General features: G+C 43.6%; 1 protein-coding gene across 1 annotated transcript; it reads right to left on the reverse strand.

Moving 5' to 3' along the window:
* Positions 1-4,177: 4,177 nt before the first annotated feature.
* Positions 4,178-242,594, reverse strand: LOC126567842 (uncharacterized). The gene is made up of 8 exons (XM_050224156.1): positions 242,383-242,594; positions 25,721-25,891; positions 22,440-22,799; positions 19,658-19,843; positions 12,999-13,214; positions 9,627-9,821; positions 7,272-7,313; positions 4,178-5,846 (listed from the first exon to the last, which is right to left on the reverse strand). Exons 1-8 carry the CDS (start codon positions 242,569-242,571, stop codon positions 4,215-4,217), a joined length of 2,991 nt encoding a protein of 996 aa, XP_050080113.1. The 5' UTR covers positions 242,572-242,594; the 3' UTR covers positions 4,178-4,214.
* Positions 242,595-288,358: the final 45,764 nt, after the last annotated feature.

Genomic DNA, 288,358 nt, shown 5'->3' on the forward strand with positions numbered 1-288,358 from the left:
TAGCATTCGGAAAGGCCAAACTAAAGAACCGCACACCTCGTTTTGGGCTAAGGTTAAGGGTTAAGTGTCACGTGTATTTATAAGGTCCACGTTTGTGTGTGTGAGTGTGTATTTGTGTCTGAGTTGATAGTTATGGAACTGTTTTCTTTATGGATAACAAAACAATACAGGCACATTATGCTAGGCGTTTAAAAATTTTACAATTTGTTGTGTGTGTGTGTTTTTTTTTTTGCTTGATCAACATAATGATGGAAAACATTATTTGCTTGTAATGACACTGAGCGTCTATTAGGTTCGTCTATTTGTAAGTAGTTGTTCACGGCTGTATACTTGCTGGCTAAGAATACACAATAATCATGCAGTTAATGGGAGTATGCGTAAAATGGCTTAGATTGACAAGAAATACAATTAATTAGCTGGGGTTTGTGTGGTAGCTACGATATACTACCCAACAGTTAAATAAGTACACGGGAAGGGCAGGTTCGTGTTTGTGTAGTGCAGCGGTAGTACACAGTAGTAGGCAGTAGTTAGTGTGGCTGATGGTAAAAATAGCGGCATAGTAGAGATAAGTAAGGTAAGATATAGTAGTAGAAAGTTTACCATAAAACAAATTATAGCAAGGGTGTACGGTAAGTGTAGAATACTAACAAACCGAGTTATACCAACATGTGTTGTTTATGAATTAAAAAAAAGTACTAGAAACGGTAGAAAATTGCTATTTTAGGTAGTTGATATATCGACAAAATTTAAATGTTTACTTAAAATCAAATCGAAATCAATCACAACAGTTGTACATATTTTAATGAAATTTTTATAGCAAAGTTTATAGCAAGCTAAGAATCAATTCCACTGCGTGTGTGTGTAACAAAAGCCAAAAAAGCATGAACAATCCCTTTCATATTTTCCATGCTTTTTTTTCGGTTGCATGTGTTGTTGCCACTTTTACTTGGCTATTTTAGTTTTCTGTAGTTATGTGTCGGTTTTAGTCACACCCTACCAACTAGCAAGCAAGGTTTACAGGTTTTCCATTAACTAGCAAATAGTAGTATTTGCGGCCAGTGATACGATGCTTGTTCTAATTCTTCTGTGCGGGTGTATTTTTGTATGGGTTGTATGTGTTTGTGTGTGTGTTGTGAGTATAGGCCCACGAGTTTATACTAGTGCGCAGCAGGAAGGAGGTTCTTGTTTACTTTTCCTTTTCGTTTTATTTACTTCGGGAAAGGGGCTTCCTACATTATTACTCCACCAAGTGCAATAACGATAAAAACGCGTTGTTTTGCTGTGTTTTGTATTCGTTGGTTATGTTTTTTAAACATCAAACGAATTTAGCTTTTTTTGTTGTGTGGATGTGTATGTGTAAGTTTGTTTATGTGTGTTTGTGTGAGAGAGAGAGAGAGAGACAGTACGTACGCAGCAACCATTACAGATAAATTCACGCAATCGCAAATTCTTACGAATAATTTTTATGAAAAAGAAATAAACAAAAACAACACACTCGCTGTAGCTTTTTCCTCTTATTACGCTGGGTATTTTTTTTGTTTTGTTTTGTAAAGTACGAATCATACTCATATTACACAAACTTGTACTCTATAGCTAGCGGTAAAAGTAGTGGTAGTAGTAATAGTAGTAGTATCTGGTAAAAAGTTGACACAGCAGCTGCAGTAGTAGTGGTGATAGTAGTAGTAGCAGCAGCAGTGGTAATAGTAGTACGGGCCGATAATGATTGTAACGCTTTAAAGAGGCCGCAACATTTAGGCGGGTTTTCGATTGAATTTGCTGCTTCTTTAATTACCTGCAGCGCCCTCTACAGTAATGGTGATAGACACACTTATTGACACGCACACCGAGAGAGTGAGAGTGAGAGAGAGATAGTGAGTAGACATGTAAAGAGGGCTGTATGCAAAATGTTTTGGAACGATTATTTAATTTGTTTTCCGACGATGCTACGACGACCGACGATGCTACTCAAATGGTGACTTTTGGTGACGGGTGGTACTAGCCAAATGACACAGGTGCCGTGTATTGGTGTCGCCTTTCGTTCGCTTCTTCTAGCACAACCATTTTATAGTGGACAAACACACACACACACACACTCGTACTTCGGGAAGTCAATAATCCTTTCGAAGTGCTATCTTAAAATTGTTTTGTTTAATTTCTGCTCCTCCCAATTAGAAGTTGTCACTCGATAAGTGTATGGTTGATTTGTGTATTGAACAAATTTCTTTACGTTACGTTGTGAAAAGAGAAAACGTAAGAATTCACAAAAAAATCCCGAACACACTTACGTTCATGAAATGCAGTTTTAGCATAAAGATGTAACGCACAAAACAATCAACTAGTGCTCTTTTTTATAGCTCCTATTACAAATTAAACAAAACGAACAAACAAGTTTACTAACTAAACACTGTTGACGCTAAATAAACTAGAGATAAATTCATTTTACATTGCAAACGAAATCCTTTTTAAGTAGGATATTGAAAAAAACAACAAAACGATAAGGATTAGGTGCACAGAACAAACAATTAAGGTCTATTATTGACAAATTGTCTAATTTGTAAGTGAAAAATCATTATTTTTCACTACTATGAACATAGGATGCATTTTAAATATTGCCAGACCAAATACACAAATCCACACGTTCACAAAACAGAAAGGAACAGCATCGATTTACGTTTCTGAAACGCTATTCGATTGGTTTTCTTTTAATATTTTTGTTTCTAAGATTTCTTATACACTACGCTACTAAACTGGGTTAAAGGGGGATAAAATGTTTAATCAACACGTTTTAACAACACTTGTTCACACACTTGTTAGCACAAATAGTAAAGAGGAAGGAGCGAAAACGAAAAATCACTATCAAACAAACTCTAGTTTGATTATCATGTTTGCGATTATTTATTTAATATGCATTAAGGATGAATACGAGCAGAACTGAATAGAATAATCAAAATGAAATATGCAATAATTTGCTCTACTATTCATATGCATACACACTTGTTTGCTACTCGTCGCTTGTTTACTCGATTTTAATACGATTGTTAAGGATTGCTAATTCTCGAAGAAAACGGTACTACTACACGCATTATGGCATAATATTTTACTATAATTATAATTACTAAGAAACTCGTTGCGTACTATCGCGGGGTCGCATGAAGAAAGCGAATCCGGCTACGATTAAAATGGGACAAGGATCTGGATGCAGACGAAAAGCGAAGGAAAGCTTGTTTGCTTGGTTCATCTGCTCCTGCCCGAATGTTAGCCGTACATTTTTATAGCACTGTTTGAATGTTAAGTGCACAGCAAACAGTACGGCTTTTCTGATTTTATCGTCGTGCGCTTGCAGCAAATCAAGGTGGGGCAAGCTTTAGCTGTGGGTGTGTTGGGTCGGCAAGCAAAATCTAGTTGGACAAGCATGCGTTTTCGGTGCGTGTGTAGGGCACACGCACCGTATCAAATTTGCAGCAGCGTGGGGTTTTCTTTTATGTGAAGCTATCACAGTTGTTTCAATATGATCTTAGTATCTTCTTACAGATCACGACCCGACGATCGTCCATTTTTTGTTTTCGAGATCACCTTATCTTTACCCTTCACTATCAAGTTAAGTTTTCATTGGTGTGTTCTGTTTGCTTATGTGTGTGTGAGTTTGTATTTCATTCAAAGTAACCTCTCCCGTCTCGGGGGGATACCTTTTTTAATGATAGTGAAAAAGTAAGATGCGCTTCTCGCTCGCAGAGGCACTGATTCTTGTGTGTATGTGTGTAGTAAAACGTTTTTATATATATATGTTTTCTGTTTGTTTCTTCTTGTGTCAAAAACTATTGTTTTCCTTATCTTTTATACGAACCCCAATCCCACTCCCCGTATTTGTTTCTTCTTATTCTTTACCGCTCAAATATAGTTTTCACTCACACACACCTCACCACAACAGATCTGCCCTCTAAGAGGGAAGAATATTCTTTAAGATAATGTTGGTGTGGTTATCTGCGCGTGTGCTTGTGTTTTTGCGTGTATAAGAGTTTACTAATTTGATGGTACATTACGGTGCTACAAGCTAAAGTATGTTTCGATTTACCGTGTTATGGCAATATTGTATCTTTAACGAGCAAACCCAGGTTTACTCCTCGTGCCAGGGATTTACAAATCTTCCCTGTCACGCATAAACACACACACACATACATTCGTACACGGACTTTTCACGGGAATAAGCCACTAATTTAGGAGGTTTTCATTTTCTTGTACGGGTTCAGCACAACGGCACTGCCAGCCGCCGGTGCGCCGGACACTTGCGGCACGGGCGTCGGGATGGCGGTCAGGTTCGAGGGAATGCCTGCTGCCTGTGCCATCGGAAACTGGTAGCCGGCGGCGGCTGCTGCAGCAGCGGCCGAGAACGCAGCGCCCGGATACATGAAGCTCTGGTTCATGAGCTGCTGCTGCGCGACGGCAGCCGCCGCGTACGGATTCGACCCGAAGCCGGCCGGCATCTGTGGACGGAGGAACTGTGGGTAGGCGGCACCGGGCTGCGACATGATCGGTGGCGGTGGACGGTTCGTCAGTGAAGGGGCGAGCAGTGTTTGCTGTGGAGTGGCCGCCGCAACGGCTACCCCCGGTGTACTAAGCCGGGCGGCTGCCTGTGGATAAGCGGCTGTGGCTGCGTTCGTTGCCGAGGCGGCCGCAGCTGCTGCAGCCGCGGCCGCATACTGTTGACCCGGTTGTGGCAGCAAGCCACCTTTGTTCAGTGCAACGCCGGTATATCCGAGTGCTGTCAAGGGTTTGCCGGTGAGCGCATTAGAGCCGCCGTGAAGCTTAAGGGCGTAGTTCTTGTGCGCTACCTCCTTGGCCATGGAGGCCGCATCGGTGTAGTGAGCACCGGCGGCCGATGGGTATTGGGCAGCGGCAGCAGCCGCTGCCAGTACAGCATTTTGGTTGGCGGCTGCCTGTGCATGCACTGCATGGGCATGCTGGGCGGCTGCAACCTGAGCGGCTTGCAAGTGTGCCTGCATTGAGGCGGCCTGGTGGTTCGAGTTGGCCACCGCCGAGTATTGCATTAGCGGACTAGTTACCGGCACCGAAACGGCCTGTGAAGAGGAAGTGGCAAGCGTTTGGGCTAGTGAGGCACCACTACTACCGGCAGTCGTGGTTGTAGTGGAACTACTCGACAAGGCACCACTGCTCGGAGTGAGAAGATCACCACCGTGCGAGTCTTCCTTTTCAACGCCCGCCTCCTTCAGATCGGTCTCCGAATGAACCGCCTGTCCATTAGCCGCACCACCGGTCAAATGACTCATCGAGCCACTGAGCGAAGCCATCGACTGTAGTGACATCGATTTGGCGAGCGGTGCATTTTTGTTGCTCATCTTCGGACTGTTGTTGTTGAGCATGCTGGCAACGCTGGTACTACTACCAGCCCACCCACCCGCACCCGTACCACCAACCGAGGTGACGATGGCGTTCGTGCCACCGGCACCGCTCGTGGTGTAGTACAGTCCCCCGAGTAACATCGACGACGGGTTGTAACCGGCGCTGCTGGCGGCTATGGCAGCGGCAAGGGCGGCACTACCGGCACCGCCTCCACCACCGCCGCCGCCGCCACCAATACCACCACCACTACTACTGTTGCTGCTGCTGTTGTTGACCAGACTCGCGAGATTATTAGCGATTGGGGTTGCTGTGGAGGCTGGTGGAATATAGGTAGCGGCGCTAGAAGTGGTACTAGGGTACTCACATGACACTGGCACGAACGGCTGCTGTAGTTGCATCAGCTGCTGGTAGGTGGCGCCCGGCTGGTAAACGGGTATTCCGGACTTTTCGCCAGCCGATCGCTTGAACGGGACCATACCCGGGAACGCCTGTGTCCGGTGCGTGGACAGAGCGCATAAGGAAGAGAAAGAGAGAGAGAGAGAGAAAGAGAGAAGAAAAATCATGTTAGTGATACGCGTGGCATAAAGTGGACATCGGTTACTAATATAAACAGATAGCAACAACGTTCTACTTTGTACTAAATAACGAACATTAGCAGAGAAATAAAACTGGATCGGGCTTGGTTTTTATTTTTATTTGTACAGGGAGAGAGCTAGAAGATAAAGTAGACAAAATGGAAACAGAGACTGATAGATATGTAGAACAAGGAGATGATAGTAAAAGAAGAAAAGAGACAGATAGAGATAGAGAAAGATAACAAGAGAAAGGGATAGAGATAGAGATAGAGCGACAAGTGCAATCGTGTGAGTTTGGAAGCAAATTATGAGGTGAAGCATTACACAATGGAGCGTATGCTACATTTATTAGGAGGCCTTTTTGTTTGTTTTTGGCTGTTCGATAGACGTTACACTAATTTACACGCGAGAGGGCAGTACTAACGAATAGAGATAGAGGGCGAAAGAGGGCTTATGCTAAAGGTAGGTGTGGATTGGCTAGAGTACATTTAGAGGTGAGGTTAGATGTGCATAGGATCACAGTGGAGAGCTTTAATGACCAGATTGTATGAAGTGTAGCATCATAAGGTATTGTTTACTGTTGCTTTTAAGTGGGACCTCAACTAAAGTGTTCGTTTCCTTTGAGTAAGACTATAAAAACTCGAGAAGTTTGACTCTTTTACAATTAGAAACAGGGGGCTTCACAGTCGGATTTGGTAAGGACCAAATAAGTCCTTTCAATAAAGATTATAATTTATTTTTTATTTCAATAATGAACACTTTTATAAAAATAAAAACTGACAAGCAAATTGATGCCCAAAAAAATGTTGTACTTTACTTAATAATTGGAAGAAAAGCTAGATTTTTACTGATTTTTTATTCTTGCAACTTATTTTCTTTGTCTTAAGAGCCGTTTCAGATAAGCCTTTTTTGGTGAAAAATATTCAAAGAAGATAGAAAACCCATTTGCTATAATGCACCAAATCAATGTAGGTTTTCAAACAATTTTCTCTAAAAAAATGACTTTAACAGAAAAAAAAATATCTCGCTTCAGGGATCAGCCGGTGAAAAAGTAAGGTAATTCAAAAATCAAAATACACACATTAACCGATACAGTACCACAACCGAAAGCGAAAAAAAAAAAACTAGAGAGCTACGGCGCCCGAAATCATTCGATCTACGCCGAAAGATCGTCCCGAATTCGGCGCATTTATCAAATACAAAAATATGCAGAACCAAAGTAAACCCAAAAACTGAAAGAACATTACATATGCTGCTGCTGGACGGTAGTAATAAAGAGGGAGAAAATAAAAACCAAAAACAAAAATCAATATAAAAAATGGTGGCTCAATTACTTACAAAGTTTTCATAGTAAATAGATCCCATCGTTTTCATGTCCATCTGGAGGAGGTTTGTTGAAGGGGGTTGGTTGGTTGCATTTGTTTTGGTTTTTAGTTGATGTTGTTGTAGTAGTAGTAGTTGTTGTTGTTGTGTTGTAGTTTGTGAGTTGTGCAACAATGGTGGTGGTATTGGTGCAGGGGCAAGAAAGGGCGACCGTTTAAGTGAACAGAGGTGAAGGAGATGGAGTTTAAAATTTTTCGTTTTTTTTGTGTTTTGTGTGAATGTATGATTGTATGTGTAAGAAAATGGTGCGATATTATGAGAGTGGAAGTTTTTTTTTTAGGGGGAAAGGAAGAAAACATCATATACATTCATTCATTTCGCACGAAAAACATATATGTGACGATAGGAAGAGAAAAGAGAGAGAGAGAGAAAGAGAGAAAAAAAGCAAAGAGAAAAATGAAAACATTCATTAGTCCTGGTAAGGTAGGTAACACACATACACACAAGATGATTTGGAATAGGGGATCAAAATTTGTTTAAAAAAAATCTCCATAAATTAAAACTAACACTAAAAACTAAACTAAAACGGAAACATAATGTGTAACCGCTACAGAAACGAAGGGGGAAAAAACACATTACGTACGGTAACTTAACTCGAAGTAAAAGGGTGATATTAAGATGTGAAAACGCAACAATGGTAACGAGTGTTAGTAACGGTTTGGGGTGTGGGTTATATAGGGGGGGTATGGTTAGTTTTTTGCTTGGCGGCAATACAATTCTCGGTTGACGGTTACTCTACGCACAAAACAGGGACACTACAGAAGATGGGGCGGCTGCGGGGGGATGGAGTGAGGTTTTTCTTTTGGCGGGTGTGGGCTTCCCAAGATGAATGTTTGAGGGGAGTGAGATTAAGACGCTTTCCCCATCGTACGCTTCATTGTCGACTTTGGTTGGTTGGCATGGTAAGTTTGGTTAAAGCACCCTTGGGTACTAACATGGGGAGGCTGGTGGCGGTTTTTCACGCACTGTAGACTAAAACCTAAACCTTCAAAGCACGCGCCTTGAACACGGTCGATGTACGCGCACTTGGATTATTTAAAGGCATCAGGTGTTAGCAATAGACGGCAAAACGTAGCATTAGAATAAAAAATGGTTAATTGGTCATTGTTCGGTTGTGGCGACTAGTGTACTTCTTCATCATTCACTCAAAGGCCGTGTAGTTAACATCGTTCCCCAATCCGCTTCCTTGTAAGTTGCACAGAGCCTCTAGGGGGGAGCGCGGGATCATCCTATAGGGCGTTTAGTATTTTTAAATAGGGTAAAACATTTACGCATTTTGATTATTTTTTCAAGCAGTATTAAGCCAGTTTTTTTGTTGTTGTTTATGACAAGCATCAGTAGTTCTGAAAGGTTCTCTAGCATTTTCATAAGTTTTACCATTTTTAACCAAAAGTAATTTATTTGTAAATAATTTAATCTCTGATTTTGCGTTCTTCTTCGTTTCAAAATAATATTTACACACAAACACTACCATTAGCAGATGATCGCACGGAAACAAAAACTAAATGAAGAAGAAGAGTACACGAAACACAAACGAAAAGACGTTTTGGAATAAATGTGTTTCCACAACCGATAATATCGTGCAAGCGTAAGCAAGATAGAGCAGAAATAACGCAACAGAAACGATTGTGAATACTGGAGTGTACAGAATGGTTTAACGTCTTGTGGAAAAAAGTCATTTGTAAATAACATCTTTTTTTCTTTTCTATAAGAAATTTTTTTCTTCAATAATCAGATAAATGATGCTTGTTGTGAAAGGTCAGCAACAGAAGAAAAACATAGTTGGAGTATTAGTACACTGTCGGCAGCCCGCAAAGTACAGTTGGTTAAAATCGGTTGCATCGGGGTTTGTGGCGACGTGGTATGTAGTAGTTTGTTAGTGTCGAGATGGTAAAATGGGGAAAATAAATTGCCAAACGGAGTAGGATAAAGAAGAAGGGCCGGGAAGTTTAGTAAGACACGGTATCAATTGTAACTACCATTAACTTAACACGTTAACAAAATGGAAAAGAATGTTGTAAGTCGAATTAAGGAAAAAAAAACAACAACAAATAAATTTTAAAACACAGGAAAACTAATCAATTTTGTTATAATGTTACAATTACAAAATTTTAAAGATTAGAAAGGACACAAAATAGTAAAGTAATAGTGACTTAACAAATGGGAGAACAAAGGACTAAAAAATTAATTTGAACCAAAAAGGAAACAACAATTGTACTAAACACAAGAAAAAAACAGGAAAGAATTAAACCAAACAAAGAAGACTAAGGAGAGTAGGAGAGTGAGAAATAAAAATAAAGATGGCAATACCATTTGTATCATGTCATTTTCGGCTGCACGCTTTTTGCCAACCTCCAGGGGAGACTGGCCGCCAGAAATGGACAGCTGGCTCGTCGAAGTGACAGCAGCCCCGGGCGGTGGCGGTGGTGGTTGGAGGGGGCCCATGTTCGCAGCGGCAGCGGCGGCGGCAGCGGCTACAGCAGCCGCAGCAGATACGGGTGCAGTCTAATGATCGTTAGGTTAGAGAGAGAGAGAGAGAGAGAGAGGGGGGGGGGGGAGAGATAGGTGGACAGATGCGTTGGGTTGTGTTTCGTACGTAGAGTTGTGTTTGTGAGTCAGATGTGAGATGTGCGAGTCGTGGGTGCGAGCGAGCGTTCCGCATAATGCAACCGCGCAGTAGCGAATCAGATGCCAAGCGGGAGTAAATTGTCCATGTGTTGTGTGTTTTTGGGTTTGTATTTGTATATTGGGTAGTTATTCAAAGAAAAAAAAAGTCCGAGTCAGAGTGTGTTTGTGAACGGAAAGATTGTTTTGCAAAGTTTGTTTACAAAAACAGGTGAATTTTTATCGTTTTTTTCCATATTTATCCATGTCCGGGGTGTGGTGAAGGGGGATAGGTGGTTTTTGTTTTGAGATAAAGAATAAAAAAGAAGAAGAAGAAGCATAACAAGCCATGTTTTAATAAAATATGTTTCTATAATTTCGATCATAACTGCTTAATACAAATACAAAAAATAATACAAATAAATACAGGAAAACAAATTGTAAACAAAGTAAAAAACAAAGAATAAAAGGTAACATATAGTGCACAATATATACAAAAAAAAACGAAATATAAAATAGAAAGATGAAGTGAAAGAAAATGAGACAAATGAAACAAAACCAAACTCAAAACGTGTGACAAGACAAAATCAAATCGGTGAGATGAAAAAAAAAAACTACAGGAGAGTAAACAAAGCACACAATGAAACAAATAATAAAATGTATAAAATGTATGAACTGTAAATAAAATACGCTAAAATAAAGAATATGCTTAGCATAAAAGTTATTTTGAAGAAAATTAGATTTCCGTTTTGTTGAAGAAGAAAGCAATTTCACTAAAATTTCCGTTTAATTTCCGAAACCCACAGATGCTGTCTTGCGTCAAAAGCGGTCCTACTTAACTGGTTTCGTGTTACGCTAGCCTTGGGGGGCTTTTTTTTTCGTTTCATCTAGCGTAAGATTTTTCGCTGATTATAAACACCCACTTTGCCTGGTTTGTTCTTATCAATTAGCACTTAAACTATTTCTTTTATTTTGTGTGTTTTTATGTACTCTTTTCACCGCACTATTTTCATTTATTTAGTATAAATTTATCGTTGTGAATAAGTTTTCAGTTTTGTAAAAATTCATTGCGTATGCAATGAGCACATTTGGAGGTTTTTATATCGGGATCACCTCTAGAAGAACTGTTTGATTTCGGACACTCAAAGGTATCACGTTGTAAGAGAACATTACAATGAGAAAATGATCGAAAAAAAACGGAAGATAGCATGCAAAACTAACTCATTTGATCGTGTAAATGTAGAAGGAAACAATTTAAAAAACCGAAAACTAATAAAGAGCGAGAAAGAGAGCAGACGCAGCACGGTTAAAGGGACATAATAATGTCCCTTTGCACTTTGAACAGAGTTTAGCAGCCGAAAACGAACCAGCAAGGAAATGAAATAAAATGTTGTAGATGAAAAAAGTGTATGTACTTTGAATATTTACAATATTTTTTGTTTTGCTTCTCTGGAAGTAAATGCTGCCCACAACAAACATTCCGAGCGTTTGCCATTTTTTAAAAGAAAAATCCAAGTCAGCCATTGCAAATAGCTTTCGCGTCAATATGGTTTGCGTACTTAGGAAAATAGAAAAATCGCGCATGTTTGTATGCTACTGCTTGCTTTTAAGCGCTAAACATAACCGATAGCTAGAACAGAAAGCGATTGTTCGCCCTTGCCCGCATTGGACAATAAACTTATAAGTGGTCAATAATATACGTTTCTGTCGCACTTTTGGGAGGGATTTTCGTGTTGCGAATTGTTGGTACACCTCTGCTTTCTTTCTCTTTTCGGTAACATCTCTACTCTAGTGTAGACAACCAACTACGGGGAAAACGAGAGGGATTTCTATTCTACTGTTAATAATTAAGAAAGATTGAAACTTTAAAACATTGTGTCACCGACTACTGACACGGTACGGGGCTGTATTGGAGTCTCATGTCGGAGGACGCGTATTGTATTGTTTTGGAATTCCTGAACGCCATTTTGTTCTGGCTGCTTCTCCAAGGACTTCTTCTCCAAGGCCCCTAGAGGTGACGTAAATGAGTGTTCGTGTGTTGCAGGGGGGTTTTGTTGCTGTGAGTTGTGAGCTCGGGTAGGGGGCTGACCTGACGTGTACTAGAAACAATAATGCTACTCTATATTTACCACCACTGGTGCGCGCGCGAAACTTTTTCGAGGGGAAAACCAAAACAAAACTGTGGTGATGTTTTCTTAATTGTTTTCTAGAATGGTGTTGATAGTGTTGGATTTGTGAGATTTTGTTTTCTTTTTCGTTTGTTTTTATCTATTGTTTTTTTTTAGTAGTGATAGTAGTTGCAGTTGGTGTCACTCTGGAAAAACGGGGAACGGGGGTTGTTGTTGTTGTGAGAGGAGAAAGAGCAGAAAAAAGAAACACACAAACAATGTAGAGAGATAGATAGAAAGGATTACATCTTTACAGAGAGAAAAGAGATAGAGAAAGAGATAGAGAGACAGACAGAAAGAGAGATAGAGTGGACAGAAAGATGGATATTGAGATAGAAATGAAAAACAAAACGGAATAGACAAGGCGACATGAAGAAAAAAAATAAATAAAAGATTCAAGGAGATGTTTTTATTGAAAAACTAAATGAAAATGGTAGTAAAATAACAAACAAAACAAATAAACATTTTTTTAGATCACAGGAAAGGAAAACAAAATTTGTTAATGAGAAGACAAGCTATAATTTCAAACGTTTTATTCGAAAATAATGTAATAATAATTATACAAAAGAATAAAAGCTATAAATTGTTAATAAAAATAACAAAACTCGAATGCTGATCTGAAATTATAATTCAATCAAGAAAATTAAAAAAAAAACAATAATGATGACAACATAAAACATGATAAAAAGATGGAAGAAGAAGAAAATAAATGAAAAAAATTGAAAACAAAACATGAACACAAGTAACGGAGCCACAAACACACGAGATGAAAGAAACAACCGAAAACAAAAGGAAAACAAAAAAAAACGAAACGAACGAAAAAATAAAGGGAAACGAATGAAACAAATAGGTATAGAAGTATTTTCTTTTTTTGTTTTGTTTTGTTGTTTTTTGGATTAAATAGCCATACCGCGGTTGCGCGTGACTGCGCTGCTTTTATTTGAGCCTGCAGGTGCAAGGGAGGATGGAAGTAGCGACAAGGTTCACGAGCGCATCTACCCTTCACGGCATCCATGCACACCGTGACGGAACCGTCTTCGTGTGTTGTAACGCTCTCCAGCGGATGAGCAAAACGGCATTCGGACTCAGCTCGCTTGCAGGCACCGCGCATGAATTCGCGACATACCTAAAGACATTATCGGCTAATTGATGTTTGTCTTCACATTTTGGTTTTGAGTTGAGGGGAGGGAATGGGTGGAATTTTTTAAGGGTGGTTGGGGGTAAGGGGTGCGGGTATTTTTGCTTTGTTTCACAGTAATTTGGGGGAGGTTTGATTGTATGTTTTGTTGTTGGTTGGTTTTCTTTTTTAGTAATAATTATTGGAATAGATGGTAGGTGGTAGTAAGATGGGGCAGGGGGATATAGGGTTGAAATTGTAGTAGTTGGAGCAGTTTGCAGAATTTGCTGTTTAGTTTATGTTTTTTTTTTTTGTTGCAAAGGAAAATCTTAGGGAGTAAAACTTAGTTTAGCGTTATTTTGCTTACAGAACGGGCTGCTTTTTTTTAATTAAGATAAAAATTGTTGGCAATGCAAAACGGAACAACGCAAAAATAAAACGGAGAAACGAAAAACAAAACAACAGATCAAACCAGGTGTGTTGTAGTGGTAAGTTTGGTGGTAAGTAAGGTGACAGCGGTAAGGAAAAAACCAAAATTGCTTTGATGCTTGCTTGCTGTTCAGTTGAATTTGCCGTTAAAATGCAGTACAGCGAAAAACAAACAGAATTTCCAAAGAAACAAACAAAACTTAGCAGAAGGCGCAAACGCAAAACAGGGCGAGCAGGATAGCAGCAGTAGCGGCAATAGTAGCAAAAACAGTTGTAAAAGTAGTAGTAGTAGTAGTAGTAGTAGTAGTGGTAGCAAATGGTTAGCAAATAAAATATCAAAAATAGCTAAATCGATCAAAAATTTAACTCTTGACGCTGAGACATTTTTTCCACTTTATTCCCACATCCAACGCTTCGAAAAATGTGGGAAGAAGTCAGGAGTTTGTTTTAGGTTTATTTTTTAAATAAATCAAAAACATAAAAGTATCAAAAAAGCGAGCTGAGTTTGAAGAAAATATATATTTTAGTGAAACGGAAACAATAAATGCACATCGAGCACTGTTAAAATTCGAGCGGCAGTGGCGTAAACTTTCTGAATGGTGATTGGCTTCGAAGCGAATCATACGGTGGCATCGAGCAGTTTGAGGAAAAATGAAAGAAACAACTGAAACTCATACCGAAACATTGTTTTTGCAGGTAAATCATAACTGCGGAAGAACGAAAATATTTTATTTTCCGTGAAATTACAGCAAATAATATTTAGGATGGTACTGGGAAAGCACTGAAATTGGAAGCAATGTTTATTCCGATCAGCTTTTTGATATCGCAGTACTCAAACTGTTATTCTTTACTGTAAGAATAGTCACATTGGTTTAAATGTTAAATTGTTCAAGGTTTATTATTACCCTTTAAATCATTAATTTGATTATTAAAAATTTTTTAATATAGTTAAATTAAATAAAAACTTTATATCGGAATAAACACGCCCTTGGAGTTTAAAATGGCTTAAAAAATCTAATAAAACAAAAGCATCATTTTTTATATTTATGTAGGAGAAAATACCAGGATATCGTATATCTTGCAGGCTTATTTATACGAAATAAAACCCGCTGTCTTGCACGGCCCGAGTTGACCGCAAACAAGGACACTCCATAAGTAATTGTCTTCTCTTTCTAGAAGACAGTGTTCAAACAGCCGTGATCACACGACATCACTCGTAAGGAAAACTGTACTCTGGGTCGCTGACACAAGTGAGTAGGACGACGAAAGGGGTAGTACTGAAGTCGTGAACGTGCAGAGCATTTGTCTGTACCGGTTGCTTCTTCCACCGGTTCGCACCAGGCTCGTTAAGTGCGCACCGGCCAGTTGCGTTTGAAAGTGGTCGCAGAAATGTAAAAGGACATTAGACGGTAGGATTCTCTAGCATTTGGAGGCGTTCGTATTAGCGTGTGAATGTGTGTGGGTATCCAAGAAAAGCGTATGTGTTCACAAGAACGCAGGTTGTTCATACACACGAGCAGTAAACACTAATGCAAACGCATCCAAACAAATGTGGAAAAAATGTTGTACGAGCTATAAGGGAGCAAAAAGACTTTTCGTGACGCACGATGGAACGTGAAGGTGGATGTAATCGAAATATATCGAAAGTATGACAGAGAGAAAGAGAAAGAGAGACAGATAGAGAGAAGGAGTAAACTAAACAGAAAGGGTATAGAGATAGAAAGGGTATAGAAAGTGAGGAAAAGCTTATAGAAGAGTGACGAGGAAGTGAAATCGGTACGGTGTACGGGAAGAAGTTGTGTTGTGTTATGTGCCGAAAACGATGGCGGCCAAAAAAATGACACCTCAAATGACGCATGGTACGGTAGAAGTCATATATGTGGTATATTACGAAGATACGTACTTAACAAACATAGGGGAACTTGTTTCACTAAGGATTCTACATCCTTATTAACTGCCACTTTGGTGAGTCAACTAGTTGAAGAAGGTATTTTGTTGTATTTTGTTACAAAAAACCGAACAAACGAAGGAAGTAACTGAACTGTTTGTTAAACTAAAACAATCTATTCTAGTCATGAAATTAGATCAGACTGTGATGATGAACATACCGATTCGAGTAGAAACAACGGAAGGATGCATAGGAACAAGTGCCAAAACGTGATTCTAAAGCTAAAGAAAATGTCTATAAGTTGTCTAGTTCATACGCTAAAAGAAAACGTTTGTGCATACACTAGTAGTTAGAAAAGATTTAGAGAGTAGAGAAAATGGATGATCAAAATTTGGACGCCATTCAACAACGATTCCGACGTGATTTCTGCCTTGTTCTTTAATTTTTGCCGTGAGCTAGCTTTGCGTTATTATCATTATTGCCTTATGAAACTCTCTTACAAACTATTGTACAAACACTGAACACATTGGTAAAGGAAAACGTAAATCACTATTCTAGGTTCGCGCTAGTACTGGTGTGAGTATTCGGTATTATAAATACATTTACATACATAAGTTTATAGAAGGAAAACGAACAACAGCAACAGAAAAAAACGGATCATATCGCAAGCGAAACATGGCACCTGTTTTCGTTAATTCAACTAGAGAGTAAACTATGCGTTGGATGCTGGTTTGGATTTTGATTCGTGATTTTCAGGTACGTTGTCATATGTTTGCTTTCATGTGGTACGATCGAGCCGGTTACAAAAACAGATCGAGCGCTCGTTTCGTTTTAAAATTCTATTCTAGCTGGAAAGCATATTTTAACGCACCGAGTCAGTTTACACCGGTGAGCGGGCTGGGGCTTTCTAGATAATTATCACTATTTTCTATTTATTGTAAGCAAATATACGAACGAAAGCGTTTTCGGTGCTGGTTTTTGTATTGATTTTGCTTGAACTATTTTATACACTCAACCAGCAATCGATAAATAAAAGCTTCAAACGTGAGTTGATTTATTAGCGTTCAATCAGTGAATTGGTAAAGTTATTTATAATCCATCTAAATCGATTCGGAGAAGTGGCAATAGTTCGGACAGGTGGCGGTGGTTTTGCAGCAGACTCCTGCAAACCGCAAATGGGGTTTGCCGGAGGCTGGCAGGCTGGCTAGCCACATACTTGCAGGTAATTTTTTTTGCAGTGCATTATGCCTCCGGGGAGACATAGTGTAGCTTTATGGTTGGCTGTATGATGAACTTTGCTTAATGTTGATTTATCGATGCAGTACTTAATAATTAATTAACAGCACCAGGCATAAGTAGGTACCTCCCCTGGTGTCATGTTTGATTTGTTCTAAGGGCAATGCTTAGGAAGCAGGATTAACTCTTCCCGGTAAGATGGAATGAATACATGAAAAAATAAGCTTAATATGGATAAACTATCAATTAAGTTGAAACATTCATACAATGGAGACGCCTGGTAGGTTTCGAATTGTGTACCAAAGTTTCTGTTCATAATTTCGAATATTTTACATATTTGTTGGTTTTAAATTACCAAATACAATTTTAAATTTGCTATAAGCAGAAAAAAATAAACAAAATTAAACTATCACAAATTTGAAAATAAATATTAATTTTCTTAATGGAGACGCCTGGTACTTCATCACAAATAATCAAAACTATTTTGCCTACAATAAAGGGTACACAACTCTTAGCGTTCCATATCGCTTTCCTTAATTCAAACAGACCATTGCTACAATCCATAAACTGTCCCTTTTTGTTGCAGTGAACCCGCAATCACAACGGCCCGGGCGCAAACAGCACCCGGACGTCACGCCCGTATGCTGAGTTGGCATGTGCTGCTGCACACGGGACGATGCCCGCCAATCGATTGTAGGTCAGATCGGGCCGTCGCTGCACATTTCACGGTTGACCGGCCAAACAAATGTCCTTCGTTCGTTCCGGGCATCGCAGCGGCAATGAGCCGGGGTTTGCCGCCTGCATCCGACATGCAGTGGAGGCACATACACACATGCATTGAGCCTTTTTCACGCTTGCCGGCGTCGATTTGTCACACACGCGCTGGCACACATTTGTCACATGTTTATTTGTATGCGAAATGAAAATCAGATTATGTTTCGAACCGTACGTTCGGTCCATTTCACTAATGGGCGGTAAAGCGTCCAGTTCTTTTGTGCATGCGCCCACAGCTGTTGTGCTGTGCTGTGCTGTTTGCCACCTAGCTAGCCAGCCAGCCAGCCAGCACAAGCGCTGACTGTTCTTATTTTGTTTTATTGGTTGGGCTAAAGGTTTTCCCTATTTGGCAGGGTGTGACTTTTGGGGAAAATTTTGCAACTTCATCGAATCGAACACCGACATACACACTGTTTGAATGAAGTCATTTAAATCGGTTTGATCGGTTTGAAGTTTGACCATCGGGCAGGGGTGGATGCTTTTAGTTTTTACTGCCACGTCTGTTTTGGGATTTGTTTTAGAAGCTTAAAACGTTTGAAGTTTCATTCGTATTGCTGGTGTACACTTTCGTTCTAATATTGGGACGCGCGCGCGCTTATCAAATCATTTGTTTCCTTTTAACTTAGTTTCTTAATCATCTAATAATAATAATAATAATACTAATAAGGAATTCATCCTTCTTGTCACCCTTGTTTTTTTTACTTTTAGAGTTTTTGGAGTTTTATCGGTTACAAAGGCTTGTGATACTAAATATTATGTATCTTTATCAACTTAGTTTTGGTATTGAGAAGTAAAAAAAAACATTTACAACCGTGCGCGAGAAGCGTAGAGACGAAAGATGCAGCAAGACAAGACATTGAGTTGATTTTATAGAGTATGTAGATATTAAAAAAGAGGTTAATATTTATAAAGTGTGTATTGAATATCGTTTAAATGAACAAAATGAAACTGAAGAAATTGAATGAAATCAAACTAAAGTTTACAATTTTGTTCCAAAACAAACAAAAATCAAATCAATAAACATTTTACACATAAAACAGATGTTAAAAACATTATTTACAGTGGGCATTTTGAACCGATAGTTATCGCAATTCGAACGTCGATAGCTTGCTTCTAAAAATGTACAGAACTAATGAAGGCTTCATTTGTTATAAAAATCTATCAATAACCGTTTGCAAATGGTAAGTTTTATTTAAGATTGATTTCACAACAAAAAGCACGACAAAGAAACATAAGAATCAATGTACATACATGTGCAAATACAGGTTATTTCCGTAAATTAATTTTTTTAAAAATATTTTTTGTTTTTTTTTTATTCGTAAAGGACGGTCAGGCCGTATTGCTTAAAAATATTTTTTGTTCAATTTATCACAATTGGCAAGAAAGAAACTAGTATGTACACAGTTTATCGAAAAACGTTCATCTTTAACCTCGCATTCAAATATTGAGTATCAACTGTACAAAACTATCGACGGGCTAGACAATGTACACATCGACAGAACGAATGAACGAGTGAACAAATTAAACATATAAAAAAAACAGTTGTAACGCAATTTAGAGTTGAGTGCAGTAAGAGTAACGGTTACCAGTGGGTAGTAGTAGTAGTAGTAAATATATATATCAATCATCTATATACGACAAAAAACAAAACGTAGGTTTAACTCTTTTCGGGGAAATGGGGGATCATCTGGGGAAGATCGTGGGAAGGATGCACTAGATTTACACAGCTAAAGAGGCTCCCGGGCCGGCCGGGACGATGAGAACAGTTAGGCAAACTAACGGAGTAACGGGTGAAGGCGGTAAGTGGGGGTTTATGGTTTCACATTCAAAAAAACACACTATATCTATAGATAGAGGGGTGAGATATGGCCGGAAGCGAGGAGTAGGAATTACAGGACGGGGAAAGAATAAGGGGCACAGGAATGATGGGGGCTTAAATTTTGGTTTTTTGGTTTTCATCAAATTTCTAACACGGGACAGTTTGATAGTGATGGGATGACCTCTTAAGGAAGCCATCCCACCACCTTATTTGACATATCTAGAAGAACTGTGGGGAATACTGTTGAGGGGGAAGTTTGTTGGTTGAACAAGTGAGCTGGCCGGGTGGAAGACCGGGAACACTTACCTCGAGCCTGTCGGAGCGTGGAATTTTCTGTTGCGTCGAGACGACGGCCTGCTGCACTACCGGGCCCAGCTGGGACACGCTGGACGGGTCGGAGACGGGACCGAGCAGGGTCGGTACCAGGTGACCGGGTTGAAAGTATGGACTGTACGTGCTCGCTGGCATGCTAGCCAGGTAGGGATTGGTTGCCTGTGTCAGTTGGGGGGGTGAAGGTTGGGTTTGCATTTGTTTAGGTATCGGAAGAGCAGGGGAAGGGTGGGGGAGAGGAATTGTGGTAGAAAAATTATACCGAAGGTTGATGGGGGGGGGGGGGGGGGGGTGGGGGGTTTGAAGAGAGAAAGAGAGAAAGAAACGAAAACGAATTAAAGCGATTTTAGTTAGCCGACCCGACACCGCCCCCGCTGTTTGGTGGGGCTGGCTGGGTGTTTTTCAGGGTGTTTTTGTTGCGGTGGTGGGCAGGATAATGGGGTGGCGTATTAGCGATTTGCACCATTCTTTTATCGCTAGGGATACTGTTTCAGGAAACGGAGAGGAAGAACATCGAATGCGATCAGGTTATTTAAGCGCTTATTTATGCTTTTATGGCGGAAATTGTGGAATAATTGATGGAACGCATGGAAAGGAAGAGGACATAAAAGTGGCAACACGAGTGCATGTGGGTGTAAGAGCGCTCGTGTGTGTGTGTGTGTTTATTGCGATATTGAGAGAAATAGAAAGAGAGCACATAATTTCAATTCTATAACTGGGGTTTTATAGCAGAAGTTTCTGTTGTTTGTCGCCAGATCGCGCTGTGACAAAGATTTTCCTAAGTGGTTCTTAACAGTTTCTATCAAATAGAATGGCTTGAAACTAAATTAGTGAGTAAAATTCTATCGACAACTATACTATATTATAAACAATCTATTGTTCAACATCGCTACGCAAACAGCAAAATCTGCTATAAAACCCATATGAAACTGTAACACTTTCTCTAGAACACTAAAAACACCGTTATAGCAACTCAAGTAACTAGGCTCATGCACCTCATACAACACGCCAGAAGGGCTAAACCACAGCACACACTCACACACAAACACATACATCGAAGCCCCACACTATCGAGAAGCGATCCGCAATGTTGGATCCAGATCTGATCTAAAGTGATCTAAGAGAGATAATCTGCAACTGAAAAACAACTGCACCAGTCGGGTTAGGGGTGATGAAAAATGGCTTTCTAAAGATGGCGTGAAAGATGGCAACGAAATGATGGTGTTGGTGGTGTCGGTAGTAAAATGATGATTGGAATGTCGGAATTTGGCCGCCCGCCCGCTATGTACTTCCGACATTTCATCTGCTACAAAAAATACATGAATAGCGACAAAACACGCACAAACAAACACACGCACACACATAAAAATCACGGGGGCTCGACCCGTATACGTAGAGCAGCAGCAGCAGCGGTGGCAGTAGTAGAAGTAATAGTAGCAGCAGTATCACAAGCAGCACCCACAAGAAGCAGCAGTTGAAGAAGAAGCCTTGAGAGCATCGGCTAGTGGGTATATGGGGGGGAAATAACTGAGATGTATGCACGTGGGGCTGAACGAAACTAAGCACTAGGTTCATACAACGGATTGAACAGTCGGCAGTCGTGTTTTGCAGAAAGCGCGTTAAAAATGGACCGATGGGTTGGTGGAGAGGGAGAGAGAGAGAGAGAGAGAATGATGGAAGCAGACAGTTCCTCGGGAAGAAGGGCTTTTTCCCATCTGTTGAATCTAAGTTGGAAGCATGCAATGCGGCAGTTTCTTTGGGGTTTTTTTTCTGCAATCACTAAACAACGAAAGCACACAGGGAGACACGCTTAACCTAGTATAGTCACTCTCTAAGCACGCATACAGAGGTACAAGGAATACACACGCAGAAATTATGGCCACGCAAACACACACACCCACGGTGGACAGTGGCAAGCTAATCTAAACTCGGCAAACTTCACTGCTTCCTTGAGGTGTTTTGAAGCAGAATTTGGTTTGTTTTATTCATGCATCTTCATACACGGCAACATGATGAGCTTACCGTAACAGCTCGAACATAATTGAAGTTTTATTAAAAGAAAAATAAAAGAAAACATCTTTTCTTCGTTAGAAATGACTCGATAAGAAAGAGTTCATTTAGAAAACAATGAAAAAAAAAACTCAAAACATATAAAATGAGGTAAAAAACTTAAAACTCATATGAAAACATAGTCTCAACACTAGTTATGACATTCAAGAGAGTGAAAATAATAAAAAATAACAGTACAAATGTAAAACAATAGAAACAATTTCCGTAGAGAGGAAAATGTTGCTCTTGTATCAATTCAATAACTAGTAAAAAAGATGATAATAGTAACTGTAATTCAACTAATTCGTTTTAAACCAACCGGTCTACACACATCCAATACAGATAGCGATAAGAAGTAGTAATTTAGTAGGTAGTAGTAGTAGTTAGTAGATAAAAGTAGTATTAAATATGCAGCATAAAACGATGGCACAAAAGAAACACATTTCTAGAGATAATGGTGGGCAATCTCTGGCGGTGTTCAGCTATGTAGAGTGTTCTCTATCTTGCCAGAGATTAAGATACGCGAAAGAAAAAAAAAACAGATATAAAGAGAGCGAGAGATGTGGGTTCTTAGGCAGTGAGGCTGAGGGTTGAGAGAGAGAAAGATAGAGATAGAGAGCTAGAAAAGGGGTTCCAGGGTTGAATGGTGGTGGAGCAAAAACAGTATGGTGTTGGTAGTGTCACCGGCTGTTACGGTGTGAGTAATTACTTTGCAGGTGGTGGTAGTATTGTTGTTATTGTTGTTGCTGTTGCCGTTGCAGTGGTTACTGGTGTTATTGTTGACGCCGGGGGCACTGTGACTGTGACCGTTGACCGTGCTGGTACCGTTGCTGTTGGTGGTGGTGTTGGTGCTACCGATGCCGCTAGTGCCGTTACAGTGCGTCACCCCGTTCGTTGGTGGCGGTGCATTACCATTGTGATGGGTGACGACCGCACTGGGGCTGTGGCTGACGACGTACGTCGTGTACGGTGGTGGCGGTGCCGTGCCCCAGGCTAGCGTAAAGCCGAGGGCAGCGGCAGCCGCCGGTGGGACGGCCGTGGCTACCGTCGTCGCAACCGTTGCACCGTTCTGACGTATCGGACGTATCACGGAAGTTTAGTGCACACAAGTTAGGGCAAGTGGGCACGATTAACAGTATAGTTAGGAGAGATAGATTGAGAAAGAGAGAGAGAGAGAAAGAGAAGAGAGAGAGATAAAGGGAGAGATAGTAATATGAACGAAGAGAGACAGTGGTAACGATGATTTTCCGTCCGATGATGATATTGGGAAGATGTGTCCAATCGTGCTCCGAGGGGCTACATTAGTTTGGTTAATTTGTTTAGTTTTGTTATATAAGTGTCTCCGATGTTGAGCAGCTCCGATGGGCTATTTTTAGACTAGGTTGTAACAATGGGAGGCTTCCTTTGAAAGCAATTTGCACAGCCGTACGACGTTTTGTAATGCGATTTGCATACTTTACTCTTGTTCCATGCCTAAGCGTATGCAACCCGAACATCAAAAGTCGTAGAGTCATGCAATGATAGGCAACTTCACATATCTTTGATAAAGTCTTATAAAACACCACTTTTGCAAAAACAAAAAAGATAGGACCTGTGGGGGAAGATTTGCTGGAAGGCTATCTTGGATGGAATGATCTGGCTTTGCGGGACGATTCGATTGAAGTAACAGATACGTATACTAAGCTTAAAAGGCAAAGAAGAAACTGAGGCAAGCACTCCCAGCAGGCTGAACCGTGCAGAATAGCTGATGTTGTCAGGCAGGCCTTTTCTTTAGCAGCGTCCGCTTAATCTTACGCAGCCCTAAGACTTCTAACTATCCTCCATACCGCTAATCCAAAGGGAGATTGGAAACCTAGCCCGAAAAGCGAAAGCACTTCAGATCCTGCAGTTCCTGCACTAACGAAGCTCGCTGCCGGTTTGCGTGGTGTTCTAGAGGCTTCCTTACCCTCCCCTCCCACACAACAATCCACCAAGGTTCAACCCACTACAGGTACGGAGGCCATAACAAGCGATACTGTGCCATATCATCAGAGCCCGTACAAAGCGGCGAGTAGCGAGATTTGAGAAGAGAGCAACGCCACCGTTCCACACACCTGAGAGCTGTTGCGGAATCGGACGGCACACGCTTACCGAGTTTTACCGGGAACGATATCACGTTGACAGTTTCGGGGCAAAGGCGTTTCATCTGATCTGAACATCAGGCTGCACTTAAAACGCGTCCACGATTAGGTCTTCAAAATACCTTCAAAAAATTACAACAGAACAACAAGTTGAGTTAACGATGGGAAAGACACGCTTGTCAGCAGGAAGTGCATAGTGTGGCGGACGCAATGGAACAGTTTTCTAACAACACTTAGGAAGGGTTTCGTGCTTAATTTGTGTACCGTTCCACACTCAGCCTTCTGTCGCACTGTCAAGCAACAATAGGGCGACAATGTTGGTCGATGTTTTTTGTGGTAATGGTGTTGAAGTGTGGCTTTTTTATCTTCCTGTTCCTGATGACGAGACTTTCCGCGAGAGAGCGAGACAGCATTTGGCAGCACTTAATTTCCCTTAACGTGGTGAGGTAAAGGAGTCCGTGCCTAAAGGACACTCCGTAGGGTTTACACATGCTCGTTACTGTAAGTCACTAATTGCTGCTTGCCGAAGAGAGTTTGAGTTTGAGATGGAGCAAAATTTTCGAATTTCGATTAAACCAGCAGAAGAATGAGTTGACGGCAATTAAAAGTCTGAAGCTGTTCCCTCTGCACCACACGTCACCCAATACATACAGACACTTCCGGGGGTCAACTGGAGTGGTGAGTTTTGCCACGACGAATATAATGAGATTATAAAGCAGCGGAAGAAATCAGAAACGGAGGATTTTCAGCAATTTGCTAAGATGCTAAGAAAACATAACTTTGGAAAACAAAAAAACCAAAACGGAATGCAGCTTGTTTGGCGATTTTTCTTGTTTTGCTTTGATTTTTTGACTTCATTTGCATGACTTTGTGAAGTGTAGTGTGTTGTTTTGTCGAAGGTTAGAATTGTTTCAGGCAGTTGTGCAAACCATTAGTCTGTCACTCAACAACACGCAAACACTTGCTTTGTTTGTGGGTAAATCTTTTCGAGATGTTAGTTCAGTTGTTAGCAAATGCAGCACTCAAACAGTGTCCATTTTCTCCACCATACACACGCACACACACACACACACACACACACAGCTTTCACACAGAAACCTTTCACACCCATCTCACATGCAAGCCTTTCTTCTTGGCAGAGTAGCTTTACTCCTCGCTTCCGAGGGTCGCAAATTTTCCGCAGGACATTCTTCTTGACGAGGGTTTGACGATCTGCTTGGATCTGCTGCTTACTTGCTTGCTGCTGCAGCTCTTAGTAGTAGGTGTGGTTGTAGTGTTGATGCAACAACCCGCACGGGCGTGCACCTTCAAACGAAATCATAACGAGCGAGCGAGCACGAGAGAAAGATATAGTGGGTTGTGGAAGTGGCATGGTAAGCGCGCAACATAAAGTGTAATGAGAGCTTTTCCTGGGGTGAATTGATGACAGGGTGGTGATTGTGAAGTTGGTGAACTTTGCGGACAGGAGCGTCCTATCGCCAATGGATGAATTTGGAATAGGAATGAGCATTCCAATTGCACGAAGATGAATGAGTGTGATGTTTGGGAAATTAGATTGATTGGCAATGAACCATCGAGGGAACGAAATTAACACAAAAAATAACACAACAAATTAATGAACAGCTTGTCGTGGACTATGGGATACAGTGTTACTTCAGTTCAGGTAGCCGAGTGGACAACGACGTACGACTTAGCAAGAAAACGGTAACACCTTTCGCCTGCATAATAGCGACAAAGGTAACATAACGCGTCTAAAACAACAGAGTTTATGATTAAAATCGTTGCTCCAATCTAACCGTATGGGCGATCTTTACGAGCACCCCGAAGGGGGGCGTGGCGAAGGTGTATCAGGATCAGGCAGGCAACTTACCACTGCTGGCACTTGGCCGGGCAGAACCGGCTGGCCGGGTGAAATTCCCATCTGTTGCATCAGGGCGTTCTTCAAGGCGAGATGGTTTCTTCCGTTAATCAGCAGCTGGTCCTTCAGGTGCTGTGGAGGATGAAAGTATTTACACGGTGGTTTCTCACGATTGCAACGACCCTGCAAGTAGAAAAGAAAGGAGAAAGAAAGCGTTACCAAAAAAGACAGTAACAAGAAAACATTTGGTTTGACAAATTGCATATTTTCGGGCGTCTGTTACAGTTTACTTTATATTTAAGATGTTCAAAATTGAGGTAATTGTCAAGGAACTATCCTCTGCCACAGTACACTACGCACTGATGTCTCGACCGAGTGTTGTGACAATATTAATATTTGTTCGTGCTTGTACCGATACGTAAAAGCATGTTAAAAAGGTAGCTCTCGGCAGACAGGCAGAGCTCGACATGTCTCAGCACAATTCTCTAGACATCTCGAAAGGAAACCGATCGGAACCGTTTCTACACAACCGCATCACGTGTGTTGCTGTGCTGAAAGGACACAACGTCCCGTGGAGCCGTAACCTCTCGCCGGGTGAGTACCAAGTACATGCAATAGGTAGGCACGACCATGTTCTATCCATCCTGGCTCTGCTTTGGAGTGTTGTCAAAATAAATCCACCAAACCAGTGGGCGAAGACAGCACAGGAGGACCAGGAGAACATTGTTGTATCATCGGGAATTCATTTGCGGGCGAGTTCGGTCCGGGGAAACCCCCCGAGTGAGCGAGTGAAACGTTGACGGTGTACATGAGCTCAGACCCGTTTTGTGTGAAGTCAAACCTTCACTAACTTCAAAACCCGGGCAAAGCGCACAACAAGCCTGCCCGGAAGTCACATGCGAAAACCGCTGTGTGTGTGTGTGTGTGTGTGTCTGCTAGCTGCGTATGGCTGTTTCATTGGAGCTTGCTGCAGGCACGACGCACGTTACCCGACCGACAGCAAAACGTTCTGGGTGTGCATCTAATAAACGGTATTATATCGGTAGGCGATTTGTGCAATTAAATTTTCAACTTTAATTGAATGTAACGAAATTAATTGAAGCCTACAGGGGACTGGAGGAGCCGTAACCTTAGTCCGTGTGGGTGTTGTGCAGTTTGTGCCAGCATACAGCAGTGCGGATCTCCTCTTCGTATGTTGCTGAACATGTTTCGAGACAAAATTAAAATACCCCCGCAACACACTCCACTGTTGTGGGACAAAATACAACCGTCAGACATGAAGCGGTGTGCATTTAGAAATGGACGTGCATGCACAGGGTCATTTTATGGGCAAGCTGCAGAAACCAGAACACGGACAAACCCTCCGTAGCATATGTCTCGGGTCTTCGGCTTGTGCATGTGTGTGGCTTTCATTTGCGTAACGAGCCAGTGCCGTGCGCTAGCTCTCCATTTTGGACCACCATTTTGATGGAGTTGTTCCGAAAAATTATTTCACTGTTGGAGGAAGCTTTTTATAAGCCGATTTACCGAGTAGCTGCTAGTAGTAAAGCTGCTCCTTTCATTGCTGGCAGCGCACGTCTAATGGAGTCTCGTGGGTGCTCCGTATCAATTATGCTCGAATCGAGCCCCGAAAACCCACAAAGTGCGCCTGCATGTAGGCAATGCGTAATCAAAAAGCGCTTAGTAAAGCAGGGCTGGCTATGAAGAAACAAATAATACCCAAACAGTACAGACAGTACCGTCTCTCGTTCGCATTTAACTTTCGAAACATTAAACGTAAACAGGAGAGGTTGGTTTTAAATATAAAGGAGCATCCCCCCAAATGGTCCGAAAGAGGTTGGCCTTTAACGATGGGTGGTAAAAATTGCTGTCACCTTCCCCGATCGGCCAACCTGATGAAATGGTACTTCACGCCTCGGTTGAGTGATGGTTTTATGCGTTATGAGAACGCGGTATGACCCTCTTGTATTTTATTTCCGTTAATTTATTTATCACCCTGCCGAATGGGGCCCCAAAACTGAACCACAACGCCAACTGGCCATTTGAACTTTATCCACATGAAGGAAGGACACTCGGATGAGGTTTTTCGCTCGTGAAGTGTTTTCGGTGTATTTGTACGTGCTGCGGTTCGGTGGTTTTTGTCCCAAACTTTCGGCAAAATTGAGAAGTATTTTTATGGCGGACCTCCCACAATACTCACTCCTTCCGACCACAGTGAGAGAAAGAGGGCTGTGCTTGTAAAATATAAATAAAATGCAAAAATGACTCGCTAAGAGGTTATGCGTGTCGACCGCTGCCGAGAGCGAGAGTGTGTCAATGGCAATGACATGCAATGCCCGGCCAGGGGAGAGAGACAAAAAAAATTTAACAACACACAAATAAGCTTACTTTTATGATTATCCCTTTCTCATCTGCATGACCCGTTTCCCTTCTCACTTCACCTTAATTTCGGCTGTTTCAGGCATGCGGGGGATAAGGTTTTTTCGGCCCCCGCTTTTAACACCGTTCGGTTGGAAAATGATGTTTTAAATAATAAAATAAAAAGCGACGACAATTCGGCTGCAAGGCTGAAAATTGGCGGTTTTTTCACCAGCCTCCAAGCCCACCTTTGGAAGCTGGGCGCGATTGGTTGAGTCAAAGTGTCAACAAATGAAAAGCCCATCGTTGGAGATTTTTTTGTTTTTGGATGACAAAACGAGAAACGAATGGGTGGCGGCAATGTTTGCCTGAAGGTGGAATACGAGCGTGTGGAGCATAATCGTAAAAGAAAAGAACACAATTACTCATTTTAACACCGGTGAGGGTTTTCTGTTCTTTTTTTGTTTGTGGAAGAACTTTGCTTCATCCTCACAAGCTCTTAATTAAATTAAATTTACGATCTTTAGTGTTTGGCCGGTATGGGTAAACACATATACATACTTTGGTGCAACTGGCTAAAACACTTTCGCCGGCAGCAGACACGTTCGAGTGCCATCGAACCACTGTCGAATAAAGTTGGCGCAAGCCAGCCCAGGTGGAAGCCTCACACACAACGCTAAACACATCTTTCATCTCGCTTATTAAATGATTACTTTTCACCGGTGTGTTAGGTGGAGGTGTGGCCGGTTGCTTGAACAGCTTACCCACCCGCGAGCCGTGGAAATGAGGCAAAACAAACTACCATTCCGATGGTGGCGAAAAATTGCGCCTTTTCCAACGTTTTTTCGGCTATAACTTTTAGCTCGGGTGCGTTCTAAATCACTCTCGTCGCGTCATTTGATAGGGAGGGAAGTAAGCACGTCCGGGGCAGAAAGTGGCGTACACGGAGCTAATGGAAAAGTAGAATAAAGTGAAACATATCTCTGGCACCGGGTACCATCCCCACACTTCAACACAGCACACACATAAAGAGAGTTCTGCCGAGGCTCTCGGCAAAAGGTGACGATGATTTGCCTTCACGTGAGCATCGTAATGGTGATGGAAACTCCCGTAGTGCCGCATCCTGTGGCGTCCTATACGGGTAGTACGGTGAAGTGGAAAATGAAAACAATATTCATTATCATTATGATTACGATCAACATCAGTCTCTCGTTCATCATCGGCAATGGTTCAGCCGTGACCGACGGCTGAAGGGAAAATGTTGCGAAGAACGAGAGGCCAGGTTTTTTTTTTTGTTGGGCCCGTTGATGGATTGCGGTAAACGTAAACGGATGGTGGATGATTGGAAGCGTGACGGAGAGAGACTGCTGCACCATTATGGAAAGTGAAAGTGAAATTCTTAACAGTTTGCAGTAACGGGCGAGAAAAGCTAGCTAGTGAAGATGGAGAAAATTAAGTTGGCAAAAGTGAAACACCGTTCGCTTAACTAAATTTCTTTTTTTTTTTTGAGGGAACAAACAGGCCTTGTGTACTTCTAGACGAAAATGGTAATGGTGATGGTCCTGAAGGAACTGTTGTGTCATGGAGGATGATAAAATAGATATTCATTGCTTAAAGTGACAGTTTTAGAAGGGATGGTTTCATCAATAATGTTCTTCAAATTAAGAAATTTAATTTTTATAACACTTAATTTTGGAAAAAGTATCGAAACTGTCCTACTTAAAGATTATTTCATATATTAGACGCATTTTTTCTTTTATTTTCATCGTCTAGAGTTGAAAAAAGCTTGTAAACTCTTCTGTCAATTTTCATTGTTCATTAACTTAATGTTGGTTTGGGTAAACTAAGCTTGTCAACTTATCTATAATATTAGTTTAAATATTTTATACAAAATTTTCTCTGTACTTTTTTTTAAAAAATTTACATTCTTAATTTAGCTTGTATATTACGCGTTCTAAAAACGTCTGCACATGTCAAAGTGCTTGTAAAACTGTCTTCAAATATTGTCAAATATTTTTTCAACATACTATTGCGTTCCTCCGGGCGTTTTTATGTAGAGCTCAGCTCAAAATTTAGGCTTTTCTCTTGATAGTACAAAATTTAAACAATATCTTCAAATTCAACCGAAATTTTAAACATCAGATTTGTCCAAATAAAAGCGTGTAATGCTTGCCCAATCTCTTATATTTCAACAAATTCTATCTTTTCTACAAATGCTTTTATAGAATTTCTTCAACAAATATTCAAAACGATGCTAATAAAACTAGCCCATTTGCCGCTCGATCACATGTTAACCATTCCGAACATGGCCAACGCCTTGACAAAGAACTCTATCACATCGAACACCGAACTGGACGGATACGACGATCATTAAATTCTAATCGCTGCTTTGACGCGCCAGAACGAAATTACTCGCTCGCCGGTCGTCGAACGGGTGATGGTCCGAGAACTTTCGGACCGGAAGTACGGCAGTAACTGTAACTGGCATACCGTGAAGGAACAAAAAAAAAAAAAAAACTACCCCAACGCAGACGCGCAAGGGCAATAAAGCTGACTAGACACACTGCAAGGCGCCAGGGCGCCTGCAAACCGGAGGCAGTAAAAGTAAAAGCGGATGGCTTTCCTTCCGGTTCGGTTGAATCGGTCAGAGTTTTACTGTCTTTCGCGCAGAAAAGCTTGTTTTTTCTCTCTCGCTGTCTGTTACCCACCTCCCCCCTTCGTGGTTGTTCTAGCGCGAAATGTGTCGATGGGTGAAATTTATAACACGTATCCGTCGGTGTGCGCGTTGTGCAAAAACACCGAGTCCGAGGTCAGTGCGGGATGGTTTTCTGTTTTATTTCTACCGAATCCATTAACGATTAGCACGCGGGTCGTTTTGTTTTTGGAATGGAGCGGATGTGCAGGCGAAAGGATCAGGATAAGAAATATCTCTCTTGGGATATATAAATGAATCGGCTAACATGTCCGTTTCGGTGCCAGCGTAGCAGTGGGAAAGAAACTTGTTTATGGGTCTTCAAGGATGATATTGGATCGTTTGTTTAACATATTTTATTTGCTTAAGCAAGGAAAGGATGTCCAAGTACTGTAATGTATGTAGTAATTTCTTTAAACAATACTAAGAACGAGGAAAAATGTGTCAAAAATTAATAGCAAAAATGCATCACAACAAAATTGCATAAATTTAGCACAAAATGGCGAAAAAAAAATTAATACAAAAAGTTTGGCAAATTGCTCTATAACGATCCAACTGCGCTGTAGAGTTCACTTCATCGCGAAGTAAAAAAACAGGGGATCGTTACAGTAATTGCATAAATTAAGCAGTAAGCAATCTGTTGGTACAGTATTATGTCCCACTGCTTATTAGCGCCCATAATAAATTCCTGCTAACTGGCGCCCTATTACCACACCCTTACCCAAGTGCTCTTTGAAAGCACATTGAATAAAACATTTTGCAAAACGTTATTAAACAAATCACCCGCTGTGGCGGCCTTGAAAGGTACGAGAATGATTAGTTCCTTCTACTTTCCACCACAACAAAAACGGAAACGGTTGCATACGAGCAGGGCTTCCGGCAGCAGTAGCAGCTAACGCCTACCGTAAAGCAATGGCCAAGCGTTGGCCATTTGGTCACGAACAGTGCATACCATCACGGTACGACTAAAAACGAGCTCAAAACTCGCCCTAGCGCTTAGGACAAAAACACACAGTACACACGCGAACAAGGATTGTGTTGGCGACGGTGGTGCGCTTCCGGGCGACCCGGGTAGCATAAATGGCATCGTTGTACATCGTCTGCAGCTTCTCAACACTTTTGTCATCACACTAGCACTGTATGTGTGTGTGTGCCTTTGTTTGTTTCAATTGCTAATTCAACAAGTACTCAAGTCCGGTCAGTGGTTTCGGCAAGAAGCAAGGCATTTGAGCAAGGAAAAATAGGAAAACAAAACAAAAAACCCAGCCCCCCATGGAACCATTTTGTTTCCCAAGTGGTGCCATTGAACACAGAGCATAGAAAATGGCGTTTTTTTCTGGGAGTTGGTTTTCGGGGTAGTGTTGAAGCGGCATGACCTTTTCTTTCGTTGGTCTATTTCGGGAGAACCTCTCGGCGATCCGGGATTGTATTCACGCCTTTGCATTCATTGGCAATAAACATATGTTATTTGAGGAAAGGTTATGATGTTCGCAGTTGTCCTTGCGCCCTCTACCGCATACCCTTTCCAACGATTCTAGTTGTGAAGTCGTTTGTTCTCGTGTTGCTTTCAACTTCAGTCTGTAGAAAACAACGAACCATTCCTAAACGAACCTGCCAGAAGAAGACAAGCAACCTCCACCGAGCCATGTTCCAGGATGAGGTTTCCTTTCTGTTTTTCCTCCCCAAAAAAGTTCGTTCCTTCAAAAAGCAACAGTAGTCATTCTTTTAGTTTGGGGGTTTTGTGTCCCGCTCATGATATTGTTTGCACTTGAAGAATACTTCTGCTCCGGCGGGTGTTTTCTGGTGTGTCTCATTTGTAGAAAAAAAAAACCCACACCCCGTTTGTTCTTGACTCCGCACAACAGAACTGCCTCCGGCCTGCGACAGACGATGCAATGCCCGGTGGCAAAATTGCTCTCAGTCGTGTGTCGTTTAATGCTCGGTTTGCGGTGTTGTGTTCGTCTTAATGCGTTCGTTCCGAGCAGGACGTCCGGACGCCATCGTTCGCTCGGTGGTGCAGAGTGGTGGTGGATGCTTCAGGAGGAGGATGAGGAACAAAAACAAAAACCGGATCTCTGGTGTTTTTTTTTTTTTGTCTACTTTCTCCCCAGCTCAACTGCATACAGTGTGAGTGTGGGTGTGGTGCATTTACACCTTCGGTCTTCACTATGCGACACCCTGTGTACATGGAAGAATTGGCAGTTTTTTTTTTCTCTTGTCGGACCAAGCAGGGGTCATCATGACCAAACACGATCGTGGAGGACCGTAGAGAGGAAGATTTATGAGAACGGTGGTTAGTGTAGGCAATAGAGGATCCAAAATGAGGACACCGAACGACAAGCCAGCCTTGGCTGGCCGCGTATACTTGTGCGGAAAAGTGGAACATAGTGCCATCTGACGGTATGCATTAGAAGCGCCAAGTGTCAAATCGTCGTCGCCCTGTTGCGCGTGTTGAAAGCAGCGGAATGAGTAGAAGAGCGAGAAAAAACGAGCTCCCGAACCAGAAGGATCGGAAACCGAGAACAAAAGGGTGTTTTCATACGACAGAAATTAAGTGCCAGTCCTTTCAAGTGTCATTAATTCTGGGCCCTCTCGGTTTCTTTGCAGAGTGGTGGAGGTTGCTTCGTCTACTACTCTCACGGACCTATTGTTGAGGTTTTTTTTTTTTTGTTGTTATCCTGGATAGGAACCTTCTTGCCTGCTTCGTGGTACGATATAAGAATGAATTATTGTGATGCTTGCCTCTGTGCCGTGCCGTGGGTAAAGCGTCCTCCCGAGTGTGGACGTCTAAGAAGAGCTTAATTTTCTACTCATTTTATTCTACTGCTGCTGGTGCCCTCTACCGGAGGAGCACTCTCGTTTACTCAGATGCTTTCTGAGCAGATACGGTGCGAGGGAAAAGTATAAAACGCACGACAAAACACCTTCCCAGCATCGGTGTGAGAAACAACATCCGGTTCTGGTGTTTACGGGCACAAGAAAGAAGCAGAAAAAAGTCAACACAGGAAACTTGGTGCTACTGCTGCAGTGCCAGCACACAAAAAGCGGCAACCACCCGATGGAGGAGGTCGAGCAAGATCTGGGAAGATAATTTAATCAACGAGTTTGTTTTGCTACACGTCTGCTATTGAAGTTTATGATTCTTGTGGCCGTCGTCTAAGCACGCGGGAAAGGTTTTGCACATTTTTTGTGCTTGTGTTTTGGAGCGAGACGCTTGCCAGTGCGGAAGCGGAATCTGGTGTGGAGTTATTTGTTTGCGAGTTAGGAGAAACCACTAGCGAGCCTGATGGGTGGAATCTGGAGTGAAGGAATTGTTTTTAAATATTAAAACAGGAATCAAGCGATTTGTGCTTCCTGATGAGAAGAGTGGTACTAAAGATAGCCAATTAGCTGTGCTTGGGTTGAAGGATTATAGAATGAGGGGAGCTGTATTATAGCACTTTATTGCGGGTTTTGCAAGCATAAATGTAAAGGGTTTTCTCAGTGTAATCTGCTTAATATTAATCTCAAACAGTTGAATTATACATTGAATTGGTGACATCAAATTCGAGCTACCATCTCAAGAATCTTGGCATTAGACTTAAGACATTATAAACTGAAACATGTCGATTTCTTGAAGTTCAAGTTATTGTCGATATCGTTGCAAAAATAAACTCAGTTTTCTTTAAGCACCTTTCCACCTGCCTTCATCTCCCTCTCCCTCTCCAATATCCTTATCATGTCTTCAGCTTTATAAGCACTCACCTAAGTTAATTTGTTGCAATAGAAAACAACCCAACAAGCTAACTCCGCCAGCTATTGCTATTGAATCAAGCTGTGTACACACCGGCTCCATTACGCGGAGAGCAACAGGATCAGCAGATAGAAGAAAAGCAAAGCAAAAAACCCCAACGGAAACCCATCTCTTGCAACGCATCGGTCATGTAACCGGAGCTAGAGCACGATGATACTGACCGCATCATCCCCACACGGTTCACACAACCACGAGTCTACAAGGTTGGTAAATATTTTCACAAAACCGGACCCAACGCTAGTCAACCCCGGACCGAGGGTGACACCGTCTAACACACAGCCACACAAATAGAGCACCGTTGTGGTATTTTCACTGAAAAACACCTTCCCACAGTACCGGAAACGATCGTTTGGGTGAAGTGAAAAAGCGGATATAGGAAGGCGGTTTATTAAGGTTTATAAATATTTGTTTCAAGCCACCAACTCTGTAAGAGTGATCCGGTTTTGACGCTTTTGGTAAAGGCTGTTATGAACGGAGCAGGTTTTGCGGGAGATGCCACAGATTAAGAAAGGCGCGTCGGGTTTTGCTCTATTCAACCGAACCTCTATAGCAATCCTTGCGGGATACCGAGAAGAACGTGTCCGGGAGACTCTGTCTAAGGGCTCTTTAGCCAATATTTTTCCACTCTTCCATGCAGAGTTCCACTCATCATTGTTTGTTGGTTCGACCAAAAAAGACTACTTTCCTGCATCGCATCGTAGTTCACTTCATTCCCGTGGTAAAGAGTTGCTGCTAAAAAACCTGATGGAAATTCACGGTACTGTAGAGCCATTATGTTTAGCTTTATTAAAACCATCCTATCGGATTCACGTGAAAGGGCTCAACAGCAACAAAAACAAGGAACCAACGAGATTGCTGATTAATTCTGACAATTGCTCAGTCCTACTCTTGCGAGGCGTAACGCTTCGAATTGCAATTAACTGCGAGCGGTACACGGCAAACAAGCTCTTCAATTGCGCTTCAAAGCACGAAATAAATGCCATCGATTTCCCAAGCTATTCCCCAAAAACTGCCACATTCTACACCTGATGTTGCGGTGATGTTAAAACGATGTATAGATATGGCTTTCGCTTCCTCTGGGAGAAACTATTTCTCAAGTACCGCACTGCGAACAGTAATTTCCCGTAACGATACGCTACGATAGTTTGTCCTGGAATGGTGGAATGGCTAGTTATATGCAGTTAACACAGCACAACCATCAACGCTTCGATACACAGCGATGTGACACACACACACTCACGCGACGTTAATTGCCCGATGACGTAGTAACCAGCCGTAAGCCCGGGCAATATCCATTAAACTACAAACGCCTAGTCGTTTCAGACGTTCGCTCGTTTGCTTGGCACTTGAGAGGAATCCTCTTCCGGCCATCAGAAAGGGACCTTTCGTCGGCAGCTCGTCGTCGGTCGGGCTGTCTATCTGTGTCTACCGATATCTTCTACGACAGCGCCAGCGGCATCACATCACTGTCGAGCGACGGCTTCCCAGATGAAGCGAGGTGAAGCTACTGATAGAGACGACACACATAGAAAAGAATGTTCCAACCATCAATAGGACACTTGTCGCTCATAATCCGCCTCAAACTCCGGATCTGCAGAAGTTTACTTAAGCGTTCCAGTACGCTTACAATCCTATCGGAAAAAAAAGAAGGAAACCTACCGAGCGAACGAGAGAGCAAATTATCTTGCGGATGTATCTATCATGCCTCATGATGCCCGCTAGTACTGTTTCGGTTGGCGGGGGAGGCTGTGCTGGCTAATCGGTGTGTCAGGAGGAGCAATATCTTTCGCTCCCGGTAGGCTTAACCCGACAAAAGTCTCCTTATGGCGGTGCTTCAAGTGGACACATTTATCGTGGATTATAGCACGTAAGAAAACCCTACACACGGAAACTCGAAACAGTCCGAGATTTTATCGACCACTTCTTTGCAATATACAGCTGTTTGAGTTGTACCCTTGCGTACAGGGGGATGGAAGAACCAGAAGGAAAGGAAGCAACAAAAGCGATAAGCTGCTGCTGAAGGGCGGAAATTGGACACAATCGAGTGATAAGCATTTGGATGGACGAAGAAATTTAACCTCTCGCAGGACTTTGACAGCTCCCGATAGCGTATATCGTCCGGTCATTACGTGCAATGCAGTGTGGCATACTTTTAGACGCTTTCGTTACGTTTTCTGCTCCCCAAAAGCGTGACACTTCTCCGCAATGGTCGATCGTAAAGTTTACAAGCAGTGAACAAATTGAAAAGGAGTTTCCGTGTGTATGTGCGAGACGGAAAGTCAGCATTATACACAACCACCTCACTGTACTGTCCCCTGCAAGTTTTGCAGATAAAATCATGTATTAAGTTAAGTAAGATTATAAAGCGTATCCTAAAAACTCCCATTCGCCCATCCAAAACTGAACTGCGCGCGGGTGAATGGTTCCGGATCCGGAAAATTGCTGACTGAAACAGAACCGAGTACGGGCCGCATCACCATTTCCAACGAGTCCCCCGGGAGGCACCATAAAGATGTCGATGGCAATAGTCGAAGCAACGTCGGAGGGATACACATTTCACGTGCCCCCTAGAGGTAGGCAAGAGTTACTTTTAAGTGAAGCGAAAAGTTTTTCATCCCCCGCGCCTTGGCCGAGCGACAAAGAGAGAGGAGAGATAGAGAGAGAGAGAGAGAGAGAGAGAGAGAGAGAGAGAGAGAGAGAGAAATGGAGCGATTGATTTTTGGGGTGAGATTGGCACACGATTCGCCTTCCTTCGCTTCCGACCAGGCGTGAAATGTGTTCGATGTGTAACCGGCTCTATACACCATCGTTTTGCTTTGGATAATGGAAATGGAAAGGTAAAATGCAATGTTTCGAATGGTCTCTGGAGGGAGAAAAACTGGGAAACCGACAAAAATGGAATTTTATGCACTAAATTATGCATTTTCTTACAACGCCTTTTTTGCTCTGCCCAACCACACCACACACATCCACACATCCTGAAGGAAGAATCGCGGTGTTCAATTAGTCGTGGATTAAATAAAAACCAAGCTCCTGTCTGCATGAGCCTGTATGTGCCAAGGTTTTTATTAAACAGGGCGAGTTTTAATCCAAAGCGATCTACTTATTTAGCGATTTTTCATGCTAGAACGGATTCCCTTTTGCCAATTGTCACCAGCAACAAAATGGCTTCATTTAAATTAAATTCCCAAAATTCCTGCCGGTGTAAAAGCACCCGGTTAGAATTCGGCGTGTGAAGCTAAATAGGTTGAACCAGATAAATTCGACTACGTTATGTAAGCGAATCGGTTCGGAGCCTTCTTAAGGCGTAAAAAAGCCAAGAAGGCTAAAGATGGGTGCCACCGGGTACGGGAAGCCTATTACTCTTTAATCCGCTTCCACGACAAATGGAAGCGCTTGCCCCAAAAACTGCCTCCATCAGCAGGAAACAAACACAATTTAATAAGGGCAAATAAAGGGAAGGCAACATCCCAGTGGGGGGAAAACAATCCCCCGAAGAAAAAAAAACCCCTCGGTGCAACCTAATAACATAATCCGCACGCACTACAGTTGTCTATTTGGTTGATGGTGTCATCGTCCGACAAGAGAGAAAAAAAACGAAAAAATGGCGAAGCCTCCTCTTTTAGGCCTTCCCAAGCGCTTCACAGCCACAGATCGAACAGATAAAGCGTGACCGGTGGAGGAAGCGGTCGTCGTAAAAACGAACAGTTGAAGAAATAATCCTTAAACTTTACACCGGCAGAATACTAATTTCTTGCTTAACAGTTAACATTCGGGTGGGATAGCTTTTCCTCCCGGACGGCGCGCATTGGCTATAACAAAATCAAGCTGCAAATGATTTACTCGTGACGCAGAATGAACAAAACAGAAAGCATCATAATGTAACGGCATGGTAAAAAGCTGTCGTTAGATGTTATGGTGAGTACGTGAAAATGGCCACTCGCCGAAACACATACCCGGCGATGGATCGAAATGGAACCATTAAGCGATAGAGTGGGATGTTTTCCCTTTGAATTGGGTTCCAGTTTTGCGACAGGACACACATCATATTAACTGCCTCCCGGATGGGGCTGGACATAAGGACACAGCTCGGAGCTCTGAGCGACACATCTGTCGGCATATCATTCCGTAGCGAAAGTATTGTAGCAACAGAAACGATAATAAAAGAGCGAGATAACGACAGCTCTGCAGCAAGAAAAGCAGAAGGAAGATAAACTGAGGGTTTTTTTTTCGGGCCAGTATATGTATCGCAAATTAGCCATTTCGGTTTGATTTTTCAATCACTGGCCGGAAATTCGTTCGGCAGGAAATTTGCCCATCAGTATGACATAAATTGGGTTGGCTGAAGTCCTTCAAGCCGGTATGCTGTTGCCCATAGTTACGAAGTTTTTCGGCAGGATTCTGACGGCCCAGGCTGACAAATGATGGTCGTTTAGCCGGTGGCCACACGGTATGGTTGGGGAGGTTTCCTTGTAGCTTATGCTTCTCACCTGAAATTAGAATAAAATGGAGATAAAGAGAAACATGTTAGTATGGTAGATTAAGGATTGTTGAAGATTCCTTTGAAAGGAAGTAGATGTAACGTAAAGATTATTTGTAAAAAAAATCAAAATATATTTATAAAAAGAAAATAAATAAGATTTTGAAACGCCTTAAGTTATGCATTTGATATTTGCAAGCACACGTTTAATTTATCAATAAATTTACTGATGGTTAGGTGCCCACCTAGCTATTTAAATTTTTTTCATCCACAACAAATTCCCCCGAAAGGATAATATTCACCTGGCATTCGGTCAAGGAATGTCTGCTGCTTTGCTTTGTGGTTATAGCCAGCGGCCAAGAGAGTTGTTAAAACTATTTCGCCGTACACAATGTGTGTTTCGAGAGGATGGTTCCAAAATAAATGGTTGTCCCAAATGCAAAACCACCCCCAAAAAAACCCTAACCAACAACCGTAAATATCCGTCTACAAATGATCATCATTATCTGCAACTTTAAACAGTGCACAAAATACTTTTCCTCTTCCGGCTATGCGTCTCAATGTACGGAGGAAGCATCAAAGTGCAAAAGTTTCCTGTCCGGTTGGTCCATTTGCGGTTTCGGTTGCATGTGTGTGTGTGTGTGGGGTGGGGCGAGAAGATTTTCTTTCCCCCAAAACCCGATGCAACTCCTATTGCCAAGAAGCGTTTCGGTTGCACAAGGAAAATCCTATTCCAAACCGCAATCATATGATGCATCCGGAGAGCATGTGTGTTTGTGTTCCAAGGATTTTTGGGCTATCCAAACGATCTTAGGTGCCGATTCGCTTCGTTAAAAAGCATACCAATGTGAAAAGTTTCCCGATTGCAAAGAGGAACTATTTACCTTCTGAAACACACCCAAAGTTCAAACATGTTTGTGTGTTATCAAGTGATAGCCTTAACTTTGTTTTTTCCCTTATGTTAAGCATCATCATTATCTGCCACCAACTGGCATAACAAATATCTTCCATTCCCATATCCATCCTGCCAATTGAGCACGTCCTGCCAGCAACCGGGAAATGGCGCAATTTGCGAACGATTTATTGTGTGTGAAATATTTTACGAGAGCTGCATCTCATCATCATCATCATCATTGGCACCGTAGCTGAGTATCATCAATTTGTGGCTCCAATGGTTAAGAAGAGTGAAGTAGGAAAAAAAGTAAAATAAATCCTCGCTCCACACACACACACCCACACACTTGCAGCCGGAATCCGGAAGGCACAATCTGACCGCCAATGGTTACCCGATATTGAAGGATTACAACAAGCCCTCCCCCGATAAACGATCGATTGCATTACGGATGAAGTAAATCGAAATTTCCCATCTACATGCGTGGTACAGGGAAAGCCCTCGACAAGCAGCACAACCGTCCTCATCGAACCCTATCCAATTATTATCGGCCTTCCTTCACGTTGATGGTTCTCAATTAATATGGGCTTGCCGGTATTTTTCTCTCGGTCTCTACTGCCTGTTTTGGACAGGATCCGGATTCATGAAAGTGTGTATAGATTCAGGCGCCAAGCGAAGGCTTATTTTCCGCCCTGTTTTTTTTTCCTGCCCTTGCCGAATAATAGTGATTCCTAGAGCCCTTTTTCCTCGATCGGACCAAGAGAAGGTAACAAAAAGGAGCGATAAAAAAAGACGAACGTTTTCCACTAAATTTGTCTAATTGATGAAATTTTCCAAAGATATAAATCAAAATTTTCCAATTAAAATTTTCATTATGATTTATCGCTACGTTCCCGTTTTAGTAGGGGGTTTTTTTTTGCAGTGTGAAGCTCGTAATTGTGCAGCTCATGTGTGGCAATGAAGGTATGCACGGCTATCGACACGGTCCAACATGAACCCCTGGCTTTGGCCATCGATTAAGCGCGCACGTGAAAGAGTGAAGAAGTCCTTGTAGGTGCGCTTTCACTTGTTTTTTATTGCCGACCAGTAAACTAGTGTCCAACTTTTTGGCGATACAGTTGTGGCTCCTGTCGGGACATGCCAGATTGTTGAAGGGCTTAAACTGTTCGTAACTGGCTTTTGGTGATATTATGGAATTTTGGTAAGAGTGGAACTCCAGAATTAGGTAGTGTAACGGAGCGTAGATATTCATATTTTTCTTTTACAATTAAATTTACGCGATCGATACAGTGATTTACCAATTTAAAGCTGTTGAATAACTAAAAAATTGTCCAATTTTCTACGGTGAAACATTGCTGTTTTTGCAGCCAATCTTTACAACCGAAAACCAGTTGCAGACCAATTTATTGTTGCGAAAGCAACCCAACAGGCAACACATACAAACACAGACACTCAAGTTGGGTAATAAAATGACCATAATTTATGTTGCGTTTCACATGCAGTTTCGGTAACATGTGTTCGAGGTTTAGTTGGATACGGAGGGCCACCAGATTGAAGCTGCCAGAGAGCTAGACACACAGCCCTGAGGTTTAGAATTAATAGGATAAGTTCCATGCTTAAGCTTTGATTCTGTCCACTCGCATCTCGCACTTTTGCCAGCCGTCCTATCTTTGAAGCGTCGGGATGCTTCAAAAGAAGCTCTCCTCTCTCTCGTTCCTTCTTTCGTTTTGCCCACCACTAGTAATGTGCTGCTGACGGTACTGGATGGTACTGAAGCAGCTAAAAAACCCAGGATAAACCCGGTACAAGTTGAGACAACCCGAGAAATTATATTACGGATTGCAAGCTCACCAGTTTTGGAAGGTTTTAAGCGAAAGTTTGGTTGCTAGTGCACCTTTCCAACTTTACCCGTGCATGATGGCGGCTGCCAGCATAATTGCATAGTTTTAGAACAACCACAATTTTGGGGCCAAAAAAGGGGATTACAGATTGTAATCGGATCGGGGGGGGGGGGGGGGGGGGGGTGAAGGTGAGAGAAATTTAGTACCATTTACCACAGCATAAAGTTAAAGGCGAAGGGAGTGAAAGGATCGTGATGATTATGAATGTTTTATTGGAGAATTGTTTTTTGGTCGGCATAGCTTGAGTGAGTGACTTTTATTGCATAAATGCAGGATGTTACTAAAATATGCTGCCAACAAAAAAAAAAGGAAGCGGCAACGAGAAAGGCAGGCTGACGCATTCTTGTGCGGGAAAACATTATTCACCGCACCCGCTCAAAAGCGATCAAAACTGTTCGCCGAACCTCCCTAAGCGCATTATAACTTTGCCACACATGATCATAAATCTTTCCGGGATGGGGTTTGTTCGGGTTTGCATGCATAAAGCGAAATCATCCGCCACACAAAAACACTGATGCGGGCGCACCCCCTCCCTCAAAGAATCGATTGTAAGAAAAATGCATACCTTTAGGGGCGGTAAACAGGCGTGGAGAAAAACAAAAGTCTTTCGAACAAGTTGCACTGCAACCGATCTCTCTCTCTCTCTCTCTTTGGGAACTATTTTCCTTTTAAGCAAGTATTGTTTTCCCGAAAAGCGCATCATTCATTCTGGTCTTCTTTCTTAGTTTTCTTTTTAAACATTCCACCAAAACACACACACACACCTTCAGCGCTGCAGCGCATTGCTGCAGGGTTTGCATAGAAAATAAATTTAAAACTTTCCTTCACGCCTGTCGATTTTCTCCACACGCCTTGAAGCTGTTTTTTTGTCGTAGTACTTAGCAGGGGGGAGGGGGGGGGGGGAATACGGTAACCGTTTTCTGCTTTGCCCCCTGAATGTGAAGGCTTGAAGGATTTGAACCCTTTCAAGGAAGGTAGCAAGGGAAAGAAAAAACCAAAACTAGAAGTAAAACAAAATGGCGTGAAGAATGCTTTTGTCTGAGTGCCGATAGTTTGTGCGGAAGCAAAAGTTCAACCGGGTATACCGGTATACACACTATTTAACCCGTAAGCTTTCGCCAAACACCGCGTGTGGTAGGGAAAACCCATTCAGCACCAGAAACGAACTCTCCAAACACTCTTCAGGAAAGCGTCTGCCAGGAAGGCAGATGGAAAAAAAGGATGGGAATTCACATGAACTGCCACCATTCTTCTGGGCTTGGAAAAATGCGGGAAAACGAGAAGCAAGAAGAACAAGAAATCGATGCAGGAAAAATTGCAAACTTATGCTTATTTGCCTTATTTTTTCGGGTGCGAGTGTTGTTGCAGTTTTGGTGCAATCTTGCCTTTTTTTCTCAAACCCAACCTTTCTTTAAGACCTTATAGACGAAGTTCTTTCCCTCTAGTACTGAATACTCGGAAAAGAGCTGTCGAGAGGATGGAAAAGAAAATGCTCAACAAGCGAAAGAAAAACCGAGAACGATCATGCCCGGCCTTTTTTTTTCTTTAATTTTTTGGGCAAGATGGTTACGGGCGATCTTTAAGAACAGCAATCTAACACTTTTCATTCGTTTCTTCGCACGGCAAGGTTAGACCATTCCTACCAGCCCAACGGACGGTCCAACGAAGCACAGTAGTAGTGCCACACCACAAGCCTTTGGGGCAAGTTTTTAATCTAAAAACTGTTACGATTTCCAAATTCGAAAACTTCCCTATTTTCGGGCGCCCATGCTGGCCGATGATGGCTGCGCGGGACGAACTTTTGCACCGGTCTTCCACCCAGCCGATGGTGGTCGAAGCGGTGATGGAAGGTCTTTATTACACAGTCCGTGTGCCGGAGAGCAACAGAAGTTTGGCGAAAGAACAATTTATGGAAGTAATTGTAAAATTTATATCTCTCCTGTTACACTGGCGCAAGTTTTTCCTGTGGACAGGAGTTTTCGTCCTGCTGTTGGTTGTTTTTTTCTACTCGTTTTGAGTCATGTTTCACCTTATTGAAGACGGGTTTGCTTTGCGTTTGATATTAAATCAGCTGAAGAAATACATGCGATGCTAGGAAATGCGCCCGAAACGCATTACACGAATATTCAAGAGCTTATTTTTAAAAAAAAGTTCGTTGCGAACCTTTCCCTAATTAAAGAGAATATTTGTGCTGGGGGGAACATGAAAAAGCTTAAAATTATATCCTACTTGGGATGCGTTTTTTTTTTTGTTTTGCTTTCCCAAACACACACAGAAAGAGCCCGGAAAGAGTTAACATGCATTTTCATTTCCATTTCCTCTCACAGGGAACTCAGGAGGTCAGCAAAGGTCGTGTGCCCCAATCGTACCGGGCACTGCTTTGGAGGAAAACACACATGCACACATTAAAAGAAATTACTTCTAATTATACGTATCCCGATTTAATTTATGGGCACGAAACCCGGCTACAACCACCGGAAACTGGGATGAATCTTTCCCCTCTTGCCGTGACATGAAGTAATTTATAGCGAAATCCTTCTGTTGGTTTACACTCGAGCACTCTAAGTACATACACCCACACACACACCCACACACATGATTTGATTCCTTCTGCAGTTTGCAACCGTTACAAACAACGGCCAAGAACTAGCTGTTGAAAATGGTAGCGGGAAAAGACTAGAAAATTACTCCTCACTCCAGAGCTGACGCGCGCTGATGTTTGGTAGCTTCGGTACGCCCCGAACCCGGATTAATTGGAAAAGCAACACATAAATGGGAAGTTTTGTGAAGCATTCGAGAAGCGTGTGCATCGCTCAAGTGCAGTTCGCCAGTTTTCGGGCGTGAGATAAATGGAAGAACTTGCTATCTTTATGAACTGGTGCCACATCACGGCTGTTGTTCGTGTTTTGTTGCTTTCTAACTGCATTTAGGTTAGTTTTCTGCTAGAAAGCTTGCAGCATCGGGGCAACAGTTCACACAACAGCCATAAAATCAAGTGCAACTTTCAACACATTTCAACTTTCACATTGCTACGGCTAGTGGAGCCTTCGCCCGAGCTTCTTCCCATCTGGCAACCATCAAAAACCATGTTTTGCTAGCTCGTTAGCTCGTCGTGTTAGTGCACTAAATGTATGGCTCGTTTGCATCCACATCCTACCACTATGGATCAGGGCTTCAACACTGACATCGGGACGCTTTTTTTGGGCGAATAAGTGCCAACGCTAGCGTTAGACAGGTGGAGACACTTATTTTATGCCAAGCAAATAATGTACTCGCGCGATCGGATTCTTCGACACAAGAGCGCGCGTGCACTTCTGCATTCCATCGACAAAAGGCACACGTAAAGTGATTAATTGCTGATGTAGAGTGTTTAGATAAACTCATCACGTACCCATCCCGCTTCGCTTTCTAGTCGAGAATATCCTTTTTCAGGCATTTAAGCAGATCCTGCTGCCTGTCATCACATACACCAACAGGAAACCGTAAATTCTCCTTGGTTGGTGCCCAGGTGAAAGTGTTGAATGGAAAGTATTTTGATGGCTTTTAAATGACTTTACAGATAACCCATAAAATAATCTTCCCATCTGTGGTGCCATACAGACACCAGAGCAGCGTATGCTTCCGCCTGAAAGCGTATCTTATCGATAGTGTCCATCGTGTGTCTGACCAACCGTTCTCCCCTGTCCTCCGATCTAACCGGTCCAGTTCAACGTGATGCAGCCATTTCTATCGCCATTCGCTAGCAGGGAGAGAGATGAATGTTCACATATGGAGGCAAATTTTGAAAACATCCTCACGTACACCGCCGACGACTCTGGAAAGAAGGGAACTAAGCCTCTGCCCTCGGGGTTGGCGACTGGTCAGGGCATCTTTCGACCACTCTCTATTCCGGACGAGCGAGGAATGCTTCCCACCGGTCAAGTGACCAGCAAAATTGCCAACCCTCAACCCCTGGTACCAATGCACGACACCACCGGGCGAGAGCTACAATTTAATTATATATTCATGAATTTTATGCGACAATGAACTTAACGGAACTACGCCATAAGCCATGTAAGAATGGGGAGGGGAGGCGGAATAGTGCACACAGTGGCGTACGGTGGTGGTCGGCCCATCTCGAGAGGCTATTAGTGGAGGGTTTTGTGCACCGAAACCCACTCCAGAACGGAGGACGTACCGGACCATTGCCGCAATAGGGAACGCAGCTGTGCTGTTGTGAATCAAGGCGTCGATTTTCTCGACGTTCTGTGATGACTCAATCGGCACTGGACTGTGTGTGTGTGGGGGGTTAAGGGTGAGTGCGAGTGTGCGGAGAGTAGGCCATCGACGACAAAGATGGCCACTTCCGGATGGCCAGTTGTATTGGGTTGCATACATTAGAATAAATTTGGTTTCGTACGGAATACATTGGTTAGCTAGGAAGATGGCGTGCCAGAACACAGGTCTATATTGTGAAACGATTAAAAATAATTTCAGTTTGAAGTGTGTGCGCGCGACTATGTTGCAAGGAGTTTATTATTGATTTGTGCTTCAAGAACTCAAAAAAAAAAAATATTTAAAAGCTTGGTCTGTTTTTTTCTATTGGGAAGGTTTTCTTTATACCCCTTAATGTAGACTTTTCGTGAGACAGAAGCCTTTTTTGTTCAACCAATTATACCTGCATAAATAAAAAATGGTAACTGAGGAAAATATGTTAAATATCTTTAAGATATTTTTATTTGCCCCCAAAATCTGACAGTTTCAATACACAAGCACTTTTTAATTTGATGTTTTACGAGCTAAAATTGTATTATTTGTTTTCTATTGCAGTGCTACCGTATTGCCACTGCATTATATTTTTTTTTTATAAAATAATGATTGAAAAAAGAAAGTAATAAAAAATTGCGTTTTATCCTTAAGCCCCTAAATATAGGCTTTGCGCATGGAAAAAAATCTTTTGAATTTTGCTCCATGATTGCCAAAAACGAGTTAACAAATATTCTACTTTTTATGCTATTACCGTAACACGGTCATTAATTGATGGACGATACTGTCGTTCACGACACGCTTTGTGAGAAAAAATTGCCAAAATCCGTCATCATTTAGGTGTGACGACGGTAGGGATACCGATTTAAAGGCATGAAGTGTTTTTTTTTTCTTCCTCACAGTGCCAATAACCATAGGTTGGAATAAATTAGGCGAAGGAACCAAAAAGGATCAGTGCTTCGTCCCTACAGTTGAGAGGATCATACAATCACTTACCCAAAAACTCATCCATCCGTCCGTCAATCAACTCGTTTAAAAAAATATTTGCTATTGAAGCTTACCTGCAATCAAGAGAGAGAAAAGAAAGCATTATAAGTTTGGATTGATGAAAAACAACAGCGTTAAGAATAGAAAGTATTTTTTCCACACAAGGACACAACACCAATAAAAAAAAAACAATCCCCTAAGAAATGGGATAAATAACGCTACAGTACACAGACGATGATGCTTCTTCACTTTATCGTTACGCGGAAGGTGACGCCACCGAGTCAGAATAATTAAAAAAGGCACAACCTTCAAATATGACGTTACGCTTCCGAAAATAAAGCTACCACGTCAGGAAGATAAGTGTGACGGGACAGTGTTATTTAGGAAATAATAAAAATAAACGACCAATAAATTTGACTAATTAAATACACTGCCACCGGTGAGGGGTTTTGCGAGATAGACGACACAAGACCATCACTCTTTCATGGTTGTACATTTTCGCTCACAGATGTCACGCTACGCATCGGAGCGAAGCGCGAATAGACCACTCGGACCCGAGCATTGAGTGTTTGATAAGTCGTGTTTTATACGTCGTCCATTTTTATTGCCACGAAATGGACAGTTTGAGTCTGCCTAATTAAGCGAGTTTCGCTACCTGGTGGATGAGGATAATTAGCTTTCACGGTTTGACGCATCATCCACCGGAACGCAGGTGAGTTAAGGTGTAGTAGCTTAAAAATAAATATCAAAATGAAGAACTTAATTCGCCAATGCAAACAAAGACCGTACGTCCAATGAGCGTGAAATTAAAGGTTGTCTTCGTGGTTCTTTTTCGTTTAAGTTCGTTTCTTTTCTGGCTTTAATACATCGGTAAGAAAGTGAAGAAGAATTCAAACCATTCAGGATAACGTGCGGCGGTAATTGAGCCCAGAAAGCCTGGGTGGCAGTTTTGACCACTTAACCCCGAACCGCTAACCGAAATCTTGGGAAGAAAAGAAACAAAACCGAGGCTCCGGGTCGACTCTTATCGCCATCGCCGTTTGACATTTGTCTTTTCTCCAACAAAATCAACACTTCGTTCTTATCGGTACGCAAACGTCATCGTTGCCCAAACCCATCGGGCTCGCCTTTGTCTGCGCTTTATCCTTGGTGTGAAATTTATATTCACAACAATCGTACCACCACACCACCACCCTTGGCCAGACTATCGTGCTTCAGCACAAAAGGATACACTAATTTTGTGCTGTACCCATTTCTTTCGCACACTTTCTACGCCCGGTTCCCTTTTGGAGCGTCTTGAACTGCTTGGGTGGGGTAGTTTGTGTATCACCCTAGCCGCTGGTCGCATGTTGTATCATCGGTTCTTTATGGTTTTGTTCAAGCAAGCCGCAATTTGGACACAAATTGCTGACCTTTTTTTATATTTCTCATGTTCCCACCATGCGATCCAGCTGCCCCTGGAAAGCTATGCAATACCGCACAGCAACCTCCAGCTATCGGCCACTGAAACCCGCCGGACCGGCTTTTCCGTTTTGTTTTTATCTCTTCATTAAAATATTTTTCTCACAATCAACTCAAATCCGTCCGAATTTGTCGAGCCCGTCTGAAAAAAGGGATGGCTGATGTCTAAATAGGCAACCCCGAGCGATGACTCTCCAGACGAGCCGAGGAGCTTACTGTGGAAGGTTTTTTTTTTCTTTTTCGCTTTCTGCGGCACTGTGATGTGTTTGGTTGTTCTTTTGCTCTCAACCGAGACTAATTTTGATCCTGCCTCGCATCTCATCGCCAACTCGGCAAGACGCGACCAGAGAAAGTGTGCTTTGGGCGAGCTCGTCTCCTCAGAGTATACACATCCTGGACAGCTTCTTCTGTCACATTTTTCTATCCGCCCCAGAAGCTTTACCCATCAGTGGCCGAGGCGGGACAAAAACGCACATCACATTATGATAGAAAGAAAACAAAAATCCTGAACTAATAAAAACGAAAACGGAAGAAAATCCCTGGATTATGTTGTCGGAAGATGAGCACCTCACGCGTACGATGGCTGCGTGCTGGTGGTGGTGCTCTCCAATGTATTTTTACTTCTATCTATTGCTTTCTTGGGGCTCAAGATGAATCTGCAGCTTTTTCACCCTACTTCTGTTGTGACGGGGCGCTCCAGTCGCCAAAATAGGCTGGAACGGTTTTCTGAGCTGATAGGTCGGGACGCAAGACGCAGGATTACGGTAGTCCTTATGAGTGGCTTTCCCGCTTCACGTTGTCTTTTCGATCCACCTTTCGGCTAGAAGGTTAGGTAGGCTGCATTGACCGCTTTGCTCTTGTAGCGTACTCCAAATACTTGTCAAGGACTATCGGCCTTTCTAGTGGAACAGAAATTTTCCCAGTACTGTTTGCTGATGAATATAAATGAAGTATATAGCGGGACCCAGAAGAAGTACAAAACATGCCCGCAAATCCTACACTGTGTCACATGACAGTGATCAGTACGAAAATTGGAATCTTACAAAATGATGTGCCCCAATTTATGCAAACCGCATTACAACAGCCGATCGGTGTGTATCGGCTTTTATCGCATTAGCTAACGCAAACGAAAACACACATATCACCTGTGGTAGAAGTTCTAAACGCCAAAAAAAAAAAGAGGACAAAACTTGCGTAGTGCAAATTGCTTTTCCAATCAAAGGAGTTTTGGTGTAAAGATAAACATCCACCGGCGAAGTTGTGCTCCCCTACCAGTTTACTGTTGATGATCGCTTTTTGATGGTGATGAGCTAAATCCTTAAATCTTTCGATTTTCCTCCCAAGTGTTCCAGATGCGGAAATGAGCGTGGAATGAAAAGGGAACGGGTTGAATCGGTGGCAAAAAAAATTCAATCATCATCAGAAGTGTTTACGCGGTAATGACACTTGTGCAAGATTGAAGGGATTGTGGTTTTGCGAAGATTTTTATCGATGAGGATTGAAAGAAATTTGGCATTCTGATGTTGTTTTCTTACTTATGATATGAGAACAATATGTGCGATACATCTATTGTGAGAATGTTATCAAAAAAGGTTTCTCTCAATGCGCCTACAGTTATGCAACGGAAAGACAAATCTTTCTTTTCTGCTTGTTATTCAACGAAAGTTTGCAATTCCAACATCGACTCCTGCATATCTATTCTCTCATCCAATTACGTTTTCACGTATTTTACCGCCACTGAGTCAGCTTGTTTTGCTTCATCACAAATGCAATGGCCAGTCCAGCGGTAAACTACGAAAACCTTCATCGAAAACGAAAATCAAGGAAAAACAACAATTTCTTCCGTTCGTTCGGCCAATAGCACCAGGAAGAAGGTAAAGGGAGTGATTGAATTGCATCCAATTATGCGACGCCCATTATGTTGCAACCTCAGCGAATGGTTGTGTTGACCAACCGGACCGAGATACACACAGTGGCCCTGAAGGTCTTTGTTTCGCAACTCTCCATCCATCCCAAGGCACTCATCAAAGGGGGCGAAACTTGTGCCGGGAAGGGATAGAAAAAAGGGCCCCACATAAACATTGATTTAGTCTGCAGTTGGGTTTCCGTTTTCCGTTCGAAAGATGAATCAAACAGGGCAGCTGAACAGGGGGAGGACCAGCTCTGGCAAATGAAAATGATGATGAAAAAATGTGGCCATCGGGAATCGGGATGATGGAAATTTCACGCAATCCAATTCGTTCGTCGTTCGCCTTCAGCTCATCCCCGCGTGTGGCTAGGAGGGAACAGGCGGTTTTGTCTTCATTTATGAGCCTGAAGATGCTTCAGTGTCTTGTCGTGCCTACCGGAACAAGGGTAAGCTTCAGCTGGAATGGTGTCGATGCGTAATGGCTTCCCTCGTTCCTTGAAGTCATGAATCCGATCCCAAGTCATTGTCCGCTTTACTGCATTAGACGCTCAGTCTAATTTTCCACTACTAAGGCCTGGGGTGTTTGGGGTGTTGTGGTACGGTTTGCGAGGCCATTGTTACGTGTCTTGTTTCAGGGTCGTGTCAAATGGTATGTTTGTGCAACAATTAAGGGGGGTTTGTGCAAGAGCAGCGACTACACCGTACAGAAGGATCATCGTCATCACGGCAAAGCCATCCATTTGCCCCGGTAACGGTCATGTTATTGTTGGATCAACACCCAAGAGACCCGAACGGCCCGGACGTGGGATGTTGTGACACTCGAGACACCGAGAAAAAGGGCAACTCGACGGTTGCTTGTTCACCAAACACACACGCACACAGGAAGCAGCATTCTGCATTGGTTCCTGCCATCTAATAAGGATGTCTAAGATGTTGCAGTTCCTTTGCTTTCCCGCCCATCACACTCAGCCAATTGTTTTACCCTAACTAACAGGAGTTAGGGAAGAAAAGGGCAACAAATGATAACAACAACATTGAGCAGGCTGCATACTACAATATACCACGGGAGAAGCTATAAATGAGCCTGGTTGGCTCTTCCGTTCTGTGTTTTTGCTGCTGGAAAAATCATATTTGTCTTTATTATTTTCCCAGTTATCAAAGCACTGAGTTGTGCCCTGCATTCTTCTTTGTTCCCCAAGCCCAAAAACGCACTTCATTTGCAGCAGCAACCGGTGTAAGTATGTTCGTACGAGCGTTGCGTGACAACACACGGCTAAACTCGATCCCCGGTCCAGCAAAGACAAATAAGTGCAGTAGGTAGCAGCACTTGCATACATTTAGGCGCTATTCCAAGGCACAACGATCCGAGTTGATGACGGAACAGTGTTAGTGCAACAAAGATAATCGCTTCCCACCCCCACCGTACCACAGCATGGCCGTCAAATTGGTCGTGTTGAAGTGAACATTTCACCAGATTTAATATTCAGCTCTGGAATATAAACTTCACTCACGTTGCACAGTGGGTCAGTCACGTATGAATCTAGAGAAAAACTGCTCCCTTTTTTTCAAATTTATTTAACAAAAAAACTTGTGGCAAAATGTAATAAACATGTCAAAAGCTAATTAAGAATCAATTTTGCGGTAGCTCTATTTAAATGTTTTAAATTTCCATGCAACAAAATGCCCAGTGTGCGCCCTGGCTCGATCATTCGCATATGTATATGCAATCAAATTTTATGCTCGAGCTGGCAGTGTGTTTGTGCGGTTATTGTTGATGGGTTCCGTAGAAGAAGAAGCTACACAGACTAACTGAGTAAGCGTAAGGAGGACAGGGATAACAGGAGGAGTGATAAAACCACATCGCTTCCAATTGTCAGTTCGTCTTCGGTTCGGTTCGGTGTACAAGAGATCGCACAAACAAACACTCACTGCACGTAGGAAGGTAAGTGGCCGTAGCTAATGTCATGCGGGTAGTCTGCATTCGGGCGTTTCAGTTCAGAATCATAGTCACAGTCGTCGTCGTCAGTTGACACTTTCCACCCGTTGTCAAGACTGCACTGTGATTGGCAACAGAGTATAATCATTAAAGGATTAGATTATCATTTCGAAAACACATGGAGCGAATGTGGACAGGTCGGCGTCGGTCGGCACTGTGCAGTTGCAGATCGAGCGCTCGAGCTGTCTTCTGGACAGCATGGTTTTTAGGAGCAAAACTTCTCGACAGGTGCAAGTGGGATAGTTTTTAATCCAACCCGGTCGGTAAAGTTCATTGCTGGGAAGCGTACGTATGGCAAGATCCTGAACGAAAGACAAAGAGAGAGATTGAGAGAGAGAGAGGTCCTTTAGCAACGGCACAACCGAGGATGGCTCACCACGGAAGCCTTTCATGCCATATCCGATACGTCAAAGTTTCCCAGGCACAGCACATATCCACACACACACACATCGGTTGGGATCTCAATTTGTTCAGCTTTATTGAAAAGTAGGTTAATGGAATTAGTTACAGGTACAGGCTGCAGCATAATTGAGGGTACGTACCGTCACTAGCTTCTCCAGCTCGGGTTAGATGCGATGCGATGGGGGTATTGGGGAATGCGCCATAGATGTAATAAACGAACCGTAAAATGGTATCATCTGATTGACAAGTTATCGCTGCAGGTACTGTGCATACTGTCAATCGATTTGCCGAAGGGATTGACACACGCGCAGGGAACGAGTTAAGGCAATCAATTGAAAATTAGTTCGATCTGTTCGCTCGCTGCAGTGAGTGTCTCCTTGTTGAAGTACAGCTAAGGCATAATAAACATATTTGTTCTCCCAAAAAGAAAAGGAGTTTCAAGACATAACGATCTTAGCATATTAATCCTTGCAAGATGGCAATCCTCCTCCTTAGGGAGCAAACCTCTACATTAACATTCACCTATCAAGCGAGGAAGATGAGGTGTAATTAATTTCAACATTCACCTTCTGCTCCGAACTTGTGTTTTTTTTATGTTTTTATTTTTGCCCTGTGTCTGTGGATTAATTTGACCCCAAAAAGAGACCTGTTTAGAAAGTCGGCAAAACAGTCACAGTGGATCGCAATGGCTTGGTACGCTCTAATTAGGAAAATTAATCAATAAGAATGACAGGCGCTCTCCGCGGCCCCAAAACTCGGGCCCAACTATGCTATAACCCTCTGGCTCAGAACCGTCACTTGAGGCCTTGATGGGAAGCCAAACACATTCACCAGGGTGTGGGGGGGGGGGGGGGGGCATTTTATTTTGTTGCGGCACCGAAAAATTCCGGTCCCAAGAGGGCAAGCCAACCCCGGAGTGTCGGTGAAAGAATTACGAGTGATAAAATTTTAATTAAATTCCTCAAATTCACATCATCAACCGAGCGGGAGGTGAGGAGCTGCTGCTCGAGCTCAAACTCAGCTTAATGTGGCTCGCTTTTCCTCGAGTCCCGGTGGTGTGTACTTGATAAACTCTCCCGAGGCTTCACACTCATCATGTGGGAAAATGGAAGGAAGTTTGAGCGGTGCTGATGGTGGTGTTTGAGGTTAAGTTCTTCTGCTTTCCCATCGTACATTCGGCGTGTTGTTCGGGGTGCTTGTGTGTGCGGTTTTAACCCCGTTGTTTGCGTGTGGCAACGTGTCGCCCCGTGCAGGACACCGATGAAGAATGTCTCCTGACGATGGGAAAAACGCATTTTTCCTAACGCAAATATAGGTAGCCAAATAAATGTGTGTATGGGCGTGTACTTTCTTTTATTTATCTTTCGTTCTTTTTTCAACAGGATCTTTCTGCACCTGACATCATTTATCAGGTGCTAAAAATTCATTAACTCTCTCTCATTCACAACATCTCTACATACATGGGTTTCGTAATGTGTTTACTTCCCAAGAGAGGGCCCTGGTGCCGGCGAAACAACTTTATCAACAACGGCGCTGTAGCACCTTTAGATTAAGGTCTCTTTCAGGGATGCTTACACGCAGCACACAGACAGACATAAAAAAAGTGATGGTGCTCAGCTCGTACCGAGAGGAGATTGAAGCGATTTGGATTTGAGAAGGACGAAACTTTTTTTGTTGTATCACACCCCGCTACAAAACTCATCCTTCTAGCGTGGCAGCGAGTTCAGTACATTAATCCACAAAAACGAGCAAGAAAAATAAAGTAAAAACATGTGAATTTAATTCAGGCAGAATTTCTAGATCCTCGAGTTTTGGAGTGTGGAGATATTCTCGTGATGATCTTTTTACCAGGAAAAAAAAAAGGAATCGGTAGCATGTAATCTTTTTGTTTGACAAAAAAGACATGAGCGCAGGATAAAGTTCGGTAATCCATCGGTTGAGTGAAAAGTTTTTGCACATTTCGTGGTGATGAAGTTTTTTTTTTTCGTTGTTTCTTCAACTCTTTTACGACTGTCACAAGAATAATTTCGACGAAAAACGCTTCAAATAAATGTCTGATGAGAGCGTTGCATTCGAGAGAGTTTATATTTCTTAAATGCATCAAATAATTTACCGCTTATTCATTTAATCTAAACCGTTTAGCATCTTTTTTTTTCAAACGACGTTTATTCAGAAGTTCCTTAAACCCAACGCCTAAAGGTATGCAATTATCGGTTCTTTTTCAAGTATTTTTTTTTATAAATAAAGTAATTTAAATGTCCTTAAAAATAATCAAGCATGGCTTTATTAAGAACAAACCACACTAATGAACGGGCGTAGAGCAAAGCTTCGCATAATATTACGTGCATAAATCGTAACACGATGCGTAAAATTGGTCTCGTCCCGCACACCGATTCGGATTCGAGCCGAGGTTTTTCGCGTTTTGCATTTCAGGCCCGCGTTGCGGTGACACGTTTCACTAATGTCCATCATTCTGTGCCTCATTATACCGACCATAAAACGCACCGTTACCAACCGTGGCCACCAGACCCTGAACACTTCTCAGCCCGGGGCACGATCATGTGACATTTGATGGGACTGCGCTTAGTGCTTGGCGCACCGTTACTCGCTATGTATGCAGATGTAATTAGAAACTATAAACATTTAATTATGCCATTTCGATGGCATCGTTAGCCCCTCGAAGGGGGCGGGTAATGGTTAACCCAGCCCTTGTTTCGTGTAGCTTTTGCGCGCGAAATCCGATAAAGTTTTTATTTTGCGACTCGAGGACAATGTTTAGCATAAAGGACAATAGGTAAAACTAAAACCAAAAAGAGCAAGTTGATTGGCAACAATAGCAAAAATTACACCACGAAAGCACAACACATCGATGATGAAACGAAGTAGAAAACAAAAATAAACCTCATGGACTTAGTGGAAATAAATGTAAACGGCATGGAGATTGTTTCGCTGCTGTATGGGACTGGCATCGAGAAGAGGGAACGAAATCGTAAATTACTACACATGAAGCCAAAAAAAAATGAAACAAAACCGACTCTCTTTTTCACGTTTTACCTCCATAAAGCTTCTCTCCTCTGTCTGACTCATCCAACCATCACTCGGACCAAGGTGAAATGGAAAACGATACTTCACAAGCTCTAGGATTTCCCCGCACCGTGTGATTCTTCATGCGTGCTCAGGGTTAGAAATCGAACCCCGGATAGCAAGAAACAGTAGAAAAAACAATCCAAAACTCGAGACCGAAGCGCCTGAATTGCTGCAAACATAAATTTACTCGTAGCGGTTAAACAGAGGCAAAACAAAATAGCACGAGAAAAAAATGGCCTCGCGTTTGAAGCCCCTCGAGTGTAGGAATTCGTTCGGTGCCTTACACATCCTTGAGCAAAGACACTGCAAACGGATGAAAAGAAGCACGAACGATGCGGTATCAACGCACTTTAACACACTATTGCCATATGCGAAGCGGTACGTGCGTTTCACCGAAAAAGGTAGCAAAGCGTACGGTTTTCCGAAAATGAAAAGCGACCCACAACAGTAGGGAAAAACATATTAAATACAATTTATTGAATACCATGGATTTAGGTGGTGCGCTTCTTCGCTTTCCACGCTACGGAACAAAATAAACTGTACGAGCCAAAGCCGGAGAGCTCGTTAAGGCAGAGAGGGCGCCCTATATAGACATACCCGACGACGCAGCGTGACAACTTTCTTCCACATTGCCCACTCAGCCCAGAAAGCCCAGTCGGAAGAATAGCAACGCAACGATATGCTATCGCAACGGCAATAAGTAATAGGATTATGTTACACATTTTATCTTCTTGCGTGCGGAAAAAGGTGGAAAACCATCCTTCGCCCCTGCTTTTGTCCCACGCCTTCCCATGGGACCGAACCGAAGCACGGGAAAAAGGGAGATATCTGCGCAGGAGGCTCTATTTTAGTTTTTTCGCTATCGAAGAAAACGCGAACCCTCCTGTGGCTGTGTGGGGTGGAAATGTCTGGAGGAGGGGGCGGTTTCGGTTTCCGCTATAATCGTCGGAAAAACGGTTTTGGGAAACAACCTTCGTCAAAAGGCAACCAACTGATACCGCGAAGATGCCGGTGTCTTCCTCTTGTAGTCGCATTCCAGAATTGGAGCGGCACAGGAAGGACACATCCAAAGTGAATTATTGTTATCGTAGAAAGCGCGAAATCAAACCAAGCTATCAGGTTGTTGTGTGTGTGGGCTGGCTGGAAGATTTCACGAAACGCTAGGCGATACATGCCCGACCGAAGCGTTTGGAACGAAAACCGATCGCCACACGCGGGCGGCTCCTTAACGGTAACGATGTTACGATCCATTTTTCCATTTCCAGCCAGCGAGTGGGGCACAAAATGGGCCGCACCAGATTGGAGATCGATGCGACCGATGGGGGTACTTTGTCAGCAGTCAGCGACTGCATCATTTCGCTATCCGATAACGACTGCTGAGAGTGTCACTAACCGAGGAGCTGACGTGTCGTTAGAGTTTAAAGCGCATGCATATGGGGTGCAGGGTAAGCTGGTAGCCGTGACTCATTTGCGACGTGTTGAAGTTCGTTTTCACTAACAAAATGCTTGCTAGCTTTGAGTGGTTGTTCTTTGTTCTTGCTTTAGATGACTAAAGGACGACTTTCCAAATATGGGAAGCGGAAAAACACCAGCCCTTAAAAGCAACTTTGCTGTGGTGGTAACAGTTTGATAACAATTAATTTGCATAAGTAATGTAAATGTTCTACCTTACCATCCGACCAGAACCGTAGAGCCAATAGGCCCAAGTGGCCTGTACCGGTGGTGTACAGTACAGCCAAATCAACCTCGCATCGTTAATGCTTACGACAAGGAAGTAAGGCTGAAGTAATTAGATTCTTCTGTTTTTGTGCCATTTTTCTTCATTTGTTTCATCTGCACAGCCAGTCAGGAGGCATAAAATTAGGCAGCAAGGTGATGTCTTTCACGGCTGCAAAGGAAAATTACTTTGCATTTCTTTTTCCCCCTCCTTGTCTAGTTTTCTCCCACTTACCAAGCAAAAAAGACCTCACGAAAAGTACTTCGACGGAGTCAAATAATCATCAAATCATGTACCGACACAAGCTTAGATGGATTTCGGTTCGAGGAAAAAAAAAAAACTTCGCAAAATGGAAAATCGTTCCGGACAATTCATTAGCTCGTGTCGATGGCTAATCACTTTCGATTGTGTAATAGCAAAAATCCCTAGCATCGAGTCCTGCCCTCGCCAACGAGCATAGCTGTCAAATTCACAGCACGAAACAAATTATGTTGCTCGTTCGTTGTCGCAACGCAACTTCAGTACAGTAACGAAAAAAAAAACTTCAAACTCCGACCGGCTGGACAACATTTAACATTTTCGTACAAAAATCTTCATCCTAGGGTGAACTTTAACACGGTTTGGAAAGCTAATTTTGATTAATGATAGGTTTGGCCACTGGCAATGGAAAAAGTAATCGAAAATGCAAATCGATCCGGCGGATAAGTATGGATCGAACGAACGAAACACGGCTGGTGCACATATTGATAATTTGACAAACGACTTGTCGTGTGCTTTTGTCCTGCGACGATCTGTAATACTGCTTTGCTGGCAGGGAAGAAGCAAACCCAACGAACGCCAAAGGATGTAAGCGATTTTAATTTGTGTGTTGTTTCTATCAACAACGCCAGCCGATGGGAGGACACTCGTTTGTCACGTCAGATAGTTTCAGTTTCCAGCACTTTTTTTTAGGGTGAGATAGCTCGCTTCGTAGGGCACCTTTCGCTGAAGAAACTTCTCAATGCCTGTGTGAGTGGATGTGTTTTGCCATGAATTTAAATTAACTTCCCTATCGCAAAGACTCTGCATAGAACACTCGCCATAAGCTGGGCGTCTCTCTGCGGGGTTTTTGTGTGCCGATTTTCACCTGGACCATTCGGTCCGAAATGGTGGAAATGTGTCTTGTAAAGGCTTTCATGGTGTGATGGGGAATTTTCCCTGAATCACCGTTTCTACGTACAACCTCCGTTGGTGTATTCTGTCCTATTCCGTTGAGGTACATTGCAATGAATGGGGATTTTCATTTGTATTCAAACCCAATTCAAAGTTCGTTTTGTTTCTCGGCTTGGTTTTGTTCAATTCGTCCATTGAAGCGTACCAACGTAAAAAAAAACTGATGACCATTGTCACTAGCCTGACGGTGTTTGCTTTATTGGAACCGGTAAGATAAACCGGAAGCTAAATGGGGTTTTAATTTCGGTGCATTTTTCCTCGAAATTTTGACTGAAATGTAGGACAAAATATGAATTGTTATATGTAAGTGCACCACTCCGTGAAGTAAAAGCAGCATCACGTTGAAGCATTCGAATAGAAAAATAAAAGAAATTGATTCCAATTACTGTAAAAAAATTACAATCGTAAAATGAACTATCAAGAAAATTTTATGTTCGTATGTTAATAGTTCCAATTAGTACTGTGTAAAATCTCATCAAATCTTTGAACATTGTAAAGATAAATTAAGTTTCAAAAAACAGTTACTAAATGGTCATCTGTGCTGCTCTGAATTTTAAAATGCTGTTCGCCTGAATGTATGCAATTCGTAGAATTAATGAAGACGAAGAGTTTGTGGCTTTACAAATTTGTTGCCTACCTGACTAGACTGAGTACAAATATTTTGATAAAATTGGAAACGCAAAGCGAAATTTAGGTTGCCAAACGTTGACGACTAATAAAAATACACATTTATCCCGTATAATTGCCATATTGCCTACGTACATTCCTAGTTATTGAGCATAAACGTTGACAAGCGTCAATGTGGACGACGACGACAATATGAAAATTGATACAAATTTTGTCTGATACTCTACCATAGTTTTTCCCGCATAACTTAAACTACTCAAGCAAAAGCAAATGACAACGAACCGAACATTCTCCTTCCAGTAAAATCACTTGTTTCCATGGAAGCAAATAATTTCACGGTTATATAGCTAATAAAGTGTACCGCCAAGCTTTCGAGTGCATAAATTTTTCGAGCAGTTATACCATCTCGGATGCAGAGACCGGATGTTTGGTACTGTCATATTTCACGTACCGATACGCCATGTAAGGGTTGTGTAAAATGTGTAAAAAATCTCCCAGAACACACACACACTCGCGCTCGTTGTTTGAAGAGGTCGCCTTCGGGCCATGTAGAACAGAACGACATTTCACGTCTGACACATGGTTATTGCATCTCGCAAGAACACCATTTCATCGTGGGCGGGTTTTTTTTGGGATATGACACAACGACGAACAAGCAACAAATTACAGCAAAACGACACCTCGAAGAAAACGTTGCCGCTGCGGAAGTTCCCCAAATCGTGGTCACGTTGCGATAAAGCGAAATGTTAGCGTATGAATCGTCTTCGGTGGTGTCGTTCGAGGGCTTGCTTCCATTTTTCCTTCGCCCGGGTGTCGATCAGAAACGCTTTCACCCGAGGTGCAACTAGCGCAACCGTATGCAAAGATGTGAATGTGGTTTATGACAATAAAATTAAACTGCATTTTTGCGTGTGATATCTCACCCATTCAAGCAGCAGCACCGACAACCGGAAGGACACCCCCTCGAGGGCCAACTCCTGAACGCTCTCGCGCGCTCGTAATGTTGCATCCGACGACGGTTTCATGGCGTTGTGCAAAAAAAAAAAAAACTCATTGTACCGGCATAATGGCGCTTAAGAAGAAAGCCAACGGGTGTAGGTGAAGATGTAGTGCGGCCACGGCTGGTGCAATGTTTAGAGTAAAAGCTGACATAATGTTTTTCTTCCGGGAAAACTCCGCTGTACTGCTGTGTTCTTTCTTGCTGCAAGATCCGTAGGATGTGTGCCTCGCTTTTTTTTTCTACTGCTCTTGTTGCACTTCCAACCGTTTTTGTCACAAGCAAAGGACTGTGTAGATGAAGTAAAATCGATTTCCACTTCCCCCCGGTTTACTTTTTGTGCCTGCCGGTCTTGCTGCTTGATGCCGTCGCCGGACGAAACGATCTTTTGAAGTCAGCCAACATTTTCTCTAACAGTGCGACCACATTTTTCAGCATCGGAGGCAAAAAAAAGCTTCCTTTTCTTACTGTTCGTTAAGTTGAAATACACAAAAAAGAAACCTAAAAATGACGATGCAACCGACGACCATCTCGACGACCAGTTTTTCGAGCACAACACATTCTTGACGCTCTGTGTGTGTGTGTGTGTGTGTTGCCAAAGAACAGAGTCATCCAATCGGAACGATGCCAAAGAAGCCGGAAGTTTCGAGCAAAAACGGATAGCCCAAACTGGCTAACGGAGAACACCCGATGTTGGGAAAAAGTATCCGGAAGAAAGAAAGCAACAAAAAACCGAAATAGAATAACTCGATGCTCGTAAAAACCGGCGATCGGAATGAAAGAAAAACTACAAAAAAGTGCCCGCATATGAATAGATATTATTCAATATCGCTTTCTTGCCATTTTGGATGCCAAACTTCCTTGATGGGTTCGGTGGCTTTTGAGCCTTGCTCGTCGTCTTTTTTTTTTTGCTTAATTCAAGCACCAGGAGCGGTTTTATTGCATGAAGCATTCTGTTTTTTTGGGGGGGCAAGTCTGGCCAAGATGCGATATAGGAAAATTTTTAAATTTGTGTACACTACAAAAGAGCTGCAAAACTTGGCCGACTAAAGCAGCACTACTTTGCAGGTTGCAGCGAAAGTCGAACCAAAATCCCATCAAAATGATCGTTAAGTTGAACGTGAGCGCTGTTTGAGTGAAGGTGCATCTTGTACCAAGGTGCTTTTAGCGTGTTGCAGAGAAATTGGACGAATAAGTTTACATTTTTCGATTACGCGCCTCATGATCAAGTTCATTAGGAGCAAAAAAAATGGCGGAAAATATAAGTAGTGTTGAGGAAAAAAGTATGTACGATTATTTTCTCTTTGTTACGAAAAGATTGTAAAGTATGTTTGCCTACATTCAGGCGCCGATAACCATGCTTCATATGCTTACAAGAGCCAAGGAAAATACTAAGATTTAATTCGTCTAATGGGAAAGTCATATCCCATATCCACATATTTTTCATGTTGGACGAAGAAGCTCGAATTTCTTTTTATCAACCTAGTGTCAAGCTCAGTTCTTTGGGAAAAGGAAAATTGCGTTGAAAATTACTTATGGTGCTACGAAGTGCTTTTTCGAAACCTTTCCCAAACCTAAAGAAGGTTTTTTTAATTTAAAAATAAATAATGTTTTCACTTAAAAGCAGTTCAAAGTGCAATGTATTTAGAAATTAAGAAAGAAACTTAAAAGAAAATATATTTCTTACATTAAAGATACAAAAGACATTTTGCAAAATGAAACCATTTGTTTTAAAATGCGAAAAAAGAGCAAGTTGCCTACATTTAGGCGTCCAATATTGTGAATTTGATTCAAAGCAATAACTCAATCAATCCATAACTTCTATTTGATTTCTACAACTGCCTCACAAACACAGCCAGCTGGTTGATGGGGGAAGAGAAAATAAAAAGTAAAATAAACAAAAAAAGTCTTTCATTTCATCGCAGATCTATTTTCATCGCAACCACAACCTTCCATCGTCAGGATATTTATTATAGTTTTGTATGGCTGACGAAGAATGTCGTTGATTTATGTGAACGTTTCGTGCGAGCGTAATAAAAATATTGAGAGCTAGCGAACCCCTTATTCTAACCACTTGTCTCTATGCAAAAACCGTAACTGAGGTTATGTTCGTCGCAGTTTGCTTCAAAGTACTACAATGCTTGGGGCGGACCCAAGAGCAGTAAAGTATACCACTATTAAGTACCCTGCCTAATGTTGGTATATATAAAGAAAGAAAGCAAAAAAAACCTCCTTCACTAACGTACAGTAAACTAACCTGCCCTTGAAGCAATAGACAACCGATAGACAGTGTGCGTTCGATGCGCTAGGCTACACACATTAAGGAAAGAAGTTTATGTAGCGAACTAAACAGTGTATGGTTTATCTCTCTAGACGCTCGTGCGTGTCGTGGAAACTTTCCCCTCCACCCTTGTTCACCCATCTTGACCAAGGTTTTGTGTCATAAAGCCGCACACTAAAAGGGAGCAGGACTGATGCGTCGCGCAAAGGACACAGTAATAAATAAGTAAATTTTATGAGTTATATAGTCCGGGCAAGCGTGTCCGCGATGGGTTTTGGAGTGCGAGCCATTCTGATCCAGGACAGATCAACCGAAAACCACTAAAAGCGGGAAGAAAAAAACGCGACAGAAATCCCTTAACAAACCATATCGCGCCGAGCTCTTTCCCTTTCCTATCGGACAAGAAGAAAGTGTTTTTCGTTTTCTTTTTTCCCGAGGAAAAGGAAAATATATATTTATTGATTGTTAATAGACGGGGCTATAAGTCCTCGGTACGGCCAACCAAAGTCGGTTTGGTGGTCATAAAATACTGCCACCACTTCGGCCCTTCATTTCCCCTTCCAGGATCGATCGTGTCTGGTGTCCCGTGTGACATTTTTTTACCCAGTTTTATTGAGGCAAATATGTCATAAAAAAAAGGAAATTTCTTCCCCATCGCTGGAGGTTGTGTTTGTACACATATACATTTTTTAAAGCGTAAAGCAAGATTGTTTGCTTTAAGGGAGGGCTGTCCCGAACGGGAAGGGCAGGAATTGATTCGATAGGTTGGTGGGTTTACGGATTTATGGAGTTAAATTATCCAGAAGTTATGGGAAGTTGGCTGCAGCGAAATGGAGTTCATGTGAGAATTCCTAGGCGCTCTTTAACGTGCCGGGGACATTGCCGGAGACCATTTAAAGGTTTGTTTGTCCTTCGAAGCAAATCGATAGGAAATGTATTTTGTTTATTATTTGTCGTTGCTTATGGTTTTTTAAGCCACATTTTGAAGTTGTTTCCTAGTTATCGAAAATTGAAAGTGTCTTATCAGGTCTCTCGAACCACTTTGTATATCAAGAGGATAATTTTAGGATCTATTGATCAAAAGTATGCAATCTGCATTTGTTGCTGTTCGGGATCGGTCACAAGTGTTAATTAATATGAATCTAAAACTGAAAATTTGATTCTTAGAAAAATCCTTCAAACGATGTTATTACAAATCAATAACGATTTAGAAGGATAAAATTATAGCTTAAGCTATAATTTGCAAGCCTTACTCAAGGGGCAATTGAAAAAATAATTTTATTTGTAAAAGAAATTGCAAAATTCCAGTAAAGTATTTCCTTTCATGGGACTTCATAACACTTATTTTATTCTACTCACGACTTTCACTTGCTCTTTAGCACAAATGTGGATAACATTTTGGCAGCACAACGTAATAAACAAACTCTTGTATATTCAAATCATCTAGACGGTACAAACCTGTAACGAAATCAAGACAAAATGCAATTTAGTAAAATGCGTTCCACTAAAACGTTCTAGTAGATAGTAAAACAGCAGCAAATCAACTTCAACCACAAAGAGCAACCGAATCCCTTTTACAGATGAAATATCCCACAGTCAGCACGTTTCCGGTCGAAACACCTTCCAATTATAAGAAGCATACCTCGCAGCTTTGCTTGTGTGTGTTTTACCCCACTAGTTGTTGGTTTCCCTTGGTCAAGTATGGATAGTAGTAATTCAACAAGACGTTCCGTCAATGGTTAGCCCAAAATAGGTACGGGAAAGATACAACGAAACTATCACCCAGGGAGAAATTGTGCTAAAATCATGGCCTGACCAACCACCAACTGACAGGGGCATTGCGTTTTTGTTGTTCTTGTTTCAGCTCTAGAGAAAAAGCGTACGTAATATCGATTTCGTATCAAATATTCATCAAACTAAAGCGTACCACAACTGACCAGAAGCGAAGCAGAATCTCACCGACGGACTTCTCGACTTCGTCCACACGGTCAACTAAAATGGTAAGATCGAGGCCGGAAATAGCATCGAAACCATCCGCAATTCAACAACAAAACGTACTCTGCTCTCCGCGACACACACACACACACACACACACTGCTCGTCATCCTAGGCTCATTCGGGAAACATAAACTCGGTAAACAAATAAATAAGAAAGGAAGCATCCTAACACGATCCTACATCTCCCGCTACCGTTTTTCTGCGAAACAAGCCAGGTTTTTGGTTCGGTTTGGCCACGGGTGGGCGGTTACGTGGTAGCATTTTCCTTGCCTTCATCAAATATTGAAGCTACACACACACACACACACACACACCGGGTTCATCTTTTTCCTTTCACGGCTCACACAGAGGAATGGGGCCGGTTTCTTTGGATGGCCGGCTTTGGATTATCTTTGGAGGTCTGCCGAGATGCTGATTGTGACGCGTAGCGCAACGAACGCTACAGCGGAAAGGTGAACAGTGCACACCATAAAGTCCACACAAATTCGCAAACCATTTGGAAAAAGGAATTTTCTTCTGCTTCAGAGGAAGGCAGAGGTCCGGGTTTGGCGCAAACAGCAATCTACGGTGGTTCCGCCATTGGTTCCGTGCTTGTGCACGGTCGCTCGTTCAGCTCTCATCCGTAAATTGTTGATTAGAATACAAATGAAAGTGCTTCGTTTACCGGTCGAGCATCGAGATGCGATGGTGGACGCCAACTGTCGGTGTGGAGTTAAATTTCGCCTTCCTCCTGGAGAGGATCTTCAGAAAAACTTGGCGAAAGGCGAAAGGGTTTCGCAAGTCGTCTGGTTGAGGTTTCGGCAAGGGAAGGTACTACATACGTGATGCTGGCAATCGTTTTTATTTTTTGGGCTTGAATGAAAAATTTACATGACGCCCGGTCGGTCGTGGAACGCCGATGTAAGTTTTCCATACAGTGGAGTTAAAGACACAACTCTTGAGCACAAGGTACACGAACTCAGTAACATCCAAGAACGCTTATGTGCCCTCTTTAAGATGTTTGAAGCTGGAGAAGCTTAAAAAGAGTATCTTATTTGCCCTCAGTGCCTGAAGCCTTGACTGCCGGTTACCTTTAATAACTTATTCAAAGGTCTGTTTGTTTAAACATCTTCAAACGTTTGTGTTTCCGTGTTTCGCTCAAGCTGATCTGCAAATAAGTTTACTGATAAAATTATCCATCCACCGTCTACGCTCGGAAACCTCGTTCTTCTCGTTAGTATTGGCCCAGTAATTATAGCAACCAACTAGAAATGAAATTTATAGCCCACTCGTCCCTCAGAAGTTCCACTCCTCCGACGGTGAGGGATGAAGAAGATTGCAAAGTCTTTGTGATTTGTGATCAAAATATCAACCACAACCGTCGGTTGATTGGAGATCTTAGACCAACAAGCGCTCGGAAACAACCAAGACGCTTCCGCAAGGCTCTAATTACTCATCCGACCTGCCGCAGATGCACACTCCGGATGAAAGGTCTCGGTGAAAATAGGGACATTATTCGATTGCTCCCATCGGTGTGTGCCAAGAAACTTAATCAATTTTGTTATGCTAATTATACGTGGGAAACCTTGCGCTCGTTTTGGTCCTTTTGCGGCAAGCTTTCCTTGCAAGATATTCCAAAACGAATGAATGAAAGACTTCACACACAAAACGTGTGCCATAATCGGATCTTGAAGCCAGATCTTTTGAGCACCTTGGCTTTGGCAATATGGCCCCAGTCAGTCTCGTCCATACATTCGTTTTAAAGACCGAAAATCTGGTGATGTCAACACCAAGCCCCAAACCCTAAATGAGTGTCCGTGTATTGTACACAACCACTTCGACACCGTGTTTACCAAAGCAAATTGCATTGCAGAACGAACGCGACGCTAGAAAAGAAACATTAAAAGGCGTTTTCTTTTGTCATTGTCACCTCGGCAAACGTACAAACATCTATTCGACGAGAGGTTTTTTGCATGAGGACTTGCTCCAAAAAAAAAAAAAAAAAAGGAGGTTGTAGCGCTCAGCATGCAAAGGATGCTCTGCAGTGACACCGAATATCGCCGCATTGGCGGGGTTTTAGAGGGACGCGTTATTTATGTGTGCACCGGCATTCGTTTTGGGGCCGTTCCGAAACGGAGAAACAGTTTTGCTGGTCGTGTGGTGATGTGTCCCTGGAGACGGACAACCCAGGCCCAGTATTCGGTGCAGTAGTCGTTTATTATCACATCGTTTGTAATGAACGGGACACTGGCTACAGACACAAGCCGTTCGGGGTTTCGCAGTACCGAGAGTGACATGAAAGGTCCCAACCACACACATGCTGTTTCTTGTCGTCCTGCTTTTGGTGGCTGCTTTTTTTTGGTTGAGAGGAGCTCTGTTGGATCTATTCTGCTTCGTTTGGGAATGAAATGGACCGCGGCGGAAGTCATGTCGTGTGTCGTCCATTGGCAGGTCACTCACTCACTCGCTCTTTCTCCCGATCGCTCTAAAGCTCTGGACATCAGTGGTAAGGTGTCAAAGTGCTGGTATTGGAAGGAACCAGTTGCAGTGTAGAATTCATGACCAGAGAAAAAAGCACGATTCCGAACCACACGGGTTTAGATTTTCCTATTCAGGACAGGAAGAAAAACCGTGCAAATGAAAGTCGAGAGCATAATAATAATGGCTTGTCACTCGAGCTTAATGTGACAGGGAGAGCTCGGAATGGAACGCGCTGGCAGAACGTACTGGGACTGTCGCCTCGGATCGGCAACACATCCACTGTGAGTTAGTGCAAGGGCAGAAGAAGAATAAAAAAAAAAAGCTGCACTCTCTACAGCACACACACACACACAGCAGTGTCGTGTCGATGGAATTCTTAGCGCTAGAAGAAACCCCACAGTGCCGGCAGAATTTTCGCTTGCTCAACAAATTTCATTCCGGTGACGGAGTTTTTCGCGCCGCAAAACCCATCGGAAACTATGGCCGTGTCGTCCACCGGTAGGAAGATGTGCAAGCAGCAAAGAACCGACAAAAAACACACACACACACAAAATTAACTTTATACCCTTTCGGGCGCTGGTCGGGGTCGGAACTGCATTTTCCACTCAACTGAGCACTGCATTCGCTTTTTCGGAGCTATTTTCCGCCCATACGAGCAGTAATGGGGGAGAATCTTCGGAACCACCACTTTTGCACATTGCCAGCTTAATCTCCGAGTGTCCTCCGGGTGGTGGACTCACTTTGAGGCCATGAGTCGCGCATAAAAAGGCGTAACTGCATGAATAATCGGTGATGGATGACAACTTTCTTTCTAGCGGCGCTGGGCAACACCGTTGTGTAAACGGAACGGGTTAAAACGGGGTTCATTTCGTGGCGGGTTTTGCAGTCGGGTTGGAGTGAGTTTTAAGCTTGAATGGAGTGCGCGCTTAAAGCTTACGAGTGACACTTGGTGTAATTGATCATTATTGAGTACTTGAGTTGGTTAAGGCGACGGTATAATTTGCCAACTTTAGGGACTTTATTCAACCCAACAGTAATCACGTAATCTTTGCTCTCTTTTTTCTCTCAGGTAGTTTGAAGAACGGGATTGTTTTCGAGAATTCGGATTTAGAAGAATTTTGCCAGAAGAGCTGTCAATAACAAAGTCTATACAGGGTAAAGGGCGATACATCCAGCGTAAATTGGCAGATTCCGTGAAAACGTTTATGAATTTTTAGATAGGAAAATGTTTACTGTAGTTGGAGGAGATGCTACCGTTGTTACCGGATCTTGGAACAGCTAGCTGATTGTACATACAACACCAATTATCCTTGCAGTCGTTTACATACTTTAATATCGAATCAGATTTCTATGGTCCTGCTCCTTTTCCAACTTTTTCTGATGTTAACGCCCAAAATCGTGCTCAAAATGTCGGACATGAAATATCCTAAGCATCGAACTCTATATTACACAAACTTTGGTCAATTGCGTCAAGCCCCTGTGCATGGGAAAAGGACATTCAATGTGTTTATCAGCTAGGAACTCTTGGTCGGTCTTGGTTGGAGCTCTATCGTACAACTTCGGCCATAAAAGGCGGTTAGAGATAAAGTCTAAGACTAAAATTAGACGCAACATGTAACCCAGCAGCACTATACTTGTGGGTAATATGGGTTGGAATTAGATGCTGTACGCCATGATACCATCAATTTCAACCATTGCTTACCAATGTTTGAAGACTAGACAACAAACCAAACTTCAAACCGTGCTAACATTGGACAAATTCTTGGAATGCGTACTGTCACCAAGTTCACCGCCACCAAACCAAAGCCTCGTTAAGGTGCTGCAATAACCAAACATCAGCACACCCATTAACCCGGCTAGACTCGGCGTGACATTATCTATTTGTCTCTATCTTCTTCATTCCGCCCGAAAAAACCCTGCCACCTTGAGCATGTAGACAGACGTCGACTATGACAACGACTACAGACGTCCAATTTTTTTCACCTCTGTACTGCAGTATGTGTAACCCATCCCTTCCCCGCTCCCCGGCCAGCTGTGGCCAGGCAGATCCTTCCTTGAGGGTGTTATTTTCTTCCATTCCGTTTTGTGCTGCGACTGCAACGTAAAGTCCGCATACGAAAGGATGTGATATAATCAGTTTTCCCAACGTGAGTTACTCTTTTCCAGCTCTTGTTGAGGGGCTCTCTCGTTTGTGAAGGATTCAGAGGTTTTAGCGGTCATTTCATGATGCGACTTTTACGGTGTGTTTGTGCACGCGCGTATGCAAATAGGATTGCAAGCTCGGGTCTAGAAGTACTCAAACACACGGCCAGACGAATGGTTGGCAAGGCAAGTTGAAAACGACCTAAACGACAAGATAGACAAATGATGGTGCAAATGAAGTGTTTTGGGGGTTTGTTTTTTTTGTGTCACCGGTGAGAAGAATTTTAAATAACTCTCGTGAATAAATTGCTTCCGGTGGGAATTCCAATCTTCCTGGACGTGTGCGTTATTGAACAAGGTTTTTTGCATAGACACAAAAACTTGCAGACCAAGATATTACCGAAATATTGACATGTGCACACTTTGACGCTTTTTCAATCAACTTTGAAAGAATTGAAGCAGAACTGGAAAGGACCACAGCATCTATTTGCACATTTCGCCCATGAATATGGTAACGATCATTAACTCGAAACCAACAAAAAAAGATGGTTGGTGAGCACAAATTAAAGTGAGAACAATTTTCCATCTCACCTCAACATGGGAATGGCCTTTTCTCGTGCTTCAATAGTTCGCAGAAGGGTAACTTCAAACATCTTGGTACCGGTTTAATCTGCTAAAAGACCACCCCATTCCTTCAAAGCGCCGGAAGTTCTGAAGAATCTTTCTTATTCTGTTTTTCCTTTTTTTCTGCTCACTGCTTTTTAAGAGCTGCGCGGTCCAATATGGTGACGACGATATGGTCCGGCAATGAGAGCTCCACAGGCAGGAAAACCGTATTGAACCGGGCGTGGAAATGGCGTACAAAAACTTATCCTTTCCCAGGAACCAACAGTCGTTGGCGTCATCTTCACTGTTCTACGAAGCCCGCGTGCTCTTTGTACTGTCTGCGAGAAGGTGACTAAAAGTGACCAACCGGAAGTACCATCCGCCCTGCGCGAACACTTCCCCTACCTCCACGGTAGCGCAGCAAAAGTTTTCATTAAAAATACTTATTACCAGCGTGAGAAGCGCGCAGCATCGAAAGGATATTTGCGCTTCTTATCATTAAGACGCTCGCAGGGTAAGGTGGCGGTGGCACACTCTTGAAGCCTTGCGGCAGAGCTCTCGTTTCAACGTTCAATGAGCGCACGAGTCGTGGGATAAAACAAATGACAAACTTGCCCCGAGGGTTCATATTGAGGAGCGGCGAGCGTGAGCGAACCCTTCCGGAGGTCCAGCGCCCAACACGGTGCGCGGTGTGAGACCAAACGCTCAACCAAATAAAGACAATGGCTACGTTGCGGAGCAGTAATAAAACGTAATAAAGTAGGTGCTGAATTCAATATTTGTCCCTCAGAGCGATAAAAATGGAACTCTTGTCTTCACATTCACAGCTGAAATATAGCAGCGAAGCCAGGTCCGTTTGGAGAAACATGGCCCGCCGCACCATACCACAGCGTTTTCGATGCCGCTTTATCAAGGATATTTTATTGTTGTTTGATTATATCCTTTTTGGCTGCCATCATCTCACGCTCGTCCACTCGAGAGAAAGAAAATATGGGATGGAAAATAAAAACAATAAGGTTCCGACAATTTTGCTTCGAGAAGGAAGCAGCCCTTTTTCACCAACGGACCGCTCGGGTAGAGCGCAACGAATTGTAATGGTGCATTTCTTGGTTTTCGATTGGTTCAGAGGGCAACCAGGTCAGTGGTTGTTGTTTTATACACGAAGCTGCGCGCTAATTTCGAATGAAATGCTCGCTAGGAAGCTGATTTTTAATTAAAGCTCCACATTTTCGTTCATTTCCGACAGAAACGGGAGACATATTTTCATCGGAATGGTATGAAAATCCTTCTTAAAACACTTACGATTACAAAAGCCCTGCCGTGGAACAATAGGGCGCATGAAAAGATTCGCCTTTTTGCTCAAGAAAATTACCTGCAATGAGATGGGAAGGGGAAGGAAAGAATTTATTAGTTGAGGTTTGTACGAAATTACAAATAAATAAAATAAAGACGTTTTGGAGCGATCTGAAGTGCTTCAGGATTTTTGGTGTAATGGTTTAGGGTTTAACACAATTGTTTCGTGATTAATTCATAGTATTTGAGGATTGTTTTTCCTTCTAGGAAGGATGGTTCAGCTATTTTCATGACTGGTTAACGAATTTTTTGATTGAAAAGGAAAAATGCTTCGATACGCCTGAAACTATGCAATCTGCAGTGTCCTGTCAGGAAGCCAGCAAAATCATTGATATTTCATAATTTGAGACGTGAGCACACATTACCTGAGCCTTCAAAAAACATAATTGGATGCTGTTAGTAGCGTCAATTACTTTGCCAAAGGTAATAATTTAGAGTAAAAGTTTCCTTATTGAACTTCAAGAGGGTTAATTTTGGTGACAAGTTCCCAAACAGATTGTGCGCTAGAAGTTAAAGGCTCCCCCGAACTAGACTTTGAAAATCATTAATTTTCCATGCTTTTTCGTGGTTTTTTTTTGTGGTGGTTTCATATTGAAAAACTTTTCCCCCAACGATGCAAAAATGAAGGAAATCGAAAACAAAAAGGGCGGATAGGAATACATTTTTATCTTCCTTTGTGTGGAATCGCTATCGAGGATACCACACCACACGGGCACGTTTGACGCTCTCGAATAATGCAGGGCCTGGCCAACGATGGCACAAGCACAATATTCGTCAGTGCATGTGACATTGGTGGGTGGAACTTGGTTGAGTAGCTTGGCAAGTTTTTCTACCCTCCAAAAGTGAGTCGTCGGAAGGGATATTTGTTCTTCAAGACGCGTACCTCGAAATGCTTGATGATGATCAATAAACATCCGTGTCACGTAGTTTTTCTTGTTGAGCAGGACCGTAACTTCGGGGCTGTTACTACGGTACAATGGGTAAAAGTCTTTGCAGTGCTGTGGGCATAAGCAGTCTCGATTCGTACCAGCACGACCGCACAGTAAGATGGTAAGTGGACATTTTGTTTGGTAAGATGTGATGCTAATGAAAGAGAAGATTCTGGATTTGTTTCTATTGAATGTGTGATGAGCAATGTGATGATTGTAAAACATCAGTTGTTCTGTGGATTGCATGATTTTAGGCAAAATAACAGAAAGCGCCTAAATTTATACAATTCAAATGAGTTCATAGCCAAAAATGGTTTACAAATCCTATTTTTAACAGTATTTCATACACAACCAATCACTTGTCCTTCGTGGAACTATTTCCATGGACAAAACTAAAAAAAAAAAAACTCTAATTTGTCCAGAAAGGCACTGCTTTGACATCCCACTATGCGTAAAAGCGATCTAAATTGCGTTCTTTATTGTGCTTTGTGTCCCTTGAAGCTTTGTTTCTGCGTAGCAAAATGAAATCCCACACGCACGAACAAACCTTTCTTCAAAGTTCAGTTCAGTGGTGAAAACACTAAAACACACGCAGCATTCCTTCCCCAAAACTAAGGGACCGAATTTGATGAGGCCCTGGCTAGTATAAATTGCTTGTCGTTCTTCTGTGAACTAATAAAGTATAAATTCTTATACGTTTGTTTTCACTCTTGCTCTCTCGTTCTCTCTTATTGGGGACCACTTTTCAAGCCTTCGAAAGAAAAAAAAAATCTAATCAATACAAAAGAAATGGACGCTCCAACAGTTTGTTGAGAATTTAAGAAACTAAAATAGGTAGGGAAAAAACAAACATATACCAATAGATGGGACACGGCAACAACAACAACAACAACAAAAAAGCAGGCCTCATCACGGAATACGGAAAATTCTAACCTGTCTGTTTTGTGTGCGAGCGTGTGTGTGTGTGTGTGAAGCGCTCCATAAACGACGCGACATGACTGGAATGGAAAATTTTCACCATTTTGTGCTTCATTTTGGATTGCAAGGGGGGTTTTTTTTGTCCCCCTTTTTTGTCATCCTTTTGTCAAATGACCTCGTCATCGATTGCCTTCGTCATTATCGTCATCAGAACTAGCAATCATCATCATAGTCAACAACCATGTCCACTGTCAGGGGTTGTTCTTTGTGCGCGCAGTCCCATCTGTGCCCGTTCACCGGAGTAGTATTTGTGCCGCTCGTCATCATTATCGGTTGGAGATTCAATAAATGAAAGCCGATCACTCGACCCGTTATTGTTGCTGTTGTTGTTGTAGTCGTCGGACCTATTGTTTGGGCTTTGGGACGAGCCGATAATCGGTGATAGTCCTGGGACGAGGAAAACGCACCGAACGATTCAACAAAAGTGATATCAATGCAAAAGGGGACGGGTATGGCGATGTGTTGCTCTCCACCATAACCCGTGTGGGTGTGCATGTGTGTGTGTGTGTGTGTGTGTGTGTGTGTGTGTGTGTTTGTGGGGCAGGTTGTTTTTGCTCGTCGTTTTCTGTGTGCCCTTTTTTCCCTTGTATCGCTTATGTTTTCTCAACCGATCCCACACAATCGGTAAGTTTTAATAGATTTTCCAACTGATTGCGCCCGGGATTCGATTGCTCTTCCTGCTCACCGTGACACCGTGGTGATGTTTTTGTTCGGCTTTTGGTCAAATTTACCCTCGAGAACAATTTTTGGCCTGGCTGGCCGGGTTTATGGGTGGCCTCTGTGTGGGACGGCGATGTGGGGGGCTTGGTGAACCTTTTTCCAGCCTCATTCACATTCACGTCGGCGACACACACACACACACACACACACACACACACACACACACACACACACACACACACACACACACACACACACACACACACACACACACACACACACACACTGTCCTTAATCGGGTCGATCGCTCGTCGGAATGAACGGTCAACACAGGATTGGGACAGTGAAACAATGCCTCCATTTGATTATGTTGTGATACATAAGCAATGTGTAGGCCGTCAGTCGTTTGGAAGCTGTTTTTGTTTGTTTGCTTGTTTTTCGTTCTGAGTGACACCAGGAAGAGACAAAGTAATCTCTGATGATCAAGAGTTAGGATACGATATTAGGGCAAAAAAGGACACAGCAGGGATTTTTGCTTTAAAATAAGCACTGAAAAAAACGATTGGAAAGCGACCGAGAGCAAAAAAAGTACAGTGACAAAAGATAATAGAACAATTTGTTCAGAGTAACTAGAAGCCTCTTTTCAAAGCTAGCAAGTTATTTTTCAAAAGAAAAATAACTTGTGAAATATAGAAAAATAAGTGAATATCACTACATTTGTACCAGTGTTTTTCCAAGAAAGCTCACACCAAAAGGCCGATAAAGTCTTAAACAACTGCGTGCGAAGAAATTGGCTGTCCATTGAGTTAGCTTCATTTGTACTGATTGGGAAGCTTTCATCAGATCCTAGGAACAACCAATCAAGTAAAGATGAAAAGACTTGCCGAGCAAAAACACTGCGCGTTGAAGTAATTCGCTACACAGCTCAAACCGTTGATTGCAAATCAATGGATAAATGTTACAGGCCGATTGATTGAACAGAGAAAATACGAAAAATTGAGAAAAATAAAGAAATAATTGGAAACATTGAGCTTGTAGTAGAGAAATAATGTGTAAACTATTATTTGATGATTGTATTTTAAGTGAATAAATGTTTCATTTAATATTTGCCTCTAAATTGCATACATTCGGGCGCTCGTCTTGAGAAAAACATAACTTTAAATTATTTGTTAATAGCTTTCCGTACTCTAATTCGAATGAGTAAATCTGATTAGATTAGAGAAAGGACTGATAAAACTATCTTGACGACAAAAAATTAGCGTCCAGCACAAGGGAAAGAACTTTGCCAGACATCGCACAATCAGACGAGCATGCGAGTGTAATTGCAATTATTGGCCGTCAATGGCGATTGCTGCTTCAAGTTTTTGCAAAAGACTTTCCCGCTGAGCAAATTTCGAAATCAACAAGATAGTTATCATCGTTCTTGTCCGAACTTTTGCCGATGATAGAGTTAAAGACGTTCCGGAGAAAGTTTAAGCTGTGCCCGGCAATGAAATCGCTCAAAAGAACCCACAATTCAGGAGGCGGCAAAGGGAAAAAACTAACCAAATATCAACGACAGGAAAACATATAAAACATAATGGCGAGCAGGTGGAGGACACAGTGCGTGGAAAAACACCGGCTATAAAAGGACGTAACAAAAACAGAAAAGTAACAGATTTTGTCTGATTTTCGCTGCTTCCTTTTCTTGCCGAACGATAGTTCCTCGTTGGAAATGGAATGCTTCTTCCCCCATTACGCAAAGGTGTGGTCCTTAGGTTTTCTTGTCGCCGCCGAGTTTGGTAGATCCTTGACGCCAATCAAATACCCAGGCGCACACGATGCCAATCTTGTTGTTTATTTTATTAGTCTTTGTGTGTTCAGGCTGTTGATGCCCTTTTTGAACGACGGTCCACCGTCAACACCCAAGGTCAAGCACCGTAGACAGTGAACCGTACGACAAATTGTGTGCAAAGCAGACGGAGGAGGTAGATCTCGGGACAGAAAAATGGTCCCATGCCAGGTCAGACTAGTATGACGGCGGAAAGGTCACATTCTCTCTGGTGTACCGTAATCAGGAAAGAATCGTCCAACACTAAACTCATCAAAATGTGCAACAAACTAAAGAAGCACACACAGCCATTTGTCGACTGCCATTGCCCCCCCCCCCCCCCCCCCATTCCACAGAGCATCGAGGTATCAATGTGAGACCTTCCGGAACCGGAAATCAATTTATTATTTTATCTCCCTGTTCAGTTGGAAATAATGAGCATCAGCCTCCCCCGACGCTTTCGTTGCGTTGGGGTAGTGGCACCATCAATGGCTTGTTTGGCGGCCAATGTTGAGAAGGGCGCCTGAATGTAAACTACAGAAGCTCTGTGATGACGTGGAATTTCTCGTGGGACCTTCCCTTCGTGGGTTGGAGTAGACGATGGTGAATCGAATTTGCAGTTTTGATCATTACACCGTGGCGAATGTGTTGTACGCGTCCCAGCTTTTGCTGACGTTTGATGAGCAGGAATCTTGTCGGAAATTGAGAGAACTGATTGTGGTTCGGGTTGATTTCGGTGCGGAAAAATGGAAATCCGCACAAAACAAATGCGATATGCGGGCACTCCAGCATGCCAGTAAAAGTTGAGAAATTCCGTCAAGGGCAGCATAAATAGCTCCCTGACGAGCTTGGAGCGCGCTTCAAGAAGATTTTTTTTGTTCCACAGTAAGAATCGTATATGCGCGAGCAGCAAGTCGAGCATCTCCATCTTGGCGGCGGACTCTAATCGTGTGGAGTGCACAATAATTTCACTACAAAATATGGCAGAATTCGCAGACCTTACTTCGAGTGCTTAGAATTCCAATCGAGCAACCAAACCAGGGAAATGAGGTATTGCTAGGTTTCACAGTAAATTATGCTTCGTCCCAACGAGCCAACCATACCACACCATGGTTCCTTCAACATTCTCGCGCACTTCGGCGAGCTAAGTCCCGAAAAAGAAAGAGCCCGTAAAATGATGTGGACTATTGGGTGAGGGCAATTTGTAATACATACAGCAAAACGGGTTCACCGTGCAGTTTTGGTGCACCTTCGGTTAAAAGGCGGCGAGAGCTCCCGGTGCCTCTCATACCCCAAAATCCTATGCATAATAATGATATGATGCTGCGAAATTAGATGCCCGTGTCCGAGGTGGGCGGTGTTCGCGAGCGCATATGGAATTCTATTTTCCAAATGCTCTCAAACGAGTTTTGGACGGGTGGAGAAGAGTAATGTACGTATGCGGTGGTTATTTATGATTATGATGATATTCAGCTCGGTCTGAAGCGAGGGAATCGTACACCGATAGAATTGAAGCTCCATATATGTGTGTGTACCGCTCAAGCCTGGGCAAAGGATTCACTATCTTTTTGGTAGATTGGGTTGGTATGGAAAATGGATGCCTAAGTCGAGAAATGCTCGCAAAAATTCACCAATAAAGGTGTGGGATGGTCATTCAAATGAGGAAAAAAGTAGACAAAAACAGCTGGAAGGTCTGCAGTACATTTGGAGTACGTGGATGAGGCGATGGAAAAGTTCGCGTTCATCTGGTTTGCATTATGGAATGTGTTAGTGTTAGACAAAAGTTACAGGTACAATTTGCAACAATCTAACACCGACCTAACCTAATGGGTGGCGCATTAGTTTAAGAGAGAAGTTTGTAGACGCAATGACTAGGAAGGAACTTTTTATAGAAGATAATTGTTTAGTTAAGTTAATTTTTTATTCAAAATTAATGCTTTAAGGGAGACGAAAGCAAATTAGATAACTTATTTATAATTATAACCAATGTAAAATAATTACAAATCAATTAAAATATTAACAAAAAACGCCTAGAGGTATGCACAAGTAGTAACTGTTTGAGAGCTTTTTTCAATTATACTAAGCAAAATCGAATAAATGCATCCAATTGCATACTTTCAGGGGGTTAGTTTCACGTTGCAAAAATCATCAATTTTTTAATTTTATTCTTAAATATTGCTATCTTTTAATCAATACGCGCTAATGAAATTCATTGCATTAATTCAACACTACCCAACAACCCGCTTCTTAACGATCGATTGCTTCACAAATCGATGCGGTTTAACTTCGAGCGCACACAAACCGTACTCAATACATCAAGAATGATTAACGCAATGCTGAACAAATCGAGTGCATGTGCAAGTGAAGAAGCCAATCGTCACCTCTTCTACCCACACAAACTATACGCTCGACTGCTGCCCGGTCATTCAGCAGCGATTTTATTTTCCGCACGCCATTTTCTCGGGCTCGATTTTACTGGCGCTGCTATTGATAGATGTTTGCTTTTATCGGTCAGTCATCGAACATAATTACTCTAGAAGTGGGTTGCACTTGAAGCATCGTAGTACCGAGTACCGAGGGAGAGCAGCAGCAGCCGTCACCACTTGCGCCTTGGGGGACCGGTTTTGTCGACGTCCAGAGTTCGATTGACCACTCAATTCGCCATTCATTCAAGGGGACAAAATGGCGTACCGTAACGACTTTCCTTGAAAGCAACGGTACACGGTTTGTCACCTTTCATTGGGTAGACATGAAAGAACCAATTCATTCGCTTTCGCACACAATCGTGCACACAAAAAAAGGAGTTAAAGTGTCATTTGTGGGACCATTGAAAAGATTTGTTTAAGTTGGATTTTTCTGTATTTTCTACAAAATTGAAAATACTCTAATAAGTTAAGCTGTGACAAACGATAGGGGGACCAATATACTTATAACAATTTATCGCCTAGATGCATGCAATTTCACTCCAAATTTTTTAAACTAAAAACTGGTGATGCTGGGCGCTGTAGATTCGTTTCGTTACAAATCCATAGGTAAGCTAAACTAATCTACTTATGCATCAAAACATGACCACAATTAAATTTTCCGAAAAAAAACAACTTCAGCACCTTGGCGTATTTACGAAGCGCTACTTTATCAGTTCGAGGGCGTTAATAACATCTTTTGCAAAGATGAAAATACACACACACACACCGTTTCACACTTACAGCACTCCTCCCGCTTGGCACGAAGATACAGGGGCAAGAGGCGTTATGTTCTTACATTTTCCTCACCCAAGATTGAATGAATGTTTAAAAAGATGAATTTAATAATTCACCACGATTCGCGCTGCCAGCGAGCCATCATCGGTTGCTCACGGCAAGCCGAAACGATTTGAGCATTTTCCTGGAATCATTTACTGGGTCGCACCAGCCACCCGCCACCAGGACTGGCCCCCTTTTTACAGCAGCCCCGAGGGAACTAAATACACACACACAAAAAGTGATCGTCTGCATCGTATTTTTGGTGTTGGTCGCGGGCCCCGCACTTGACGCGTTTTGTTGTGCTTCTTTTTTTATATTTTATTCCGCCAAAAACCTCATCAAATAGCCTACAGCTCGTGGATGGGAAGCCTGACTGAGTGGTAGAAAATCAGTGATGCTCAGAAGCGAAGAAATGAGCGTGCGAAAGGAACAAAAACAACCACCGGCAAATCGGAGTTTTCTCTTGTGCGTTGCGTTGGATGGGCCGCTTTGTGGCGCTTTTATTTGCTCGCCGGTCCAAACTCAGCTTTGTGGGCAATGAATTATTAATCGAATGACATTTCGAAGGTGCAAAGTGGAAGGAAAAACAATGCCGATGAGATTAGGGCAAGATGGCCCGAGGACTGCGAACGAAGCGTCTGATTTTCTCCGGTGCGAGATGCTTCCTTCCCGTGTGCCGCAACTCGATATAAGAAGTTGGGAGTGAGTAAGGTTTTTTTTTCTCGATGTCAATTTAACTTGTAATGAGCTTTGTTCGAAACTTTTTATTGTCACACAGCACACACACACACACACCGTGAGACACAGGACGCATCAGTGAGATTCGGGGTCATTTTCCCGAACGTCCCGATGCTTGGGGGACAGAGGCTTTGGGATTAAATTTGGTTGAAAATTACGACTTGTTTTAGGGCGATAAATAGGAAGCGTAAACGATTTGATAGGATTAATTATGGCTGGACAAGGTTGGCTGGAAGTGGACACTTTCGCACCCTGGCACGTACGGCCAAATGGATTGTCAAATGGAGCGAATAAGTTGATGTTTATTTTCATGTCCGCGAAATTAAAGCCGTCAATGTCGAAAGGGACATGAGATAGCTAGATTTATGGTTTAGATCGGAAGAAGTACTTTAAAAATAAAAATACGCAATTTAATTTCGTTTCAATAATGCCAAACATATTTCGCATTTTGATAGTGAAAGTTCTCATTAACTGCATTTTGTTTAATTCATTGCATACTGTTAGGCGCATACATTAAATTTCCAACACAAATGCCATTTTTAAAGCCGCTGCTACCAAGAATGACTAAGAATCAATTATTATTTCTTGCATACTTATGACACATGACGACAGTCTCAAGCATCACCCCTAAATCCGCCATCCTTCGCATCGTTCCTTGTCTAAAAATGGTAAACGTGTATTACGCTACATGCATTATGCATGACAAGCATTCCTGCATATACTCCTACTAAATGTGACTCTCGTTCACCTTCTGAAGGTGGTAAGAAAGCCTCGTCCTACATGAAAATGACCTACTCCATTAGTCGACCGTGCAAAGGAACGAAAAAGCCGACCATTTTCGTTCCGTCAGTGGTTTAGTATTAGTGGGAGCAAAATACTATACACAACCGCCAGATAACCGTAGTTATATTCACATAGGCCATGGACTTGTTTTTTTTTTTTTGCTCCACGATTGTATTCATTACCACAAAACACACTTATCCTCGTACGTCCTCCGTTGAGAGTCCAGAAATCCGAGTATGTTAGCTGCCTCGTTTGCACTCCCAATACCGCAATACGTTAAGGACAAGCAAGCCGACAAATGGGTGTTTATTTTCCTTGCTCACCGCACGCTGCATCACTTAACAAAAGAGCCAAGCCTGTCACACAAGCCTCTTTGCTTAATTGTGGTTTAGGACCTTTTTTTCCCAACACACACACTTACATCCACGCACCCAGTGTCTTTCTGGAGTTCGGTAGTTCCGACATGTTTGCTTAAGGAACACATTAGGGCTGAGCTTGAAGTTGAAATGAAAAACACAACTTAACGCAAATAATGTTTAAACGGCTAAACAAACATGACAGCTAAGGGCGAATGGCACCGCACCTGACACGCCACTTGGAGCAGAGTGCCGTCCTATTCATTTAAAATCCTTCAGCCAAACGATTACCTGCAGCGGTGGAAGATTTGCCATCACTTAAAGACTCAGATTTGATTGAGTGCCGAAGCATGCCGGCACAGCAGACGGGGCGACGGGGATGTTGCCATTAAGATTTGTCGGAAACCATTGTTCGTCGCCATCCGATGTCCGGAGGATCCACAACACGATCGTTTAAAATGCAACTCACTTCCCCAACCATGCTGCTCTGCTGCTCCAAATTGCGCCCGAAGACTTGCGCTGATGAGAAGTGTTTTACAACAAAACCATCGCAAACCAAAACCATTACCGGGGAAAAACTTATGGCTCTAGGAATTATTCCCACCCCCCTCCCGGATGAAGGATGTGTCTAGCTGCAGCCACAAGATCCTTGCCACACCACCTTCCTGGTAGACGACAAAAGCGGCTTCCAGCGGTGGTCTAGGGAGAAAATGACAACGAAAAACATCGCTTCAAACAGGCAAACTTTGATGAAAACTCTTGCTCATTTTTGCTCAGGAGAATTCAGTGCCTTAATAGTCCTGCTCCCTGGCAGATTCCCTTCCCCGTTCCTCCCTCACGCAGCGCGTCTTTACGGAAATGTCCAGTGCCCAAACAAGCTGTGAGCTGCCCCGGCGTGGGATGAATTTATAACCGACTTCAGAAGTCATAATTATCCCGGGATGCTATAAATTCTGTCCGTAATTATTTCGTGCCCGTGTGCGCGCGGCTGAGAAGATATTTTTGCGCATTAGGCGAAAGCGCTACACTGGGTGAAGCACACCCAGGAAGAACACTTTGGCAACGTTTGGCGGTTTGAAGTTGGGCTTGGGGGTTGTTGCTGGGTAAGGAAAATTAACGAAAGATTAGTGTAACTTCTCTCCTCTCGGTGGAGTTGGGAATCTTTTTTATCGCACGGCTACCACGTCTTGCGGATTGTTTCGGGCATGCAAAAACGCACACATCTTGGCTGATGAGATGACGTGTATCTGGTGGTGTTTGGGAGAACTTGGACTAGGATGAGTTGTGTGTCATTTTTCTTCCTGCCCAAAAAGGAAGTTTGCAGTTTGGAGAACAAACAAACATTGGCTCAGAGTTTTGGGTTTTCCCTCGTTGGCCGGAACTGGTTGGCGTCTAGATCTTGCCAGAGTTCCAAACGAGTTAAGTCATTTGCTTTATTACCAACGATATAATTGTGAGCGTCTGGGTGTTGAAGTTGGCAAGATATTCCGCAACTTCCACCGTATTAAGCATCAATTGGGATGGGCTTAATCGGAGTTGGAAATTGTGATAAAGCTCTCTTTCGAGGGCTAAAATTAATTTTTCTGGTTGTTGATTAACTAGCAGTGTAGTTTTTGTTTTCCTTTCTATTTTTTGATGGACAACTAATGCCAGTTCTGAACCGAATTCCTGCGAGATATTCATACAAAAAAATCTACTTGCTGAAAGCCATATCATAACACTCGTCGGATTTATTGATGTATCGCATTGTTGACGTGCAACTGCTTCGGAGCAATCACAACCCACTTCTGCCAATCAGTATCGACCTTCCTGTTCAATCAAATAGCATCAAACAAATCACAATCTGCCTCTGGGATAAATATTTACCACCCTCGCATAAATTCTCGAGCCGTTTTTATTAAAGAAAAAAAACATCAGCAACAAAATGGATATCTCGATATTATTGCTAAGGGTACTCTCCAAGCTGAAAAGAACGTTTCCAACAGTGGAAAACAAACTGCAGGGAAAAAAAACTTCAACAAACAAATGTAGCAACAAAAGCCTATGGTGTCATGGTGGTTTGTTTTCAGTAAGCGTGTGTGTGTGTGTTCATGTGCAGATCCACTTTCATATCGTCACATTTCACACAAAGAAACGGTTAAGAGCAAGCCAAAGAATCAAAACCCGTCCGAGGGACCCGAAAGCAAATGTCAGCCATACTCGGTGCCATCCTTCAAATGGCTGAAAGATCCTACCAATCGATGACAACAAACCGTCCTACGATTGGTAACGGATAACAAAAGGGGCGGCGAAGTATAATAAAGTGAGACAGAGAGTGGGTTGGTAGGAAAAACCCCCCGTCAAGGATGCTACGCGGCTTCTTGCTCGGGCTCGACTTGACGAGCCGCTTGATAAACGAACCAAATCAACATCACGTCGTAGTGTTCGCTCCCTTTTGCCTCATTCTGCACTACACAGCACAGCAACTTTTCCTGAAGGAAAGGTCGAAGGTTTTAGGTGAGTTTTGTGTATCCGCTCAGTGGGCAAAGCAAAAGTTTCTCTTCGTAAGAAAAGAACAAACATGCCTGCTTGCTGGCGGTGATGGAGCATCGGCCTAAGTCGTCTGGGGAATCGAAACATTTTTGGTAAAAAACATTCTTTCCGTCTGTGGCGAGACACATACGTTTCCCGTTCTTTTTCACCCTGAAAAGCTACCCTGCTCCCCGCCGACTAGTACACCGACCGGCCCTCCTCCGATGGGGACATTTTTCCCGGAAGAAATAAACGGATTGAAAATGAAAGCGACACTCGCCTGAATTTTTCCCCCCTTCTGTAGCGAAGCACACATCGGGAATCCTTTACGCCGATTGTCGAAAGCCGAAAATTGTGCATGGAAAGATTTTTTCCCTCCACGTTTTGGTTTTTCCTTTTCTTGCGAAACTAAATGTACAAGAAGAATCGGTGGATTTTGTTTACCACCGGGGACTAAAGTATCGTTTACCGGCGCGAGTCAATATGATTTCTCCAAGGACAGTGACGGAAGACCGATTCCGAAGAACCCGGCGGTCCATCACAATTGGAACGGTTGCGGACGACAAATTTCTGTTGCTTTGGATTGATTCCTAGAGGATGCCCTCCACCGAGTAACTGAAGCAAACATATTAGACAAATAAAAAAAGTTACTCTAACCAAACTGTGTTAGCTATAGTTTTGTACTTGTGGTCAGAACAAGGCGATACGCACAGGCACACGCATAACGCAAGCGATGCAAAACAACAAGTCTATACTGTACTGTGAAACTCGATGATATGCGGAATCTCAATCAAATCCAACTCCGAATTGAATTAGGACAAGTCCGTGTGTGTGGGATTGGGCCTAACGCAATCGACGACCGTTCAACAGAAATTGAACAATCGATGTAATGTGATGAGTGAATGAAATTTGTCTCGGAAAAGAGATCTAGATTAGGGTGTGCAAAATTAAGAATAATCTATTCTCAGTATCAAAATGTTTCTTCAAAGGTTATTTGGTTGAGTGCAAAGAAAATATTTTAAAAACGCCTGAATGTATGCAACTATTTGCTTTATGAGTTTTATTTTTGCGCTGCGCACTATGCAAAAGCAATCAAATTTGTTTTTAAATCGATCATAAATGTTTGTCCAAAACTAACTTACGAAAGCATGTATTGCGTACCTTCAGGAGTGTACACCCAGGGAGACAATTTTCCTTTTTTTTCTATAAATATTTCCTAACTTTAGCTAATCCCCTTCTTTGCCATCCTCGGCACCGATTCCCACAACCGTTGAATGCATCAAAATAGTTGGGGGAACTTTCGTACACGTGCTGTCACGTGTACAATGAATGAGTTTCCTACCCCACCGTTTTTTTTTACCCCAAATATTTTACAATTCATTCCCCGACCATCACGAACAGTGCCGAGTCAGACTTGGTCGGCAGGGGTAATCGAAAGTCAAAGCAATGCTCACCTACAAGTCACCGTTTTCCTTTCAGCCAACCGGTTCATTGGAAGAATTTTTCATTTATTTCTAACCTCTCCCGGGAAGGTCCCACAGCGCACCACCAACCTGCCCGGAACTTCAAATTGCATGTGAGAATTAGGTGTGTAATGGCATGTGTAGCATCGAGAGCATGTAAAAGTGTGAAATATTTGGTTTGTTCCTCTAAGAACGTGCCAGGGTAGACGTTTCCCCCTTTATGCAGCCTTTACGAACAGAAAAAAAGTGGCCCAAGAACTCATTCCTTCTAGTATAGAGAATGTTTAAAGAAGACCGAGAGCAAAACTCCAATTTTCACAGTCAATTACCAGGATTGAACACAATTTTGTGCCCCCGCTTTGGGTTTCTTTTCGGGTAACTTCTCAACTTCGATTGAAGAAATTTCGTTCAACAAAAGAAATGTGTACCGTGTGCACGTGTGTGTTCACACCATCATTTTCTAACACAGACACACACTCGAGAATTTCCGTTTTTCACAGGGCGAATAAAACGAAAATTTCGCCAACTTATTTCAATCTCGCACGCTTTTTCTGTAACCACACCACTCTTCGGACGTGGACTCAAGAGGGCATGGTTAAGAAAAAGGGAGGTTGTATTGCCCCCTGTGCAGTGCAAACCACCCAGTTCGTGTTGCTGTGGAGCGTTTGTGGCGCTTTTGTTGGCCAAGTGCAACCACACGCGGACTGGTGTTGAGGTGTGTCCAATATAAACCAGGAACGTGCCAAACTAAGCGGTCAAGAGTGGACCAATAGTTGGGAGAATCTTTTCCCACAGCTTGTTGCACTGCACCGCCAGATAATCGATGAGCAACAACCATGTACGGCGCCACAGCCAATAAATTCATGTTTTGGTTTGCTTTTTGGAATGTAGTTTGGCACGCAGCATTGCAATGCAGCAATTTAAAGCCATTGTTTGGATGATGGAGTGTTCTAAGACAGAACTCATAGGTTATATGATTTTTGCAGCTTTGAAACTTACACTTACAGTACAACGTGGAGCTAGTAATCCAAGTCTGACATTTGAGGTACAGTTATTTAGATGATTAAAGTTGTATATTTCTTACCTAAAAATATAGAGAAAAAAAGTGGGTTAGTTATCAAGTCTAAAAATTATGATTATAGGATTGTGTATTGGATACAAACGCCTAAAGGTATGCAATATATTATAAAAATTACATTATACTTAAGAATAGCTTGTAAGGGTGGCCTAGTGGAAGAAACGCTGGCCATCACAAGTCAGAATCGGTATTCTAATCCCACCCTGACCCAGGACCGGTAACACCAAGCATAGTAATCCATTCCAGGCCGAGATAAGATAAGATAAGGAGAAGAAAAAGGAGGAGGTGGAGTGGAGAAAGAAGAGGAAGAAAATATTAAAGTCTCCCGAGTGTATCATCAGGGCTTAGTTGAAGCAAACTAAATACCAAATCGTTGAACATTACAATGATTGAAAACCCTAAAAGTATGCAATGCAATAATGTATCTTAAAAGATTTTATACAATAAGTTTTTTAGGTATTTTTCCAAAGAATACCTAAGACAAAATCACTCACAGATCTTAACCCGCCTCGACTTTTGAAGTAATCATAGTGATAGTTATAATTAATTAAAAAAATGACGTAATTTTCAACCGGATTCGAATAAAAAAGAAAGGAAAAAGCTTTCTTACGCCACATCTCGCACAAAACTATCGGCCAGTCCTGGCCGGCTACCATTGAACCATTTGTACATAAACGACAAAAAACCGGTCTTGCGGTTCACAGCGGTGGCACTCTAACCAGCGAAACGCGAAACCACGGGCGCTAATCATACTCTTCATTAACTTCATTCAAGCTTCAATGGTAAACGGCTAATTAAATGCACCACTAGCTTAAGTGCACGGATTTAAAACGCATTCATAACGCTCGTCCAAAGTCTCACACGGCTCAGGAAACCGTCACCGAGAGCCGGGACGCCGTTTGCCGTGACTTCGCCATCATTGATCATTTATGAACAAAGCGAATGAATCCGTTCGGTTTGTACGACGGTCTTTTTTTTCCCCCCGCTCCCCGATTGTCCCGTTTGTGTGTGCATGTGAGCTGGAATTAATAATTTTTCTCGATGCGGGTACAAAAGGAACGGCAGAAGAACGAAAAAAAAAGAGCTGGAGAACTGTAGTTGCTAGGAAAAAAAGAAGCTTTCTTCCGACAGTTTTAAATCGTTTGTGATGCAACGATGGAGTGAAGATTTGCACTAGCACAGTTGGGTAGTGTGTCGCAGTAGCAGGAGGTTGTAATTAAGCTGATCGGTATCAGTATCAGGGAAAAAAGAAAGAGAGAGAGAGAGAGAGAGAGAGAGAGAGAGAGAAAGCGAGCAAAAAAAAGGAAGCTGTAGTCCTTTCAACAGAATGATAAAGCGTTGCAAAGATCGCACGTTCGCTTTTTTTATTTTTTTTGCCCAACCAGACCACTATAATCATTGCTCGGAGCAGTAGTAGCAGTAGTAGTCATCCGTCGAAAAGCATTACAACAGGGAAAAAAATACAATTAATTATTTCATAATAATGTTGATCCTGCTGATGGTTGGCCGCCAACCATGCTCGCAGAGGGATGGATTTCCTGTTTGCCATCCAAGATGGATGAGAAACAAACAGCGCCCGAGACATCAAAAGGATGAGCTTAGAGTGAGCTGCAACAATGGTGGTTTATTTTACTCACTACCGACACACACACACACACAAACGCATGCACAACTCCGGGTGGTAAGTCATTTATCTTTGAAAAATTTTATTAAATTTTCATCCCACTAGCAGTCGGTTGCATTTGCAGTTGATAAGACCAGAGAGACAGACATTGTCATGGGAGCAAAACATACGCAAAAAAGGTGGAATTTAGTTGCTCGAATTCTTGGCTCTGGTGCGCAGTAATTAAACAAACAAAAAAACTGAGAAAACATGGCACTATTTCCGTTCATTAACTGATTCGCACGGAAGCTTTTCCGCCAGCTGGAGGAATGTGTCTGACGAACGCACCTCCCGTTCGTTCGAAAAGAGAGAGAGAGAGAAAGAAAGACACTCATCCTAACCTCAAAACGGTGCTTCCACACCGATCCTGACGACGGTCACGTACGGTCGTCCCCTGCCTACGACAAAGACACCAAAGCGAACGATAGTTGCCGTTGGATTTCGGGGCCGAACGAGGTGAAATAAATTCATTTACTTTATTAAATTACAAATGAATTTCAATGTAATATATTATTTGCGCGCTTTTCGCCCGCAACCGTTTGGTGGGTGGACGACCGCGGTGGTCTCAGGACGGAACGGAAGTGTGCAAATGCAATTAGACCGATTTCGCTGGTCCCCGGGTTTGGTACGCTTTGTGTGTGTGTGTCCTGGTTGGCTAACGGGCGATGGAGGTTAATGGAGATGAAGGAATCTTGTGACTTCCTCGGTTTGTTTTATTGGACGTTGGACGATGGTTTATCGGGTACGGCAGGCAACAATAGATAAATAGATTAGCCCGGTTGGCGAGTGACCGGCACCGGCAAGGACAGACAACAACAACGAGATATGTGTTGGTAATAGTTTCAGTATTTCACAATTAAGCATCAATAGCGAATGGGAGGGCATCCGGTATCGGGAATGGAGGAATTTAATAGAAGTGATTTTACTGCTCGCACGGGCTAATGTTAAGAGGGATTTGCTTTGGTGTGGCTAAAGAGGGTTAAGTACAAGGTCGACAATGACGATTGGGTTAGTGGTAGGAACTATATTAAAGCATGGGAAAAGTAACTCAAAAAGTATCTCTAAATCAGTGTTACACAAGCAAATCTTCTATCGACCCCTAGATGTATACTATTTGAAGGGAAAATATTAAAATGCAGAATATATGCAGAAACTCCAAATGAATTAGGATAAATTTACAAAGATTCATGTGGATTAAAGAACAGAAGTAATATTATTTCTCTTGAAAGTTCCACAATATTTGTTTTGTGAATAAGATTATTATATTCAAATTAATCTCATATTTAGGGCTAAAAACAAAATTTCTTATTCTGAAGTTTTTGATAAACAAACCTTAAGCCATACGGCCAGGCTGTTCATCACGCAAAACAAACCTAAAAAAGCCACAAAAAACGTTCTTCCACCCAATATCCTGCATGTCACCGAAACAAGCCAAATGCTAATTATCGGCCGATTACCGTCGTGTCGTGTTTTTGGGAGGCTCGTGAGCAAAATAAGTAAAAACACTTCGATTTTCCCGGAAGTGCCCAATTTTCCCAACCGTCCATCCCATCGTAAGCGCTTGTCGTAACGACTAATGGAAAAAAAGCGTAACATAAAACATTAAGTAAGGCCTCCACCGTTTTTCTTTTTAGCTTCGCACTATAGAGGAAACAAACAAAAAAGGAATAACCAAACGACGAAAACTTTCCGAAGAGCTGCTAACGCGGCCTAGGCCACGCGTTGCGGTGACTCGTACCGGAAGGTCATTTATCATCGTCACCCAAAAGCAGGAGAAACAAAAAGCCCCCCTCGAAAAAAAAAACATACTTTGCAATAATGGTTGCGACCACGGCGAAGCGGCCACACGGTCATTTGCGGCCAAAAAAAATAAGGAAAAAAACTTATCGCAAAGCGATTTTTGTGGCCAATATGAAGGAAGAGAGGGGGAGGAAAAACGAGCCAGGAAAGGATATTTTGCAGGCCTGCTTTTGCATTAACCATCCCCATCGCGCGCGCCAGTTGTCCCCATTTTTCATGCTCTCGTGATGTTGAGTGGAATAAAATTGTCCCTCTTTGGCTGATATTCTTCTGGTACGCTTTCTGGAGCAAAGTTTTACCAAACCGCCGTGTCACAGGGAAGAAAGCCATGCCAAACAAACTAAACGGTGTGACGCATAAACCCCGGAAACCGGTAGTTTTCCCTGCCCTTTTGGGGTTTTCGAAAGAGCTGGGGGCTGGAGCTGCGGAATACCAAAAAAAACCTCATCCAAAATGCAGACCAGCAGGTTCGGTGACTTGATGACGAGCAACGGGAATGGCTAAACGAATTTAAAATGAGCCTCTAACACACACACACAATCTTTCCACAACCAAACCGGTCTGACAAGATGCCGCCCGCGATATGAAGGAATCGTCGTTGGCGACTTTCCCCCGTTTGGTCTGGGGCGACTTTCCCCTCGGGAACAGAAATTGCATCGATTTTTTAGCTTCCTCATCATCGCAGGTTTCGTAGTCGACCATCATCATCATCATCATCATCATCATAAAAAAACTTGCAAACGTTGCAGAACAGGCCACGAAAAAACTGCACGGTAGCCTACATTTAGGCGCTACTCACGAAATCCCGGATACGGGCGCGGTACGCCCCAAAATTGGAAAATATATTTATTTCCTTCAATCGCTACCCGTGTGCCCACGTTCCATACAGCGAACGGAACGATTCCAATATTCTTCCTGGGCGCTGTGGTTTGGTGGTGTCTTTTGTGCAACCGTGTGCAGGGATTGTGCAGCGCAGCTGGCGAAGTAAAGAAGGTAGATGATGACGATGGTTCTGGGCCAGCTCCTCCATTGAGTGTGCACGCGAAAGAGACCATCGCATCTCGTACGGTGAGAGATGCATAAAGTGCTTTATTAGTATTCAAAAGGTATTTTCGGTAGTATCTGCCTTTGGGGTTTGCCTTTGCTAACGCTGCTAGTGTTTTCGCAGAACGGTCTTTTTATTTGTGTAAGAGGATATAAAATTCTCCAATAATATACAAAAAGAAAAGCGAAAGAAGGGACAGAAGAAAAAAAAAATTGAACACAAAGACGGACGAACCGTCCAATCGGACGTTTTTGCATGCGAATGGACACTGTGCAGAATATTGGATGCAACATTCCTAACCAGGTTTTCCAAACCCATCGGAGACTTCTAGCTCGAACTTCGAACAATTGGCTACCGGGAAAGAATGCTTTTGTGGATGGTGTCTCGCATTCAAAACTCCAACCCATTCAGTGTCATTGTTGGAGGGATGCGTTTGATCCAGTTTGTGGACGGGTTGCATAGCGAATTTGATGATTTTGTAGTATTTTTATCATCCTTCTTCTTGAAGACACACTGTTGAAGGCTATCCTGACATCTCGAGAAGCTCATTACAAATGCAGTTTTGTGGAGTAAGCTGTCCGTGTGAGTGTGTGTGTGTGTGTGTGCCTGAGTCTGAAGCCATTGCAATAAGCAAAACGTACACGTCTAGCGCCGGACTGGGCGCTATGAAAACCCGATGAAACGGTACGTGACTGGATGATTAATGAAGCAAAACGATAGGTTCTTTATTTCATTCTGTGTTGAAATAGCTAATCCATGAGTCAAGGGGAAGTTTTTGAGGCAATTTGAATAAACTTTTCTGAAGGAATTGTTTGATAAAAGAATTCCAAAAAATATTGGACTTAAAAAGTTAAAAAGTGATTCATATTGCATACTTTAAGGCTCTAATGTTCTAAATCGTGAATGTATGCGTAAAAGGTTTGTGTCATACTCATTGAACTGAATCCTTATTTTGAAATAAAAAGTTAAGATAATTAGTACAAGGTTAAGCAACCAGATAGCGCCTAAATCTAGGCAATATTAGAGCCAAACATTGCACTACTATTGATCTTAGCGACTTTCATGAAGAAAACTATTAAATAAATACTTCTTCACTAACTTTTCCACCGTATAATCCTAACCAATCGGATGTTTATGACCTTGTTGACGCAAAATGAGGTGTTTGTGTGCATTCGTTTCGATTAATTTGTCGCCTCGAACGCCTTTTTTCGTGGCTCAAAACAAGTGAACCAACATAACCTTGGCGGAGCATTCTGCCAATGTTGCTAGGAAGCTGCCGAACAACAACAATACCTTTCATCCAGCCATGCTGGCAGTTTTTTCCCCCTCTTTCACTTTTTCCTTTATTTTCAAGCATCCAGTCGCCAGTTATTAAACTTTCGTCGTCAAATAAACCAACGTCACATTTGGTGATAATGTTTTCCCGCTCGCTTGCGGGATAAACATGGCCACGGCGAGGAGTTTGGGGAGGTGTTTTGTTTGTCTGTTCGATTTGTACCCACGCTGGTGTAACCTTCTTACGGCCTCGCGTCACAGGGAAAATGGCTGGTTTTAATAATTAGAAAAGTTTTTTACCAATCTCGTCGTCGTACGTCGAGCTAGGCAGTGCAGCACACGGCCAACTAGCGCCACGCTTGTGGTGTCATCGTTTTGACGATGGTTTTCGGCGCTTGTGTGCTGTTGTGCGACTAGCCGTGTTTCGATTGCCCTTGGATGGTGATTATGATGCTACCACACACCACACTTTGTGATGCTATTTGGATAAGAAAAAAGCGAGATTTTCTTTGTGTTGTTTTGGTCTCGCTGCCCATTATACGGCGAACGGGAGGAGGCCTGCTTTAGGTTGGATTCGGTTAATTCAATTTTCCCCATTGCCCACTCAACCGGCGTTTGAGACACACGACACGATACGGCGACGTCTAAGGAGTGTCACAGAAGAAGGAAACAAAAAAACACTCAGCACGGAATGTGCTCATCTCGCAGCAAGCATCCGAACGAGTTGATTACGAAAATGTCGTCCAGCAGCAACAACGACGGAACACAGCGGACAGCAGAGGGGAAAGAAAGTTAGTTCTGCCAGCGTGTGAGCGATTGAGAGCTGTATTCGCTTCTTAGAAGGCAACCCCGGCTAGTCGAAAAACTTTTTCCAACGCAAGCCAAGCACTATACGTTGCGAGCGGGTGTAGCAAGATGAAAAAAAAAGACCTGAACTTCTCCGGCTCACACTCCCTCGATAAGCAGATGCCTCCCGCCGTTCAACGGCTACGACCTGGCGGGGTAGATCGGTTTGTGCCCCGTAAGAGCTTTTGTAGCGCGCCCTGTACACGTTTCCCTTCTTCTTAAGCAACCGTAAAGCCACGTGAGAATTGTGCACGCCAGGGACAAATTCAGAGAGTGTCGTTGTAACTTTGCGACGTTAAAGGTTTTATTTTTTCTTATTCGCTTCGCTTAACGCTCACTCACACATACGCGCACACTTGCGAAGGAATCGTTGTTGCCTTTCGCATACATGTGCACGTGTGTATGAATTATTGAATTAGTTGTAATGGTCTAACGAACCATATTAGTATCCTTCCTTTCGGGTTATGGTTCCGTCCTGTCTGTTGTGCAAGGTTTTGCTGAACGGTTGGCTGCAAAACGCGCAAATGAAAAGGTTTCACCAGACGCTAGTTTTAAAGATGTGTCGTTTTTAAAGGTTAAAGGCAAAGGTTAAGGCATAGTACTACAAATAAAGAGCAATTTGAGATCAGGGTAATTCGGTTGATCTAATAAAAGGAAGCCTGACTTTAGGCTCCCTCCCTAACTTTTCAAAATTCTTAAGTGTATTGATTCGGTTTATTTTTAACTTATACATTACATTCATTCAAGAAATAATCGTAGTCGATGATTCAAACCATGAAAGTAGGAAATTTTTCAATTTCCAATCCCCAAAATGCACCAAAGATCAACAGAACTTATTTTGCATATATTTAGGCGCAGTAAAGTATTCATGAAGTGGCCAAAATATTCAACTTCCACTTCATTTTTGCTAACAAATATACGTCAGAAAAATGAAAAGGCATCTTCTGCTTCTTGGCTTAACGACCTCTTCCTCCAGCCATCTATTATAATTGCTGATATGGCTTAGTTGGATAGTCAGTCCTCTCTACGATGCAACGACCCAGTTGAGGATTGAAAGGTGTGCAATAATTAAAATAAATCAGTTTCAACGAACCTGAAGATATAAGTATTTATAACACAATATTTGCATACATCTAGGCGATTCAAGATTCCAAATTTACGAGCAAATTATCCTTTCATTGAAAACTGACAGAATAATATATTCATGTCAATGCAATTGCAAATACATATCTCTATAGCTTTCTTGACATTTAATTTAAGTGTAATATGTTGATTAAAGAGCAGCCAAGAGGCTAAAAAAAGCACCAAAAACGAACTTTTTTCCGTGAATTAAAAAAAAGTGGCTTCCTAGCTAAGGAACAGCACGTTCCGCCGGTTCGACTGCAATTATTCTTCACCATCGTAATTTGCACGTAATTCGGCAGCTGCGAACGTGCCGTCAAAGCTTAATGAGACACGGGGCAGCACGGGTCCAGGCCAGCAGGAAAACAGTGTCCACAACCGATGTGAAATAAAAGGGAAAAAAACTACCACCAACCGAATGACTAATTTATGCCACAGCGCCAAGAGAAACGAAGTTGCCGGATTTCTCCTCTTCCATGGCGTATGTTTGGCCTGCTGTCATTGTCGTTTGGAGCTGGAAGGATTTTTTTTTTCTTCCTTCCGTGCACTCGATTCAAAGAAAATAATCATCATCGTGCACCGGTGCGGTACTGCTACCGGCTGGTCAGCCGCAGCATCATCGCCCATTTAACCGTCCGTGCCGTTTGTGGATGGTTCGTTCCGTTTCACGCGAAAATGATGAGGCGGAAATTGTTCGACCCAGTCCAACCCAACCACACCGGGAGGAGGAAAAAGAAAGACAAAATGGAACCCGCGTAGTTAATAAAAATTGGTCTCCTTGTTATCCTCGGCTGCGGCCATCGTTCTTTTTTGTTTTGTTTCTTTCTCCACAACCCGAGCTTACTTTTGTTTGTTTAATTCTGCAGTCGTTTGGATCGAAGCAAAGAAAAACCCGTAGCATTAGTCAAAGTCATAAAAACGGTTTGCATTTTTCTCCCGGGATGTGAGAGGCTTCACTCATCATAGGTTCATCGTTTCCTCGGCCACTTAGACAGAGCGAAATGGGGACCAGCAGACGGGGCCCATCGGTACTAAAAGTTGACAATTACGGTCGCACAAAAATGGACATTTTGTAGCCGGTCTTGCGAAGTTAGCAGCCCGCCAAAGACAAGGTCAACTTCGTCATGTACGGCCGTCTGTGCGTTTTTGCTGCCACAGTTCACCACTGATTGCGAGTGCTTTTACCGGTGTTGTACTAAGCCGCACACCAAACTAGCGCCATCTATATTCGCAGCACGATTTCGCTTAATGATAATGGAGTGTGGCCGGCTGCTGTCGAAGATATTTCGTTTCCAGTCGAGAGACATTTCGCTGGAACCGAGCCCGGGAGTGTTGAAACCGAACCCATCCCCCAATGGTGGTGTGCTGTGCGTGTGTGTCCGTGTGGATCATGATGATGATGATGCTGTTATATGCGTTTCCATTGGTGGACGTGAAAGAGAGCAACATTAGCGTTCTTAGTGGATCAAGTTTCTCGGATACTTTGCAATGGATGTGGTGGACAGAGGGCAAAGTTTTCCGTACGCATTTTTGTTGAACTGACTGTTCTCGCTGACAGAGATCATTTATGAGGTGTGCTTATACTGAAAAGAAGACAGTTGAAATGTGAGCTGGCACGGTCAGAGAAGGTATTGTATTTGATTGACGTATAAATATTGGAGTGATATAGAGGACAAGTGACGAAATAAGTGTCTCCTCCTATCAGAAGGAGTCTTGCTTGTACAATAATTTCAAAATTAAAATTTACTATGCAATCACGTCTATAGAATGTAAGTTTATTGGTAAAATAGTCACCATAAAACAAAAGGAGCCAACAATTTAATTCCTACAACTTCTTGGCAAGCTGCTTTCACTTCGTATACACGCACACCAATCAAATGCAAAAATATCCCATTTCGTCGCGGACGCGAGTCTAGTTTCAATCTTCCCGTCTTAATCCGCGTAGGCTTAACATACGCCACCAGTTGGTCGTCTAAGTTTTTAAGTCTCCAACTGGGTACAGAAGCCTTTTAAAAACACACGAACCCTCTCGCTTTCTTCGTTCAACCACCACTTACACACTGATTTGTCTTCTTTCTTACTAGAGCGCAGTACTCAATTTGTAGCCCTTTACGATGCACGAAAGTACGAAATAAAATAAAAAAAAGAAAAACCCCAAAGCCCGCTACCATCGAAGTGAAGGAGAGCAAGAATCGGTCCGCCTGTGCAAGTGCCAGCGGAACAAACACGAACACAAGGAGAGTATTAAGATTTAATTACATCATAAATAATGTTAATTGCATACTTAATGCTGCATTTTCAGCAAGATTTTTATAGCATCGGGTACGCGCGCGCATCCGAAGCCGTTACCGTCGGCCCGCGCGCACACAATCTTCAGGGCCCGCTTCTCTTGCCCTGCTGCGAAAGTTACGAGTGGGAAAAAATCGATTTTCAACATCCTGGCCACACACACACATTGGTGTTGGGGGTTTGCTCCAAGGCAGTGTAGAGCGCCGTGTACAAGAGGATCGTTTTATTTTAATTTTTCTTTTCTGCTTCCTCGTAGTGCCATCATCTTGAAGGACACGCGGGGAAACAAGCAGCAATGTGTTGGGTGAGGGACAGTAGGTATGGCCTAACGAGGCTTCTTTCCGGTAAATTGCAACTCGGAAGATGGTGGCGAAGTGGGTGATTTAAACGATTGTTATCTTGTCTAACCGTAGTGTGTGCTTAACTTATGCCGGAAGAGGTCAACGGGAAAGCCCTAGCGTGCGCGTAGGACCCACCGTTTCTTACTCGGTCCGGATTTGATTTTGCGTAGCCGGGAACCACGGAGTAAGGACCTTTACGACTTTTAGGGCGCTTCCCTTTTCCCGTATTCTTGCTAGTGTCTTCTTTTCGTTCCAGTAGTTCTCTACCGGTCTCCCGCCATTCTTTTTCCCAGAGCTGGATAAAAGTGGGTGGATAATCTTTTACAAGCACGGAATTTTAAGCTTCCAATTATAGCGCTCTTATGTGCTGCGCTTTGCTTCCACGCGGTGCACACCAAGGTCGAGAATGAATGTAAGTGTGTTTGCGTTGGATCAGTTTACGTGTTTTAGTCGAATTAGCACACGTTCGGGGTGGTTCGGTGATAGAGGCAGTAGTGGAATCGCTCTTCATATGGCAGAAGCGGGTATCGAGTCTCGTCTGGATCGCTTCCCTGTACGCAGGACACAGAACGATCCAATTACGAGTTAAACTTGGTCAAGCAAAGATAGGTTATAAAGCAATGAAGATGATTCGGGTGATACATGATGGAAAACATATAAAAATTTAAGTGGAAAAAAATCATTATAGCAATTGATTTCACTCTAATAACAACTGATTAATAATGTCTTTTTGTGGCTATAATTCTTGTTTTGCTAAGAAAAACAAATTTGAATAGCTACGCTCTTCCTTACGGCATAAACTACCTCTTGATACGCTAACCACTGTCTTGTGCAACGTGAAACGAATTTTCCTAGACAATCTCCCTCAACAAAACCCATCAACCTCACGGTCCACGGCCGCACATCATCAGCCTCCAAAGCTTAAGTTTATTTTCACCCGTTAGCGGATTTTTCCCGCTGCCCTGCAAGGCTGGCTGGTAGGGCAACCGACTGCTGCGGCTTATCAGCACCCGGTAATAAATTATTCAAGCTTAGCCGTAATGCATCGCCGTGTTGCTATATTTTTTTTCCTCTGCTCGCTATTTCTGCCCACTGCTTGCGATCCACACCGTTGGAACGCCAGTTGCTGCTTATTTGGTTATTTATCATTTTCCGCCCTTCTGGCCGTTGCCTTTTTTCTGGTTCGTCGGCTATATGTAGATGTTGGCAAGACGTGTGTCTGTGTGTACCATTGGTAGCGGAACAGCGGAGACCGGAACACCGGTAAAGGCTACATTGTCAACCCGTTTGGTGTGACAGCTTTTCCTCGACACAGCCCGGACAAAAAGGGGTTTTTTCCGGGTGAAGAAAAATCACTTTGAGAGAATTTTTCCATCCATCGGTTTGGCGACAGGTTGCAACGGGATGGTTGGCGCCATATTCCCATATTACGATGCAGCACCAAACGGAAGAAATGCAAATGCAGTAGACCTCGCCAGCCACCTACCCCCCCGTAACACCGTGGGATATAAGCGAATGCGACTGCGGGGAACACACATGACGGTAAAACGAAAAGTGTTTTCGTAAAGGTGCAAAGCGCCACAGAAAGTATTCAACCTTTCCCGACGCTTGGAAGGTCGTCGTTTGGGGGTTCACCTGTGATCGTAAGCACTGCTTGTGGAGTGTCTTAATAACGTGCTCAAAGTGTCTTGTGTTCGTGGTTAAGGATATCCTTGCGCTGTCTCGCTTGCTCACACGCCGGTGCCACGCGGTGACACTGTCGCAGCAAAAGAATTAATGGCCGGAAGGGCGCCCGGGAGTCACTCTGAAGTGTAAGATAAACGAGGTTGATGAATGACGAGATATTATAAAGGGCGCCAGGTAGGAAGGAGAACATGTTGTGTATATGTGTGAGTGTGATTTGTTGAGACTTTAAGACGTGCTTAGTAGGTTCATACAATGATACTAAATTTAATGGAAGATTCGCTCTTTTCGGTAGTTCTTTTTATAGAGTAAAAAGTGCAAAAATGTAAGCGCCTTAAGTGTATGCAATTACAAATGGTTTTCTGATCTTCTTTGGGTTTGTTTAATACTTGAGAAAAACTCGCTTTACTACTTATGTTATTAAAATTTAAAGCTCAAACTGGCTTCTTCAAGTTGTATAAAACATAATACAACTTATTTAAATTCAATGCTGATTTTAAAGCAGTACTTTCTCTCCTTGATGATTGAACAACTTTATAAAAATGAGCCATAAAAATAAGCAATTATAAAACGCTTTATTAAGAAACATTTTTAAAGCGTTTGAAGTGAGTAGCCAAATAAGCTCATTATTCAGACAAAAAAAAAACATTTTATAAGCTGCAAATGCAAATTCCACACCCAGCTTCAGCAAACAGCGAAAGTCTGGAGGATATTTAATTCGATACATCTTCCATTAGAGTCTGAAGTTTTACAAAAAACAACAACTATATTTAACATAATTGCATGCAACATTACGAGCTCGCACCAAAAGTAGTCAAAGTCCGAAACCTTCCCTCGAGCCATTTTTCCTAAAGCACAACACAGATTTGCAACTTAATAAAACATCCCACCCAACAGAACGCGCCACTTATCGCACCCCGGGGTAGCGGTGGTGATGAGATTTGCAGCTTTTCGGTTTGGTTCGCTTTTCCCGATTCTCATCTGCTCGGCTCCGCGAATGCTGATGTTGGTTTCCATATCTTGATAAGCGTCATTTCCTTCCCTTCCCACAGTGGAAACGCGTTAAGGTAAAAATGTTTTCCAAAGCAGCAAATTCGTTCCATCGCGTTTGCCTCGAAAACTACGGGCAAATGTCACCGGAATTTTAGTGCGCCGGGATGGGTGTAGTATTGGGAAAGCTGTAGCGTTGTACCGTCGCAAACACCGAAGCATAAATAAAGATTTTAATCTACCGATAAACGAGTGAAATAAAGCGGAACGACTTGGTGTGTGAGGGTAAGGATTTTTTTTCCTTCTTCTTTCAATTCCTTATTTAACCGCTAGTTAGAAACATTTAACCGTGTGTTGAGCGTACCGAAAATGGAACATTGGAGAATTTACCAACTCTGCTTCTAACCTTTTGCCACGAGATGCTCAGGCCCGAGATAGTTCCGATTCATCTCTACCTCGAAGGAAGGAAAAAGGGACAAGGAAAATTCGCGCCAAGATAATGTCACCTTAATACGCGCGAAAAGGTTTTCCCCGGCCGAGTAAAACGCGAATGTTTCGCTGGGAGGGAAAATACGTTTTTGTCTTACTTCTACCGCTAGAGAGTTTTGGGGGGAAGGGACGTGAATATCCCCGTCCCGAAAACCCAAAGCCCGACACGTACGATACTTCATTTATCCCATTTAATCTTACCTTACCACATCTCGCCACCCAGGTGGCAGAGCGGGGTTTTGGATGCGGATGGTTGGGAAATAGGTTAGCAGATACCGGGTCTACACTTGCGGGAACCTGCGTGCGAAGAAGTCGTCTTATCGAGCTTATCAGGACACTGATGGCGTGTGTAGCGCCGCACGGGAACACCTTCATCACTGACATTCAGGAAAACTGCTGCCACTCCGTGTGATTCTGTACTTCCATCCACGGTCCGTTATGGTGCCAATCATCCGATAGGGGTTTCGGTGTTCTTCCGTTGTCGAAACTACATCATCATCTGGGTCCTCACGGAGGGAAACCGCCAGCACCGAGCGGGAAAAGTGTGGAATCCTTTCGGATTCTGTTTGCTCCAACTGCACACTGTCAACGTGACGGTTTCCTCAACGGGTGCAAATGGGTTTCTACCTTTCTACGGGACAACAACCCACAATATATATATCCACACGGACACGGTCACATCCACCAAACAAATGGGTTGTAGTCGAGGCGGCAGAACGCTACACGATGAAATTATTTTTTTAAAAAAAAAGGGAAGCAAATTGGCACGCGCAGCTGAGAATATACCGAACCGTGGCCATAAAGGGATAATTTATTGAAGGACACAGGGCACACGGAAAAATGGGCGCCTTTTTATGGCAAAATAAACTATAAAGAGAACGTTGGGAAAGCGAAAACACAGCCAAACTTCTATTGCGCGGCGAGGCTCGCCCAATCATCGAACACGACGAACACAACACTCATTAACTGGATGGCGTGTGGTGTTTGGCAAAGTTCCACAAGGCTTGCTAGTAAGACAAGTTGTCTCGGACAAAGTATCTATCTGAATGCGAGCGCACGTGTGTGTGTGTGCCGTTTTATGACGGCAACCTTCCTTGGAAGAATACAATTTTGGCAACACAACTAACAGTTAAGGACGGACCCAATATGACACAGCTTACGGGAGAGCAATGCGTCAACCATGGGGCGGCTTGACACATATGTGTGCGTATGGTGCGCGGCTGAGTTTCACACTCCACGATGGCGGGAAAATTACGAGCAGCATCATAAATTTTCCCATGGGATTGTGTATCGGCGTGCGAAGAACTGGTGGAATTGTTTAGCATGAGCGCTAGGTGCACGGTTAGGCAAACACATCCTTCGTGTTTTGAAAGAATTTTTAGAATTTTTTTTTCGTTTTTGTTTAAGAAACACATTTTCACAATATTAAAAATTTGTGTAGAAAGTAATCAAGAAATAAAATTACGACAGAGAAGAACACTTTCACCAATTGATACGTAACTGAAAACTTAAATACCAAAATCAATATAAGACCAAGTGCTCACGCTATTCAAAGATATAAAAATCAAATAATTACAAATTCTCAACAAAAAGAACCTGCTTAACACTTAAACTAAATATTTCCAAGATAAAACAATTCATTAAACACACTTAACCAAACACTGAACATGGACAAAATGTTAAGAAAACACAAAACTTGACAAGTTTATGATGTTGATAAAAATGACTAAGTATTCATCTGAACACAAATCAAATTCAAGAAAATTTGGCACGGCGTTTAGACAAACAAAAAACGCTATAAAATGAACGAAAAATGAGAATACATTTAAAAAAAGACTTTACATGCTTTAAAATTGGGTGAATGACTATCAATTAAACATCAAAACAGCTAACAGCAAGACATCAAATTTAGGTTCCACCGATTGTTTATTCCTTGTGCTAGAATGTGTTTAATGGCAAATAATCAAACGGTTTCAAAACCATTTTAATGACAGAATTATATCCTGTTTGTTATCCTTTATTTGAAAAATTGATTTGTTATTATTTATCTCAAAGCAAAGCGAAGCGTGTATTGTCGAAATAGAAAAGCATTTTTCTCTCACACCTTTTAAGATGTGGAAGTAAAATAAAAACGTCTCGACATCAATTTTCCTCTAACAGGAAAATCAGCCATTTAATTTGATGCAAACTCCATTTCAAATATACTTCATCAAATCACCTAGGAATTTCATCAGTTTTTGACTTCCATGCTGCTGCCATTTGTTTCACAGCTCCCAGGTGGATTTGGCTACGCACCGAAAAACGCACCGTACCAGTGTGGAAATGGGAAGAACTAGGCCTCCCCCCTCAACAGCAAGAACATTCTCCCTAACCCTTGCTGCTTTTTCCGGTGTTGGAAATGGCTTGAAAAAATGATTATATCAATCAACCCTTTTCTGCACCTTTCACAGCATAAACACACACACACACACACACACACACACACACACACACACACACACACACACACGCGTGCAGGCACTTACACCTCAACCGAAACAAGGCCACTCATATCTTTTCACCGTATCCACACCAATTGGGGAGGTGGTAAGCTGTCAGCTTTTTTGAGTGTTTGCGTGCTGACGCCCGCTTTTTTCCAGCCCCTCCCCGGCTGCTGCCGTTGAGCAGGGTTGTGAGAGCAGGACGTAAATGTTTGATGATTTTTCAACGCAAACATTCCTCACCTTCTGACACGCACCACCCGTGCTTTTACAGAGCACGAGCAGGCTCGAGAGCAATCGTTTCCCTTTTACTGGAAAATTTGAATCTTTTGGGTTGGTTATTCCCGGCCTTCGTTTTTTTTTTCTGTTGGTTCAATGCAGGGTTTTTTTTTTTCTGGCCGCACCTTTAGGCAAAAGAACATTTCCTTTTCGACATATATTTTTGCTACGCTTATTGTTCGGTGGTGCTGTAGTGGATAAAAAAAGGGGTACGGCAGAGTGGGAGTCGAGAAGGAACCGTAATAGATGGTGGAATGTTGCTCAATAGCTGTCGGAAAGTTTTCGTTCACTTTCACTGACAACCTCCACCCTTCTTCACCGCAGCACTTATCATCTCCCTACCTTTTTGCTAAGTTGGGAAAAAAGGAACCCAAAAACAGGTACTTGGGGATAGAATGCGAGCAAGAGCGAGAGAGAAAGAGGTTGAGCGAGCGAACGGATATCCTACAATTGTGCCTGTAATCGAGCGCGGAATTTCAGCGGGGCCAATTTCATTTGTTATCCAACATCCACTGCAGCCATCCGCACTACCATTCTAACGAAGATTGCAAGCACTGGACGGGGGGTGGAAAAATATTCACCAAGAATCTGTGAAAAGTCAAAATTAATTTCATTTCTAATCGCACCCGGTGTAACGCGAGTGAGCCAGACACTGGCAGCACTAATAAAACCTGGGCAGGAAATTGGCCGGAAGAGCAAGCAAAGCCGCCAAAGTCCTTGGGCGTGAAAAGTCGTGGAGTTAGTGAAGAAGATCCGTGCTCAACAACAGGAATCGACGATTCGCAGTTGCGTTTGCTGTGTTTGTTTTGCTGCCGTTTGGACTGTTAATGGATTGTAATGTGGCTCCCACAATGGTGCTCTGTTACGGAATAAATTGTTTAATTAAAGACACTTTTGCGTCCGGTGGCTGTGAATGGTGGAGCAAAGTGATTGGCTAATGGAGGCGCCTGGTCTTTGAGCTTCCTTGGGGAGGAGAAGACTTAACATAAATGTTTGAAACATTGCTTTAACACAATAATATATCCAGACAGTACTTCTTTATTCTTTTATGTTGAAACAGTAAACAAAAAGAAATTTAGTAAAAAAAATACTATTTTTTCAATATACAAAATAAATCAAATAATTTTTAATAAATAGAACTGAACCGAACATCATAACAACTAAAACCAGTGAATTTACCCAAGAGAGAAGCATCAAAACATCTTAAAATGCTAACATAAAATACAACAAACCTTCTCAACATTCAACGCTCTTTCTTCACCGCAAAACATGAACCATGCAATAAATGATAAAAATTAGCTCCAATTGGCTACTTCTGTGGGATTAACACTCCTTTTCCCCTTGCAAGCCCAGCAAACAGCACCCAGGGTTCGGTGGTTTCTTCGGTTTCACTTTTAATAAGATACAAACTGTGAAATTATAATCCGCACCCGGTACGGACACCGAAAAAACCGGCAAACAACCGGAACCCCTTGGACCAACAGGAACACCGAGTCGAACCGGGTCTCCGCAGCCTCGGAAGAGGAAAGCAACATGATGGGCGATGTGCGATGAGCAGACTAATTAGCTTACTCAGCCAACCCTCATCCGGAGGTTGAGCTCAGTGTTTCGCCCAACCTTCGTTTTCGTGGAGCAAAGGAGATCGGTAAAGCCTTGGCTATAGGGTTGGAATTCCTACGCGAGTCCTGTTTGAAGTTGAAGACACCGTAAGGATGTTTATTTCACAGTTGGATTTTCTTTGGGAAAAACTATTGCCTCTTTGAGTGCTGAAAATCGTGGAAAGAGATCTACATCAGCGAAATTAGCACTAGCTTCTTCGTTTCGCTCAAGTCCTTCATTACTTCGATTGTATCTCGTGCTAGTATTTATCCTTCCTAGGTAGCTTGCTCATACTCTCATGCAAGCAAGTGATTGGAAAGACGCATGAGAGGAAGTAAAACCGATTTCAAAAGAAAAACATGGTCAATTCCTTAGACGTAATGTTTGCCAGTCTAACCATCCAATTAGATGATACGGGTGCACCCAAGACACTTCGTTTACTCGCTCTAACCTTCAACGTTTAAGCGGTAACGTATATAAAGCGTAAACAGTACCGACGTTTTCCAACACAGGGGCATCGGGATTGCATCGTACCCAGGCAAACGCAATCGACAGAATGCAGCTGGCCACTTGAATTTCCCAACCGTCCACTAGTAAGTAGTGTTCCGGTTTTACTTTCGTTTCACCACTTCAACTGGCCCGTTTGTTCGGGACGCTGCTCGTTGGAAAAACCCGGCGCGCAGAATGTCAATCCGTTTTTTTCTTAATTTTATTTCCATTTCTTCGACCACCCCCATTGGTTGGGCTGTCTCGTTTGTGTGTCCCTTTGCGCTTTCGCGGATCGTTTCAGTTAATTCAATTCGTTGTTTTAGTTTTTTGTTGTTGCTCAGTTCCGGTTTTTTTCTTTTTTCGGAAAATGCCTCCATTTTCTTATCGGGTTCGTTATTGGAAGAGGAATAAAAAAAGATTGCTTCGAAAAATAAAAGGAGTATACATACAGAATACCTTTGGAGCTTGTTTTCTTTGCTTTCTCGGTCGGTTTCACTGGTTGGGTGTCCATTTTCCAGGCAGTAAAAAAAGATGAAAAACACTAACCCATAGAAATGGATCCGTAGTACGATAGTAGGGAGCAAAGCAAGCAAAAAAAAAACCAACAACCCAGACCTGGACTCTCCTTCCGTGGGTGGGTTCGAGCAGAGCAAACATCGGAATCGTATCGTTGAAGCCTTCTTCCGGCAGAAGAATGTGATTGGAAATGTTTTTCCGCTTACCTGTGGAAGAGAAAATGGTGAAACAAAATGTTAGAGAGATATAATTGAATTTATTAAACATTTACGAAGAAAATAAAACCCTGGCAAAAGCTACTAGCATAACTGGCAAGAGGCAACACCCCCGTGGCTAAGAGTTCCTGGAAGGAGCGGGTTTTTTTTTGTGTTTTTGACCGTTTTTTTTTTCGAGTGAAGGTGTCTGGGAACCTGGGGCGGGTGTAACAGATTTTTTCTTCTTCCATGAAAACAAATAAAAGATGTAGCCCAACACGAATTAGCCGTACGGGGTGTGCGGTGTGCTGCTTTCTTCGCGATTACTTCTGTATATTGTGCCGTGTTGACCAGGATTCACCAAGATGGTAATGGAACGTAACAAAATTTGAGCACATAATTCGATGCTTTAGGTCGTCGTTACTGTTGGTTTGCCGCGTATCTTTTTTCGCCCCTTTTGTTAGAATTCGTTCGTTTAACACATTCCAATCCCAAACCAGCGTCCATGATTACATCAATTACCGAAATTACTTTTATCCCTGTGGGCGGGAGAGCGCGCGGACGGGTTGTGTGTTTACGATGGATTGGTTGGTGTAGCAAACCATTTTGCACCTACCACTGTGATTGCATTAAAGTTCGGAGAATATCAAGAAATGGATATGTTTATTTCCAAACCCCTCCAGTGAAAAAACAAAAAAAAAATCAAAGCCAGTTCGTCTGTTTGCCAGAAGCTACCGGCATCGAGACTCCATGTAAACACAAGTCACATTCGAGCACCTCCAAAACACACACGCTACAGGGTACCGAGAAGGTAATGGCGGGCTGGCAAAATGGTTCCGGTGGTTAGAAATGTTGCGTGGGAAATCTAAACAAACGCAACCGACTCACCCGAAACACGGGGGTTTTGGGTGCGTGTGTGTGTGTGTAAATAATATTTCGGGTGAGTGACATTGGCACGCAAACGGTTCAAAGGCACCGCACCACGGTACAGAAACCAGCACCAACAAAAAGGCCGCCACAATGAAGTCAATGAGAAATTGCCACACAATCGATCGGTTTTGAGTCGACCGATTAGTGGACTCTTTCGCAACCCAGAACAAAGCCATCGCGAGTTGGAGAGATGATTTTGTTGCAAAATATGCGGTAATAGGAGTGATGGTATTGGTGGTCAATTGGATTAAGTAATTAGCACCCGCGCGGGTGTGTTTGTTAACAACTGTAAAATCTCACTGGTGACAACACACTTACAGGCTTGGTTCTAGGAGGCTAAATATTTTTCTTCCCAAAATTGGATTACCTCATCAAACAACGGCAAACTGGACATAGTAGCGCTGTGTGAGATTTTTTGGAGCAAAAACATCCTAGAGGACATGAATATGCAGAACTTCTGGAGGTTTCCTAAAAACCAGTTTACTCTGCTCACCTTCTTGTTAAGACACGATCAATATCAGTACACTCCTGGAGCTTAGAGCCGACACACGCACGACAACTATCATGTTCTACAACCATCAGTCCACCTTCCTGGAGCCGAACCAGTCGACGTGCGTAAAACTTTGATCAGAAAACAAAAGAACAACCTCGACTGACGGAAAATAGACTCCCAAACATCGCAATCAATTGATTATGCAAACAGAACGCACAGGGGGAAACGAAGCAACGCCAAAAAAAAATGGTTTTTGGCATTCGCTCTACGCTTCAGAGTCCGATTCTTCGCCACCGATTCGCACAGCTATTCAAAAAAAAAAACCTCGTGACTCTATGTGGACTGCGCGCTTCGCTACGGCAAGCAGTTGGCGTGCCTTTCTGTGTTTGACAAACAATAGAAATTTCATAGATTTTGGACATGTGCAAACTTCATGTTCATCTCTTCGGAAAACATTTTTCCCACCAGAGCTACGATTTAGAGATGTGAAAGTGAAGTTATGCAAAAACACCTCAAGGGTGAAACAGAAACTGTCTCACAAAAAAAGCTAGACAGCCAGCCAGGATTAGAACTACTAATTGAGTGTCCAGTTTGATGCTGACGAAGAGCACAATGTTATCTCCTCCGGGGGAAACAATGATCAATTATGTTGTTCTACACATACACACACACACACGGCAAAGCAAAAACAAAAAATATAAAATAAAATTGACTTTTCTTTCGCTCCTCCCTAAGCTTCGATAAATTTACAACACTCTACCAATCCTGTCACCCGACCCGACCTGGCTCGTATCGTAGCCCACCCACTTTTGTACGACAAAATGGACCGTTTTGTAAACTCGGCACATGGAGCCACCGCAGCTTTCCTTTCCTTTTGTTGGAAGATTTATCCACAAAATTTCATCATTCTTGATTGAGCCACTTTCAACGATCAAGATGGTTTGAAACCGTCGCTCGTGTTTGCCACATAAGGCGACATGCAAATCTTTGCCATCACGCTAACGAACGTACGGCAAAAAAACGAGACGCAAGCGATGCTGGGATAAGCGACGGGAGTGTGTTCCTTCGACGACCGAACGTTCGTGCTAGAACCCACATGATACGGAAGGTGGTTTGAAATTTGACTTTTTTTTTCTTTGGGAGGGGAGATCCTTGCGGAAACGGCGAGCAGGTTCGGGTGTGTCTACGGTGTCCAATAATGAAGATGGAAAAATATTTGTTCTTCCTGCTTGCTGCTTCTGCTGCTATCATCTTCAAGATGGATAAGTTTTGACTTTGGGTAGAGAATTGCTCCTAGAAAGCGGTGCCTCTCATCTGCATCGTCATTTCGGTCTTCTGGGACGGGGGAAAGTGGTGTGTGTGTGTGTGTATATGAAGGTTCTTGTTCACATCTGCCGGTATCGTACACAAGACTACGGAGCTCATCACACAATAGCTTGCGTGAAAGGACACCGGGACGACAAAAATGTACCAACTGATGCATATCCAACGGTATTATATCATATATTTGGCTCTCTTTTTCTCTCTTTTCCTTGGGCTGGAAGCATTGCAAGGAAGCGGAACATATCGGCAGCAGATTATGGACGAGCGAGCATTCTTCGAACCGGCACCACAGCAGGAAGGAAAGTAAATTCATCACAAAGAAAACATTATGCAGTCTTTCGTCACACAGAAACACAAGGAAGGAGACACGTAGTAGCCGAATAGACTAAGTAGAAGTACTTCGGCTTCGGTAAGATGCGAAAAAGGTAGCCATTGATGCATATCTCATAAAAAAGTGTCCCCGTCCTAGGAGTTACCTCCTGTTCGTGATGAGGAACTATCGTCAAAATTATTGGGCCTTTTTGTTGGCCCAAGCTATTGGTATGGATGTGAGTAAGCGAGAAGTGAAAGGTAGTGAAGTAAGTCATAAAGTCTTTTGGAACTTTGGTTTGGTTGTTTCGTTTTGGGCAAGCTTTAATAGATTATAGGATGAAGAATGTTTCGAAGTAATCTTTCTGTTATATGACAGTATCAATAGCTTTAAGGCGGTAAAACTGCATCTTGACTCAGCCCTAGACACTAATTCGATCAGATGCTGTTCATTCTTGCTTTAACATCGACAAGGTGATGAAGGGAAGTGCACATTTTTGGTGGAAGTATTTAAATGGCTAGAAAATGTCGAAAAGAACACTTGAAATTGCATAACTCTAGGCGTTCCACATTTATAAAAAATCCTATCGCCTGAAAGTATGCAATATTTAAAGTAAAATCATACAAAACATTGTTTTCTATGATTTTCTTTTGCTTATAACTTTACACTTTTTAAAAATTCCTCTATATCCGTAATGTGCTCTGTTTGTGAGAGGTATAAACCTTTCACTAACAGAATAAGTGTTGATTTCTTGATCCCAATCTTAGCTTCTTCAAAGGTGTCTCAACCACCTCACCGCCACAACCGCCGGCACACAAATAAGCGGTTAGAGCCGCAACTAACAAACTTCCACTGATTATCTTGAGCCTCTCGCCCGATAAGCGCGCACACACACACACACAAGGTGGCTAACGTTTGCCAGCAAAAACCAATTTCAGCATAGTTCCACCACCGTCGTGCACGTCACCCAGAGCTTTGTGCCCAATACGAATCGATGAAGACACGCTCAAAGATAGAGCCGCGAAACGGGGACGATACGGGCGAACAATCCGCCATTTGCCGCATGCAGCTGGCACACGAAGGAATTTCATTAAACTTAACGTGCATCAGCTTGTTTCTGTGGTCGGAAATTTCCCTACATTATTCATGACACTGTTTTTCCATTCTTTCGCTAAAGAAAAACCACGGCCACCGCCGAGTGTCGTCGGCGGGGCTTAAGACGCACACTTTTTTCCCCCGCCGACAACACGTTTCGATTACAGCGGCGAACGTCGGGGAACGCGCGTTGGAAGGTGATTTTCTAGTTGTCACTTCGATGGAAAATCCTTCGCTTGATGCCGGTACCGTGGATAGATAGAGAGGCTGCTCTTTTCGTCGCTATTTGTGCGCCACGATTTTCCACGGTCGGTGGAAGTTGAACCGGTACAGAGGACTGCTGCTTCACCGAAGCGTGGAATATAAAACAGATCAACATCAGTCGATCTCATCATCAGTCCGAGAGCGAGAGAGAGGTGTGAAGGAAAAATGAAGCTACGCCAGCTTTCCAACGTTACTTTCCGCGCGACCGACTTGGGAGGGAGAAAATCAAAGTTTTGCACACCATCAGCATCGAGACGCTCTCACACGCACACATACCTTACTCCCCCTTAAATTGAAGACACAATCGAAACGGGGAAACTTCGATATAAAACGAACCACCAGAACCAGCTGGGGGGAGTGGTTGGAAAATCGAAATATTTTCCATAAAAACATATTGTGCACTTTGCCACCTTTCGGGAGTAATCGAATGGTTTCGAGAAGGATGCTAGCGGAGAAGGAGGTAACGATTATGATGATGATGACTCTCTCCTTTACTACTGCAGGCATAAAGTATCGATTCTAGGCAACGCAACGCGTCCAACGAGCCCTTGGCGGAAAGACTTGATGTTGACAATATTTTTCAACGATTCCTTTTTTTTTTTTCTTTCGCTTCCCCCAGTTTGCCACGAAAATGTCCTCAGCTCGTGTCCAAGGAGTCGTGGTATGACAAAATATACACCAAACCCCAGGCATGTGTGTGGTAGTGGTGGAAAATATAACGTTTGGTGGAAAATTGTCCTAAGTGAGTGTACACTTATGCAGCCAATCGACCGAAGGCAGCGCCCGTTTAAACGGCAAACATCGGAACGTTCCTACGTTCCATACATAACATTTTCTTCCATCAGAAAGGCCCACCAGTTCCGGAATCGTAATGTTGCCAAAAAATCCTTTTGCCCCGAAATGGGGGGAAAGCGATTCGTATGTCTCGCTTTCTGAGGGTTTTTTTTTTTGTCGTCCTGCAAAGGTGACAACCAAGCAAGCATAATGCGCACCAAATCGAACATATCTTCGTCTTCTCAGCAGTTTCGGTGCTGTTGTGCTGTACAGCAAGGAAAGCTTATACGCCCTGTTTGCCATCCGTAACCGAGCGTAAGGACATTAAAGAAAAGGACAAAAAGAAGGTGCTTCACGGGGGAAGAAAGAGTCCCGTGTTTTTTTTTTTATTGAGCAGCAGAGAAGTAATATTCGTTTTTATCGATACGGCGTATGGCGATATATGACTCTATATATGTGCGGGATGCTCATCATTTATGAACAAAGTGTGTTATTTTTTACGTTTTTTTTTGCTACTTTATCGAATTTGTTTCATAAAAATTAATGGATTGAAAAAGTGTGTGCTGCACTGTTATTGTCTAGTCGGAAAAGAACATTTCAGCACAGTATATTGAGGACAGGAGTGGCAAATGTGAGTCGAAAGATGCAATAACCATATTGAAGGTGAAGCACAAATACACAGGATAGAAAATAGGAAGGAGAATGGCTTTTGTAAATCAAAATTTGAAGTTGAAAGTCTTCGATTTGGTTGCGTAGAAGGTTGACTAGCCCAGAGATCGAACCTTCAAAAAGAAATTATCTTCTTGAAATAAAAACGCCTAAAGCTATGCAATTGTTAAACTTACATTCATTTTAAAACTGAATTTGGTGTTTTTTAAACCATTTCAGAGTGTTGTCTGCAAATTAATGACTAAGATCAGAGGTAGTATAATTCATTTCCGTATTGCAGTAATATCTATCAGAATTATTTTCCAAAATTGATCTTCAAAAATGAATCATATGTTCGCAAGCTTTTTATTGTGAAGTGCTCGAACTGTTGACAAAACTAGTAAAAACTTCCAGCATTCCTATATGCATTATTTGACCCACATTTATTACGGTGCCTTTCTACACCTATCAGTCACTGCCTGCCATACTCACTAAAGGACTGCATTTGGAGCTCCCTTTTGCGTGACTTTTTTGTATGCAAAACTAACGAGGTTGTTAGAAAAGCATCTTCACACTTGCACACATATCCTGCGAAAGGGGTTGCAACATTTTCGCACCAGCTATTTGCCCACAAACACAGACAAAAGACGTAGTTCGCTCTCGCTTTCTTCGTTTCTGCACATGTCCCGCGACGAGGATGCAAATGAATGCTAATTTAAAGTCCCCACGTTGAAGGAAACCGGTGACAAAAAGAAAGCAGGGCATTGGCAAGCACAAGAAAACATCCTTCGAGTGTTCCTTCCCGGCGTCCCACAGGGACGATGGTGCCACCGCACGTGGTGGGAGCGTTAAAATGAACAGCAAACAAACATGTCTCAAACAGGAGAACACACATTCACCACATGCGTTGGCAGCAGTGAAACCCCGGCAACAGCCGACTAACGACCTCGAGGCGACACACACACGACAGTGGCGCAATCGTGTCCTTCGTCGGTACGATTTAACGATCCCGAACGTGTGTACGGGACAAGGGAATGTTTATGGCATCGAGACATGCAGCGAACGCGAAGATTCGTGCGATGCGGTGAAAGTGGTACGTAACTGAAGAACAGAACAGAAAGGATAATGTGCACTAAATGTGTTCATAAATTTTATTTTGAAAAATATTATACACTTCTTTCGTTTCTCGTGTTGTTTAATTAGATCGGGAATCTGAGACGAAGCGTACGTCACTGGGAAGCTATCGCATCGCGAGTGCAAAGAATCCGGAAGGAAGCATCCATGCTTGACTGTTACGCTGGCAAAAACACGTTCGAGTGTTGCAATTTTCTCCCGGCTCTTTTTCCCCAATGATGAGACGGCAGCTAACGACTTTTCCTAGGCACACCTCGCCGAAAGCGCCGGCACCGATTTTCACCGCTAGCGAACGTTGTCGCGAACAGGGTGACATTTTGTACACCCACAAAAAAGGAGAAGAAAAAACAAACAGGAAACAGGTTTATCCGTTTTAAAACCGTGATAAAATCGACAATGTCGGGTTTCGTTCTTTTTATGGCTTCATCGTCGGGGCAAAAGACACGGCCGCGTAGAAAATCATAACCGATTTTTATTTGCGTGATAATCCGAAAATGGGCCACCAGAAAGACATTCCAGTCGATGGCGTGAAGGGGAGGAAAACGCTCGATTTTATGGCTTGATGGAAAACAAGCACGCAACGAAACGCGCTCACATGTCATGTGGTGGAAAATTTAAAAAAAAATGGAAAGAACATCCCATTAATGCTTGAACTTTAAAGTGAGGGCAATCGAGAGAAAGAGAGCGATGTCTTATCGTGCACGACACAGGGTGGTAGTGCGGAGAAGGGTTTGATGGAAATGTGAACCTGCTATTGGCTGCCAAATGGCATCCGAAAAAGAAAAAAACAAAGCCACTAGCATCCGAAAAGGGGATGTATTTTGCGTGAGAGTGTGAACTCATTAAAATATTGAAGATTAAATCACTTCATTACCGTCAGAAGGCTCACACACGAGCTCATATCGCGTCCTATTTCATGCAGATGATGATGATGATGAGTACACGATAAGCATACCGGCAAAGGATGAAAGGAGTGCGCCAGTACTCCCAGGAGGCTTTTATGCATTACCCTCGGACTGCAGGCTACAAGGGGAAGTGTGAAACGGCATTTTTAAACATCGCCGGCTTGCTTAGGTGGAAAATCGTTAAATGATAGCCTCAAATTTCGCTCTCCTCCCCCCTCGAGGTGGCAGAGAAAAGCCACACAAAAACCATAAGCGAAAGGGTGTATACGGTTGATAGGAAGCTCGCAGCTTAAATTAAGACTTTAATTGGGTTTTCGATGGGCAGCTACCGACAGCTACGGTGGCGCTTGGTTAGATTATTAACGAAAACGCATCCCAAATGAGGTCAGAAAATGAGGATTAAAAATGATTCTCCCCAAGATTCAGGGCATTAATTTTACGGAGTTTAATGATATATCGATTTTTGGTGTGAGTGGAACAATAGATGTGTGAAGAGGGGGTAATTTTCGCCCGCTTATAGCATTACATTCAATTACAGCACATTAAAATTGCTTATGCCAAACGAATATTTTAAGCTTAAGAACAGAACAAAATCGAGAACGAATTGAATGAAATGAACCACAAAATTAGTCTTAAAAAGACTGCCCTTTACCCATGATAAAATTTCTCCTCTTCGAAACGACAAAATAGCTGTTTAGAAAATTAAATACAAATGCGCCTAGAAGTATGCAAAGCTTCGTTAAAATCATGGAATCTTATTTCAAATTTAATACACAAAGTACACTACAACAAAAGCGACATGCTCATGTAGAAAAATTCATGCACTATCACAATCTACAATTATTTGAGCAGCCTTTAAACCAATTGATCCGGACAGTGGTTGTTTGGTCGCCATTTACACTCCACAACTCCACATTTTGAGTAATTACAGCTCTTCAAAACCGTTGATCCTTTCTATTTAACTTTTCACTCCCTTTTTTCGCTCCTCTTACACACAAGCACACTCACCCAAAGAGCAGTCGTGCTCCAGCTGTGACGAACATTTTTCCTCAACAGTGACAAGTTAAGCCACCGGAGAAATCCCACCCCGGAAGCGCCCGGTGTGGTACGCCACGCCGGAAAAGCGATCCTTTGAAATCACTTTGTCATTTTCACTATCTTTTGCGTCGAACGAAAACACCACCAGCGCGACATCGTCTAGCGCGTTGCAAGGAGGGTGTGCATTATCACATGCCTTCTCACAACACACATCCAGACGCTAAGAATTGAACGAAAACCTCTGCTCCACGAAGCGCATTCCCTTTAAAGCTTCTTTTTGAAACTCCAGCAGGGCGAGTTGGTTTCTTGTTGGGTTCCGGCTCGGCAGTGGATATCCTTTTTCCTGTGCCGTTACGTTTCGGTTCGCCTTTCAAAGCATCTCCGTAGCGCGCTGCCGGAAAATCTATCCAACCCTGCCATAATGGAAGCTAAACCCCAAGTCACACTATCGTGGTTGTAAAATTGGGTGAAAGCGTACCCGCCGACACGACACGGAATGACAAATAATTTGTAAATCGGTTGAAAAGTTGATTTTCGGCTTTCTCTTTTGTCGGGTTTTGAAGCTCGTGCAAAAGATTCACGCTGAGCGCACAAGAAACGACAGTTTAATGTCATCGTTTTCCATTTGCAAATCCCCATTTTCCTGCTTTCAGTTGGCGGTCTGTGATGCCCAGCAGTAAGCAGTCGCTTTTCGGCCTTTTCCCCGGGTTGAATTATGCAAAAATAATAGATATAAATTCATTTTTAATCAAAATACATTAATTTATTCACCCGAGGAAAACTGTCCTTCCGAGGCGTGGTGTGCGGATGAAGGCAAAACTCGTTCGTGCTCAGGTGAAAATACGGTGAAAAATGTTTATTTTCCTAGGGTGCCCCGTAATCGAGCCCTGGTGAAGGTGAAACATTGTCTAGTCAGGTCCTTAAAATGCGAAGGAATGGAAGTAGCGAAAGAGAAGAAGAAAAAAACTTTCCTTTCCAAACGCGATAAAAAAGCCAGGACATCTCTTCCTGACAGAGGTAGCGATTATGCCCGAGTGATTATGAGGACATTACGGGCAGACGGTTGGCATTGTACCAAGGGGTGAGGCTAAACCAAATTATGTACAGTCACGGGACCATCCGCTACTCGGTAAAATCGATCGGACTTAAGTGAAGAAAACGGTAGAGAAGACAAAAGAAAACTCCACGTAAGTTACGTTAGCAAGTGTGGTACACCGTTTACCATCAAGGCGCACCTACTTCCGTCTTAGTCTTCTCATTGAAATTCAACAGGACAAGTAACAACAGCAACAAAAAAATAAAAAAAAGGAAACTTAAGGACGTTTCTTAAGCTTCCGGAAAATTAAACAAACAACTCAACCCGGGTCAGAGACGGTCGAGTGTAATCAGTATGGCGGCGGTAAGCAGATGCAGGTGCGTGCGGGAAATGTATTAGCTTTCGATAATAAACAAGATTATCACATATTTATGATATTTGCATACTGCACGGTTGGTTTAATTAGAGAGAAGGATGAGGGCAAACGAACCGAGGGAGGAAAACAAAGTGTCCTTCTGATCATGGTGACGCAGTACTGGTTGGTGATGGAAATTAAGTGCTCTCATTGATACTGAGTTCATTATTTTTTTGTTATAATTATAAACACACAATGGTAGCTGCTGGTGGACAAACGGAAGGTTCAATTAAGCATGTTTATCTGCTTTATTGGATGATGTACGGCATGGTTGGTTTATCAGAATAGACAGTTAATTCCAATTAGCATGTTACAGTCGTAGCTTTTTTTGTGTTGCGTTTGGAATAGATAACTGGTTTTGCGGCGTCAGTTTATCAGGATTTAATTAAAAAAGAGCCTAAATATATGCAATCCACACAACAAAATAACTTTTAAAGAGAGTTTTGTGAATAAACTACCCGAGGTAGTTTATTTTTACTAGTTCTTCTGCATTTAGATTAGTTTTCAAATGAAATAACTTAAGAAATTTTATGCTTCAATAAACAAAGCTAAATTTCCCATTGTTTCTTAGCCTTTTCTTCGGTCTAATTCAAGCATGCTGCTCATTTAAAGATTTATTTCAACATCTTTTCTGCTGCTGCCAACCATAATGAAAAAAGACCTATATTCAGCTTCATTTAGATCACCGTTCGCCAAACCTCTTTCACCTTCATTAACCTTTTTCGACACAGAACACTCAACAGTAGTCACGAACGGCTTTTGCCATACCGCCGTGGCCGTGGTCATTCGGAAAGGAAACGGAAGAATTAAAACCAAATCCCAAACCACACGTACACACACACACAACCCCCGGAGGGTATCTGGTGAAGTACGCGCGGACCATTCGAAATGTCTCACCGCACTCAAACCTGCCGCAACGAAACGCAATGGTGGAAAATTAAATTATCCTACGAAAATGGATTCCGGCTAGCCTAGCAAAGGTACGAACGGACACACGCAAATGGACCGAACAGCGAGTGAGAGAAAGGGCCCAAAAAGCGCGAAGGCCAACCGGTGTACTCCAACGGCGCCAAAGCTAAACCGCAGCGGGTCGAGAGTATAGAGTGTAGTTTTCCTTGCTTCTATTTTTCGGGAGGAAGATAAAAATTTAATTACCTTCCGGATATCGCATTGCACGAGACCTTCCCAAAACCTGGTCCGGGTTGTTGGAAAGCAAACCAAAGCAGGGGAGCGAGAGAGAGAGAGGCATCCGAAACAGCACAAGCAACAGAAGGCTTTAATGTGTTTTTTTCCCTGCAAACTGCGCTACAAGCCTTGAGTTTCGCTTTCCGCCACCGAATTCCCTTAGGCATCACCACTCACCCACCCGGGGCGCAACGCGGAAAATGGACGTCGGTGTGTGCCTATTTCACTCCCCTTCCGACGAAGACGTCGCGTGCTGCCGACATTAAAGCCTACCCACCACTGCTTTGATGCGCGTCAGATGTCGCCCGCTAGAACGGTTATTATGGTTAGGACCGACCGGGCAAACACAGGGGTTTTGAAGACATTAGGAAGAGCGGTTAATGTGGGGCGGGCGAATGTCCTCAATGTTGCGGGTGCGCTCTACCGCAACACGGACTGACAAGTACCGTGGCTGAGGACGTTAGAAGCAAAAAGAAACAAAACAGGTCTGGCTGTACTGTCGCAATGAACCACGCCGTAAACCGATGAATGTCACACACAGCAGTGACACAGAAATGATTTTTGAAAATGAAGCATAAACGGCTAAATTGGTTATGTCGAATTTTTTTTATAGAACGTACCTTTTGCTTACTGTTAAAGTTGATTGTTTACAACAATTTTCGCTAGGATCTTTAAGTGTAAGTAATTGCTGGAGTTTCACTCTTTAAGATGATGATTGGTGAAAGACAGTGGCTCTTGTCTTCATACGGCTGGACCGGGCTTCAAACCTAATTCGAGCCGTTCCTCGAGCCGTGAGAACTGACAAGCCAACTACGTTATATCAATAACACTAGTAGGTGGCCTTCGCGAGCTAGTAGGTCTTGAAGCTGAGAAGTAGAATAACTTGAGTACTTAGTCCGCACTAGGATCTTTAGTTCAAGTAATTTCTGGAGGATCTTTTTCGGAATCATCACTCTCAAAAGTACTCAAAGCATTTCAAATAATCAAGGCTAAAATTTTTAAGCTCATAGTCTTCACCTGGATCATCAGCTCAAGTAATTGCTGGAGACTAAATTTGGCAATCATCGCTCTTTAAGGAATACGAAAACTTTAACTCGTACATGCATTTGCACTACGATCTTTAGTACTTAGCCCTCACAACGATCTTCAGTGTAAGTAATTCCTGGAGGGCCATTCTAGAAAGCATCACTCTTTAAGACCTGCAAAGAGCTCCGGCTGAGGTTAATTAAAGGGGCGAATATCTAATCCCAGTCTTGAACAACCACAATTTTAATGTGAAGCTAGGCCCGCTTTTTTGTTGTTGTTCTCGCCGACAACGGTCGTTTATCTATCTCGTGAGACATTGCACAACCGTGTAGGGGCACAACACGCAAAAGCCTCGATCCGATGAACTAACTTTGGAACCATAAAAACAAGGATGCTGATGTTTGGCAGGGATAATGTAGACAGCACACTGTGTGATGCTTTTCTTCCTTCTGCCCTTGTCTCTCTCTGTTTCTCCGCCAGCAAAGAGAAAGTGTGATGTTTTGATAAAATTAAAATTTCTCCCACTCCGCTCGAAAACCCCGCCAAAAGTTTAACCTTCGCGCGTGCTTTTCCGTGAACGATCTGAGCTAGTATGTGCTACAAGCGTGCACCGTCAGACGTGTTTTGGCGGGTGGCCGCTTTCGTGATGAGACTCTTGCCGATTGACTTTCCAGCACCGTGGAAGGTCGGATCGGGGTTAGTGAAAAGTTCGCCCCATTACCGGGGCGACACACACACACACCAACCCCTCGCTGGGGAACAGTTTTTCCTTCCCCGCTTCCATGCACACAACAATACACGCCGTGAAACAAGCAAAGCCGTGAAAAAGGGGTTTTTGTGTGCCAGCTGAAAACTTTTCCCATTTTTCCCCCATCCGCTTTTCCACAACGGGCGGCATATTCTTCCTTTCTCTTGGTGTGTATTTTTGGGGCATATTTCGTAACACCAGCGCCAGCTCTCATTTGATTATGTGATGGGAAATTAACGTCTTAATCGCTGTGGATGGTAATGTGTGCGTTTGTGTGTGTGCGGTTTTTGCACCGCAGGCGGGTTTATTTGGATGATCGGCCTCAGCTTTGTGGGCACAAATCGTTCCCGTGTGTGAAGCGCGTGAGCTGTTTACCTAAATGTACGTTTCACTAGACACGGCTCGCTGACATCCCTCCCCCGGAGGCTGAAAATCGACAGTGAAGCGACTAGCACAATACATTAACAGACAACGGGCGAACCCTTTTTCTACACATCGAAAATGCGTGCAGACTGTGCGGGTGAGGTGGATGGGGAGAAAAAGGGGAAACAATTTTCCCGCCAAACGGTTATTTCCACACGCGTTACTCCTTCGCTTTGCAGCGAAGCATAAATTCATCTTGAGCGCAACCGGGCGCCATCTAGTTGTCAACAGCCGAAGCAGTTGAGAGCAGCCGGAAGGTATACGCGTTTCCGTGCCCTTATCTATATTTCGGCATTTATTTTGATGTCTGTTATCAGACAACCGGGTCGCCTTCTTCGAGCATTTGGTTCGATCGGCACGAGCTGCAACATAAATTTTGGCACGCACCAAGAAAATGGAAGGGAAGCAATTGTTGTTTTAACCAAGGGACGTGCGAAAGGAACAAGACGAATGGATGATTAAAATTTTGAGGCTAGTATACACACACACACACACACACACACACACACACACACACACACACACAAACACACACACGCACGCACTCAATTTGTTACCGCAAACGCTTGCATGCTCATTTCAGCGCGGGATAATTGAAAGGATAACGTAACTATTTCATTTGCCACGCTTGATGAAATGTTTGCCTGTTGAAGCACCGTGCGCCACTGTGTGTGTGTGGTGCGTGTGTGTGTTTTGTACATTCGGTACAGTGCTCCGTAAATGTCTCTTTGTTCATCAGCAAAATCAAGCTGAAAGCCGAGTCTGAACGCGATGCAATCTACGAATTTAATTAGATATTCGTCACAGGAATTGAAATTTGCTTACAAAATTTCATTTGCATAACATGTTGATTAGTGGAAAAAGAGGCGGCACTACGTGTGGAAGGGCCTCTGATTACATCACCCGATCGGAATGATTATTGGGGCAGGAACTTAAGTTATGAATCGCTCTATTACTCAACAGGATTGCTTTTAAAAATATGTCTGTACTGTAAAGCATTTTATTTTTAAGTTACTTCTAATACTCAAAAGAGGATTTATGGAAATATTGTTTGAAATTGTATTCTTTAAATGCTAAATAAAAGCTGACTATTCTAAAGATGATTTGAGTTTATCATATTGGAAACCGTGTAAAAAAGTCTGGAAATAAAAGAGTAAACTTTATAAAAGCCTGCGATTGCATACATTTGGGCGTTTGGTTTCGTATTTCTTGTACAGTATGGCTTTGTATCTAGAAAATCTTTTTTACACAGCTTTGGGGTACGCCAACTATTCTCATACATCATTGATTAAATAAAAAATGTAAAAAAAAAAAACACTCAAGCAACGCTTCAACTTAGTCTAATCAATATTTGCGTCATAGCCTCCAACGCCTATAGATATGCAATCTGCTTTAATTATTTTGCTTCTCAAAATTTTAACGAGTTTTCTGTGACATCAATTACAGTATAACCTTAACGACCTTACGTTGTAATTGATGAAAAGGGCAGAAAACAAGAAACATATTCTCTCTAAAGAATTCACACTTCTTTGGAATCATTCGCAAACAAATAACCAATATTGTTCCTCGCTATTCCCGACACAAAACAAAGCACGCGTAAAAGTAAGGAAATGTATTGGAAAGATAAACAAACGAAATCGGCGAACGTTACGCATTTCTTATCTGTGCATTTGGTTCCAAGAAACAAAAAAAGCAACCACCAAATGTCGAATAAACGTCAACGGCGATGCGAACGCTTTCAATGTTGAGGGAACATTGAGGTAGGATACGCATCGATTCCTGTTCACCCAGTGAGTTCATGCTTTCCCCTCGCTAACAACGGAGCAGCTTCCCGAAGGAGTTCTTTGCACACGCAAGAGAGCGAAAAACAACGGAGCAAAGTCTCTTCAAGGACGACTAGGACACACAAAACTCTCCTTCGATTTTTTCCCTAAATTTATCTCACATCGTGCTCTAATCCTGTTTGGGTTCTTTTTTCTTTCCTCCCCGAAACAGCTACAGATGACCGTTTCCGTCTCAAATGAACCGGCCCATGTTCCGGGAGTGGTTTTGCGCTCATAGCGGGAAGAGATCAAACATCACTGGGGAGAGGGTTAGGCAAACAGGATCTTCCGCGTGGCACGGGTACGGCGAGCGGGCCGGTATGTTCTGACGCGGCTCACACAAATGCCGGGGGTTGATAAATAAAGCGAACGAAATAACAGCAAGAAAACAGCTTGATTCCTGCTTAGGATTTTTTTTTGCGTTGAAGGTTTTCCCGAGACTGACCAGCACGCTAAGGTAGAATCCTTCGTCAGGCAGAATCATCCCAAGGCTGGTGGTAAGGAAAAGAATCAGCCAGGCCAAAGGTCCTCTTTCATCCTGCATGTTCCCGCTCATTCACTCTCTCTATCGCACAAACACACAACAGTGAATGTTTGCATTGCAAGTTAATACGATTTTCGGACCCAATCTAATCCACCAAAGATCACGGCAATAGCCATGGGGGGGGGGGGGGGGGGGTGCAGAAGAACCCAAAGAGGTGGAGGAAAGCCTTCATGCTGAGGAAAAACTCGAAATCGAACGGTCAGCAGCATGCGAGAGACCACGTCCCATTCTTTTGCCAATGATTATGTCCAGCCGAGCGCAACGGACCGTTTCATATCAGAAATCGACGTGATCGGATTGTTGTCCATCCCGTCAATTTCCCCGGAGTGTTTTCTTCCTTCCCTTTGTATCCACAGGCGGACGAATAGTATTTTTTCTCTCTGCCTCACCCTTCTCTTCGTGCGTCCCTCCACAAACCACTCTTCTGCACATCACAAATCGATGGATTGAAGAAAACGAAGCAAAATTGTTACCCATTTTCTTCGATAAGCATCGGGAGGCGGTGGGCCTCCGAATTTCCCCGTAACGAATCCGCACTACAAAACGGTTCGGGGCTGATGATGGTCATGCTGAAACGCGATAAGACGGATGGGTTGATTATGGTGTCGAGCGTCTCGTTCTCGCTCACACAACGCTTGATGTCCTTTCATGGTCACCCAGTCACCCAGCGAGGGCCAAACAAAATGGGAAGCGAAGAAAAAAGGGTCAAAATATGTTTTTATTGTTATGGATTGGTCGTATTGCGAATCGGATGCTGTTATGCTGCACACACACACACTCGTGACCGTCTGTGTGTCGTCGCACCCTCGTACGCCACACATTGTGTGGCCTTATGTTACTCTGCCGTTGTTATTATTGCAAACTGCGGATCTATGTTTCGATTATATTTTACTGGTATTCGCTTTTGCTTCTTTGTTGAGGAGGTTTAAGCATTAGCCCGAAAAACGGAAACATGACACTTTGCTCGGCTACGTTCTCGGTTCACGTATCACAACTAAACGAGTTAAGGATATCGCCGGAATCGATTGTATTCAAACCGTCCGTCCCGTTGATAGTTGTCGGACTAGTGACAGTGAAATCGCCACGAAGCTGCTGCTCGTGTAGCATTCGCTTTGACGTATATTATTTAGGCATGCGGGCATACAAATAGGTTTAAGATAATCCGGCAAAGAAGCGGCAAGGCCAACGAAACATCGTCAAAAAGAGATCAGCACGGATAAATCCTACCTAAATAGCCGATTATCATAAACAGCACATGTTTGGTTGCGCTGCGCGCGAGGTGTTTTGCATTATTCCAATTTCAATTTTTATCCCAGCAAATTAGGACAATATACTTGACGGGATATGGAGAGCTACATACCAATAAAAAGTCCATCAATCGGATTGGTTTTTGATTGCCTTACCTGCAAGTGGAAGGGAGAGAAGAAAAACATTAGATACAAATTCGACCAACGCCTTTGTTGAGAAGCGATGTTTGGAAAAGGCTCACATGAGATGAATATTTTGTTTTCGACGAGTCTTTTTGGCAATACAGCAAATTTAATTGTATTAACATGTAATTTACACGCATCACAATCAGATGTTTCAATCAAAACATGAGTCCCGTGCTTGCGTCAATGGTAGCCTCTATTCAGATACTAAGTTACCCCTAAATGTAGGCTTCTAGCTTGGCATCCGTGTTAATTTTTCAATATGAGGAGTGTTTTTCCATTCATATTTGACAGTAAGTGCATAACTATGACACGAAGAATATAACAATCTTTATCATATTTTGATCATGACGTGTGTCTAAAATCATTCATCAAAGTGTTGTGGTTGGGAGCATTGTAGAAAAAAGATAAGACATTTGATAACCAGATGGGAAAAGATTACAGATTCGAGAGGTAATGGCTATAGAAAGAACGAAGTCACTTCTTGAGCAGGTATTTCGTGAGGCCATTTTATGCTTATCCGCTAAATGATCTTAATAGTGCCCTAAGCTTTAGATTACATTTGTTATTGAGCCTACATTTGGGCGCTCATGAGATATCGACAAAGGTAGTAAATAGCTATTTGTAAGCTAGAATTATTTACACAAAGTTCAATAAAAATAAATAAAATTAGGCGTTTGCCTGTCCTCATCGGTCAATGAGTGCGTAAATGAAACATTATATTGAAGTAATTTTGCCACAATAATTCAAAAATTACCTCAAAAATGGTCTTAAATTTTTCGCTTAAAGTGTATCTACGATTCTAAAACTACCTTTCAAGGACTCACCAGCCCCATCCACGTGGGCTCAGCTCAACCGAATAAATCCGTCGCCCTTTTTTTCCTCTCATTCCACACTCAAACACATCTCGCTCGTTAGGTTTTGTACCGATGGTGCATCTCACTGTTTGCACCTCTCCTACCCTCTAGCTCTCTTCCTTCCCCTCACAGCATCACCAGCGAACCCTTCTTTCACACATAAGTGAAAAGCATCTTTCGTTATTCTTGGCACAAGCAGCACAGCAATCACAGCAAACGACAACGGAACCGGTTCACCTGGCACCAGGACACACAGCACCGCATCGGGCAAACACATTCACCATATCTTGTTTTGATCCTTCGCCGGGGTGCATCCACACACCGGGAAAGTTCAATCCGCAGGTTTCGAGGAAAAGCGCTCTGCCGCCATACCTGCGGAGGGTTGGTTCGTTTGCACAAGATTTTCTGTACCCTTCTGCACCGTGCATGGTGGTGTTGAAGAAGCAGTTCAAAGTACCCGCGCGCTCACCGAGCCTTCAATACTGAAGCAATCACAAGAAAGAAAGAACGAAAAAAAAAAAAAACGGTGACGATGTGCGCCAACAGTTGCAGACTGCAGAGAGCAAGTAAACAAACACGGCCACCGTTTTGTAGCGTGGAGATGATGCTGGATTTTGGCACCACTCCGTCCGTTGTTGTTTTCGAGCACAAATTCAGCACGTTTCTTTAACCGGTAAGCAGTAGCAATCGCCTGTTGTTTTTTTTTTTTTCGTGGTTGATAGGCGATGTTCTTTGCTGATGATTTTTGCCTTTTTTGTGAGAGCTGCACAACGTCTTTTCGAATCGCAAAAGAATGAGCAAGGTTGGATATTAAAGTAGGAAAGGAAGGACTGATGGAAAGCACAATGATACGAATGGGTGATCGGTGAGGAAGCCCGTCTCCCGCATGCTGATTGTGCGCGTACAGTCAATCAGCGAATGTCAACACAGAAGCGTTAGGAAATTCATGTAAGAGATGTAGGGAAAATGGGAAAGCTCGGTGAAGAAGCTTAACAATCCATATAATTTATGCTGCTGTTTGCATTGAGCAGGTTATCTTGCTATATTAACTGAGTTCAAAAAAAATAATCTTAAATTTTTCTTTGAAGTTTTATATTAAACTACAACAACTTTCAAAAATCATTGTACGATTAATTTATGTTTTGGGAAAGAAAAAGACCCAAACAAATAAAATCAATAATAAAGAAATAATTAATTGTAAAGTAAAACAAGTTAAAGAACAAGTCCAATAAATGGGAATAATTCAACCAGAATATTAAAGAAAATCAAGTTATAAACGTAGTAAACGTGGTTAAAAGACTTTAAAAACAGATAAGAAAAAGTCACTCCACCGAAAAGCGTTACTATCATGGAAAAACAAATAATCCAAACATCTACCACACGACAGTAACACACGCAACGAATAACATATTTAAATGATAGGGTTAAACAATAGCGAAACAATGTGTGCGCGAACATGGCGAAAAATATTTCGAAACATTCCATTTTCGCTCTTAGTGGACACGCGCTTTCCCATTCGCAGTAAAAAGAATTTCTCCATCCTCTTACACACTTCTTTTGTTCGAATGAAAAGAAAGAAAACAGCATCGGAAAAATGCTTTCCCACTCTTGATAGCATTGTTTCGCACGTGGCTGACGTTTAATTCATTTTTCCTCTGATCGTAGCAGCGATGGTGGCGGTTTCGGGATGGCGCTTTACACACGATATTGGCTGGCTCCCGTTACTAATCCTTTACTGTACATAGTGGTATATGGCGTAGCGCACAATTGAAAGAGTTTGAAGAGAAATTTGTATCCACTGCGGTCGTCCGTCCCGGTTTTAGAGCAAAGAAAAACGGGTGAAAAACGACTAGAGTCGAAACTCAAACAATCCGAAAGACCTAAGAAAAAAGGCTTTGCGTGTAACGGAGCTGGGAGCGGGCTAATGGAGGACATAACAAAACCCCCAACGAAGAACTCATGAACAGAAGAGTGCACTTAAGTGTTGTCGAGAGGGATGTGCTTCGATGTCGGTTGGCAGTGCAGCATCAGTGCCTGTGCAAGAGCAAAAAAAGTCTCAACATCTCCCTCGGTTGGGAAAAGCGAGACAAAACGGAAAGGAAAATATGATGATATTTGATATTTGCCACAATCATTGCCAACGTGAAGTAGTGGTGTAGAGCGGCCGCGCTCCGAGCTCGATCCTTTTTGTTTTGTCAATATACCGCCTTGTACACACGCTGCGTCGTGTAACAATAACCTCATTTTGGAGTCCTTTTTCTGCTTGTACATACGTGTGTTTGTGACTGACTCCCCCTCCCACCCAAGTGCACAGAGGACAGAATGCATCCTCGTGAAGGGTACTCGTGTTCGTGCGGTAGGTACTAAGTAGGCTTTTAGTTGGTGATGCGATACAACACGCTAAGAGCCGTGCCGTTGTGTGGGGACATGTTAAATCATTTGCAGGATTGCAAGCACGCTTCCTGCATAGCTTAGCACTATTAGACACTGGGGGACAGAGGAAGAGAGCGCGAGATGAAACAACCTGTTGCCATCAAGCATTGTTAAGCAGTGGGATAGGATTGAAGCAGTGGTCTAACGATGATAAATATTCAAATGGGCCTAAAGTGGTGGTTAGGTTCTTATGGCGATACCGATTGTTAATTTACGGGTCAATGAAACCTATTTGTGAATTACAAGACACGAAGTTTGTAAATTTTGTTCAAATATGTCAATTGTTTGTTGTGAACATCACGTTGATTCAATCATGAGACAACGTCCCATACGGTGGAGTTTGGAGCCTAAAGTTATGCAATAAAAATATTTTATTTTGAGACGACTAAATGCTTGTAAGAATCACCGAGCTTATAAAAGGCGTGTTTACGATTACCAGAAATCAAATAGTGGCAAGATACAGCAATATAAAAAAAAAACAATTCACTTATCAAAACGTCCAAATTTTGCAGTGTCATTGCTCATAAAATAACCATTTATTGCAACAATAACGAACCGATATTCCATCGCCTCTCCGATATCCTCTATCCAATTATGCACTTTGTGTTTGCTGCGGCCATGCACGTGACTATAACCTTATCAACTCTTTCTACAACCATTTGTCATTCAACACCACTTCACGCTCATGCCATCGTGTGCAAGAACCTTAGTCTCTGAAGTGTCAGGACAAAATGATGCCGAACTTTTACTCCTTGCGTTAACTAACTACCAAGCACAGAATAGCGGCGAGCGGAGTGGTAAGTTTCACCCAACATGATATTCATTTTTTCACCCCTCCCCTCAACAGGAAACTTTCTGGACGATGATCGTATTGCTTCGGTTTCGCGCACCCCAAACCCATCCGAATGCAATGAAATTGAGCCGTAAATCATTTTCTACCCGAAACACGCCAGACAAAAACCCGCCGGTGTTTCCGCCGAATGCACAATTTACAAACATGTGCCCTGCCTGGTGTACTCGTCTTTCGATTATGAGACGGCGTGCATGAGCAGTAGACGCCGGATCCGGGTGGGGGCATTGCATCCCGAGGATGGTGTCCCTTCGGTGTGACAAATTGCACCGACCGGCCCGGTGACATTCATGAACCGCAACCACAGTAAACGGACCCGGGGACGTACGTACGTAGACTCTATCATACGGAGGACATTTTTGACAGTCCAATTCGTTCGATGTTACCCTACCCCTGCAGTGTGATGGGATGCAAGCAACCAAACGAAGGACCATCAATTGCGCGAACACGGTACACGTCTGTAAGAAACCAGAAGGGAGACAAATCACTGTTCCGTATCCGTGGGTAAGCGACGAACCTCCTGGTTCGGGATAGGAAACAGGTACCTTCAAGACATCCCGAGGGGTTGTGCTCCTGTCCCATTTTTAAGGAGGGGTCCCAAAATTGAATAGACACGTGCCATAGGCGCATACGTATCCTTGGGAGATTTCTTCAACAATTTTTTTTTTGTTTCTTTAAGGGTAACACCTCTCCTTTTACTGTCTGTTAATTTGTCCAATTGTATCTTCGAAAAGCCTGTTGCACTTACAATTACCGGTCGACTGTTTTCGGGAACAAAAATTGTTCAGCAAAGGGTCCCGAAACAAGATACCCCTTTTTTCGGAAGCAAAAACGTTAGGTCGTCAAAGGTTAAGGAATTCATGGCTTTCAACATCGATTATTCTTTTTCACCTTTCACCAGGCAAGGGAGCGCGAAAGAAGACACACAAAAACAAAATTGTGCTCATCTGTAAGATTGGGTTTTTGGGCACGATTATCGGCACGTGGATAACATCACCACACCCCGAAGGTGGATTGGATTTGATTGGATGAGCACGCTTGGGAACCCCTTTTTTTTGTTGGCTAGCCGAAGCGCTTGGGACAACGTTTGTCCAATGCGATTGTATTGGATTGCGCTTTACTGGAAGGAATGAACCCTTTCTTGTTCTTCACGCTCACAATACAGCTTGATGTAGTACAGTCGGGTTTTGTATCACATTAAGAGCTTACCGTGAAAGAGAAAGGGGAAAAGATAGTTATGATGTTGTTTCTAAACACAAGAAGCTTTGTGAGAAATGTTGCTGCCTTTTTACATAGGTGAAGTAATTTGATATAGAAAGTGGGATAGTCGGACATATACGGACGTGTTGTAACAAACATCTCCAAAAAACGCAACGCACCACCATCCATTTCACGTTGACCATCATCGCCCTCCTCGCCCTTGTGCGTAATTCTGCTAACTGGGCACTGCGAGGATACGATAATGATGATGAAAATTTCCGTATATTTGTCATCATCCTAATACAGGTTTCTCAGACCAAAAAACCACCCCGAAAGCCGATCCTTGCTGCAAACCCCGAAACAAACACACACACACACACACACTAGGGCTAAAAAGGTAAATTATGTAAAGCCACAAAACAATGTCAAATTGTGAACGACTCTCGTGGGGCTTTTGAACGACTGCGACAACCCATCGCCGTTGTGGCGTTGCGAATGAACGTTCCGAGCGAATGGTGGTAGTAAGCTAAGCCCTCTTGCTACTGTAACTTGTCGGATGATCATACTCCGGTGTGGTGTTGCATATCCCTGCAGAAGCATTTATTATTCAACCTAGAACTAGAGGTTGGAGAGGTTTTGGCTTGTCTGGTTTGAAGTCTGTTTGGGACGAGCCCCCTTCTAGCCTTCTAGAATGTTGGACGGATGGGTTCAGAAAGCATTACTGCGGATATTGTGTCCATCTGCCGGAGGTACGAACTATTCGGCACTATGGGGAGGCCTTACAACAACGCGTGGACAAAATGTGGACGAAAAATGGGAAAAATATGGCGAAAGAGTTCTTAACGGTCTTGGCCAGGTCTTGCTGATAATAAATGAATATCCAATGAGATAACTTTTTTACAGTTAAAGCTCTTAGTATCCTGGACAATTACTATAGTTTTGATCGCTCCTTGTCCGACAGTGTGCATCAGCAGACATAATAGTGATGTGCATGTGGCAGAAATTAATACTTTTCTATAGACTTCGCCTTCCCGCAACGATCTCCTTAAAGTTCGTTCCCTCATTCAAGTGCAAATACCCAGTTTTGCAACTGCACCAGTAACCAAATACTTTCTATCGATCCACACAAATCCAGTCCCCATGCTTTTCTTTAAACACAGGCAAAAGAGTTCAAGTTGCACTCGATGTAATTAAATAAAAACCTATACCCCGTATGTATGGGTGCGTTCGTGCATCAGCAGGTTTACAGAGTGAGTAGCATTCTAATTGAATTAGAAGCTTTAAAACCAACTTAAACATGCGTCACTTGTCGGCTAGAAAATCGGGCAACAAAAAACAAAAGCTTGATGAAAAGCGGAACCTCCACCAGAGAGACGGTAATGGCTTTAAAAATCAGTTCCAGGAATCTGTGTCCATCCGGTTGCGAAAAACGATCCTACACATGATGGCACTTTTCATTCCCGGGAGAAGGAATGAACTCGAACGAACCTGCGATGCCACTCTGGCTCTGTCACACCGGTCGGAAGCGAACGAGTGAGATTGATTGCGAGCTGGTCATCGGTTACATTACGACCCGGACCCGGGTCGCTACTCTTTCCGGATGCTAAATCTAACCGTTGTCGAGTTGGGCCCGGCTTTGCAGACAGGCAGACCCTGGACGGCTGTGGAACCGTACCCTGATGCTCGTGTGGTTCTTAATGATTATTCATCATTTATTTATAATTAGCACCGATTGAATTTAGTGACCGAACGGGGAGAGCTTTGATAAAATGGTCGAATGAGTGAATTTTGATTGAAATTTATGTGTCTGCTGGGAAGGATTGTGTGTGTGTGTGTTCTACGGTGTACGGTCAAGGCGAAAAACGGATCCCCCCTTTTTTACGTTCCATCTGGATAGGGAGATACAGTTGGAGAGGCCTGTTTGTGTGATCCATGTCCCGTTTTTATGCTACCACCGTGAAGATACGAGAGAACCCAATTCCTAATGATAATGAATGTCGACCCGGAAACCCAGGGAAGATGAATGGAAGCACATATACTGGGATCGGACCATGATGTCCTCAACCCATCAAGGTGGGTGTGTTTTTGACTGTTCCAAAAATCACAACGACAACGGATACAAAGTGGCGGTGGTGGTAGTGAGCCGTTGGCTTCAAGTCTCCGTGTGCTCCGAGAGATCACATAGTGAAAGCAACACTTTATTGATGACTTCTGGATTAAATCAGTGTTGGATGGGGCTAAACACTGAACACCGCAGCGATGGGGGTTTTACCGTGTATACGTCAATTAGTCTCGGTAATGAAATGTGTTTTCATTCGCGCTTTCGCTCGCAGTGAACGAGCGACAATAGACGGCAATGGAATGTCTGCCCATCGCGCTAAACTTGATAAATCGGTATCGATAGCACACAGGCACAGAGAAATACATTTAACGGATGATTTTCCAATGAGATATCATTAATTATGTACCTTCGAATACGCGTTGTTATCCAGCGTTGAGCAGGTTGGGAAGAAAATGCCAAACGACAGAAAAATCCTTCCTAGACTGTATGGAAGACACTGACACTGAATCGCGGTGATGCACACGGTTTTTTGGAAGATATTCGATCGCGCGATACAGTACACTTTCACCACGAGTTTGGTAACACACTAAACCAGCAGAACGTGTGGCAAGCTTCAAGCAAGAACGCAAAACGCACCGTGTATCGAGTGGAGAACCGTTCCGTGTCACAACAACATCAGTACTAGCGTTCGACAGCTGGCGAATGTACTTTGCAAGTGTGGAGTGTCTCCTAGCCTGGCGCCAACTTTACGGGCAAATGGAAGCCCGTTTCCCCACACGTACGTTCGTACGTGTGAGTGCAGCCTGTTCTCGCGTCATTTAGCGACACATATAAGGAGCGATAAGGATAGGGAAATACCTTGCGTAACCAACACACAAGAGAGCGAATGTAAAAGTTGCTACTGAAGCAAGCAGTTGTGGACAGAGGAAAAAAAAAAAAAACACCCGAAACTAGAACTACACCAGGAAGGAAACCAAAAAACCATAAAGAAAGTTCTCTCCGCTACCCGTATGACAGTTGTCAACGGATTTTTAAACATACACACACACACACAAAATGTAATAAAAGCAATGGAATGTGCAAAACAAGAGTAGCTAAGGGTGGCAGAGAGCCCGCACAGGAAGCACTAGAACTGTTATGTGATTATTGTGTGCCGGACTGAGCTTTGGTTCTATGGTTTGGATACCGGTAGACGTGCGCTGGAGGGATTAGACTTCCTGGTACGGCTCCTGGAGCCCTGGAACCACGGGATTCGGTCGTCGGAATCGACAATGTGTCACACTGTATGTTGCTATATTCCGATACTTTTTTTTGGATAGAATATGGCGTGCAGCAGTGGATATAGTGGATAGTGGTAGTGATAGTTTCCAGGAATCTGCCCACCAGATGATGCCTCCAAAAACCGGAGGGTTTAGCGTTTCTGAGCAGCTTACGCTCATTCAAAATGAAATCAAATCTTTCCGCCATTAGCGTTGATTAACTTTTTGTTTTTAAATTAGCCCCATAATGTCTAAGAACTTGCTATTGGTTTCTATTTCTAGATAACTAAATTCTGAGCCTTGCTCATCAAATTATTCTAAAAAGTTGCTAAGGCTGATGAGATTTTATTCCAACATGACAGCCATTTCTTTACCACACCCAGGTGGACATCTTTTTTTATCCGGTAACGAAAAACAGCAAACAACCAGTGCTCTCCAGTGCTTGCTTACAATATCCTCATCCTTTCACATCCATCCTTTCCTTTCAAGTTCCAGTACCTATCCAGCAGCGAGCACCTAAATCGGCTTATAAATCAGACCATAGTACACCGTCGTGCCGGGCACGGTGCTGTCATAAATTTGCTATTTTTCCCCCGCGTCTCAAGCACACAACAAGACGACACTATCGGGACACTGTCGCATGTACGCTCACACACACACACACCAGGGAAGAAAAATTGAAATATTAACTATTTTCTACAAGCTCCTGCCTGCGATTCGCGGCACAAGCTCAGGACACCTTCCGGTGGTCGCCGTTCGTTTCCCGGGTCCGATTTTTATCGAGTCACGATTTTAATAAGCAACTGCTTCCTGCTCTTGCCGCGAATGCCGTCTATCACGAGGCTGGATGTAGTTATCTACGCTGAGCACCTTCCCATGAAAGGTAATCTCTTATTTCACTAGCGTGCACGATTTGCGCCATTTTGCTTTCTTGCCATCGATAAGCAAAAGTGTCCTTCGCTCCACGGAAGAGGATGAGGACCGGTGTAGAAATAATCCAACACAGGAGGGATGGGTTTTTGGCTTTTGCAAGAGCATATCTTGAAGGAAATGGTCTTCCGCCGAGATACAATAATTTGTGGATGCCATTTAACACTCTGCGTAATTCAAATAGGGAACCATTTCGTTAGAAAATTGGATAAATCTCGATCGAAAAAAATGGTAAACCATTCCGGTATCACGAGCCCGACTTTTTTCCTACACCAGGAGGTCTGTTTGCATGGACTTTCCGCCAGAGTATGCTGATGCTCTATCACCAGGTTGTTTAATTAATTTTCGAATGCCCAAAACACTCGGGAAGAATTTTTTTTTGGCGCGCTTTCCAATTTGGACAGTGGCTTTAAATAGAGTTGAAGCAAAAAAGTAAAACCCAGGTGCAAAAATAATATCCAGGATTCATTTTCCGCCCGTGCCTGTTAGGTATTGTTTGCCCGTGGACGACGTTGTTTACCTCGCTCGCTCACTTTCTGTGTGTTCTGTGTGCCATTTTTATCGACATCGTTACTGGCCCCCGTTAATCTTAATTAAGAACTATGCGATGATCGTTAAAAAAGGTATTAAATTTGTGCAGGAAAAGAGTCTCTGGTGTGCTGGTCGTTGGAAACATACCTGTAATGAGTGAGAAAAATGGAGAGAAATGACACAAAATTAGTGACCTGTTATCCACGTGAATTGTTTATTTGGTAAAGGTTTTTAAGATTAATTGGATGGATTCGTTAACGTACGCTCTTGAAAGGCTCTTATGTTTTTTTTATGTGGCTTCAAGTATCACATTAAAAATACAACATGTAAAAAATATCAAGAAAAATCTTTATCTCACAGACATTTCCCTCCAAAGCATCCGGCTCAACACATCTCTGCTCATGCAAATTCAACCCACACACAAAATTCACACACACTCTTCGCACGCCGACCCGTCTCCTTAGACGGCTAATAGGCTTTGCGTGAATAATGTATTGTAAGTAGAGAGGCGAAAAGCTACTCCTTCACTCTTTTTCGGGGCGGGACATTTTTCCACCCTCCCCCGGAAAGACAGATTCTGTAACATTTCCGACCAGACGAAAAGCGGCCCAGTTACTTAAGTACTTTCACAAAAATCCGATAGACAACACCGGAACCGATTTGATACGGAGCATTTGCGTTGACTTTACTCCCGCAAAAGGCGTCGCCCGCGTGCGTGTGTGATAACACCACGCAAGTGGCAAGATTAAAGCAGAGAAGCTTAAGAGCTGAATGCGTATGCTTGGGGTGTTGATGATGGGTTGAAGAGATGTGGAGAGTCGTAGAAGTTCTAGAAATGTAATTAAAATACAAGACACCTGAATGAGAACGAGCCGGAAAAGGACGAGGAGCATTTTATCTGTCTTACTCGTCTTAACTTTCTGACTGCATAACGATGAACAGGAAGATCGGCTTGAGTTTTAGGGTTTTTGTGTTGGAAGACTCCCCCACAGGAGAAAGCTGGCCACCTCAAACGACACGTTTTTCGAATTGGTTTCGAAAGTTTGCACCCCAACCGACACTCTGACCACATAACCAGGAAGGATGGGGAGGTTTTTTTCGGAAACATTCATCCAACCGAGAGCGCACCTAGGGGTTAACCACATGGACAACTCAACAACTTCGAGGACACACCTTGACAGGTTCGCTGTTAGAGGAGGTTTTCGTGTTGCAATATTATTGAAGCAAATCTAGACAACTAACCAACCATTTTCCAATGACTAGAAATTAAACGTCGTTTCCATCAGCAAAAGGAACGTTAAACAGAGACCCCATAAACGCCCTCTATCCTCCCAAACGCAAAAAAAACCTCCCGTTTGGACAACAGGACAGTGGCGTGCAAATATGGAACTAACGTGTGTCTCTCGTTATTGATGATGTCGGTTGATGCTAAATGCATTCCGGGTTCACTATCCAAATGAAAGAAATTCAATGCTTCTACTGCTGCTGCTGCTGCTGCTGCTGCTCGGGATGTGTGTAATGAGAGCAGTAAATAAGGCAAGTTATTTTCGGCGTACGGTCTACACACATCTCGAAGCGAACCGTCTAAACTGTAAATTGTAATTAAATTTACTTTCCCATACAATCCATTCCCATCCTCTGCAGGGGCTGCAGGCAGGCCCCGTTCTGGGTGGTTTCAAGTGAAGAGAAAACTGCAAAGAGGCAGAAGGCAGCATGGTTGGAAGGTTTGCCTTGTAGCGAACGCCGAGCTTAGATTAATTTCTTCCCAACACGCTAACATGCTTTTGTATGGGGTTATCTGTTACTATTCGCTCACTCGTTTCGCTGGTAGTGCAGTGAAACACCATCACCTGCAACTGTAGAAATTCAGTTTGGTTTAGCTTACCAATTCAGGCGATAAGCGTGTAAGTTGGTTGGTTCTTACCCCACCGTCACGTCACTGCGGCAAAACATTCACTATCTGATGTCTGTTTCCGTGCCGCTCTTTAAAGGGAATGCTTTTAGTTGAATGCAAGTCAACGTACAGCCGCCATGATGGGGTGAACAATCCAAAGGCTAGCTTCGGGCCAACGGAAAAAAACCGACCGCTTCTCCTTTGTAAACGGTTTATCTGTTAATATAGAAAAAATCAGGACCCGGGAAAACAAAACTAACTACCCCCAAAACTGCCGGAAAAGCGTAATGGAAACTGCATACAATATTAATGACCAAGATAAGGCTGTGCGAATACAAAAAACAAAAAAAACAAAAAAACGCTACCAAAAATCAGTAAAGCAAAGCAAATATTCTCATGCTGAGTTCGTCTGCTTTCTTGACTTTCCTTTCTGCTTTGCTTTTCTGCATACTACGATATTTTAGTAACTTGCAGGATAGCAAGCTGCAGAGACGCGAACCGACGAAAATAGCTGAAGCGAAAATCCTTTCATCTTTATCATATTACGTGGTGAAAGTGGAAAACGTGGACGAGCAGGTCCAAAAGGTGGATACCGCACCGAGAAGCAAAACAAAATCAGATCCAAAAAAAATGCAGTACAGGGGATACTTTACGGGGTTGTGTTTTTCCTTATCAGGACAAGAAGCAAAAAGGACGCTAGCAAAACTCGCTAGACGCATTTTGCCAGTTTTGTTTGGGTGCAATCTTTAATAAAACTTCCAGCGTTTTTTCAAAGCTTCATTTTCGTTTACCGAAAAATCAAACCTGGTGTGAAAATGGAGGCTTTTTTTCCTTTTTTCTTCTATTCCCGCCTTGCCCAGTTTCGTCTCGCATTGGTGTCTTAAATGAAATTATTCTTCACCATGCACATTTTCCTCGCTGCTGTGTTTTTTCTTCTTTCTGTTGTTTTTGAACGAAAAAAGGCCTTGAAAATGTGCAACACAGTTTCCGGGATTTTCACTCGACGAAAGCGTTGAGGTGGAAAATTGGCCCTTTTCGCTGCTCCCTAGAAAAAAAGCCAACATGCAAAATTAAAGCTGTACACCGCAACGCTTTTCGGTCGGGGTTCGCTTTTGAGGTTTTTGTGTCTTAAAATTTTTTACACTTTTACTACAAGCTTGTTTAGTATTTGTGCTGAGCTGTGCCGCACACCCGTTTTTTTTTCTTTTTTTTTTTTGTGCAGCAACAACGACATCACACAGATGGGAGGAAAGGATAAATTGTGATATAGAAAGTGGTAAAGCATAAACTTTTCCTTACCAGGTTTTGGTCCAAAAGGCTCGGAAAGAAGGAAGTGCAGATGGGGGTAGGGTACGGGAAAAGCAAGAAGAAATATAACCGCCTTTTTTACTCCCGCCTCCCTAAAAACCGAAAGGGAAAAGCGTTCGTTCATTTCAATAAATTACTATTTATGAGCCCCGGTGAGGCGCGCGAGTGCGCCTGAATTGCTGCAAAGTTATGCTTTTTTTTTTTCTTCTATCGTACGTTCGTTTTCTCGCCCCCATTTTGGGTTCACTCACTGGGGGAAAATAAACTACCGGGGTTGTTTTTCCTTCTTGCGTAGAGAGAATAAAAACAAAAGGATGATACCCCAAAAATGTTGTGTGCGGGCGCATGTGTGTGTGTGTGCTACAACACCAAGGACAAGGACACTGTTTTTAGGGGCCAAAAGAAAGTTAGCTTTTTCGGGGGGAGAAATAGGCGGCACGAACCATTTATTTCAGTCGGGGATAGGTCAGTCTTCTACTGGCTGAGTCCCGGTCGTGTCCGATGATGTTTTTTCCATCCGGTCCAGTATACGGTTGGTCGGTTCATTAATAGAATCAAATATTTAAGAGCTATTTACTCCCCCAGGTGTTCTCGCAGCATGAATCTTGCAAAACAGCGGGAAAATGGCAGGAATGGCAAGTATTTCTGTGTGAGTGAATGGAAGGAAAACGGGCAAACGACGATGCACGATTGGGTCGTAAAAGGAATTTAACGATCGAGCACAGCGAAAACTCCCATCGTGTAATGTTGTCGAAGAAAATGGTTTTCGATGTGGGTTATTTTTAAATTGCATCAACCTTGTCTACACAAGCAGCTTCGCTTGCAGGTTAAAAATAAATTTCTTCCGCAAGCGTTCAGGACGGTTCGCTAGCTAAAGCAGATGGCAAACCCGTAAGACAAACAGTTGCTAATCGTGAGTAATCGTCTTGGCCACACGCACAAGTACACGGGTGTCAATTATTTGCATGTCACTAGCACCCACTGGCTGCCTGAAAGGCCACCCAACACACACGCGTATCGGGTGGAAATTGTTTAAATTAAAACATACTACACAGTTGCAGCACGGGTCGGGTCGATGAATGGTGCCGATGACCTTCCTGGCTTTCGATCGGCTCTCGTTAACCCGTTTTCACATTCCTTACACATTCCTTGCGTGCGTGAAGCAACCCAAACCGGGAACGCAGAGAGGTTTGAAAGTGAAAATGGCATAATTGGAATGAATTTTGCAGATAATGCCACTTTAAACGGTAACCCAATAGCGTTATACAAAAGGGTATAGTAAAAGAGAAAAGAGACGACTCGGCAAGAGTCTGGTAGTGCCCGTAACATGGTTCACAACTGTCAGGACAGGTAAAGCATTAATGCACCAACGAGTAGTTTTTATACTTTTTTATCATTTTCACCTGAATGGCCGCTCTCTTCTATTGGCACTGCTGAGATTCCGTGATTTTTTTTTTAAATCTACTACCGCCTTGCGTTGAAAATCATTGTGGATTGGTTTCCTTCTTGGCAGTAGAATTGACTTCAACAACAACAAAAAATGCATAATTTATTTCCTTTTTACCCAGTGCCATACTGTGCCGCTTCTTCCAAAGCAAAGAAAGAAGTGAGGTTATGACTTTATGAGTTTTTATTACAACTTTTAAATTGATACCCCATCGTCGTCGGCCACCCATCGGTGGCCACGAAAAAAAAAATGGAACGAAGAAGCCGGGAGAGATTTTATTGCACTTTATGTTCGTTCACTGGTGCCGTGTCCAGGATACTGTTTACGCCTCCCTTCCCGGTGTATTTGAAATCGATTACGAGGCGGCAGGTGAGCTCCGTAAAAAATCGTACTAAACATCCGCGCAATAAAAAGTGATCCATTTTTGGGTGTTGGAAACCGTCATTGAATTTTTAAAGAGCTCGTACACCCGGCACCATTACATTTATTATTGACACTAAGCATCTTTACATTAGTGTTTAACGATGATAAGAAAACGGAATCAAAAAAAAAAAACATTTGGATCCACGGCTGGAGGGTAAAAAACTAATGAGCATCGTACTTGATTGTGCCACTTCATTCGTTCCTGCAGCTCGACCGCGACCAAGCTAATCTCTCAAGATCGCCGCAGGAGGTCAGATTAGTGATTTGTTTTTCGCAAACCACAGCGCTGCTACTACAACAATCCATCCTATTTGCACCGAGTGTATGCGAACAAGAGACAAAACGCCCTAACCATTTAGTCGGCTGAATCCTGACGATGGCCACAACGACAGGTTAGCGAGACACCATCAGTTCGACAAATGAGGCAGGGTCGTCCTTAAGACGCGCGAAAAATATGCAAATCACCCTCGGCGCGAGATCTGTGAGATCAAACCCCGTTCGCTGCACAGAATCCGCTCATCGCCGGATGTAACGAAATGACGTTCGGGCACCCAACCCAAGCTAAGCCCTGAATAATGATGATAAATTTGCAACCATCACCGTCAACATCGTCTTGCCTGCTCTGCGCGTACCATCACGGTCACGGTTCTCGCGAGTCATCAGCTTTTCGCCACACCAATACTACCGGATCGACTTTCACAGGACGAGCCGACAAGGGCGGGCGAAGAATGCTTTGGTGACTTTTATCTCAGGTCCACGAAAAGCAGACTGGCTACCGCCAGCAGTGTTGGAAGAATTGGATGGACGCGTAGCTGGTTGTGGGTAAATATTTTGTCGCCCGGAACTCAACGACATTTCACCAAACAGGAGTTGAAGCAGGAAGCTATCAAGATCTCCAACCGAAAGACCGGAAGTACATTTGCCGAACTTTACGGGTGTGGTGGTACTTAAATTTCCATCAGCGCGAGATTAACTGTCGCGTAGAAAATGTTCCGATCGTTTGCGCTAACGTTTCGCCCCATGCGAGTTTTCTACCGCGAATGCATGTGTACGTCTGTCTCGACCGATTTGCTGACGGGGATGTCTTAAGGCTTCGGATGCATGGACCACCGCCACCCAGCGTCGAAATGGATAGTAGTAACAGCGTGAAAAACCATGAAATATGTAAGTGTTACCGAAAATTTATTTCCACCCAGGCACCGGACGTACCGGGGCAACATCTAGGGTGAGAAATGCTCTGGAATTTCACTTGCCACGCTGTCCATTTGGGTGGTGGGGAATTGGTATTACGCGAAACTGTCACCATCTTATGGGACTTTACTGGTGTGCACGAGACCGTACGGACCGTGGCACGACCTGTGTTGGTGCGGTAGCATTGCAATAGTTTGAGGTTATGTTGGAGGACATACAGCTCTCCGAAAGCGAATAGAACGCATTAGACGACCGTGGAACGTTAAGACACTTTAAAGGAGTTAGTATGAACATTGAATCACTTTCTAACGAGACATTGGAAGTCGGTGAGCGTACATCTTGTGCGAAAAGATTTTCAACATTTTCAAGGTGCTTCCAGTTAAAGTCCTCCAAAGAAATGTGGATCTATAGTCATCTATTTTCAAATGATTTAGATGATGCCTTTTTCTTGTGTGAAAACCCGGAAAGAAATCTTCCTGATCCGATAAACCTTAATCTTATTGGAACATTCCCTATTCTCTTATCTCGCGCTCAAGAAGAAAAGCACACAAAACTCCTTTTTCTGCTATAAGAACCTGCCGGGGACCTCAGGTAATGGAGTGTCTAATTTATTCTACGAGAATATTCGCTGTTCGTTCGTTGATCAAATCGAAACGTTGGCATTTCCTGCGCGGAGAAGAACTGCACTCCAAGACTATGTGCCTCCCTATCATGACCGCAAAACCGGGGAGACCCGAATAGCCCGAAAAGGCCAAAAGGATTCGATATAAATCAAACCGGAACAACGAACGGGAACCGAAGAACCGCATTAGAATATTAATCAGCCTCCGGTCAGCAGCCTGAGCCCCGGCGGGTCACAGATCTTGCTCGTGAACGGTTGGGATCGGGTCCACCTGAACACAGCGAGAAGCAGTCGTCTATTCAAAGACGCATTCCTACAGATCTGCTAAGGAATCTAGCAGGAAGAAAAAACTATCTCCTTGCAAGAGTGACATAATTCCTTCCGTTTTCCCGATTCTCGGCAGCTGGGAAGGTGTGAACGCCGAGGCCGTCGTCTTATGTGGACGCTCTATTATTTATGTCACCCGTTCGGCAAACGATATCTGCTCCAGGCGGCGAGGAGACTGAACCTCGAAAATCTCCGAAAAAGGAATGTGCATATCATCGCAAACATCTTTCGTTTGGGAAGCGTTTTTCGGCTCGGGAAGCATGGTTGATAGTGTACCCAAAAATACTCACATAAATTCGTCTTCGCAGTCGTGACAGTTGGGACACTCACTGTGTTCGGGGGATCGTTGTTTTCTTCCTTTGCCTTTCTATTTTTTTTTTTGCGATTGTTTGTGTACGTTTGTTTGTGGGGATGAAAATGGTCTCCTAACCATCGTAACATATGCGCGTAAGTAAACGGTCATCCTGTTTGCTATTTCTTCTTGGGCCTACGATATACTACAGAGCATCAGGTTGGTACCGGCACCAGGAAGGAAGTGATATCGTTCTCATATAAATCACCAACCCACCCCCAATCTGGTGGGACCATCCTAACCAACAGCGCTTAATATGCGTGAGGGTTATACAGGGTTACACAAACAGATAATGGTCGGTAGCAGTCGGTAGACGAAGTACCGGATCCATTGAACGGACCGTTGCATAGGTTTCTGGACGGCGAAACGTGTTGCCGAGTGTATTTGTTGCCCCGGACCCGTCTTTCCCGGCAAGCCTTTCGCTTTCACGCTTTGCGTACCATCGCGTTGCTCAAGGACCTTTTGCGCCCTGGAACAAACAATATGATCAATTTTCTCTCGTCCGGTTTCGCACAATAGTGCTTGGAAACTTGAAACCCTTGAGCGCCCGGCTTGAGGGCGAGAAAGATGGCGAGAGACGGCAAAAAGCAACATGTCAACTAGATTTATGAGTTCACGGTTGCAGCCTTAGCGCGCGGGAGCAGCCGGCAAGTGGAATATCAAGGTTGAGCCGCTTCGGGACACCATAATTCAAACCATCCACCCGAAAAGGATAACGATAGTCTCCTCCCGCCCATTTTTTTGTGTGTTTGTGTGTATAGAGTGAGATTCTCTCATCCAGGATCATCATTTTCTAATCGTCTTCTATTGGAAGGAACTACTACACTCGAAATGGATTATCATCGCATTTAATTTCCTGCAGCGATAGTTAACGAATCGTACAGCATTTCCCCAACTGCCGTGTACTGTTCACTCATCATTTCAGGAGAGAAAAAAAAACACCAAACCACCAGTTGATGAGTGAAGTACACCCATCGGGAGCAGCTTGCTAAAATGTCCTACTTATTGTGGCCCACGCACTAAACAGCATTCGAGTGGAAATGCCAACTCAGCAAATGGCAGCACACTTTTCTGTGCTTCATCACGGAGAGTTGTGCGTAGGTTTTTTCTTTTTCGTATGACATTTTCTATTTCGCGCGTTGGCTCTTTGGGGGGCTAATTTTAGCATTACTTCACAACGAAAGTTGGTGATTTCATTTAAAAATAATTAAACGCTAATATGTGGCGCGTTGGAGAAGCGATAATTGTTTGTTAAACGAATAAGATTTGAAGCAATTAGTGGTAGTTAAGCATTAAATAATGGACACAAGTTCTCGTGGATCTCAATGCGCTGATGCGGATGTCAGAGGATCTAAATACCCGAGTCAAGACTTTTTATTTATTAACACGACTGAGTGCATTATGAGTGTTCCTAGTCGATTGATAGAGGACCTTCTGTCATACTCTACATAGAGTCTCAGAACGTAAAATCTGTTGAGATCTTTCCAGATGACCAGAGGATACATCTTCTTCTTCTTGGCTTAACCATCTCTAAGGACATGCCGGGCATTGAATGACTTACCAAACTTGCCGTCACCACGTAGTTGGATAGTCAGTCCTCACTAAGAGGGGAAGGTCCGGATGGGATTTGAACCCCGGTCCTGTCGTTTAAAGCCCTACACCACCGGGTCACCCCTAGAGCATACATAGTATCCCCAAACTGAGAAGAAACGCAGGCGTTGGTGCGAGTTCCCCAGGAAATTTTATTCGAGGGACACAGAAGATCCCGACTGTGAAGCACCTGATAACTTCAATAACGTATAACAGAATCTTACAAACAAATTTTTTTTTAACCTTACTTACTGCTCGAAAAATTGTACTACCGGACGGGAGACGAAAGCTCTCATCCGAGGACTCGTTTAAATGCTTCTTGTATGACAATTCCCTCCTAGCAACCTCACAATTTAACAATCCCGTAAGCTAAATCTAATCCTTTCATTTATAACCGCGATGCTTAACCCCTCAATTAAACTGAGCAAACTATATGGAATCGGTTTTTGGTCCGCAACATACTCAGGTCCCACACAACAAAATGCATTCCGCTTAGCGGAATGGTTCAAGCATGCATGGTTCGTTGCTGTATCTGGTAAGGCTATTAAACATCGCACTAGAAACACACACATCTCTAACAATTCAACCTCAGTTGCATCTGCAGTCGGTTTTCTATCCACCGGATCGGGTGGTGGGATGGGGTGAGCGTGATGTTACCAAGTGACGTAAAAGTTAATCACAAATGCAACGGCTGTCGGGTGACCAAATGTCCTTCTCTTCGGCTCTTTTTGCCTTTGCTCTGGCACTGGGAACGAACAAAACTTTTACGACAGCATGGAGCACAGTGCACTACAAGCATATTACCGGCCTCACCACCTGCTCACATCGCTCCCTACCTATCCCCCCTCCCCTTATGGATTTTTTCTCCCTTGAGGAGGATTCATTTTAGGATCCAGAATACCGTTCTTGACGGTGTTGCGAAGAAGTCTTTGCCGGAGAGTACGAGGAGGAGTTGTAATGAAATTTGTCAACCGGACGTTCGAAGAGGGTGGTTCTTTTTTTTACCTTGCACTACTTATTCTTCTTCTTTTTGTCTTCCGCTTTACCAATAAGCAACCAAAACAAACCATGTAGTAGGAAATACAACTTTATGAAACAAGCCGGTCTCGCTCTTGTTAAGCTGTCAAACGAAAAAGTTGTCTCAGCATTGGCCAAGAGTCACCAACAACTGCTGACACACTCATGCATTCTAGCACGCACACACACATACCTTGGGGTTCGGGTGCAAAAGCTGGGCACACAATTTTACAATTTATGTTCACGCTTGCACCCCCGCCACGTTCTCACGTGTAAAAATGGAAGGTTTATGTGGTGCAGTGACACCAAAGTGAATTTGTTACAACAATTTGTCGTTCTGGGTACGAGTGTGTGTGTGTGTTTTTTGTTGTTGTTCCTGTGTTAACGGTGGCCAGCTTTTCATTAAAAAGGATTTTTCCTGCAGTTGCTACACTTTTTCCTCTGCGCTAGTGACGAGTGTCATCCGACAGTTTTGTAACATTCTGCTTTTACAACAAAAATAAAAGCAGGATTTATAAAAAAATAAGTTGATAAGTTGTGTTCTTCTCACTTGTTCTTTTGTTGAGCAATAAGTGAGCACAATCACCCAACTACACAGACACACAAACACACTTTTGTTTGAGTTTTGCTTTCATAATGCTGCGAAGGAAAGCAAAGAAGCATTCCTTTTTTGCGGATCGGATCGGATCGGTTTGCACACCGGTTGTCGTTTCCTCTTACTTTCTCTTGCTGCATTCACAGCACTCGAACACGTCCACACAACCCTCGAATGCACCCGACGGCGCAGTGGCAGTACCCGAAAAAAAAAAAACTCAAACAGCAAAACTTGGAGCAATTGCTCAAGATGGCGCGAGCCGGCGTTACTCAAGATTTGCGCTACAGACAAACAGGAAGTAAATCGGCATCGGTAAATACACTTGAGAAAATTACAAGCCATTCGAGTGCAGCCGGCATTGCGGCTTGGAATGTACACTACCGACCGGGATCTTCGGGTCCGGGATCTGCATTTGCACAGGTTCGATTCGGAAAACGGAACACGCTCGGTTGCACACACTCCGGCGAGCGTGCTTGCTGCGCCGGAGTTTGTTGAGTGTTTGTCTTTGCGAGTCCCGCAGGAGCCAAAACCCATGTTGCACAGCACGACGGGCACGGCACATCAAAGTCCGCACAGGTGAGGAGGATGAGTTTCTTGCTTTACTAAAGCAGCAAGGACAAATTTTCATGAGGGATAACGCTAGGGAGTGCTTGCCCAAAAAACAAAATAAAAAATACGGAAGATCATCCAACTGCAAACACTGTAAGAACAATCGAGAGTTTCAGCCATCAAACAAAAACAAAAAGAGATCGTCGTGGATGGTGGTGACCACCATCACTGGTGCAGAGAATGGAAAAGAGTTAAAAAATTGAAGCGAAATCGCTCAAGAAGTTTATTTGATCAGGGAAAGCTCTGTCCTCTGTTGCCGCCACGCTGCCAACCGTGATGGTTTTCTAAGATTGTTGTGCAGTTGTGTATTTGGAAATTTATTTACAAAACAACCGTATTTGCTCCGATTTTTGAGCGTAGAAAAGCAAAACCACATGCCAGAAGAATAGAAAAAAAAATGGATGCAATTGGTTAAGAATTGAAAGAAAATTTTGAAATCTACTGGGACGTTGTGGAAAACTCGTTACGTTCGTTACATTGCTTTGCCGGATTTGGTAGTAAAGGCTACATATGGGTGGAAGTATGTAAATAGGGGACAGAATTGTTTTTGGCTAGCAAATAGAAAAGCCAAATGACAGTGGAATTTGAATGATTTAACGTTAAGCAATTTTATATGCTTTGCATTGTTAATTTTGCAGCAAACACAATTTTTTAACAACTATGTTTTGTTTGTTTTTAATTCGTTTTTGGGTCAACTTTCCATATGTTCCTTATCGCTTTCAAAATTTGCATGTTGAAAATTAAAATCAAATAAAAGAATTTTCCACCAGCTTTATGTCACCTGACGCCATGACGACTGTAGGTTCCACGTTCCAGCTCGAACTTTTCATCAAGCTTCCCAAACTGAGTTGAATTTTTCATAAGCTATTTCGTCGCTTTACATTCCAGTTAGTGGAAGCTACACTGTCGAGTCCTCTGCGTGACAGATGGGCTTGATGTCATCGACCGTACGACCACTAGTGGCACGGTTAATGGACAATTATCAATGTAAAATTCCCAACGGTCCCATTTGCGTTGTGCACAAAGAAACTAACACACACACACACCTAACGGAGCAGCAGCAGCACGTGGCCATTTTCTTCCGTATCCTGCCGGAAGTAAGCTCCAACGCGCTCCTTTCTTCCTGACTGATCCATCCTAAACCGCGTGACACAGCGTGTTGCAGTGCAACGTTCGTCCAGCCGCAGGTGGGGCCAGGTGAAGAAATGCTTCGGGCAACATAATTTACGACACAGTCAATAAATTTCTATTTGACAAAACATGACAAATTTCCTCACGCCGAACGGTTATTAATGTCCTCTTTGGAGAACAGGCCTGGCCTTCAGGTGCTTTGTTGGAGGATTTTTGTTTTGTTTCGCCTTAAGCAGAAAAGCTTATGCTAATGTTGACACAAAGACCGTCAATAATGGAGTTGATGGTGGTTTTTGGGAAAGCAATTTGGGGGATCGAGCGGGAGGGAAGAATTGGAGAAGAAAAAACAAAGCAGCGTCAAAATTGTAATGGTTTTAATATAATGGAGGAGAGTTCCTTTGGTATTATGTTCGATTTTCAATCTTAAGAGAACAAGTGGGGGTTTTAGTTGATATTTTCCAACTATAAAATTGCCTTAAAAATGGTACATGAAAAGCAAAATACATGCCTTTCTTGCATGTATTATACGTTCTTTCAACGTTCGATCCACCTGATTTAAGGCGCCGGAAAGTATGCAATTTTGAAAGGAAAGCGCCTTTAGTAAAATATGACGTTCATTTATTTTCATATAATTTTAAATAAGAATAAAATTGTGCATAAAATAATTAAGATTAAGTTATAGTTATAAAAACAAAACAACCATATCTTACAATGTAAAAATTATTCCGTTTAAGGCAAGAGCAGAATGATGTAATAACATAACGCCTAAAGGTAGGCAACATTCGATAATGGTTATTTAATTTTTACAGAGTAAATCAGAAACGTAGATTTATCCGATCAATCGTGTATAAAGGGATCATTGCAAGCAAACAGCAGTTCCCAACGCACTTCCCACCCTAGGAAAACCCTATTCCAACCATATGCCAGCGATATGCACTGTAAAAGCCTTTCATTTCCGCATTTGTTTTTCCACAAAAGCGAAGATTTTCTGTTTAATGTTGATTGTTTTACTTTATTGTTGCACTCTGAGGGAAAATGCCAAAAGACCAGAAACGGAAACATACCGCCGCACAACTGCACACACAGAGTCTGGGATGCATAAAATGCAAATTCTCCATAATTACAAACAATATTTACTCAGCTTCTTCCATCTTCCGGTGGGTGGATGGAAGGTTGTGATGGTGAGATGAGTATCAACAATCGTCCTGAACTGTACACAGCAGTAGTTTGCACGCGGTGCCTGTCGTCGAGCAAGGATATAATTGCACGGGCTTCAGGAAGTGCCTGTGGTGAAACAAGATGCAGCACCATGCTATTGCAGCGCCACATGCTGGTGCAAATGTTTGCCGTGAGAAAATGCAATAAAATTACTAACTTCCTAAAATGGTGCCTGCCTGCTTTGGAGCTTATGGAAGAAATGTTTGGTTGAAGGCACATTTTACAATTACTCTCCCATTAATTCGAAGGATTTGAGAACACATGTGCGGATGGATGGATGACTGAGGCCATTGGCGTTAGGGCGAACGAATGAAACACCTCAAGGATGCGCTAGTCCATAATACCCTGGGACCAATATCTGCCATAACTGAGGCTCTCTGATTTTCGATAGCTTCCTAATGAAGTGACGCCTGCACGCGAAATACGCGCAGACGTGTGGCTGAAGTAGTACGGCTTATCGGCCCGGCTCTAGCAAGCCATAAATATATTGGACCGAGATGGAAAAAGCTGTTTTATATTGCGAGAAGCGAAACGCCGAGCGTGACGTGAATAACGTTATTTCTCTCACGTCCCAAAAGTGACGTACAACGGTGCCATATATCTGGGTTGCCGTTTCGCGGCATGTACGTTTCGCGACCACATCAACAAGGCGTCTTTTTCGGTGGTAGCTGGAACATGGATCACGTTTCAAAATTTCGTCAATAGTCCGTATCCTTGGGTTTGGATGATGCGGCGAACCGCTTTCCTTGCCGATCTTGCCCGCCGTGTAACTTCCGACCGACTAGGCGAACCAGATGTCTCCACCAGCGGGTTGGACGAGCTTCGAGGAAGCTACGGAGTGCGAAACATGCGAAGAAAAGTGAAAAACAACAAAAAAGATAGCTTTCGCAGACCAAAAAGGAACCCATAATGAAGCCAACCATCAATCGTGGTACTTCCTCAACCATGGGGAACCACCAGCGTGGCATACACTTTATCATTCGTCGTATTCTTGCCGTACGCACCAGCACCCGGGGTGCCCGACGCTCAGGCATCAGATGGATTGAATGTTCATTTTCAGGATAAAATTACACTTTCCAGCCGTTCATTATGGTGTGGTGTGGTTCGCTCGCAAAAGGACTCGCACGTTGCGCGCATCGTGTTTTTTCTTTTCTTTCACTTTTGGTTGAGCGAAACATGACGCCCGGATATTCGGGTGGCGCAATCATCTCCCGCACCATAATCGACATATTGCAAGGTATGCTCATTCAGCCTCAAATAGGTTAGGCTTTAGGCTCCATAAAACCAACCCTGTGTGTTTGGCTGAAGCGCGGGACGACGACGACTGGCAACACACACACATAATGAAGCTCTAAACTTGCGCTTTGCGTCGGTTCTGCCATCTCCTCCCCACAGGAATGTCCTAAACATTCCGTTTTCACGCACCGTGTTGTACAGGTAGGCATAACTTACGGGGCGCGTTCCCATACAAAAAACCACGACTACACACACATCGACGTGGATTAAATATTCAACGACGGTTTTTCCCCATTGCTTCGTGCTAGGTGAAGAAGAGCTCAAAGATATTTTGTCATGTTACTCCGCTCAGGGTTTGCTGTTTGGTTGGAATTTGAGTTGCCGTTTTTATGCGTTGCTCTGTTGCATGAAATGTGCTCCATCGTTGGGTTTATGTTAGATGAAAAAAAAAAAAAGGAACAGTCATCTCAGGTGAAACGAATCTCTGCTTTCGCCATCACCACAAACCCATGCGGCATGCGAGTATTGCGGCTGTGTTGGTAAATATGGTCGATTAGGATTTCATCCTTCTTGGTAGACAAGTTCGGGGAGGAATTTTTAAAATTCTTCGGTTTATCGAGGGATTGTTATTAGAGGTAGAAAAATATCCATTTTTATACTTTTATTAAAGTGTTTAAATCAATGTGTACAGCAGAGTTTTTTACAAGGATAAACTCTAAGGTGCTAAAAGATAGATTTACAATGATTTCAGTCCCTAATATTAGACCTTTCAATTGTCAACTAAATACATTGTGAAACAAAAAGCATACATTTAGGCGTAAATTTTCTTGATTAATAGAGCTCATTTTGGTTGTGACAAGGCAATGATGAGGAGTAGAATTTAAATTTTATTCGTCACGAGGATTCTAATAATGTAGCTAACTGTATTTGAAACAAACGCCTAAAAGTTTACAATATTTTAATGGCGATATGAGAATAAATCGATCAGTTCGTTACATGGAGCAATGAAGTGCAACGAACAAGCATAAAAAGGATTCTAAACTAAATTTCATTCGTTTCTTTTGTAATCTTAATGAATAAATGTGAATATCAAGCGTAAACAAATTAACCAGCCAGCATTAAAAGAATGTTACCCAAGCGTCACGCAACCCAATAAAAGCTCACGTTTAATTAAAAGAACATTCACCATTTGGCAACATTTTAACTCTTTCACCGTCACAGCAACACGCGCACCTTGGACTACAAGGGGCGGCTTGTTGTTTAATTTCATCTTCATCCCGTAAAACCGAAAAACCAACCCAAATTCGTTAGGCGGCGGCAGCGCGTTTATGGCGTGGTTGCAAAAATTTTAAAACCAATATTTTATTTACCTCACTCCACAAGCGCACCAATACGAAACATCCGGCCAGGGCCATAGGGCCATATATCAACATTGTAATCATAATTCGATACGGTCACTCCGACCACTCCCGGCTACCCGCCGCTCGTCCGCCACAATATATGATTGAATTTAAATTTAATTCCACCTTTCCGGGAGGAGAAATAAATCTCTTCCTGTAGTGCGGTTCGTGTCTTGTTTGTACAGGCGATGGGGAGGAGGAGAAGGGGGGGGGGGGCGGTCGCCACCGCTGCCACTACTCCGAAATTAAGTTTGCTCAGTGCGTCCGTACCGCGATTGTGCTGTTGTTATTATTCCCTTCCAATTTACTTGCGTTTTATTTGCTCAGCTTTTGCGCGTGTGTGTTTTTTATTATTGTTTTTTTTTGCCTGTAAATTCATTTCGAAAAGTGCAATTGAAAATTATTCCAAAAGTGTGTGTTGGTAGAACTTCCCAGCGGTACGTATGGGCGACGGGAGAGTTGAACTGTTTATAGTTTCATTAGCGACCACTTTAATTATGATGCCAACCGGGGGGAGGTTGTTGCGTTGTTCGCACTTCGTTTCGGCACCCATAAATCAACTTGATTTATGCTTAATCAAATGGTCACACACGCTCGCACGAAAAGACGCCCTTGGAGGGAAGGATTTTTGGGGATTTTTGTTCAAAACAGGCATGAAGTTCCTCACCTAAAGCAGGACAATCAACAGATGATTTGATAAGGTTGGTTTAAACGGAGGCTTATTGGACTGAAATCCTTGGCTGCTTGCCGAACCACCCATGATTAAGGTAATGCATTTTCAAATAATTGTCTTACCTCAACCGATCTACGGTAGTTCTCCTTTGTGGACAGGATAATCGTTCCCTGATCATACCGCGGCAGGCAACTAATGCCTTCCACATACATAACGTACGCACATCCCGAACCCGAACATAATGCACTTATGCTGCGCGCATAAGTATCACCCCACCACCACGACACACGGTCGTAAATCATTATTCGCGCGTACCTTACAATTAAAAGCGCCTTCCGTAACGCTCACGGCCGAACGACACAGTGGAGCGAGAGAGTTAATCATATTTGCATTTTACTGGATTACGTGCGCTCACAGAGAGCAGAGGATGGTGGTGTCCCTGTCGATGTGGACTCGAGAATCACGGCCATAAATTATTTCCCCACCAATTGTTATGCACACACACACGCGGAGACGGACAGATAGCCGCGTGAAAGATGAAAGATTTTCCATCGAAACGCGTGTCCAACGTCATGTATTGTGCCTCGTGACGCGCTTGCTAACCATCTTCATTGAAGCGGCGCACCCATGGGCGGAAAATTTATGCACGTATGCATGCATACCCCCCCCCCCCCCTCCCCACTACCAACAGTATCCCCCTCACCGTTGGTGAACAGAACGGGACAGCACAGTCATCTGGCATTCCCAACGGGACACCATTATTCCACCCCCAGCTTCACTTTCCCTCTCTCAGCAGGTTGAACGACAGGCAGGATGAGTTTTTAGTGAAACCGTTTAATTTACTCTTTCCTACCGTTCTTCCACCTCCTCCTGAGTTCCTCCTTCCCTTGTTGAATTCCATGGGGAATTTTCTTTGATTGGTTACCGATTCAAAAACCCTTTTCGCAAAACCAATCGAGAGCTACTTTGAGCCGAAGGGTTTGAGGTGGAAACACAGGGAGTGATGATGGGAGGGATGCGTCAGTGATTCCCTATTGTTTTTCAATCGCATCGCAACGGGTGGTGAGGTTTTCCATTTTCCTACTCCCCCCGGCGTGCGCGTTACTGCGGGAAAACACATGTGAACTACTTTTCATCTTTCCCTAACCACGCGCACACGGGAGGCCTGCTGAGCACATCCATGGTTGGTTTTAGATATTAATCATTTTGTGCATCAATCAGACAAACGTACGCGTAAGGTACGGTATGTTAGGTTTTCTTTGGGAGTAAAATTATGAAATTCGTCGAATAAATCAAACGATTCTACGGAAAGAAAATTGGGCCCAAGCTGAAGGTTTTAATTAATTTAATGGGAGACTTTTAAGTTTAATAATCAAACCGGTTGACAAAAAGAAACTGCGCATAAAACGAGCAACGTGTTCTTGTTGCGTCGTAGAGACGACTTAAGTTTTTACAATTTAAACATTTGTTTGATAATGTTTAGCATGCAACGCATCAAATGAAGTCTATTCGAGCAAGGAATTGTTCTCTCCTACGTTATAATATTTCAAACTCCAGTTTGAAATATCAAACCGAAAGAGGTTCATCGCAAACAAACACTACAGAAGCTACGTTTCCAAGCACTTGCTATCGATGTTCGTACAAGATTATTTTCTACAGGGAATTAAAAGTGTTGCGACAACAACACTAGAATACCCACAAGGAATTCTGGTTGTATATTCTACCCAAACGAAAACTTTAATCCCACAGACAAACGCGCTCATCGATTGACAACCAACGATGGAGGCAATTGAGGAGAAACACACTTGAGACATACTTTGGGCCACTTGTCTATTTTTTCATTTGCTCCCTTCGCTCAGAAAGAGCCTTTTTCCCTTAAAGATATTTCGTTCTGTTGGATGTATAACACTCAACTCCCCAAACGGTGTGTTTGTAGAGGGATCCTCGTTTTTGTAGCTAACTAGAGGTGGTCCCGGATTCGATATCGGCAAGGAAAGAAATCGATATCACTGGCAAGTAATCCCATTACGGATTCAGGCACACGGGTGTGAAATTCGTGTCTCTGTGTCTGTGTGTTTGGGTAAGCCAAAAGATGTAAGCCTTTGATTTGTGATGGAGCTGAGCCAATTTTTGCAGGCTGCAAGAATGTTCGACGGCTATTCGGAACGCTTACCGTTTGTCTTCGTATTAAGCGAGCACGAGTAATCCTATTCATCGATCCTCTACGCTCTGAACTGTGAACACACTTTTGAAAAAAATAAAAGATTCCAAGCGTGGCTTTAAAGTGAGAGAGTTTACATTTTCCCACAAAAATGTCATACATTCCCTTTCGTGCACTCTCCTACCGACCTTCCAAACTCAAACAATCTCAGGAATCATCACCTTTCAATCTAATGATTCCTCGCTTTTCGTTTCTCACACGTAAGTTAGTTCGTAGGCAGGAAATTCTTGAAACTCTCACTTCTTTGGGAAGCCGCAAACTTTAACCCTACGCACACGAACCTTCCAAAAGGGCTACCTTTCCTTTTTGCGGACCTTTTTGCGAAGCCATGACCGAGGTCACCGAGTCACCTCGTATATCGATTCCAATTTATCTCGCCCCCTTCCCATCCCATTCCGCAAGCGTGAAGCCATCTGGATCCATCGTACGGAAGGGTCCTTCTTCATAACAAAACCACAACACTTCTGGTGGTTTCTTTCATCGATTTAAAATGTTTCTCCTGCTTTTTGGGTTAAGGACTGCGGATCGCTGCTTTAAGATCGAAGAACGTACCGGAAGTTGCGCTTCGATGGAGGTAATTTAATTAGGAAAATTTCGTTATCGTTATCAAGGGGCTTGCCATGGACCGTAAATGGGACGTTGGGTTTGCCATATTCGCGTGGTCGAAAAGTTCGCGCGCGGCCAGCACCACACGTAAGCGCACCGTGGCTTCCCTGATGTACTCTCTACCTGAGCTCGCTGGCAAGAGTTCTCGGTTGGGTCCGGGGTTCGGGTGAAACTCATAAATGTGTAGAACGTGCGGTGAGATGAGCATTTAAATTCAATCTCAATAATTAATCACTTCTTCTCCGTGAGGTATAGGTGAGTCTTGGGGCCTTGGGGGGTTTTCGAAATTGCACTCCAAACGTCTCAAGGTAGTGGCCTTAGATGGATCGAAAACCACAGCCATAGGAAGAAGGACTGCTTTAACTGCTAGGAATCACACACTCACAGACATGATGACGACGATGATGATGATGGTAACGAGAAGCACGCGCTTACTCCTACAATAATCGTACGTGAAGGTCTGCTCCCAGCCTCTTGGTCGACACACGCCTTCACAAAACCTCCTTTGGTATGTTAATGTTTTGAGGTTTTTGTGGTTCCATCTTCCATCTCACGGTCGCAACAGGATCCGTTCAGAACTTTGGGCTCACATTGATGCGTGCGAACCATCATACCGATACAATTGCCATTCCGGGCGCGCACGACCCGCTGCTCTGTTCATTACCTTACCGCGTCGTGCGGAAAGCAAACCACCAGGTGGAGGTGGGGCAAAAACGGAAAATCCAACCACCCCCGCAAAACCTCCGCTTCGAAAACAGATTACTCAGCATCATCCACCACCGCAAAGGCGTTTTTGGTTGATGTGTGCGCGTGTAGGCTTTTCAAGGCAACACACAGCAACATACCGGCGATCCGAAAGCTGTCGACCGTTCGCTTGGAGCAATATTTGCTAAGAAAACATTAACACCGTTGCCGTGGTCGCTGGGTGCAATGTGGGGTGCCGGCTAAGATGGTGGCTTCCTTTGAAGGAAACGAGCCGAGGTTGGCTAAATTTTAGGGCCCGCTACGAATAGTAGTCGTTTCGATTACCTTGTGCCAAGTCGGTTCGAATGATGTTCGACACATCACAATTGCTGCCTGGTAAAACCCATTTCGAATTCAGAAAAAAAGCCTTTTACATTGAATCATGCTTCATGAACCTTTTATGGGTAATTGATGAAAGCAGCTGCTTACCTGTTGATCAGAAAAAAAGATAAAGAATACTTGTTAATCAAGAGTTCTGTGATTGATGTGAATTTTAAGTCGAGATATGGATTTTTATATATAAAAAATGTTACAATTTTCGATAGCTAACAATTTTCTATTCTAGCATATTGAGTTTGGCGATCGATTTTAATTAAAAATAAAAGGCTTTGATAAAACAAAGCTTCCATAAAATTGTTTGATAGCGATTCGTCATTTGATCACGTAAAATAACTCAATTAAATTGACTTTCCATGAGTATAAATACATTTTTAACCGAGCATGCTCGGGATGAGGCAAAATACAGGGAGGAAATGCCCTGGCAATCTAGTTTATAAAACCAGTCAATACATGCGTGTTGAACTTTAAATAAATAAAATAAAATAAATTAATTTTTTGTAGAATTTACATTTAATGATTTAAATGTAAATTCATTCAATTTCAATTCCAGTTTAACTTTTAATCAGTTACAAGGTGGAATTAATCAAACGACAAATTGTCAACAATTCATGGAGCGCCCGGTGATGTTAATTTGATTCAAGTTTTGGCCCCATTGAAACGAAACCCTGAGGTTAAAACTGGAGCTCGTAAGAGAGAAGGAAGGGGGTTTAATTCAAATGTTTGACCATATTTTCTTCTAATTTATCCTTTTTTTAAGCACGCTGAGAATCTAATGTGCATCCTTAGCGACATGTGCTGCGCTTTGCATACATTTAGTCGATTCTTCCCATAGTGACGAACCAATATCGTCCGATCTGGAGCATTCTGGACCCTTTTACCGTCTAAAGACACACAACATAAAGGATAAGTGCTTAATAACCGAATTTTCTGCATTAAAAGTAACATATTCAGCATTGCAGATTAAGATTTCCTTCGTGATTGTCTGCTGCTATTACTTCCAATTCCCGAATGTTTATCAACCATTCGCAGCAATCAGCAGCATCGTTAAGCCGCGCCGGTTTAGGGGGAAAAAAAACACACACACACACATACAATCCTTGTTGTTTATAAAGTAAGCAAATTATGGCAGCTTAGCCAACCAAAATAATACCAGTAAACTCTCCCTCTAAGGTAACAGCAGCAAACAGGGAAAAAAATGGAAAATTTCCATATGCGAACGGCTGGGCACGTTATCAAAATCGAATTTCATTTCACCGTTCAATGGTTTTCTGGCAACAGCAGCACGCGGTTTATTTTTTTCTCTCTTTCTTTCTCTCTCTCCACTAAAAGCCAACACATGTAGCGCCAAGGTTACGGGTGGAAGACGCCTGGAAGTGCTTTTGCAAGCTTATGCACTTTTCCCCGTGTGGACGGAACTCCATGGTGCGCACAATAAAAGCGATAAATTTTTCAATAAATTAATCATCATTGGATATTCATATTTGTAATAATAACAATTCGTTTCCATCCAGCCAAAAAGGGGAATAATGTTTTCTTGTCATTTTTTTTTCTTCAGCACGTGGTGAAGTTTTCTATGGAAAATGGGGGGAAAAAGGGGAATATATTTCAGGGGCTATTCTTCTTCGAAGTTTTCCCTCGTTTTGACACACGTTTGAGCAGAGGTAATATTTTGTAACGCTTTCAGTACTGTAAAAAATGTATCCTTCTTCAGTCAAATCAGCAGAGAATCGAGAGGGTGCTACGTAAGACGATGCTGCTGCATGCACCACACACGGCCACAAATCCATATATGAAGCCATAAAAATCATAAATTTATTCAATTTGTTTCGTACCACGATGTTTATGCGCTGGTACAAAGGAGCGTCTTGCAGAGGTAGCAGTCGAGGGGTGAGATTTCTCACTTCAACCCAAAAATACCTTAACATCCTCCAGCAATAAGACGCGTGGTGCAAAGAAATAAAACACATCCAGCAGTGTCACACACTGGACGTGGAGCTGCTGTCGCACTATGCTACCAATTGACGATGTTGCGACGACAACGTTTGCTGTTATATAGTAGCTGCCAAACATCCGCAATGAAAATTCAAGAAAATGCAGACGCTTTTCTTGCAATTGTTAAAGGTAGAAAATGCGAAATTTTCCACTCGCGCTAGTCTTATACAACATGTGTGTGTGTTTGAAAATTTTGTAACACAAAATGGTGAATGTTTTTCCTTTTTATTGTTGTTCACAAGCTAGAAAGAAAAAAACCTACATTTACATCCCTTGACACTTACCCATATTCTCACTTCCATCTCAACAGAAACAGCCGCAGTAGTAGGATGGAAAATCTGCTTTATAAGATGGAAAATTTTCACCTCCAAGCTCTCCAAGCGCTTCACGCTTGCGGCGAACATTGTGCCATGGAATTACTTCCAACCAGCGCTCCAGCAACAAATTGGTCGTCGACAGAGACGGACCGTATCAAATGGGAAGGAAAATCAACTGCCACACCTTCCGCTGCGAGTGTGTTTGCTTCATTTTTTTTTTGCTTGGTAAACCGGTGCCAACGTAAGACAATTCATTTTTACCGAGGATGTTACCCATTCGGGAGGTTGTCTTGATGAGGAGGGGGGAAAACAGTTTCGATCTGTAGCGTACATTTTTGTTTCCAACCGTGTACCAGCGCCATACAGAGGCGCACAACTACTGCGACACATGTTGCCGCCGTTTTTACGATCACAAACGGCACGGCGGCAAAACCTTTTCGGAATGGTTTAATTTACCAACCTGGTACAACCTGGCGAACATAAATCATAAAAGTAAACCGTTTCGTTTGCCTTTTTGCGCCACTGTGTGTATGGATTTCGCTGCCTTCGGGTTACCCCTGTGGTTATGCAATGTGTGGCAGGTCTCAGCTTAGAGGAAGAATTTTTCCTCTAGACAACCAGAAGGGAAGAAAAAAAATATCAAAAAATGCGTATGTTTTCCCGAAAAACGCATTAAGCAATAAAGAAAGAATTTCAATCAACTCATCACCTCCAACATTCCTTCGATTTTTTATTCATTTTTGGCACAACTCCATCCCCAATTTGTGAGCGGGTGTTAATTACGGATCGCACCTGTTGGGTTTCCTATTAATAGCTTGAAAAGGAATGGAAAATACACACACACACACACACACACACACACACACACACACACACCTTTTACCTTATGATAAACATTCATCGGACGGCACGCATTTATCGTTAAAATTTTCAACCCACTCACAACCGACCGGCCCAGGTCGGTTTAATCGCCATCGTTTCGTCGGTTGCAATAAATAAATTCCATCCATTTCAATGGGAACGCAGATTCTACTGTCACGCGTTATTGTGTGCTTTGTGTCAAACGGAAACGTTCAGCTAAAGTGGCGGGAAACATGTTTCGTGTTATTGTGGTGAACAAAAAGAAAATACACAATCGGAAAACGGGTTTTGGAAAATGTAAGCGGCAAAGGCTTGAACTTGAAGCGAATATCTATGCTCTGTTCTTAGCCAGCCCCACTCCAAAAACACTAGCAAAAGGAAGGGTTTGCAGTGTGTTTGCGTGTGTTGTGCGGGGCAAGGCAGTCGGTATGATCTCTGCTTTCATCCTCGCCACCATCATTATAAAGCCGTTCGCATTTCAGCTGCTAAGAGGGTATGATTTATGGTGAAGAAATTCCATTTTCGGTTGGTGTCTATTTTTAGCTGCTTTATGCTGTTGGGCGAACTTCCAGGTCGGTGTGTTTGCGCCACAGAGCACTTGATCGGTGAATTTGAAAAGGAAAACTCAAGCTGGAAAATTCATTTACACTCGTGTGTGAAATTGTGTAAAGAATTTCAAAACAAAGCGCCTAAATGTATACAATTTACTAAACAAAATGTTTTAAAGTAGTTAAATTGTAGTATTTTCTGTATTAAATATAACGACATCAAACGACATACAATTTGAGCTCTATTTTTTAGTAAATTAACATAAAGAAACACTAACTAGCATCTACTTCTTCCTAGCATAAAAAGTTTGCTGCGTTTAGCATGATACGAAGTTGCTCCTTACTATTTTTCACACCACTATCTTATCAGTTCCAGCATAATAGAAAACTCTTTAAGCAAAACTAGCTTCAACCACACTGGAAAAAAAACCGGGAAGTAAAGGTAACAAAAAAAAAACGAAGAAAAAACCCTCAATTCAGCGAAAAAAAACTTTCCACTCGGTAAAGGAATAAAATGTACAATCATCAGCAATAAATAATGCTCTGGAAAGCGGAAAATTTCCTTCTGATCCTTTTTTTCTTCTTCTTCATCCTTTTCCCCCAGCCCGCCCCACTGAAACGTGCCCCACAGAATGTCTTTCAGCTGGGGAAAAGTACGAGCAAGAGTCGAAAACATTTTGCCAGGAGAGAGAGACCCCGGGACGGGCGCGCGCAAATGGAAAACTGGCATTTTAATCCGATTATAATGACAGGAGTTCTTTCTTCTCGGCGGTCGGTTTGTCGGACCAGTACGCTTCGGTACGGTCCACTACCGTTGCTGGTCTCAGAAGTCAAACCGGTGTTTGGAGTTTGGGGAAAATAGAAATAGGGGGAAAAAAAAAAAGTTTCGGACCACCGTTTTTCCTCACAAACCCCGACAGATAAGGTTTCTGTGCACGCCATATGGAAGTTGGGAAGGGGGAAAAAAACCCTCAACTCCTTCGGTTCTCCTGTTACCTGTTTACCCGAAAAACTTAAGTCAAAGGCTCAAATTAAAAACGGATTGGAACGGTGAAAGTAGTTTCCCCGATCGAGATGGTGTTTTGTTGGGCTGAATTGGTAATTGTATGCTTCGCGTAAAACCATTAGAAAGGCCGAGCAAGGCGGCCAATTCTAAGGCGATCCTCAGCTCTGCTGGTGGCAAACCGTACGGTAATAAAAGTTAATCCGAAACGAAGTCAAAGATTACTATTTCGACCCCTCCAAAGGGCGACGGGAAGCGATTTTCCTTTGTTGCTTGCTGCCCAAGGAACATCCACCCGATACAGTAATTGGGCGAAGCAAGTGCGCTTTCTTCAAACTCTCGGTGGAGCAGTAATTCAAAGATCAAATTTAATATCCGCCACGAATCGTTCCCTTCTCTCTGTAGTGCGCGGAGAGCTCGAATCTTACGATTAATGTCGACGGAGATCTTGTAACCGGAAAGAGGAGATGAATATGTTTTGTAATGGACTTGCTGGTGGGTTTTTTTTCTCTCCTTTTGAGCTTTGGTAGATAAATCGGATCCGGCAGGCAATTTAAACGCGAAATCAACTAAACCAATTTAGGGATTTGCACTTCAAGAAGTACACACCGTGGACGATGCGAAATGGTTAACGAGAATCGGTATGGAAAATATGAAGAAACTAGCGAACAATCAAGCCGTGTCATTACCATTCAGCAAACGAATTATATATCAGAAAAGCAGATCAGAGTTTGTAGGGAGAATTGTTTATACAATGCTTTTATTTAACCGTTCCTAGAGAAACTCACTAATTTGATGTTAAAAGATTTCAAAATGGTGCAACAATTGCTAAATGCTAATAAAATTGCATGCTTTTAGGCTTAGCTTAGCTGAAGATAAGCAAATTAAATAGCAATAAGGTCATCAAAACGGCGTAAAAAGTATTAAATACTTTTGACACTGAATGCCTCATGAGTTTCTTAACTCCTAAATGTATGCAAAATGTAGAACACACTGAAATCAAGCAACAAAAATACTGCATTACAATAAATTTAAACATTGAACGTGCATTTCTATGCACTCACAGTTCTTCATCAAACATGTTCGCGCACTTTAACGCTCATAATCCTTTTCCTCATTTTCATCTACACCGCATTTTAATGAACTTTCGGAAATCGGTATCGATTTCGCTGATTCTAATTTCAATCGTTGCTCAATCCCTTCCTTCCCATCCGCACAAACTATTCCAACCATCATCAACCAACGTGTCGGTGCAAATCGAATGCATTTAGTGTAAATTAACCATCCGCATCCGGGGCGCAACACAACAGCATCCCCGCCATAACCCGTAAAACGAAACGATTTGCGCTCCAAAAATTTTCTTACCACCGCTACCTGTAATCGACGCATCGCTACTCCCGGTACCGAATCGAAAACGCATTTTCGGGCCACGTTTAGGTGTGGGGTTGCAAGCGCGGGCATGCAATTAAAATGTGCATACGCCGACCGAAAACAAGCGTATGTGCGTTGTCGTACGCTGTTACCGACAATTGATTCCGGCGGTGAGCGATGGTGGAGATGGTGAGGGAGGGGGAGGGGAAGCGAAATGGGAGTTAGGGTTTTCCAACCACTTCCACGTTCCACTAGCAGTAGGTGCAACATTTTCCCCTACCCACGTAAGCATGTCGAGCTTCCTTCGTCCTTGTTGGCGGATGCATAATGAGCGTATCGTTTGCGTGACCAACACTCACCGGTGAAGGACGAAGGGTGAACGACGAAGGGTGGTGGTGGCATCATTAATCATCGTCTCTCCTGTGGTCGTCCTGTGTGTGTGCAGATGCCGCTACAGCATCACAGACACACACACACACACTTACACAGAAGTCCGAACGCGTAGTGGTTTTTGATTTAGCTCATTATACTCCACATTGGCTTTCGGTGCATTTCGCCATTCTTTTGCGATAACGCAACGGGCACAGTGTGACGATGACCCTGGGACCGTTCGAGATCGTGCCTTTGGACGGGCTAGACCGATGATGATGATGATGATGATGACGATGGGCACCGATAATGGCAAAACGATGCGTCGTCGCATCCCTGTCCATTCTCAATCGCTGTGCATCGTTTGTCGATGTCCTAATACCACGTCCACAAAGAATGAAATGCTTATGGACACGTCCCAACGATGCCTTCGACACTTCTTCAACTTCTCCGTCTGTTATGTCTAATGGCCAAACACAATCAGCAACAAATGGAGAGGGAAAAACGCTTGCCGGACGCTGGAAGCTGTGAGGCACTATTGTAAAGCGCAGGTGCATGATCCACTGCCGTGTAACCACATCCGGGGGTGGAGTGGTCCACATACCTCGCGCCACAAAACCCCCGAGAGTTGTACGCGGCACGGGAAACGGTGACAATTAAATCGATTGAAAGTGCCGTCCGCCGTGTGGTCCCACGTTCACCCACATCACGGTAAGAGCAAGTTGGTTCATTGGTGTAATTTGTGCCCAATGCACATGCAGATCATTTGTCGTTCGTTACCGGGCACAAATGGACCCACTTTACAGCAGGCGAAATATTAAGCACCAAGCTTAAAATGTGCTTCAGCAAAGTTATGCTTTTTACTCCGCCGGTAATCCTCTTCTCACTTCCAATCGGTTGCGCCCGGGCAGTATGCAACGCTAACGATGAAATGACTCCTGAAAGACGTCGTTCACTTATCGTTTCCGGTTCTTCGCATCCGGATCAAACGGGAGGATTGATGAAAGGTGACTCCTTTCACGAATGAGCATCGCACCGGAAGCGGGATCACCAGCGAGATTTCGTACCCTACGGAGCAACTAAAACCAATCTCATTTCACTTTCGCCAGCGCTGGCAGCACACATCGAACGGAGGATGAACTGTATCATCCATCATTCTGTGTTGCTGTCGGTGTTGCTAGCCCAGGACAAGCCCGCTGTCCATTACGGGGCAACACGATGAGGCGCGTCTTGAAAAGCAACGCGTCACTTGGTTAGTGTCACCCGGTTTTGAGGGTCGTACGTCGAACGACGGCAGCTCTATCAAGCAGCTTCTCATTTAGCATCACAATCCCCACGTGGGACCGGGCAAGACCGGTAGGCGAGTGAACAGTGAAAACTAGCCTAACTTTAGGCGTTACCGGTGTCGGTGTTTTGCCTAAAAGGCTCGAGCTCCGGCAACACTTGGGCAGTTGCACATTTGCCGAGAAACGTTTAACTATCGGCGGTCAACCGCCAATCGTCTGATCGTCATTCGATGGGAGAAACCACCTCCACCCCCTATCCCGCCCTCCCTTCATGGCGTTCGAAACATTATGCCGGACGTCCGCAAATTCCGTTCTTCCAACCACACGAGATCAAGCGACGGTTAGCAAACGTTTCGTATGCTGTCGGATGTTGTTGTTGCTGCTGCCATTCTGCCAGCCCAGTGTATCGGAATTGATCGCCAAACTTATCGTGCTTGACGGTTTTTGTGCCTGCATCCATGCAAAACGCGCCTCCTTTAAAAGCGTTTCCATCAACCTACGGGCCCGACATCGGCTCGTCGAGTTGAATTAAACTAGAAAGTATCGGAAGAGGGGGCGAACAGGCACAAGGAGGGCTGGAAAAGAAAACGGGGGCAATTTTCTAAGGCAAAAGATGGCCCAAACCCGATGGCACAACACGCTGACTTGATTTATTGCTCTGTTGACAAATATGACGTAGACGCCTAAATGTAGGCAACCTACCGGAAATGGATGATGGTGCCTAGCCCGTGCTGTAAAATTGCTTCTTCGCTCGTGACGTTTATCGATAGGCACAGGCACAAAGATTGATGCATTACGGGGCGGGGGGAGTGCTACGTCAAAAACTTTCAATAAAATGTTTTTGTTGAAAAATACTTCACTTAACTACAGGGTGTAGAAAAACTGGGCAGTACCGATGGTAGGTTCCCGGTTAGTCTCCCTTTCTCGAAAGTGTGCTCCAAAAACTAATGTCAAACAGTACGCCATTAAATTTAATCCTCTTAGCAAATTTTATGCTGATGCAGAGTGAAAGACCGAGGATGAAGCAGCCAAAGAAAGTGCAGCTGAATAGATAAATAAATAAGGAAATAAATGTACACCCACGGGTTGCATACCTTTCATGGATGTAGGTGTGGCATTTAAATCATCTTATGCGGAGGGGGAAAAAAAACCAAACCCATTTCCATAATTCCATCCTACTACGGCGGGGCAAGTAGATGGTTGCTATTTTTCATACAAAAGTTTTAGCACCATTATGAAGCAAACGACACAAGGAGAAACAAATGTTTTGCTTCCACAGTTAAGCATGTAATTATGCGCAAATTATGCTTGTCGGTATGAGTGATACGGCCAGCTTGCAGTGTGTCTATCGATATGAAGAAACTGGAAAGAAAAATCGCCTTAAGAATTAACCATCGTTTAGAGGAATTTTTTGTTTGCTTGCGCAATGCTCTTTCGCATTTTTCCACCATCCCGTGTGGAAAAAAATGCAATGGAACGTGTCTCGGTGCGAGACAAAGCAACACTTCGCTATTAATAAAATGTCCTGCAAATGGCTGCAAGCCAGCATCTAACTTTCGCTCGTTAGATGATTCGTGGTGCCCTCGGTGCTTCGGAAACGCGGAGACTCACTCGGTGAAAATAAATGCGGTGAAAAACGGTGTTGCTGTGCCGATTCTCGCACGGACAGCAGCCGGCAAATGGTCACTATAAAACGGTGGGTGTGGAGGACGCGCTCGGATGGGGTGACAAATTTGGATGTGGCGAATGCAATTATAATTTGCATAAGCTTTTTATGGGTGTTTTATTGCTGCTACGATTCTACATCTGCCGGAAAAAAACAAGGGGCGCTCGAGTCCGTCTTCTCTCGTCGGGGTTTCGGGATTTTATATTTATTTCACACCCTCAGCACTGTGGAGACTGCAAGCAGCATGTGCAACAGTCTAGTGATGGCCGGTAAACCGGGAGCAATGGGACCTGGGGGCGCGCACGTTGTTTTTGTTTCTGTGGCAAAGTTTTTCGTGAAAATAACCAAAATCGCTTCGCTCTCACCAACAAGGCGTCTAGGTAGAAATGGTAAATTGCTGCCGGGCAAGCCGGAATAAATTAGTTTAGCCGGGGTTGAAAGCGCAATAGTCTTCGCGTGAAGAAACCCCAAAGAGGTGGAAGGGAAATGTGTAAGTTATCTTTCGTGTGGTTGTTAGCGAATTGTATGTGTGGGTTTTTTTGTGTGCTTTGACCAAAAACAGCATCACAGTTCTCCAGCATAAATTATGTCGAACATTGCACACGAGTTGCTACGGTTGTGTCGCAAAAATTAAGACACCTCAGCCAATTTAAACCCTTGTCTTGAAGAAGCAAGGCTGGGTACAGTGTTTCTCATTCGACACGGAATAGGAAACAATATCGTGCGCCGGTTGAGGCTGGATTTAAAGCAAGGTGTAAAGTTGTCAGCCACTAAGCCAGAATCAATTAGGGAGCATAAATATTCAAATCGTTTGCTGCTGTTGCTGCTTAGAACGCATTAGAACGCAACGCTACGCCCTTCCATTCTTAATCGACGTGGGGCGTATGTTTGTGGGCGCCAAGTAGAAGCTAAGATACTTCGACATATTTATGAGCGTTTGCTTAAATCATCCAAGCCTTTTCGAACGCCCTAGCCAGGGTGAAGTGAATGCTACAAGCAAGTCTCTCTGATGTTTTTGGAGGAAAATTCTACCCTTCATCTATTTGCCAATACCGGTGTACAGTCTAATTAAATAGCTTCCGGAAGGTGTGCTGCTGCTGCCCGTGTACGCACCTTTTGTCGGAGAAGATGATACTCAAACCAGCAAATATGATGCTCGTAAATTGGGACTAAATGGGATTATACAGAGTGTTTCAATGTGTTTTCGTACGTTGTGAAATAAGATAAGGATGGATATATTAACAGCAAAAGCAGGTGTATCTTTTGAACAAGCTCATTAAAGCATTGGGGAGTCGCTTGCTAGTTCGAGAAGCATTTTCTTCTTCCTTGACGACATTTCTGGCATCTATTGACTTAGTTTTTAGATGTAGCTGGACAGCCAAGTTCAATGTGAAAGCGGGCAGGTCCAGATGGGATCGGACGCGCTTTCCTGTTGTCTGAAGACCAACGGCACTAAAGTCATGAGTCGTAAGTCTGAGGAATGTCCCTACATCAAGAAACACCAAGGAGCAACTTAATTCTGAAAAAATACACTTCACACGGCTGGACCGAGGGATCAAATACCTTCAGGGTCGTTCTCCAATAGTGACTTTCCAACTACGTCATATTAAAAAGTATAGTAAGCCATTTGATGATCGACTGGACCTAGCAGTCTTGAACGAGAGCGTATGCTTCGTTTAATAGGGATCACCAAATGGTTGATTTCCTTCTTCTCATTTCCGACATCCGAAGTAATGGACCCTAATGAACTCCCCGAATGCCATGTAAGCAAATATCTTACATTCCTAACCCTTTTTTCCAAGCCCCAGTAGTTGAGTAATCTAAATTTTTAGGCCTAAGGAGCAGACAATTGCATTTATTGAATAAATAAATAAATTAAAGATAAAGTCTCGACAGTAAGGATGGATTGGCTTCGGTCTTTACACGGCAGGACATGAGATCAAATCTGGATCGTTCCCCCTAGTGAGGACTGACTGAACAACTACAGGGTTGCTATCAGCAAATGTAGAAAGCACTCACAATCAAAAACTGACTTAGCAGCTCATTAAGACAAAAAGAGGATCGAAATATGTGTAAATGATCCTAAAATAAGCCTCTTTTTAAGGACCGGAACGCAAAAATGTATTATTAAACAGAAAAAAATCCATATAAGCTAATTAAAGCACAACAGCAAGAACTTTGCTTTAATGATTAGATGCTCATTTTATCACCCCATAGTACAGACATGAAGAGGACTACCGGCATAACTACCCAACAGTATCATTTGTTCTTTTGTACACGATTACAAGCGCTTGGCTTGTTTCCAAACAAAGCTGACAGTTGCAATTGAATCGTGCGCTGCGAGAGCTTTGTGTTCAAAATATACTCCAAACATGCTTCAATCCGATCACTGCCAACGATTCCCCATTGCGGTCAATGTCACCCGGCGCGAAACGGGAGGGCAGTGACATGAAACCAACGATTAAAAAACCGATCAACAGAAATAAAATCCCCGTGTGTGTGTGTCAGTACTTGGCATCCACTACGCCCCGAACCACAAAAACAAAAAATCCACTTAACACTACAAATTCACCATGAAATTGCCTAATGAAAATGTTTCCGCGGCGTAGCTTTGATTTACCCTGCTCCGCGTACACGTGCACGAGCAAACTCGTTACAGGCTCATAAAATGTCAACATGCGCTTCCGGTTGTCCTGTGCGCTTCTCTTGCCATATGTCCACGCTGTACCCTCGTGTGGGTGTGTTGTCAGTGAATTTGAATTTACCGGGCCGGGAGTTTCTTTTTCTGTTTTCCCGCGGTATTTTTAGGGTTCCAGTTTTCCAGTTGATCGAACCATCACGAACGATCGTAGCAGCGCACGCAGATGGGCGCATTGAATTGGAATCGTAACCGCCACACACACACACCGAATGCCGATGCCAACTGGGGAACGGAAATCGACGGGTGTTGCATATTTAAAATCGTCCACTCCTGCACCTCAGCCAGCAGCACGCCCTTTGTTAAAAAAAACGGACAATGAGGCGGAGAAGATGGGCGTTTGGTGAGTGTAAATTTGTCCGGTTCATGATTTGATTTTCAAATGCCCTCGGATCCATGTTTTGTCCTTTTGGTCCTCTCCCCGGTTCGGTCTATGCGCGTACCGAAACAAAGCATTGTGTCAAGAAGGAATTCAAATTGACTGTTTCATTACATACGCGCGGACGTTGGATGAAAACGTTTACGGAATAATTTTGAATCCAGCTGGCGGATCGGCTAGTAAACTCTCAATAGAGCATTCTTTGTTTGTGCCCGATAGAGTGAGAGAGTTGGTACTAACCTGCAAAAATCAAAATAATCGAAATTCAGGGCAAATAGCGGCTTTAAATCGACACAAGCACGAGTGGCGCCTAAATGTAGGCAATTGGTTTTGAATTACTAGCAGATCGGTTCTGTAAGCTCATACGATGCACTTGTATGCTTGAAATACGTGCATATTCTTCACAATGATGTTCCAAAATGTGCTTCAACAAGTGCTAATTATAAATAATGTACAGATCCTTTAATTAGAACACCTGTTATATCACAAACCAACAGCCAGCAAGTGTACTCCTGTTGCCTCTTGCACGGATACAGCCCCAATTCATTGTAAGCTCCCGTTTTTGCCTCCCGACTTTGCACCGCCGGAAACAATAAAGCCCACTCAAAGTCTGAAGTTCGTTCATTTTGCGAGGCTTTCGAGCACAGTTTTGAAAATCGAGAAAGAACACCGAGCGGAAGAAAGGAAAAAAAAACCTTTCCCACCAACCAAACCTCTCACAACAACTTCCCATTTTTGCGCAAGAGTAACTTCATCGTCCCATCGAAAATCGTCCCTACAGGAACGAAATTGAAGCTGTGGCCCCACGGAATGCTCCCCAGAGCTTCCGTTTCTCGGTTTGCCAACGGCTCGCGATAGGGAAAATTTCGAACGAAAGGGTGCGACTTACGGGGGTTGGGGCGGACGCCGACGAGCGAGTTCGTGTTTTTTTGGGGAGGAAGGTGTTTGGAATTATTTATTGCACGAATTTATTTTATTTATGCGCTTTTATTCCAGCACATGTACCGATAAAGCGATTTGTTTTCCCCACTTTTATACGGGCCGAGTGGGTACAAATGAACAAAACTGTGTGTAATACAAAGCATCCCTCTCCCCACACTGGTTGGATGGGGGGCGGGGTGCCGTGTTTGGTGATGAAGTGTGTTGTGCAGACGGAAAATCCAGCACATACGAGGGGGAGAGTAGCAAGTGTGACGAAACTACCAGCTGCTATGCAACACCAAAAGCTGGTTACAGTAGCGAGAAGAATTTTGGAGTTCCACAGCTAGTAGCAAAAAAAAAAAAAGTCACAGAATGATGGACTGCAAAAATGCAATGAAATGTGAGAACAGTTCACAGGCATAGGCAGCAGCATAGAGAGAGTTGTGGGATTGATGGAATATCGTTTTTCTGGCTGTTGGGTGGTTTGTGTTCGCTTTGCATGTCCACTAATGTGCAAGCATTGATGCATTTCAGACGGGCCAGATGTGATTGAAGTTTGGCTACATTAGTGAAACAGCAGGACTCACATCACAGGACACTCTGGTAGGGGGGAAATGGACAGTACGGGACAATGGCTAATGGATGAAAAATGTTTAAGTATTAGCTTTTGATTTGTCCTCTGAGATCATTTTTCATAATCGGAACAAAAATTTAGTTTTATGTGAAAAAAGCCATTGAATTTGTAGTTGTACAGCTCTTTTGTTAGGCGATTATATGCGATAAGTTCTTCAGTTTTGTAGTTTTTGTTTTAATTATTTACACTCATCAATTATTTATTTACAATTGAATATGATGGTCAAGTGCCGTATTGCACACTCATCAATTAGTGGGTTTTAAAAACACATCAAAAGAAAACTCTTGACAAATTCAAGCCGCGCATGAAACCGAATTTATTTTTGCTTTTGTAAACATATTGCTTTTGTAAAACGTTGTTTTCAAGCATAAACTTATTTAAGGTAAATATTAAAACCCCAGCGCCAAAAATTATGCAATTTGCAAAACAAAAAATTCGTATTTCATTATTTCAGAGTTAAAATTTCAACTTTCAAATATTGTGAACCATAAAGCATTCAATTCCAAGGTAGAAAAAAACCATTTAATACAAACAACATTAAAAAGCATGTACATACATGTTTTCTCACACAAAAGTAAAGCAAAAAGGAAAACATAAATCACACTGCCCTATCAATCGTTCGGCGCCATTATCTCGCACTCCAAAATTCAACACAGTTGTATTGGCTCATCTAGGGCTTAGCGATTGGATAAAATGTTGGAAAAAAAAGGATATTATAAAATTATCCACCAACCAACCAATATTCATGCAAGCTAAGAAAAAAAAACAAAAAACGCAGACAGGAGACACCTGACAAATCGGTCTCGCCGAATTTGATTGACCAATTTTTCACGCGTTATCCGGCAACGGTCGGAGAGTGAGCTTAATGTGACAAACCCACACGCACACACGCACACAGACACAGTCACACAAACAAACAAAAAACACGTACAAACGATTTGTGTATGGCTATTCTCATCGCGAGTGTCGATTGCAAATCGTCAGCCGCCAGGCCCACCGATACCAGCCCCACTGCTTGGCCAGCAGTGGGGCTGGTGACCAGCAAAATGTGTCCTGTGTGTTCATCGGTTCGAAAAATGGCTCGCGGTAAACATTTCGATCATTCCGCCAGGCAATAACTCTGTTTTTGTCACTCCACTCCGCAGCTCTTCCACTCCTTTCCTTCCCGACGGTGCGTTTGTGTGTGACAATGAATCATCCAGGTGGATACAGTGAAAGCGGGTTGCAAAACAAAAAAAATAGAACTTCCCAAACCTCCTAAATTACGGTCAGCAATGGCCCGGTTCCGGTAGAATGGAGTTGGCGTTTTGGGAGGAGCGAAAAAGTACAAAACAAAAAACGCGAGTGGTGGAAAAACAACAAGCCTTCGAACAACCGACGGCCCGCCGGACGATCCAGACAGCTGGAAGTGATGAATGATTTCATATTAAATAATTTATTAAATACCATAAAGTCACAGCAGACGGAGCGAGTGTGTACTGGTGTGATGGTACACACTACGAGGTCTAAAAGGCACACACTAGAGCCCGCTTGAGCCCAGAGGAAATGAAGCGTTTCGATGAAGTGGTCGCATTTCCACACACACACACGCCGCCACTGCCAGGATTGAATGGGGGAAAAAAAGAAAACTTCCACATCCACTCTCCTACAAAACAAAGCAAAAAACACACAGTTGCAACAATAGCCAACATATTACAGTCGGCTTGACCAGCCACAGGGTTACCGCAGGCTCGCAACTAACCAGTTTTACCATCCTGCAATATACACTAACGCACTGCGTGTGCCATAAATTTATTCCGGCCCGGTTCATTTTCGACGCGCGACTCGACAATGACGAGCTGACGCGGTAACGGAGGCTAGTGAGCGGTGAGCGTTTTCTGCACGACCGAATTTTCACCACCAGCATCAACCATCATCACACACAGGTTCATGACACTATGGTTATTGCTTCCACCGGGAAAGGAAAGTGTTGCCAACCGAAAAAAAAGGCTTCTGGAAAACGGAGAAAAAAATCTACCCCGTGACACACACGCACACTAACGGTTTACTACACACTTTCTGTTCGCCCATTACAATTTGAGCGGACAAAAATACGAAAGTTCGCGGTGGAAAGAAAGAAAATTTGAAATGGAAATGCTGCTGCTGCAGCAGACGATTGGTGGCAACACTTTCAACTTAGCGCCGCCGCTGCCGGTCGGAATGGAGATAAATTCGGTGGAACCAACCAGCAGTAGGTAGTAAGGTTACCGTTTTTTTTTTTGTTTTGAGCTGCCCCTTTCGGTGTGGCCAAATGTCCCTACAGTATCCGGTGTTTTGGGGTGGTTCTTTGATCGCAATAAATGTTAGCGTTGCGACAAATGTGACGAAAAACGTACGAAGCGCGTTAACACGCACGCAATCGATGAGAGCGGCAATGAGCGTTCTTGTGTTGGAAGGTGGATGCAAAGGCGAGGTATTTGAAAAATTAACAATTAAATTGAATAAATAGACTTCTGTATCATGGCTTACGCTTGAATAAATGAATTCCTTTGATTGGCCGAGGACATTTTAATTAGATAAACGCGATTAGTGACAATAAATTAATTACTATTACACAAAGGATGATTAAAAACTGTAAATGGTTCCAAGCTATGGCCACTGCATTTTGTACAGTGATTTTTTTTTTTTTGCGATGACTGTGGCTGGATTGTAAGATTAAATTAACTAATCTTCAATACCGTTATTGTTGCACAACTTAAGATATGATTTGGGAAAACATATTTTGTTGCAAACACTGTGAGAAATGTTTCGAAAGACAAACGGGCCTTTTTCTGCAATAATTTTAAACAACTTAGGCATGAATGAAAAAAAAAAACAATTATTAAGGACCAATCTTTACCTTCGATGGATTGGATATATTTGAAGCAGTTTTGTTTATCAAATATATCCGATATAAGGATTGACATTTTTGCTCCTTTCTATTTGCACTGAATAATCAATATTTTAAGAACAATTGAAGACAATTAGTATAAAGTAAAGCGAAAAAAAAACCGATAAAATCATCCAAGAGACAAATTTGTGTCAAAAATATTACGAGAAACATTAAATGCTTTCCTTATTTGGTGATTCGATGGCCGTGATTTATCCATTTTGATTGACTCGCTGTCAGGACGAGCGGCTTCTCCCATATTTGCTTCCTCTATTCCGTCCGTCCAATCTTTCCCACCAGAATGCTATCGTTCGATCAAGCGTGGAAAATGAAAACCCCCAAGCTCGAGAGGAATGCGACCAAATAATAGTCCTATAAATTTGATTGTTATTCGAGGAAATAAACTTTTAATTTCGGTACCTTTTGCGTTCGAACGCGCGCCGCACAGTAAATGGAACAGCGCCAGCGCCAGGACGGTACAAGATGACGGGCGGGCCACAACATTTGTTGACAATGAATTTTCCGCTCGCGACAGTACGTGACAGAGGGAACCGGGAAGGGCGAAAGAAAAAGAAAAGCGGTGGTGGTATTAAATTCGTTCTACACCGTCCACGTTTTGGTGGTGGCCAGCACCGAATGGCGGGCACATAACTAGTCCATCGGTAATAAAACACGCACACACACAAGCACATGGGCAGCCGAAAAAAAAAAAGCACTGCATAATGGAGAGCAAAGAATCAGTGCTTTTGCGTGACTCTATTTGATCGATGGTTGGTTTGGAGGTCGTCGTGCATACCTTTACAAACCTCTGTGCGCCTTTCTCGACCTAGTTTCGCCGCATGAAGTAGTGTGTTGTGTGAGAATAAGCTTGAGCCACGTGAGTCAACAGAACTGGACGTGCCCGGGAGTAGAACATCGGCGGATCGATGGAGGGTAAAGTTTCATAATCAGCTAGCTAGCTACCACACAGCGTACACGAGTTGAGGGTTAATAATGCAGTGAGAGAGCACAGTGTTGGTTGAAGCAGTTGCATACAACATAAAACCGTAGAAAAAACTTTTAGATTCAAAATTGTTTTCTACGCCTAAATGTATGCAATAATCTGATGATTGTCATTTTACAAATTCTAATCCAGAAATTCTTTATGTATTTCAACACAACAAATTCAGCCAAAATGCTAGGAATATTGTGTATTTTCAAAGTATGAAACAAATCTAGAAAATGCGTGCGCACTAGTGTCTTTTTCGTGCATGTTATGGCATGCACACACTCACACAACAATGGCCACCATAGTTATGAGGTCGTGAAAAATGGAGATAAAAAAAGCCGGCGAAACCCACACGATATCAGCTCAATAAAATCCTTGCGGTGACGACCTGCATTGAACGGGGTCTATACACTACAGTGGAACCAACTTATCGACCAAACCGCTCCAAACTGTTCCCACCCATACTACGGGGCAGCTCGTAAAACCTTAGCTCGCAATCAACCGCCAGCATTGGCAGCAGGCGAAAGCTCATCTGCCTTCCGCCGGTAGGCTTTTCCTTCACGTGCCTTAGTTAATTTGCTATTTGAATAGCACAGGCGCGCGCGCGTTTGTATGTGGTTAAACCTATTGGAGCCCCTCTTTTTCTTCGGACCATCGACGAATAACGGGGGCGCAAGGTTCATTATTTATCCTTCCAGTACGTGGATTAGAAAGCAATGGTTTTCCGCATCGCGTAACAAGAAAAGCGATCTGTTGCTGTGGTTGTATCACATTTTTCCTCCCGTTCGCCGCCACACACACATACACTTGCCATCCTTTGGAGCAGAAGCTCGGCTTTTTTTGACCTCCCCCTTTTTTTAAAGAAATACTTCCCGGCATGCTTCAATGTTTTTGAACGAGTTGCATCTCTTGCTCGTGGCATGTCAAAAATGAAACCACAGAAGCCACAGAAACAGCGTGCTTGCAGCAACAAAAGGGGGCACAAAAAACGAGGAGGGGTTGAAGAAAAGACGAAAAGTACCACATCGCTCGTCCTTGGCAAAAAGATTTCTCTGCAAGTTTTCTGCAACATTTTCCACTCCGTCATGTAACGACGCAGGGCGCGTTCGTCACACTCTTGTGCTTTTTACAAAAAAAAAAAAAAACTGTGAAGCTGCTTTCTGGCTGCTTCGTTTTCTTCGCCAAAGCTGAAGTGCAATGACACTCGGACGGTGGGATGAAAAGGAGCGAAAAATGCATGGTAAAAGTGCTCTTGTGTTAACTTTTCTATTTTCTCTCTCTCTCATTCAGCTTCACATCTTGTACGTATTTTCTTGCACAGTTTGACACGAACGAACATGATGTTGTCGGTGGCAACAAGTGTATGGCGTCTGCCGCCTTTGCAAAACCGAACCGCTTCTAATTGGTGCAACGTGACAAAGATGTTGTGCACTGGTACATCTTTCGGGTTAACCCATTTTTTCCTCCAACGAGTTGTGTGTGCGTGTGAGAGAAGGAATGACAATTCAAAGTTTTGCCTGAAGCACTCACGAAAGCTGAGCTTTTGTAAATAATTTTTCAAGTAATCTTCATCTGGAGCAAGTTGTTGAGTGGGGAATTTTTTAAGTTAATTTTTGCTTTTCCCTACCGTAAGGTTTTTATCTCATTTTCGTGTTACTCGTTGATTTTTTGGAAACATACCTGCAACGAAATGGAAAAAAGGATAAAAGTGTTAGTTTTATGTTACATTTAAGACTCAGATTCAAGAATTTGTTATGCTCAATTATTCAAATAAAAAGTGCTGCAACATTTTTCAACAAATCTAATTCCTGGAAAAAAGCAATACGGCGCCGTACCATCGTACTTTATAAATAAAAAACATAATTCCTGGAAAATCTTACAAAACGGACTGTTTTATATTACAAATTGCATTAATCAAGGTGCTTTACTTTAGCTCGCTTTATAGTGTTTGTAATTTTTAATTACAAACACTTTTAATAATTGATTTTTATTGTGTTTTTAGCATAAAAAGAAGTTTTCATGAAACACATTTTATTAATCTGAAAATAGCAGGAATAGGAATAGGAAATCTAAATTGTCAACGCACCAACAGTACACATACTTATAACACGCACTGTAATATGATTTTAAAAAAAGAATGAAACCAATTGTATTGCAAGGTGGTTTAAATGTCCATTTAAGCATATCGAATGTTGTTGCTATCTGTCAAACGCTGCAATGTCCATCGCATAATGAAAGCGCATAAATCTCTTCAACCCTCTCGCTGCCATACCCGGCTCTCGCGAGCCACCCACTTCAAGCCTACATTTTATGCAAACGAAAACAGTCAAACCGGCAGTGCCCAACGAACCAACGAACAATTTTGTAATATCATTCTAAGCTACCCAATCGGCATGTGTGAAAGGGATCGGAAAGGGGTTGGTAAGCATCATCCCATACATCAGATACAGTTCATCAAATGCAACTCGTTTAACCAACTTCATATATTTGCAAAGAATGGACACACAGACACACTCCCAATGAACATAACAAAAAAAAAAAATATCCCTCAAACCACCATACATCAGCAACAGAGCATATGTCTTCATCCGCCAGTCACTGGACCTTCCATTGCGCGTCCCAAAACTCGCCCGATGCTGATTCGGGCGATAATTTTATCACATGCAGGCACACATACACACGAGCGTTCGCGATGCATTTCGTACAGGTGCCAATAAGCGTTTGGGTGAAAGTGAAGCCCACACGCCCCCCCACACACACACACACAGACACATACGCTTGGAAGCTCTCAAAAGCATCCCGAGAAGCGCTGATTCCACCGATACGCCCTGAAGTGGCCCGTCAGTGGCGATAATTTATTCATGATCGTAAAAATAATAAATTCATTAACATTAAATTATAATTATTACAATTATGCACTTTACCAGTGTGCAGGTGTGTGTGTACACGTGCAAAATGCGCTTGCACTTTTAAGCAAAAACAGAACACAGGACAGAGAGGCGGCACAGTGTTTCCTTTTCATCCTTTCACGTGCAACGGTTCGGTTCGAATTTGCACATCGTTCTCGGTTTTCCGTTTCGTTCCACGATATTGATGTCATTGCGTTTCCATCTATTTATTTTATGCAGGCTGGTGCAGGTGAGCCACAGCTGACCACGGTACGGGTCAGAATGGGACAAAGCATTTAATGAACATTCATTACGCGAGTCCCGCTCGCAAATGCTTCTTTTTGTCGGTAAAATCCCTGGGTAGTAGTAACCCGGGTCGAACGTGGTTTTTCTTTCTTTTCTCTGTTAGTCCATGCAGATGGGTGCAATATGCTTCCCAATAAGGGTTGAAGGGATACGGTTCGATGGCGATTAGATTCACTGTAAGCTCATCATTGAATTTGTTCGACATGCATGCGATGGAGGCGCCTGGTGGCCGACAAAAACTGCTGGCAGTATTGAGAGGAAAAACGATTGGAGACTATACGATAAAGTAAAATTTAACAGAAATTTTGAATTTCAATGCGTTTCGTGGTTTTCCGTTTTTGCGGGAAGGGTTTCTGTTTCTCGTGAAGGCCGATAGGCTGGCCGTATTTTTCTCATCGCATGCAGAAATTTTTTTTGTAGATTTGTTTTGTATGATTACCTACAAAATTAGCAAATTTTATTAATAAAAAAAGCAATGAAGAAGACGAACTGAGTTCAACAAGTATAACAAAAAGTGTTTTAAAAAATTATTCATGAATGTATTTTATGATATTTTTTAACAAAAACCAAATCATCGGAAACTAAACAAAAACTTCCCTTATCCCTTAAACCCTTGTCTTGCCATCAGAAGCGAATCTCTAACGACCTACCTAGTAAAGAAATTCACAGCCACCTCAAACAGGTGTGCTTTGTCCTGTAAATCACCGACGAGACAGGTTGAACCCGTCTTACCTAACTCGGAATTTTATCCAATATTCCTCAACCAACTCCTTAAATAGGGAAGCGTTTTACCTGAACTAAATAAAAACAACAACGAAAAAAAAGACTTAAATACAAAAAAATAAAGGTCTGCAAAGATCCCCTATCCCAACTGAAGAAACTACAACGAAATCTTCATTTGAAGTGACATGAGAAAAATACGAATCCGTTTCTATTTACTATCCCTAAGCGCCCTGTCCTTGAACCGATAGATAGGCGGCCAAGCGCCTCCTGTTTGAAATTGTGGTGTCTCGTCCCCATTTAGAGAAGGTTTGAGTTTGAAATTATTCATGGGAAAAATGTAAATATCCATACCCAAAAACTCGGTAGGCACGCCGCATTGAAATCTACCTGCTTACCGATGGCTAATGCTTCAACTGAGGCAGGTTGAATCATGAACCTGTCCCAGAAACAACAACCAAGGCTAAAGGGTTAAGATAGAAGAGAAGAAGTAAAAAAAAAAAAACACTTCTACAGCCACCGGTTGTGATCTTTTACTCGCCCTAATCTTTGTTATGCTTTATTCTCCAATCCTCGCGGCTCGACTTTCAACGATCAAAACTACCACTGGATGTCCCTTTTTTCAACAACATCTCAAGCTGTGTGTGTGCGTGGCTTTATCTCTCTCTCTCTCGCTCTTAAAAAAAACCTAAACAAACGCCCTCGAGTGGTGTCATCCTCTGTCGGTACACCGGCGATCAAGGAAGCACGCCTCGACGAAAAGCAAACCAAACCGAATGAGAGGATTTAATTTAACAAAATCTTATTTAAATATTATTCTACAACCGTGATACCTTGGCCTACAGAGCTTGGTTCCTGGTGAGGTTTTGCTCTGTAAAGGGCTAAATTATCTACAGAATTCAGAGAAAATACAGCTTTCACTGGAAGTTGACAGTAAAACTGTTTGGAAAATGCGTAATAGAAAGTAAAATAAATACCACTGCTGCGGTTGGGAAAGTTTTGCATGAAGAATTTCTATCTTGATGGGTCTTGATTGGTCGTTGGCATTTAGGCTTTGAGATTAGAGCAGAGAATATAGAAACTGATTAATAGAGAAAAAAATTGTGAACAGTTATAAAAAAAATCCGAAGTGGCTAACGAAAAACAATTAAAATGACTGATAATATAACTGGTTATGGTGTACAAAACCTACATAAACAAACTTGAAAAGTTCTTTTTGTTCACATAGACGGCCTGGTATTGCTAACCTTAAATTATATGAATTCAAAAAAAAATCTCATAACTAACACACGTTTGATCCGCATCGAAATGAACGGCAATGTTTTACAATAATAAGCTCACATTTTCAAAATAAAATCATTATTCAGGTGACAGGAGAACGGTCAGAACAGGCGTTAAGGTATATGGCCAAGACGATAGCGACGCTAATCTTCAAGAGAAGAAGAATAAATTTTGTTATTTCATTTAGTTTAAGTATTGCGGCTCAGCGTTATATTTTCCTGTTGCTTGTTGCTTATCATTTATTGCTTTCATAAATAGCCCTTTTCGTAAACAAATCTTGTTAACACCGACAGCGAATAAACTTTGTAAAGGGTTATTTTGGTAAACTCTTCAAACAATTCTTCCTTCTCGTTTGCTTTATTACACCAAACACGAACAAATCATCTACAGTACGCACTGTTTATCAATAATACAGAACCCAGTGATAGCGAGGAAGAAAAACCCCACAAACATCAGTCCAAGAAACACATACACATTTTATCGTTACGATAACTCACCATTACACCGTCACAGTCGACGGAATGGAAAGTACCCGAAAGTACAACTCATAAAAATGTCCGAAGTCGGACCACACGAATCCACCCCTAGAAAAAACGAGTGTCGTAAATTTTATTTCCCAAATGGTGGGCATAAATGGCAAACCGAGACCGAGGCGCGTGTGTGACTTCTTTTTCGGGACTGGGTTAAATTCTCGCTTACCAACGCAGTTAATGTGTGGCCATTCACGCTTTTCCCCGGAACCGCAAACACGTTTAATTATGCATCATTGCAATTATCTCTATTCGGACGTAAGTGGTGTGTACCGGCGAACAGCTTTTCCAATCGTTCGAATAAACATAAAACCCAAAATCGGATCGGTATCGCATGTGAGTGTGCGTTCGATGGATGATTCACATCCGAATGCACTATTAGCACACGGTTCGTGTCTCGGTGACCATAAAAAAGTATCTCTCAAAAGCCGTAAGAAAAATGCTGTTATCTAATTCGTTCCTTGCATTTGCTCTCCTTAACGGAGGATTTCTCAGCGGAATTGAATCTATATTTCACTTATTTTATTTACATCCTTATCTAATTCGCTGTAGCAAGTTTTTATTTCCTGTAAATTCCTTCTCCCAACAACCATCAAAAGGAGCCCGTTTTCTTTTTCGCTTTCAGATACGAATCATTTTGAATTGATCCGCTCGCTAAGCACAACCCTAACCAAGATTATATCGCGCAACCCGCGTTGTAAACACCACCGACAAACACAAACACACACCCAAAAAGGTTCCGACAGGGCGCGTTAAGAGTACCCTCGAGATAACACACATTTACGGCTTCATTCAATATGGATTGCGAGTGAATATTTTATTGATAACGAAAGAAAAAAAAAAGACACGGTGATCGTGGACGGAAGGCATTTCTTTTCGGTTGTTGCGTTTGGGCAGGGAATGAAATGAAAATTTGATCCCTTAACGCAACACCGACAGCCATCCCCTTTGGGCTGGAAGCGGGGCATTTGCACGTTAACAAGAACGGAAAGGGACAATCAGCATGGAAAAGGCGTTGAAGCCGGAAACGCACGGTTAAGCGTTGAGGTATAAAAATTGCATACACATCCTTTACTTTTCCATGCTGATCTCTTGCGAACCGAAAACAAAAAACTAATGAAGAATGGAGGTGTTTCACCAAAGTACGTTTACGAATCAAAAATTGACAAGATGACAGGCGAAGTTATCCCTTTCTTTGGGCCGGCTCGTCCTTATAAGACAAAAGTCTTCCGACGGAACCCAAACCCGTACCAAACCGATTCCATTTTTACGAGCTGGCTCGAGTCCTTTCGGGTTTCGGTTTCGGTGACAGGCAGAAATTCGCACCGCGGTAGCCTCTAAACCTCTAAACAAACGCGGCCAGGTTCATCATCAGCATGGGCAGGAAACATGGGAAAGAATGCCCCCTTTCGATCGTAAAAAAAAAAAACCTTCCGTGGCATCAACCGAACAGCGGGAAAAGAATTTACGACACACCTTGCAATACACGGCAATCTTATCCGTTTGCGAGTTGCCTCGTTTCGTTTCGCGGTTGCGTAAGTAATGTGTGTCCTTATTTGGAGGATTTTTTTGTTGTCTTTCCTTTTGCAGCTTGGAACACAAATAATTTAGCACAAACATTTTGTATTTATGACGTTACGTTACGAGCGTACCGTTGGCATGTAGAGCAGCGTGAGCTTCACCGTCCGGAATGAGAACCTGATCGGAGATCGTAAAAAAAAAGCTGTTACGACCCTCTATTTTCTACCACGAACCGAACGAAACCATTTGTTTAGAGCGCACGAACAAGTGTACATCCGCCGGCACAGAGGCTTGAGACATTATGGCTCTTATTGCTGGGGACGACACAAACACAAAACGTGGACAGCGCAGGAAGAGGACACAAAACTGAGCACAAAAAAAAAAAGGGGGCCAAGAATAAACAACATAAAGTTGGTGAGTATTTTCAGCATTTTTCGTTTACATTCTCGCCCATCCCTCAACTAAACAGGACTGTTTTGAGGGGTTTCGTTAGCTCGACCACCAAGCAAAATTACGATCGAACCGCTCGATCGAGTGTATTGAAGAAGAACTAATATTTATGATTACATTACCGCAATATAAACCACACCGACGAACAGCGAAAAAAGGGGTGGCAGGAGGATCAAATTATCATAACCGGCGCTGCTGCTTTGTGAAAGAGAAATTATACTCAGCCCTGTGCAGCGATGGGACTGCAAAAACTCAGCATGAACTAAGTATTGGCGAGAATTTTCCTTCCAAGCTTACACACACACACACACACACCCGCTTGTGTCACTCAGCGTTTACGTTACAAATTTTTTCTTTCCTTCCCAGAAACAAACTTTATCGTCAACACAGGACTACGCAGCGGTACAAGGGCACGGTTGATGGAATTTAAATAGTTTTCTTTCCTCTTTTTTCTGTTGCTTTTCCCTCCCGATGGGGGTCCCCCGGAGGAACTCTCTCTAGTGATACAGAGTAAATTTAAGTAAGTTAACCTCCGTGTTGTGGTTTCTTTACTAAAGTTTTGCTACTATACTATCGTGGAAGATTTTTCTAATTTTGCAATCAAAAGGGAGAAAAAGTCGAAACCAAGTTTCGCGTTTAACTTCTTTCCCATAAAGCGATGTTGAGAGATGTGGTTGTTCAATTTGAGTGGTTTTTCTTCAAAGAAATGCTTTAAGGAAGAATCTATGTGGAAGAGAGCATTAGATCCAAACGTTTGGAAGAGGTTTTTGAAATGTTAAGATGATTTTGTATTGCAAATTGCATACTTTTTGGCGAGTTTCACTACTCGTGATAGGTTACGATATATGTACTTCGAATGCGAATTTTGATTTTAATGGTGAAACGTAGTTGAATTTCCCAACTAGACAAAACATATCTGGATTTTTGTTTATGCAGGAAACTAATTCAGACAAAATTTCTTATTAACCCCTGAATGTATATAATTTTCATCAGAACATGATTATTTATCGCCCTTCCTGCAGCCTATCAGGCTATACTTATTTGAAGTTATCGATAGGAAATTTTCTTGCAATCTTAGATGAACTTCCATTTTAAAATACAGCATTATCAAGCATCATCATCGTCAAACTTTAATATTTTGATTTCCATTTCCCTCCCGTTTTCCATTGAAACATCGAAAACTATTTTCCCTTATCAGTAATCTATATTTTTTTGTTTGCGCGCCCACGAATCCCCAAAGCACAACCTCAAACTCTGCCCAAACAAAATCTTACAAAATTGGCAAAATGGCTCCAAACTTGTCGGTTTCCGTTGTTGGCTTCGGAACGAAAACTCTTGATTGGCCCTTTAATGGCATCGGAACAGTGTACAGAACACAACCACACTCACACACACACACACACACAACATACACAAGTTCTCTTGCTCTCCCTCTCTCCTTGACCGGACGACTCGAATAAAACGATTTAAAATGACTTTCCCCGCCTCGTACAACCCCCATGCCCCCGTGAACTTCCATCTTTCCACCAACGAAGCCCAGCAAAACGACTTCCGGTGTACCACGATTCCGATCCGATTGGCTTCTGGCGCCCTGCAGAGAGGAAACCTGCATTATACATTAAACTTTCATTCGCCCCCTACCCTCCCTGTCCCATTTCACCCACCACCATCATAGGGAGAGTTGGCGTTGAAATGTGGCAAAATCGTAACCTCGAAGAGTTGAGGCTTTCCGTAATGATTTCGTTCACCGCTCCAACCAGCGCGCGCCCGGCCCCAGGCCACCCATTTTATCGTGCGCTAATTTTCCTTCCACCCTGTGCTGCGCCGCCTGCATATGAATAATTGATGTCTGGAGGAAGAAGCCCGAACCGATCTCGATCCATCCCTCTCCACGTGGTCCGGGGGAGTGTTTGGCACGACGGCTTGTGACGATGGCAGCGGCCAGCCAGCCAGCCAGAGCGACTCCTCGTGAAGCGTGTGCGATGGTCATAAAACTGGCGACGTCATGTCTACGTTCGGGGGGGGCTATGGAAGGAATATATATGTGTGTGTGTGTTGCATGGTACGAGGTCCCACAATGCTCACACGTCACACTGCGGCAGTGTGGCGTGTTTGTGTTGTTTTTTTCCTGTGCCCTCCCATTCGCCGCTTTTTCGCAACTCTTTCCGTTCAGGGCCTTCTGAACCGCATTTCCCAAGTGGGACGCACACCGCAGGGGAGTACCGACAATGAGGAAGACACAGCTGGGAGAGGGGTAAAAAAGGATATCAACATTTCTTCTTTATGGATCTTTAATAGAGTCGGTAAAATGAGTCTACTTCCACCGCAGTTTGCTGGTTCGGATTTCGAAGAATTTTTGCCACAGACATCAGCGGACACACATCGCCGTTGTGCGGCGCCTGGGAAACATGTTTTTGGCTAGACGAAAATAATTACACACTTAATGCTATTTGCTAGGAAAGGTGATATTATTTACAATCATTCCAGCAATGTGTAAGGTAGAAGGAAAACTGAGCGCGGAAGAGCTGTCAATTATTTATAGACATTTTCCCGGAACAAGCCTCCGCACCGTGCACAATCGGCACCGAAATGTGTTCCATGAAAACGCACGGAGCTCTCGCTCTCTCCGAGGTGAATCGGTAACGAGTCCGTGGTTTCACATCCATCACGCTACTTGCTGCCGAAGGGGGGGAAAGTATATGAACCGCAAGCCGCAGTCGACGCCGTGGCGTCGAAGCGTTGCTAGCATCAAGGGAAATTACCTCCAGACACGCCAAACAGGCTAGAACGCGTACTGCAGCAAATCAGCTACTTACACGCTCATTGACGATGTGGTGAGACACGTTCACACTTACTGAGGCCATGGGTTGTTGTGCGGGATTTCCGATCAGTTTGAGACTTTTATTCCTAACATTCTGGTTGGCATAGTCTGGCAATAGGATGCCGGAACTTAAATTGTATTGGAAGTATAGTGTTACTGCGTTTCTGATAGATATGCCAAGCTTTTCAGGATTATCAAGATGAAAATGATCAACATAACTCTCCAGTCTTTTATTATTCTCTCCAAGGATGGATATCAGTTTGGCGAGAACTTCTTATAAATCAAGTGCGGGAGGGTGCCATCTGTGTCTCTAAAGCATATGTTAGCGTGAGTTATGGACATCACGAGAATAGCATCGGACGATCCATTCACGTGGGAGAAAATTGGTAGGATTTCTGTAGTATGCCAAAAGCACTAAGCCATTCTAGCCCCCAAAAAAAAGGGACATTTCAGGCATTTCTTTCTCTAAGATTGGCACCCTTAAAGCTTCAGGGCGTTTCATTCCACTTGAATGACACACAATTCTACCAAAAAAGTTACCTGACCTTCACTTTACTTCTTGCTCCAATTTTTAAACCAAGCTTGGGTCAAGCTCATTCCAATCAGATCCCACAAACCCTAATTCATACGTCCTCCTCAAGCCAGAAAATCGCTTATCATCATGGTTTTCTGCACCGATATATAACACCAGCAACAAAAAGGATTCAATCGATTCACCGATGTTGCTCAGCCAAAGCTTCTCTTTAGCTTTGGGAACGCGTACACCTTTTTCCATCGTCCCGAACTTTCCCCGTGCCCTCAGATGTTACCGACGCCGCTCTCACTTCACTTTCTCAACCATAAACTATCGCCTTCCTGTTGCCTTGTAAAGCTTTTATCGCCATCCCCAACGTTCGCCCATTTCCGCCTTTACAGCCGTAAAAACCGGGCACGGAAAATCCAAACAATAACCAGTTTGTACGCCAAAGCCCCGATAGGTTGGGACGCTATACAAAATGGGGTAAAAATGTGTCCTTGGGATTCGCGAGCGCGCGTGTAAAACCTACCCACCAACAACAAGGATCGTTTCATCCTCCTGGGTTACGATCGAGCAAGCGATAGCGATTCGTCTTTAATCCGGTGAATCTGAAATCTTACAAAGTCACCTTCTGCCACCGCCTTCCCTTTCTGTGAAACCCCATACGTCCTATCAAGCACAACGGAAGAAAGGAAAGCAAAACATCGGAAAGCCGTCTGTGTATCGATTGCTTCCTCTCACTCACTTTCCGATAATGGAATGTATTTTAGAATCATCGATTGTATCATTTATTTTGTTAAGTAAATCGATAAGAGCCTTTTTTTCCCCTTGTAGCATCCCCGGGGCAGCTGCTACACGCCAGCTTTTGGAGCGTTTTTCATTCCCATTCCGCTTTTTCCGAAGCCAAAACCAACACTGCGACCGGCTGCTTGTTGTTACATTCGCACCGGGAACACATTTCCCGGTGCGCCGGTGAGTGGCGGGAGACAATCCAGGAGGTTGTTGAATAATTTTCCGATCACATTTTCCCTCTTCCCCCGTACCCCGAAAAAACTCAGCTGCAGCTGCTGGCGTCCGAAGGAAGTTATCGGCTGCGATGACAACGCCTGCCTGTAACATGGCATTGTGACACCGAGGGAGAGGGTGTGTGTGTGTTTGAGGAGGTTTTAAGGCAAATCCCAGTTTTGCAGTGAAAAGAAATGTGTGCTTGAATTCGAAAATAGATGTAATCTGATCAGCATCTCAGCAAAAGGAAAATCTCTCCCGTTCTACCCACAAACCACCCATTGTAAAGTTGTTTCAATGAACTCTCTCTCTCTCTCTCTCTCTCTCTCTCTCTCTCTCTCTCTCTCTGCATTGCTTTTGCCGGGCAAAAGCAAATGTTTTACGCTCTGTGCACATCTCGACACACACATCTCGAGCATGTTTAAATGATGCACTCCAGCTTCCGGTAACGAGACAAGGGAGGGGGGGAGGGGGAAATTTGCATTGAAAAGGTTTCCTTTTCCACCATTAGACCCCAAGTCATCACCACCGGGAAGCGTGGGGTGCGAAGGAAGACTAGAAGAATTCGACCGGATTGTAAATCGACTCACTTCGATGTGGAGACTATTTATGCACAAATTATTCACTTCCCGGGCACCCGTTCCGGTGTGTTTCGGTGCAGTTGAGTTTGAAATTTAATTGACAGTAAATGACAGCTGGCAATTGTTATGCGTTTGTCCCACAAAATTCCTTTTGAGGCAAGCCATATCGCACCGATGTTACGGGCTGCCCGGGTACGGAAGTATGATGCTTCGGGTCGATTTATTTTATGGTCTATTTTCCACTCAAATACGTTTTAAAAGAGGAAGGAGATTGGTTTGAAACGCGGGAAGGTGATGCGAAATGTGCGAAAGGATAATTTATTGTCTCGCTAGGGATTGTTTGGGCAAAGCTTAAGGACACTAATTGGAACACTGACTTGTGAATCGAAAAGGGGTTTGCAATCCACTCCATTGAGCATTTGCACAATGATGCTCTTCTTTCTTTGAATTATGCGCAAAGTTATTGGAAAACTGTAAAATTGTATAGATTGTTTTTTGTTAACGCCTGAAATTATGCAATGTTTGCAACAAAATTATATAAAATTCTTAGTTTCATAACTTGCTGCACGTATTAAATTTTCTATTGAAATTTATTATAAACTACCTAAAAATAAAGGCTGCAGCCACGAGTTCAGCTCAATGAGCATTAAAATTCAAATCATCAAGACTTTCGTCAGGCTTCAGACGGATTATTCCAGCAATCCGGCAACATTGCTCCTAAATTCCAGAAACGATGTGAAACCTTTTTTGCGGAAATCAGGTTGCTATTTTCAACTGTTTCATGTTTTCCAACCCAAGCACACAACAAGAAGCAAACAAAACATCTCATCGATCATCAAAAAAGCGGATATTACCGTCCAGCCGTTCATCGGCCATCGTTTATATCAAACGAAGCGCGCAACTTTTGATGATGAGCTGATGTTTTTCAACCGCTGTTCCATTGCAACCGTTCCTTTCCCGTCGCTGTAAGTCTCCCCGGTCGCCCCCAGCCAGGGACAGATTTTTCATCATCCATCAACAACGTGTGAGGGCGGAGAGCAGGGTGAGTAAAAAAAAAAGAAAACGCCAGCAGCGAAAGCTCAAAGGAAAAGCTATTTCCGGTAACAACTACACAGCTTTTTTTTCGATCGCTTTTGAAAGGCTTTACTATCGATGGTGCATGTTGCATCCATTGCAATGGTATGGAAGTGCATACGAAAATGTTGCCATGCCGTGGCAGTGCTTGTGACGATGGTGTACGAAGGATAGTAGTACATTTCCAAGCTGTGCTGACGATTTCATCGATTGTTTTGGAACGTCGGATGCGCTTTGAGAAATGAAGGCGGATCAGGATTAATTAGAGAGGAAAAATATTTATAGACGAGCAATTTAAGGATCGATAGCTTACTTACATTCCGATACGCCGGATATGGTTGTATTTTCGGTAACAAACATAAATAAAATAGGATAATTTTGATTGTAATCCTTACCTGGAAGTAGAAAAATTAAGAATTAGTTAGATTAGAGCGATAAATACGAAAAACAGGCAAAAAGATAATAATTACAAATATGCACAATAGTAATTACAAACAGTAGTCAAAAACAAATTAATGAACTGAAGCCACACTGCCTCCTAAAGTTATGCAAAGCTGATGCCTTAATGGTCACATTGCTTGGGATAATTCATAAACTTTGTACTCGGTTATTTGTAAAATCAAATTCCTAATAAAATGTAGAAATACGTCAAAAAAATTCAACAAGTCTCAGTGAAAGTGAAAGCTAAAATAAAATTCACCTCGCATAAAACCCCTTAATTTATGCAACGGGCAATTCAAGTTTTTCATGGTTTAACTAAAATTTCTTTTCGCCCCTACATGTTCGTATTTCTCCATGATTTTGCTCACAGAACAAACAACTAAGCAATGTAAACCAGTTTGCTAGTATTTAAAAAATCAAAACCAATTACAAAAGTCAACTAAAACGAAGTCAAAAGCCTTGCATGTCACTTGCAAACACTCACACAAACAGCACCGGCGGTAAAAAGTAAGGACGCTGCTAATCGCGTGTGCACACAATGAACCACACCAGCAAAACGGAAGGATTTGCACCTCTGGGCTTCCTCCTCTTTACCACCCTTCTTTTAAATGCTTTCCTTGCTTCCAATCCCATTTCCTTTCCGGCGGGGGAATCGCAAATGAGAAACTCCATTAGCATTAGAGCGCATAGCCCCACCGACACGGTTTCGATCGACTGATCGGTTGGTGAATTTTCCACCAACTCACAAGTGGTTATGTGCGGGTGTGTTCGCGCCTTCCACAGTCAGGAAACGTTCCCCGATGTAATCGTTTCTTGCAGCTTTTTTTTTTCTCACTCCCCTTCCTTGCTGTTGCTACTGCTCGCTTCCGTGTAACAATTCAGCGCGATTTCTTCGCCCTTAGTCCTTAGAGTCCCTTGGATACCGGAAATAAACAACACACCCTGCCACAACATTCAACCGTCGGCCATATATATGCCCCATCGTCAAGTGGTGGCGTATGTGTGTGTGTGTGTGATTGGAAGAGTTGTACACGAGGAGCCTTTGTACAACACACCCGCAAACACGCGCGTGGAAAATGCCGGGCGCGTAATAATGGCGCACTAATCTCTTGTGGCAAAGAATCGATAATGTTTTGGCGTGGTCGGGTACGGTGGGGGTGTTGTGCGTACGAGGGAACAGTCAGCCAGCCAGCCAGCTCCTTATCTTAACGAACGTCACCACACTGCTTCCGGTTTTCGTCGTCGCCCTCTTGAAGCGTCTTTCCCGCACACAAGACACATCCATTACGCGCCCGGTCGCAGTTTCCATCAGCGAGAAAAGTGCCAACCTCCTAACCTCACAAAATGAAGGCCGGAAGGTAGAGGGCAAGACAGGAAAAGGTTTGTGAAATCGTCGTCATACCCGCTTATCACATCCTTACACACGCACGCCACATACGGTCCGTCCCCCCTACGAAAGTTCACCGTACTTTATCACTGTACGATTTAAATTTATATCCCACTTACAGCTTGGCATTTAATTACTTTCGACCGCAACGACCTGCCGTAACATTGCCACCGGGAGAACAGCGATCAAAACACAATGACGTGTGGCGGGCGAAGAGTGCGCAAGAGGGGGGGTTCGGTTGTTGCTTTTTTGTGTCAAATAAAGCTTGCCTTGATTAACGTGTCGGTGTACCGTACGCGATTTGGGCAAAGTTTATCGCTTTATTGGAGATTCAATTTGATGTTTGCAGAGCGGGGAATTTTTATCGTAGTTGGAAGACTTGGATTCTTGTTTTTTGTATGTTGTTGTGAAGTTACTCAGTATGTGGATGGGCGAAAATTTGATTTTTTATTTCCTATTTCCTACTGGAAAAATTGTAAATTATTTGTTTTGATTTAGCATCATTTTTGGCACGGGCAATGCTACATTTTCAAATAAAAAATGTTAAAAATAGAATTATAAAACGAAACGAAAGATTGCAAATTGCATACTTCTGGGCGCTTTATACTTCTGTAGCCCATCTTCAAGAAACTGCAAGAATGGCTGGTTATTTAATTTATATTTAATAAAAGTACTTCGAGCACGAGGATGCTCTCAAAATTTTATCAGTAATTTATACATTGCCTGCGTGCAATATATTCACAAGGGCATGCTTATAACTTTAAAAACACAAGCAGAAACGAATACTTAAAAGCGTATTGTTCAAGTCCTTCACCGTTTATCAGCAAACACACATTATAGGTACGCTGGTTTCCCTGTTATGATAGGCCATAAATTAAAAATACACAATCGAAACGCAACAAACGACACTCCCCTCCCCTCTCGGCTGCAGATTGTTGCAACATGGAAAACCTAAATAATTCAATTCACACGAAAGCAAACGACACGGGAACCGCGCGCGCCATTGAACCCAGAGTTCATTACAATCGCCACTGCTGGTATTTGCACGGAATCAACCCCGTTTCACCCGATCCGCTGTGTCGGATTTTCATCATATCAATCAACCGGCCCCGTCCGAACGGCCGACGGTGGCCTATGAATCGTGTCAAACAAATGAAAATTGTTGTGGTTTTTTTGCCATCCCACCATCAATTTAAAGGAGGGAAAAAAACTCGGAAGCAGAAGCCAGAGGATACGCGGGACACCAAACCAACCAAAGTCATGACTTTTCCGTCACCGCACGAACGCAAATGATGGGAATTATTGTGATTTTTCCCGATCATTGGGAAAGCCTTGTGAGGCTACTGTCGGGGAGGGGGTGAGAGCATTCCTGAATTGACCACATGGAAGTGATGTGCAAAAGCATGGGGGGCGGAAAAGAAGACTACAAAAAAAAGAAGAGAAACGGGAAGCATAATCGGACAGCTGCCTCGCCAAAATGGGTCGGTCAGTTCCCCGAAGGACATTCCGGTGTATTGAAAATTATTCAAAAACACTCACCGGAATGGTTGTGAGGAGGCGCTCAAGAGAGAGGGAGAGGTTGGGGAATAGCCGGAAGCGAGGATATAAAAATAAAATAAAATAAAACACACGCCAATAATACCCTTATTTGGGGAAGATTGGATGGGTGAGCGACGTTGGAAAAAGCAGCTGACCACAATACAAAACCATTCACCAAATGTCCATTTCAATGATTTCCCTCTTGAGTGAGTGAGTGACGCCAGAAAATGGAGGGGAAGGGGGGAGGGGGGGGGGTGGAAAAATGCATCCATTGCGCGGGATCAACACAATGGAGATTTCCCGCGGTGCACGGTAAACGCTGCAGGAAGCAGCGCAATTTCACAAATAGCAAAACCGGCATGCGTTCGACCACTCCATGGGTCGATGAGGGGAGAAAAGCTGACAGAGAAGCCAGCAGCATACATTCGGTTGGCAGAAATAAAAACTCATTAAACGTTCCCCAGGCGAAGCACGGTAATTGGATGTACTAAAAAGTGCGTAATGTGCGCCCAAAAACACCGACGCACGATAAGCAAAATCTTCGATTGATCGCGAGGTGGCGCGATGTGATCAAACCATGCGGGCAAAGGTGATAGAGAGTTCAGGGGCGAAAATTCGCTGCAAGGACGGGGAAGCTTTGCGTGTTTTTATTTTTGTGTTTGTTTGATGGTATTTCAATTAAAAATCCCTAAGGGAATGGAAAACGAGATCCTTTAATTGAATCCAAACCATTTGGGCTTCCCCCAAACGAGTGATTCCCGGCTGATCAGCGCCTGATAACGGGCGTCTCGGCAAGAAGTTTTGCCCGTGTATAAATGCAATTTTGTGGTCGTATTTAGGCAATTTGCTTTAATGTTGTGGAAAACTTTAAAATGCATTCTGTACATGCGATTTTTTTTAACTGTATTCGACGTGTGAATCCCTTTGATCATTTGGCTTGAATGATGGCTCATTTTTGTTGCACAATCTGTGGCGTTTTTACGTTAGTATGGACTCATCAATGTTGCAATTAACAATATCTTTTAAGGATGAATTTTGTTGTACATATCCATCCCATTACAGGATTAGGACGCAGCCTTTGATGTTCTCGCATGTTTTGGTTTGAAGCGCAAAAAATTACGCCACGCATAACACCATAATCCGAAAATTTTCCATTTTTTTTCCAACGATTTTGGGGGAATTTATACCACCGGACTTTGTAATTCTCGACGCCATTAGGGCGAAAAAATACACAAACTATAGTAAAACGGCAGGAACAAACCTTCAACTATACGCCCAATATTACATCTTCAACTATTCTATGGAACCAAACAGCCCTCCAAAGCAAAATATTGTGTAGGAGAGAGCAAAAGGGGGGCAAAAACGGGCTTAATTTAATTTTCCACGAAAACGAGCCCGTGTGTTTGTGCTTTCGGTTGGATTCCCTCCGAAGCTTCACAAACTGAATGGGATTTTCCAGACGAATGAATCCATATCCTAGTTTTTTTTTTTTTTGTTGTTTTCAACCATTTTTACATCAACAACAACCGGGAAAAAAGCATACTCATGTGTACACACACAGACTCTCATAATAATCACATAAAGCAAAATGAAATGAAAACAAAGAACATAGAAATGAATAGAGTAGCCATTTAGACCTTCAGGACATAAAACCGGATGGAAAGAAGCGTTTTTCTTTTTTAATTAAAAACTATTATTACATTATCCGCACGTTTAATTTCCTGCTGTTTTGTTTTTGGTACTCGGAATTGCTATTTTTGTACTTCCACTGAACGCCTAAGTGTCTAGAGAAAGAGCGAGGGCGACCATGAAGGTGGCACGCTAGTTACAATGCCATAATGCTCTGTAGACGGCATAAGTGAGACTAACTTCTAGGAATGACAGCACCATCCGGACATTACCCTTAGGATAGACTGCAGACAGCCTCCCACCTTTACAATACACGCCCGGTTATCGACATACTATTCCGGTGTAAACTTTTAAGGGCTAACGGCATCCTGCTTATCACTTTCCGCCTTTCCCTAATCTTAACGGCCTTCCGATGGCTTCGAAGGTGCATTTTAATGATGCTAGATTGCCCAGAACCTCTCACATACGAGCGCCCCTGCGACAGACGATGGCAGTGGAGAAAGGAGCGGGAGCTGACATAATGCTGAACCCCCTTCTGTCCAGGAAAAAATGACCATCCTTCTCATCTTTTATTGAGATCTTTTCTGAAGCTGTCGGCAGCAGAAGGCAGGAAAAATGGGGAAGAAAAACGACAAGACACGCCATCACCCTACAACAAGTTTTGCCCGAAGCCAACTTGTTGACTAGCGTGTGTTTGTATGGAGCAAATGGCGGTTCGTTTCGTTTCTCGTATGCGGTTACCACCACACCAGGGACAATGTCTTCCCATCGGCAAAGGATGCGGATATCAAGTGGCGATATTAATTTTATCTCACGTCCGAATGCTGGTTGAGTGTGGCTGAGGGCCGCCATTTTTTCTAGTACGTTGATTCTCGTTTGCCCAGCGGTGAACACTTCCGGTTTGCGTCTTTGAGAGCAAGCCCGTCTTTGAAGGACGCCGGATCGGGAAAATGGGGCTGCCCGAATGGAGAAAACGTTGGAGCAATACGGTGATGATAAAGTGCGTGCATTTGTCTTCGTACTTTAGCGCCATCTTAGCAGCTTGTCGGTAGGGCACTCCCGATATTCTTCTCTATCCTCCTATTGGCACGGCACGGAGGTCACGAGCAATTGTGATGATTGTGTGAATATTATCCCTGTGCCCTTTTAACTTGAGAGCACTTTCCTTGCTTCCACACACACACAAAAAACTGTTCCACACCGACCTGTTACTTGCAATCAGAAGGATCTCGGATCTACAGGACTAGGACGAATGACAGAAGCCCTGATGGTTGTATTAATAACGATCATAATTGGTGAACTCTGTTTTGCACTTTCTCGCCACCAAACGTGGCCCAACTCCGTGTAAACTCGCCTCTTTCCCACCTCTTCTATCCTTTCTAATTACTTATGAAGGATTCGATGGTGTGAAAGCCTCTTTTTCTCTGTTGTGTGTGTGTGTGTGTGTGGCGGAGAAATGATTACTTCCATATCTCACATGCACGTTAACTGTTGCCCCAAATTCAGCCGCACAAGTTCCTTTTAACATGCGCCTTCGGGGTACGTGTGCCGGGAGACAGAACAACAAAAAAAAACGACCGAACCACGGACATATTTATTGCCTATTCACCCGGTGTACGCACTGTGTGTGTGTGTGTGTGTGTGTGTCGCACGTGACGCGAATATGCTTTTCGGGTAAATATTTAATCATCAAATTTTGTTCCCAATGCTAACGCCTTCCTTCAGTGGTGGAAAAGATAGCAACGAGAGGAAAGGATACACATAAAGGGCGGAAGAAAAAAAAATTCCCCGATCCAAGCACACCCGCTAAAGTCAACCCAAGCGAAAGAGATCGAGTGGTGTAACGCCGTGATACATACCGTATTGTTGGCCCTCGGTTTGCTTGTCATGACTTTATTATTTCCTTGCAGTGGTCATAAATTGAGCACGACCAACGAGCAGGGGAAGATGAAGCAAGAAATTTATGAGCTACCGCTCCCGTGCGCCGCCCTTACACAGTTTGTGTGAGGTTCACACTCTGCATTGCTTGACTGCGGACGACTGGGACTATAGAATTCCCTCAACTGTGCCCACCATCTGAGGTACCAAGCAAGAGCTCCCCGCGCGCGCGCGTTTGATGGCAAGGTGTCTCTAGTCCCACGCCGCATTAATGCACGATTATACACCGGCAGGACATTCGAAGGTATGTGTGTGAGGAAGCACATTATGGAAGCATGCAAAGGCCCATAAACAAAGGATTCTTGTTGCAGGAAGGGAGGAGATCGACTGTATACATTGTGATAATAAATCTGAATGCAGGTAAATCATGCTATTTTTGTAATTTCCATACATAAAATGGCTGCAAAAATAGAAATGGATGAAATATTGTATTGCATAAAGTGAAAATTAAACTTTACGCCTAAATGCATGCAACCTTCACAGCAAATTCTCATCCAAAGGACTTATTAGGCAGTTTTTGCTTTTTTTAAGCGGCCTGAGAACCGAATGTAAATGGAATTAAAGAGCAAACAGGATCTCCAAATTGTTCTCATTTATATTTTAAATCACACACCGCTTCCTCCATTAAAGGGTTCTCCCTAAAATACAACAAACGCCACGTTGAAGGCAACTATTAAACTAATAATTGACTTTCGCCACCACCTCCACCTGTTTCGATGTGGTTTTCAACAGCACCATGCAGCACCTGTCCGCCACTAATCACAGTGAATCCTCTTTAATTATGTACCCCGATTACTGAGCACCGGGCGCGATAGCACACCACCACCACGGACGTCCGGTGAAAAGTGATCTCATTAGTTTTAGACATCGCACCTAGAGCCCCGCGTCACGAAAAACAGAAACCCCAACCGTGCCCGCGATAGTCAAGCGAGTAGCATCGATTTGTAATATGGATACCATCAACCCATTCGGTGGCACAATGGTGTCCACTGTGATGGTTGCGGTTTTGGGGTAGCTATTCGGAAAAGGACTCGTGAAACCGGTTGCCGATTTGATTGTATCGATCAGAGTCAGCATACCCCTTTGCTGGAGTGAGTCCTAGAGTTTGTTTTTTGTGGGATCCACACGGTGTGTAGCAGGAGAATAAGCTCGCACAAACAATAACAGTTTACCAGTATCATCATGCTGCACCGTAAGGGGTTTTCTCTCCCAATATGGCGGCTGACTACCGAGGTTCATAAGCGCAGCATGGATTTTCAATGGATGATTTCGATGAAAATCGCTAAACGAGTGCTGCGAAAATTCGATTATTCAACAACGCTGGCTGGCAAAGTGATCATCACCTAACCAGCGTACTGAAGCTGAGATAATAAGCAGCAGTAGAGAGTGGCGAACGATCCAGTCGAGTGTGCACCACTCATGAAATAGTGTGTTTCATTTTTCATACCCTTCGGGCACTCCCTCCATGGACTGTATTTTGGCGGGGCATTCTTTTTCCATTGCTTCACCACATTTTGCGAGGGCATTGTTTTGCTCGTTGAACGACAGTTTGCGCTTTTATCCATCGATACTATTTCCCTTAAAATACAGCCTCCCAGACACTCGGAACACGGGGTAGAACACTATTATCAGCAGTGGCATCCATATTGTCAGCGCGTCTATAGTTTGGCAGGGGCAAAAACACCACAGTACCCGACCCACAAAAACGCCCCGAAAAGCCTCGGACTGTACCGTGTCGACAGACGACAATCTAATTTTCGGTTGGCGAGCAGCACATAGCACGAAGCACACGAAGCAAACAAAAAAAAATCGACACTGGCTGAGTGCGAATTGTGAAAGTGCAGCTAGCTGAAAGGGCGACGACAACCGCACAGTCGCACTCGGCGAAGCTTGCGAACCTGGTTGGGTGCTGGAGGAGTTAATCTCGGGTAATAAAATTATCATCATCATAAACATCCAATACATATGATGTGATTATCCTGGTTATTTACTGCGTGCGTTACACCCGCAATCAAGTGCGATGGGATGAGAGGAGTAGTGCTCCAGCTGTCCTTGAATGTCCCATTCGGACGGTTTCGGATGGGAAGGTGGTGTGTTCTAATCGACACACGACGCTTGGTTTGGCTGCTTGTCCCACAACTCGTTTATTGATGATGGTTTTGCATGAAATGGGTCGTTCGGGGAAAGTATACCAAAAGCCTTTGTGAGATTCGGTTAAAACTTTATCCTTTTGAGTATGTGTGGCAATGCAAGGATCGGATCAACTGCTCCCTTAGTAGAGTAGACAGCTTACCGAGCAGGAACTGTATATGGATTATAGGAATTCAGTTCAGCAATAAATAGAATAATTGATTTTATCAACCATGACATCTACTATCGATTCATTTGATTTATCCCACAATAACAAGGTTTGCTTTGTGATAAAGAATTACCCTAAAACGTTGTAACCTTTTTCCTCAACCAAACAATTTCGCTCCTCAAAACAAAGAAAACAAAAAATAATTATATCATCCGTCTGTTGCCTTTCTTAAAAATTCGTATGAATATTTGTTTGTCACAATTAAAGGACATCCTGGAATATCCAAAAATAATTATTAACACCTTTACTGATAGACTGAAAACAAGAAATTGTAACACAAAAACGCCTAAATTTAGGCAAAGCGTAAAACAAAATACAATCACTGCACGTGTGCATTGCCTTTATCTGTTGCACACACAAATCGGATAAAAATCAAACTGAGATTAATGCATGCAAAGTACTCACATACACACAATACAAGCAGATTTTTATCCGTAACGGGACAGAATTGGAGTAAATTTTCGTTACCGCAAACCTTGCTACGTTACTGCTCAGGTTTCAGTATCAAATATGCTAATAAGTGCCACGGAATGTCAATAAAGGTTGATTATAAAACCGCTCTCGCAAATTACAGTTATCTTTGTGTGCATCCCGTCCCCTCTGTTTCCTCGAAAATGCCTCCCACACAGGACCGTTGCCCGTAGAGAAATAAATAGCAGCAGCCAGTAGTCAGCGACAGCACGCCGGCCGTATTGATTTACATCTCATTTCACGACAGAAACGACGCTCAAAGGACACACCGAAATGGTGTGTGTGTGTGTGTCCCGGCGGTATCTCCAAACCTTTTTATTTGCTTAATCAAATTGCTACCTTCCTGTACTACCACCGAACGCTGAAAGCAGCCGAGTAACTCATCAAAATCGAAGCGAAGAAGCAAAAAACCCGCAAAAAAAATATGGCTCGCGATGAAATAAAAATCCCAAATTTGCTTTGCTAACGGGGCGATAGAAGGAAAAAGGGATGAAAAATATTTTCTTCCAACAAAAACAAAAAAAACGAAAACTCAGAGAAAGAAAAACACAAGACCATACCCATCTTTGTTGCAGTAAAAGAGGATTACTTGGAGAGAGAGAAAAAGAGAGGAGAGCGAAAGAAAAAAACCGAAACACGGAGTAAATCAATTCATGATACTAATTTGTTTTTCCAGACGGTTCCGTTTTCCCGGACGAGGGATAATTTTTTTTTTTTTTTTTTTGGCAGCGGAGATGGGCGAAGCGAGAACATTCCGGTTCAACTGTTTCTTGTCCGTTTTCGTGCCTCCTTTTTATATGTATCATTTCAAGCACTTTTGTTTGTTTTTGACTTTGACTTTTTCACTCTTCTTTTGCAGTTTACTTTTATCCTGTTTGTTGTTCTTGTTTTTATTTATTTACTTTAACTAAATGGAAATTTTGTTCCATACTCTTTCCCATTAGGTGTGCTAAAATGTTAAAGTTCACTGAAGAAGCAAAAATAAAACACTTAAACAAATAGAGAATAGAAAAAAAGGATGCGTCACCTATCTCCTCACATGGGGAGCTTGAAAGACTTCCCAAATATACTCATACACCAGCAGGATGACTATACACTGTTTGGCGAAGTAAATAAATAAACTGGCTGACACAGAAATTCAATCAGCTCATTCAAAACCTCACTTCAAGAGCCACGCTCACTCACTGCTTTCGAATCTAAATAACAGCAATACTCCTACAGCTTCATCTTCCGTCTACCATCCACTGAAGAGATTCCTCCCCTCGCCAAAGAGATTCTCTTTAAATCTTGAAAATGAACCATTTCCGCTGATTTCCTTCGTTTAGACAGCCTGCGAGCGATTAATGCCCGCGCGCGTTTCCTTTTCCCCCCAAACCCGTATGCTTGTGTGGGTGTGTAAAACAACAACCTGGAGAGTGTACTACGGTGTCGTAATGGCATGTAGAACACGAACCTTTCCTTTCGGTTTTTTTTCCGGATACCCCGAACATGAAAGTGATGCTTGATTGTGGCTTCGGGCCATCCCGATCGGTTTTCGATGAGGTTTTACTCCCTGGGCCGCCCTGGAAAACAAACCCGTTTGTTCCAGCTGGCACTCCACACTGGGAGCTTTGCCCAAAACTCCCTCCCTCCTTTGCTCGTATGTTTGGATATGTTTTTCACGACGTGGATGAGATTTACTCCCGCTTTGTGTTCGCTGTTAACACGAAAGGATGGGCTTTGATTTGCCAACATGATATGCTTTTTGGTGAAGACATCCACCGGCTGCTGTCCGCCTTTTATTTTTCCCAGAGACACTGCTGTGTCCTTCGGAAAAAATAAAAACAATTCCTCTTTGACAAAGGTCTCAATATCTGTCACCCGAGAAAGGGACATTTATTTGTGTGCCTAAATGTGGTCTGGCTTCGCTTACCAACAAAAGGGCACTCTCGCACAAGACGCTTTGTACACGAGGACATTTCCGATTTGTTTATTTATGTAAACGGCTACAAGAATCAACATTCCCTTGCAAAGGCTCATTTCCTGACCTCCCTCCAAAGCACGGGCGACGGGATAGGATAAGGCGTAGCGCAGCTTAAAACGGTTCAACGATACGCCGATAGCGTTTGTGCGTTTTAAAACGCACACTCACATGCCTTGGAAAGCGTTTTACATGCAAATTTTGTCATTCATTTGCATGCATATAAGACACGGGCTGTCCCGAGCATCGTCAGCAGTCGGTGTTAATTCGGTGTCTTGATTTGGCCAAGAAGTTTGCAGTTTTGCTTTCCCAGAGGCCAGAAATTTGTCGCGGAAATGGTAAGCGGTGAGTTTAGCGGTTTTAGTGGTGTAGGACAGATGACAGAAGCCGACAGATGTCATGTGAAATGAGTCAAGGCATCGTAGGGATTGCTACGCTTCAGGCATTCGAGCTCTCGCAGACGTTCATTGGGGATTGATTCTTTGAAGAATTTGAAGGCTTTTTGAAGAAATGTGAAGCAAATGGTAAGACAAATTTGCCAAAGATGGTGATAAGAGATGATAAGCCTTTAAGGTGACGGATTTTAACGCTGATAGAAAACATCAGAAAGTAAATCTCCAAAACTTACACAATGAAATGTCTAAAAATAGCTGAGAATTAACTTTGTAGTACTATAAAAAATTATCCTTGGTCATTGATTGCTACATTCCATCGAACCCGAAAAGAAAATGACTCTCTCCGTCTTGCTCCTCCAAGATCATAAGCTTAACTGACCCAAGATTTATGATTTTCACTTCACTACAGCATGCAAAGAAGCGCACTTACTTCTTGTTTAAATCAAACCCTGTTTTTTGCCATTTTTCTCCCCAGCAAAACGCCAGAACGCTCTAGTAATGATCAAAACTTTCGCCGTGAAGTGTTTCGGTGAAGGTGAACAGAGAAAACTTCCAGCGGAAAAAACGGGTGAAATAAAACTAGAAGAAAAACTGGACATACTAAAAACACCGCCCCGGGTATACGGTTAGTTTATTAAACGTTCAAGCCACCACCAAACACGAGGAGTCGCTGGTGCTAGCGCATCCTGCTTCTTGTGAATCAGTTTCGCTCAGTGAAGGTTTCCGGTTGGCAGGAGGAAAAAAAGGAGTATCCAGCGAAGGACTCTGAAAGGGAAGAAAATCAGAATAAAACACCCACCCCCGGGTGTTTTTTGGCACCACTTTTTCTGCCTTTTCCCATCCATTTCCCCCAAAAACCTAGTCGCATTGTTTCACAGTCGCGAATGAAAACTTTCCCGTATAACAATCTCCACGCTGCTTGTCTCCAACCACCGTGGAGACCAGGCGAGACGAGTGAAGGATTGGAAAATGAGCACAAAAATGACACCAAAAAGGACAGTAAAGAACTTTTGCACCAACCCTTTCCACGATTCGGATTCTTCCCCGCACGGACGGGAACAGCGAGTGCCCAGCATGGTGGGAAAACTTTTCCTTCACCCACCGTAAAACAAAGTGCTTTCGAAGCGCCCGAACACACTTTGTTCCGTCGCACACGTTTCGCTGACGACCTCGGTGGTGACGACAAAGTGTTGATGAATCCTGGAGCCCGTGCCACCACTAGGCTTTGGGATGAGGAAAATTCTCCGCTCTGAGCGAGGAACTAACGCGCACCGAGAAAACTTTGCCCAATGTCACCATCATCAGCGGCCAACTCGGCCATAAGGCGCGAGTTTTCGCGTGCGAAAACTTCTTCCCATGCCCAACAAGAAGACCACACACACAGGCACAATTCTTCTCACCGAGACCTTTTTCTTTCGGTCGCAAGGAAACAAAGCAAACGGCAAAAAAATAAAACCAACTATTTTCCGCATCAAAACAACAGCTCGCTGCTGCTAGATGAAAGTGCGACAGATGGAGCAAAGCATAACGCACGTAAGTAAGGACGTGTAACAGATGCGCCTAAAGCATGCCGAACGTCCGTGCCCATGTGTATCGGCGTGTTGGTTTTTCACGTTTTCAGCAGGCACAAAAGAGGGAAGAAAAACTGCACTGCAACAACATTCCAAAAATTGCCACCTTCTCCGACAACGAGGTCACCGGGAAAATGGACCCAACCAGCGTAAGGATGTAATTAACGGTTGTCATACACCTCGTGCGATTGCTGGCGGAATGATTATTTGGTGACCGTTAGAAATTATTTTTCCCCCGAATGAACCCTTCGCACCAACGTATCATTAAGTGTGCTTCGCAGGAGGCACCCAGGGAGAATGGCCTGCGACAGCTGCCGCTGCCCGTGGTAAAGATTTGTTGGTCAAGGGGTTGTGCAGATTGGTATTTAGGTCAGTAACAGCGAGTCATACGTTCGGTGACTTTAAGTTAATTTAAGGTTTTCTTGTTCGGGCTGGATGGATTGGCTTCAGGAGACATATTTGATGGACATTTTTCCCCATATTCTACTCTATTTTACTGTGTAACTTAATACAACAAATTTTAAATGTAGTTAGACTCCTTTTCACATTTAAATCCGTTTGTTTCATGTCATTTAAAAGCTTTCTTCTGTTCATCTAATCATCAATCCAGTGTCTATAACTATTTTTGCCTTGAACAACTGTCGGTTAAAATATTGTTTAGTATTTGTATTTAATTAAAATACTCTAACTTTGATAAAACTTGGGCGATTTTTTTGTGAATTTTTTAAAAACGATTTAAATTTGTGTCTTCTACCGTTTAGGTTAAACATTATTAACAATTGATAAGTGGAAAAAAAGGTGTGAAAGTTTTATAATTCTTACCAGGAATCACATTTTCCATAAGCAAACTTACAATCAGAATTTTAAGAGCTCTAAATCCCCACAGCTCATATCACACTACGCCAAATGTTCAAACACACGCTTTTTGAGGGAAATTGATCTTCAAAAACTTCAGCAAAAAGGTACACCGGAGCACCAAAATCCTGTAACGTGCCAGCAGAACAACTCCTTCCCTGTCTTTTTTTTTTACACAAGCAAGCTTCTCATTTGCAACATCCATTTCCCAAAGAAACTGCATCAGGATCACCACCACCAGCAAGCAGTGCAGGAAGAGAGTATAAATGGGACTCTTCTTACCGAAACTACGCGTCGTACGGCTCGAAAAACGCTCACATCATAATGTGCAATGTTTATTTCTTTCCCCTTGCATATGCACATCTACCACACACACACAAACACTCCTTCTTGTGCAGACTCATAACCGTTTTGAAGGAAAATGGGAAAAGTTTTCGATTTTCGAAGGCACACTTCCACGCAACGATGCAGAAGAGGAGCTTTTTCATCCAAAACCCCCATCACGGGGGTGGTCACGGCGCATTTTCCCAACCTCGCTTTCCGAACCCGCTTTGCCTTCTTCTGTCTAGTATATGGCCGTAGTATGGCACACAGACAATGGTATTGGCTGCTGGCAAAAGAGCAAATTATACACAACGAGGAAAAAGGAGGTAAAATTCACTCCCACTTTATGGCGTCATGGAGAAGAAAAGTTACACATTGAAACACACACACACTCATTTCGATACGTTAAGTTTTAGCCGAGGGGGGGGGGAGGGAAGCTGGTCGGTTGGCTTTGGAGTGGATTAGAGTTTGCTGATGGTTGGTTGAGGTTTAAAATTAAATTACACCTTCATCGTCAGCAAATAATCGTGTCATCATGCCCGCCATCGTTTGCTCCACTGCCAGGGTTTTGCCGCTGTCTCTTCTCATCGTCATCATCAAATGGCAATTAAAATATTTTGCGGTTCTAGGCAATCTTCTCGATGGCTCGGGGGTGCGTAAATGGAAAGGTAAATCGTATGCTTGTGTGTGTGCGAGCAGGTAACCATCATAACCCGATCCCGATAGGAATATTTTGCCGACTCAAGGACGTATGGATAGATAACATAGGTTTTCTAGATGGCCCTTTGTAGATGTAATGACCGGAAAATTGGTCTAATCAAAACCTGTGGTTTTCCATGTGAGAAAGAGCGCTAATGCCTTGGCCCGATGCGAGACATCATTTATTTTAAATTCTTCCAATGCCACAAACATTTAGCTGCCGATACTCCTGATGCATGCATTAGAAAACCGTTTTCGCAATAATGCTACGAAACCGGGAGGTAATGGGTTGAATCCTAAAACCGCAACATTATCCGATTCGATTTAGATTCATGCCACTCTCCATCATGTCAAAGCAGCTTAGTAGCAGTTGGTTGGGTGTACCGGAGAAGCAACAACAACAAAAAAACACCTCTAAACCGCTGCTTAAAAGGATACCGCAGAAGCTTTCGCACCCCCGCTCCGGGCTGAAGCTGAGCCACGAAAATTGTCGTCCATTCCAGTGCAGGCAGAAGAGTTTGTACGATCATAAATATTATGATCCGATTGAAATGTGTTTCGTTCGATAGCGAGATAGCGAGTTCAAGACAGCAGGGAGGGGAAAAGGACGAAGGAGGGAAAAAGGAAGAAAAAGCTAAAAATGCTGCAGAGGGAAAAGTTTTTCTCGGCACACGGGAGAAGAAAAAAAAGCTTGCCTTGAGCCGCAATAAAATGCTCTGCGAAAACATCTGTATCGGATGCCATTCATACACTCTCCCAAGCGCCGTGTTTCGTACGAACTTTCGTGGAAACCCCTGGCTGTGTGCACAACACACCAAGGGCAAAAAAATCCTCCATCCAATATCGACATATTATGGTAATCGTCTGAGATATCCTTTCGGCTGCTTGCTCTCTTTCTCGTACAGCTTCTGCCCCAGCAAAATTCGTTCATAACACCCATCCACCGTTGATGCAGAAAACATTTTTCTTTCCCAGCCGTACGTGTGTGTGTGTGCCAGTGGTGTGGCCTGGTGTGCAATATATCAGCTTCACAAAGCACTTCACGTATATGTGTAGCCTGCAAACAACCGTCTTTTTTCCTTCCCCTCCCAATCCGTTGTTTTCCGGCAAGGCGAATTTAATATATTGAAGTGAGTGAAATAGGCAAAAATCCGCACATACTGCGCGAGTTCGCCCCGCCAAAGAGCTTCAAAACTGCATTGGCTAAAGTTGGAAAATATCAATTTTCTCGCTTCATTTTGGTGGAGCTTTTTTTTGTTGTGCAGTAAGAGTGCAACCGACTTTTTGTTTTTACGCGCTGGTCAAACAGCGACGCATCGGGCGATTGTTTGTTGCCTTGTGTGAAGGTTGTGTGGTTTTGGCGATCGACCGTGTGGAGGTTAAAGTTAAAAGGAGGAAAACAGTAAAACTTTTCTTATAATCCTTATCACGCTGTAATGAGCTTTTTTTTTGTGTGTCAGTATGCTCAGAGTGTGCATTCAATCGGTTTTGGTTGAGTGTTTGAGGTGGCAGCAGCGAAGCAGCTTATAATTATTTTTGGGAAAAAAAGGTCTTACGACACACACATTATAGTTTTATAAGTAGGTCAAAACGAATAAATTAATAAATACTGCTGAAGACATTTAAGGAAATGCAAGAAGTAAAGAAAAGGTTTGAAACGTTGCCTGCATTTAGGCGTTATTATTGCAATAAAATAAATCGGAGAAGCAGTTAACAAAGAGGTATTTCATTCATTTTTCATACTTTTATCTTTCATTTTTATCTAGCCTGCCGCCTCAGGATACACCAGGGATGAAAAATCAGAATATTTTATTAAATATTCATACAGGGGCATATGGTAACTTAAGCCTTAACAACTAAATGATTTTAGCCAGCTTCTATTCAACATGTGAGCAGTCATAAGCAGTTAAACCGAAATAGGTTGAACTTAGTTTGCCAAAGAAGCTGAAACATAATCAAAACAAACGATTTTCGGACATCTGTTCGAGTCTAATGTTTGGTGTTAAGCTCAACTGACATCCAAAGCATTTGACGCAGGGTAATTTTTACTGTCAGTTTGACAGATAGGACAGATAGGCCTCCCAGATAGGAGATCCTTACGCTCTACTTTACTAGACAAATAAAGCTCGAATGAGAAATCAAACACTTACTTTGTTTCATCAATTGCATACTTTTAGGCGTATTTGTCTTGCCTCATTTTTAACACAATAAATTCCCAAACAAAGAACACTTACTTTACTTGTTCTTCTAATTTCAACACACATCTGATTGCTTCGCTTTATCACACTCTTATCAACGTTGAACAAAATAATCGAGATAAAAATTGAAAGCTTTTCTCGCTCGTCGCAAAAATGCTTGCTTCATTCATTACGGGGAAAAAACGGTCCAAAAATTTCTGCCACCCAAATGCCTGCCAGCACCCGGCAGAACATTTAATATTACACTGACGCCACTTTAAAGGGAATCGATTCCCTGTTCCACAAAGACCGCACCGTGTGCTTTCTTTTCCTCTATTTTCCCGCCACCTTCTTTAGCCACCCCAAAAATTGCCTTTCTCCAAAATCATAATACGCACACGCTTTTGCTTTTCCGGTTTTCAAAGAAACGTTTTTTTTTTTTGTAAAATCATTTCTTTACCGACACGACGATCGTCATTTGCATAATGGCGACCATCTTAGTGTGAGTGTGTTGGCCCGCGAACGCAGCACCACACACCATTGTGCCTTTGAGTTGAATTTCTTCAATTTCAAAGCACCACAACGCGCGAAAAAAGAAAAACCGTTACCACACGGAAAACACGTCAACGCAGTAAGAGAAGGCGCAATTTTTGCCACGTCTTATTATTCGTCTTATTTCCACTTAGTGATAAACACCATTCGTGCGATGTTTATCAAACGCACGGTATGCACGTTGGCACTTGCGGAGGGGAGAAAAAAGGTAACGGAAAAAATGAAATAAAATTTTCTTTACAAAAATTTCACCACAAATCCCATCGGGGGTTCGCGGCAGTGACTGTATCGCAACCACTGACCATTACCATTTGCGACAAAAGTCAGTCGCCCTCAACGAAGCTTGAGCCGGGCCGGCCGGGCTAACAAAAATCAAGAACAATCTGTGTCTACCGGAGAAGGCCAATAAGGACCTCTCCGGAACGGGAATGGAAAAATGGTCGAAATTTTTTTCACTCATAATCGTAAACATTGAAACGCGCATTCAACCGTTAATGCTCGCCAATACTCCTGGGTAAGGTGAGGATAAATCGGCAAGCCCATTATTGGCCCGGGAGTTACGTGGAGAGCGAGGGTGGACCGTGCAAAGATGACCGAGGAAAATGGACGCTTTCTTCAGCTGGAAACCCGCTGGACGATTGATGGTAATGGTTACGTGGCAGGGACAAAAAATGGGTGTGGATATTCGCCAGCACGTTTGGGAGCGTTGAAAAGTGGGTGAGCATTTGTTTTAAACTGAAAAGTTTTTCATGCCCCATTCATCCCAAGCCTAGGATGGCAAAAGAGGATCGATTTCGTTCGCTATAAATAAAAAGCGATCCATCACACGCTGTGTGTGCGGCGGGGATAAACCACACCTGAACGGTGGCGCTGACAACGTTCATAACTTCATTACGCTCGATGTTTGTTTTCATAAGCGAAGTTGTTAGGGAGCTCGTTGAATGCGGCTCTCCCAGCCATATCATGACAGAAGAACAAAAGCCTACCGCGCTACACCGGTCGAATCGATACGACGACATTCAACAATTGGCAGTTTTTCCGATCGGCTAAGCGGAAAGTACGGTTGCACGGTGTTTGATGGTTTTAAAGCATTCTCGTGTGCATGTACAGGACACAAAAGAGGACGTGGAAAATTGTAGTCCTGCAGGATGATTGCGAGCTTGATGTCCGCCAGCATGTTTGAGCGCCACAAACAAACGAGCTTCGGTGCAGACTAAGGTAACGACCCAGTTGCAAAACATTTCTCGCCACATTCGTAACTGGCTGCCGGGAGAAGTTTTGAAAATAGATGGATTATATACCCAATATTATAGGCACAAAATAGGTGCCGTAGTATATAATAATAATAATAACGATTGTGTCTAGCGATTCCCCCGATGCCTTTCGGCGTAGGTGTAGAAGGACATATTTTTGCTGTTAGTGCGAGCGAGGAACGACGAGGAAATGACATGCTCGAGCATGCTGCTTCGTCAGTAGGATGATGGCCGTAGGAAGCGATGCCAAAACAGGAAGAGAGAAAATGAATATCAACTACCGAGTGTTAACGAACTCGAGTACGTTGACAGGAAAGCTGACAAGCTCTGTGCAGGTGGGGAAACTTTTTCCTCCGATCAGTGGATTCAGCTTTCCTGTACACACGTGGGAGACATTTTTAAATGGAGCATTGCAAGCATTAAAATCATAAATTCTATTTTGATCCTGATCACGGTACCAAAAGGAAAAATATATTTATAAAGTGTCCTATTATATTGAAAAGATTGAATAATAAAAACATTCTTGAGAGTTATTGAAGAACTATTATCGTATGAATATCCTTACATGAATTGGTATCCTGGTCACGGCACTGACAATATACGAAAACATTTTGGAATATTTTTATTACCGACTAAACGTGCAATAATCTGTGATTGTGAGACGCAAAAATGAATATGAAAAATTTGAATGCAATATTACTTTTTACTGGTAATTAAAATTACCATATTAATCCTGGTCAAGGCATCAAAATTACAAAAATACCTTTGTGGCCGTTTATTAGATTCTATCGGGAAAGGAAAATAGCTTATATTTTAGGGCTTAGATTGTATTTATACAACTTAAGAATAAAAGCAGTCTCAGGAGTTATTGAGGAACAAAACACTTATTGTTCCTTGTTATTTATCCTGGTCACGGCACTAACAATTTAAAAAAAATACTTCAACGATCATTTTCTGTCGCTGACCTGTAAAATATGAGAAGCTTAAATAATAATTTTTAAACTCATCCAACAAATAATGAAACATTCCACCATAAAACTGACGTCACAAAGCTGACAAACGCGACATGACTCTACCATTAAAGGTAAGTGTGCACTAAATAACACCCCAGTCCTCAGCGTCGTTTTCCCAAGAGCCACATACCCGCATGTTCATACCCAGATTCGCTTCCCTGCCATTCTGATTGACCTGGAATCTATCCATCAGATCTCTATCGCCAAAAAAAAAAAAAACGACAATCCTTTCGAGCCATACACACCACCCGAACGCCAAATAATCGAACCATTTCATGTGCATGTTTGTGCTGGCATGAGCTGGCAGGGCAGTTTCGATCTCAATTTCCATATTTTCCAACGATTCTTAGAGCCTCATAAGCGTCCTATCGAGTGGTTTTTTGCTCACAGCCAGTAGTTCTCGTCGTACACGATGATGGTGGAGCTTTGACCGAACGATCGTGATAAAAGTGGCATCAGTTTGCAAACCGAACCTGACCAGAAGATACACCTATATAGCCTCCAGGACCGGGCACACAAAAGAGGCGGGTAAAAAGCAAACGGAGAGAGAGCGCAAAAAAACCGCGCCGGACTACGAAAATTGGCCAAACCGGTACCACACTTCGCACGGGAGCGCGAGTCGCTTTATGCAAGGATTTCTGTGTGCGTTTTTTTTTTTTTGTTTTTCGTTGGCAAACTGTCGGCCAAACAACAAAAAAAAACCAACGAAACAATGCTAGTTGAAAGAGAAAGGCTCGGCAGAACTGCCCCATCTCCGTGCGTGTGTGTGTGTGTGTGTGTCAGGGCAACGGAAAACAACCATTTTCACTCGCCGACAACATGAGAAACGACGTACATACAGAGGATGCGAGAGAAATAGCTGGCGAGAATAATAGTTTGAAAATGGTAATGAATAATAACACTATCTGCATACGGTGAACGAGCCCCCTAGGATCATCCCTACGTGCGGTGGTACCAGGCTCACTACACAGGACAATGCCGGGTTTTGTGCGATGGTACAACAAAGAAGGACCATCATTCCCTTGGTTCGATTGCTGTGAGCTTCCGATGCCGTCCTACCAGACACAGCAGTAGTAACGGTGCAGTCGTGCTCCTGTACGGCTGCAGCTAAATCACGTATGCAACTTCAATATCGTACCCTCATATCGAACCATTTTCTTGCGAGGATGTTTCCAAGGCTAGCAAAAAAAATACCTTGGCAGGGAAAAGCTGCTTTTGTGGCCTTTTTTTGCGTAAATGAAAGCGGATTTCCAGGCACAAATCAATGGTTGGAAATGGGTTTTTCAACGAGAGGATGTTCCATCTTCTAGGAAAGGTGTGATTATTTCAGAGTGAATTGTTATGTTTGATGATGATGATGATGATGAGCGTGAAATTTTTAAACTGAATTTACTAGTAAAAAGTAATGAAGTTACAAAGAAATTGTCTAAATAGCTTTAAACACTAATCAATTTGTGATGTACAGATTGCATACCTCTAGGCAAATAAATGATAGGTATTTGTTAGGTTCAAGGTATTTGTAGAAGAGTCCTTCATAGCATGAGGACTTACTACTAGACTTTTAGATACCTCCTTGATGGCTAGTCAATCCACACTACAGAGACACGATCCTGACTAGATTTGAACCCCGGTTCTACCGTGTGAAGACCGTACCGGGTATAAGTTTACACCCAGAAGAAGTATTCCATTACGATATCCATCCACGCTCAATCCGCGCAACATTGTCCTTATCTTGTTTTTTACATCTAGACCCGAGCACCTTTTCACAACAAGGAAAATTCAAAAACATCAAATTACCCTCCAGCAAGGAAAAAAAACCCCTACCAACACGCCACCAATGACTCACCATACTGCCTATGAGGAGGTCAGTGAGCTGGAAACATGATATGCTAATGAAAAAACGGGGCAACATACACTCATGGTGAAGCCATGCCGATGACTTTCATTACTTTGGACCTCAACGGCGGTCGAGGGAATTCCGTGTAACGAAAGGCTTGCTATAATTACTTGTCACTTCACGTGTGCCTAGCATTTTTTCTTCCTTCTCCAATGTACGATCCTGCGGGATGCCATGCTAGCTTAACCAAACTGGACCAATGGGGCAGGCGTTACTTAATACCGTGTTTCCTGCTCACTGAGCACTATTCGGAATAGAAATAATTCAATCTTCATCAATGTCGATTAGCTGGGGGAGTGCGGAACAATCGGAAAAAAACTTCTTCGCACCATTTCTTGCCCCTCCCCCGGGTGCGGTAAAAAAATCCAAGCGTCCAGAAAACATCACCACTCCGAACAAAACCCAACCGAGACTTGTCAGTTTTTGATTGAACCCAGAGCAAGCCCAGCGTGTGCCTGGGTGGGTAAATTGCACAGCCAAACTTTGGCGCAAACTTCCCAATCGCCCAAACAGGAAGTTCAGCCTGTCGAACTCAGGGGTTTATTGTTTTTAGCTTGCTTTCCACTTAAACTTCGGCCGAAGCGAAACTTCTCTAGTGGTTTAGCACCTGCCCAGACACGGTGTTTGTGTGAATCAAGGCGAAGATGAACTCGTTCATGGAACATCGAATTCTCTGCTCGAGTCTCCGCCCGTGACTCGTTGCAGATGTGAACTGTGTTCTGTGCCGTCAGGCACACGCGAGACGTGCGCCAGTGTGGCCTTTTTTTTGCTGCACTTGCAGGGGCAAAAGTTTCAAAACTTCGCTACACAATAGACCTGAGCTGCTTTCGGACAAGTCTTCGGCTGGTCTAAAACTGCACTGCTTATCTCTCGGTACGTCTCCGGTGTGATTCGCTACAGCAAAAGCAAGTTACCGGACCAACAACTAACCACCGGACTTCTAATGTTCGCACCCGGTTTTACTGCACAAACCGCCGGTCAACGACCAACATAGGTCTCGGCAGACCTGACCCGTTGCGATGGCGAATGGATTTACGAGCCATTCCGGGTTTGCTTGAAGTTGGCTGCGGTCAGTTCGCTTCGAGAGGTGTCTTTATTTATGCTGCCAAACCGAACTATTGACGTATAAACAGATTTATGTAAAATTAGAAATAAATCTTGCCAGCAAACGCCCCGATGGAGTGCCATTCTGTGGGTACGGTACGTTGGTGTACGTACGGATCCGGTGGTAGAATCTTGTGTTTGGCAATTTATTTGCATACTCCTTAATGGAGGTGCATCACTTTAAGAGAGTTTCCAGTTTTTTGTCTCTGCATGTTGGGTAGGATGCACATTTCCAGAGTTGAGATAGAAATGGTTTGAATGTTGGGATGTTATTTAAGAAAATTTCATCTTTATCGATTTAAATTTTCATTTCATTTTTATCAAATAATGTAAACACGTTCAAATAAACAATCTGACTTTAAAATGTTCAGAATCATTAAATAATTGGTGCAACTCCTCTCTAACCGTATATTCGCCTAACAAATAAAAGCGGAACATTATTTTATGAACCTTTTCCCTCAAACCAGCTCATCTGCGCCAGCCTTTTTTGCTAGAAGTATAACGCACGGGGCGAAATTCCCGGTTCAGGTTACCCCACCGCACTGACCAAAGCACAATGATCGAGGCGACGGGCATTGTTGTATTCTTGAATATCTAATCTTTTGATTCATTTTCGGACATTTTCTCCAAAATCTTCGATTGATTCTTTCCAGACTTTAATTGAAACAGTGACAGTCTTGCTTCTCAATCAAACTTCAATTTTGCCCTACGATTCGTGCTGGACCACTGTGCAACGGAAGGTCTATGTAAACAGCCAGCCCTAATGCACCATGTGTGGTCCTACCCTCGTAAAGCGAGCAAGAGAGAGAGAGAGACAGCAAGAGCAAACTTCCTCGAATGAATTGTGTACTTCCGGGTTCAAAGCGGCAGACATCGATCCACCAACACCACCCGCCAGAGGTCACACACTGGGAAGTAACTCAGCGTCCGAGTTTATTGCTATATTTATTCACCCGAGGAACCGAGGAAGCCTCACGGTCACGCTTCCCAACAACGCACACACATACACAAACAAACCAACACCAGGAGTCCTCATAAAAGATGCATTACTCAAATATGGTTCTCCGATGGGTCGTTTGCAAGCACACCCAACACATTGCACACGTTTTCCGGTGTGCAGGATGCACCGGCCAACCAAGCGACCGGAAACCGGAAAAGATTCCCAGCGGCTAATTCAATAATTGCTTCAATTGTTACTGCTAAATCCGGCAGCAAACAGATTCGTCGCCCGTTGTAAATGAACCGGGTGTGGAAAATCGCACCCAAGCCTGGTATACATTTAGGCGCGAACGCGCGCGCGCGCTTGAGCTTACTTTGAGGGCTAACCTCGGATAAAGCGAAGGCAAACCAGAGACTGTGTCGCAGTTCAAGCATATATTCATGATGATCATAATTACACAATTTGTCATCATAATCACATGTCACCGAGTGGCGCGAAAAGGGAAAAAGCAGGGTGTGAACCGCTCCGCATTTAGACCATATATGTATCCCGAGACCAGAGGACAGTGTGACAGTATGTGTGTGTGTGCGTGCGTGTGTGTGCACCGCGCGTTGTAATCAGCGCCATTAATCTAGGCTAAAATATGACGCACTGGTGTGCGGTGCTGCAACGACTCTCACACACACAATGGACAAAGGATGTTTTTCTCGGGAGGGACACCCGTGTCCCGTAGACGCAAACCCCTGGGACGGCTTTTCCCGATCCCAATTTCTACGTTTGGGTGGGTTCGAGGGGTTTTGGGATTTGCATAAAACCTCTAACGAGTGTATGACCACCTAGACACACACTCAACACGTTGTGATAGGGAAGGGTCCTTCGCACTGCATCGACGACAACTCGGATAGTCCGAAATTTAAACAAAGATTCGTCAACGTGGTCACATTTCCGAGGTGCCACGTGCGTGAATGAGTGTTAGCCCCTTAATTTCTGTATTTGAAATTTCCTTCTCCGGGTGGACAGCTCTCTTACACGGAGGGTTGGTTGCCCATATCAAATAGCACAGTACCGGGTGCAATGAAATTAATTTCCACTTCTTAGTTCACTTTACACATCGTCGATAATTAGAAGATAGAGTTCTTTATTTACTATTTTATGGCTCTTTATTATAGCAAACGGTCAGGGATTCTTGCTGCACTTTGTATTGCCGATTTTGCCTTCCTACACAGGGCACCATGTGTGTGTGTATGTGGTTCGTTCGTAGTAAAAGCTTAATTGCTGAAAATTGCATCGATCGCACTACACGGAACAGATACACACCACCGGTCAGAGGTCACCGGAATACAGGCCAGAGCTTACCTTTTTCTCGCTCACCTGACTTGTGTGAGTGTGTGTCCTTGACCACCGCGCTCGGTGCGCCACCCCTCCTCGCTACAAATATACAACGATTGTAGAAGCATGGCAACATTTGTTCCCATAATCCACTTAAAAGCTTTCAACCATTTGTCGCTTACCGATTGCGATGCGGGCCCCATTCCCGCTTCCTCGCAGCGCATTTTTTTTTCCTTCTTCATCCTGGTCCGTTACCCATACATGCCAACAACATCATCCACCCGATACGAAAGCAAAGTTTATCTTCACCGCATCGGACACGGCTGGGGTGTACGAACGGAATGTTTATGGTGCCGGAAAAGCTGCTTTTCCCACGCCCAGCTCAGCAAAGCAACAAAAACGTTCCATCGAATATCATTTGTGGGCGGTTTTTTGTGTATGTGTGTGTGTGTGATGAAATCCATTTCAAACTTTAGCTACTGAGCAATAGTAAGTCGGTGGTACAAAAACTGACCGATAAACCGGGGACAAAAAAAAACTCCGAGCTCGGATTTAGTCCATAAAAAGCTTTTTTTTTTTTTGTGTGAGAAAATGTTTTGTTAAATGAAGTAGTAAGTTATATAAAGTTCCACCTAAAAAAAACCGGAATCGGAACTGGACGCTTATTTATAAAATAACCTTTAAATCATTTCTTTTCCTTAATCAGCCCAAATTCTGCCTTTATCCTAGAGCCCTCTTTCATTAAGCCAACTTTTTTGCCAATTTGCAAAAGCGTTACAAACTGCCAACAGATCGAATCGAGAGCTGATTAGTCCTGGCTGGATGATAAAGAGGCAAAGGAAAAGTTGAGCACCTTAAAGTGGTGAAAGGAAAGTTCATACTTTCAACCAACTTTTAATTGCATACTACCTGACCCGACCTGACTATTATTGTAGCAGAAATTAGCCTGCTTAAAAAGCACTTACACGCGAGAAGGTGCCCTCTGAGATATTGCGAATTTTGTTTTTCCTCCTAACCAAAACTAACGTACTTACACAGGGTTAACATTTTATTGGAGCTGCTTTTCGGGTGCTTACCTGTGAAAGAAAAATAAAATCTCTATTAATGAACGGTAATACAGGCGGCTAGAAGAACTAGCTAGATTGGCGTACTAATATCGTACGGGACTAACAGGACATAAAAATGTCCCAATAAACCATTTCTTTCGTTGCTACTAGCCATACATTTTAGCCACAAAATACCATGCGCCCGTGACCACAAAACATGGCTAAACGTGTGCAGCTCAATGGCTTACGATGTGACCTTTCTACGGTGCTGGGACATTATATTAGACGACCGTGCGCTTGCCCACCCCTGCACCAGCATGGGATTCCTCGTCGAGATTGGCGCCAACCGGGCGGCAGCCAACGTTTCTAACCACCAGCGGGCATCCGGGTATTATTGAGGTTAAATTTTTAATCACCCTCACATCCATGGGTCCATCCGCTCGTACCAGCGAGCGCGTCCACCACCTGGACAGGCAATCTGTTTTTAAACCGCATCGCAATTCGACCGGCAAAAGCGAGAGGAGAGAGAAGAGAAAAACCTTCGAACCCGGGTTCATGGGAGGGTTTGGTGGTGGGTTTTGGAGGCAAAAAAAATATAATCATGTAAAACATTTTTATCGATACCAGCAAACACGATCACACGTACATTCGCTTCAGGGTGTGTAGCTGCACGCAAAAATAACAGCAGAATGGCAAGGACAATGGAACCCGGGTGGATGGTAGTTGTGGTAGGAAAAAACACACCGACACCGGATACAGTATCCTCGGCACGGGAGTCCTGGCGTGTCGTGTTGTAGTTGTAGTTTAACCTTTCGCCTGAATATGTCCTACAGCGTGTGTCCCAGGTACACTAACCGAGGAAAATCTGGCCTTCCCGCCGGTCCACCCGAATGTCTTTTTGTCCTACCTTAATAACTGCTTTTTAAATACAGCCCAGAGAGTTGGTGGTTTTATTACTCGACTACCACATTTGTCCGGGACGTACGTGCCGCGTACTGGATTATATCACGTGCAAAGGACTCATTGGAGAGTACGTCGAAAATAGAGGAACGAAAATAGGCGCACGTACACAAGCAGGCAAGGGGAATGTGTTTCATACGCGGTGAAACCTCTGGCGTAATCTTTGCTCCCGGGGTGTGATCTGGACGACGTGATTTCTCACCGGATGACGACCGAGCAGCGTGTGTGTGTTTTTACGACTAAATTTCTATGATGCCGTCGTTTGCCTACTCTTCTCGCCTTGCGGTTTGGGGCCCAAATTTCCTCCGAATTTTCGTGAAAACCTGCCCGCCAGTTAATGAGTAGCAGCAATGAAGTGGTAAAGCGAGCGACCAAAACCGACCCCAAAAGCTAACTTTTTTTTTTGGGTCACGACTTGCCTTCCACATCAGACTTCCCTGTGTCACGGTGATTTATCTTACCGTGAGGGTTTCTGCTATCTCCGGCCAAAACGGGGGTTTTCTAAACTTCTGTCACCTTTTTCCTGTATGCGTTAATGGTTCGCAACCCCTTTTCGGTTGTGTGCGTATGTTGGATACTCCCAAAAACCTGATGACATCGTCTAAATGAGGTACCGCTTGCCCACAGCAATCCATCCACCAACCCCGGTGGCGTGGGTTCGATTGGAGAAGTTTAATTAACTGGATGCTAAATTGACACGGTGGTCCTTCCTCTCTTGCTATCTTGCTCGCTTTTCACTCTGGACGCCGTTGCGGATCGGTTTGGGTTTGGGTTTTTATTAGATTTCGCACAACACAACCCACGAAACAAGACGAGTTGTCTTGCAAACAGCTAAAAGACAACACAGCAACTACAAAAAAGGCTTGCACATCCTTTAACACATGCACACAAACACACGCATACGGCAGTAAAAGGCCCGTAAAGAAAATGGAAAAGCGGGTTAATTGATTAAATTCTTCTACCCTGCTGTCTGTCGTTTGACGCACACAACTGCGCATCTCCCAGCGCTGGTGATGACTGCTCCAAGATATCGCTTGGACACACAGTTGTCGATTTATCGGTGGACCAGGGGTTCAATGGTGCGACAGCAGGATTGGACGCTGATCGATTTACTAATCGTCACGGAAACACATTTTGGCACACCCAGCTATTTGGAGCTGGATCTAATCGATAAATGGGACATTGGGATCTTTACATCTTAGAGACGAAGTAGACGAATTCTAGGCGAGCTACAATATATGAAGTTAGCTCTGCCACAATGGATTATTTCTTGTCCAATAATCTTAATGATTGAAGCAAAGAATACCCATTTCAACGAACACACTACATCATCAAGCATTCAGTAGCAGCAGTAGCTTGCAGTATACTGATAATTCAATACGCCCAACAAAAAAACCGAATCCGAAAAAATATAAAACACCTTCTGTCACTCTAATCCCTCACCAAAGTCATCATTTTATCATCATGCAGTGTGTGTGTGTATTCGGGAACCACACTCCACACAGCTAGACGTGCCGTGTCGCGGTTTTGCATTGCTTGCAGGTTTTATCACATTCCGAGAGCGTCAGCAACACTCCCGGAATGCTCCCACCGAACAAGACATGTGTAGAGATATATCTCCCCCGTTTTGAAATTCAAACGCCACACTTGGCTGGATTACGCCGGAAAGACCTACGAGCGATGGACGACAATGCTGCATTCCAAAAATGAATGCTCGTCTCATCTCGTCCAGAAACGGTGCAAGCGGAGTTGGAGACAAAATCATAATTCCATCTGTCACGAAACACGCTGGCAAAACGACTTGGGGTACGACGGAAGGAAACGGGGGTGAAAAAAAATGCACAACACATTCTGCCATGTCTGCTATTCAAACTGTTTCCGATTTTTTTTTTGCTTTCTTTCTTTCTTGCCTCAGCAGTTCTCCAACCACACGTCAGCAGTCTTAAGAGCGACATATCCTAAGGACTTTTCTTTGCACTGCGCTAGATGATTCCGAATAGTCAGTTTTACGGTTTTATGAATAAACTTGGGATTTGGATTTTTTTTAAAGATATTCTTGTCACCTCTCCTCACAAGCTAACCTAGCTTGTGACAGGCAGGTGAGTTTCAGAGTAAGAACGTGGGCAAACAGTGCTCTACGGAGCAAGTACAACAGGAATCAACGGGTCCCTCATTTATCTTTACCGCAGTATGGCAAAATGTCTCAAAAAGAAGGCGATAAAGCAACAAAAAAAAAACAGGAACTCCCAACAATTCCTCAACGTAGGTAACTCGTGTCGCATACTTGCAGATGTGACCGAAAGTGTCAGGAAGTCACTTTCCCCGGGCAAAAAAAAAAGGATCGCTCTCTCGGACACGTCCCTTCCGAGCACTGGTTAAGAAATGGTGCAATATTGGTACTTTATTCGTGACAGTTTTCCTTTCGAAAATAACCTTAGCATATAGCCAACGGCGACGGTAACAATATGGCTACTGCCGTAACCTGGGCATATGCCGCAAGTACTTCCTGGGTGCCGTCAAGCACCGGTAAACACAGGCAGTAGCCAGAAACGGTGTGATGATTAATGGAAAACGCGACAAACACGTGCGCTGCTGTGAAATGTCAAAATGCTGCAGACGGACGAAGGTGGAAAACTTTTTTCTTGCCACGCAACTGTCCACACAAGCTGACGTACGTTTCGGAGAGGGCGACTGGAGAATTTCCCGACTGCCTGGTCTGGACGGTTGACAACTTTCGAACAAATTAAGCTCGAAACAGGTATATCTGTAAAGTTGGATTGATTCTTTTTTTGTGCTCTCCTAGGATTTAAAAGAACAAAATTCTTGCCCTGACAAATGATTACCAATAACTGCAGGATATGCTCGTTGTGTCCACGTTGTCTCCATCCGGAGCGAACTGTATTTATTTGAACTAATGAAATGAGCGGCTCATCTCTTCCGAAAAACCCGCCCGTTGGAATGTGGATGACGTTTAATTACTCACATTTAACGTACAATTATTCAAGTGTCAAAACACATCTCAGCCCTTCCGGAATTCCTGATTTTACCACAACCAAACGTAACGCTATCCCCTATTTCTTTCCATCGAGCTCAATATGTCAAACCGTCGGGTCGGGAGCACATTTTAATCGAAATCTAATCAACCGTTACATGCCACCACCATCGAAAATGGTCGTCCGCCAGTCGGGATGTACAAACATGCCACGGTAAAACGGCCGCCGTAGGCCGCTTCGATTTCGGTAGGTAATCGAGAAAATGGATGGTACCGACCGAACCGCAAGAAAATGTCGATCCCGAAACCACACACAGCCGGAATACGAATGCGTTCGTGTGTACGGTTCACCAACTATCGGGTACCATCTAGGGGCATCCTTAGCATGCAAAGGGTGATTTGCCAAAAGTACCTCAATGCGACACGTTGTGTCCATGCTTGACAGCACCATAGCGATATGGGCATGCCGAGCGAGTTTTCCTAGTCACTTTTCTGGAGAGGCCTCCAGCAATTCTAGGCCTACTGTGTGTGTGTGTGTAGGTTACATGCACAACATGGTTGCGTCGTTGCATCACGGTTGAAATGCGAATTATTAGGCAAAAGGTACGTATGACAATAACGTAAATCGTGTCCAATGACCGATTCCATCGACCGAGGGACACTGTTCTCGAAAAACCTCAGGCGAGAGGGATTGGAATTTCAGTGTGACTTCCGCCAACACGCGCTATCGTACCGGTCATCGGGTACGTGTGCCCATATGTGACTCGATTCTCGATCCCGGAGGAATCATGCACCGAAAATCAAGCGCAGTACGACGAGTACTGGACTTCCACAAAAGACAAGCGTACCACTCGAAGTCGGTCACACTGGATACTTTGTGTGTGTGTGTGTGCTTTTTATTTTTTTTTTTTGGAGACCTAGGTCCACCGGGCGACCAGAGACTGGGCGCACCTATCGATGTACAAATGATTTGACAGTTGGCGCAACTACGTACGTGCGTCCGTGGATACCGGTTCGCCTACTTCCGGATGGTGTTCGAGAATTGCATTCGATACACAGGTTGCCGTAGCCGAACTGGACGCTGTTCAACAATCGATCGATCGCTTCCTTCCTACACAAGTCCATCTAACCACGCACGAGCCCGGTAGGCTTCCCCGCAGTGCTTGATGATGCTGACGATGATGAGTCAGGTTAAATTTCTTCCTCTTTTACCATGGGACTGCCCGAAGAAGTTTTTCGGAAAGCTGAACGTTTATTGACCTTCCAGCTACGGTAGGCGAACGTTGCAAACTACCCCGAAAAAACCTGCCACGGTTGCAATGTCCTTATTCGTTCAAACGCGGGTACAATGACCGGCGAAAGCTTCATGATCGTGATGGTATGTGTGTTGTGGGTAGAAAACCTCACCGACTGCGACGACCACACAACAGCAGGGTGAAATGTGTCATCATGGACGATGTGGGGAGGGGCCTGTGTTCTAGGTAAACAATTTCCCTCCTCCTTCGGACACCTTCAAACAATCGAACGCTTTGACACCTCCGCAAATGTCCAAAAAGTTCGCTCGCAAACAGTGCCCCGCGTTGTTGTTTGCTTTGCGTGCCGAAAAATGCGAAAGAATTGATTATGGGCCTAGGAAAGGTGAATGCTAAAGTTCCGGCTAGATGGTTTTGGCGTGGTAATAAAATAGTTTTCACCGCTCGCTTATCGCGCTCAGAATATTTGGTTGTGCTAACAAACAGCACACATTGTACTAACGCTTGTCAACACTCACGGATCATGAGTGGTAAACCATTAGGCCAAAATGGTGCGATAAACACTGTAAACCGAGGACACTCTCGGCATTTGGTAATACATCAGCTTATTATCATTTTATTTGCAAGTTAAAATATTCTTTTATGGGATGCTGTTGTAGTTATTCTGCGTAGAAGATGTCTTGGATTGTCACTCTACTAATGGATGGAAGTTCTACTTCTTCTATTAGGCTTTTTCAACCTGCTAGGACGTAGCGGTCGTCTAATGGCTTGCTTTATGAGATACCACGTAATTGGATAGTCGGTCATCACTACGGGGGAACTGCTCGAAGTCTTTACTGCCTCTAAAACCGCAGCATATAAGAAGCTTTAGAGCCATTATTAATAGTTTTCTTCTAGAAATTTGTGTGATTTGGGGTGAAGTACTTAAAAACGAGCTTCTGCTCAATAGGACTTGCTCGTCAATCTTGAAAAAGAACATCTCTTCTAAGATAAAAAGCAAGTTTGCTACTGTGACTGTGACGACGATATAGAATTCCAGTGGGTGACGAAGAAAAATTGAAAGTATGCGGCTCAAGTCCCCCTTCCTGCATCAGTCAATCCACAATACAATAAACCAATACCGTCGTAAATCCCAATCGATATCAATTGAATTCCTTTAAATCCCACCCAGATATGAAACCTCAAATCGATGTACTTTCTAGCGAATGTTTGCAGCAAAGCGCACCGTCGTGTCGTTGCTTCTTTCGTCGCGGTTCACCAACTTCGCTACAAGGAACTTCGGAAACCACTAGCGCCTAAATCTGACAGCAGGAAGTGAACGAGCCCAACTTTCCCAACTCGACGCGAACCTCCACCCAAGGGAAATGGTGCAGGAAGCTCGATACGTGTAGGGAATCAGCGCGTACATGTGCAGCAAACCATCGTACAGCATCAATCTCGTCGGTATGTATCGTAATAAAATCTCATAAAATTTATCTTCAAATCCACCAACCATCCACCGTCTGTCGTGGCATCGTGGCTGCCTGTCTTGGAACACAACACGATCGGTATGAACCGTCGCGCCCTAAACGGCTGCAAAATCTTACACCAGAGACATACAATCAAACTCTCAATAGCGCGTGCTAGTCGCGATATAGAAACTCTGACAATTTTCCGAGCGCTCCAGCAATCGGAAATCGAGACAAACAACTTTTCCTTCGAGACAAAAACTTTATCACCTGTGAAAAGTTGACACAACATAGCATCCATCATGCTGCGGGTGGCAGTCGCACAATTATATCGCGTTACGTTTTGGGGAAATTGCTTACGAAATCTGATCTCACACGACCTGAGGATGGAGGAAGCGTGGTTCGCCAAAGTTTAATGATTCATGACTGTGTGTCTTTTGAATGTTTTGTGAAGAAAATGGAAGGAAAGGAAGGAGACCCCGTCGATCTTCTCCTTTTCCTCCTTCACTCGTCGGAACAGACAGTTCACCGTTGTAATTACTTTGGAAAATATTTGCGCCATCTTGGTGGTATTTCGATGAAGAATTCCATTGGCGCGTAAAGCTCGACGAGCAGTCGTCGACGAGCTCGACAGCAGCAGGTGGCAAATCGCTTTATTGAGTTAAGCGCCACAAAGGGGAAGATTGGGTTTATTGCCATTGTGCATCCGAGGAGTTGATGACATTGAAATCGAGCTCTGCCAACTCCCTGTTTCTCTGTGCTCGCGTTGCGCGGTATGAGTTTGGAAGTGAAAAGTCATCACTGCATCACTTCAAGTTGGGAAAAAGTTGGGATCTCAACAACCGACAAGTGGCATACTTGACATTCCATCGCCGATTGACGATGAATTAAAAGCGTAGCCCAGACTGGCTCTCATAATAGGGTCACAGAACTTCACGCAAAGGTGGAGGGTTGAATGGTTCGCGCGGGATAATGGTTGATTTATTGCCGAAGAGTCGAGGTCAAGACGAGCAGCGAAGAAGTGTCCGATCGTCTTCAAGGCCGAGATTAACAGTCAGTTATACAGAGCGATTGCCGTGTGACAGGATGGGGAGGCTCGCACAAAGGCCAACGAGCGAACAGTTGAGATAAAAAGTTTCTCATTCATTCAACTTTTCCCGCCATTTGCAAAAAGGAAACAAGTTGCAAAGCAGGAAAACTGAAGGGAGGAACAGACATGCGAATGTTTTCCGCCATCAACTAATAACGCACAGATAACGTGAGTCAAAGAATTCTTCGCGTTCTGCGTGTTCCTTACCACCGTAACTTCCTTGCTTAATTTTCCGGCACTTTTCCTTTTATTATATTTTTCCCTCATCCTAGGTCGGGTGAACCTGGCGGACATTTTTCGCTTTACGACGAACGAACAAAACGCACGCTCATCCTTACTTGATTGCTTCGAACAGACATTATACCCCCGGAGTTCGGGTTAAATTGTGTGAGATTTTTTTTTCACTCTCATCACTCCAAGGCGACCCATTATTTTCCACACTCTAGAGAGTAATCGCAAAAAAAAATGGAAATTAAAATATCCGCACGTTTCAATGCTTCGAACTCTGACTCCTCGCTGCATTGTCAACAAGCTCGGTGTGTGTCGTGAAACTTTGAATGTGATGCACCGAGGCGGAAAATCAAGTAATTACTCTTCGAAAATCCCGGATGCACACATTCCGTCATCGTCGCTGCCACAGAACCGGATATGGCCGGGTGTGAGAGGAGTTGTGTTAGCGATGCAGCATAAGTTGTTCTGCATCCGTTCCGGCATCCTCCAACAAACGAAAAGAACGCTAGAACACCTTCACTAGGCTGGTTCTGGTTCAAGAAATTCGAGGACCTGCCCTGTCCCAAAGGACACGTTAAAGCCATTACCATCTTCTCATTTTGAACAGTTTTCGAAAATGAGTCTCGTAGCTGCCACTTTAAACTCCAAACGACAACCGCTCCGCTCACTCGGGGAAATAAATAATCCTCCTTCGGGTTGATCATGATGTCCATGCAGCGTACTGCTTCAAGATAACTGTGGCAGCATGAAGTGCACCACATTACGCCTGTCATTCGAACCAGCTTGCAAACGTTTCCGCTTCCCAGTGTTCCGTTTACACAAAGTCTTATGATGAACTTCAACCCAATCCTAGCTTCGTTTGCAGAAGAAGTTCACCGACAGGAAAGACATCGAGACAGGATCCATGCTTACCGGACGCTCTTTGTGACAATTTAAATTGACCCAAACCATTCTTCCAACAAAAATTCTTCCTCGAATGTCTTCCGTCCTTCGTCAGGATCCTCGCCGTTGCTGTGGCATGGTTTTAAATGGTTTCCTTTAACGCTTACCGTACAGTGGGGAAGTGTCTTTTTGGTTGTTAATTTTCCGTTAAAGCCCATCTTTGTGCCTGACGCACACACGTCTCTACTTCTAAAGCAACACAGCAATAGAAGAGTTTTGCATTTTGAAGACAAATTTAAAGCGAAAACTATCCACAATCACTTGGAATATCTCTTCACGGGCATTCCGGGGCATGCGTCCCTTTTCCAGATAAGTAAAAAGTGAACTAGCGAACATTTTCACTGCAGCAAAATGAACCAAATAAACATGGAACCGAGGGACAACAAAAAAAAAAGTGCCGGAAACAAAAATTTGCCTTTTAACGAATGGAATTCTCGAGTTTTCACTGCGCGGAAAGTATCTCCCACGCTCGTTGGACGATTTTTGGACCCAAAAAGGAAAGAAAAACAGAGGAAAAAATCTTCTACCAAAGTCGATTGCATCCGATTTTTCCATTTCCAATCTATATTGAGCACGTCGGCAGCGGTCTTCCAATCAGGCCCGCCAACCAATCGGACTAAATGGTCGCATCACTCGAATGCGGACGTAGTGGATTGGAACGTCCGAAAAACGAACTTCTTGCAGGACACGTCCCAAGGCAGAGGACTTCAGCAAAACGAAACTTCCCTCCGAAAAAAAAAAGCTACACACACCACCCCCCCCCCCGGAACAAAATGAAACGAAAACTTTGCTTCAAAACTTAATTTGTCCACTGAGAGTGGAACCGGACCTGTCCTGACCACCCTTCTGATCCGCTACCACTTGTGTCCCAAACTCCTTGGGCGAGGTGAAAGACGATTCTAATCAATTGAAGTTGAAACTGGGGAGGCATTCGAATGACACAACCAGAATCAAGAACACGATTGGGTTCCAATTGAATAGGAAGTCTGCATTCTTCTTCGTTCGCCGTTCCAGTGCTCTTGGAGAAGATGAGCTTGGATCACTCCAGTAAGAACACAAAGGATTCTTTTCCCAAGTCGCGCTAGGGAAATGGACACGGTTTATATCGCATCCTCTTTCCTGAAATTCCGTTGACTTCGTTGACAAGAAGCACAGGTTGGTTGGAAACAATTGTGATGCTATTCACTCGGAAAGAAGCGGAAGGAAGCTGCCGGACGGCTCCTCGCTCCCTTCGTCCCAGGCACGACGAATAAACGTTTTGAATAACGATGAATAACGCGAGGTTTGAGGTTACAAAATGGGTGAATAAAGCCGACAGCCGCTCACATAACTGCTGCCCAATTGTATTACGATTGTGTCGTGGCATTCCATTCAAAGTGATTCTTACCGAAGCTACTGGCCTCTTGTGTCAACAAAATGGGGGGGGGGGGGGGGGGGGTGGAAAAGCAGTTGTGCATAATTAGTCACCCCTCGCCAAGGGTCCTGCCGCAACCAGCCAGGTGAGAATATTGTTCTTTTCTACCCAATGTTTCACTTTCGTTCACATCATTCCTCACACAGGAACACCACCAAAACATGCGAATGACATTTATAGGGCGCACCGCAGGAGTGCGCCACAAATGAAAACGGGCACAAGAAACGCACAATGTGACAACAGCCACACAACACAATGTCCGCTACACCAAATAGCCACCATTAAAACAAAAGATGCTATCGGACGACCCGAAAAGTAATGTAATTTTGTGTTCGTGTGCGAGTGTTGTGGGCGCCGTTTGCTACTTTAAATCAAATGCATAAAATGAAAGCTAATTTATGTGCTGTGGCTCGGCTTTGAACTGTGGCACGTCCTCCCTCACAGCGCAGACCACCGGATGCAGGCTTAGAACGCGCCCAGCCACAAAGCCCATGGTCAAATTGAATAAAAGAATCTACCTTTACACCTGGACGTATTGTGTTTTCGATTTTTCTACTCTATTCTTTTCGGTGGGCTGACATTGCCACAAGGAGACGAGATGCAAATGAGGGTATTTTTAGCATAATTAAAGCCATCTGATTTTTAACACTCAATGTGGTGAGGTTACGCAGGGCTTTTTAGAATTTTAAATTAAACAATTTCGCTTCTAGAGAAATTGCATGTCACCCTGTCAGGAAGGCGAAAGTAAAACAGTCTCACGTGGCTTACAGGGGAAAATGTTTGCAGATAACGGACCGGTTGTGAGAATTACCTGTAAAGAGATGAAAATGAAAGGAAGCTAATTAGTGATGAGTTTGAATGCGTTTCGTAATATATTATGTGTTTAAGCCCATGGAGGAAATGTTTTGTGAAATTCGTAATTAGCCAACACATGTTGCATTGACCATACGCCAAAGAGCTGTCGTCTTGGAATGAAATAAATGAAATGAAATATAAAATGTAGGAATAGAAAATACATCAAAATTGTATTTTTAAGAGTAAAAACACATTTGCGCCATAATTTATGCAAAATAAAGTACAAAGTAATCAAATTTCTGAATAATCTTTCATCTTTAATAATATTCAAATCTAAGAATATCTTTGAGGTTCATCCACTTTTGCTCTAAATTCTTGAGTATTGTGTTGTTCTAGTCAGAAATAGGTTGGTGTTTCCTAGATGATGTTAAAAGTTGTGTTTCATTCTTGAATTTTTAGCTTCTTCCAATTGTTTTTCGTGTAGTTTTCCACTTCCTTCTTCCCTTTTTTCAATACAGAGATATTTTTTCAGACCTTTGAAACATTTTTATGCGCAACAAAGAAGTAAGCAATATTGCTTTAGATCGCTAAGGTTATGACGAATTTAAATATACTTGCAAAAATGATGGATATCAAGTATTTTTCAATAGAAATTTTTATTGCAGCGTGAAATTATTTTGCACTGCTGATTGAGTTCTACGAGGCTTCGTGCTTTTAAGACTTTATTTGCCTCTCGACTAATTTCGTTTAACCAAAATTATGGGTGTGTGTCATACTTAATCCATACCTTTAGGCGAAAATGCAAGAAAAGTCAAAAAATTATACAAAAAGTTTTTAATAAAATATTTTCTGCTCTCAGCATGTACAAAGGAAAATAAACAATTCAATGGGTGGAAAGCCGTTTTGAATAAATATAGCATTTAGCACAGCAATTTTCCTTTCAACCACACATCATGATGCTCACAGGAAATAAAGACTGCATTCACCTTTTTTTTCTACAAAATTGCAATTAAATCATACTGTACCGAAAGGGAGGATTTGGAAAATTAATCCAATCCATCCAATCTACTTGACCGAGAAATGACTCGATTCGCGTAACCGGGTTCCCCCGGGGAGTGGGCTCCCTAGTACTACTATTAAGGTATTTAAGTGCTTGAACAGATGCGAAGCTTTATTCCCGCCTTTTCCTCGCTTTTTTATGTTTTTGGTTTTTTTGCTTTCAAGCCGCACATTTTCCCGGGTATCAAAACACACGCCAGCGAACCATTTTCATTCCCTTCGGTTAACTGCATTTTCCAGCAGCGAGTCCTCGAGGAGGCTAACAAAAAAATGATCAAAATCACAGGAAAGCATGCGAAACATTTTTATTTTCCCTGCTATCATCCCACTCCCCCGGTCTGTCTCTCTATCTCTCTAATCCCATTACACGTCATGCGAATCGGGTGTAGTGTAGAACATACACACACACACACGCTGTACAGCAAAATGAAATAAAAGAAACATCAACGATGGAACGTAACAGCAAAAAACATACACCATCCAACCAACCCATCGATGTTTTCTCATCACAAAGCCGCAACATAACATTCCAATGTACACAGGAAAATAAAAACAGACACAAATACATAAACCTTTTGTCAGGAAGACTGAAAACAAACGTTAAAAAACGATGTAAAAAAAAAGAACCACACACACACACACACACATCGCATTACCAAATCTCTTGCCACTTTTTTTTCCTGCGAGCGGTTTGCCCGGGCGGCAAAAACGGGCACACGTTCACCTTCCGGAAAATCCAATCCAATCCCGCCCCCTTGGCCAGGTCACATGGAAATTATTTGGGTTTCCCTTTTTTGACCGTTCCCATGAGTAGCTTTCGCATGCAAAAAAAAAAATCCTTACAGAAAACCGTACGCACTAGAGAGCACAGATACCAACATGCAAAGGATGGCCAGAAACGTACGAGGACTTTGAAAAGATCTCCCATTAATGTACCCAACGCATACAGCAAGGATCCGAAACCGGTGTACAGTGTACGGACGGAATTATTGCCATTGAACCGCAACAAATGAGATTATGTTCAATTTAATTTGTTGTTTTAAATTTGCTCTCCCATTTTGAGTTGGCCGAGGGGGAGTGTAAGAGCTGGGTAACAGAAGGATGATGATTACATTAGAATTCACCGCCAAGTTTCTACTACTCCCTGCACCCTCGTGTACATGCATTAGAGCAGTGTATCCTGGTCACGGCACCAAATAAATGCTGCGAAAACTCAACAATAAGCAGAGAACCAGAAATGTGTACACAATTTTTGTTGAAGTAGGATTAAATTGTAAACCTATTATTTGTTACAAAGGTAGATAACTTCACCGAGATACGAGGAAGAGAGGGAGAGATAGAGTGAGAGAGAGAGCGATAGAATATGTGTAATCGTTTCCCCCATTTTGGCTTATGAAGCTGCAAGTTTAAACATTTTCATACATGCTCAAGCTATGCAGAAATCGGTTTCAATTTTCAAACCCTTACAATCAATTTCAAATCGCACATATCCCACCCTAGCACCTCCTCGTTCCCGGGTGAGATTACACTCTGTCCTGTGTTCTGTTTCAAATTGGGATAACCTGATGCCTACATACAGGCGTTGCTACCGTATGGTGGGATTGATGCATTCACACAAAACTTCAGTTCAATCGGAATAAACGTAATCCCGGTCGCGTAATATGTCCATTCCCGGGGCCCCATTCTCTAACAGCCTAACAAACCAGTGTTTCAAACTCAATTTAACACCAAAAAACACATTCTGCCCAGGGATTTGGTCCTCTTTTGCCAAGCCCAAACGAGGGGAGTTTTGATTTCCATCCATCCGTTGAACCCATGCACAACCCAGTGCACAGCAGTTGGGAATAAATTCCTTTCGCATCGATGAAGCCAACCATTTTCCATCATCGCTTCCCTGCACTAAAACAGAGGAAGGGAGAGAGAGCACAGATGATGACTTTTTAACGTGTAGCGCAGGCACATCCTGGCACGCTTGTTACGACCCGGACAAAGTTGTAGCAAAACATTTGCCCGTGCACGTCGGTTTTTCTCCTGCCGGCAAAGCCCACTCGGTGTAATTCCTCGGATTTCATTAAAGGCTTTGCGTTGCAATATCCCGATTTGGTCCCCGAAATCCGGGGCAGCGTGTGTGACAGGTGAGCATTACGAATTCCTTCTGTCCCGGAAGTTGTGACCTGCGACATTCCACACCCGAGATGGGGAGTGGGAGAGAGAAAGAGAGGCAGTACAAAAAAAAATCTGGAACTCAGATAGGGTTTCGACGGTCGAAAGTCTGTGTGCTGTGGCCTTCCGAACACAATTTCCAAACCGAAGGGCAATGTCTGGTGTTGGTCAAGATAGTGGTTAGACAAGGGTGTGTATGTGTGTATGGTTGTATCTCGACATTTTGAGTTGAAACCACTCGAAAAGACAACATTTCCAACTGTTGGACTAGTTGGAGCGGAAACCCGTCACACCAACGCCTGGTACGCGTATCCTATACGTCGAGATGGAAAAAGGTTTTCTCTCCGTCTCTCTCTGGGCTTAAGTGTTCCCCTGTCACGTCCAGTGCCGTAGGGTGGGTGGAGCAGTATAGGCGCGTTTTGTACAAAACAGAGCACTTAATTAATTTGTCAGGGCTGATGGACGATGTGAAGGTGAAGATTGTTAAGGCTTAACGGATGCAATTGACAGACGAGGATGGTACAGGGGTTACAAAAATTCATATTCCACACATTCGAACGAGCCAGCGAGCTGGTAGTGTGTACTCCACTCTATTCTGCGCCACAAATTATGTCATACCATTCCATCAAGGCGCAGGAAAAACAAGAAATTATAAACTAAGTGCAATTTAAATGCAAAAGCACATAGCCTCAAGTGCACGCTTGTCCTTGGCGAAACGAAACCGGCATTGCGATGATGCTGAACAGCCTGCACTGCAACTCCAGGCTGCAGTAGTAGAAGGAAAAGCAAAATAAGAATTCAGAAACAGTCTGGGTTGCATCGCACAAGGAAACTATTTGATTAAAAATTATGCAAAACAGCACAGTGCCGGGCAAAAGGGGCTACAAACAGAAAGGCGCCAAGAAAATGGACCACCACAAGGAAATAGTTTGTACGGGAGGTACCCGTGAGATAGGAATAATTCACAAGACGAAACAATGACACCAATACTTTTGAAAGCATGGCAGTAGTAGCTTCATCACCATCATCATCATCGTGATCATCGTGATCATCATCCCGAAGACATCTTTTACCAACTACAACTCATCTTGCTGTGCAGGACGCACACTAAATGTTTACCAACGTCTCCTGGAGCACTCTTGAAGCGATATTCCATGTTACGTTCAACAAACACGCACACACACACACACACAAGTGCGCAAATAGCAAACACGTTAACCCACACACCGAGACAAACCTTTTCACTATTACATCCTGCCCATTCCCATGTGAACTAAAATGGCATGATGGGGCAAAGGAAATGGGATTGAAAAATGATGCACTACATAAAACAAGCCCAGGACCGGTATATGACAGTTTCGGAGGACACTATCCTAACGGGGGGAAGGTGTGCGGGTGGAAAGGAAGTTGGAAGAGGTAGAGGAGTCCATCGTCTACTTCTTATACAGCGACGTATGCGGTTTGCGTGTGATCCCTTCCACACACTAGCTCCGTATCCTGGTCACGGCACCAGCAAGTCAGAAGTGGATTACGAAACTGTGGCGATGGATGGATGAGATGTGATGGTCCGGTTTCTATCCTTCACGTCCGAGAGTCCAGGGGAGACTTGGCCCGTTCAAGTACATAGTTTTGCTCTTTACTCAATGATTGAATTGGTTCGGTTTGTCCGGCACTCGGATAAGAGTAAGGGTACACACACACACGCAAAAAAGGGCCCCCAGAAACCGAAACAACCCCTTTACCGTAACGAAAAGGGGATCCCGAGTCGATAAAACAAGAGTCCGTACGTACGTGATGGAATGAATTCCTAACCTTTCTGCTTCTACTGCCGTTCTGCTGCCGTGTTCTTACATAACCTCACGTTTTCCGTTCGGTGAAAAGTGCCAACATTTACCGGACCGACTTAATTCACCTCACAAAAAAGAGCGCTCAATCAGAGAGGATCAGTTCGACCGGATGTGGAAAACGGTTAGTGATGAAACTGTGTCTATTAGGGGATGCATGCCTAAGGCAATAATGAGGGGAATAAACAAGATTTTGCCAGAAATGCCCCAATGCACTTTGATAATGGGCACGAGCGGTGAAGGCAACTGTAAACTATTTACTTTGGAGTTTGTAACTGTTTAAGATGCATAGCACACGATAGCCTTTAATCGATCGGGAATGTTTATACAGCGATTACTAACCGATACGGAACTTCGAACGAGTTCCGAGTTTGCCGCTACCTCGTTTACGATGCATGCAAATATTAAACACCACAGAAACAGGGGCTGAACGGTTTGGAAAAAAAAGACTCCACCGTCAGGAACTCTAGCCACACACAAAACAAACTTCCTCTCGGCTAGCTCTAGCCACAAATTGGAAACAAACAATCAGCTAAACAATCGCTCAACTACAACTACTGATTATTAAGCATAATCGTAAGCTCATTTGCGAACCTCATGCAACTCATTGGGGGTGTGTGTGTGTGTGTGCACACGCTTTGTTTGCGTTGCTCCGTGGTACGCACCAGTGTCCTGAATGTCTCAAACGGGGCACCCGCATTGATACCTGCGAATCGTACACCTTGACGCACCTATACCGGGGGCGATAACGGTGCGAGCTTCATTACAATTTACACTGCGCGTCAAATACGCGATTCCTCGCCCTATTTATCACCTTTCAACCTTCACCTTCGGCTCTATCCTATATGCCCACGGGACCTAGAAATTGTGAGCACCCGCGGTTCTAACGATGTAAGCTCAACCACGTGTCGCAAGGATGCCGTACACGTCCGGAGCTCGAGCGCCGTGTCATCGTCACTGTTTGCTGAGTAAATTGTCCCTACCACCAGCTATGAACACACACCTCTTCCGGCACGGCCCTGAAGCAGGAACTTTCGGAAATTAACTCCCAAAAACCCATTCGACCCCGTCAGTTGTTTGCTTAATTAATTAAACCGAATCGAACCAGCCCGGGCGGCACACAGGTCGTCGGGTTTGCCCTATTTCCCGATCCTGCGCCCCAAAACCCCACTGCTAAGAAATGGAGGACACCAACCAAAAACAAAAAAAATCGAGCCGGGGGTGTATGATTTGCTTGCACGACCTAATTTCGACGCGTCAAACACTGCGACACTGGAATATTGACAGGAAATAAAAAAAAAAAGGAAGTCAGCGAAGTACAGACAGCCACCGAAAGCAGCGCTTAATCAGCGCTGATGACGGGCGACGTTAAACTTCCTACGTTGGGTAGGCCTTCCTCAAAAAAAAGGCCTGCCATAAGCCTGTCGGTGGAATCGAGAGTAGAATTCCAATGCACGTATAACGAACCGCCATTTCTTTCGACCGTCAAGCAGCTATAACAAGCATGAAGAAAGCGTATGTCGACATTTGGAGATGATAATGAAATTTGGAACACAACACAATCAGAGGATTCTGCAAAATTGCCAACGAATTTTGGGTGTTATGTGAGTGTGGGAGTTCCGGGATGTTCTTGCCAACTTGCACACCATGTTCCCGATCCAATCATTTACAATCAGAAGACAATTAGCGTGTGTTTATGTATGCCCTCTACCCTGTTTTTGGCTCGGCGTACGGCGCTCAACGCCGTTAACAAACTACAAAGATTATCGATTAAAATGTTGCGCCTTCAGTTAATTAGCGCCGGTAAGGGAGACATTAATTGCTCATCGTCTCATCAGTGCTAAAGAGATTAAGGTGTAACATGCTCGATTACTGGCTTCCCCAGTAAGACGTCACAAACTCACCAGCCAAATTGAAGAAGAGTTCCGTGATCTCCTGCGGTGGAGAAATTCCCTTCGATACAGAACCAATGTATTATGTGTACTTTAAAACGGAAGCTCTCCAAGGCTTTTCTTGTTTTTTTTTTAAGACTTCGTCTAAGCGTTTTATTCCTATTGGCAGCGGAGGGAAAGAGACTTCGAAAAGACCATTATCTAGAACTTTGTCGGAAAAGGTGTGACGAAACGGGGCAAACTTTTAATTAAAAACTCTCACCTCTAGGCCAGGTATAACACTTGCTGCAGCGCACCAAAATACGAGAAATGCTCTTCTTGGTCAAGGAGTTGCTTTCGTTTTCTACCTTCCTATTCTAGCGACTGCCGGTGGTCACCAGAACACTCACACACCAAACTATGGAAGACTTTTCCACTTTTCCACTTTCCCAATTGATTGTTCAATCGGGTCAATGGGAAACAATCCCGCAGGAGAACCGTTCCTCGAAATGCGAAACAATAAGAAATATTCTTTACCGCCATTTTCTGGTTTCGCTGTTTTTATTTCCCCTCTTTGTGCGCTAACCATTTTGTACGTCCACTTCAGCGTTGCAAAGTTCATCTTGACGTTTCGCTGTTAGATGAAAACTTTCTCGTCTACGGTATCCGAAACTAGTTCCGGGTGCTTTCTTTATGTTTGTTGCTGCAAAAGCTCATTTGTGGAGGAGTGTGGTTGACCGCACTACCGGGCAAAAATGGAGTGTCCAATTTTGCCTGCGTGGCACAATTCAATCTGAAATGTCCGTTGTTTTATTCCCACTCCGCTCATATCGAGGTAATGGTAGGTGATTGCTACTCTTGCCATTAGAAGAACAGGTAATTTTTATTAACCAGATTTAAGAAATTCACGAAGCATTCTCTTCGTCCATTTACGTCTAATTTATTCAATATACTAAGTTTAATAAGGAAATAAACGGCACTATCTAATATTCCTAGCAAAAAAGTGTCAAGTACAAAGAAGCTGGAACGCAACAATAGCACAATTTCCCAGAGCACACCACAAATGGCTCCCTCTATCGATGAAAAATGAGACTAAACGACGTGACGTATGTTTTTGATGTGACCCGATAGTGCTGACCCGATAGCTTTCTCGACGCATCACACGATGTCGTATGTTATCCCCGATGCAAGTCCGCTTATGCGAACATAAATTCAACCATAAAGGAATGCCCTACGGACAATGTCCAGAACGCTCTGTCCCGGCGCCACCCGTAACGCACGTCTTTGGACCCGCTGCTCCATGGATGTTGAAGGAGCGCGATCTTCAGTGTCTGATCCGATAACGATACCGACTAGCTGGCGGGAACTTCAACAGTATGTCGTTTGCTGCATTCTGATTATCGACCAAACGAAGATGTACGAGTTCCCACAGAAACTCACGGTACCGCCATCGCCAACACGGTGGGGCCGGTGGTACGGGCGGTCCAAAAACAAATGCGCAACTTGGCATGCCTTCTTCTCGGGGCATGTCGAAAGATGGATTACGGCTGTCGAGATCAGACATTTGCATTCCTTTCCCCTGCCTCCGGGACTTTTTTTGGCTCTTTCCTTCATGGCTGCTGTGTGTCCGGGCCAATCGTGAACCAAACCCGGAAGTGGAGTCGAATATGTGCACTGATTTAAAACCCCCGAAGAGCAAGAAATGTGGACCGTATGCAAAGCGTACGTTCGTCCTTAAACCAACACTAATCTATCCCTGGGAATGGGTAGCTATCGCCTGCCGAGCATCAACACCACTCTCCATGCACATCGGTCGAAGAACGCCAGTCCTGGTTGGCTGATGAAGTTTTGCCCTTGGTGAAGGAGGTGTGAGACCGTTAAAGGCATCCGATGCCCGGTATCGGACAGGTAACTGGACAGGGTTGGGGGAGAGGTGTTGGAACACATTTCACACCTTCGTCTTACCAAACCAGCCTGCTTGCTCCCACTGCTGCCATGGGTTTGTTATGGAAGTTATGGATTTGGCAATTGTGAAACATGGCTAATCTGTTCAATCTGTTTTCTGTTCGGAAATTTATAGATTCGAACAGAAGATTAATTGATGAGGTGCTGTGGGAAAACTCCACACGTTTTTAAACACGTTCCGAGTTCCGGGCTGCACTCCAACTCCGCTGCCGTTTTGCGGAGGGAGAAATAATGTGTTCCTAAACCCAACCGAAAGGTGAGCGTGTTTGGATAGTTGAAGCCTTCGAACGCTCCAGGAAAAACAGACACCTTGACCGAAACCGGGTGCCGGGAAATACTTCGGAGTGTGAAGCGGAATAGGCAGGAGGTACGGTTAGATAAATTTCCTAAGATACATCCGAGCCTTCCTGTATGCGGTGACCAACCGGAGCGTGAAAGCAAACCCCAAAAACAGAGCACACAGACACATCGATGTACGTTCTTTCTACACCATCGCTCGGCCAGAGAAAGACGTGAGCATAAAACGAATGGCCCATCGCAATGCGCCTGAATGTGAGTCCTCCGGGTCACATCCCATACTTATCACGGGTTCAATAGGGCGAGTGTTGATACTGGCCATCAGATAAAACGAAAGGGTCAACAACAATGAAAAAGAAGCATCATGCCGAAACGAAAGAAAGAACCTCCGGAAGTGCTGATGGCATTTTTTTTTTTATGTTGGAAGTGAAGAGATCTTCATTTCAAGCTCAATCTCGAAGAAACATTGTATGAGCAAGAACACGCAGCATTCTTGGAAACTCGGCATAAAATGGTGCTAAGACCGATTTCTAGTCTTCGAAACACAAGCTTCTACCTGTCTGCTCGAGCTCCGTTAAATGTTCAATGTCCAAAATTTACAACACAGTGTGTGGGTAGGCTCATAATTGCATAAAAAATACCCTTAATTCCTTTTAAAAAAAAACATTAAAGTACCAATTCTTCGCAGCGAGTCATCGTTGGGCATCTATGTAGCACCTCCTAGAATGCTCAAGCTTCCCACAGACGGGAAAAAACAACCAAATCCACTCCATCAAGCGGATTTGCGTCTCATCTATTAAACAATAGTTCATTCAGACGGACGACCACTATCGACACACCTACGCGCCGTCGCGTTTCGGTTAACGACTCTTCAAGATATTAATCCCCATGCTTGGTGGAGAAGGCAGCCTCCGTAGAGATCGTAGAGATCTGTCCGCTGTGTCACTACCCGTTAAAGTGTTTAATGGCGTCATTAAATGGACATCCTCGAAATCTGCCCCTCAGAAATTCACTAAGCAATCGGAATCATCCGTTTTTGTTGCTGCGGTAGAATCAAATTTATTCATCACGACCAAAGTCACCGGTGAGAGGCGTTGATGAGCCAAACCAAGAACACCCAGCCCAGACTTTGCTGTCATCGCGTGGCAGATCGAGACCCACATACGAGCTCCACACACACACACACAGCCCGGCATTGATCCAGATTCGGTCGAGCGATCACCGTTTCTTCCGGCGACGTTTAATGGCGCGCGTGCGTGGGTGACCGGTGTAGATGGTCCGCCAGTGACTAACCATCGGTCCAATAAATTAGCAGCTCACGGTCCAGGCCGCATAAAAAAAAAAACCGCAATAATTGTGTGTGTACGGGCGGGCTGTCGAGCGGAACCAACGGTTATGCAAACATGACGCAATGTATGGAGGAAGCCACAAGCGTCACGCTTGCGGTTGCGCCAGCAAAGATCGCCGTGGAACTGTCATCGGATTTTTTGCAAACCATGGAAGAAGAATTGTCGCGAAGACGCGTGGAAAGCGAACGAGAGGGTCCCTCCGCTAATCATTATGTTTGCAAACTCACGAGACTGTAATCAGATGCGTTCGTACCGCTTGGGTCTTTGGGGCTTAACATTCAATTCTAGACGCAGAGAAGTTCAAGTACACCACACAAAAAAAAAAAGTAATGGCTAAAACATGCTGACTACAGCAATTAAACTTCCAACTCCAGAGTTCTGAGTGATGGCAACTTCTTCGAACTTGCCAATGATCCCGATTAAGTCCCACACCGGTGATTAATGATGTTGTTATGTGTGATGTAATTATCAAACATAGTCCACACCCGGTACCCGGGTGGGCTCTGCCACAAACGCAGGTGGCTAATGAAGTTAGCACACACCGTTTAAAGGGACCGATTAAATAAAGATTTGATGGACTGGGCTGGTCGTCGTCGGTGGTGCGATGTTGTTGGTGATTATCATTCCATCTTCTGTGTGGTTTTACTAAGGTCAAACAATTAAAAAACTATCATAAGCATGATTGAACAGCTTAATTAATTTTAATGAGCTTATTGTATATTCGACGAGTGCAGCGTTCATAGGTGTTTACTGCTGATAATGTACCGCTTGAGGCATTGGAATTTACAAGCTTACACCCCACGAAAGACACAAAGACTACCGATTGATGTCTTCAATTTTTATACGCTCTCGGAAACGAATTTCTGGAACTATTCATCATTCATTTGACAAGCTGCATGGTACACTGTTTCCATCCATCCTCGAGGCAATAGTAGTCAGCCATTAATTCATAAAAAAAAACCCCGCCATCAACCACAAGCGTGGAAAAATCACTTGTAAACGGAAGAACAATAGCCCCTCGAGATGCTGCTGTCACATTTCATACCCTCATGTTCTCAGCTGTGATGGAAAATGAACGTCAAGAATCACGACGGACGATGATGGGACGTTGTCACACATACCCTGGTACCACAACCACTCTTCATCATCTCTCCCAAGCATTGATATAGTCAACGCTGAAGTCGCTTTTCGTCAAAAGCTCGGTAAGCTTATAATGAAATAGAGAACACGTTCATGCCATCCGGATCAACCGAAGGACCGCGCACCACACACGTAAAGGCGAACTTGCTTGGCCAACGATGGCTACACAAAATGAAACTAATCAATTGACCATAACGGAACGAAAAATGGAACGGAATTGAAAGCAGCAGCGGCAATTCACCAAAAAGAAAAGCGACGAAAACTCCTACATTTCATCTTGCTCGATGAAATTTGTTTCATTTTTTCCTCCACCATTTGCTGTGTTGATGCCGAAAACCCCCATATCGAAAAAATACACCCAAAAGACATGACGACAGTCCATACTCTCTGGGTGCATACCGAGACACAAGAATACGTAGAAAATAGAGCCACAACGACAAAAAACAACACCCCAGCGTCATACAGAAGGGAAGGATGCTTGTTGGCTGACAGCTGCCAGAAGCTGGTCCAGCTTTTGATGTGGTTGTGGCCCCGTTTTCCGAACCAACAACAATAGGAAGGACGTTTGGTGTCTGGTGGTCGCTCTCGTTGATTCGTTTGTGCTTTGTGTGTTGTGTGCTGCATCAAAACCCAAACACATACACATCACTGCACTTTCAATTGGTGAGGTTGAGTAGCAAAAAAAAAAAAAAGGACGTAGGGCAAGTCACTGCAGAAGATGCAGTGAGTTGTAACAAATGTACAAACACACGCACACATACATAGAGGCCTGTTTGATGTGACTCGGGTTCGAATGAAGGCAGAAGGAAGTGGATGTATTTTTGTTTATGTTGCTTTAAAGTGCTTCTAGAACGTTTGATCAGTGATTTATAAGAAAAACATCCTTTAAACAGGGTTGAGGCGTTACTTTTTCTTTCAGCCAAACGTAGCGCCTGAAAGCATGCAATGCTACATTTCAAAAGCAATTTTCGGAGCGATTGGAACTAAACGGCAGTGTTTTTTTTTGGTGCTATTGGTTTTCAAAATTTCTGCATTGCATTTTTTGGCACAATAGTTGAAGCAGGATTTGATAAAGCTGTTTGATATTTTAAATTATTGATTAAAATCCCTTTTTTTCACTATGAGCAGCTTAGCTGCTATTATTCTAAGCTTGACAATTGTTTGTCGTTAAAATGTTTTAAGACTTTATAAAATGATTGAAAAAGTAAGTTAAAATCGAGGCATTTAATTGTATTAACAAAAACCAGAACTTAAATAAACAAATTATTTCAAAATTTAAATGCATCATTCTCGAAGCATCAATCAAAACGTTCAACCACAAAAATGACAAAAAACGCTTCCAAAGAGCTAGCTTTGCAAAGGCATAAATTCGAGAAAAAAAAAATCTTCAATAAGCGCTTGGATGCATGTAATTCCCATTTTTGGAAGTAATTTGTCTGTGGTGTGTTTTTTTTTCTTCTATCGAATACATGGAACAATTTATGATCAAAAGAAAAGCTGGATATCATTAGAAACCTTCATGAAACAGTAACGAAATGAATTATTGTTTTTTATCCTTAAGCCTGAAAGTATGCCATTAAAAAAAAAAATATTTGTAATGAAAGTTTATGTATTTAAACGCACGAATAGCAAGCATTTTGGCTTGCTCTTTAGCGTTATGGCAAAGAAATAAACTACCACAAGACTCGACGCAAGACCTTAAAGTTCACGCAAACCATGCAACTGCTCACCACAAGACAGTCAAATGTCCTGAAGGCATCTGTCGCTTTAGTAACGTCCAAACGCACAATTTTGATGCACAAAACTTTCCCTTATCCACAGAGAGCGATCAAGGTTTTAGATTTCTTTTTTTCTCTTCGAGAGTTTTGTGTGCCTGCCCCAACAACCAAACAACAACAGCGATAAAACAACCCAAAACTCTGGGAAATCTTGGTGCCTGTCGCTAAAGTCGCTACAAATGTCATAATTCATAATGGCGCCAACTGTAAGCAGTACACGGTAATAGCGACACACACACACACCTTATTGCCTACCGGGAGAAAAATGTCGGAGTTGTTACACCTACACCTGTGGTAGGGATGGATTCGCGGAAGCCTCCGAAGCCAGATGGAGCCGCCTGGTGGTTTGATAAAACTCGTCACCAAAAAATGACCTTCCTCTGCTCTTTTCCAGCCATCGCTGTCTGGCGGTGGATGGAAGAAAGCGTACCATGACATCGTGTACCGGGCAAGTGTCAGCCGTACACGAAAACTCATCCCAACCATTGGGAAATGTTCTTAGAGAAGGGATGAACGGAAGCGGTAACAACAACAAAAAAAAAAACAGGCAACACAACAACATCAACCCCGCGGGCGGCATGTTGATGCTTTGTACTGCTATCCGCTATCTCAAAAGCCTCCTGTTTTCCCCGGAACCTACCTCCCCTCGTCCCCTTCCCCTCATCGGAATCGTGTGGTCGGTTTCTATCCACCCTCTCGCCCGGGGAAAACCGGAAGCGCATTCTGCTCTTGCCTGCCTTCTCAAAAGAATGTCCTTTTGCGCTATCAGTTCTCGGGGTTCTCGTGTTGTTTGGCTGAAGTGGAACCATTTCACTGTGCAGTCACACGTATACCGTGCGACATATCGTTGTTGAACCGCTGCCCTGTTTCCCCTTTCATCCATCCCTCGCCATCCGAAATCTACAATGAATAGAGGAGAATTTCCGGTTCCGGGACACACTAGCGAAAGAGAGATAAAGGTAATGCAACCCAGCGCAAGGCAAATCTTCGTCATGTGTGTGTGTGTGCGCGGGGGGTTGTTTCGCATTCCGAGCGACAGATAGAATCGTACACACAATCTCACCTCATCCTTTCCACGCCCGCTCCTACTGCTGGTACACGTACCGTGTGGAAGCATGAGTGACATTATCCCGAAGGCCTTCTCGTCACTGCCTGCCTACCGCTTCTGCCAGTGCTTTCCATAAAGAGCGGGACTCTTCGCACTCGTTTGTCGCGTCAAAAGGGCGGAAAAATGTGAAAAAGCGTCGGTGGTTTATGTTTTGATAGCATGAGCACCACCACCCAGCCACCAACCAAGTACCAACCACACACACACACACACACACACACACACACACACACACATTGTGCCGTGTCAAAATGGTATAAACGAAACGAAGTACCAGCCGGGAAAGTGCTTTCTGGGGCTGGACGGGCACAGGACTGGGAAGAAAAATGGTATTAAAACTCTTAACAGGTTTTTCCCGGTTTTTCTCTTCGATTTCTCTCTCTCTCTCTTTCTTACACACTCTCATACGCTTTTCTTTTTGCAATCTTTTCACTCACTGTGCGCACGAGACTATAGCATTGACCTAACCCGGGTGAGGTGAAGGAGTTCCCTTCACCGGGGTTTTTATTATCCGTGATTTTTATCTTTACCTTTTCCCTACCAGGATACCAAAACAGTCAACGATTGGAGCAGGACTACCACCACCACCACCCCCACCATCTCGGCTTGTTATTATTATTTATAACCTTAGGCCTTCTCCTAGCTGGTGGTAGTCACACAGCTCGAGGGGGATGGGCGAACCGAGACCATTACTGTTATGCTCACTCATTTATGTTTGGCTTGGTGCTGGAGTTTAAGGCGCCGCAGCACGAAACGGAAGGTAAATGCCCAAGAGGACGGGACGTTGCCCGGTAAACGAGAACAAGGAAAAGCGCTTTCACCTTTTTCCTTGTGCTTTTGTGTGCAGAAAATTCCCCTGGGAGAAAGGCGGTTGGAAAGCGAACCTCACCCACTTACGCTCTCCCCCTTCCTCGCGCACACCTCTTTTTTGGCCCCCAGGAAGCTGACAGGAAATTCTTGACGTTGTAATTGCGAAACAAAGCCTCGACAACGAATGCGAAACTACATTGTGCTCAGACGGGTAGATGTGTGTGTGTGTCTCGGTGTGTTTTTCACCGGATGGAGAGTGTTGGAAAATGGTTACTTTTCACACCCGGAAGTGACCGAGGTGCCACAGTTGAAATCGTTCGTTCGCCACCCGCGTGTTAACCGTGGCAAGGTTTCTTTTTAGCAATATCATCCCGGGCAATCGTCCGGTCCGGAGCGCGGAGAATAAGGCTGCTCGAAGGGCAAAGGGCTTGTTAGAAAAAGGCTGGCGCACATTAATACCGCTGTGGTTGTGGTGTATGATTTAATGATATTGCCCGTAAGGTAATGAGAAGTGTTTCTTCAAGTATGCTCTTCGATGAAGATGTTTAAATTGTGCAGAGAGAAGTGTAAAGTGCAATAGTGGTTAGGTTATGTACCGGATGAAGGAAGATCAGAGTATGAATCGATGCATGTTTTAAGTTGAAAAGAAAAGATAACAATTCTAATTAACCAAATCAATAAGCGTGACTAAACGGTTTGAAACAATTGAGAATAAAAATCCAAAAACAAAACAAAAAAAGGTAATAAATTTATAAAAAATTACACAAAATAGATTGAATATTTTTCTAGTATTTAAAAATAGCAAAAAACAAAGCAAATCAAACAAAATATAGGAAAAAAAATACCAATAAATAAAATGGATTACAAATTTCGAAATCAATTGATTATAAGTCATCATAACAAGAAGTACTTGAAATACTAATGAACAAACTACAATTTTGACATATCAGGACAACCGAACAATGATGCAAAATAACATCAAAGACTTATTTAACCAAATGCTTCACTAATTGTACTAATCCTCGTGTATTTCTGTCCCCTTCTTGAGCAATTCAAAACCTAAACCATTCTCCATACTAATTGCACACCAATCGAACTCAGAACGCTCCTCCTCATGCAACAACCCTTTACGAAACAAGCTGCTTCAGCAGCGACAAATCAACGAATATCACAAGCGCTCAAGAATCAGAAACCATCACAATGGATTACTTGGTATGGAAAATATTTCGCGTGGAATCGCAGCCGCCCAAAATCCGACCTCGGCAGCACTGCACAAATCACTTATCAATTATGCGACCCGGGACAGAGCCGAAGGGGGCAGACATCTGTGTGTGTGCTGGATTAACAAAATTTCGCACAACCACCAGAGCCGACATTTGTGTGGATGTAGTAAGTATGCGATTGCATTCAGCGTAACCGTAACCTCTCCTGCACTTGACTCGGTATGGTTTTCCTCGCTTTGTTTCACGCTCTTTGCTCGATTTCACTTGTTTTGCTCGATGCCGCACGGACGGAAGCGGACGCGTTTGATCCTTTAAAAAGTCCCCTTTCAACCTTCACGGAAGAAGGCGAAGAAAACAGTGTAGAGGATGAGGGATTTGCTGGAAATATCGACTCGAAACATAGCGTGTATCATGGCTCTGGTAGGCGAACATGTTGTTCCACACATCGAACGGTTTCGATACGAGAAAAAAAACCCCATCGAATCAAGCGTTTTACCATGCGTTCAAAGAGGACATACAATCCATGACATCCCCCCCCTCCCCCCACAACACACACACGCTCACTATGAACACTGAGTAACAGTGAGTGCAATCCTTTTTAATATACCGTACCAAGCAGGGAAGCATGGAGCATTCGGATATGGGATGAGGATTTTTCGGTTTTAATTCCACTCACAAACACACGCACCAACGTAGAATCGTGTCATGCTTTTCGTCGAGCGTATCGGTGTGGAAAACATTACCATCCATCAGATGCGTATATGTTGAAATATTCAACTTACACACACACACAAAAGTGCACACACCATCATTTCTAAGGTTTAGAATACCAATACCGCCGGAGAATGTGCGCGAATGTCCGGAAGTGGGACACCAACCGGAACCGGAGCGTCACAAACACCAGGCGTCTCCATCTCCTGTTCCCGGGGCCATTTTCCACCAAAAAAAAAAGCAGCCGCACAGCACGACAAGCATGCAAGTAAAATGGCTTCGTGAAGTGTCAGGAGGAGGTCATGACTGACAGGAGTTCTCGCCCATTCCTTTCCCGCCCATTCTGACTCGATTTCAAAATTCGTGCTCGTCAGAAAAACACACCCGGCTCTCCTAACATACGCCAAACGCAGCACACACATACACAGGCACGGCTCAAATTCAAATCGGAAGTCGTATCCATTTCCGAGCGTGTGTTCCCACCACGAATTTCCATCGAAGCAGAGGGGCTATTGATTTTTGGAACTCGAACTGTTTTAGAGCGCAAAGCGTTGGCGACGAATTTGGTGGAAGTAGAGGACAGGAACCGGGTGGGGGTATATATCGATTGACAGAAATGGGAAAGAAGAAGCATGATTAAATTTATCCCAAAAACGGTTATTGAATTGAAGCCAATGCTTCCGGTATTGAACACCGAAGGCTACTGTTGACCGATTGACTGCTACTCCCTACTCGAAAAACTGACCTGCGGTACCTGATGAACGGGGGATTCGAACGATGGAAAAATATACTACCGTTCGTGTTACACCGAAAATGAATGTGAGCGACCTCCAAACTCCAACACGGATGCGAACACTGGACCACTATTACTCTGACTTGATTAGCTGTACTAGGTGCTGTATCGCAGAGTTCCTTTCAAGTCTTCCGTTTCAGGTTCATTTTACAGCTCTAATTAACTCCAGCATCCACCATTCCGGGCGCTGAATGTGGATTTTCACTTCTACCGATACGCTTCCGGCAGAGTACAACTTCATTCACTACCCGAAAAAGACCGAATGGAAGAGTCAATTAGTGTACGGTTCTGTTCTGTTCAAGTAGTAATGGAACTCGACACACACGAAGATTATTCAACTCCGCAATGAGAGAGAGGGAAAGAGTGAGCCGAACGAAAAACATCACTAATTATTTAATCAATTCGAAAACATGTGCCGAAACTATGTTCAACATTCCGGTAAGCCTCAATGTCAACTTCGGAGGCTCCTTTCGAGAGAAGCACCAACAGTAACTTTTTTAACCCCTTTCACCTTTCACATAGCGTCGAAGCTAAGGACGCTTCGCTGCTCTCGCTTCCTAATTTTGGAATTATTATAATGCAAAAACTTTGCCCCCTTCGGTTTTACTCGGTCTACAGAATCCGGTGTTCGTGACGGTATAATCACCCCATTATCTCGACATGAGGTCTGGACATATTTTTTTTTGTGCCTCTTTCTGGTGGTATACATTCCAATGCACACGAGACCAAAAATGCCTGCATAGGGAGACAGCGTTTTGTATGGGGCAAGCTGTCGGATAGTTACTGTACTAGGTGTAGGACCTGCAGAGACATTGGGATATCATGAAGACTTCATTTTGGATACTGTCCAAAAATTGTTCAACTTTGAAGCTAGATATTGTGAAGGGATCTGGGAACGTAAAAGAACACATTTTGAATGTCATTGGTGTAAGATTGCTAGAATTCTGGAACGCATTTCATATAGACCACATCTTTTAAGTGTAGACTTGTAGTCGAACGTATAAAGCGATTGTAGGATTCTCTAATAAAACACATCATACCTAGTCTACAGGGTCATAGTATTGAACCTACCTTAATACTGTCGTAACACGCGGTCACGCGTCCGTTTTGTACTTCGACGTTTGCCGGCGGATGTGCGAACTTGCACTCGGTGTCCGGGCGGGAGCATTTGTTCCGCTGGTACTCCCGGCATACCTCCAGCTGCAGCCAGCGCGAATCTTTGCCGTTCAGTAGGTTGGTCATGTTTACCATAGCGGCCATAGCGTGTCGCTCAGGCAAATCGGAACACTTACACCACGGATCGCAACAAACAACCGACAACCCCGGAGGACGGTTTTGTCTACTAGCGGACCGGATGCTCGGTACCGGTGGCTGCTCAAGTGCGGTGGAACCGAACAGTGGACCACCTTAGAAACCTCCCGCTGCGGGGCAATATAATTTCTATAAATATCACAACGAAACTAACTCACACGCACCACAACATACGCGCGGCGTGTGATCGCTTCCTCCGACACTCGTCTACGATGGCTATTTGGTTGTGGTTGGTTAGAACAGGATGGCCCTGTTCTTAAGGACTTTTTCTTTTGCACAATAGACGCACTTTTTCGCACAAAACACTTGCTTCTGATACTTCCTTTTTTCTTCTTCTTCTTCCGGGACAAGGGCGTCACACACTTGGACTGGACTGTATTGTACCACACAAACGCTCACAAAATGCTGGATCTGCTGCTTTCTCAATCACAATTACACACACCCACAACAAAAAGGGCTAATCTTGCGCGTCGCAAAAAACACTAGACAACATCAAACACTGCCGCGATCTTCTATTCGGGAGAGGGGCTTATCACTCCAGCTCTCACGCACTCACGCACTTCGCACAGTGTGCTAATTGTTCCCAACCTTTTCTTCTTCCGATCGACCACACAGATGGGATGATGACTCTTGACACGCTTCACACTAACTTTCGCTTGTGGCAGCTGCTCTCTACTCGGAAGCTGACTAGCGGCTTTGGCGGCTTGGGCGCATATGGGAAGCGTTAAAGCAAGAGGCGCTCTGCTGTGGACTGTTTTGGGAGGTTTTCTTTTAACTGGGAGCTTTTCTTGGTGTCTGGCGGCTTGTAGAGCTTTACTAGGCAGGCTTTACGACGAGCGCACACTGGGAAAACATCTAGCAGGTGAACAACAGTGACAGTGCGTTTCTGTGTGTTTTTCTTAGTGTGTAGTGGGATGGGTTTGGATAAGAGAGACTAGAGTGTGTATATGTGTGTTTTGAAGGGATGTGTCTCTGAGTGTGTGTGTTTTTTTCTTCTATAATTGTTGAAGGTAACAGAAAAAATAGAGAAAGGACAATGAATGCGGAAAAAGCTGCGCAACCTTGGAATTTCTTGCAAGCAGTTCTGGGCGAAGGGATACGGGACGGCGATGCTCTTTCTCTAAATCGTGGAAACACACACACACACACGGGTAGGAGACAGACACACGGATTGATCGGTACTGTCTGAAAGGAGAAGAAGAGAAAGAAGTTTCATTAGTTGAAAGTATGTTAACGAAAATACATTTAAATATGAAAATCGAAGGATTTCTCTCTGATACGTCTCTACTCCGTTTCGAACATCAACTCCAAGGGGACAACAATTGTACAACTCGTAATTCCACCGAGGTGCAATAAAATTATTTTACCACACTGTTTAACGACACGCACGAGCCTAACAATAGCGATGGCCAATAAACGTATAAAAGTCTAAAAAATATTGAATGTTGGCAACCGAACGCAGGCAGGCTCCTAGAACCTGTATTATGCAAAAAAAATAATAATAATAAAGCGATTCAGGATCACTTTACCGACGTCACCACCGAACGCCGGAGAACAGGAGAAGCCATGTGACAAGCCAGCAATCGTCATAAATAATAAAAAGCGTCATTTAGCATGATCGTAAACTGCGTAACGCTTCCATCCGCAGAGCAGGGCATGAATATGAAATCATGTGTCGCTACAACATTACGCGCTCTGGGCGCCTGCATCAGAACCTAAGCTCCGATCGTTTAGGAATGCGTGCGGACGATTGTGATGGTGGTAGGGTTGATTTATATGTTTTTATTTGTCACCGTAATTTGTCTCAACCGCCTCCACCGGTGGTGCTCGCCATTTTTTTTTTGCCAGTGAGTGTGCGCGTCATGTGCGTAATGATTAGAATAATTTGAAGTATTTTTTACTCCCCGGACGAAGACTTAGAATTTTGAGATTGAAATTGCTCAAGACTTGTATCAAGCATAAATTTAAACGTCTCCAAGCTTTGCGAGTAGCCCAGTTTTCATTTACTATCACCTCTTCCAGAATCCAGACACCTCCAGAATCAGAGGAATCAGGATAGGTGCTAACTTTAAGCAAACTTCCAACCAACTGTATCATTTTTCTACTGTCACCAATAACATGTTTGTGTTGAATTGCATTGAAATGTACACCAGAGCTTCCCATTAGTTCCCATGTCCAGCACATGACACATCCGCCCGCTCCCATCCCAAAGTCTACCAGCCATCCTTGCCACACGTGTGACACCGTTCGGGACATTAAATCCAAACCAAACGCTAGCCAAACGAGCAGAAAACTGCTGATTTAGTTGCTGCCAACGTTTGTTTATTCCTCCCAACAGTTGACCTCGTGCTGTCGATCCTGATTTTTTTCCCTTCCTCCATCATGCTTTTGCATTTTTTATTCTACTTCTGTTTTCACACTTTCTCTACCAAACGGCTGCGTCCAGGCTCGGTGATGATGCAACGATGTTAAGCGAACGAAGCGAAAACACATGCTTGAGAGGATGTGTTGCTATCGCTGCACCGTCCTCATGTATGCACACAGATCAATGTTTGTTTGATCGACGTTGGATGATGTTGGGCAGTGTGCAGTCGACAATGAATAAACTAAAAAACCAACCCTCGCGTTCTCTTTCTCTGTCCGATCGGGCAGCCCGCACAACCTAACCACGGCCGTGTGTATGAGCGAAAGAGAGTTGTTTTTTTAATTAAGTTCAATTAAGAAAGTTCAACTTCAGATCTGCTTCTACACCGTGCAAGCCCCGTCGTATGTGCTCTGTTTCCGTTTGGAACGTTTTTCTGTTTCTTTTTTACGTGACTTCGTACAGAATGGCCACAAGTTTGATGGTTGCCGGTTGCAGCCGGGTGTTTAGATTGGAGATGATCTTTATTTCTTTATTGCCAACAGCACAGCCGAATGGTTGGGAGGGTTATCGTGATTTAATTGGTTTCCGCGCTGGCATCAAATAGTATTTCTATGGTTTTAGATTTTTTTTTTTGTCATTCAAATGCAGTTCAAAGAAGCATTATTTTTGTGGAATTTTAGAAAACACTTTAGTGGGTATATGATGTCATTCTATGATGTTTGAGCTATTGGATCACGAGCCCTTATTAACCTCAGCATGTAACTACATCAGCGTTCATCAATATAGGTCTTGAGACCCGTTGGTGACATGACTCCGATCGTATCTGGTTGACGGTTCTTTTGCAGTAAGGTTGGGCTCATTTTTTCTGGAGATCTCTCCGTGAATGCTTCGGTGTACTCCAGAGGGATCTCCCAGGATCCCAGGAATGTTTTCAACAGAATATCCTTCACAAGAACACAGTGATATTCTCAATTGGGCATTGAATTACCTCGGTAGAAACGATGTCTCAACTTAAAGCGCTAAAATCCAACAAATCAGTACCGCAACCGGATCTGACAAAACATCAAGAATAAACTATGATTAAGCTTGCTTAAAAATGACCTCACCGGTTGTCCCGAAATGGCAATATACGATTACCCGGTCTTCAACAATAATGACCGTTTCCACACAACCCACTGCTGGAATGAAGTGGAAGTGGAGCTGTATAATTTTGTGGCAGAAATAGGGTTGCATTCAATGTGGGACGCTAGAGGCAGCTAACAACTTGCCCCCCTCCCCAGGATCGATTAATAAGCTTTAAGGAGCGATCCGTGAATCCCTTTGTTTATTGTACGGATGGGAAATGCGCACACGGAAAAAAGACATACCGTTCGGAACTCGTGTAATATAAACGCTTCAAAATCGGTGCACACGCCACGGGGAAAAGGTAAACTGTTCCGCATATGTTTGTGTGTGTGTGTGTGTCTGTGGATTAGATCATGCAACGATCGTTGCCGTATTCGTGCGCTAGAACCAGTGTATGTGCTTAAGTCTCCAGCTCGGTTTTCAACCCGATTTGTGGGTGTAGTTGCCGAATGTAGGTTATGTTTATTTATTCGATACACGCAATATACCAGGAATCGGCCACATGGCTGGCCAATATAGGCTATTGCACGCAGTGCCATATTTTTTACTGATGCGTCTACTGCTTTCTCTCTCGTTCTATGGTTAATTTGAACACTGAAATCGCACGTTAAGTTAACTATATATGCCTCAGAATTTACTTCCATCATTTATTATCCCAATACGAGGAACTTCTGGACATCTTATTTAGCCCAAAGCGTTGGGAGTAGGATTTGGGACACCTTCTCGGTGACAAACTCTCACCGAAACTCTGCCATAATCCAATTAACAAACAAACCAACACGTCCTACAGTGACGCCTCCGATGCGAACGTCAAATATCCCAAGGTACTTATACGCTGCAACACTTGAACCGCCCACAATAAACTGGGCAAAGATTCGTCTGGCACACCGGCCGTATGCGTGGCGCACGTAAATATTGTGTTAATAATTTGTAATTGAGTGACCATGAACCGGGTCTGCCCCTTTCGTCCACAATCACCCATTCTCGCGGCCCGCTTCCATTGGAAAGCGTTCTGTGTGCGTTTGCTGTTTGCTTTACTACAGGCCTGTACATAACATACATCCCCCACCCCCACCCCCCCCTCCCCCAGCTTCACCGACCGATTGGGACTGTTAGCTGCTGATGATCGATCACCCACAGTACCCCTCAGGGGTAAAAGCGAATAAAATGCAAATATTTACTTCATTCATAAACATTACATACACGCTGCCCCCTGCGGTACAATGTTGCGCCAGCATTAGACCTGGAACTCGGCCGTTTCATAAAAACGTATGATTTAGTGGGGAAGGCTTTCGCTAATACTAACCCACTCCCCCGGTTCATTCTTCTTGCTTGATCTGTGCAGCTTCCATTTTTGTTGCGTTGAAGTGGCCACTGATTCATCTTCGTCATTTGAGATTCTTTCAAGACAGCAACAAAAAAAAAATTCCCCTCCGGAGGGTGGTTGCAAATAAAAACAGCAGCACCCGATTGGACACTTTGTACGCATGGTAGGCGCGCGCCCGCTGCTCCGGCCGTACCAAACGAACCGTGCCTAATGGATGCCACTTTTTTCGTACGGCGTTGCATTTACGGTGCACGCGCGCAGACAGGCATCGTCATTAAAAGATGCACTCATTTTGCACTTCATTAAAGATTTTCACCCCCCTTACCGCTTGGGGCATGGGAATTGCGTGTGGATTTGTGCGTTACGCCCAAGTGTGCCGTAATGCGCATACAAAGTGATTAGTATGTTAGCGTGCCATTGTTTATCTCGTGCGGTGCCCAAGCCCAGTGATGTTGGTTCAATTTATCACCGCGCGAAAAATAATATTTTTGAATGATAATTTTGATAGCCCAGCCCACACAGTGTAGTGGGTGAGCTGGCCGAGCTGATCGAACGATGGGTTGGGCGAGAATTGGTTTGTTGCGTTTAATAATAAACTAGTCACACAGTGAGCATATATTTAGCCAGCAGAAGTTTGGTTTACTTTCAAATGTTTAAATAAAACATGTTTCATGTAAATGTTTGTGAAAGCGTTACAGATAATTATCATTATTTTGTGTGCAATAGCTGCACAAAACACAAATGCAACGGACCGGTAGAAAAAACACATCATGCTTGCTTAAGCGCCTAAAATTATGCATGGCCATGCTTTAGACATAAAACACTAAGATTGCGATAATCGTTTTGCCTTCACCTATAATTTTTACACTTCTATAAATTTTCTCAGCCGTAGGCATCTTTCGAAAACATACTTCAAATATGTCCTAAACTTTACCGCCTAAAAGTAGGCAAATAATTAAACAAAGCGTATGTATTACGACTTGGTGATGACGACCATTATCTAATGGCTTATTGGACTAATTAGTACCATCTAGTGGGACAGTTGCGTCCTCACTACTACACTCATCCGTAGTAGATCTCCGGATGAGATTTAATACCCGTTCCTGACGCCCGCCTCGCATGGATTACGATATAAAGCAAGGGATCATTATATTTTATTTTTATAGTTTTAATAATATGCAAATAAATCGTCATTACACCCCAACAATGGAGCATTCGCTGCAAGCAGATGCGTCAGTACCTTACCTTACAAAAAAAGCAATAAATTCGTACAAAATCGTTTTACTCCGTTTTCAGCAATCACAAAACGCTCTCCATAAATTGCATGTACCAACCGCCAACAGTGACGCCTTCTGCCTTTCGTGCCAGCACCCTGCCTTTAGCACCACAAAAGGTCGTCAGTTCAAGGTTGTAGACCTCTTAAATGTATATGGCGTGGCACTCACTCATTCCAGTAGGTGGTGGGATTTTACTAAAAGTGCTTCAGATTCGAGACCCAAGCAAAGTGAACAACAGCAGCAAAAAAAAAGCCGATCCACCCACAACGCTAAACGCCCTGTGCCAACAATCGAACTACACACATGACCGAGACCTACCGACCGTTTCGTGGGACGCATGTGTTTTTTCAAAGCTCACGGGCGTGCTCTTACATGCAAATGTCGCTGCCGCATTCACGGTCATCGCACCAGAAATGGTAATTAATAGCAACGTAAACCACCGTGCACGAAAATGACGAACCGAGCGACCATCGTCGCACAAATCAAGATCGGATGAAGTTGACTCTTCCTTTTCGGTCCTTACACACCGGATACGCAGTACGGGGCATATTTTCCGGCAAATGGGGTTGTACTAATGAACTGGAAAACTTTCCAAAACTTCCTTCCCCTCCCAAAAAAAAAAACCCCAGGGACAGATAGGAGTGACACGCCAAAGAAGGCAGGGTGTGATATCTTTCTCTATAACGTAACATCTTCTGCTCAACCATAAATTGGGATCTATTCTTTTTGCCAACGCAATCTCCCAATGCTCTGCTTTTTGCTATGCTGAAATGGAAACTTTCTTAACTAGGAAAAAAAAGGCAACGGAAAAAGAAGCTAAATACACGTAAAGCTCTCTCTGGCGGAGCCTTTTTTCCCCAGACCTTTCTAATCTTTTATTTTCTCCTTACTAGCGAGGATATTTTAGAAGGCAAGAAAAACCAAATCAACCATCAGGCCATGGACACCCTTTTCCGGATGGGCAAAAGAACTACGGTACAACTTTTTTTTTGCTTTGCGATTGCGAATGAATTCATCGCCCTGGAAAGGAACAGCCCAGACGTGGAGGCCATCACTTCTTGTATCACCTCACGCTAGATGAGGCTTTATGTGGGCACTTCGCGTACTACACAGCTCCCCTTCTGGCTGCCACAGTGTGGCTTAATTCGAATACAAATCATTCACTTCCTTTGCTCGCGGCGCCCTCAAACCTCCTCCAGCGCCGGCGAGATTGCAACATTCCACACTCTCTCCACGTTTCCCAGCGAAGGTTCCTGGGTTGAAGAGAAAAAACTTTTTCCGTGGGCACATTTCCGCAATCCCGGCAGCTTGCGAAGAGTCCGAAATAAAAGACAATCCCCAAACCTCACAGTCCTTGGCCAGCAAGGACGCAAGGTGATGCGAAGCGGAAAAGCGAATTCCTTCCTTATCTGCCCACCTTCACTTTGCTGAACATTTCGCCTTGATTGCCACGTTTTGCCCCGAATTTGCTTGGATCTTTGGCATCCCAACGTCTGTTTAAAAAAAAGGGCTTCTCCGGGAACCACTGACAGCTAACGAAACAGCTTTAACGCTGACTGCGGAACTTTAACTTGGTGCTTCTTTGTTGCTATCTCTCTTTCAATGAGGTAAGTCTCCGAGCGGAAGAGGTAAGACGCAGCAAGGAGTCACAAGTCGAATCATTTCCCGTTGGCTACCGCCCAAAGAATGGACGAACTGACCAGGACGAACCCACCAAGCAAAAAGCAATCGGGAACCGAAGTAGCACAAAGCATGGCAACATGTTGTCGGGCGCGTGGCAAGCGAGCGTCTTGGAATCCTTTTTTGCTTTTGCCACAAGCATATCCTGCCGAGAAGTTTGTCCGTATGAGCAAAGGACCTAAAAGAACGGCGTAATCCAAAAAAAAAAAACACCCGAAACAGATAAAATTTTGGAGATTGTAGAATTTTTATCGACCGATCTTAACCGGCCGCACGTTGCACTCTTGCCGGAAGAAAAGCAGCAACAAGGAGAAGGGAAAATAATTCAACAAAGAAACGACCCAAGAAGATTGTCCCACACACACACTCTGACCTATCCCGTAACTTCCAGTTCGCCAACTTTGAACGTCTCCCATTTGGAAGACATTTATAGTGATTTCTTGCCGGATTTAGTTTGCGGCACTGGCCACGGAAGTCCTGCAGATGTTGTAAAATGCTCGAGAGGGGGAGAGCCTTCTCTGGCGAAAGCCTGGTCCGGGGAACTACAAGTATTGTCTGGCCATCGAGTGCAACCAAACTGCATACACACTTTAGAAGATATTTTTCACCTGACGCTCTACGCTATCCCTAATACATACTCGCGCACATGGAACAGAAAGCCAACAAAAGGTGCTCAGCAATCTCAGCAGTGTGTCCAAGGATTAAAGGTGCTGCAGGAACCACTTGAAATCCCATGTCCATGTCCAGGGTTCCGTGGTGTAATCGGTTTTATGTGGACTTTTCCTTGTTATTTTTTTCATTCTTCTAACCCAAGTTTGGGCGCCCTGGAGTTCATTCGGATGGAAACAATCGAATAGTTTTATTTGATCCTCCTTCGGACTTTCGCCAGCATTCCGGGCTTGCTTCTTGTGCGAGGCGAGCGCACCACATGAGAGCAGTCTGTTGCATGTCCTTGGAAGGGTGAGACGGGTGCTCTGGGCCATGCTATCCATGGCGAAGGTTTGCTTTCCACTCCATTTAGTTTTATGTCCCAATATCGAATTTGTCATAGGACCATTTAAAGTATCTTCCTATTTCTCGCTACCTCATGAAGAGCGATTCTCGTGAGATATTTTTCGTTTAAGAAGTTTGCCAGGCATTGTTTGGAGGGAGGTTTCATGTTCTTGATCTCAAGCAAGGTTGCAGGGAGATAGGAAGAGGATAGGTCAAGACGGTTCACAGAGATAAAAAACGTCCCAAACTTCTTGACCCTTTGGTACGCAACAGCAAGGGAATTATCCCCCACTGGGGAGCGACTTCTGAAGCCTCTGTGTCTTCCCATAAGTCGCCGATCCTTTGTTTGTCAATCCATTAGTATCCGAATGGTGATTAAGGGTGGTTTTCGAATTCAAATTAGACACAAACTCATTCCCTACATTTAAAGACACTTTTTTTCACCTACTGTTCGAAAGAACTCTCCGCTTTCGCTACTCAACAAAGAGAAGACCTGAGTGAGGGGACCACTTCATATCCACAATTACTTTGTTCCAAATTCCTTGGAAAACCTTCCAGGAAGTCCTCGTTTTTTGTGCGTATGTATGTGCAAGGCACATTGCAGTAAGGGTTTGTTTGTCTTGCGTATTGGCAATATCTGCCAGGCTCTCGTCTAATTCGGTGTCACCAGCACCGTTCTAACCTGCCCTCGCGCGCTTGTTGATTTTTCTCTCAATCGATTTTTCCTACTTTTCGGCCAGTTTTTTTGTTGATCTTGTTTGCTTCTTTTTATTTTAACTCCCCCAAACCAACACCAGCACCAAACTCGTCGCCATTGAGGCGCGTTAATTGGATTACTTGATTACACGCACTTTGCTGAACGCGTCTTTTGTTTGTGTACCGCGCGTTCGCCCTGACTGTCGGATCTGATTCCAACATTCGAGTGGATGGTTTTGTGTGCCTTTTTCTTGGAATGATTTTTCCACCGTTTCGAGAAAACAACAACAGCAAAGGCAAACCGTCAGACCACCCGTCAAGGCTCTCTGGATCGTAGTGGATGCAGAGCCTGCAGTGTTGGGGACGATTACACTAACACCAGTTTCCTGCTGCGTTGGATTATTCGTTGCGTTTTTTTTTTCTGCCCAACGGGAAGAAGCTTTCGCGACTAGCCCGCTGCTTCTGTGCTGTTGTAACATCTCAATGGGACGCTTTTGGTTTGCGATCGAGCCTCCGAATAGAAAATCGCCATAAATATCGTTAAGTCTGATGGCAAAAAAAACTCCCCGTTTGAAGAACAAGATAGAGCGTGGAGCGATATCGCCATTCTTGGTGAGCTACAACCAGCAAAAAGTGTAAACCACGCGGACAAGACTTTATCATCCGCATTGGGGGTGCGAGAAGCCAACCAAAAAAACAAAAAACAAACACAGCCGGCAAAGCTCACACGGTATGGGACGTTCTCTGTGCGATGATGATTGAATAATTCATTATTTTTTATGTGCAAACCTCATACCCACAAACACACGCACCCCAATCCGGAAAGTAGAGTCATTGCGCGTGGGCCTTGTTTTTCGGGGTCCCGCACGCTTCGGTGGCCAACCGCTGGAAGGATCGGAAGGAAGTCGCCCGAGTTCCAGACTCGGAAATTATTCCACTTTTCGCTTGAACGCGCTCCCTCTCTCTCTTTCGCTTCCCAAGAACAGAGCTAACAGCTCGATTTGCCGCCACGGATGAACTGACTGTCCGGATTGACTTGACTGGCTTTTTGACTCGGCTGGCTGGCTGGCTGACGAATGAACTGGCGCTAACAAGCAGCTACGTCTGGTGGCGAAAATCTTGTCCCATCCGAAACGAACTAAATATGAACAGCAAAGTCTCAACGCACACACACTAATTAAAACCGTACAAAGTTAATGAAGGGTGGAAAATCCGGTTCTCGCTTTTTATCGCTGAAACTTTCCAACAACTAGGCATCCCTCCGGTTTGAAATGAGTTCCAATTTTCCTCACGATTGATCACGTCCAATGGGGTATGGAGTTGCGTGTGTCAGTGTGCAGACCAACTCTACCAAGTGACGCAACATTTGACGCAAGACACCACACCAATCATTAGTCTCCAACTTCAAGATCCTCAGTGAGATACACTAAAGAGAGCAGTGGTTTCTCCCAAAGTGACGAGTGATTTCTACATTAATTTGCTCCATTATTATTCCTCGCTCGCAACAAAGAAAATCGACTACATTCGATAGCCGGGAAACTACATCGATCTTATTTTACAAACGGCCTCTGACAGGACTTTCTCGTTCCGAGCGGCATTATGGTATCACTCCGAGCTCGCCATGCTCATACGCTTTCCTCAAAGAGCAGTGAAAGCAATAACAAGCAACACAATGCATTATTTATTGACCTCAGCACGCGAACTAACCAATATCCAATTCCAGCTCGCCTACAATTGCCATTTCGCTGTTTTATCGCCACGCCACGCTGGCGAGATCTGTTTTCCGGGCAACGAATCCTAAACGTGTACCTTTCTTCTCGTCTAAACATTCGATCTCTGTTTTCTTTCGCTTCAGAAGATATAGGATTTGGGGGAGGGGGGGAGGTGTTGTTTGAATGCCTTTCCGTCATTCGAAATGACCCAATTCCAGTGTCCCTATCTCTAGACTACCCTAGGCACCCTATCACTCTTACTGTCCCCTGTACGAGCGGCCGGGGAAAAACTGTCAGACATTTTACAACACCCAAAAACCTCGATTCCTTTCGTGCGTCGTGCTGCCGTATATCGCGCAATGAAAATGTTTCTGTTTTCGCCATTAATTTCGTTATCTAGCTCCAAATATCGAAACGTGACTGCATAAATTACCGTCAACGTCTTCCACTTGCCGGCCGTTTCGGCTGTAGCCGGCCTGCGGTTTTCAACTCCCAAATGGGAGGGGAGTGTGTGTGTACAGCCGTTGTAACGGCGCAAAACCTTACCATTTCGACTACGCCGCTCTAAGTTCTGCTGTGCAATAATGTGCAATGTTGGGTGTGTGCGATTTCAAACCACCGAAAAGAGAGAAGAAGCAAACAGACCGCGTCAAGCATGAGCGAAGAAATACTGGCTTTCCTTTCTATAGTTTGCCTACCTCCCTTCTTGGTGCTTGGTGGCTTCGGCAAGCAAAAGCGAACACCCCAATGTCAACTTCCCTGTGGCTTTTTCGGATCGATAGCGTTGGCGCGCCGTAATGGCGACAGCTGACAGCATGAACACACACACACACACGTATACCACGTGCTGGGCACGACACGATACTCTACTGCGATGGCAATCTGCCATCGGATCTTTCGAATCTCCCCAATTTAGACGAAGCCTCACAGACGCAAAAACGACGCAGAGCAAGCACTGTTTGGTGTTCGGTGCTCCCTATAACGAAATCGAATTCGGATGGATGTAATTTCTTTCCCGCCGTCATCAGAAACCCGGAGCATCAATTGCTCGTTCGGCTACACAGCTGTGTAACAAGAGATCCCCATTACTGGGAATAGGAGGCGCCCTTTTACGTACGGTGCCGCCCGAATCTGGCTCGGGTGGCTTTCACTTTTACCGAGCAAATTGATACGCAGCCCAGCCTCTGCTTCTCATCGGCACGATCCACGTGTGTCCAATGTTTGATTACATGGCTTTGTTCTCGGCCAGCGAAAAGGTTACAATTGCTCATCATCGTCCATACGAGCGGTAATCGTACGGAGAAGTTGGATAACTCCCACCGGGTTGGGCGAATAGGAGCGTTCGTCCACGAGCATTGCTGAACAGCTGTTTTCATTACAAGTTTTTCAGGCAAAAGACCCGAGTACCTTATGGTTGCAGCGTGTGCGCTTAATATCGCATTTGATACAACTTCAATTTCTTGTAAGTCCTTGTGGTGTAGACTCAATTAAAATAATTAAATTTTTTTTTCTTGTTTCTTTCATTCTGTTCGTTTCTCCACATTTTCAATCAGAATTCCTAAGGACCAAAACATAGACTGTTTTCTGAGAACAAAACAGTGAAAGTGATCTCTTCTACCGGTTGGTGAGTAACTCCGCTACGTCTGAGGTACGCCACACGCCAGCAAAAATTATATGACGACAGGTGGCTGCTCCATTGAGGCGCTCCGTGTCATAACTCCGACACCCCTCCTTCCTAAAGTATAAGTGGGCGTAGATAATGACTATCCCTAGCGGCTTCCTGTGTGTCGACGTTCCAACGGCCATCGCCTAATGAACCGAGTAGATAAAAATACACCCAAAGTCACCGACCAACACATCCTATACACGGTTTTAATAATCTGTTGAGTACTGTTGAAAGATTACCGGCAGGTTCGGCGGAATCGTCATAACGCAGAGATGGCTCAGCAAGCGAGAGAAGGAATTAGTATTTTATTTATAGTAGGCACACACACACAACACCTTGGAAAAGAGCAAATATTACGCACGATCAAAATTATGAGTGTTGAGGGTCTCTGTTTCCCCCTAATTTTTTCCCATGCTCTCTCCTTCCGCATCCATCCGAAATGTCAACCCCCGAATGTCGCTAACCGTGTCGTCATTTGGCTATCGTCGAAGTGTGTGACATCTAGCGGACCGTAATACGGGTGTGGATACATTTTGTGCAAAATTCCCATGTTCCCCAGTGATGCGCTTTTTCTTTTCGTCATCCACAGTTTCCTCGGTAGATGCAAAATGGCTTATTAATGCTCGCAATGTTACCGACCGAAGGAAGTTTGATGTGGAGGAGGTGTCTCTTTAAAAAAAAACACCGAAATCACTGCACATCGCATTCGCATCAACTGCGATCTTTCAACGGCATTACTTTGAATCTTCGTCTCTAGACCGGACGACCGGGAGGGGTTCTGGCTCAAGATCTAGATGAATGAAATTAATTAATCAACCACGGCCCGGTGCAGATCTTCATCGGACATCAAGAAGAGCTCAAAAAAAAAAAAACCTCAACCGAGCACAGGAAAGTTTCAAGCTGACGTCAATTCTGGATCATCATCAAGTCAAGGTTTCTCAAAGTCCGCAGGAAAATTGGGGGAGGGCAAAAAAAACCTCGAAACACTCTCAGCATCAGCTATCGCTTATTAATGAGACATCCATGTACGACAGGTCACTTTCGTGTCCCGACGTCTAACAACTCTACCGCCCGTCTTCGCTAGAGGAGCATCCGTTCGCTTCGTACGGATTCGCAAACGCAGCCGACGACAGCTGGCACATTGATCATTATCATTTCAGCGAGCAGCTTGGACCCTTTTTCAGATATTTCCTCCTCCCGGTTTGGCGCTTCCATCTTGGCATCACTACTCCCTGCAACCGTGTGCCGCGAGAGAGTTGGCAAACGTAACGGAAATAATTTATTGCAAAGGCGTGTGAACTAGATTGCAATCGGACGCGAGCACGATAAATATAAACTGTGGTACACCAGCGCAACCATCGTCAGCTACCGGCGAGACTTTCGCATCTGCACCAAACAACATCCAAACTATCTCCCGGAGCTTCTGGTGTAATGGATGGATAAAATTGAAAACAGCACACAACAACAACAGCAACTTCCCAGTGTCCTCCAACACAACCGCACAAAAGTTGTGTCCATTTCTTCTCTATGTTGCTGCTTCCTTCTAAGCCAAGTCTCTAAAACGCTCAACCCTCTATGCTCCTAGCGTTCCGCAGTAACAGCGATACCCAAGGGGTGATCCCGGTGATCCGGATATAGAAAGGAAAGAATGTTTTTTTCCCCCGTTCAACCCCACACGCGCGTTCAAATGCGATCGATTCGCAGTTCATTTAATTTGAAATTACTTAATTCGACGATTTATGCGTTCTATCGCATGCCCGCCGGACTACCGAGGACCAGCGAGATCCGACGAGGACACACGGACCTCTTTTCGCTCGCTCTATTCCAAAGCACACTCCCACACACAACCGATCGATAGGGGAGTGGAATGGAAAAACATAAACCCACCCACCCAACCGGCATATCCGTGCTAGAAAAGAAGTTGTTGACGGTGTTGAAAGAAAGATGGAATTCAATTTTCCACCGTTTCGGTGTTTCTTTTTTCGAATTTTTGGCCTTTAACAAGAAAAACGACCACTTGCGAATAACGAAGAAATGTTGCTGTTAAGTTGGGGTTTCGACGTGTTTTTTTTTTTTTTCTTCTCTCCTCTTTACCGAGTTCTTTACACGTAGCATCCCAACTTTATTTTTATCACTTTTCAAGACGAATTTTGTTTTTCTTTAGTAGCAATTTAAGTTTTTTTTGGGTTTGAAAAATTACATTAAAATGTTTACTTTTTGAGCAGAAACTTATCTGAAGGTGTGAAAGGATATCAGCCGAATTTAAATACGTTTTAAAATAAAAATAGTTAAGCCATATTAAACTTCAAACAGATACTAATAATCACTAGAAGATTTTTTGGAACTTGGGGCAAAGACAAATTCACCTTAAAGTATGCAACTGATGAAACAAAAGCTAATGTTTAAAGAAATGTTAGATAGAAGCTGATCGCCCTGTGCTATAAGCGACAGTGACAGCAGTCCAAACCCATCCCATTTGAAGCCTTGAAGCCTTTTTTTTTTTTTTTTTTTTTTTATTCATAAGGGACGGCCAGGCCGTATTGCTTAGCCTTGAAGCCTTGAAGGCTTCAAATGTTCACTTAAGAGTACTTCAAGCAAGCTGCTCGTCAAGATGGCGTAAAAAATGGCGCACCAAGACAATCCGCAATAAAGTATAAATTAATTTGTTTTAACTGTTGTGCAATATTTACGTATTGAAAGTAAAATATTCTACTTCAAGTGCCTGATTGACAATTCTTTAAACCATCCGCTTACTGTCAATGTTGTGCCTTGTACTTGAACTAACAGTACGTCCCCACCATGCTTTCCACCTTTTTCCCTCGGTTTGTCTACAACATCAAACCTCATCTCCTTTACAATTTACTCAAAATGACTCTCGACTTCGAAGAAGCACACACCACACAAAAAACAAACCTCCTTCCCTTCGCACGCCATTACGAAGATGAAAATGTAACGCAACATAAATCATTCTTCTGCACCGAGAGAACAAGAAGAAAGAACTCAATAAAACACCAAATCACTGCCGCCTTTACACCAAACACCGGGCAGGCTCTTCATGCTTGGCGCTGCATCTTGTGCCGCATCTTGTGAAAGCCACGGCCACTATTACCCATCAATTATTCCATCTCATTGCGCGCACAAATAGGGATCATTAGGCGTGCTTCCACGGCATATTTAGCCGGCGCTGGCTGTCTGTTTGTAGGCGCGCAATGATAAATCTATCACCGGTGGTCCATAAAATTCCCATTGTCGATGGGGCTGCGAAACGGGTACCCCAGTTTTTGTGATTGCTTTCCCGTTTCATTTGAAATTGATTTTTTTTTTTTCGTTTTGAAATCCTCAACTTTCGATTAAAATTCCTTATCACTCACCAACAACTGCAAGGAAGCCACACTTTCAACACGCAGCCACTAGAAAACCGTTGCATGTGACCTTTGTTTTGACTAATGCACGCAACATGCAGACACACACACACAAACTGTTCTGTAGGGCTGTATATCCTCACCTGGAAATAGAGGAAAAATATAAACAAACACATTAACATACATGAAATTAATACTACATTCAGCAAAAAGGTAACGCGGGCGATAAAAAAATTCAGAACAACCGTTGCACTAGGCTTCACCTCACCACACCACAACGGGGACGACCAGAGGTGATTGGGTGAAGGTGAGGTGCATACAAGCGGAATGGCGTACTGGCGCAGTGCAACTCCTAGACAAATCCAACCGACCAATCTAGTTAAATCGAGCACGCGAAAGCTTCGCAACACGCTCGCCCGGATTTGGGTGTTTCGGTTTCTTCATCGGTTCACGATGCTCCAATTTTTGAATGTCGCCCTCCCTCCCCCTAGCGGACAACTCGGAAAAATCGTGTCAATAGTAATCGCATGCAAAAAGGTACACAGAGCCGCCTTTACAACCAACCCGAGTCGTGACGCTGATCTTTGAAAAGTGAAAGACTTTATAAATGGGCAGACAAGCGTGTGTGTGCGCACGGACCACTCCTTAGAAGGCAATTGGTCAAAGCCTGAAAGGGATCGTTAGATTGCTGAGCTGAACCGGTTTTCCCGGCACCACGACCACGGTTGGAGTAAAAGCCTCCCCCTCAATATCGGGCCCGGATCGGAGCAGTAAAAGGTCATACAATGAGGTGAAAGCTTCTCGGCCCGGTTACCTTGTGTAGTTGCAAGTGCTGCCAACCAACTACTACTACTGACTACAAAAATCCGATATCACATTACACAAAATCACTCGTCGACATTCTAAACTCAAATGAACCATTTAGCGAAAGAAGAAGGTCATGTTTACTCTAACCTTTTTACACGCTTGGCCGGAACGTCAGCTTAGTGTGGACAGGCTGGATGTGGCGAGGAAAAACGAAAACAAATCACTCAAGGTGTCCTTTTTTCGCTCTTCGTAGATATCCGTAGAAGAAAAGCTAGTTTGGAAAACAATTCAAAGAAAGGCAAGCTAACTTGGACGACAAGAATAAGCCCTCGCCGGTAACGAACGATCCTTATCAGCTTGCTAGCGAGTAGAAACGATAAAAAGAACTAAAGGAAAAAAGGGGGACAAAAAAACTATTACAACATATGGCGCCAAACACTGGACGGCCATTTTTCGGCTCGCTTGTTTGGTTGGAACTTCCTTTGAGAAATCGTTTTGCTGTTGGCAAAACTGTTCAAGGAAAATCCGCTAGACACTCTGATAAGCAGTTCGCAAGGGAAATCTTGCCGGGGAAAATGTGGTAAGAATGTGGGTCGGGGTACACAAACACACACGCACACCAACCAAAACAAAAACAGCAACGCAACACTCTGGCAAGATTTCGTATCCATTTGCAAGCTTAAATTGATTTATGCTGGGATTTACTTTCATCGAAACAAATTGATAGCGAAACGGCTGCTTCGTTTCCGATTCTTGCTTCACTTGGTCTGTTCCTTCTCCATTTGCTCTCAATTCCACGTGCAAAAAAACAACCCCCCCCCCCCTCCCAACTATCCCATCCTGGTCACGGAGCCATCGGGAGGTTGAAAAATGGGAGTACGAAACGGTGCGAAATACATCTCCATGAAGTCCCTCGTTGCCCGGTTGCGATATTGCCGAAGCCTCGGTAAGTCGAGCACAGCACGTGAAAGATAAGTTTTTGACCAGCTTCTGGCTCGTTGACATGAGCTGAGAGAGAGAGAGAGAGTGAGAGGTGAAGCCGAAAAGCGATTCCAAAGCGCTTCATTTGCATGTTATTACTATTACACGAGACGTCCCATCAGGAGAGTGTTGGCTCCTCTCCTGTGGAACGAAGGACGAGCGCGCGTCTACCCAACAACAACCCACCACGAGACGATGATGATGAGGTTGGTTTTTGTGATCACTTTCCATGCTTTGCAGACACACAAGCACACCGACTGCAACTGCACCGTGTTCGGTTGCCGCCGGAAGATGCAGAAAAATCTCAGCACTCCGGGTCTTGCCAGAGGAAACCATCACCAACACGATCGCTAGAGGCGGGCGAGCGGGCAGGCGGCGCAGTCGTTTGAAGGCGTGAAAATCGGTGCTGTAAAGCAAGACCAGCCTCAACGAGCGCAGTAAAGGCGGACTTTGACGATGCTTTAAAGAAAATTGCATCCTTTAAGAAGGCGTTTCCTTCCTGGTCGGGCGGATGCACTGCTGGAATAAATTAGCACACTGCACCTCGCTCACCTTTTTAAAGTGTGCGGTGGGCTATGGGTTCAGCAATTTAATTTAAAACTAGCTCTGCTGCTTCGTGGTGGAATTTAAGATTCTTTCTTCCTGGAGGTCGTCGAATGTCTAATGCATTTTTTTGCTGCTTTAAGAGGCACATCCGATTTCGGTAATGTTCCCACTGCTCACCAAAAATCTCACACTTCCTAAATCTATACATAACATCCTCTTGCTGTAATTAATCGACTTCCCAAACTGTGACATTAGGGTAGAGTACTTCGCCTCCGCTACCACCAATAGTCGAAGAACTTAAAAAAATCATTTCGTAATGTATGGTCCCAGTTGTCGAGAACGTTCGTACGGGTGTGGGCGTGCGATCGACTGATCGTATGTGTGTACGTGTCTCTAAATGTACATGTCCACGGTGCGTAAAACACGCGCCAAGAAACCCCTCAAACGATGATGGATATCAACCATCGTGCACGAGTGAAGTGTCTCCTTGGATGCCGCATGGTCCGATCGCCACATTTGCCCGCATTCAAGTGGCAGAATCGTATGCAGTAAACACCAAAGCCGGGTTTAAAATTAGACCCTCGCTTACTCATCGCGGTCTTGGATTTATGGATTGCACAATATCGTACTTCCCACACGGCAAAAGCACCCTGTGTTCTACAAGGAACATGGAAAAAGAAGATCCAAAATGAGATCACATCCTTTCGAAAACTCCCGAAAAGAAAACGACAGCAAATCGGTAACACTGAAATGGTTTCGGTACCTAAGCTGGACATCAAAGCCTTCTCTAGTGTTACCGGTTACGGGGGGGGGTGCCTCGTTCAACATAGTTCCCAGGAAGTTCATTGACACGAAACAAAAAGACAAACACAAACGATCATTAATTCCATACCCGGAGGATTCTACCCTTATCGGCCATCTTATTAACGCATACGCAAAGAAAGGTATGTCATGGTTTCGAGTCAAGTTACGAAATTTAACACCTCCTCCGCACAACTGTTCACTCAATCCGGTTGAAATCCCTCCCACACCGACCCAAGGAGGCGCAAGAGGTCTTTGACCAGAGAATATTACAGCCCAATGTACAAAACACAAATCGCTTCTCTTCGAATGAGTTCATTGGCCGGCACCGGGGGAGTTGCAAGAACTAGCGATGTGACCCAAACGACCACGGCTCACCAAGATCATCTCCAATTCGCCCCCCATGTACGTTATAGGACGTGTGCGCATCTTGCTTTATTATCCAAATTCGCGCATTCAATGTGTGCAAACACTTGCTGGGATCTTTATTTGCATCGCCCCATCCAGCAGACTCGACCCGCGAAAGGGGTCTCGTCTTTTTCGGCGAGCAAACAACAATACCGCCCAATTGACTCTGGCCAAACATCTCAGCAGTCTCTCGGCAACGAACGGGCGCGATCGAACGTCACACTAGAGAAGAACTTATGCCCTGCTGTTCGATTTGGAGCAATTCTAGACACTCCCCGTACGTGTGGTGCGGTTGGCAGTTGGATCCATTGGTCAATTACGCCTCAAATCGTCCCACGTGCCCACCGGAACGGGTGACAACCGAGCACTAGTTAATGTTTATGTTAATTTATCTGACCATCTGCGAGAATGGTGAAGTGATTGCCTACCGCCGCCACCGGAGTGCGAGAGAGATCAATGATCTGACACTATCCAACCCCGTAAGGGCAAGGTTTTAGGTGAGACGCTACGGTGGCAAACGTGTGCCTGAGGGCAAACTAATTTCGAAGGCAAAACGATTGCAGCTGAAACCCCCCCCCCTCCCCCCCCCCCCCCACACATTTGGGATCTCCCGCTGTCGCTCAACACCAGACACGCAACAACAGACGAAGCATGAGATTGACAGTTTTGGGAGGGTTTCTTCATGTAGTTCGGGTTAGCTAGGCGATCGTGTTTTCTCGCGGGTGGCGTTTCGACCTTTAACCAGAAACCCTGCAAGAGGAACACCGTTCATTCCCCACACATACACACACACACACACACTGCTAGAGAAAGTTACACCGCAAACCCTTTCTAACCGATTCTCAACCCCCCCCCCTCCCCCTCTTTCTCTATCGCTGAGCAACTCTAACTTCAACTTGCTCCAGTTAGCGCATGAACGCAAAAATAGCCCTCGACGCGCAGCACGCTTCGTTCGTTCCGTGGTACAACAGCTGCGATCATCATCATCGTCGTCTCAGGGCCCTCGTTGTTGCAGCATGCGCGTACGCGAACAGTAAACACAAGAGAACCCAACAGGGCGACAGTCCCCGAGGCATATGCGCAATCCAAACGATGACGCAATGCTCAGAAGCTCCTATACTCGCTTGCTTTATTTTTTTCCGTTTCAACGTACGAGCGTCATATTCGTAAAAGCCGTCTCGGAACCGGTGCACACTGGCACCTTATAAGACGAGACGAGCATAAACAACCGGGGGAAGGGATTAGACGACCACAAAGCGCCCCCCTTTCTCCGCTTAGGGCACATGGGCTATAGATTACTGGATTCAAAGCTGGCAACGCCGTGGAGTTGGAGACTTAAGTTGCACAACCCGTGGCCACAAAGATCGGTATGCAATTTTTATCCATAAAACTAAACTGGAGCTTAGTGTTGCTAACCAGACGTCAGTAGATAAACGAAATTGGAGGAGAGTTCCTTTTTTTTAGAGGGACGACAGTGTCGATAAGGTCCGATAATGGATCCAAACAAAGTATGATAAGATAAGATATCAAAGACGACTTTTTGCTTCAGAGTTTGTCCACGTTTCCCTGATTTGGTCTTCAGGCTAGTTCGTTCATTTATAGGCAGATCACATCTTTAATTGCACCAGTTAAATAAAATATACCTTTATCCAGCGTTAATCCCAACCTGCTGCAAGAAACTGCTCTACGGATTCTTGTCGATTCCCGCGGAAATAGCACGGAAACCATGTGACACACACACACACACGCAATAATGAGGGTGAGATCATATGCAAACCAAGTCACAATACCATGTAGGGCAACTAAGGGGAACCCGACCAGTAAGAATTGAACACAACAAAGAAGCGACAAATGGTTACTTCTCTTTAGCCCACACAAACCCGCGATCCGATGGGAGCACTTCCAAAATGTCATTTCACGTCTTGTCCAGATGATTCCTGTACCGCTGCTGCGTAATGCGTAGGCTGTACCCGAGACGAAGCATCGAAGACGTGTGCATTGAATTCAAATTTTTACTACTTTTTCCACGTTTCGTAATGCAGGAGACGGGGGGACTGGGAATGTGATCACGAACTGGTGGCGATCGGACGCCATTAGTGCTTGGCAAGTTATGCTCATAAATCTCGTGACACACGCTGACAGTGTGTTTGGATCTTTCGGGAGCGTTTTTTTCTTAGACTGCGTGCGTGAGTGACCTTTGAAAGATGTCCAGTGGTTGTTTCTTGACGAATAGAAGACCAAAAAAGGGCAATGGCGCTATTTAGAGTACGTGCCGAGCGGTAATTTTGAGACTGAATGAGCTCTTTATTATTTGGATTAAAGTATTGGAAAAGTGGAAGGACTAACTACGAACAAAATCGAAAGAATCTAGAGCCATTTTAGCGCCTTCTAACGGCATATGCTAATTAAGAAAAAGCTACATACAAAAATGAAATTAATATCTTTCGCTCCGCCTCAAGACACGTAGTTCTCAAAAAGAACAAGTACTTCTCTTTTAGTTTCACCACCCAAACCTCGGAAAAAACAAATAAAACGTCACCCCAAAAACACCATGCAAAGTGTGCGACCGTCATTAGCAAATACTTTCTCCCGTTACGTACGGAGTCTATGGGCGCAATTAAAAACGGCTGTTGGGCCTCGCAGCTTTCAGAACAAAATATAATGACAAAAACATGCACGCACGCGGTGGGAATGCATGTTGGCTGTGTGTCGGAGTATGTGTCTCCAACCCCAAGCGCGAATCCCACTTGTTCGACAGAGAAGCGCCGTTTGTGGCAGCAAAATCCCATCGGCAAACGGTTCAGCCAGCTGTATGGTAGTGGCACAATTTCCTTGAGGCGTTACCTTGCTCGAGCGGTCTGGATGCAGGCGAGCGACACGCCAGTAGTAGCGCACGGGAATCATTAAAGCGGCACCCTACCGAGGCGACAGCGTTGCGTATCTGATCCGGCACTCCGAACACAGGCAAGCCCGGAAGCGAATCCGGGTATCAGTGTCGTGATGCATTTGTCACCAACACAGAACGGGAAAGCGCACACCAAACAACACGATGATAAGGGGTTTGATATTGAAAAACGATTTTTAGTGCGGCAAATACCCAGCCCTATCCATGCCAGATCATCTCGGATGATGCCGGATTGCCGGGTTAGGGTTTGGAAGCAGGAAATCTTTTAAAGCGATACGGCCACAGTCAATTGAAAGTGCAATAACCAGTTTCTGCCGATATCAGATCCAATTTATATGAGCACCATGCTCACTCACATGCTTTTTGAATTCAGGCGGAAAGGAATCGATAAACGCTGTTGTCTCCTGTGTGGAGCAGAAACAAGAGAGTAACTTTTACTATTGCAGTTTTGTTTACCGATTTGCCCAACTCACATCCACATGGTACGATAACTTTCCCAGCAATGCGAGACTTTGCGAGAAGGGACCACACTTGAATCCTGTTGGTGGGCGTGTGAGAGTGTTGTGTGCCGCTAACTTGCTCGCACTAGAACTACAGCAGAGGGGAAGGCAAAATTCCAACCCGACACAAAGGCGCTGTCTAAACTAGTTTCGCAATCAATTAGGTCGACCATCAGGACCTGCACGCTGTAGTTTCACCCAAGCCGACATCGTTTGTCAGCATCGTTTTGCAGCACACCTTAACCACACCAGAAGGGCCATCGCTCCACTGGGGACCCATCCGATATCCGGAGGGGTGTACTGCGAAAATCTGAGACTCGGCAAACATTGGACCTTCCGGAGATCAGAATTCGGAGGTTTGGTGTGTATGGTGAGATATAGTGCTCAAAGGAATTCCTCTTACACGCTAGATTCTATCATTTTCTGTACGTTTGTGCGGTGGTTGATACAAGATAGCTGTATCTTCCAAATCCCGGACATTCTACCACCCTTGAGAACAACTGCAAACGTCCAGCAAAAGCGAAATTGATAATCCGACCACGTTGCGGAAGCGGACGGTCCTCCCAAAAGCGAACCAACTCACGTTCCTACAAAGTAACGCTGCAAGATTTCCTAAATGTCAACCGATACACATCCGTCGCAGACCTCTGTGTAGGCGCTCGGTATCGATTAAACGACACTACCCAACGAACCGCCGCTGCCCCGGGTGCCGTTTTGACTTAATGTCCACAGACACAAAACCCTCCGCTCTGGTCTAGTAAGAGAGAGGCGGGCATAACGTTCACAACCCATGCTTGGTGGTGAAATGAATGCAAGTTCTCAGTCGGGCAATCAGCAGCAACAACAACAAAAATCTCGAGCGATACTTTGAAGACAACTGGGCGCAATGATTTCCCCCGAGTTACAAGGAGAGAGGTGAATGCAGCAGGGGAGCGAAAGCGAACTTCATGTGGGCGTACGAACATTGGCGCTACGATATCCGATTGCTCACCGCACGACGGCGTAGACGACGTTGACGGTAACATACTCCCCTCTGTTGCGTCTTCTGCAGCTGACTGCAGTTCATTGCAGTTCACCTACATATTGCAACACAGCGAGGTGTACCGAGACGGGGCGAACTCGCGGAATGTGAAGGCACACACACACACTTGAAAACCGGCTCCAGTTCGGAAACGTGTTCTGATTCTTGAACATTCAGGGGTTCACCCACGTGGTGGGTTTTCTCACTGTGAACGACTTTTTTGTTTGTGCGAGAGTTCAACCCTGGATTTCTGATTCGTTTTTCTCCCGCTTCTGCTCATCTGGTGGAGCTACTTGGAGAGTGAAAAGCAGGATTTTTGTTTGCCCCGTATCGTATGATTCATTGAACACTTACTGCGGACACACGTTACCTCGTTCTTGGGGGGCGAATGTCCAAAACGTGCACGCATCCAGCCAGTATCGTAATTGGAAACAATAGGAGCAAAGTGCAATTGTGCGCCGACAGATTTTCATTTGCAAGAGAGCGCAAAAAAAAAAACTCCCAAACCCCAACTCCCTCGGTGCCAATCAAGCTATCTTTCAATCAAAAAGACCAATGTGAGTGCATCAACGAACGGTCGATTCGATCAACGGGATGGGTCAAAAGAACAGTGTGTCCCTGTCATCGGCAGAGCCGTCTGTGCACCGAGGCCTGTACACAGCGAAAGACCCGGCCGAAGATAATAAAACCGGGTAAGCCAACAACCCCACACATGCACCAACCAACAGTTCTTCTCCGTTTATATCCCTCGGAGTTGAGCGCTGCAGATGACTGGAATGGCTCTCAATATAAGTGCGAAAACAAAAGGCTGACTCGGTACGAATGGAAAGTATTCTTTCGCAAACGCAAGCTGGAGATGAGGTTTTAATGCAGCACACACACACACAAAAAGGGCAAAGGCCTGTCGTTACAGTGCTGTACGCACTGACACTGACTGTCTCCCGTAGATGATACATTTAACTAGTTCTTTTGTTCGGACCCACGAAAAGAAAAAAAGAACACATCCCATCTCAGTTTGCTCGAAACCTCCTCAGTGTAAGAATTACCTTCTCTGCCAATGTAAAGAATCGATCTTTACAATTCCTTTTTCCTGCACCTAAAATCTGTGGCAAATCCTGGAACCATGTGGAAGTCGTCCAACAATGGGGGTACGACTCCGGGTCCGCTCCCGATTAGCGTCGCACTCGCGGAAGGGCACACAGGACACAGGAGGGGTTTTTCTGTCAACAAAGGATGATGTCGACGATTTTTGAAACACCGTCAACGGTCTGCAAACGAGCAAACAGAACTGCGATCCCCGTTCCTACGTCGCGGAGATGGCGGGGAAACAGCCGCCACCCAGCAGAGAATCAGAAAGTCACGAAACGGTTGTGGCCGTGCGGTTGTGACGCACGCTGGCTCGAGACTGAACATGAAACAAGTAAGCTTACACAGGCGCGAACAATATGGAACAGAAATAATCACTACGGCAAACTCGGTGCTGGATACTACCACTGCAACATACTTCGCAGATGGAGTGTGCCCTCCAATGTCGATTGGAAAGGACGTATAATTGTTCTGACATTTCGCCCGAAGAACATTTCGTTCAGGTATCTCTCGGGACACAAAGCGTGAATTTGCAAAACTGGGTTAAAGCATACAAACCCATTGCCAGAGCCCAACTTCAAAACGTTCTGCTTGTAAAAAGCATGGTGACGTCGAGCAGTTCCCAGTTCGCAAATGGTTGCGCTCTCGGATGTCACCAGCCGCTATGCGGAAAGGGGGAGTACTACTACTGCTTGACTACCGGGGGGCTAGGTGCCCTTCGTAAAGAGAAAGTTTAACAAACGGACTAAGCGCCCACAGTAGGTGGGCGGCAGCCAGTCACTACCGTAGCTCGGGAGGCTCCGTATGGTTGGGAGTTATGATTCGTCATCCTACCCATGCCGGGGTGAGAGTAAATAGCTCGAGCAGCATTGTTAGCACCGAAGGCTCGCTGTTCGATGCATTGTGCCGTGTCATCTGTCGCAAGAAAACTGTGTCCCCACATTACAAGACGAATCCGTGATTCGTGAAAACGGCGCAAGAAGGTACACAATAGTGTAGAAGGCTTCCCCATTCCGGTCGGCTTTGTCGCATCATCATCGTCTAAGCTTGTTCCTTAAGATCTAGGTCAAAAAGTCCACAAAAGTAACGGACTGGCAATTGAGGGAGTCTAGGAAAAAATATATAAATTGGATTTCTTAACGTCAATTTTTATCCACCAAGACGTAACTGAGAGATAACTGTCAAAATCGATATAATTTATGAACAAGATTTTTGAACTTTAAAGGCAAAAGGCTGAACAATTCTTACACCCGGTGAACATTGAAATGAATTCTGACAGAATTCAACGAACCACCGAAAAATGTCTACCATTAATTGTGGAATCAGAAATTGGGCGCGAAAACCATTATAAGTTCTCGAAAGCGTTCCGTCGTGTCATAATTCTTTCCTTTCGAGTGTTCCCAAGTCCCATTACCACAGTTTAAAGAATGGTAAAATCAGACCTTCCCTCTGTCTCTCTCCCTCGATTCAGTTTAAACAACAAACGATTTGCATAGTATTCCATTAACCAGACGCTGTGCGCTAACTGTGAGTGTTTATTCAACTCTCCACCACCGACGTCCGGTGTGTCCAACCCAACTTATGCTAATGCTTCTTCGGCTTCGTTTCCGCAGTTTTTCATCAACCCGTGTTGTTAAAAAACCTCTCTCTATTTCGCTTTGCTCGTTAAGTATAAGCAAACCCCCCGTTCTAAACGTTCGCTACAGAATAGGTCCCACCGAATCGAATCGATCGCCGTTCTGCCGTTTTGCGAATTATTTGCCATACTAGAACGGTACGGTGTTAGTCAACAGCTCGTGAATCTAATAAACATGCGAAGTGAAACTCGTCCCTCCCAGATGGGAAAGACGTGCTTAAAACACGTCATTTGTTTGATTTTCTACCGATACGCAGAGCACAACAAGGGCACACCTCTCGCACCGCCATCGTTACCTTGGGATGTTTTTTGAGCCCATGGGATATTGGCAAATGAAATATCCACCGAGGCTCACATGAGTTCTGACCGAAACAGGGAACTGCCAAGAACTATAGAAGGGGAAAACTGCGAAAGTTTGTTGGCGTGTGTAGGTTCGTTTGAGGACTGGTCAGAGACCTGGGTGGCTAGCCCCGGTGTTGGGTTGGGTACCACCGTTTGACCCCTTCTCGTGTTATAGTTATCGGTTCAACAAAACTAGCGCCCAACAGCCGAAGGTCCCGGTTGCGTGCGATTTGCTACACCTCTAACAAAAAAGTCGTCGAGTTTTTCAAGGTTTTTCCCCACTTTAATTGCTTTCACTTCAGCAATGGCACGAGTGCACGTGCGTGCGAATGCGTGACACAAAATTGAAGTATAAATAAAGCCCCGTCGAGATATCCTGCTCCACCCTACCAGCGATGATCCAAATGATGCAACGGAGTGCTCCATAAAAAGAAGCACCATTCTTGCGCAACAACTCCATCGAAAAAAGGTAAACAAATCATTTCTTAATGCTAATCGCGGCAAGAAGGTGAAGATGATATTTACGTTAAGATCAAGAGATCCTTCACAGTTGGAGCGGTTCGTTAATCGTCGCCACAGCTCGCGATCGCCCATTAGGATCAACACTCCAACAAGCGAAACTTCCAAAACGCGCTAACGCGCAATCACTTTCGCCCACGAGCTAGTTTTTCCCCTTCCCGATGGCGTTTCCAACGCCATAATTGGAGTTGTGCTTCACTAGCTTTGGGCCCTCTGCCGCCACAAACCAACCACCAAAAATATTGAGACACGCAATGGAGCGAAGAAAATAGCTGCATCACGCTAGAAATCCCCTCTCCAATATCGATGAATGTCTGAAGAGTTTCGTCTTTTCCAAGCAGCAAAAAAACACACACACACAAAAACTATCTAAAACCAGCCGTGTAGGGGTGGCTTCACATCGGTTATTTATGCTGCTGACTTCTAGCATTAATCATGCCGAAAATTGAACGCCCAACAACCGACATGCGAAGGACGGAAGAAGTCCTGCCGCAGGCCAGAACAGGTGTGCGTGGGACGTGCAACCCGCTAATAGGCAGACCGGGCGATGATCAATGGATCGGTTTTTGAAGCGTACCAAACAGACAAGCGTTTTATGCGCGCGGTTATGTCTCTACGGCGCCCTACTTCCCTAAAGAGCTAAGAGGTTAGAGAGATCCCCTTCCCTGTTCCGGTAGGCGTTGGTAAGACTCCTACACATTTTCTAGATTGGAGCCAGGTAAACAAAAACAAAGATCACCTTCACCGAACGGTGGTAATTGATCCGAAGATCTTCCTGTATGTGCAGTGTAGTGCGCTTGCGAGACATGTGTGTCGTGTGTGATATATAGCACACCTCAAGGAAACGAGTAAGTCACACCCACCTTAACCCGTGCACACTACTATCAACCACCGCGTTTCGATTGTTACACTCGTTCAGACAATTATATACCGTCTTCTAATCAATCACCACGAAACAATGTGACGACGGTGTCCCTTTCTACTTCAGAACCTGCCAACTTCGTTGGCTTTCAAACACCTTCGCAAGGGTGTTGGAGCTACCTTCGTCAGAGTGGTAAGTGCAAACGCATTTAGCTGCGAGACATAAATTAAAGTTAGCCAACCGGAACCGGCACACAGGTTGCGGAAGGTTTACGCTTTTATCGCCCCTCTTGAACCCTGCGGTGTAAACTTGAGGAAATTGTCACTCTCCCCCAAGAAAAGGGCACCGACAGCAGCAGCACACTACTGGCAGAACTTTACACCGGTGAAGGTTATTCTGCTTACGATTGGATTCGCCCGACTGTCAATAATCTTCACGCGAGTGGTGTGCATATGCAGATGAGGGAAAAGATTTTCCACCAAGCAAAACGAACAGAGACTGCGATTAAACACTGCTCGGACTCAAACTCATCGACCAATCTTCGTACCGCTTGAAAATACACAAAACAGTGCGCACACGGCAGTTTGTGTTTGTGCAATAATAAGCATCGTAAATGAATGGTAATTAAATTTGCATGAAAACATATTGAAAATATATGTTAATGTGTTTTGACGCGCGTGCAAAGACCTTCACACAGAAACGGACAGCGTTTTTCCAAAGCAACCGGCGGGTAAAATCGTTTGTAAAACGACGCGTTGACAGACGAAAACAATGGATAAAAGCCTTCTGCAAACCTTTCCCAAACTTCGCTTGGAGCGTTTTTATCGAAGAGAATACGAAAAAAAACAGCCGCATTCGAGCATTCTGGTTGGGAAGTTCCGAGGGCCGCTGTGTCGTTGAAAGTTCGTTGACAGCAAGGGCAGGGGGGGGGGGGGGGGGAAGGGTGCAATCGATTTTCCATCCATTGATTTTTCCTTCTCTAGTGAAGTATGCTACCGAAACCGTGCATAGTTAAAAGTTTCACTATAATTGATTCTTGAAATGTGACTTTTGGAAAATGGGTTTAGTTGTTTCAAAAGAAATTGGTGGAGAGTCGTGTGGTCGTATATGCAGCAGCAGCGCTATTTTGGAGCTTTCCAAGCAACGCGCAAACGGATCACATGCCCAATTTGCCGCGGAATGAGTATTGGAGTTGTTTAATGAACACGAAAAAGGGGTTGGCAATAATTGGAGAAACTTCTCACTCAAGACCGACACGACCCTAAAAGAGTTGGAAAGTAATGCTTTGCGGATTATGGTAATATTTGGGTGCTGCAACGATAAAACACGCTTGAACTGGGAAAGAATAACGAGAGCGATACATATAATACAAAAACTCTCGATAGTATAGAATTGAACCCCATTCCTAAGGATCAGCAGCCGAACGCTCTGCCAATAACGCTATCCAGGCTCCTAGCTCTGAAACCCGTTGATAGTCGACCTGCTTCAACACTTCTCTCTCTTTCGCTGCTTCGAACGATCCCTTAAAGCCCCTCAAATACTTCTCTTTATCTGACGAATCGAATCAAACCATCGTCAGATTAAATTTTGCTAGTGGGAAAAACAAAACAAAAATTTTAAACCAAGGGACAATATACTATTACAAACACATATCGACGCTAGTACCCGGCTCTAGGAAGGAAGAATCTAATTGCTTGTTCGAATTGCACCATTGATGGTATACTTCCCTCGTGCAAAACAATCCCTGTTAGAAGTAGAAAGCCTTGTCCGTGAAACACCAACCAGAAAAATAATCAAACTAAAACTAAATCAAAACCACCGGCCACATGCATGAAACTCGATTCGTGCAATTTGCACGTATGTATGCGAGCCTCTATCAGTGTGTGCATAACGTTTTTGGATAGCTGAAAGTGTGGTGAGAAAATCACACACAAACCCACTGTCCACTGCTGGCCGTCTGGTTTGAAAAGCTTGGTGAAATGAAAACTGAACTCTGCTAAGTGGAAAGCAAATGGAGGAGAGGAACAGGAGAAAAATTTATATAAACCTACCCCAAAACAAATTCACTCTCGTTTCACACTCCCTTCAATATCCACACACACATTCCCCTGTGTTGTGACATTGTGGTCACAACTTTTTGCCATTCTAGCTACCCAGCACACGGGACACAGTCGACACCGGGTCAAACTTGCATCCATCAAACGGACTGCCGGTGGAAGCACGGAAGAGAGCAACCGAGGCAACCACCCTGCAAAGGGGGACGATTTTTCCGACACCGTTTTGACTTTCATTTTTCGACATCAGCAAACGACAAACAACAAACAAACTCCCCCGGCCGGCGGGTTGCATGGTTGGTGTCCAGTTTTTTTTTTTTTTGGGTTGACGTCTGATGATGTTGCTGATGATGATCGTAAACTGATTCTGCCCGAGAGACGACACTGCATGCACAGCAGAGAAGCAGTAGCCGAATCTGTAATTCAAATTAGACTCCATGCAAAAGCGAAACCGCTTGGAGTACAACACACTGCAACTACATATTTTAAAACCAACACAAATACGGCTCCGGACGTGCGGATTGAGAAGTAGGTGAGGTGGATGTTGGGATGGTGTTTGGAATGGAAATACAACAACAACAACAAGAAAAAAAACACAAATCTCAATACCAACCCATCCTTCTGTCGCAGTCCATCACAAAACGGGGCGATGGTGCAAAGATTACAATACGGTGCACTTATTTTGGGCCACCGTCCAACGCCGTTTGGGTCAGTTCCAATCGAGCGAACCTGGTAAAGGCGAAAAGTGCCAAAATTTAGCCAAAAACTTGGTCACCAAAACTTGCTACTGAATATGGAGCACTCCTTTCGGGAAACGATTCCACCCCTCTGGTGAAAAAGGAAAGAGACTCCTCGATCCGCCGGTAGGGTTGGGAAAGAATTTTACTTTTTAATTCTAGACCATCCCCCTTTGCCCGAATGCCGAATAGCTTTACATCCCTTCTCTCAATCGCTATAACGCCATTTACTTGTGTCCTTAATTTCGTACCGAGTTTGTTAGGTTCGAAAGCGAAGCATCAAAAAAGCATCCCATGCATCCCGGTGCTGATGTGGTGCTGAAGTCTTGGTGATATCCAGGGAGGAAAAAAGTAAAAACTGGTTGCCACACGTATCGATCGGAGTTCAACAATTTTATTCTTCCTTTTGAAGGGACAAACGAACTTCATGATGACAGACTTGGTTGGAAGTTTATATATGTAAGTAACGCTAAGGCAGCAACAAGAAATGTCAAACTGCTGAATCAAGAAAATCGAGGACCCCCTGTTTACTGTCCATGTCCTGGAGAACTCCTTGGAATTTCGGGTGTGCGCCTTTGCGTGAAATCCGAAAAATGTCACGTAATTTATTGTGTGCTAAGCGCGGAAGCGCCAAAATTTATCGTTTTTCGCTTTTTTTTTGGTTTTGCGACCCAGTGCACAGTGGGTCGGGCCAAAGGCCATAACCGTGTGTGCGAGAAACAGACCAAAAGAAAAGATTTAACCCCCTTCTTGATGTTGTAGACACCATCGTTGATGTAATAAATGAAGAAAGATCTCACTCACACACCGCTAGCATCGAAAATGTGACGTCTTTTCCGGTACCCTCCCCATCTATTAATCCGTCTAGATGGCGGACGCGACCCGTTCCATAGCTGGAACAGGAATCAAAATGCTTTCGAGCAGTCCTAGAGGAAGAAAACGACCCAATCGTCCCGTTTAAAGTTGAGCAGCACCTCAAGCGATTCGGCAGGAAGGGTTCGGCATTAACTGCGCTCTAAAAGGGCGTGTTCATTTGGGTGTTTGAGTGAGTTCAAGGACGTACAACTCGATTGACGTACATTCTGGCAGTGCTTATAGCCCCTTTTCTAGGCTCATACACATGTCTGCAATGTGCAAATGAAATATACAAGAAACAATAGGATTTTGCATCCTAATAAGACTGCAAGAGGGAGTAAAAAACAACAATCCTCACACCCTTGGGCTAGGAATCGCTAGCAACTGCTTCCAAAGTTCAAACAAAACCAAAACAACCAACGCTGGAACGCATATAGGAGAGAAATAAGAACCCTTTATTTTGTCCTATTTTTCAAAACCTTTAGAAACAATGCCTCCAGGATACGATATCGAAAAGTCCTTCCAGATATCACAAGCACACACAGCCATAAACGCACCGCTCGGAGCTCAACGTCAATCAAACGACAGTTAAAAAGAGAAATGACGTACGCATGAAATATCGAAATTTATACCACTCGTCTGAGGGAGTCAATTGCCCGGGTAACGACGCATTTTTAACACTTTAAGTGGTTGGCAAGGCAAATATTAAATCGCATAGGAGTTGTTTTAAATTATTCAAACCATGTTTGTAATTTTACTATTACTTTAAAACTGCAGAAAACCGCTGTCAACTAAAGCAAAGCCACCGGACATACGGTGCGCGGTTGTGCACGGCAATACCTAAAGACGCTTTAAATCCGCTTGATCCGCTTTTCTTCGAAGGATCTACAGCTCCACAATTTGCTGGTCACAGATGGTTTTTCACGTTTCGCTCCTCCAAATGCGGACCACCCCTGCCAACCAGTGATCCTCCCATCGCTTGGGAACATATTTGGAGCACTCATGCGAAAAGACCTGACGACTTGAGCGCAGATGACTGGAGGAGGTCACACAAAAATTTCATAAAACCCTTTCCGTCCTTCCTTCTTCCAGCTACACTCGCTAGAGTGGTTGTGGTTCATTGAGCTTTACGTAGTGGCGTAGTACTTGCGCCAACCATCTCAACACCGTCAGCAGCTTCCCCGGGGTGTCTCCCGGCGCAGACATGGAGATATTGGAATAAATTTTGCACAAACATGCACTCCACGGTGCACTGCTGCTCGGCCTTCTCACCAAACAGCGAAGCGGATACCGAAAGACAAACAATCCTCCGCACACTATATAGACCGGGCAGCACCGAAGGAGGCAGAAGGGCATTTGTCATTTTGTACAAAAAATTAAATTTCACCACATCTCTCTCCTAGCATCCAGTGGGGAGGTCTTACCTTCCCCAATTTGCGCAAGGGTAACAACTGTTAGACAACATAAATGTATTCATAGCGAACCTTCTGCTTGCTCCTCCTGCTTGTCTACTCCTCCACTGTGGTGCACTTGTCAGGATTTGGGGTTTTTCCGAGCTGGACAGGCTTGAACACTCCGCTCTAGAACCACCAGCAACCATCATATGATGTGGGTAAGGATCAGCGGATCAGCCGCTTATTAGCTCTTTTCTTCTTTTTTTTTCTTTAGCCCTCTTGCAGAACAGAAATGACAGCTACGATGATGTCGGACGCTAAAGCGCTCCAACGGGCCTTCGAAAGATCCTTCCGACTTTGTGTCAAAAAGTAAAGGGAGCGCCAAAATTCTCCGAACTCAGCTCGTTTTTCCACCACTGGCAGGAGCCTATTCGACCACGACGAATAGAGCACTCCAACACAGCTGGGATCGTCCGTTTTGCTTCCGGAGGACTTGGTACAATTCTGGATCTCTGCCACAGGATTCGCATCGGAAGGTGTTGAAGAGGAAGTGAGCAGCACCGCAGAAGGTGATCCATGTATAGAAAGCGCTTCCCACCGGAGAGAGCACAGAACTCCTGTTTTGAATTTCGGCTACCAACTTGTGATTTGGCTGACTCGGGCACGAGCAATGCTGCTCCGTAGTGGATATGTTGCTGAGGCATCACAAACACTTTGAATCTTCGACTTTGACTTTTATCCACTCTGCGCGCGTGTGCCCTATCCTTCCCAAAACCCCCCACCCCATTTGGGCAGCAGAAAAACGACAACCCAGGATTTGATTATACTGCTGCTGGCACGTACTAATGCCTCGTCGAAAAACGGTTCGGTTCATGTTCATATTTAAACCGGAAAAAGCATGCGCTGCCTCTTCCTTCAACTTCAGGGAGTACCTTCAGTGTTTGAGGGCACTGCATGTGTGTATGTGTGCTGTTTTTTTTATATGCGGAACGTGTCCACCTACCCCAGCAGTCTTCATACGAAACCCACCTCACCAACCAGTGGAGAGAAAGTGTTGAAGTTTAATTAGTGGTATAATGTTTTCATTAGGGATATAAAGTGACTATTTTTATGATACCGAAAAACCTCACCGTGACACAACGGGCACCGGCTTTTTTCCTTTCGAGAGCGCACAGATGTGCGGCTTGTATGTGTGCATTTGTGCCGTGTGCCATCATGAACCTCATGGAGGTTCATAAGCCAGTGTTCATGGAGGGGAAGGGATTCGTTTGACCGTGACGGTACAGCTCGGACAGGGTCGTCGCTAAATCGAAAATTTGTCGAGCAATATTGAGCGTAAAGTGCCATCCCCTGTCTCTTCCAATTCCAATTCCATTTCACCAGTGGGCTGCGATGGAGCTGTAGGGGTGTGTGTCAAAATTTTTCTTCTATCGAAAATTAGAAATCACTTCACGTTATCGCATTTTTTTCGGAGTTGCATCGATTGGGGTTTTATAAATTGGTTGAAAACATAGAAGTAAAAAAAGAGAGCATTTTAAGAGCGATTTATAAATTGAAAGTTAACTGTATGGTCGCCAAGGAAGCGTAGCAAAGGATAATGGATCCAATAAAAAGAAAATTTGATAACATATTATCACTTGTATTATTTTATTAAAATTTAAAATATAAAATCTAAAAAAAAAATCTCTGAACAATCAACAGCCACTTGGAGTGAATATTAAAAATTAATAGTTCCATTTATCCTAACCATCAGACAATTAGCAATGAAGCTCTAGACTCTTTAACAGTAATGATGGTTCTAGCAATTTTCTCAATAATCGACTGCACGTGGATCAACTTTTTTTTTAAACAATTAAATCACGTACCCATCATCCAACTCAAACATCTACCAGCAAACCACCATCATCCCCTTCACCGGTGTAAATGACCGTAATCAAATAATCATTAATTGTTAACCAATATACTCACCTCCACCCTGCCATTAGGTGAAAATGAAGCGCACGGAGCCGGAGCGGAACAGTTTAAAAACTAGCCGAAAATTATGAGCTACCTCACACCAAAATAGGTACCTCAACCACCTGCGCACCTCATAATTTCGCGCCCAAATCGGTTGGGTATTGGATCATTATAATTAAACACCTTCATTCAACCTTTTATGCTGTGTACTCACACACTCGTGCCTTCGAATCGGTGTTATTTGGTGCCTTCTTTTCAAACATTGTGTTTCCTTTTCCATCTTCAGGTGCTTCCTCTCCGTTTGGCAAGCAGCAAAAGAAAAGCATGTAAATGCAATGGTGCTTTTCGCGGCCGAGTGGAATCGATTGAAAAATCGATCAGGGCAGTGTGTGGCATAGCAGATTACGACACACGTTAAAGAGCGTTTGTTTCTTTGGCTGGCCTCTCTATCGGCAAATCGAATTGTGTTTAGTTTTCCATGTTTAAGTTAAACGCAACCAGCACCAATTACAAACAAGCACATGTAATTAATCAAGGCCTTCAGCTGCGTACGTTTGATTAAAAATCTTATTTCGCATTTTCATTCTTTTTTCGCTCATATTATTCGCCTTTCAATCGCTTTAGCAACAACATTGAAAAGCGTGAAAAATGTACTTTGATAACGATCCGGGGGGTACTTCCATCCGTCCGTTAGCGGAGAAGGAAAAAAAAGGTATTATACCTCCGATTCAAATCACCTTCCATTTTGCAAATGAATGGAAAACCGAAAGCCCGAAACCCGGAGCGGAAATTAACGCTCCAACACTGGTAGCGCTCCCTCTATTGAGGCCCGAAGAGCACCTAAAAAATAAAAAATCGACGCCACTCACTTACACCAATTTTTGGAGATATGGAACCACACCATTAACCTGGTGGAAACCTTTTATTGTTCGCGTTGGGAGCCGCACCAAAACACAAAAAAAAGGTTCCATATTCCGTCTGTTTTGGGCGGTAATAATCGTCACCTGTGAAAAGTTTGCTTCTTTCGCGTCTCTTCTTATCCGGCTTTTTTTATTTTGTTTGCGCGTTGGTTGGCTTCTATTTTTTTGAATGCTTGGTGTGTTGTTATTTCCACCCCTTTGGCCCTCCATCGACACACACACACACACACACACACACACACACTCACTCGTCATCAGATGACTCTCACTTTTATGTTGTATGTAGCGCCCTGCTCCCCAGTGGCTCACCCCTTTCCGTCGGTGGGAAATGTTCTAGTCGAAAATAAATGAACTTTCCCTTTCGTACATCCACTTTTCAAAGGCCATTTTTCACAGCCTTTTTTTTGGATCACTATTTCTTGCTTGTTTGTTTTCAGTTGGTTATTGTTCTGCGTACTTTTTGTTTTGTTTTGGTGGTACAAAATTGGTTTCAATGCAGGATCATTTTCGTTCAAGGGAAAAATCTTTTAAGAGACGAACAACAATAGTAAAAAAACAAAAAACAATAGTAAAAAAACAAAAATGTGTTATTACAAGAGGAAAATATAAATAGTAAACAACATAAAAAATCCAATTGAAAACAATAAGATTCAACAGAAAAGGAACAATAAAAAAAATAACTTGTAACGAGCCACAAAAGATAAATGTAAAAGAAATAAAATATGTAAGATATAAAATATTAATATAACATACAAGTAAAAGAAGTAAAATATAAATACAACATCAAAAGAAAGAGCTCCCAAATCATCAGAAATATTCTGTATTGAAATATATACAAAAAAAAAATACAAAAGAAGAAACATGTAAAGTGGATAAGAAATTTATCCATTTAAAAAGGGAAAGAAGGCATAAACAAAGAAGAAAACACACACTCAAATGACTATTAAATCGGCAAACAACAAGAATAAATTGCCAAAAAAAATGTCATCGCTCATTTGCATTAAAAATACGAAGAATTTTCGAATGTTAAAATAATTAAAATACGAGGATTTCTAACTTATGAAAACGTTAAACTTTGCTCAATTTGCTTCAGTCTAACAATCACTAACACTCCTTAAATTCTCATTTAAAGGCTACGAAAACAATTTAAAATTAATTCCCGTTTTGTAGCTGAATACCAAGGCCTAACAAAAGGCGTTCAAACCGGTCCAAAAGACTTGCCATCTCTTCAATAACTCCGACGAAACTCGGGAGCAGAAAATAAAAGCCTCCCTTCTCACGGTGAAGTATTTCAGTGGAACAAACGGTACACGAAAGGTGCAAAGCCCCGAAAAACCCAAATGATCAGTCCAGCGGAATATTGTACGTTTTCGCGAACCTTAAGCACAAGATAGCAAAATAAAAAAAACATCCAAACAACTCCCCCAAACGCACAAGGTTAATCCCAAATCCCGACAAACGACAACCGAACCGTGTAGCTTAAGAGCGGAGCTCAGCAAAAAAAAAGCATGACAAAGTGATTAACTGCTTCCCATAAAGGCTTTCGAGCAGCAGCAGCAGCAGCAACCTTCACCGACAGGCAATAAGTGTGATAAGCATCGCGCACAGGAAGCCAAGACACTGAAACTGCAACGGTGCGTGTTTGTTTGTGTGTGGGGGAGGCTTAAAAGCCTTCAAAAAGCGGGTTTAATTGACAATGCACCACCTTTTTGTAGTTGGGGGTGGGTCGTGATGGGAGCGAGACAATGTCTACTTTTTTCTCACCGGCCATTCTAATCCGCAAACAAAACAGCGTACCATTTGTTACGCCTTCAAGTCTCATATGCGGCCGTAGGAAAAAAGGCAAAACGCGGTAAGTAGATGTTCTTCTCATTTTAAGCGTCACTAAAATCCATCAAAAACAAACAAACGTTCGACCCATATTGTAAGTGACAAATAATCGTTTCCAAATGTTAAAGGTTACATGTTTAATTTTTCAAATATCACTTATGACGAAGTTTGAAGGTTTGTTTTTCGTCTCTCCCTTTCGCTTCAACTGGCCAAAAGTTACTCGAGCAAAAAAGCAGTTGCAAAAAAATGACTCCGAAATGAAACAATGAACACAGCTAAACCGTTCGAAACTTAATACCAAGCGGTTTTATGGTCATGTAAGGGTGTGGGGCGCTTTTAGGATTTTTTTTTTTTTTGTTGGAGGCCTAAAGGGGAATAAAAACACAAAACTTTACCGGCTCAAAGCGGGCCAACATGTTCATCGTGACGACAACGCAATCAAACCGAGAGAAAGAGAGACCGAAACATAAAGAGTACGAGAAAGATCTTATGGGTGCAGTTTGCGTGCCACCCTTAGCCGGCTGTGGCTTGGGTAAAAAGCCAACTCCCCAACAGTCCAAAACTACTCGGATGAATAATAATGAACAAAATCAATCCGGGCACGAAAAGAAAACATGTGCGAGATGTCCAACTGTCTCATAAAAACCGCTCCACCGGCTGGAAAGAGTGACAAACAGGGGGGGTTGGTAATGGGGTGGGGGGAGGGGAGTGACTTTTCTTTCCGTCGGCAGGTCTCCTTCGCCCTACGCAACGGTACTCCCCCTTGTTGCCGCTATGGGCTCTCAATTTTGTGCTCCGATTATGGAGTGAAACTACCGCTTTTGGCGTGGAAAGTCACCTTACAGCCACGTGGAGGAGAAAGGAGTTTCGGTTCGATGGCGGCTAACGAGTGGGGGGAGGGTGGGGGAGAGAGGATTGTGCAAGAGAAGCAATTCAGGTAAGTAAACTGCACGCTAACTGGTTACCGGAAAGGAAATAAATCGACCAGGAGAAATGAACGCGTCTAGTTAGTATGGGCTGAGAAGAAGAAAGAAAGGTTAACGTTTAATAATTGGCAATATGTGTGGAATTTAATTTCATAAAAGAAATAAGAAGAAAACGTGAAGAAAGAGAACAAGTGCCATAAGAAAACGAACTCAGAACGTTAGAAAGAAACAAAAGAAAAGGAAAGAATCACAGGAGAAAGTGAAAGTAACAGCAAATGAAAATAAAAAAGGAATTAAAAAAATAACCATTACAGCAAACAGCAAGAGTGATAAACTATATTTTAAAAAATATCATATTCATTGAAGTAATCGTTTGAATCATTCTATTTTATACTTTGTTCGAATGTTATTTGACGGGAGCATTGATTGGTTTTCTTATATGTTTTTTTCATTTTGTACTCATTTTTCTTCTTCATTTGCAGCGTCTTTTTTCTTGCAGCTGCAGATAAGCTGCACGTGCAGCTTACAGTAAAATAAAAATCTTCGAAAATTTAAACATAAATTAGGTGCAAGAAAAGAGCTTCCATAAAACCCAAAAAATCATAAACATGGCATAAAACATAAATATGGCTGCATGAATCATAAGCCAAGCGCATCAATCAAAAAGCATCGCTCCACATTGCAAAGGGCATTTGCAGGGGTACAACTACCAAAGATCAACACAGAAATCAGCTCCAAAAATTCACACTTCTATCACCCAATTGCAGTCCCTAAATCTCCCCCTCTCGAACTCAAGACAGCACAAAATCATTCAACGGCTAGCTCATAATTGACTTTCCCTTTAGATTTTAGCTCCCCCATTGCAAGTGAACGAATCTTCCCTAGAAAATGTATTCCCCCAACAAAAAAAAACACGATCGTGTGCCACGCGTGTAGGTGGATTGGCATTTTCAAACACGCGCGCGCTCTCGTCTGCTTACTTGGGAAGAGGCACACAAGCGCGCATCTTCCCTCCTTTTTGGAGGTTATATTAATTTAAAAATAAAAACACATCACCGAAATCTTGCCGCAATGTGCCTGTGCCCGTGCTAAAAATAGTGCTACCGTAGCCCATCCAACAACGCAACAACCCGCACGAGAACGATTTCTCGTCTTACGAGAAAAGACAACTTAACCGCACATTCAAACACACACAGGCACGCATGGTCGGGAGCAGGAAGCAAATGTTTATGAATGTGGAACATTCTCAAAGCCAAAATTCTCGAACTACACCGCTATTTCGCTGCGTTCTGTTAAATTCAGCGCGCTGGCAATGCTGGTATGCGTAATGGCTTGTGGTCGAGATTTTGGCGCCTGCGCCCTCAAAGATTCTGCGATATTCTTCCACCTCAACAAAAAAAAAGAACGAACGAAGACAGTTTAATAAAAATACATGCCACAAAAGCAAGAAAATATTCAGGCACAGCACAAAAAAAAACATATTATTCGATGCATGCTTGGCATGTGTACGAGCATATGTATGCAGCTCGATCGAACGAAGCGCGAACACATGTTTGATTACGCAGCAACTTCCAACCACCTCCAAAACACAACCCCCATTTTATCACAACCGAACCGAACGATGCAAATGCTTTTGAAAAAGAAAACCGCAAACGTGCGTGTGTGCGTGTGTGTGTGTGAGAGTGGCAGCTTTTTCTCATATCGCTCGATATAAAATATATTCGGCGAGAGACTAAGAGTGAAACCGCTCAGCCCGCAGTAAGATGATGCTTTTGCTGCACGAAGGAAGGGAGCTTTGTGGGGAAGAAGAAGAGAGGTGGTAAGGGGGAGGGAGGAGGAGAGTTGGAGAAAAAGAAAACAAATATTAAACCCCCCCGAGTTCACACCAACACTAGCATGATGCGATCGTGGTTTGCGACTCCCGCACGATGGGGGTTGAAGGCGTGCAACTCTCACCCTTTAGGAGAAGCGCTTAGAAATTGCGCTCAAACCCAGTTCCAGGTGCCCAGCGGGTGGGATGAGCTACCCTTAAAACACCCCCGATGCCTCTAACAACAGCAGACAAACACACTCCAGCACACACCACCACAACGAAGGGCAAAATGAGATGATTTATTTATCTTTCAGCTCGCGTGCATTCGCGAAGCTGAGAAAACTCGATCATCTTCCTCGCGCTCGTGTTGAGCGCGATCGTCTCACACTCACTTCTTCACGGGCACAAATGTCAACAGTGTTGTGACGTTTCATAAGCACACACCGGGCGAAGCAAACAGAATGGTTTTAAAAATGCATTAAAACGGCATCAAAACGAACGATTGCGTCGTGAAATGTGTTTCAGGTGAAAGAAAATATTGGAAATAAGCTAACATCATAAAGTCGAATAAAAAGCGAGAGCCACCTCGGTGTGTGTGAGACCCTTATAAGCCGTTCTTCACTAATCTTAAACGCCGGCGCGCATGACACGATAGTTTTGGCGGAGGTTAGTAGGGACAAAACCCTAAAGACAAAACCAGACATGCGCACCAAATAGCGGCCGGTCTGCTGCTGCTTGCTGTTCCGTTTCTCGGCCTCAACGCGCTCGTGTGTTAGTGACAGAGGGGGTTTAGATTTCATGGCTCGTAAAGCAAAAAAAAAGTCTTCTTTCTTCGCCCCTTTTGCTTTTCTATTTTGGCAAATGCAATCCCTTTTCGCTTGCCCGCTGGCCCGAGGGGGATGAAAAAGAGCGTGAGTTACTTTGCCCAGGAGAACAGCACGGGTGTGTGTGAGAGAGTGAGAGAGCGTGCGCATGGATCAAGATGGTGGTGGGATAGCCGGCTGCGCATAAAAACCGAGAAACGCGCGTGCACGGAGATTGGCACAAAACACAAATGGCGACTGTTTTTTTTTTTCTTCTTTTTCGATCGTTGGGGATCGTCTCAAAGGTACGGAAAGCTCAACGTTATGCTCCATAAAGCAAAAGAAGAAACAAAAACCTCCAGACGATGACCAAAAACGGAACTAGTGTGACATTTGGAGATTTTTTTTTACGGTGGGATCTCTAAATGAGATGCGACAAACAAAACGAAACTACTAAGGTGAAGCTGCAATTCAATGCACAGAAGGTGAAACAGTAACTTAAACACTTAATAAAGAAAGGAAAAATCTCTAAAGTGCCTCATATGACTCGATTAAAGCACGCCACATAAACCGTGGCGCCCCACTATCTGTCCGTCTGTATGTGTGTTTGTGCCTTACCTGTGGTGTAGGAGTGGCGCCGTTGACGAAAAATGGTTTATTATGTGCATTTTTTACTCACGCCTCACTGCCCCAAATAAATATTAAGACCAACAAAAATCCTCTCTCTCGTTTTCTCTGCCAACAAAAAAAAAGCAAAGATCGAATACCACAACTACACGCAGCCCCACAAAACGCAGGGCAAGGGCAGTCATGTGCCCCCGTGAAGTGCTGCATAAATACCGGTATTCCAGTCTCCGTTCTGTTCCGTTTCTCTTCAGCGCTTCCCTTCATGGACCGCCGGCCCTAAAGATCGCGTGGTTTGGTGATGTGAAGAAACGACGACATCCGAGACGATCTTGCTGCTGGTTCATGCGGCAGCAGTCCCCGTCTAGCTGTGGTAGATCATTTCCCAAGCTTCTTTGTGGTCGCACACGTACACGAAACTATTCTTTGATTTGTGTGCGTGGTTTTTTTAGGGGGAGAGAGTGATCGAAAGAGTCAAAACGAGCTGCTATGCTCAAGAGAGTGGTAAGAAAACGGCAGACATAATTTGGGGAACACGCCACACTTTTATGTTGGAACTCGTATAGGCCTCATTTCGCAGAATATTTTCTTGTTGCGGGTACAAGGGTATGATAAAACACCATGAGATTTATGCTTTACAGTTGCTCAGAAAAGTTCTCCAAGACTGTTTCAAAAATAAAATAAAAGTCTTCTATTGTTTAGTAACGTGAACTGAGGCGGTCTGGAGGAGAGGCGACAACTGCGCCGGTCTTCACATGGCAGGACTGGGGTTCACATCCCATTCGGACGGTTTCCCCCGAAGTGAGGACTAACTATCCATCTACGAACTTCAAAGAATCAAATGATTTACGCCCTATTGAAGAGTTAAATACGTCATAAACAAATTCAAATACATTGTCAGTTGTGGACTCTTAAGTGACGTATGAAAACAGAAGCTCCTTAAGCTCAACATCAACAATTGCAAGAATAGACGATGACTCAAATTCAATGACAACCCCAAAGAAGACTCACTCACACGTGATACACATCCAACACCGGGACAAACCGCCCAATGCTGATAAATTGCACTTTCTTATCAAGGTTACCTCCCCCACTAGTCAGTGAGTTTGTGTGCAACCGGAAGCAATCCTACGCCCCAAGCACCACAAATTTCACGTACACACTTAAACTCACCAAAATGACAGCTTCGTTATCGAAGAAAACATGCACCCTTCGTGACGTTCAGAGTGTCGAAAATCGTCTGCCGATAACAGTTCATTTTTTGGAAGTCGATAATGTCCGCTTATCGACTCCAGATAAATAAATTAAATTAATGTAAAATCATTCTTCCATAAAAAAGCCCCTCAAAATCAAGATAGCACTTTTATGCGTTCAATTAAATTGACTTAAAACATTTTGCTGAGTGCCATTTTGCGACCGTCTCCTCAGAAAGTCACCACAAGATGGGAAAACGAATACACCGCGACCGATTCGTGTTTTATTTCACGTTTTAAAAATGCATCAAAAACTCTCACCTTCTTTCACCAACTTTAAACTGTTGGCCAAAAAAAAAAGACAAAGCTCTCCTTCTCCTTCAACCCGTTTTATCCTTCCTTTCTCATCCCCAAAACGTGCGCCTGACCACTGTAAGAGCCAGTAACTGGTTCTTCGGTGTATTGGCAGTAAAATAAGAGCAATTTCTTGCCCCCAAAATCACGCGCACAAACACACACACACACATTTAGTCAGGGATGGAAAAGATCTACCGGAATGCACCGGAGACCCTGCAGTAGAGAACCGGGTCTGACGGAACCGGTCTTTAACGTTTTCTCGTCTTTTTTTCCCCTTCCCGAAAAAGTGGTTGCGCGTTTGCGCGCGATCTTTTCGGTCCTGATTTTCGAGGTCTTCTTCCCGCTGCAGTGACCTGACCCGTGCAGGACACAGTGCTCGGAGGGAAAAAGACTTTTTTATTTTTTCCCCCCTTTTTCCTTGTTTTGTTCGATTTTCTCGCATTACTTCATTCCCAAACTTTCGCGTCCGTATTGGTTTATGTTGCGAAAACATTTTGCTGCTTAATTTGGGGTTTTCTATTTTGCTGGGTTTCGCTGCTTCTTCTTCTTCTTTTTCCCGCCGTGTGCGTGTGCGTCCTGAAGTTCGTCCATCGATTCCAACGCCGAAAAACCGGCTGGACACTACAGCATCCTTCTTCGCGCGAAATAAACATACAGCAGCCACAGCACCATGAGCGAATTTCATTCCCTCGGATGTTGTACCGTCGTTCCGTGACTTCATCTCGATCGTGTCGACCTCTGATCCTTTTTTTTTTTTCGCTCGACCCATACCTTCCATAGCTTTTTTTTTTTTGCTGTGTAGCACCACGAAAAGAGTGGACCTCACTTTTTTCCCTTTCAACACAATATCCTGCTACCAATCCTTCGTTGTCGTCGTCCCACGTTCGCGCTATCTGAGCTGGGAGACATGGACGGACATAGACGATGGGCAGGAGTCCACCAGGAAACACCAGACGGCGGACTTAAGCGCAAAAACGAAATAAAAAAAAGGGCACAAAAACCAGACACATCATGCAAAACCGGTGCACCAGGAGGGATACTCCTCTGTGGCGGTAGTTGAGGGGTGAAACCCACACACACACTGATCCACCCGAGCGCCGGAGACTTGATTAATGGCCAGGTCGCGGGAGAGGATAGCGACGATGCCATCGCAATTTTCGCACAAATGAACGACTGCAAAATTAACCGTACGAAAGGGTTCCCAGCTAGCTGAGTACAGTTTTGTTTTTGCCATTTTTTGGTGGCTACTATTCATCCACACAGGGATAATGATTATTTTTACCTCATATAGAAAAGGACCTTCGTTTTCTGCCTCCATTTGAACCCGATTGTCGAACCGTGGTGTTGTACACGCAAGCCCCACATAATGCATGAATCATAATGGGACGTGGGCCACCCGTAACAGGAAAACGAGACATACGAATAAAACTATCCCGACAGCTTTTGGTCATTATTCATACGATTTTAAGGATAACTCTTGTGGTGGCTCGTTTGCTTTTGCTTTTCCGCCAATCCCCTAAAGGAAAGTTCGCCGTTAAGTCAACGTTTATCCGTTGTTTTACATTTATCCGGCCCCGAACGGTGACAGATTTGGAGAGCGAAACTTTACGAGGGTTTCCAGATGGAAATGGAAAGTGAAAGTGTGGTGCTAGAATGT

This window comes from Anopheles maculipalpis, chromosome 2RL (genome assembly GCF_943734695.1).
Source record: "Anopheles maculipalpis chromosome 2RL, idAnoMacuDA_375_x, whole genome shotgun sequence".
NCBI lineage: Eukaryota > Metazoa > Arthropoda > Insecta > Diptera > Culicidae > Anopheles > Anopheles maculipalpis.

Excerpts from the sequence above, each read along its gene's own strand:
- LOC126567842 (XM_050224156.1), bottom strand. The coding sequence starts at position 242,571 with ATGGCCGCTATGGTAAACATGACCAACCTACTGAACGGCAAAGATTCG. Across the intron at positions 13,215-19,657 it reads CACGCTCCGACAGGCTCGAG|GTATGTCGCGAATTCATGCG; the intron begins GTAAGTGTTCCC and ends TAATGTCTTTAG. Across the intron at positions 9,822-12,998 it reads CGCAGTCACGCGCAACCGCG|ACTGCACCCGTATCTGCTGC; the intron begins GTATGGCTATTT and ends AACGATCATTAG.